The 288,358-nt window shown below is 44.7% G+C and overlaps 1 protein-coding gene across 1 annotated transcript; it reads left to right on the top strand.

The window, feature by feature from the left end:
* Positions 1 to 89,492: 89,492 nt before the first annotated feature.
* On the top strand, positions 89,493 to 225,146 carry KLF13 (KLF transcription factor 13). Its single transcript, XM_069765824.1, has 2 exons — positions 89,493 to 90,496; positions 219,743 to 225,146. The coding sequence occupies exons 1-2, from the start codon at positions 90,049 to 90,051 to the stop codon at positions 220,033 to 220,035; spliced, it is 741 nt and encodes a 246-aa protein (XP_069621925.1). The 5' UTR covers positions 89,493 to 90,048; the 3' UTR covers positions 220,036 to 225,146.
* The last annotated feature ends 63,212 nt before the right edge of the window (positions 225,147 to 288,358 follow it).

Genomic DNA, 288,358 nt, shown 5'->3' on the forward strand with positions numbered 1-288,358 from the left:
GCTGACTAGTGCATCATCTGCACTTGCCATCCGCGTGGAATAATCGAAAGGACGCAAAACCTGCCAGACGTCCTTCATAGTGGCCCACTCTGTGGTTGTGAAGTCTGATCGGCGCTGACTGCGACTTCTTTGCGCCTGATGCAGCTGGTACTCCATTACTGCTTGCTGCTGCTCACACAACCGCTCCAACATATGTAACGTGGAATTCCACTTGGTAGGTAGGTCACATATGATGCGGTGTTCCGGAAGGCGGAATCGGCGCTGCAGAGCAGCAATGCGGGATCTTGCCAAGCTGGAATGCCGCAAGTGAGCACACTCTAGGCGGACCTTGTGCAGCAGTGCATCAAGATCCGGATAGTCCCTCAGAAAACTCTGCACAACCAAATTGAGCACATGTGCCAGACATGGGATGTGAGTGAGGTTGCCAATGGCCAAAGCTGCCACCAGATTTCGGCCATTGTCACACACTACCATGCCTGGCTGGAGATTCGCTGGCACAAACCACACATCGCTCTCCTGCTTGATGGCATTCCAGAGCTCCTGCGCTGTGTGGCTTCGATTCCCCAAAGAAACTAATTTCAAGACGGCCTGTTGACGTTTGGCCACGGCTGTGCTCATGTCGGTCGTAACAGGTAAACGTTCACGGGTCCATGTGGAGGTGGACTGTGACGGCTCCTGCAGCGATGATTCTGAGGAACTTGTGTATGAGGAGGAGTCAATGCGTACAGACTGGATTCCTGCAATCCTTGGAGTGGGCAGGACACGTACTGCGTCACTCGCACGATCTGTACCTGGCTCAACAACATTAACCCAATGGGCAGTGAGGGCTAAGGTATCGCCCCTGTCCATGTTGACTGGTCCACGCATCGGTGGTGAGGTGGACCTTGCTACTGACGGCGTTCAGTAGCGCGTGTTTTATGTGTCCCTCCACATGCTTGTGCAGGGCAGGGACAGCTTGCCTGCTGAAGTAAAAGCGGCTGGGCACCTTGTACTGTGGGACTGCCAATGCCATCAAGTCACGGAAGCTGTCAGTCTCCACCAGCCTGAATGAGAGCATTTCCAGTGACAGAAGTTTGGCAATGCCTGCATTCAGAGCCTGTGCTCGGGGGTGGTTTGCCGAGAATTTCTAATAGCAAAAACGTACAGTAGGGAAAAGGTACAAATCATATAGAAAATGCCCTAACGTTTAAAAAATATACTTTATTATTAAAATCAAGGCAAACTGCCGTGTGCAAAAGAAAACCAACACAAAAAAACCAAACACAAAAGTGCTCAAAACAACAAAAATACTAATGGGGAAAAAACTAGATAGCCCTAGCTACGGCACCTATATATGTCCCTTACGATGTCGGCTTACCATCAGATATGACACACATTATCTCTGCATCAGGCCTCCTGATGAGCCCGTATGGGCGAAACGCGTAGAGGCGCGCTATATATCAAGGGCGTATGGGGAAGCACCGCTGACACATTGGGAGATGAGTATCTATCTATGTATCCCATATATTTTGGCATTTATGAAAGGTGTTCTTTTGGTATTAGGACCAGATTGGTTCTTGCAGGGGATCTAAATTAATGACGTGCTCTATGAGCTATATTTGTCCTGCATTGCATTTAATGACACATGCATCTAATCAAAACTGAACATTGTCTTGGTTTGCATACATTTATGTGCTATATGCAGGCGATTCTGTGACCCTTGCTCCACTTTTTGGGGACACTTATCAAAGTGATACTTAGATCACTGAGGCTGATACATGAGTGATCTCCTATAGGGCGGTGTTATTTGTTTCCCGAATCTATATACGCCTATGTGTTCATACAATGTTTTTATTCTTGGGGTTCTAGTTTTTCCCTAGCATAGGCAGTCCTCTGTTTAGTGTTAGAGGATCCTTTAGCTTGTGGGTAGAGGTGCTCACTAGCGGCGGTAGGACTTATCAGGGCCAATAGGGATAGCCATCGTGGAGCGGGGGCGCCATAACGCTCCCCCCTAGGGTGCCAACCTCCGCAGTTAGGCAGGGACATATATAGGTGCCGTAGCTAGGGCTATCAAGTTTTTTCCCCATTAGTATTTTTGTTGTTTTGAGCACTTTTGTGTTTGGTTTTTTTGTGTTGGTTTTCTTTGCACACGGCAGTTTGCCTTGATTTTAATAATAAAGTATATTTTTTAAACGTTAGGGCATTTTCTATGTGGTTTGCCGAGAATGCCCGCCTTTTCTCCCATGCCTGTACTACCGATGGCTGTAGACAAGGCTGGGAGTGTGAGGATGACTGGGAACGTGGTGCTGTGGGTGGAATTACACTAGGTCTCTGGACAACAGTGCCAGAGGTTCTTCCATAGCGATCCTGGGAGGAAGCCGAACCAGTTGTGTGTGTGCTGGAGGAACAGGCAACACTGTTATGATTAGGTAATTCAGTACCACAATGGACATAGAAGTCAGAGCACATACAGTGACCTGACAATAACCCAAAAACATAGAACGAGCTCTGAGACGTGGAACTCTGCTGACCGCAATCCCTAATCCTCTCCAACCATACTAGAGGCAGCCGTGGATTGCGCCTAACGCTCCCTAAGCAACTCGGCACAGCCTGAGAAACTAGCTAGCCTGAAGATAGAAAATAAGCCTACCTTGCCTCAGAGAAATACCCCAAAGGAAAAGGCAGCCCCCCACATATAATGACTGTAAGTTAAGATGAAAAGACAAACGTAGAGATGAAATAGATTTAGCAAAGTGAGGCCCGACTTTCTGAACAGAGCGAGGATAGGAAAGGTAACTTTGCGGTCAACACAAAACCCTACAAACAACCACGCAAAGGGGGCAAAAAGACACTCCGTAACGACTAACGGCACGGAGGTACACCCTCTGCGTCCCAGAGCTTCCAGCAAGCAAGAAAAACCAAATAAACAAGCTGGACAGAAAAAACAGCAAACAAAAATAACACAAGAGCAACTTAGCTATGCAGAGCAGCAGGCCACAGGAACGATCCAGGAGGAAGCAAGTCCAAAACTAGAACATTGCCTGGAGGCCAGGATCAAAGCACTAGGTGGAGTTAAATAGAGCAGCACCTAACGACTTCACCACATCACCTGAGGAAGGAAACTCAGAAGCCGCAGTACCACTTTCCTCCACCAACGGAAGCTCATAGAGAGAATCAGCCGAAGTACCACTTGTGACCACAGGAGGGAGCTCTGCCACAGAATTCACAACAGTACCCCCCTTGAGGAGGGGTCACCGAACCCTCACCAGAGCCCCCAGGACGACCAGGATGAGCCATATGAAAGGCACGAACAAGATCGGGAGCATGGACATCAGAGGCAAAGACCCAGGAATTATCTTCCTGAGCATAACCCTTCCACTAACCAGATACTGGAGTTTCCGTCTTGAAACACGAGAATCCAAAATCTTCTCCACAATATACTCCAACTCCCCCTCCACCAAAACCGGGGCAGGAGGATCAACAGATGGAACCATAGGTGCCACGTATCTCCGCAACAATGACCTATGGAATACGTTATGGATGGAAAAAGAATCTGGACGGGTCAAACGAAAAGACACAGGATTAAGAACCTCAGAAATCCTATACGGACCAATGAAACGAGGTTTAAACTTAGGAGAGGAAACCTTCATAGGAATATGACGAGAAGACAACCAAACCAAATCCCCAACACGAAGTCGGGGACCCACACAGCGTCTGCGATTAGCAAAACGTTGAGCCTTCTCCTGGGACAAGGTCAAATTGTCCACTACATGAGTCCAAATCTGCTGCAACCTGTCCACCACAGTATCCACACCAGGACAGTCCGAAGACTCAACCTGCCCTGAAGAGAAACGAGGATGGAAACCAGAATTGCAGAAAAACGGCGAAACCAAAGTAGCCGAGCTGGCCCGATTATTAAGGGCGAACTCAGCCAAAGGCAAAAAGGACACCCAGTCATCCTGATCAGCAGAAACAAAGCATCTCAGATATGTTTCCAAGGTCTGATTGGTTCGTTCGGTCTGGCCATTAGTCTGAGGATGGAAAGCCGAGGAAAAAGACAAGTCAATGCCCATCCTAGCACAAAAGGCTCGCCAAAACCTCGAAACAAACTGGGAACCTCTGTCAGAAACGATATTCTCTGGAATGCCATGTAAACGAACCACATGCTGGAAGAACAATGGCACCAAATCAGAGGAGGAAGGTAATTTAGACAAGGGTACCAAATGGACCATCTTAGAGAAGCGATCACAAACTACCCAAATGACTGACATTTTTTGAGAGACGGGAAGATCTGAAATAAAATCCATAGAGATATGTGTCCAAGGCCTCTTCGGGACCGGCAAGGGCAAAAGCAACCCACTGGCACGAGAACAGCAGGGCTTAGCCCGAGCACAAATCCCACAGGACTGCACAAAAGAACGCACATCCCGCGACAGAGATGGCCACCAAAAGGATCTAGCCACTAACTCTCTGGTACCAAAGATTCCAGGATGACCAGCCAACACCGAACAATGAACCTCAGAGATAACTTTATTCGTCCACCTATCAGGGACAAACAGTTTCTCCGCTGGGCAACGATCAGGTTTATTAGCCTGAAATTTTTGCAGCACCCGCCGCAAATCAGGGGAGATGGCAGACACAATTACTCCCTCTTTGAGAATACCCGCCGGCTCAGACAAACCCGGAGAGTCGGGCACAAAACTCCTAGACAGGGCATCCGCCTTCACATTTTTAGAGCCCGGAAGGTACGAAATCACAAAGTCAAAATGGGCAAAAAACAGCGACCAACGAGCCTGTCTAGGATTCAACCGCTTGGCAGACTCGAGATAAGTCAAGTTCTTATGATCAGTCAAGACCACCACGCGATGCTTAGCTCCCTCAAGCCAATGACGCCACTCCTCGAATGCCCACTTCATGGCCAGCAACTCTCGATTGCCAACATCATAATTTCGCTCAGCAGGCGAAAACTTCCTGGAAAAGAAGGCGCATGGTTTCATCACCGAGCAATCAGAACTTCTCTGCGACAAAACAGCCCCCGCTCCAATCTCAGAAGCATCAACCTCGACCTGGAACGGAAGCGAAACATCTGGCTGACACAACACAGGGGCAGAAGAAAAACGACGCTTCAACTCCTGAAAAGCTTCCACAGCAGCAGAAGACCAATTGACCACATCAGCACCCTTCTTGGTCAAATCGGTCAATGGTTTAGCAATACTAGAAAAATTATTGATGAAGTGACGATAAAAATTAGCAAAGCCCAGGAACTTTTGCAGACTTTTCAGAGATGTCGGCTGAGTCCAATCATGGATGGCCTGGACCTTAACAGGGTCCATCTCGATAGTAGAAGGGGAAAAAATGAACCCCAAAAATGAAACCTTCTGAACACCAAAGAGACACTTTGATCCCTTCACAAACAAAGAATTAGCACGCAGGACCTGAAACACCGTTCTGACCTGCTTCACATGAGACTCCCAATCATCCGAGAAGACCAAAATATCATCCAAGTATACAATCAGGAATTTATCCAGGTACTCTCAGAAGATGTCATGCATAAAGGACTGAAACACTGATGGAGCATTGGCAAGTCCGAATGGCATTACTAGGTACTCAAAATGGCCCTCGGGCGTATTAAATGCAGTTTTCCATTCATCGCCTCGCTTAATACGCACAAGATTATATGCACCACGAAGATCTATCTTGGTGAACCAACTAGCCCCCTTAATCTGAGCAAACAAATCAGATAACAGCGGCAAGGGGTACTGAAATTTAACCGTGATCTTATTTAGAAGGCGGTAATCTATACAAGGTCTCAGCGAACCATCCTTCTTGGCCACAAAAAAGAACCCCGCTCCCAATGGCGACGATGACGGGCGAATATGCCCCTTCTCCAAGGACTCCTTCACGTAACTCCGCATAGCGGCGTGCTCAGGCACAGATAAATTAAACAGTCGACCTTTTGGGAATTTACAACCAGGAATCAAATCGATAGCACAATCACAATCCCTATGCTGAGGTAGGGTATCGGACTTGGGCTCATCAAATACATCCCGGTAATCAGACAAGAATTCTGGGACCTCAGAAGGGGTGGATGACGAAATAGACAGAAATGGGACATCACCATGTACCCCCTGACAACCCCAGCTGGACACAGACATGGATTTCCAATCTAATACTGGATTATGGACTTGTAGCCATGGCAACCCCAACACGACCACATCATGCAGATTATGCAACACCAGAAAGCGAATAACCTCCTGATGTGCAGGAGCCATGCACATGGTCAGCTGGGTCCAATACTGAGGCTTATTCTTGGCCAAAGGCGTAGCATCAATTCCTCTCAATGGAATAGGACACTGCAAGGGCTCCAAGACAAACCCACAACGCCTAGCATACTCCAAGTCCATCAAATTCAGGGCAGCGCCTGAATCAGCAAATGCCATGACAGAATAAGATGACAAAGAGCAGATCAAGGTAACGGACAAAAGAAATTTTGACTGTACCGTACCAATAGTGGCAGACCTAGCGAACCGCTTAGTGCGCTTAGGACAATCAGAGATAGCATGAGTGGAATCACCACAGTAGAAACACAGCCCATTCTGACGTCTGTGTTCTTTCCGTTCAACTCTGGTCAAAGTCCTATCACACTGCATAGGCTCAGGTTTATGCTCAGATAATACCGACAAATGGTGCACAGATTTACGCTCACACAAGCGTCGACCGATCTGAATGGCCAAAGACATAGACTCATTCAGACCAGCAGGCATAGGAAATCCCACCATGACATCCTTAAGGGCTTCAGAGAGACCCTTTCTGAAAATAGCTGCGAGCGCACCTTCATTCCATTGAGTGAGCACGGACCACTTTCTAAATTTCTGACAATATACCTCTATCTCATCCTGACCCTGACACAGAGTCAGTAAATTTTTCTCTGCCTGATCCACTGAATTAGGTTCATCGTACAGCAATCCGAGCGCCAGGAAAAACGCATCAATATTACATAATGCAGGATCTCCTGGCGCAAGAGAAAATGCCCAGTCCTGAGGGTCACCACGTAAAAAAGAAATAATGATCCTGACTTGTTGAACTGGGTCACCAGAGGAGCGAGGTTTCAAAGCCAGAAATAGTTTACAATTATTTTTGAAACTCAGAAATTTAGTTCTATCTCCAAAAAAGAAATCAGGAATAGGAATTCTTGGTTCTAACATAGAATTCTGAACCACAAAGTCTTGAATATTTTGTACTCTTGCCGTGAGCTGATCCACACATGAAGACAGACCTTTAATGTCCATCGCTACACCTGTGTCCTGAACCACCCAAATGTCTAGGGGAAAAAAAAGGCAAAACACAGTGCAGAGAAAAAAAAAATGGTCTCAGAACTTCTTTTTTCCCTCTATTGAGAATCATTAGTACTTTTGGCCTCCAGTACTGTTATGATTAGGTAATTCAGTACCACAATGGACATAGAAGTCAGAGCACATACAGTGACCTGACAATAACCCAAAAACATAGAACGAGCTCTGAGACGTGGAACTCTGCTGACCGCAATCCCTAATCCTCTCCAACCACACTAGAGGCAGCCGTGGATTGCGCCTAACGCTCCCTAAGCAACTTGGCACAGCCTGAGAAACTAGCTAGCCTGAAGATAGAAAATAAGCCTACCTTGCCTCAGAGAAATACCCCAAAGGAAAAGGCAGCCCCCCACATATAATGACTGTGAGTTAAGATGAAAAGACAAACGTAGAGATGAAATAGATTTAGCAAAGTGAGGCCCGACTTTCTGAACAGAGCGAGGATAGGAAAGGTAACTTTGCGGTCAACACAAAACCCTACAAACAACCACGCAAAGGGGGCAAAAAGACCCTCCCTACCGACTAACGGCACAGAGGTACACCCTCTGCATCCCAGAGCTTCCAGCAAGCAAGAAAAACCAAATAAACAAGCTGGACAGAAAAAACAGCAAACAAAAATAACACAAGAGCAACTTAGCTATGCAGAGCAGCAGGCCACAGGAACGATCCAGGAGGAAGCAAGTCCAAAACTAGAACATTGCCTGGAGGCCAGGATCAAAGCACTAGGTGGAGTTAAATAGAGCAGCACCTAACGACTTCACCACATCACCTGAGGAAGGAAACTCAGAAGCCGCAGTACCACTTTCCTCCACCAACGGAAGCTCATAGAGAGAATCAGCCAAAGTACCACTTGTGACCACAGGAGGGAGCTCTGCCACAGAATTCACAACACAACACGAGCTGAAGAGGTGGTATCTGCCGCTATTGGTTGGCCTAGGTCTTCAGTGTGTTTTTGTAACTCCACCGCGTGCCTGGTCCGCACATGTTTCCACATATTTGTGGTATTGAGGTTGCTGACATTTTTCCCTCTTTTGACTTTCTGATGACACAGCTTGCATTTGACAAAACAAATGTCATCTGCAACTGTGTCAAAAAAGGACCAGGCGCTGCAAGTCTTGGGAGCGCCCTTTTTGGCTTTTGGAAGAGACAGGCTCCTAACGGGTGCCAAAATGGAGGCTACAGGCTCCGCAGTCTTCCCCCTCCCTCTCCCTCTTTGGCCCGTTCGGGGAATCTCTTCCTCAGAGCTGCTCCCACCACCTTCCTGTTCCTCACGCCTTGATGGGTCAAGGTCCTCATCATCTCCACTACCCTCTGCCACCAACTGCTCCTCCTGGGTAGTCTCGGCAGCACAGTACGCACCAGAAAGCGGCACCTGAGTTTCATCATGAGATGCGTACTGTGCTGTGGTCACCGGAGGCACTGGCCCACCCGCCTCTTCAGAGTCAGAGAGACAAAGCTGTTGGGCATCACTGCACACTGCCTCTTCTTCCATTTCTCCAATGCTGCTTGGCTGGCCCCCTGTTTCCAAGCCAAGAGATTCAGAGAACGGAAGTAGAGACGGCTCCTGTCCTGGGCTCTCTGACTGCCTGGCCAATTTGGCAGGTGGTGAAGAGACAGATGGCTGCTCTACAGTGGTCTGTGCCTGAGAGAATGTGGCACTAATTGAAGTCGATGCCGATGCGTTAGCTGCCATCCATCCGACAAGGGCTTCAATTTGATCTTCACGCAGCAGCGGTGCACGGCGCTCTCCGACAAAGCTGCGCATGAAGGACTGTTCCCTGCTGAAACTGGGTGATGATGAGTCACCGGTGCCCGCAACAGGCACAGAATCACCACGTCCTCTCCCTGCTCCTCTCCCCGCTCCGCGCCCACGCCCACGTGCCTTACTCCCTGCCCTCTTCATCTTGGTTGACAGATAAAGATAAGCAGAAAAGTACTAAGGCCTTAGTGTGCTTATTCCTGAAATGCTCCTCCTAACAGGTGTAAGAAACACTAATTTTGTAAAGTGTGGACTAGACTTTATTATTGATAAAATGTGGCCTTGATAAAATGTGGCCTACACAAGTGTTAAGTGGTGTTTGGTGAACTTTACTTTTTTTTTTTCTGCAGATCGGGCTACAGAGCGAGTTTAACTCACACGGGGACCGTGCAGACAGCCGTAAACGGCGCTGCAAGGCCCAAAAACACTCCTCTAGGTTATCCTATGTAGTGTTTTTCCACAATTTAGCTGGAGACGGGTGGAAAGACACTAATAGGAAATTTTAGAAAAAATGTGCAGCAGGCTGCACTATTTGCAAAAAAAGGACAAGTTATTTAACGGTATGAGGCAGTGACGCACCCTGAGCTAAATACAACCGGCTGTGGCTGCACACAGACTACAGGGCGAGCTGCGCTCACACCGAGACCGTGCAGACAGCCGTAAACGGCGCTGCAAGGCCCAAAAACCCTCCTCTAGGTTATCCTATGTAGTGTTTTTCCACAATTTAGCTGGAGACGGGTGGAAAGACACTAATAGGAAATTTTAGAAAAAATTTGCAGCAGGCTGCACTATTTGCAAAAAAGGACAAGTTATTTAACGGTATGAGGCAGTGACGCACCCTGTTATGACCCCAATGGCGAGGGTCTCAGAGGAACGTGGAAGTCTGCAAGATACAAAAATCCAGCTCATAGGGCAGTGGTAACTGGGTTGACCATATATCTACTCCTAACGCCAACACTAGAAGTAGCCGGGGGTCATACCTACGTTGATCCTAGATGACTCGCGCCAGCCGGAGAATCTAAATACCCCTAGTAGAGGAAAACAAAGACCTCTCTTGCCTCCAGAGAAAGGGACCCCAAAGCAGGATAGAAGCCCCCCACAAATAATAACGGTGAGGTAAGAGGAAATGACAAACACAGAAATGAACCAGGTTTAGCACAGAGAGGCCCGCTAACTAATAGCAGAATATAGAAAGGTAACTTATATGGTCAACAAAAAACCCTATCAAAAATCCACACTGGAAATTCAAGAACCCCCGAACCGTCTAACGGTCCGGGGGGAGAACACCAGCGCCCTAGAGCTTCCAGCAAAAGTCAGGATACAGATTAGGAACAAGCTGGACAAAAATACAAAACCAAAAACAAATAGCAAAAAGCAAAGTAAATGACTTAGCTGAATAACCGGACCAGGATCAGTAAACAAGAGCACAGCAGATTAGCTCTGATAACTACGTTGCCAGGCATAGAACTGAGTGTCCAGGGAGCTTATAAAGCAACGCCCCTAACTAACGACCCAGGTGCGGATAAAAGGAAAGACAGAAAAACCAGAGTCAAAAAACTAGTAACCACTAGAGGGAGCCAAAAAGCAAATTCACAACAGTACCCCCCCCTTAGTGAGGGGTCACCGAACCCTCACCACGACCACCAGGGCGATCAGGATGAGCGGCATGAAAGGCACGAACTAAATCGGCCGCATGAACATCAGAGGCGACCACCCAGGAATTATCCTCCTGACCATAGCCCTTCCACTTGACCAGGTACTGAAGTCTTCGCCTGGAGAGGCGAGAATCCAAGATCTTCTCCACCACGTACTCCAACTCGCCCTCAACCAACACCGGAGCAGGAGGCTCAGCAGAAGGAACTACAGGCACAACGTACCGCCGCAACAAGGACCTATGAAATACATTGTGAATAGCAAACGACACAGGAAGATCCAGACGAAAAGATACAGGATTAAGGATTTCCAATATCTTGTAAGGACCAATAAAACGAGGTTTAAATTTGGGAGAGGAGACCTTCATAGGAACAAAGCGGGAAGAAAGCCATACCAAATCCCCAACGCGTAGTCGGGGACCCACACCGCGGCGGCGGTTGGCAAAGCGCTGAGCCCTCTCCTGTGACAACTTCAAGTTGTCCACCACATGATTCCAGATCCGCTGCAACCTATCCACCACAGAATCCACCCCAGGACAGTCAGAAGACTCCACATGACCTGAAGAAAAGCGAGGATGGAAACCAGTGTTGCAGAAAAAAGGCGAAACCAAGGTGGCGGAACTAGCCCGATTATTAAGGGCAAACTCAGCCAACGGCAAGAATGTCACCCAATCGTCCTGATCAGCAGAGACAAAACACCTCAAATAAGCCTCCAAAGTCTGATTGGTTCGCTCCGTCTGTCCATTAGTCTGAGGATGGAAAGCAGAGGAAAACGACAAATCAATGCCCATCCTACTACAAAAGGATCGCCAGAACCTGGAAACGAACTGGGATCCTCTATCTGACACAATATTCTCAGGGATGCCGTGCAAACGAACCACGTTCTGGAAAAACACAGGAACCAGATCGGAAGAGGAAGGCAGCTTAGGCAAAGGAACCAAATGGACCATCTTGGAGAAGCGATCACATATCACCCAGATAACAGACATGCCCTGAGATAGCGGAAGATCAGAAATGAAATCCATGGAGATATGTGTCCAAGGTCTCTTCGGGACAGGCAAGGGCAAGAGCAACCCGCTGGCACGAGAACAGCAAGGCTTAGCTCTAGCACAAGTCCCACAGGACTGCACAAATGACCGCACATCCCTTGACAAAGAAGGCCACCAAAAGGACCTGGCCACCAGATCTCTGGTGCCAAAAATTCCCGGGTGACCTGCCAACACCGAGGAATGAACCTCGGAAATGACTCTGCTGGTCCACTTATCCGGAACAAACAGTCTGTCAGGTGGACAAGACTCAGGCCTATCAGCTTGAAATCTCTGCAACACACGTCGCAGATCCGGAGAAATAGCTGATAAGATAACTCCATCCTTAAGAATACCAACAGGATCAGCGACTCCAGGAGCATCAGGCACAAAGCTCCTAGAAAGAGCATCGGCCTTCACATTCTTTGAACCTGGTAAATACGAGACAACAAAATCAAAGCGGGAGAAAAACAATGACCAGCGGGCCTGTCTCGGATTAAGGCGTTTAGCAGACTCGAGATACATCAGATTTTTGTGATCAGTCAAGACCACCACACGATGCTTAGCACCCTCGAGCCAATGACGCCACTCCTCAAATGCCCACTTCATGGCCAACAACTCCCGATTGCCCACATCATAATTTCGCTCGGCAGGCGAAAACTTCCTAGAGAAAAAGGCACAAGGTTTCATAACAGAGCAACCAGGGCCTCTCTGCGACAAAACGGCCCCTGCTCCAATCTCCGAAGCATCCACCTCAACCTGAAAGGGAAGTGAGACATCGGGCTGGCACAAAACAGGCGCCGAAGTAAACCGGCGTTTCAACTCCTGGAAAGCCTCCACGGCAGCAGGAGCCCAGTTAGCTACATCGGAGCCCTTCTTGGTCATATCCGTCAAAGGTTTCACAACGCTAGAAAAATTAGCGATAAAACGACGGTAGAAGTTAGCGAAACCCAAGAACTTCTGAAGACTCTTAACTGACGAGGGCTGAGTCCAATCAAGAATAGCTCGGACCTTGACCGGGTCCATCTCCACAGCAGAAGGGGAAAAAATAAACCCCAAAAAGGGAACCTTCTGTACACCAAAGAGACACTTTGAGCCTTTGACAAACAAAGAATTTTCACGCAAAATTTTAAAGACCAACCTGACCTGCTCCACATGCGAGTCCCAATCATCAGAAAAAACCAAAATATCATCCAGATAAACGATCAAAAATCTATCCAGATACTTCCGGAAAATGTCATGCATAAAGGACTGAAAAACTGAAGGCGCATTGGAGAGCCCAAAAGGCATCACCAAGTACTCAAAATGACCTTCGGGCGTATTGAATGCGGTTTTCCATTCATCACCTTGCTTAATGCGCACAAGGTTGTACGCACCACGAAGGTCTATCTTGGTGAACCACTTGGCACCTTTAATTCGGGCAAACAAGTCAGACAACAGCGGCAGAGGATACTGAAATTTGACAGTGATCTTATTTAAAAGCCGATAATCAATACAAGGCCTCAAAGATCCGTCCTTTTTAGCCACAAAAAAGAATCCTGCACCAAGAGGGGAAGAAGACGGACGAATATGTCCTTTCTCCAAAGACTCCTTGATATACGAACGCATAGCGGTATGTTCAGGTACCGACAGATTAAAGAGTCTTCCCTTAGGAAATTTACTGCCTGGAATCAAATCTATAGCACAGTCACAGTCCCTATGAGGAGGCAATGCACTGGACCTGGACTCGCTAAAGACATCCTGATAATCAGACAAATACTCCGGAACTTCCGAAGGCGTAGAAGAAGCAATAGACACAGGCAGGATATCCCCATGAATACCACGACAGCCCCAACTAGAAACTGACATAGCCTTCCAGTCCAGGACGGGATTATGGGTCTGTAACCATGGCAGCCCTAAAACAACCAAATCATGCATTTTATGTAAAACAAGAAAACGTATCACCTCGCGGTGTTCAGGAGTCATGCACATGGTAACCTGTGTCCAATACTGCGGTTTATTTGCTGCCAATGGCGTAGCATCAATACCCCTAAGAGGAATAGGATTTTCTAATGGTTCAAGAGTAAAACCACAGCGCTTAGCAAATGACAGATCCATAAGACTCAGGGCAGCACCTGAATCTACAAACGCCATGACAGGATAAGACGACAGTGAGCAAATCAAAGTTACAGACAGAATAAATTTAGGTTGCAAATTTCCAGCGGTGACCGGACCAACAACCTTAGCTATACGTTTAGAGCATGCTGAGATAACATGTGTAGAATCACCACAGTAGTAGCACAAGCCATTCCGGCGTCTATGAATTTTCCGCTCATTTCTGGTCAGGATTCTATCACATTGCATTAAATCAGGTGTCTGTTCAGACAACACCATGAGGGAATTTGCGGTCTTGCGCTCCCGCAATCGCCGGTCAATTTGAATAGCCAGTGCCATAGCATCATTCAGACCTGTGGGAATGGGAAAACCCACCATAACATCTTTAATGGCATCAGAAAGACCATTTCTAAAATTAGCGGCCAGTGCACAGTCGTTCCAATGTGTCAGCACGGACCATTTCCGAAATTTTTGGCAATACACTTCAGCCTCGTCCTGCCCCTGAGACATAGCCAGCAGGGCCTTTTCTGCCTGAATCTCAAGATTGGGTTCCTCATAAAGTAAACCGAGCGCCAGAAAAAACGCATCAATATCAGCCAATGCCGGATCTCCTGGCGCCAGCGAAAAAGCCCAATCTTGAGGGTCACCCCGTAAGAACGAAATAACAATTTTTACTTGCTGAGCGGAGTCTCCAGATGAACAGGGTCTCAGGGACAAAAACAATTTACAATTATTCTTGAAATTCCTAAACTTAAACCTGTCTCCGGAAAACAGTTCAGGAATCGGTATCTTAGGTTCTGACCCAGGACTTCTGATAACATAATCTTGTAAGCCCTGCACACGAGTAGCCAGCTGGTCCACACTTGTAATCAAGGTCTGGACATTCATGTCTGCAGCAAGCATAAGCCACTCTGAGGTAAAGGGGATGAAGAAAAAAAAAAAAAAAAAAAATGAGAGAGGAGAAAAAAAAAAACTCAGAATCTTCTTTCTTATAATCCCTCTTTTGCAATGCATTAAACATTTAATAATGGCCTGGCAAACTGTTATGACCCCAATGGCGAGGGTCTCAGAGGAACGTGGAAGTCTGCAAGATACAAAAATCCAGCTCATAGGGCAGTGGTAACTGGGTTGACCATATATCTACTCCTAACGCCAACACTAGAAGTAGCCGGGGGTCATACCTACGTTGATCCTAGATGACTCGCGCCAGCCGGAGAATCTAAATACCCCTAGTAGAGGAAAACAAAGACCTCTCTTGCCTCCAGAGAAAGGGACCCCAAAGCAGGATAGAAGCCCCCCACAAATAATAACGGTGAGGTAAGAGGAAATGACAAACACAGAAATGAACCAGGTTTAGCACAGAGAGGCCCGCTAACTAATAGCAGAATATAGAAAGGTAACTTATATGGTCAACAAAAAACCCTATCAAAAATCCACACTGGAAATTCAAGAACCCCCGAACCGTCTAACGGTCCGGGGGGAGAACACCAGCGCCCTAGAGCTTCCAGCAAAAGTCAGGATACAGATTAGGAACAAGCTGGACAAAAATACAAAACCAAAAACAAATAGCAAAAAGCAAAGTAAATGACTTAGCTGAATAACCGGACCAGGATCAGTAAACAAGAGCACAGCAGATTAGCTCTGATAACTACGTTGCCAGGCATAGAACTGAGTGTCCAGGGAGCTTATAAAGCAACGCCCCTAACTAACGACCCAGGTGCGGATAAAAGGAAAGACAGAAAAACCAGAGTCAAAAAACTAGTAACCACTAGAGGGAGCCAAAAAGCAAATTCACAACAGCACCCTGAGCTGAATACAACCGGCTGTGGCTGCACACAGACTACAGGGCGAGCTGCGCTCACACAGAGACCGTGCAGACAGCCGTAAACGGCGCTGCAAGGCCTAAAAACCCTCCTCTAGGTTATGCTATGTAGTGTTTTTCCACAATTTAGCTGGAGACGGGTGGAAAGACACTAATAGGAAATTTTAGAAAAAATGTGCAGCAGGCTGCACTATGAGCAAAAAAGGACAATGGATAGAACTATATGAGGCAGTGTGAACCCCCCCTGAGCTGAATACAACCGGGTATATGGCTGCACACAGACTACAGAGTGAGCTGCACACACACACACACACTGAGAGAGACCTTGCAGAACGCTGTTAAAACAGCGCTGCAAGGCAAGAGCAAGGTGAACACACAGTGTTTGCTAAATTAGCCTTGGAAAAGCGCAATGAAGCAATTCGCTATCTCAACTGGCCCTCAGTTAGAACACAGCGTCCTGTCCCTAACTGAAATCACAGCAGAGTGAGCGCAAAATGGTGGCAGCGTTTTTTATAGTGCATCGTGACATCATTTCAGCAGCCAATCACAGCCTTGCCAGTAGTTACATGCCCACCATGCTAAACAGGATGTGCCCACACTTCCATTCATTCCTCGCTGGCTGCTGCGTGCAGTTTTGAATTCTGGGAACTTCCGATTCCGGTATCCAATATGCAGGAAATATCGGAATTCGGTATCGGAATTCCGATACCGCAAATATCGGCCGATACTCGATACTTGCGGTATCGGAATGCTCAACACTAGTTAAAACCAATGATGTTGTTCAAAAGTACATGTCCTGCAAAAACAAGCCCTCAGATGGCCACATTGACTGAAAAATAAAAAAGCTATGGCTCTGGGAAGAAGGGGAGCAAAAAACAAAACTGCAAAAATGAAAATACCTCTGGTTATTAAGGGGTTAAAATGTCATCATGTATCTTTTAAAAAAAATTGAATGTTTTGATTAAACATGTTTGCTATTTATGTCTTCCAATTATAGGTGATATTATCATGATCATAACAATAGTCTCTAATAAGAAATGTTTATTATATTACATTTGTAAATGTCTTTGGGAATATTTGTGGAATATATATAGCTAAATGTCTCCCAAGTTTAATTGTCTAATGTTGGATATTGGTTCCGGCAGGGCAGACATTTATGGGTTGAATTCTGGTCCAGCCATTTGGCTTGATAAAAAAATATGTTGCCTTTTCTGGAAGCACACGTGATTTCAGATTTCATGGATTTGACTGCTGCATATATGAAATAAAGGAAAATTTGGGCTATTTTATTTATAAGCAAAAAATACTGATTACTAGATTCTGTTGCCAAATCTCAACTTATCAATTAGTTTGTAGTCAAATTAAGGTTTTCATGATTCCTGTTTTTTGTTGGATTTTCTAGTGATGACTTTGCTCATTTATTTATTCTTTTTTTTTTTTTTGTCTAATATTCTTCCCTGTGCTGAAACTGTGTATTCGACTGCCCAAACTCTACCAGTCATTAACCTTTCCTGTATAGAGGATTGACCTCTCCATGCCCTGACCACTATTATGGGCAGCTAGGGCTAGCCTTTTCATTTGTACTCTCTTCTATTGCAGTTGAAAATAGAGGAATACTTTGTGGGACATGAGACTGGGTAAAGTCCATCCCCCAATCATGTCTAAAGGATGACACAAAGTGACCTACCATAGCCTCTACACCCAGGGAAGCCAACTGCACTCCTACAGAGACAATGTCCAAGCTCGTAGTAAGCATAAAGGACCCTCTAAAAAGCTACATTTAAATGTAGATTTCAAGTGCAAGTTCAAGTAAACATCCCTGACAAACTATCAGATTAACCACTGAGTTCATAAGAAACCAAGTTGAAGTTGAACAGCTGTTTTGTGTTATAGGAGGTGTCTAGAGACCCCACTACTGATTATAAGGATAGAGTTTCCAAGGCCTGCTCTGTGAACTCTATCTCAACACTTTGCCGTGTCTGTACTGGAGACCCATAACTCAGCATAATCAGCAATGATCATTTTTAAAAACAAAGATGCAGAAAAGAGCAAGTAAATGTCAAATATTACATTAATAACATTTGCATCTTATTTTTTTTAATTGCATGCAAGACAGAATGGGGGATTTGCATGTTCCCATTCAGCATAACTAAAATGAGAATAACAAAAACATTGTTCAGCTGCCAGAGTGGCACCATCCATAGAAGAGACCTATTTACTCACCCACAGATCGGGTCATGCATATATTGACCTTTAGTTTCACTTGGTATTACAGTAGGGTAACATGAATCACTGCATAATTTCCAGATTCAAATATTCTACAAATATTCTACAAGAAAACAAAGTGATATTGTTATCATATAGGGAAACCCGAATTTGTAAATAACAGACCAAATAATAATAATAATGGAAGACTCTTATAATTAATATTATTATCATCGCCACCATTATTAGTGGTGTATTTGTACCAGCTCCACGGATCCTAAAACTCACCTCCCTACAATTTTGTGCAAATATTCCTGATCTAATAATGTCTACGATAAAACATGTAGCTGCTATGAGAGTGCACCTTGGTATACTATTTTTTGAGACACTGGAAGCCAATACTTGAGTAAATTCATTATTATCTGAGACATTTACTGAGTAACAGTGTTTGTTTACATGGGATAAGGTTAATAATAAAATATATAGTAGCAGAACAGTGTGGTTGGGTGTGCTAAGGGTACTTTCACACTGGCGTTTTTTTTAATACGTTGCAATTCGTCGTTTAGGGGAACACACGTCGCAACCGTAGTGCGACGGTTGCGCCGTGTTGTGGCGGACCCCCGGGAGCAAAAAACGTTAAATGTAACGTTTTTTGCTCCAGACGGACCGCTTTTTCCGACCGCGCATGCGCGGCCGGAAATCCGCCCCCACCTCCCCGCACCTCACAATGGGGCAGCGGATGCGCCGGAGAAATGCTTCCGCTGCACCCGTTGTGCGGCGCTAACAACGCTAGCGTCAGAATCTCGGCCCGACGCAATGCGACGGGCCGAATTCCGACGCTAGTGTGAAAGGAGAACCAGCTTCTTTTTTTGAGATTTTGCATAAGTTATAAAAAATTGTACACAAACACATCCAGAACTACAAGTTACAACAGAAAGGAAGTTTATTAACACACCTTTAACAAAAACATGGAGTTAAACTTAACCACCTCCAACCAAACCCTAGTTCCTAATCGTAGAATGAGACCTAGAGTGGAGCCATTTTTTCTGTCTTCTCAGTACCAGACCAGTAATAGGATAATGTTAGAATGCTGAGCTCAGGTATGATACAGTATGATTGATGAACTTCCCCTGTATTGTGCCTGGTACAGAACTTCACAGGGTGGTGATGCTAAGATCACCATACACCTCTTCTGGATGGCACTTGTAGCACGAGCTTTAGTCATTTGTTTTTAAACAAATTGTCCAATCTTTCACCTATTTTGTGATGGTTGATTCACGCCAACATGTTCTGTTTCCTTCTTTGACACATCGTGGTATCAAAAAGAAACTAGACTTTACTCATAAAAAATATTCTATTTATTTGTACATTATGAAACTTTAAGTCCCCTTCAAAGTATTCTCCATCTTAAGCGAGTGGACTTTCTCCGGTCAGTGGTGAGCAGGCAAAGCATGAATGTTACTGCCGCTTGATTCATGCCTAATTCTTCCATTAAAAATTCGCTGACAGGAACACCATAAACTCCACGAGTGCATCAATGGTCTGAAAGTGACCTTCCAGAATGACCTGATGAATTTTCATCATCCTTTCATCAGTTCAGACATTGTAATAACAATTGTAAAAAATATTTTTAAAAAACAAATCACTGAACATTGGCTAACATACTGAGTCACTACGTTTCCTACAATATACAGGTCCTTCTCAAAAAATTAGCATATAGTGTTAAATTTCATTATTTACCATAATGTAATGATTACAATTAAACTTTCATATATTATAGATTCATTATCCACCAACTGAAATTTGTCAGGTCTTTTATTGTTTTAATACTGATGATTTTGGCATACAACTCCTGATAACCCAAAAAACCTGTCTCAATAAATTAGCATATCAAGAAAAGGTTCTCTAAACGACCTATTACCCTAATCTTCTGAATCAACTAATTAACTCTAAACACATGCAAAAGATACCTGAGGCTTTTATAAACTCCCTGCCTGGTTCATTAGGGTACCGTCACACTATAACATTTCGATCGCTACGACGATACGATTCGTGACGTTCTAGCGATATCGTTACGATATCGCTGTGTCTGACACGCAGCAGCGATCAGGGATCCTGCTGAGAATCGTACGTCGTAGCAGATCGTTTAGAACTTTCTTTCATCGCTGGATCTCCCGCTGTCATCGCTAGATCGGTGTGTGTGACACCGATCTAGTGATCTAGCGATGCGATCCAGCGATGCGTTCGCTTGTAACCAGGGTAAACATCGGGTAACTAAGCGCAGGACCGCGCTTAGTTACCCGATGTTTACCCTGGTTACAAGCGTTAAACTAAAAAAAAACAAACAGCACATACTTACATTCTGGTGTCCGTCAGGTCCCTTGCCGTCTCTGCTTCCCGCACTGTGACTGCCGGCCGTAAAGTGAAAGCAGAGCACAGCGGCTGTGCTTTCACTTTCACTTTACGGCCGGCAGTCAGTGAATGCGGGAAGGGACCTGACGGACACCAGAATGTAAGTATGTGCTGTTTGTTTTTTTTTAGTTTAACGCTTGTAACCAGGGTAAACATCGGGTAACTAAGCGCGGTCCTGCGCTTAGTTACCCGATGTTTACCCTGGTTACCCAGGGACCTCGGCATAGTTGGTCGCTGGAGAGCTGTCTGTGTGACAGCTCCCCAGCGACCACACTACGATTTACCTACGATCACGGCCAGGTCATATCGCTGGTCGTGATCGTAGGTAAATCGTATAGTGTGACGGTACCCTTAATCAAAACCCCCATCATGGGTAAGACTAGCGACCTGACAGATGTCAAGAAGGCCATCATTGACACCCTCAAGCAAGAGGGTAAGACCCAGAAAGAAATTTCTCAACAAATAGGCTGTTCCCAGAGTGCTGTATCAAGGCACCTCAATGGTAAGTCTGTTGGAAGGAAACAATGTGGCAGAAAACGCTGTACAACGAGAAGAGGAGACCGGACCCAGAGGAAGATTGTGGAGAAGGACCGATTCCAGACCTTGGGGAACCTGAGGAAGCAGTGGACTGAGTCTGGTGTGGAAACATCCAGAGCCACCGTGCACAGGCGTGTGCAGGAAATGGGCTACAGGTGCCGCATTCCCCAGGTAAAGCCACTTTTGAACCATAAACAGCGGCAGAGGCGCCTGACCTGGGCTACAGAGAAGCAGCACTGGACTGTTGCTAAGTGGTCCCAAGTACTTTTTTCTGATGAAAGCAAATTTTGCATGTCATTCGGAAATCAAGGTGCCAGAGTCTGGAGGAAGACTGGGGAGAAGGAAATGCCAAAATGCCTGAAGTCCAGTGTCAAGTACCCACAGTCAGTGATGGTGTGGGGTGCCATGTCAGCTGCTGGTGTTGGTCCACTATGTTTCATCAAGGGCAGGGTCAATGCAGCTAGCTATCAGGAGATTTTGGAGCACTTCATGCTTCCATCGGCTGAAATGCTTTATGGAGATGAAGATTTCATTTTTCAGCACGACCTGGCACCTGCTCACAGTGCCAAAACCACTGGTAAATGGTTTACTGACCATGGTATTACTGTGCTCAATTGGCCTGCCAACTCTCCTGACCTGAACCCCATAGAGAATCTGTGGGATATTGTGAAGAGAAAGTTGAGAGACGCAAGACCCAACACTCTGGATGAGCTTAAGGCCGCTATTGAAGCATCCTGGGCCTCCATAACATCTCAGCAGTGTCACAGGCTGATTGCCTCCATGCCACGCCGCATTGAAGCAGTCATTTCTGCCAAAGGATTCCCAACCAAGTATTGAGTGCATAACTGAACATTATTATTTGTTGGTTTTTTTGTTTGTTATTAAAAAACACTTTTATTTGATTGGATGGGTGAAATATGCTAATTTATTGAGACAGGTTTTTTGGGTTATCAGTAGTGTTGAGCGATACCTTCCGATATCGGAAAGTATCGGTATCGGATAGGATCGGCCGATATTCAAAAAATATCGGATATCGCCGATACCGATACCCGATCCCAATGCAAGTCAATGGGACCAAAATATCGGAATTAAAATAAACCCTTTCTTGCCTTGTAGGTTCATTCTACATGAAGGAAAACAACTAAGAATAATGTAGGATGTATTGTGGGAGGTGGCGGAGACATTAAAGGCAATGAGGTTTAGCCCAATCAAATAGAATAGCATGTTTTTTTTTTTTTTTAAGACGTTCGGAGTGAAAAAGATATTGAGTATGTAAATTTTTTTTTATTTTGTCAGATATTGATGTTTCACTATTCCACGCCCTTCCCCTTCTTTTTTTTCTCTTTTTTTTTTTTACTTTTCCCACACTTTCATCTTCATCATCATCAGCATCTTTGACATCAACTTCTTCTTCACCTTATTCATCTTCTTCTTCATCTTCTACCTATTTTTTTTTTTTATTACATTCTTCATATTCATTTTATTCAACTATTATTATTCTTCCTATTCTACATATTCTTTTTATTCCACTCTTATTATTCTTCCTATTCTACTTCTTCATCATATTCTCATTTGTTACAGGCATTCCCGTAGTTGTTATCTATAAAAGTTGGAAGATTACACCTTCCGTTCTGCCAGTCACAAAAGTTACATTTGTCCGCGTTCAGTTTGGCCTGCAGCATCAGGCTTTATCCAGGGGCACCACGAGGAGGAACGGACTCACCCCCATACACTGCTTAGTCTTCTTCTGCATATAATCTAGATAATATCTTTTGCTCTGATATTAAGTCTTATGCTTAATGTTCTTCTGCTCTTTGTTCTGCAGCCTCTTGTTCTTCTGCTTCTCGGTCTTCCATGTCGTCGTCTCCAGGGTCGTCGTCTCCAGTGTCGTCATCTCCGCCGTCGTCGTCTCAGCCGTCGTCGTCTCCGCCGTCGTCGTCGTCGTCATCGGGGTGGTCTTCCGGGTCGTCGTCGTCGTCATCGGGGTGGTCTTCCGGGTCGTCGTCATCGGGGTGGTCTTCCGGGTCGTCGACTTTAGGGTCTTAAACTTGGAAATGTAGCAGAAGGTACAAGAAGGCAGAGAAAATGCCAAGAACCAGCTGATCGAACTGGAACTCGGATGGCTACCCGAAGGTTAAAGAGCCTATGGAACTACCGAGGACCAGCTGACGTTACTGGAACCCGGTTACTAAGCAGGAGGTACCCGTGCTAAAAAGAACTACCAAGGACCGCCTGACGTTGGCGGAACTCGGATACCCAGAAGGAGGCACCTAAGCCAAAGGCTCTGCCCGGAACCAGCTGACGGTACTGGAACCAGGATGGGGAGCAGAAGGTACAAGAGCAAAAGACACTGCCGAGAACCAGCTGACGGTACTGGAACCCGGATGGGTAGCCGAAGGTCCAAGAGCCAATGGAACTACCGAGGGCCAGCTGACGTTACTGGAACCCGGTTACTAAGCAGGAGGTACCCGTGCCCGAAAGCACTACCAAGGACCACCTGACGTTGGTGGAACTTGGATACCCAGAAGGAGGCACCTAAGCCAAAGGCTCTGCCCGGAACCAGCTGACGGTACTGGAACCAGGATGGGGAGCAGAAGGTACAAGAGCAAAAGACACTGCCGAGATCCAGCTGACGGTGCTGGAACCAGGTGGTGGACCTGAAGGTCCACAGGAGAGGAGAGAACAGCTAGGCCGCGAGGCAGCCGCAGTTACCGAACCCCAACAGTCCTACAGGGGGAGCTGGGCCTACTGGCACTACAGAACCAGCCTTAACTACCAGTTCACGCAGCCCACATAGGAAGCTCCTAAACTGGAGGCACCCTGGAGTTGGCTAACCCGACCGCACCACGACGGGGCAAGCATAGGCGTCTCAGTGAGCTTGACACAACCCGGAAACAGCTGGCGGTGCTGAAACCAGGCTTGGCACGAGGGAGTACCTGTGTCAAGAACACTGCCGAGAACCAGCTGGCGGTGCTGGAACCCAGATGCGTTGCCCCAGTGTGCAAGAGCCAATGGCACGACCGAGGACCAGCTGACGGTGCTGGAACCCGGTTACTAAGCTGTAGGTGCCCGCGCTTAAAAGCACTACCAAGGACCGCCTGACGTTGGCGGAACTCGGATACCCAGGAGGAGGCACCTAAGCCAAAGGCTCGGCCCGGAACCAGCTGACGGTGCTGGAACCAGGTGGTGGACCCCAAGGCCCACAGGAGAGGAGAGAACAGCTAGGCCGCGAGGCAGCCGCAGTTACCGAACCCCAACAGTCCTACAGGGGGAGCTGGGCCTACTGGTACTACAGAACCAGCCTTGACTACCAGTTCACGCAGCCCACATAGGAAGCTCCTAAACTGGAGGCACCCTGGAGTTGGCTAACCCGACTACAACACGACGGGGCAAACATAGGCGTCTCAGCGAGTTTGACACACCCCGGAAACAGCTGATGGTGCTGAAACCAGGTTTGGCACGAGGGAGTACCTGTGACAAAAACACTGCCGAGAACCAGCTGGCGGTGCTGGAACCCAGATGCGTTGCCCCAGTGTGCAAGAGCCAATGGCACGACCGAGGACCAGCTGGCGGTGCTGGAACACGGTTACTAAGCTGTAGGTGCCCGCGCTTAAAAGCACTACCAAGGACCGCCTGACGTTGGCGGAACTCGGATACCCAGGAGGAGGCACCTAAGCCAAAGGCTCGGCCCGGAACCAGCTGACGGTGCTGGAACCAGGTGGTGGACCCCAAGGCCCACAGGAGAGGAGAGAACAGCTAGGCCGCGAGGCAGCCGCAGTTACCGAACCCCAACAGTCCTACAGGGGGAGCTGGGCCTACTGGCACTACAGAACCAGCCTTGACTACCAGTTCACGCAGCCCACATAGGAAGCTCCTAAACTGGAGGCACCCTGGAGTTGGCTAACCCGACCGCACCACGACGGGGCAAGAATAGGCGTCTCAGCGAGCTTGACACAACCCGGAAACAGCTGACGGTGCTGAAACCAGGCTTGGCACGAGGGAGTACCTGTGACAAAAACACTGCCGAGAACCAGCTGGCGGTGCTGGAACCCAGATGCGTTGCCTATTAAAGATTGTCTTCCTAGAGCCCCAACTAGCGGTGTTGGAGCTAAGGGTAAGCAAGGGGAGCAGAGTGTAGGCCGAAGCCTGCACTGGAGGCAGCTTTGTGTCTGCGTTGCGTTTGCAGGACACTTTGCCGGCTACACAGTGGGGGAACAGCTGGCGTTGCTGAACCCCACTAACACAATGGCGTGTGTTTTTCTCTGTGCAGCTAGCACTTGCGGTCAAAAACTAGCGATGTTAGAGCCCGTGTTGAAGCAGGAGGAGGAGGAGAGGAGCAGAGTGTAGGCCGAAGCCTATTTGAACCAATTTCAAAGGAAACCTTTAACCCCCCCTCAGGTGTTACAAAGTACAAGAGACACACCTTGTGCAGTATTAATGCTGCACAAGTGAAAGGTTGCTCTATTAATTTGTCTACTTGCACACGCTGAATGAAAGACGTACACAATTTAGCCCATTCTACAGTCAAACTGTAGTGGATGCGTGACTTGGCTTTTTAAGGAGACGCAGCACAGGTGTCCCAAATAACGCCTTGGTGCTTGGCGCAGCTTCCTGAGCGTTGTTATTTGCTGTACAGGAGTCTGCGCTCTTGTGTTATCCCTTGGCAATGCCCTGTTAGAGCTGCCCGTCTTATGACCTCATTTCATGTTGGCCGGTGCGGTTAACGATGGCCATAAATCCCAGACCCACAGTGCCTTTTCATAAAGTCACACTGCGGTGCTGTGATTCGTGGCCTTGAGCAGTAAATATTTTGGTCGCTCACACACGTCCTTACACCTGCTTCAGACTGGGCGGCCTCTGCTGATCCCTTCTCGCATGCCGCGGCCATGAGGCTGCACAGTCTGAAGAAGGCGGAAGGAGATGAGTTAAGACAGGTGAAGATATGCACTGCTCGTGCCCATCAATCACACCCTCGCAGTCAAAATAAGACAACGAGGAGCATTGTTTCAGGCAGGGCGGACGCACAGGCGCAACAAGCCAACCAATGATGTCAGAAGACGGGAAGCGCTACCAAGGGGGGTGCTGCGTATCATTAGAAAGGAAAGTCACACCTCAGGGACAGTGGAATGGTCTCAATGAGACACATTTTGTACGTTTTGAGTTCCACGTGGGCAAGGACAAAAAGTCAGCCACCTTGTACAAATGCAGCAGTACTGCTGTACAAGGTGGCTGTTATACATAGAAACACCTGGGGGTGGGGGGCAGGCTCCCTTCAATTTCAGTTCATGTGCCTGCGTGGCGTTTGCAGGACACGTTGCCAGCTACACAGCAGGGGAACAGCTGGCGGTGCTGAACCCCACTAACACATTGGCTGGTGTTTTTCTCTGTGCAGCTAGCATGTCCGGGCAGAAACTGGCGTTGTTTGAGCCCAGGGTCAGCAGGAGGAGGAGAGGAGCAAAGTGTAGGCCGAAGCCTGCACTGGTGGCAGCTTTTGGTCAGTTGTGCCAGCGTGGCTTGTGCTGGACACGATGCCGACTACACAGCAGGGGAACAGCTGGTGGTGCTGAACCCCACTAACACATTGGCTGGTGTTTTTCTCTGTGCAGCTAGCATGTCCGGGCAGAAACTGGCGTTGTTTGAGCCCAGGGTCAGCAGGAGGAGGAGAGGAGCAAAGTGTAGGCCGAAGCCTGCACTGGTGGCAGCTTTTGTTCTGTTGTGCCAGCGTGGCTTGTGCTGGACACGTTGCCGACTACACAGCAGGGGAACAGCTGGCGTTGCTGAACCCCACTAACACATTGACTGGTGTTTTTCTCTGTGCAGCTAGCAGTTCCGGGCAAAAACTAGCGGTGTTTGAGCCCAGGGTCAGCAGGAGGAGTAGAGGAGCAGAGTGTAGGCCGAAGCCTAGTTGAGCCAATTTCAAAGGTTACCTTTAACCCCCCCCCTCAGGTGTTGCAAGGTACAAGAGCCACACCTTGAACAGCATTAATGATGCACAAGTCAAAGGTTGCTCTATTTAATTTTGCTCCTTGCACACGCTGAATTAAACACGTACACTATTTAGCCCATTATACTGTCAAACAGTAGTGGAGGCGTGACTACTAGTCTTTTTAAGGAGACGCAGCACAGGTGTACAAATTTACACCTAGGTGCTGTGCGCAGATTCCTTACCGTTGTTATTTGCAGTACAGGAAACTGCGCTCTTGTGTTATCCCTTGGCAATACCCTGTTAGTGCAGGCCGTCTCATGACCTCATTTCATGTTGGCCGTTGCGGTTAACGATGGCCATAAATCCCAGACCCACAGTGGCTTTTCCTAAAGTCACACTGCGGTGCTGGGATTCGTGGCCTTGTGCAGTAAATATGTTCGCCGCTCACACATGTCCTTACACCTGCTTCAGACTGGGCGGCCTCAGCTGATCCCTTATCGCATGCCGCGGCCATGAGGCCGCACAGTCAGAAGAAGGCGGAAGGAGGGGAGTGAAGACAGGGGAACATATGCACTGCTCGTGCCCATCAATCACACACTCGCAGTCAAAATATATGAGACAACGGGGGGCGTTGTGTCGGGCAGGGGGGACGCACAGGCACAGCCAGCCAACCAATGATGTCAGGAGACGGGCAGCGCTAACAATGGGGGTGCTGCGTGTCATTAAAAAGGAAAGTCACACCTCAGGGACATTGTAATGGTCTGTAATGAGACACATTTTGTACTTGTTGAGTTCCACGTGTGCAAGGAGAAAAAGTCAGCCACCTTGTACAAATGCAGCAGTACTGCTGTACAAGGTGGCTGTTATACATAGAAACACCTGGGGGGGTGGGGGCAGGCTCCCTTCAATTTCAGTTCATGTGCCTGCGTGGCGTTTGCAGGACACGTTGCCAGCTACACAGCAGGGGAACAGCTGGCGGTGCTGAACCCCACTAACACATTGGCTGGTGTTTTTCTCTGTGCAGCTAGCATGTCCGGGCAGAAACTGGCGTTGTTTGAGCCCAGGGTCAGCAGGAGGAGGAGAGGAGCAAAGTGTAGGCCGAAGCCTGCACTGGTGGCAGCTTTTGGTCAGTTGTGCCAGCGTGGCTTGTGCTGGACACGATGCCGACTACACAGCAGGGGAACAGCTGGCGGTGCTGAACCCCACTAACACATTGACTGGTGTTTTTCTCTGTGCAGCTAGCATGTCCGGGCAGAAACTGGCGGTGTTTGAGCCCGGGGTCAGCAGGAGGAGGAGAGGAGCAGAGTGTAGGCCGAAGCCTGCACTGGTGGCAGCTTTGGGTCGGTTGTGCCAGCGTGGCTTGTGCTGGACACGATGCCAACTACACAGCAGGGGAACAGCTGGCGGTGCTGAACCCCACGAACACATTGACTGGTGTTTTTCTCTGTGCAGCTAGCAGTTCCGGGCAGAAACTAGCGGTGTTTGAGCCCAGGGTCAGCAGGAGGAGTAGAGGAGCAGAGTGTAGGCCGAAGCCTAGTTGAACCAATTTCAAAGGTTACCTTTAACCCCCCCCTCAGGTGTTGCAAGGTACAAGAGCCACACCTTGAACAGCATTAATGATGCACAAGTCAAAGGTTGCTCTATTTAATTTTGCTCCTTGCACACGCTGAATTAAACACGTACACTATTTAGCCCATTATACTGTCAAACAGTAGTGGAGGCGTGACTACTAGTCTTTTTAAGGAGACGCAGCACAGGTGTACAAATTTACACCTAGGTGCTGTGCGCAGATTCCTTACCGTTGTTATTTGCAGTACAGGAAACTGCGCTCTTGTGTTATCCCTTGGCAATACTCTGTTAGTGCAGGCCGTCTCATGACCTCATTTCATGTTGGCCGTTGCGGTTAACGATGGCCATAAATCCCAGACCCACAGTGGCTTTTCCTAAAGTCACACTGCGGTGCTGGGATTCGTGGCCTTGTGCAGTAAATATGTTCGCCGCTCACACATGTCCTTACACCTGCTTCAGACTGGGCGGCCTCAGCTGATCCCTTATCGCATGCCGCGGCCATGAGGCCGCACAGTCAGAAGAAGGCGGAAGGAGGGGAGTGAAGACAGGGGAACATATGCACTGCTCGTGCCCATCAATCACACCCTCGCAGTCAAAATATATGAGACAACGGGGGGCGTTGTGTCGGGCAGGGGGGACGCACAGGCACAGCCAGCCAACCAATGATGTCAGGAGACGGGCAGCGCTAACAATGAGGGTGCTGCGTGTCATTAAAAAGGAAAGTCACACCTCAGGGACATTGTAATGGTCTGTAATGAGACACATTTTGTACTTGTTGAGTTCCACGTGTGCAAGGAGAAAAAGTCAGCCACCTTGTACAAATGCAGCAGTACTGCTGTACAAGGTGGCTGTTATACATAGAAACACCTGGGGGGGTGGGGGGCAGGCTCCCTTCAATTTCAGTTCATGTGCCTGCGTGGCGTTTGCAGGACACGTTGCCAGCTACACAGCAGGGGAACAGCTGGCGGTGCTGAACCCTACTAACACATTGGCTGGTGTTTTTCTCTGTGCAGCTAGCATGTCCGGGCAGAAACTGGCGTTGTTTGAGCCCAGGGTCAGCAGGAGGAGGAGAGGAGCAAAGTGTAGGCCGAAGCCTGCACTGGTGGCAGCTTTTGGTCAGTTGTGCCAGCGTGGCTTGTGCTGGACACGATGCCGACTACACAGCAGGGGAACAGCTGGCGGTGCTGAACCCCACTAACACATTGGCTGGTGTTTTTCTCTGTGCAGCTAGCATGTCCGGGCAGAAACTGGCGTTGTTTGAGCCCAGGGTCAGCAGGAGGAGGAGAGGAGCAAAGTGTAGGCCGAAGCCTGCACTGGTGGCAGCTTTTGGTCAGTTGTGCCAGCGTGGCTTGTGCTGGACACGATGCCGACTACACAGCAGGGAAACAGCTGGCGGTGCTGAACCCCACTAACACATTGGCTGATGTTTTTCTCTGTGCAGCTAGCATGTCCGGGCAGAAACTGGCGTTGTTTGAGCCCAGGGTCAGCAGGAGGAGGAGAGGAGCAGAGTGTAACCCGAAGCCTAGTTGAACCAATTTCAAAGGTTACCTTTAACCCCCCCCCTCAGGTGTTGCAAGGTACAAGAGCCACACCTTGAACAGCATTAATGATGCACAAGTCAAAGGTTGCTCTATTTAATTTTGCTCCTTGCACACGCTGAATAAAACACGTACACTATTTAGCCCATTATACTGTCAAACAGTAGTGGAGGCGTGACTACTAGTCTTTTTAAGGAGATGCAGCACAGATGTCAAAATTTACACCTAGCTGCTGTGCGCAGATTCCTGAGCGTTGTTATTTGCTGTACAGGAGTCTGCGCTATTGTGATCCCTTGGCCATGCGCTGTGAGCGCTTCCTGTCTTCTGACCTCATTTCATTTCGGCCGTTGCGGTTAGCGATGGACATGAATCCCAGACCCACAGTGTGTTTTCAAAAAATCACACTGCGTGGCTGAGATTCGTGGCCTTGTGCAGTAAATAGGTTTGCCGCTTACACATGTCCTTACACCTGCTCCAGACTGGGCGGCCTCAGCTGATCCCTTATCGCCTACCACGGCCAGGAGGCCGCACAGTCTGAAGAAGGCGGAAGGAGATGAGTTAAGACAGGCGAACATATGCACTGCTCGTGCCCATAAACCACACCCTCGCTGACAAAATAAATATGACAACGAGGGGCGTTGTTTCTAGCAGGGCGGATGCACAGGCGCAGCCAGCTAACCATGATGACAAAAGAGGGGAAACGCTACCAAGGGGGGTGCTGCGTATCATTAGAAAGGAAAGTCACACCTCAGGGACAGTGGAATGGTCTCAATGAGACACATTTTGTACGTGTTGAGTTCCACGTGGGCAAGGAGAAAAAGTCAGCCACCTTGTACAAATGCAGCAGTACTGCTGTACTAGGTGGCTGTTATACATAGAAACACCTGGGGGGGGGTGGGGCCAGGTTCCCTTTAATTTCAGTTCATGTGCCTGCGTGGCGTTTGCAGGTCACGTTGCCGGCTACACAGCAGGGGAACAGCTGGCGTTGCTGAACCCCACTAACACATTGGCTGGTGTTTTTCTCTGTGCAGCTAGCACTTCCGGGCAAAAACTAGCGGTGTTTGAGCCCAGGGTCAGCAGGAGGAGGAGAGGAGCAGAGTGTAGGCCGAAGCCTGCACTGGTGGCAGCTTTTGTTCTGTTGTGCCAGCGTGGCTTGTGCTGGACACGTTGCCGACTACACAGCAGGGGAACAGCTGGCGGTGCTGAACCCCACTGACACATCACCTAGTGTTTTTTCTGTGTAGACAACACTTCCAGGTGGCAACTGACAGTGTTGAAACCCAGGGAATCAAAGAGGAGCAGAGTGTAGGCCGAAGCCTGCAGTGGAGCAAGTTGAAAGGGAACCTTTAACCCCCCCCCCCAGGCATTTGTTGCTGAAAGAGCCATCTTGTACAGCAGTAATACTGCACATGGAAAATGGTGGCTCCGAAAATTATGCTCCTTGCAAACGCTGAAGTACACACTCATATAATGTGTCCCCTCACACCGTCAAACCATCCCGGAAGTGGGACTTTCCTTTGTAATGTGACACAGCACAGCCGTCATTCCAACCCCCTTGGTGCCGGGCGCCACCTCCTCAACGTTGTTTGGTTCTGTCACGGAGCCCGCGCTGTAATGTTATCCCTTGGCCATGCACAGTTAGCGGTGCCCGTCTTCTGACATCATGTAGGTGTCAGGCTGGCAGTGCCTGTGCGTCCAAGCTGCCCGAGATCCAACCTTGCAGTGTCATCTAATGTAGTCCCACTGCGGGCCAGGGATCCATGGGCATGCGCAGTGCATATCATCGCCTCTCACTCACCTCCTTCCTGCTTCTTCAGACTGTGCGGCGTCACGGCCGTGGCATGCTATTAGGGATCAGCTGACGCCGCCTAGTCTGAAGAAGCGTGAAGAAGGGGAGTGAGAGGCTAGTATATGCACTGCGCATGGCCATGGATACCAGGCCCACTGTGGGATCACATTAGACGACACTGCGAGGTGTGATTTCGGGCAGCATGGACGCACAGGCGCAGCCAGGACGACAACAAATGATGTCAGAGGACGGGCAGCGCAAACTGTGCATGGCCAAGGGATAACATAACAGCGCAGGGTCCATGACGGAATCAAACAACGCTAAGGAGGCAGCGCACGGTGCCAAGGGGGTAGCAATGACGGCTGTGCTGCGTCACATTACAAAGGAAAGTCCCACCTCCGGGACGGTTGGACGGTGTGAGGGGACACATTACATGAGTGTGTAGTTCAGCGTTTGCAAGGAGCATAATTTCAAGAGCGACCTTTCCCTTGTGCAGTATTAGTGCTGCACATGGTGGCTCTTTCAGTAACAAACGCCTAGGGGGGGGGGGGACAGGTCCCCTTACATTTTAGTTGTGCCAGCGTGGCGGTCGCATGACACGTTGCCGGATACACAGCTGGGGATCAGCTGACGTTACTGAACCCCAATAACAGAGGAGCGACTGTTGACTGTGCACACAGCACTTCCAGGCACCAACTGGCGGTGTTAGAGCCCAGGGACAGCAGGAGGAGCAGATTGGAGGTATTGCCGCACACACAGCTGGGGATCAGCTGACGTTACTGAACCCCAATAACAGAGGAGCGACTGTTGACTGTGCACACAGCACTTCCAGGCACCAACTGGCGGTGTTAGAGCCCAGGGACAGCAGGAGGAGCAGATTGGAGGTATTGCCGCGCACACAGCTGGGGATCAGCTGACGTTACTGAACCCCAATAACAGAGGAGCGACTGTTGACTGTGCACACAGCACTTCCAGGCACCAACTGGCGGTGTTAGAGCCCAGGGACAGGAGGAGGAGCAGATTGGAGGTATTGCCGCACACACAGCTGGGGATCAGCTGACGTTACTGAACCCCAATAACAGAGGAGCGACTGTTGACTGTGCACACAGCACTTCCAGGCACCAACTGGCGGTGTTAGAGCCCAGGGACAGCAGGAGGAGCAGAGGAACAGAGTGTAGGCCGAAGCCTGATCGGAGCAAGTTGAAAGGAAACCTTTAAACCCCCCCCCCCAAGACGTTTGTAGCTGAAAGAGCCATCTTGTGCAGCACTAAGGATGCAAAAGGAAAAGGTTGCTCTTTTAATTATGCTCCTTGCAAACACCGAAGTAAACACTAAAAATGTGTCCCTTTATACCGTTAAACCGTTCCGGAGGTGCGAATTTCCTTCGTAATGGGACACAGCACAGCTGTCATTCCTATCCCCTTGATGCCGTGCGCTGCCTCCTCAGCGTTGTTTTAAGCTGTCACGGAGCCTGCGCTGTTCTGTTAGCCCTTGGCCATGCCCAATTAGCGCTGCCTGTCTTCTGACATAATTTGGTGTCAGGCTGTCAGTGCCTGTGCGTCCACGCTGCTCCAGATCCCACCTCACAGTCTCGTCTAACGTAATCCCACTGCGGGCCTTGGAACCATGGGCATGCACAGTGCATAACCTCGACTCTCACTCCCCTCCTTCCCTCTTCTTCAGACTGTGCGGTGTCACGGCCGTGGCATGCTAGGGATCAGCTGACGGCGCACAGTCTAAAGAAGGCGGAGGGAAATGAGCGAGAGCCCGAGGGGAAGATATGCACTGCGCATGCCCATGGATCCGAGGCCCGCAGTGTGACTCAATCAGAAGACACTGCGAGGCGGGATCTCGGGCAGCGCGGCCGCACAGGCGCAGCCAGCCTGACACCAAATTATGTCAGAAGACAGGCAGCGCAAATAGGGCATGCCCAAGGGATAACAGAACAGCGCAGGCTCCGTGACAGCTTAAAACAACGCTGAGGAGGCAGCGCATGGCACCAAGGGGGTAGGAATGACGGCTGTGCTGCGTCACATTACGAAGGAAAGTCCCAGCTCCGGGACGGTATAATGGTATCAGTGAACACATTTTATAAGTGTTAAGTTCTGCGTGTGCAAAGAGCTAAAAAAAAAGAGCTACCTTTTCCTTGTGCAGCATTACTGCTGCACAAGATGGCTCTTTCAGTAACAAACGACGGGGGGGGGGGGGACAGGTTCCCTTACATTTAGGTTGTTGTGCCAGCGTGGCGGTCGCAGGACACATTGCCGGCTACACAGCTGGGGATCAGCTGACGTTACTGAAACCCAACAACACTGGGTCGTATGTTTTTACTGTGCAGCCTGCACTTCTGAGCCGCAACTGGCGGTGTTGGAGCCCAGGAATAGCAGTTCAGGTGGTAGAAAGATGAACACAGCAGGAGACCTGGATGACACCCAATTACTTAATCAGGCAGAGGAGTGGCAAATTCCTGCGAGATCCATGCCTGGTTCATTTTCAGGAAAGTAAGCCGGTCAACGTTATCGGAGGATAGTCGCATGCGACGGTCTGTTAGTACACCACCTGCGGCACTAAAGACACGTTCCGATAAGACACTAGCCGCAGGGCAAGCCAGCACCTCCAATGCATACTGGCTTAGCTCTGGCCATGTATCCAGCTTAGAGACCCAAAACTTGAACGGGGAAGAGCCGTCTGGGAGTACAGTAAGAGGGCAAGCCATGTAGTCTGTCACCATCTGACGGAACCGTTGCCTCCTGCTGACTGGAGCCGCCGGTGATGGTGTAGACATTTGGGGCGGGCACACAAAAGTGTGCCAGAGTTGTGCCATACTGGGCTTGCCTTGGGCAGAGGCACTGCTTCTGCTCCCTCTTTGGGCAGAGCCTCCCCCACTGCCTCGACGCACTGAGCTGCTTTGTAAAGCACTAGCAGCACTCCTCTCAGTTGGACAGGAGAAGATGATGGAATTCACCAGTGTGTCGTGGTACTCCCGCAATTTACGCTCCCGGGTCAACGCAGGGATGAGGTTTTGGACGTTGTCCCGGTAGCGAGGATCGAGGAGGGTGAACACCCAATAATCAGGCATGTTGAGAATGTGGTCGATGCGGCGGTCGTTTCTCAGGCACTGCAGCATGAAATCCACCATGTGCTGCAGAGTGCCAACTGGCCCAGAAACGCTGTCCCCTGCTTGAGACATGATCTCTGCCCGCTCGTCATCACCCCACCCTCGCTGTACACACTGACCACTGGACAATTGTGTCGCTCCCTCCTCTGGACGGAGCTCTTCCTCATCCATTGACTCCTCCTCATCCTCCTCACAAATTGGCCCCTGCGTACCCCTTTGTGAGGAACCACGTGGCGCTGACTCTCCAGAAGCTGATGGAAAAGGTGACTCCTCATCCTCCACCTCTTCCACCACATCATCCCCTAACCCTTGCAAAGTTTGCTGAAGCAGGCAGATAAGGGGGACAGTCATGCTGACTAGTGCATCATCTGCACTTGCCATCCGCGTGGAATAATCAAAAGGACGCAAAACCTGGCAGACGTCCTTCATAGTGGCCCACTCTGTGGTTGTGAAGTCTGATCGGCGCTGACTGCGACTTCTTTGCGCCTGATGCAGCTGGTACTCCATAACTGCTTGCTGCTGCTCACACAACCGCTCCAACATATGTAACGTGGAATTCCACCGGGTAGGTAGGTCACATATGATGCGGTGTTCCGGAAGGCGGAATCGGCGCTGCAGAGCAGCAATGCGGGATCTGGCCAAGCTGGAACGCCGCAAGTGAGCACACTCTAGGCGGACCTTGTGCAGCAGGGCATCAAGATCCGGATAGTCCCTCAGAAAACTCTGCACAAGCAAATTGAGCACATGTGCCAGACATGGGATGTGAGTGAGGTTGCCAAGGGCCAAAGCTGCCACCAGATTTCGGCCATTGTCACACACTACCATGCCTGGCTGGAGATTCGCTGGCAGTAACCACACATTGCTCTCCTGCTTGATGGCATTCCAGAGCTCCTGCGCTGTGTGGCTTCGATGCCCCAATGAAACTAGTTTCAAGACGGCCTGCTGACGTTTGGCCACGGCTGTGCTCATGTCGGTCATAGGTAAACGTTCACGGGTCCATGTGGAGGTGGACTGTGACGGATCCTGCAGAGAGGAATCAGAGGAACTGGTGTAAGAGGAGGAGTCGACGCGTACAGACTGGATTCCTGCAATCCTTGGAGTGGGCAGGACACGTCCTGCGCCACTCGCACGATCTGTACCTGGCTCAACAACATTAACCCAATGGGCAGTGAGGGAAACATATCGCCCCTGTCCATGCTGACTGGTCCACGCATCGGTGGTGAGGTGGACCTTGCTACTGACGGCGTTCAGTAGCGCATGTTTTATGTTTGCCTCAACATGCCTGTGCAGGGCAGGGACAGCCTGCCTGCTGAAGTAAAAGCGGCTGGGCACCTTGTACTGTGGGACTGCCAATGCCATCAAGTCACGGAAGCTGTCAGTCTCCACCAGCCTGAACGAGAGCATTTCCAGGGACAACAGTTTGGCAATGCCTGCATTCAGAGCCTGTGCTCGGGGGTGGTTGGCCGAGAATGCCCGCCTTTTCTCCCATGCCTGGACTACCGATGGCTATAGAGTAGACTGGGAGTGTGAGGATGACTGGGAAGGTGGTGCTGTGGGTGGAATTACACTAGGTCTCTGGACAACAGTGGAGGAAGAGGCAACACGAGATGAAGAGGTGGTAGCTGCCGCTGTTGGTTGGCCTACGTCTTCACTGTGTTTCTGTAACTCCACCGCGTGCCTGTTCCGCACATGTTTCCACATATTTGTGGTATTGAGGTTGCTGACACTTTTACCTCTTTTTACTTTCTGATGACACAGCTTGCATTTGACAAAACAAATGTCATCTGCAACTGTGTCAAAAAAGGACCAGGCACTGCAAGTCTTGGGAGCGCCCTTTTTGGCTTTGGAAAGAGACAGGCTCCTAACGGGTGCCAAAGTGGAGGCTACAGGCTCCGCAGTCTTCCCCCTCCCTCTCCCTCTTTGGCCCGTAAGGGGAAGCTCTTCCTCATAGCTGCTCCCACCACCTTCCTGTTCCTCACGCCACGATGGGTCAAGGACGTCATCATCTCCACTACCCTCTGCCACCAACTGCTCCTCCTGAGTAGTCTCGGCAGCACAGTACGCATCAGAAAGCGGCACCTGAGTTTCATCATCAGATGCGTACTGCGCTGTGGTTACCGGAGGCACTGGCCCACCTGCCTCTTCAGAGTCAGAGAGATAAAGCTTTTGGGCATCACTGCACACTGCCTCTTCTTCCATTTCTCCAATGCTGCTTGGCTGGCCCCCTGTTTCCAAGCCAAGAGATTCAGAGAACAGAAGTAGAGACGGCTCCTGTCCTGGGCTCTCTGACTGCCTGGCCAATTTGGCAGGTGGTGAAGAGACAGATGGCTGCTCTCCAGTGCTCTGTGCCTGAGAGGATGTGGCACTAACTGAAGTCGATGCCGAGGCGTTAGCTGCCATCCACCCGACAACGGCTTCAATTTGGTCTTCACGTAGCAGCGGTGCACGGCGCTCTCCGACAAAGCTGCGCATGAAGGACTGTTCCCTGCTGAAACTGAGTGACGACGAGTCACCGGCGCCCGCAGCAGGCACAGAATCACCACGTCCTCTCCCTGCTCCTCTCCTTGCTCCGCGCCCACGCCCATGTGCCTTACTCCCTGCCCTCTTCATCTTGGTTGACAGATAAAGATAAGCAGAAAAGTACTAAGGCCTTAGTGTGCTTATTCCTGAAATGCTCCTCCTAACAGGTGTAAGAAACACTAATGTTGTAAATTGTGGACTAAACTTTATTATTTTTCAAATGTGGCCTACACAAGTGTTAAGTTGTGTTTGGTGAACTTAACTTTTTTTTTGGTGCAGATCGGGCTACAGAGCTAGTTTAAATCACACGGAGACCGTGTAGACAGCCGTAAACGGCGCTGCAAGGCCAAAAAACCCTCCTCGCGGTTATCCTATATAGTGTTTTTCCACTATTTAGCTGGATACGAGTGGAAAGACACTAATAGGAATTTTTTTTTTCAAATTTTAAACTGGCTGCACTATTTGAAAAAAAGGAAATTGTTTTTCAAGGTATGAGGCAGTAACGCACCCTGAGCTGAATCCAACCGGCTATGGCTGCACACAGACTACAGGGCGAGCTGCGCTCACACAGAGACCGTGCAGACAGCCGTAAACGGCGCTGCAAGGCCAACAAACCCTCCTCTAGGTTATCCTATATAGTGTTTTTCCACTATTTAGCTGGATACGAGTGGAAAGACACTAATAGGAATTTTTTTTTTCAAATTTTAAACAGGCTGCACTATTTGAAAAAAAGTAAAATTTTTCTCAAGGTATGAGGCAGTAACGAACCCTGAGCTGAATCCAACCGGCTATGGCTGCACACAGACTACAGGGCGAGCTGGGCTCACACGGAGACCGTGCAGACAGCCGTAAACGGCGCTGCAAGGCCAAAAAAACCTCCTCTAGGTTATCCTATATAGTGTTTTTCCACTATTTAGCTGGATACGAGTGGAAAGACACTAATAGGAATTTTTGTTTTTCAAATTTTAAACAGGCTGCACTATTTGAAAAAAAGTAAAATTTTTCTCTAGGTATGAGCCAGTAACGAACCCTGAGCTGAATCCAACCGGCTATGGCTGCACACAGACTACAGGGCGAGCTGGGCTCACACGGAGACCGTGTAGACAGCCGTAAACGGCGCTGCAAGGCCAAAAAACCCTCCTCTCGGTTATCCTATATAGTGTTTTTCCACTATTTAGCTGGATACGAGTGGAAAGACACTAATAGGAATTTTTTTTTTCAAATTTTAAACTGGCTGCACTATTTGAAAAAAAGGAAATTGTTTTTCAAGGTATGAGGCAGTAACGCACCCTGAGCTGAATCCAACCGGCTATGGCTGCACACAGACTACAGGGCGAGCTGCGCTCACACAGAGACCGTGCAGACAGCCGTAAACGGCGCTGCAAGGCCAACAAACCCTCCTCTAGGTTATCCTATATAGTGTTTTTCCACTATTTAGCTGGATACGAGTGGAAAGACACTAATAGGAATTTTTTTTTTCAAATTTTAAACAGGCTGCACTATTTGAAAAAAAGTAAAATTTTTCTCAAGGTATGAGGCAGTAACGAACCCTGAGCTGAATCCAACCGGCTATGGCTGCACACAGACTACAGGGCGAGCTGGGCTCACACGGAGACCGTGCAGACAGCCGTAAACGGCGCTGCAAGGCCAAAAAAACCTCCTCTAGGTTATCCTATATAGTGTTTTTCCACTATTTAGCTGGATACGAGTGGAAAGACACTAATAGGAATTTTTGTTTTTCAAATTTTAAACAGGCTGCACTATTTGAAAAAAAGTAAAATTTTTCTCTAGGTATGAGCCAGTAACGAACCCTGAGCTGAATCCAACCGGCTATGGCTGCACACAGACTACAGGGCGAGCTGGGCTCACACGGAGACCGTGCAGACAGCCGTAAATGGCGCTGCAAGGCCAAAAAACCCTCCTCTAGGTTATCCTATATAGTGTTTTTCCACTATTTAGCTGGATACGAGTGGAAAGACACTAATAGGAATTTTTTTTTTTCAAATTTTAAACAGGCTGCACTATTTGAAAAAAAGTAAAATTTTTCTCAAGGTATGAGCCAGTAACGAACCCTGAGCTGAATCCAACCGGCTATGGCTGCACACAGACTACAGGGCGAGCTGGGCTCACACGGAGACCGTGCAGACAGCCGTAAACGGCGCTGCAAGGCCCAAAAAACCCCCTCTAGGTTATCCTATGTAGTGTTTTTCCACAATAGAGCTGGAGACTGGTGGAAAAACACTAATAGGAAATTTGAGAAAAAATGTGCAGCAGGCTGCACTAAGAGCAAAAAAGGACAACTGTGTGAGGCAGTGTGAACCCCCCCTGAGCTGAATACAACCGGGTATATGGCTGCACACAGACTACAGAGTGAGCTGCACACACACACACACACAGAGACCTTGCAGAACGCTGTTAAAACAGCGCTGCAAGGCAAGAGCAAGGTGAACAGTGAAGAACACACAGCGTTTTGCTAAATTAGCCTTTGGAAAGGAAAATAAAGCAATTAGCTAGCTCGACTGGCCCTCAGTTAGAACACAGCGTCCTGTCCCTAACTGAAATTACAGCAGAGTGAGCGCAAAATGGCGGCAGCGTTTTTTATAGTGCAGAGTGACATCATTTCAGCGGCCAATCCAAGCCTTGCCAGTACTTACATGCCCACCATGCTAAACAGGATGTGCCCACACTTCCAATCATTCCTCATTGGCTGCTGCGTTCAGTTTGAATTCTGGGAACTTCCGATTCCGGTATCCGATACGCGGGAAGTATCGGAATTCGGTATCGGAATTCCGATACCGCAAATATCGGCCGATACCCGATACTTGCGGTATCGGAATGCTCAACACTAGTTATCAGGAGTTGTATGCCAAAATCATCAGTATTAAAACAATAAAAGACCTGACAAATTTCAGTTGCTGGATAATGAATCTATAATATATGAAAGTTTAATTGTAATCATTACATTATGGTAAATAATGAAATTTAACACTATATGCTAATTTTTTGAGAAGGACCTGTACATACAACACATCACATATTGTAATAAATTCTATTTTTTACTGAGCTTCTATGGCAAACAAATGTAAATATATACCCATATAGATTCATATCTATGGGGCTTATAAGGTTTTGAATAGTCCTGCTAAATTTAATATTTGATTGTATTTAAAGGAGTGTTTTAGAATTATCCCCTACTGATCCATGGGGTGTTTGACAGCCAGGATCCCCAGCATAACCCGGAGGTCGCCTATTTCAGCAGCCATCTAGACAATGATAGAGCAGAGGTCTCATATTGACAACTCTGCTCCATTCAAGATAGGATCACTGGGGATCCCAGCCATCATTCATTTATCCCATATTCTATATAATGATTATATCAATGGCAGTTTTGAATATTTCTGCAATGATCTAGTGATGTCACTTGCAGGGGCGGTTCTGGCCTCTGCTCTGCCTGGGTAATCTTACAACAATTATATCATGACTGCAGATCCCAGCAGAGTGCGGGGCGGTTCAGACGCGTGACTCTTAATGTCAATGTTTTCCTAGAAAGTAGAAGAAAGTAGCGATTTTCCTGTGAAAGAAGTTTATGATGGAAAGCTAGAATCTAAGTCATTTCATACTCCCAACATTACTATATAGTAATTATTATTTAAGATCTGTTCTTTCTTTTGGGATATTCGTTACTGTGAAAATTTTGGATTGAGTCGTTTCATAATAAAATAAAGGGCTGCAGCTCTGTTATTTTGTACGTTTTTTGTCCCCGCTTATGAGAATATGTGGATGTCTAGAAGGGGTATCAGCTTGGGAGCCACTGCAAAAAAAAGGCACCTGCTTTGGAAGACTGAGCATGACACTTCCCGCAGCAATCAGCCATAGGTTCCTCACTTAGGCCGGTTTCACACGTCCAGATAATTCCGGTACCGGAAAAAATCGGTACCGGAATTATCCATGTCCGCGTGCCCCTACGTTTCTGTGGCACATCAGTGTGGCACACGTGCGGCACACGTGTGCCGCCCGTGTGCCCACTGGGTACCACATGCACCGTGCTGGGTACCACACGTACCAGCATCTGGTGCTGGAGCGCCGATTCATATCTTCCCTGCAGCAGCGTTTGCTGTAGAGAAGATATGCCAGGTGAGTATTTTCAGAACAGCGGGGGGCGCACAGGGGGTGGGAGGGTGATGGGCACATAGATCTTTATATTAAACACTATTATTCATATCTTCTCTGCAGCAAGCGCTGCTGCAGGGAAGATATGAATCGCGGCTTCAGCACCAGTGGGGGGACAGCGCTTACAGTAGCGCTGTCTCCTGCACGGCACACGGACTGCATACGGACAACGTCCGTGTGCGGTACGTGTTTTACACGGACCCATTGACTTTAATGGGTCCGTGTAATACGTGCGCTCCCACGAACACTGACATGTCTCCGTGTTTGGCACACGGAGACACGATCTGCAAAAAATCAATGACATCTGCACAGATGCATTGATTTTTATGTGTCTATGTGTGTCAGTGTCTCTGGTACGTGAGGAAACTGTCACCTCACGTGCTGGAGACACTGACGTGTGAAACCGGCCTTAGAGAAGGACTTGTATATCAAGGACAACTACTAAGGACAAAATTGTGGCTGCTTGAAGTTTCAAGAACATAATTTCATTGAAATAATTCTGTAGCTCTTATATACAGTTAGGTCCATATATATTTGGTATAAAACAGACTATCACCGGCGCTCAGCACCTAAACCCACTACAAGAAGTGGGGATAACCTATATAGTAACCCCGCTGCTGGTAGCCACAGAACATGTGCCACTTTCTGTACAGACCAAAACAATATGCATACAAACGGCACCGCGCTTGGGTTGCTAAAATGACCTCCCCTGATAGCAGGGGCGCAATAGTCCCGAGTAAACTGATGGACACGTATGTCACACTGAAAACAAAGCGCCGGGAGTCGCGCTATTAGTGTGGCGCTGCACTGGTATGTGCCAGAAATGCTTGCCCCTAAGAAACAATACTACGAACCTAAATAAAGAAAGTGGATCTCTTACCAGGGATTCAAGCTTGAGGAGGCTAATTTGCATATTCCAGGTGCCTTCTGGGAAAGCGAAGAGTCTCCCTAAGCTAGAAGATCGTTGGGTACAGCCGGGACCAGCTGCTTGGAAAGAATCACCAAACCAGGGATTCAAGCTTGAGGAGGCTAATTTGCATATTCCAGGTGCCTTCTGGGAAAGCGAAGAGTCTCCCTAAGCTAGAAGATCGTTGGGTACAGCCGGGACCAGCTGCTTGGAAAGAATCACCAAACCAGGGATTCAAGCTTGAGGAGGCTAATTTGCATATTCCAGGTGCCTTCTGGGAAAGCGAAGAGTCTCCCTAAGCTAGGAGATCGTTGGGAATTTTTGCCTGTAGGACATTATTGCAAGAGAGCTTGGCTGAGTAGATTACACAAGAAGGAAAACACACAGCAAGTCAGCAGGATCTAGGAGCAACATGGCAGATGTGACAACCTACATGGTGAGCTGCAGCATGTGCTACATGTTCACAGATCGACCAGAAGAAGAATTAAATTTCACCTGTCAGAAGTGTAGACTAGTGGCCCTTTTAGAAGAAAAGGTGCGGGGTCTGGAAGAAAGAATAGCAACTTTGAAACTCATCAAAGAGAATGAAGACTTTCTAGACAGAACAGAAGCATCTCTACTGGTCACAAAAGGTGAAAAAAGTGTCAGAGAACCTCCAAAAGCAGATGAGTGGAAGCATGTGACCAAAAGAAGCAAGAAGACCATAGAGAAATCACCAACCACACAACTGAAGAACCGATATCAAATCTTTGTAGAGGATGAAGATGGCACACCTAAGGATGAAGCAATACCAGCAAGCAAAAAAGAAAAGGGCACACAGCAACAAGTGACAGCAAAAAGTACAGCCAAGAAGCAACGAAGAGTGGTGGTGGTGGGAGACTCACTACTGAGAGGCACAGAAGAAGCCATCTGCAGACCGGACATAACTGCAAGAGAAGTATGCTGCCTTCCAGGTGCGATGATCAAGCATGTGACCGATAGGATACCAAAGCTCTTCAGCTCCAAGGACGTCCACCCATTTCTTCTGATACATGTTGGCACCAATGACACGGCAAGGAAGGACCTACCGACAATCTGCAAAGACTTTGAAGAGTTGGGGAAGAAAGTAAAGGAACTGGATGCACAGGTAGTTTTTTCTTCTATCCTTCCAGTAGACGGGCATGGCACCAGGAGATGGAACAGGATCCTTGATGCAAACAACTGGCTAAGACGATGGTGCAGACAACAAGGATTCGGATTCCTGGACCACGGTGTGAATTACTTGTACGATGGACTCCTCGCCAGAGACGGACTACACCTCAACAAACCTGGGAAACACACATTCGCCAGAAGACTCGCTACACTCATCAGGAGGGCGTTAAACTAGAAGAAGAGGGGACGGGAAGAAAAACATTAGACTTGAACAAAGAAGATCCAGGAAAACAAACTCAGAAGGGAGGTAAGAACATTTCTAAAACAATCCACAGCGAGGAGATTGGAACAAAACAAAATCCTCTAAACTGCATGCTTGCAAACGCCAGAAGCCTGACAAACAAGATGGAAGAACTAGAAGCAGAAATATCTACAGGTAACTTTGACATAGTGGGAATAACCGAGACATGGTTAGATGAAAGCTATGACTGGGCAGTTAACTTACAGGGTTACAGTCTGTTTAGAAAGGATCGTAAAAATCGGAGAGGAGGAGGGGTTTGTCTCTATGTAAAGTCTTGTCTAAAGTCCACTTTAAGGGAGGATATTAGCGAAGGAAATGAGGATGTCGAGTCCATATGGGTCGAAATTCATGGAGGGAAAAATGGTAACAAAATTCTCATTGGGGTCTGTTACAAACCCCCAAATATAACAGAAACCATGGAAAGTCTACTTCTAAAGCAGATAGATGAAGCTGCAACCCATAATGAGGTCCTGGTTATGGGGGACTTTAACTACCCGGATATTAACTGGGAAACAGAAACCTGTGAAACCCATAAAGGCAACAGGTTTCTGCTAATAACCAAGAAAAATTATCTTTCACAATTGGTGCAGAATCCAACCAGAGGAGCAGCACTTTTAGACCTAATACTATCTAATAGACCTGACAGAATAACAAATCTGCAGGTGGTCGGGCATCTAGGAAATAGCGACCACAATATTGTACAGTTTCACCTGTCTTTCACTAGGGGGACTTGTCAGGGAGTCACAAAAACACTGAACTTTAGGAAGGCAAAGTTTGACCAGCTTAGAGATGCCCTTAATCTGGTAGACTGGGACAATATCCTCAGAAATAAGAATACAGATAATAAATGGGAAATGTTTAAGAACATCCTAAATAGGCACTGTAAGCGGTTTATACCTTGTGGGAATAAAAGGACTAGAAATAGGAAAAACCCAATGTGGCTAAACAAAGAAGTAAGACAGGCAATTAACAGTAAAAAGAAAGCATTTGCACTACTAAAGCAGGATGGCACCATTGAAGCTCTAAAAAACTATAGGGAGAAAAATACTTTATCTAAAAAACTAATTAAAGCTGCCAAAAAGGAAACAGAGAAGCACATTGCTAAGGAGAGTAAAACTAATCCCAAACTGTTCTTCAACTATATCAATAGTAAAAGAATAAAAACTGAAAATGTAGGCCCCTTAAAAAATAGTGAGGAAAGAATGGTTGTAGATGACGAGGAAAAAGCTAACATATTAAACACCTTCTTCTCCACGGTATTCACGGTGGAAAATGAAATGCTAGGTGAAATCCCAAGAAACAATGAAAACCCTATATTAAGGGTCACCAATCTAACCCAAGAAGAGGTGCGAAACCGGCTAAATAAGATTAAAATAGATAAATCTCCGGGTCCGGATGGCATACACCCACGAGTACTAAGAGAACTAAGTAATGTAATAGATAAACCATTATTTCTTATTTTTAGGGACTCTATAGCGACAGGGTCTGTTCCGCAGGATTGGCGCATAGCAAATGTGGTGCCAATATTCAAAAAGGGCTCTAAAAGTGAACCTGGAAATTATAGGCCAGTAAGTCTAACCTCTATTGTTGGTAAAATATTTGAAGGGTTTCTGAGGGATGTTATTCTGGATTATCTCAATGAGAATAACTGTTTAACTCCATATCAGCATGGGTTTATGAGAAATCGCTCCTGTCAAACCAATCTAATCAGTTTTTATGAAGAGGTAAGCTATAGGCTGGACCACGGTGAGTCATTGGACGTGGTATATCTCGATTTTTCCAAAGCGTTTGATACCGTGTCGCACAAGAGGTTGGTACACAAAATGAGAATGCTTGGTCTGGGGGAAAATGTGTGTAAATGGGTTAGTAACTGGCTTAGTGATAGAAAGCAGAGGGTGGTTATAAATGGTATAGTCTCTAACTGGGTCGCTGTGACCAGTGGGGTACCGCAGGGGTCGGTATTGGGACCTGTTCTCTTCAACATATTCATTAATGATCTGGTAGAAGGTTTACACAGTAAAATATCGATATTTGCAGATGATACAAAACTATGTAAAGCAGTTAATACAAGAGAAGATAGTATTCTGCTACAGATGGATCTGGATAAGTTGGAAACTTGGGCTGAAAGGTGGCAGATGAGGTTTAACAATGATAAATGTAAGGTTATACACATGGGAAGAAGGAATCAATGTCACCATTACACACTGAATGGGAAACCACTGGGTAAATCTGACAGGGAGAAGGACTTGGGGATCCTAGTTAATGATAAACTTACCTGGAGCAGCCAGTGCCAGGCAGCAGCTGCCAAGGCAAACAGGATCATGGGGTGCATTAAAAGAGGTCTGGATACACATGATGAGAGCATTATACTGCCTCTGTACAAATCCCTAGTTAGACCGCACATGGAGTACTGTGTCCAGTTTTGGGCACCGGTGCTCAGGAAGGATATAATGGAACTAGAGAGAGTACAAAGGAGGGCAACAAAATTAATAAAGGGGATGGGAGAACTACAATACCCAGATAGATTAGCGAAATTAGGATTATTTAGTCTAGAAAAAAGACGACTGAGGGGCGATCTAATAACCATGTATAAGTATATAAGGGGACAATACAAATATCTCGCTGAGGATCTGTTTATACCAAGGAAGGTGACGGGCACAAGGGGGCATTCTTTGCGTCTGGAGGAGAGAAGGTTTTTCCACCAACATAGAAGAGGATTCTTTACTGTTAGGGCAGTGAGAATCTGGAATTGCTTGCCTGAGGAGGTGGTGATGGCGAACTCAGTCGGGGGGTTCAAGAGAGGCCTGGATGTCTTCCTGGAGCAGAACAATATTGTATCATACAATTAGGTTCTGTAGAAGGACGTAGATCTGGGGATTTATTATGATGGAATATAGGCTGAACTGGATGGACAAATGTCTTTTTTCGGCCTTACTAACTATGTTACTATGTTACTATGTTACCGTGGGTAATGAAAAAGAGACCCTCCGCTGCTGATGGACGTACGTGCGGCTGTGATCCAAGACGTGCAAATGGCAATGACCGGAGGGTGGGCGTGCAGGAGCACATGCGGACGAGAGCGGTATAGAACGCCGCTACCAAGTGCAGAGCCAGGGAACGTCCCGGCCGGAGGCGTCCCTGGTTACACTGGAAAAACAAAGATGGCCGACGCTGACACGCAGCGTGTGACGTCACGGGCCTACGGAAGCACCCAAGGACCAAAAAGGTAAACCGACGCGTTTCGAAGGGAGAACGCCCTTCTTCATCAGGGTTATGGCCCTACAGGGGAACTTCACTTAACTATATACCTTCTCTCATCCTGTGTCCCCGCCCACTGAGATACATTGCCCGCCCCAGTCCCTGAGATGACCAGTGGCCCTTTGCAACCTATCCACATCCAGTGCTCGTTACACTCGTCCTGAATGGCAAGGTATTATTAGTCATTAGGGTCCATGCCCCACAAATATACGACATGTGCATGCTGCATACTAGGAGAAAATAATCAAAAAAGCATATAAAAAATATCTAATAATAAATAAATAAAAAGTGTAGTAAATTCATCCAATTTATTGACTAAAAATTTTTATTGCTGCTAAAAGTAAAAACTTTATTATTAAAACATCTAATAATAAAACTTAAAAACTGTAGATATTACCCTACAATGAAATGGTCCTAGCCTAATTAAATACACTAAAATCCATAAAATAAAAACAAACGTAAGCCTATTTCTCTATTGCAGATTATACAATACCCTGTCACTACTCCATTCAAAATGCATAAGAAAGGTGAATTCAAACTAATAGGTGAACCCCACCTAATTACATCTAGTGAGGCTAATCATATGCATAATAAATAATCTAAAGTGCATGGTAGTGCTACATGACATGTCTGGTTACCACTCCCGCCATTAAAATGCGTGTAATTCAAAATCATGGTTGAGGCCCCTAGGGGTAAGGCAATCCAGCCTGAATATCCATTCTGACTCGACTTTGGACATTTGTTTCAGGAAATTGCCCCCCCTCCTACTTTGATGGACTTTTTGAATCCCACAAAACCGGACATCCTTCATATTACCATTATGTTGCTCCTTAAAGTGACGGGATAGGGGGTGGCCCAGAAACCCCTTCTGAATATTCTTAAGGTGCTCTTTAATTCGTACCATGAGTCTCCTCTTGGTTCTACCCACATACAGTTTGTTGCACTGGCATAAAATCAAATAAATGATACCTGTAGAGTAACAAGTGATTTTATCCCGAATAGTAAATATCTCTGTTCCAGCAGAGTCTCCGAATGTGGTTTGGCACCTCCTCTCAATACCTGTTTGTGTGCAGCAATAGCAACCTCCACACGGCCTAAAACCCCCCTCAGGTTTAGATTTCTGACTTGCCAACGGGCCCTGAGCACTAAAAGCCAATTTGGCTGTGGGAGCTAGCAAATTAGTCAACGTACGAGCTTTTCTGTACACAAATCTGGGATGCACAGGTAGATGATCCCCTATAATCCTATCCCTCTGGAGGATTGCCCAATGTTTCCGAATGATGCCCTGGAACTGCCTATACCCAGCATGGAACTGCGTTATGATGGGCAGTTGTTTGATTTGATCAGAAATGGGTAAAATACCCTGGGGTACGGATTCGGGTTTGTGAATCAAAGTACTTCTTGGTATAATTCTAACTTCATTAGCCGCTTGTTCCACCAATGGCATTGGATAACCTTTTTCCAGAAATTGTTGAGTTAATAACTTCGGCTTAGAGTTTACACCCACCATAAGTGACAGCACTATTAACTTCCTGGATCTGACTATTTTTATTGAAGATGGCCATCTTCGCACTAAATGTTACCGGAAAGAGGTGGATTCTAATAGTTTCATTCATACCAGCAGCTGCCACCTTCCGGTATGGCTCACCAACATTCCAAAGGGACAATTCACCAGAATTCGACGCAATTGCACTAATCTGGGGGATTTTGATTCAGAAGCAGTACATCTTACTCAACAATTTCTGGAAAAAGGTTATCCAATGCCATTGGTGGAACAAGCGGCTAATGAAGTTAGAATTATACCAAGAAGTACTTTGATTCACAAACCCGAATCCGTACCCCAGGGTATTTTACCCATTTCTGATCAAATCAAACAACTGCCCATCATAACGCAGTTCCATGCTGGGTATAGGCAGTTCCAGGGCATCATTCGGAAACATTGGGCAATCCTCCAGAGGGATAGGATTATAGGGGATCATCTACCTGTGCATCCCAGATTTGTGTACAGAAAAGCTCGTACGTTGACTAATTTGCTAGCTCCCACAGCCAAATTGGCTTTTAGTGCTCAGGGCCCGTTGGCAAGTCAGAAATCTAAACCTGAGGGGGGTTTTAGGCCGTGTGGAGGTTGCTATTGCTGCACACAAATAGGTATTGAGAGGAGGTGCCAAACCACATTCGGAGACTCTGCTGGAACAGAGATATTTACTATTCGGGATAAAATCACTTGTTACTCTACAGGTATCATTTATTTGATTTTATGCCCGTGCAACAAACTGTATGTGGGTAGAACCAAGAGGAGACTCATGGTACGAATTAAAGAGCACCTTAAGAATATTCAGGGGTTTCTGGGCCACCCCCTATCCCGTCACTTTAAGGAGCAACATAATGGTAATATGAAGGATGTCCGGTTTTGTGGGATTCAAAAAGTCCATCAAAGTAGGAGGGGGGGCAATTTCCTGAAACAAATGTCCAAAGTCGAGTCAGAATGGATATTCAGGCTGGATTGCCTTACCCCTAGGGGCCTCAACCATGATTTTGAATTACACGCATTTTAATGGCGGGAGTGGTAACCAGACATGTCATGTAGCACTACCATGCACTTTAGATTATTTATTATGCATATGATTAGCCTCACTAGATGTAATTAGGTGGGGTTCACCTATTAGTTTGAATTCACCTTTCTTATGCATTTTGAATGGAGTAGTGACAGGGTATTGTATAATCTGCAATAGAGAAATAGGCTTACGTTTGTTTTTATTTTATGGATTTTAGTGTATTTAATTAGGCTAGGACCATTTCATTGTAGGGTAATATCTACAGTTTTTAAGTTTTATTATTAGATGTTTTAATAATTAAGTTTTTACTTTTAGCAGCAATAAAATTTTTTAGTCAATAAATTGGATGAATTTACTACACTTTTTATTTATTTATTATTAGATATTTTTTATATGCTTTTTTGATTATTTTCTCCTAGTATGCAGCATGCACATGTCATGTATATTTGTGGTGCATGGACCCTAATGACTAATAATACCTTGCCATTCAGGACGAGTGTAACGAGCACTGGATGTGGATAGGTTGCAAAGGGCCACTGGTCATCTCAGGGACTGGGGCGGGCAATGTATCTCAGTGGGCGGGGACACAGGATGAGAGAAGGTATATAGTTAAGTGAAGTTCCCCTGTAGGGCCATAACCCTGATGAAGAAGGGCGTTCTCCCTTCGAAACGCGTCGGTTTACCTTTTTGGTCCTTTGGTGCTTCCGTAGGCCCGTGACGTCACACGCTGCGTGTCAGCGTCGGCCATCTTTGTTTTTCCAGTGTGACTAGGGACGCCTCCGGCCGGGACGTTCCCTGGCTCTGCACTTGGTAGCGGCGTTCTATACCGCTCTCGTCCGCATGTGCTCCTGCACGCCCACCCTCCGGTCATTGCCATTTGCACGTCTTGGATCACAGCCGCACGTACGTCCATCAGCAGCGGAGGGTCTCTTTTTCATTACCCACGGTAAGAGATCCACTTTCTTTATTTAGGTTCGTAGTATTGTTTCTTAGGGGCAAGCATTTCTGGCACATACCAGTGCAGCGCCTCACTAATAGCGCGACTCCCGGCGCTTTGTTTTCAGTGTGACATACGTGTCCATCAGTTTACTCGGGACTATTGCGCCCCTGCTATCAGGGGAGGTCATTTTAGCAACCCAAGCGCGGTGCCGTTTGTATCCATATATATTTGGACAGAGACAACTTTTTTCTCATTTAGGTTATAGACATTACCACAATGAATTTTAAACAAAACAATTCAGATGTAGTTGAAGTTCAGACTTTCAGCTTTCATTTGAGGGTATCCACATTAAAATTGGATGAAGGGTTTAGGAGTTTCAGCTCCTTAACATATGCCACCCTGTTTTTAAAGGGACCAAAAGTATTTGGACAGATTTAATAATTGTAAATAAAATGTTCAGTTTTAGTACTTGGTTGAAAACCCTTTGTTGGCAATGACTGCCTGAAGTCTTGAACTCATGGACATCACCAGACGCTGTGTTTCCTCCTTTTTGATACTCTGCCAGGCCTTCACTGCGGTGGTTTTCAGTTGCTGTTTGTTTGTGGGCCTTTCTGTCTGAAGTTTAGTCTTTAACAAGTGAAATGCGTGCTCAATTGGGTTGAGATCAGGTGACTGACTTGGCCATTCAAGAATATTCCACTTCTTTGCTTTAATAAACTCCTGGGTTGCTTTGGCTTTATGTTTTGGGTCATTGTCCATCTGTAGTATGAAATGACGACCAATCAGTTTGGCTGCATTTGGCTGGATCTGAGCGCACAGTATGTCTCTGAATACCTCAGAATTCATTCGGCTGCTTCTGTCCTGTGTCACATCATCAATAAACACTAGTGACCCAGTGCCACTGGCAGCCATGCATGCCCAAGCCATCACACTGCCTCCGCTGTATTTTACAGATAATGTGGTATGCTTTGAATCATGAGCTGTACCACGCCTTCGCCATACTTTTCTCTTTCCATCATTCTGGTAGAGGTTGATCTTGGTTTCATCTGTCCAAAGAATGTTCTTCCAGAACTGTACTGGCTTTTTTAGATGTTTTTTAGCAAAGTCCAGTCTAGCCTTTTTATTCTTGATGCTTATGAGTGGCTTGCACCGTGCAGTGAACCCTCTGTATTTACTTTCATGCAGTCTTCTCATTATGGTAGATTTGGATATTGATACACCGACCTCCTCGAGAGTGTTGTTCACTTGGTTGGCTGTTGTGAAGGGGTTTCTCTTCACCCTGGAGATTATTCTGCTATCATCCACCACTGTTGTCTTCCGTGAGCGCCCAGGTCTTTTTGCATTGATGGGTTCACCAGTGCTTTCTTTCTTTCTCAGGATGTACCAAACCGTAGATTTTGCCACTCCTAATATTGTAGCAATTTCTCGGATGGTTTTTTTCTTCTTTCTCAGCTTAAGGATGGCTTGTTTCACCTGCATGGAGAGCTCCTTTGACCACATGTTTACTTCACAGCAAAACCTTCCAAATGCAAGCACCACACCTCAAATCAACTCCAGGCCTTTTATCTGCTTAATTGAGAATGACATAACGAAGGGATCGCCCACACCTGTCCATGAAATAGCCTTGGAATCAATTGTCCAATTACTTTTGGTCCCTTTAAAAACAGGGTGGCACATGTTAAGGAGCTGAAACTCCTAAACCCTTCAACCAATTTTAATGTGGATACCCTCAAATGAAAGCTAAAAGTCTGAACTTCAACTGCATCTGAATCGTTTTGTTTAAAATTCATTGTGGTAATGTCTATAACCAAAATTAGAAAAATGTTGTCTCTGTCCAAATATATATGGACCTAACTGTAAGTAGGAGATATCGCATTGATATATTGCAATGAGTTGAGTAAAATGAGAATGTTTACGCTACTACGTATTTACTTCTACACAACATATTAAACTACGAGTTCACGTTAGAAACTAATGCAAATTAATTCTATACTTTCTGGAAATAGTTTACAGTACGTGATGACAATTTTTATTTGTAACAGAGTTATCTAATGTTCACATTTTTTTCAAATTTTGAATACGGAATATAAAAAAATCAATGTTCAATTCTTCTTCCCTCACAGTTCCAATGCCGATGCTCCAGCGGACACATGCTGACTATTTATAAGCAAAGAGTGGAACAACCACCAGACCTTGAGTGCTGAATTTGTACAGAAAAGAAAAGTTAAATATCAATTTTTTTTTCGTTTCAATTTGTTTTTCAAAAATGTGTAAAAGTTGGGAAACACTTTAAAGCACGACTTCAGCTTTTTTTATTTATTGCACCCCTGCAGAGATGCTTTAAATTAAATTCCCTGCCCCTTGTCTCATACTCGGCGGACCCAGCAGCCTTCATCATTTTCCAGCATTGCTCTTGTCAGTCTCCAGCGAAAAGTGACCTGCCAGCAACTTCAGTGTTTCATGGAATTTTCAATACAAGACTATGAAAAGGTTCAGTTCTAGGGCCCCTGCTCTTCTCCATTTACACCTTTGGCCTGGGACAGCTCATAGAATCTCATGGTTTTTCGTATCATCTCTATGCTGATGACCAGATACATCTATATCTCTGGACCAGATATCACCACCCTACTAACCAGAATCCCTCAATGTCTACCTGCTATTTCATCCTTCTTCTCCGCTAGATTTCTAAAACTTAACATGGACAAAACAGAATTCATTGTCTTTCCCCCATCTCATGTGACCCCCCCAACGAACCTATCCATTACAGTAAACGGCTGCCCACTCTCCCCAGTCCCACAAGCTCGCTGTCTTGGGGTAATCCTTGACACTGATCTCTCCTTCAAACCGCATATTCAAGCCCTTTCCACTTCCTGCCGCCTTCAACTCAAAAATATTTCACGGATCCGTACATTCCTCAACCAAGAATCTGCAAAAACCCTAGTGCATACCCTCATCATCTCCCGCCTTGACTACTGCAACCTCCTGCTCTGTGGCCTCCCCTCTAACACTCTAGCACCCCTCCAATCTATTCTAAACTCAGCTGCCAGACTAATCCACCTGTCCCCCCGCTATTCCCCGGCCTCTCCCCTCTGTCAATCCCTTCACTGGCTTCCCATTACCCAGAGACTACAATACAAAAGCCTAACCATGACATACAAAGCCATCTACAACCTGTCTCCTCCATACATCTGTGACCTCGTCTCCCGGTACTTTTCTGCAAGCAACCTCCGATCCTCACAAGATCTCCTTCTCTACTCCCCTCTTATCTCCTCTTCCCACAATCGTATACAAGATTTCTCTTGTGCATCACCCCTACCCTGGAACTCTCTACCGCAACATATCAGACTCTCGCCCACCATCGAAACCTTCAAAAAGAACCTGAAGACCTACCTCTTCTGGCAAGCCTACAACCTGCAGTAATCACCGATCGACCAAACCACTGCACGACCAGCTCTATCCTTACCTACTGTATCCTCACCCATCCCTTGTAGATTGTGAGCCCTCGCGGGCAGGATCCTCTCTCCTCCTGTACCAGTTGTGACTTGTATTGTTCAAGATTATTGTACCTGTTTTTATTATGTATACCCCTCCTCATATGTAAAGTGCCATGGAATAAATGGCGCTATAATAATAAATAATAATAATAATAATAATAATAGTTTGTTCTGGTCTCATTCTGGCTCCCATAGACTTGTATTGTAAGCTTGTGATGTAGCTTCTAATTTCCGAACAGTCAGAAGCTGTACTCACAAAATAGTACCGCAAGACCATAACGGTGCCAAAAAAAGGGGAAGATGCTGGAGGATGAAAATATGTCTGGGGCAGGGGACTTACAATTAAAGGGCCACTCCAGCACTGAAAAAAAACCCGCTGGAGTGGTGCTTTAATTGATTCACATTGCAGACCTCAATTTTATCTGATTATATTTTCATCAGAACAGCTGCTCGTAAGTATGATTATTTTTTCAGTGTAGTGAGTAATAGTGTTCCCACAAGAGCCGTAACATGGAGATAAGCTCAGGGGAGGGGAGAAACTTCTGAGTGGGTCCTTAACCAGGTAACCATGTTTACAACTATGATAGCGCACCCTAATCGTGAGTATAGGTGTATAGTCAGCAGATGACTATAGTGTTAGTGAAAATAAATCACTATACAAACACCAACAAAGACATTACCGCCATATGGTGACCATACAGTGGTAGATACCAGTCCTGAAGAACATGAAAGAGATCACAGTACAGTTATTGATGGTGACTTACAGCTGATGTTCAAACTAATGGAGTCATTCATTTTTACTGTCTTTTCCATGTGGCTTTAACGGGGGCCAGGGTGGTAGCCGTGGCGAGGGGCTGCTGTTGTTCCATCACACCCCGGCGCACCACTGCATTAATAAACTGTCCTTGTTGTGGTGTGCTGTGTTTGCAATGTATTTCACCCACCTGTGGGTCAGCATTCTCCTCAGACTGCAAAGTCCCGATTTGTCTCAGTAACACGCAATTACTTTCAAAGTCCAGATTCATTTGCAACAGAACTTTACTTAATTCCTTCAGCTTCATTACAGACACCGTCCAACAGTATTCACATGTCACACATGTTCCACCTTCTAACCTGTCCCCGATCTTCCTTAACAACACTTCATCTGGTACCATGATCTCCATTCCAGCAGTTTTCTGGATTGCCGGTTTAGTTGATCCCCATCAACTTTCCCCTCCTTGGGCGAAATTACAGGATTATGCTTCTAATCCTTGTCAGACCGTAGGTCCCGGATGTCACGAGAGTTCCCAAAGGCCTAACCACTGACCACTCCAACTGCCCAGGTCACACCAGTCACAAAGACAGATGGAGGCAGAATAAAATGTAAGGCTTGCTTTTCACCATTGTCTGAGGCGATGTCTTTGGAAATATTGCTATGGAACGTGTTCCGGGATGGACTCCCTGGTTTTGACGTGCGCCTTTTCTTTGTCTTAATAGACTTGGACTTTTATAGGGTGCGGTTTAACTTTTTATATTTTGATAACAAAGACAGACGTGTCACCCTTCTAATCTCTCTTCTTCTAGACCAAATTCCTCCACAGACTTGTTCCTCTCACAACCTGACAGCTCTGCTCAACTCTACTTACTGAAATTACCTCAGGGAGACACTAACCATCACTACACTGGCCCCGCACCCTTTCTCAACTGTCACTACTTTGACTAAAAACCACTAGCCCTTCTATTGGCCAAACTATTTAACTGTTACTGAACCAGTATTTATCTTAATCTAAATCTGAATCTAGCATACAGCTCTATAGTGCCCGCCAGTGTTCTAACTCCTAAATGACACTATCACTGTCTTTCCCTATCTCTATCCCTAACCCATAAAGATATATATAACTTACTCAGTGCATACATATAAGCATGCTGTTTCACATGTTAATACACAATAAAATAATATTACACATGAAACTTACCCGGTTTCATTAGGTAGCCATGCACAGGAATGCAGGGCCCAAACCAGCCGCCTGCACACCCCCTTACATGGCCCAGACAACATGAAGACTTCTTCCAGCCACAACTCATCTGCAGAGTTTATATGAAAGACACATTTTACTTCGTACATTTCTAGCACCGTCCTTTTCTATTCCCAATCTGTACAAACTCCTCATCCTGCTGATACCCCAGTGCTGAGGCACTGCTGATGTATGTGTCCCTATTATTGCACCTGCTCTGTTGTGCAAAAACATGGCTCCTCTTACTGCCCCACATAATGTCAAGCATTGCCCCAATAAAAGTAAAACCTTTTCTTCATGCCTTCCAGATGGTAAAATTGACCCCTGGAATATATTAATGCACTGTGCAAGTGCCCCCCCAAAAATTGCCCACATTTTGCCCCATAGAAAATAATAGTGCCCCCTGTGTGCTCCCTTTGACAGTCACAATACCCTAAATGTGTGTAAAACAATTAGTGCCCACTAAAAACTTAATAATGTCCCCTGACCCACTCCCAATGTACAAAGAGTAGGAATGAGTGGACGGGTGGAAGTTCTGGTTCTGGTACTTTAGTCCAAAGTTTCTATTGACTACCAGAACTGTACCCGAACTTGAACCTGATCCCAAGCCGCTTTTGAAATCAATGGGCAGCGGAACTTTGGAGCTGGAATTTTCTCTCTCCCCTCCGGAATACTGAACTGTAAAATGGACTTACAGTTCAGGTTCGCTCATCTATAACTGAAAGTTGCAGTCAACTCCAGAGGAAAGCTTCAGTCAGCGAGCACCACTCTACTGGTTTATCCAACCCAAAGAGGAGCGGAGAGCAGTAAAAGAGCCAGTTGCAAAAACATCTAACTGCCTCCAAGGCAGAGCAATATAATATGGTGGGTCATGATGGAAAGGTATTTATTGCATCTACAAGTTTGACATGTTTTCTCATTCATGTGCTCTAATAAGACGGCAAAACCCATTGGTTGTCAAACAGATAACTGTTACGGATCTGCAACTCTGGACTAGGGTAGAAGGGGGACCAGCTGACCTTGTACTAGGACTAGGCTGAAACCCTACGTTGGAGTGGGCAACCTATTCCTTGTGAATAGACCCACCGATGTTTCCTAGCCTAAACTCGAAGACCTACAGGTAGGGGGGGAAGGGTGTCCCTGAACGATCTAGGCACTGGGAACAAAAACAGGTAACCTCCTAGTAGGAAAATAGAGGAAGCTGCAGAAACGAATGGAAAACGAAAAACAAAACTGGCAGAACTAGAGATCCCAGAACTGCACAAGATCAAACACAGAAAGCTAACAAGGCACTAAGCCAGAACACTAGCGGATTAACACTGATGTTCAGCAAGGACTGGGAGGCAGGTGCTGGGTAATGAAGGGTGATGCAATCACCTGACCTAAGACAAATCCAGCACCAGAGGAAAAAGACCAGCAGCCTGAAAACCACAACAAGATGGCGGATGGTCAAAACGAACTAGATTCTAACAATAACACCATAGTAGACCTGTTCAGCTAAATGTATGGCAGGATGCCTGCAGAGGAGCACTGGGAAAACGCATGGTAATTGCACATGTTAACATGCAGATTTCAAATCTCAGAAATATGCAAAATTCTAATCTCTTCTGACTCTACAATTTCCCAGTTTCCACATTTTTAAATAATGAAATGCAAGCAAAGAATACAGTTGTACCATTCATGCTATTCCTCCATAAAGTATAGGAATAAATTTATAACTGTAACCAATAGGAGGATGAGCTGGGGGAGGGGTTCTGCATGCTCTCACATTGTCCAATCAGTACTGACAGTGCCTGTTTAGGGACACACCTCTTTGACAAAAAGAATGGTAACAGCTTGTTTGCCTATTTATACATTTCCAGAAGTAGCAGAGGTGCTCTATATGCCTTAGAATTGTTATTTCATGAGGAATACATACAGTTAAAACCAGAAGTTTACATACACTATATAAAAAGATACATATGTATGTTTCTCTTAATATCTGACATGAAATAGGTCAATTAGGATTACCATAATTATTAATATTTCCAAATGCCAGAATATTTGGTACCATTGCCTTTAAACTGAATCACTTGAGTCAAACTTAAAGGGGTTGTCCACTACTTTCAATTAACCCCCCAATGTACTCCCCCGGGGCCCCTAATGAATTGTGCCATTACCTTCTGTTGACGTTTTCGCCTGTGAGCGGCGCTATTCCTGCTGCTGAGTCCGGGTCACATGACCCCCAGACTGCAGCAGCCGCTCACTTCCGCCGACGTCACGTCAATTTCCAGACTCTAGAAATTGACGTGACGTCAGCAGCAGGCGTGACCAGCCCCCACAGTCAGCAGTCACTCAGCAAAAGTGACTGGGCTGTGGGCGGTGCTGGGGGCTGCCTGCAGGGCTGTGCTGGGGGCGGGCGGGGCTCTGTTTGCTCACTGCTCAGTGCTGGGATCTGAGGATGGGGCTGTGCTGCGGTCGCCGGGGGTCTGCCCGCCGGCGCCGGTGTTTTTGCGGACCGGCGCCGGTGTCTGCCCGCCGGCGTGTGCGGGTGCCTGCTCGCCGGCGGCTTGTGCGGGGCTCTGCCCGCCGGCGGCTTGTGCAGGGCTCTGCCCGCCGGCGGCATGTGCGGGGCTCTGCCCGCCGGCGGCTTGTGGGGGGCTCTGCCCGCCGGCGGCTTGTGCGGGGCTCTGCCCGCCGGCGGCTTGTGCGGGGCTCTACCCGCCGGCGGCTTGTGCGGGGCTCTGCCCCCGGCGGCTTGTGCGGGGCTCTGCCCTCCGGCATGTGTGTGTGTCGGCGATGTGTGTGTCGGCGATGTGTGTGTGTGTGTCGGCGATGTGTGTGTGTGTCGGCGATGTGTGTGTCGGCGATGTGTGTGTGTGTGTCGGCGATGTGTGTGTGTGTGCCGGCGATGTGTGTGCGCGCGTGTGCCAGCGCTGTGAGTGTGTGTGCGTGCCGGCACTGTGTGTGTGTGTGTGTGTCGGCAATGTGTGTGTGTGTGTGTGTCGGCGATGTGTGTGTGTGTGTGTGTGTCGGCGATGTGTGTGTGTGTGTGTGTCGGCGATGTGTGTGTGTGTGTCGGCGATGTGTGCGTGCCGGCGATGTGTGTGTGTGTGTGTGTGTGCGCGCGCGCGTGCCAGCGCTGTGTGTGTGTGTGCGTGCCGGCACTGTGTGTGTGTGTGTGCGCCGGCGCTGTGTGTGTGTGTGTGCAGGCATCGTCCGATGGGACTACAAGTCCCATCGGGCTCTGCCTGCTACACTGACAGTAAGTGACACATTAGCCAATGATGGGACAGTAGTAGTCCCATCATCCGGCTAATGTGTTGAATGTAAAAAAAAAACCATACACAGTACATACATATATACAACACACACCATGCGACGACATGCACCTTGAGACGACATGCATGCACCATGCAGCGACATGCACCATGCGACGACATGCACCATGCGACGACATGCGACATGCTGCATGCACCATGCGACGACATCCACAATGCGACGACATGCTGCATGCGACGACGTGCACCATGCGACATCATGCGACATGCTGCATGCACCATGCGACGACATGCGACATGCACCATGCGACAACATGCGACGACATGCACCATGCGATGACATACACCATGTGACATGCACCATGCGACGACATGCACCATGCGGCGACATGCACCATGCGACGACATGCACCATGCGACGACATGTGACATGCTGCATGCACCATGCGACATGCGACGAAATGCACCATGCGACGACATGCACCATGCGACGACATGCACCATGCGACGACATGCTGCATGCACCATGCGACAACATGCGACATGCGACGACATGCACCATGCGACGACATGCTGCATGCGACGACATGCACCATGGGATGACATGCGACATGCTGATTGCACCATGCGATGACATGCTGCATGCACTATGCGACGACATGCACCATGCGACGACATGCACCATGCGACGACATGCGACATGCTGCATGCACCATGCGACAACATGCAACATGCACCATGCGACGACATGCACCATGCGACGACATGCAACATGCACCATGCGACGACATGCTGCATGCGATGACATGCACCATGCGGCGACATGCACCATGTGACATGCACCATGCGACGACATGCGACATGCACCATGCAACGACATGCGACATACAGTACATACATACATACTACAGACATACAGTACATATAACATAGAGTACATACTCACCATCACTTGTCACTTTGTTCTCCGAAGCCATTGTCACCTGTAAAAAATATTAAAATAATAAACAAACAATATACTCCCTGTCCGCAGAAATCCAATTAAAACGAGTGTCCCACGACGATCTCCCGTGGAGAGCAGGAGCATCAGTTGATGCGACCACTCTTCAGGGGCTCCAGGAACACAATGATGGAAGGTATCCATCATTGCCCAGTCTCACCTGAACTACTTATATAGCTGCCGCCAGCCATGCTCACTCGCGGTTCCATCTGACCATTTCCTGTGGCGTGCCCCCCGTTGGACTGCGCATGTCCGAACCGATCTGCGCATAGAGGGCACAAACTGCCGCCTGCTGCGCAGGTGTCCCTGCATGTATCTTAGGCGGGGGAACGAGGCCTACCACTGCGCATGTCCATGCCAAGTCGCGTAGTACCGCTGCTCAACTGCATAGACATAGCGGAAGCCCCGCCTCTCGGATTCGTCAGCCCGCATCAGCCGCACTAAGAACGGTATGTGTCTGAAGCAAGAGGATTTAAAAACAGTACTGCGCATGTCAGAATCATATTACCGCTGACCCTCTGGATGAATACAGCGGACACACCGCCTCCCAGATTTATAAAGCAGCATAAACCGCACAGGGACATATCTTTTTTAATAAGAGCATGCTCCTCTACTCCTATGCAAATATAATTGCACTATTAGAAGTACGCGGTCAAAGATTCCACCTTGATTGCATAATAACCTCCGCTATACTTCAAAATTAATAGAAAACATCACCGGGCACAGCATCCCAAAATGTATAACAGAATAAGTGTAACATCCGCACTATGCCACCACCACATGATGCCCATTGCAGAGCTTAATCCTGATGTACATCTTGGGCATAGGGCATAATACACATCTTGCGGGTTATCTATTTTTTAGGATGAGAGATTACACAAAAATTGTCACTCTTACTCTCATCCCTATTTAGACATACATAGTATGATTTACACCATGTTTGTATAGATACATCGGCTGTCATCATCTCTCAAGATTTATGGATAACAGAGCACAGCATAATTACAGGTGTATTCAAAAAGGGCCGAAATACAGTATGTAATAGGTCAAAGGCCACAGAGAGCCCACCCATTCAATCCTGAGCCTCGTACTCAGAGATATATTGGGCACCCGGCATGGTATACATATTCCAAAATGCCTATTTTCCAGGATAAGAGGTTATACATAATGGGCCAACAAGCTCAGGGCACCTAGAGAGGATATATAAGCATACTGCGGCAATAGCGGATAGTATACGGTGAGACGTAGATACAATAAAGGATAAACCCCTAAGAATGCAAATGCATATTAGATACGTCATGGAAATCCATGTGGATCCTCAAAGATGAGGATCCCATCGAAAACAATGGTTAGGCCATAGATTTCATAAAGCCGAACCTAACAGGCAGTATAGGAATACATACACCGAGAGTATAACATTATAAATGAATAATTACAGAAAGCATGTGTATGATATTTGTTCATTAATTCCCTTTGGTTCAAGGGACTCCATCCTAAAGATCCATTCACATTCACGTCTCAAAATCAATCTGGATTTAATAAGCATGCTCTTATTAAAAAAGATATGTCCCTGTGCGGTTTATGCTGCTTTATAAATCTGGGAGGCGGTGTGTCCGCTGTATTCATCCAGAGGGTCAGCGGTAATATGATTCTGACATGCGCAGTACTGTTTTTAAATCCTCTTGCTTCAGACACATACCGTTCTTAGTGCGGCTGATGCGGGCTGACGAATCCGAGAGGCGGGGCTTCCGCTATGTCTATGCAGTTGAGCAGCGGTACTACGCGACTTGGCATGGACATGCGCAGTGGTAGGCCTCGTTCCCCCGCCTAAGATACATGCAGGGACACCTGCGCAGCAGGCGGCAGTTTGTGCCCTCTATGCGCAGATCGGTTCGGACATGCGCAGTCCAACGGGGGGCACGCCACAGGAAGTGGTCAGATGGCACCGCGAGTGAGCATGGCTGGCGGCAGCTATATAAGTAGTTCAGGTGAGACTGGGCGCTTCAGCTATCCATCATCTTATGTGACACTACCTATCACTGTATCTGGCCTCCTGAAGAGCCGTGGCAGGCGAAACGCGTAGAGGCGTTCATTATAGATGGCGGTGGTGCGGATATGCCGACAGATGAGTACTGACAGCCTATATACATAGTAATGCTCTGAGTATGATATAGAAACTGGTGGCATATCAGGGGTGCTTAGTGAGGTTGCTCCAGTCGATGTGAATCAGATAGTTCAGCTTGGTAGTAATATATCCTATCTCCTTTAGCTACCCGCTATTGTCCACTCAGTACCGGAGTACTATCTGTTGTTCTGATATAGGCACTTTCACCTACCGCCATAGGTGTCTATTATTTTCCTTGTTCGTTTTGGGGGTATAGGCTTTCCCTAGCATAGTAGATCTCTGTATAGTACTAGAGGATCCTTTAGATGCTGGGTAGAGGTGGTCATTAGTCGATATAGGGTACACTAGGGCCCCCAGGGACAGTCATCGTGGAGCGGGGGCGCCAGTACGTTCCCCCTAGGGTGTCTACCTCCGCAGCCAGGTAGGAAAGCATCTAGCTTACCTGACTAGGGTTATATAGCCATCCCCATTAGTTCAATGGTGTTTTTATAGCACATGTTGTTTTTGGTTTGTTTTTGTTTATTGGTCACTATGGGTTGGTTTCGTCGCCTCAAGGTGACATTAACCCCTTATTACCCCATATCCCACCGCTACTCGGGAGTGGGAAGAGAGGGGCTAAGTGCCGGAATTGGCGCATCTGTAAGATGCGCCATTTCTGGGGCGGCTGCGGACTGGTATTTGTAGTCGGGGGGGGGGGGCCAATATCCATGGCCCCTCTCTAGGCTATGAATATCAGCCTGCAGCTGTCTGCGTAGCCTTTCTGGCTATAAAATATAGGGGGACCCCACGTCATTTTTTGGGGGGGTCTCCCTATTTTAATAACCAGTAAAGGCTACGCAGACAGCTGCGGGCTGGTATTCATAGCAGGCTACAGATATTGGCCCTGGCCGTCGGCTTTCCCACTCTGGCGCAGAAAATTGCGCGGGAGCCCACGCCGTTTTTTTCCGCTTTTTTTTTTTTTTTTAAATTCAACGCTCATTAAGGCATCTTTCACTCTTGCGTCGGTACGGGTCCATCGCTGTGCGTCGGGCCGACGTACCGACGCATGTTGTGAAATTTGTGCACGACGTGGGCAGCGGATGCAGTTTTTCAACGCATCCGCTGCCCATTCTGAATTGCAGGGAGGAGGGGGCGGAGTTTCTGCCGCACATGCGCGGTAGAAAATGGCGGGCGAGACAGCCAAAAAAATTTTCTATTGAACGTTTTTTCGTGCCTATGGTCCGCCAAAACACGACGGATCCGTAGCACGACGGAGGCAATGTCTGGCCATCCGTCACGATCCGTCGCTAACACAAATCTATGGGTAAAACGCATCCTGCGAGCACATTTGCAGGATCCGTTTATTTGCACCGGATCGTTTTTTTTCCGCCAGATCCGGTTTTTTTCAACCGAATCCGTTTTTTTCCGCCGGATCCATTTTATTCCACCGGATGTTTTTTTTCCCGCCAGATCTGTTTTTTCTCATAGAGTTGTATTAGCGCCGGATTGCGCCTGGTGGCCACACGTTTAATCCGTTTTTGCAGGATCCGTCAAAAAAGCTGTTTCCACCGGACGGAAAACACATACAGAGGAACGGATTTTCGGTACGTCGAAAAAATGCACAGCGACTGATCTAGCAAAAAACGGATGAAACGTGTGGCCATCAGACGCACTCCGGCGCTAATACAACTCTATGAGAAAAAAACGGATCTGGCGGAATAAAACGATCAGGTGGTAAAAAACGGATACGGCGGAAAAAAAAAGATCCGGCAGAAAAAAAAAGATCCGGCGAAAAAAACGGATCCTGCAAATGTGCTCGCAGGATGCGTTTTGTACCCATAGACTTGTATTAGCAACGGATCCGTCGTGTTTTGGCGGACGCAACGCACAAAAAAAAGTTCAGTGTAACTGCCATTTCCGACCGCGCATGTGTGGCTGGAATTCCGCCCCCTCCTCCACGCTCATCACAATGGGCAGCGGATGCGTTGTAAAACTGCATCCGCTGCCCATGTTGTGCTAAATTTAGCATAACGTCCGTTGGTACGTCTGGCCGAAGGTTTGCGACGGCCCTGTACCGACGCAAGTGTGAAAGTAGCCTTACATCTGAATTTGCTGCAGTATAATGCAGCCACCCCAGAGTATAATGTAACCCCCCAAATAATATAATGCAGCCCCCCATAGAGTATGATGCAATCACCCCTCATAGAATATAAATATAATACAGACCCCCATAGAATATAATGTAGCCCCGAATAGAATAGAATGCAGCCCACCTCCCCAAAGAATATAATGCAGCCCCATCAAAGAGTATGATGCAATCATCCCTCATAAAATCTAATACAGCCCCCCATAGAATATAATGCAGCCCACCTCCCCATAATATATAATGTAGCCCCCATTGAATATAATGTAGCCCCCATAGAATATAACGCAGCCCCCCATAGTATATAAGACAGCCTCCCCCATAGAATATAATATACCCCACATAGTATATAAGACAGCCTCCCCCATAGAATAGAATATACCCCCGCAATAGTATATAACACAGCCACATAGTATATAACACGGCCTCCCCCATAGAATATAATATACCTCCCATAGTATATATCAAAGCCCGCATATAATATAGCACAACTTGCATAGTATATAGCACAGCCTGCATAATATAGCACAGCCCGCGTAGTAGTATACAGCACAGCCCGCGTAGTAGTATACAGCACAGCCCGTGTAGTAGTATACAGCACAGCCCGGGTCGTAGTATATACAGCACAGCCCGCGGAGTAGTATATACAGCACAGCCCGCGGAGTAGTATACACAACACAGCCCACACAGTGATATATACACAGCACAGCCCACACAGTGGTACATACACAGCACAGCGGTACATACACAGCACAGCCCACACAGTGGTATATACACAGCACAGCCCACACAGTGGTATATACAGCACAGCCCACATCTCATCCCCCCGATAATGGCTCCACACTCTCCTCACCTTTCCTCTTGCTCGCGCTGCTCCTGTCTTGGCGGCTGCAGTCTGCCCGGGACACAGCAGGTGTGCGATGATATGACATCATCGCGCACCCGCAGTGTCAGAGGCAGAGCGGGGAATGATGGGAGAGGGAGCGTCAGCGGATGCTCTCTCCTCCATCATTGCATTGAACTATACCGGCTTCATAGACGCCGGTATAGTTGAATGCGGCGGCGGCACTGGCGGGAGTAGGGGGGAAAGAGTGCAGCGGCCCACTACTGGCACCGGCCCTTCTGGCATTTGCCAGAAGTGCCCGATGGCCAGCCCGGCCCTGGTCACCGCCCTCACACTTCCCTCCTCCTGAACTGCAGCGTTTCTCGGACCCACATCCGCAGCAAAACTGCAGATATTTTTTACATCTCAATGAAAGTCTGAGGCCGGAGTCACACTACAGCGAGATACGGCCGAGTCTCGCAGGTTAAAACCAAGCTCTGGCACCAGCACTCCGGAGCGGAGCGTGCGGCTCTATGTATTGCTATGCGGCCGCACGCTCCGCTCCAGAGTGCCGGTGCCAGAGTTTGGTTTTAACCTGCGAGACTCGGCCGTAACTCGCTGTGTGTGATCCCAGTGTAAGGGTGCAGAAACGCTGCAGTTCGGCACAAAAAAAAAGTGACATGCTGCGGAAAAAAAAAAAACTGCGTTTCGGTGCTGCCTTTTCCGCAGCATGTGCACAACAAGTCTGCGGCTCCCATAGACTTACATTAGTTGTGCACTACACTGCGGATTTGATGCAATTCTGTGCGGCAAAAAACGCTGCGGATCTGCAATCAAATCCACAACGTGTGCACACAGTCTTAGCATTTAGTGAACCTAGCAAAAAGCCAAGCAAAAAACAAGTGTGGGATTGCACTTTTTTTGCAATTTCATCGCACTTTGAATTTTTTTCACATTTTCTGTTGCACGACATGGTAAAACCAATGGTGTCGTTCAAAAGTAGAACTTGTTCCGCAAAACATAAGCCCTCACATGGCCATATTGACGGAAACATTATGGCTCTGGAAAGAAGGGGAGCGATAAATGAAAAAAGCTCCAGGAGTGAAGGGGTTTAGAAACATGGATATGGACATATCTATGGAAATAGATATATAGATATATCTGTATCTATCTATCTATCCCACATCTATCTATCTATCCCATATCTATGTATCTATCTATCTATCCCATATCTATCTATCTATCTATCTATCTATCTATCCCATATCTATCTATCTATCTATCTATCTATCTAGTATCTATGTAATATCTATCTATGTAATATCTATCTATGTAATATCTATCTATCTATCTATCTATGTGTAATGGAGTGTGGGTTGGACAAATGTAAAAGAGGAGTTGGACAGAAATGACACCACAAATCTTTTTGAAGAGAGAGGAGGGAGAGGAGGGAGGGGTTTGGGTGTGTTTTTGGAGTGGGTGTGTTAGGTTCGGGCTTAGTGGCAGTGCAAAGCATCATGGAACTTGTAGTATCAGGGCACAATAAGGAAGTTGTCGATTAACCCCATGAGAGCTGAATCCAGCACTGAAGATGTGCTGCTACAGCATGATAACAGCTAATATTGCTAAAATAAACACATTAGATATTTTCAGTGTCACATAATAGCAAGATTTATGAAAAAAAAAAAAAACTTTATAGTAGTGGACAACTTCTTTAAGCCACTTTATTACCATTTTGTCCGCTTGGAAGACCCATTTCCACCCAAGCTTTAACTTCTTGGCTGACGTCTTGAGATGATGCTTCAGTATTGCCACATAATCGTGTTTTCTCATGATGCCATCTATTTTGTTAAGTGCACCAGTTCCTCCTGCAGCAAAACAACCCCACTACATGTTTCATATTTGGGATGGTGTTATTAGGCTTCCAAGCTTCTCCCTTTTCCTACAAACGTAATGATGGTCATTATGCCCAAAAAGTCCAATTTTAGTTTCATCAGACCACAGAACATGTCACCTAAAATTAAGCAATGGCTTCTTCCTGGCAGAGTGGCCTTTCAGCCCATGTTGATACAGAACTTGTTTCACTGTGGATATTGACACAATCTTACCAGCTTCCTCAATCATCTTCACAAGGTCTTTTGCTTTTGTCCTTGGGTTGATATGCACAGGTCGGACCAAAGCACGATCATCTCTGGGACATAGAACCCATATCATTCCTAAGTAGTATGATGGCTGGACATTCCCATCTTGTTTGTACTTGCATATAATTCTTTGTACAGATGAAAAAGGTACGTTCAGGTATCTTGAAATTGTACCAAAGGATGAGCCAGACTTGTACAAGTCACCAATACTCTTCATGATATCTTGGCTGTCACAACTCGGTTGGCAGGTGACCCGGGACCAGGGGCTCCTACCCTGTCCCTAACACTTGGGGGAGCCCTAGCTCTCCCTATTCCCCGGGTTACATCTGAAGGTGAAGATGTCGGGGGCCACCGATCTTGCCTTATTTCCTGTATCCACCCTTTCTCTGTTCCCTTTCCCCTCCTAGGGAATAGGGGAGCAACCGTGCACCACAATACACCAACCAGACGAAGAAGGCAACACGTACAAGAGCAACTGAAAATACAAGGCATACAAATATTCACTCACATATAACAGAGGAATGAACCAGTGAGAGGAGGATGGGGGAAAACCAAAGTTAGAACAGGAAAGGGAATTATCACACTTACAAACTCAAGTCAAACTTACAAACCCAACAGTCACAGATGAATCCACCAAACTCCTTCTCACATAACCACCAAACAACTCTCCTCCAAACCATGCAAGATAAGCTAGCTCTGACGATGTGTTTCAGTCAGGACCCAGATTATATAGGGGATGGGAGAGGCTAAACGTGCTCAGCTGAGAGTTCAGACTCCTAGAGCTCCCAACATGGACGATTAACCCCTATTCTGCCAAAAGAGATTAACACCATTTAAACAGAAGGTGAAGTGCTTCTTTTCAGTGCAGGAGTAAAAGCAATCAGACGCTACAGTCTTCTGGCTCCTCTCTGTTGTGGTAACCCTGTAACATTGGTTGAGTTCTTGAGACTTTCCCATTATGCTACACAAAGAAGCACGGTGTTTCAGGTGCGCATTAAAATACATCCACAGGTATGTCAATAATTACCTTAGATGTTGACAAAATATCAGAAGCTTCCAAACACATGACAACATCATATGGACAGTCCAGAATTGTTTAAAGGCATAGTAATCTTAGAGTATGTAAACTTTTGACTTTGCAGTAAGTAATACAAATGCCTTTAAACATTCTCTTTCATTATTCAGGCATTTGGCAAATATTGATAATTATGGTAATCCTAATTGACCTAAAACAGGAAAGGTTTATTCTGATTTCATGTCAGATATTGAAAAAACATGCATACAGTGGGGGAAATAAGTATTTGCTCCCTTGCTGATCTTGTAAGTTTGCCCAATGACAAAGACATGAACAGTCTATAATTTTAAGGGTAGGTTAATTTTAACATTGAAAGATCAAAAATAAAATCGAGAAAATCACAATATATAAGTTATATAAATTTATTTGCATTTTGCAGTGAGAAATAAGTATTCAATCCCCTACCAACCAGTTAGACGCTCCTAATCAACTCGTTACCTGCATTAAAGACAGCTGTCTTACATAGTCACCTATATAAAAAGACTCCTGCCCACAGACTCAATTAATCAGTCAGACTCTAACCTCCACAACATGGGCAAGACCAAAGAGCTTTATAAGGATGTCAAGGACAAGACATAGACCTGCACAAAGCTGGAATGGGCTACAAAACCATAAGACGCTGGGTGAGAAGGAGACAACTGTTGGTGCAATGCAATAGTAAGAAAATGAAAGAAGTACAAAATGACTGTCAACCGACATCAATCTGGGGCACCATGCAAAATCTCATCTCATGGGTTATCCTTAATCATGAGTAAGGTGAGAGGATTTTGCCACCAAGTCTTGTTTGCCAGAGGGATCAAATACTTAATTCTCACTAAAAAATACAAAAAAAATTATAATTTATACAATGTGATTTTCTGGATTTTATTTTTGATATTCTCTCAATGTTAAAATTAACATACCCTTAAAATGATAGACTGTTCATGTTTTTGTCAGTGGGCAAACTTACAAAATCAGCAAGGGATCAAATACTTATTTCCCAACTTTATGTGTCTTTTTAGATAGTGTTTGTAAACTTCTAGTTTCAACTGTATCTAAGTAGACATATCAGAAGTATGGGCAAATCTACTGCAAGATCGGCTTCAGAAATATAATATACAGGAGTTACGGTTTCTCAGCAAACTTCCACATATAGTAACAAAGTGCTTCTCCATGCATTATATCCTCCGCACAGTAAGCATATATATAAGGAGCCTGACGTTTTCAAAGTATTTGGAAAATGCTTGGTCAGAGTACACGGAACATGTCTAGACGTGATGTTTCTAGCTACTTTACAAGGCACAATGTATAAAGATGGTGAAAGTGTTTCAAAATGTAATCTCATTATTAGGGAACAGAGAATGATCAGATCCCTCCACAAATGGCACAAGTAACAAGTGTGCAGCATGGCACTTTTCTGGTTAAAACACCACTCCAGTATTTCAGCGCAGGAGTGGCGCCACTTATGCAAGTTCCCTGACCCTAGTAATATTCTCAGCAGCCACCATCTTCAGCTGCTACCAGTGCCTCTCCGGCCCCTATCCGCTATCTTCGAAACATAACTTCTGACGGACTGGAAAATGTTTCCAATACTCATTTTAGGTATATTTGTATTTATTTTTCTTTAAGGGAATGAGTCACATAAATTTTTTAAAATTACCAATAATACCACATACGGGAGACAAATACCGTCACCCACATACAAGGAATAAAAATGGCTAAGGCTGACGCGGGCTGCGTTTCCGGGTCCGTCACCCCTAGCGCAGATAGAGCTAGCAGATGCTCTATCTGCGCTAGCTCGCTGCCATGCCGGCACTTGCGTTAACAGCAGCCCGTTAACGTATGTGTTGAATGGGCTGCTGTTAACACAATGTAAACCCGGCATTACATAGAACAAAATTTCAAAAAACATCACAGAAAAAAGATACATAATTATCAACACCAGGTCAGATTACTCATGATTTGTTACTTGATCTTTAGGCATTTGAGAAGGATATTATTAATGGTAAAAGAAATAAATTTCATCGTGATAAGACAGACTTCATGAGAAAACAGGTCTTCAAATGGACACACCGAAATAACAGACGTTTTGTCAATATGGAGTCTAAAGATCAAGTAACAAGTCATGGTCCTATGGGAACAAGACTTGACACCGAAGGCGCCATAGGAGGAGGGGCAGAAGGAAGACTAAGATATACAAAACAGAAGGGCAAGGGACACAGAAGATGGTCACCAATCCATCAGAGGGAAACGAGATTCAATCGGAAACGCTGAACCCAGGCTTTCCTGTCGGTTGTCCCTTGGAATCAGGTAATTTACAAATCTTGAACCTGTCCTCATACAAACTGTCAGACTTAGAAATATCAGTCTTGATTTGTGGTCTATCCTTTGCCCCTATGAACAGTTTAAATAAATTTATTTTGGTAAAAGACTTATACCTATTTTGCCTTCAGATGACTTTCAACCTCCTGTACCATCAACCCTCAATCATTGATACCTTTCCAGACAATGAAAAACAAGTTATCCGAGACCTCCTGGAACTCTTACAGGAAAATGAACCCTCCACACATAGTGGACAATTTACTAGGAGACTTCCTTCACAGGTGACTCCTTCCCTAACACTCTTTCCTGCAATTCAAATCTTCTTTAATAATGTATGTAGAGATATTGATAGTTTGAAATTGGATAAGAACCGACAGGCCAACCTTACTTATGAAGAGAGTCTTGAGGAACCTTAGTGATAATAACGATTTTATCATACGAGAAGCAGACAAGGGTGGCAATATTGTATTGTGGCCACATGAGTTATATGTGAGAGAAGTATCTAGACAACTTAATGATACTAATTGTTACCTGACCTTACCTTCAGATCCAACCACCGTCTTTAAGGACAAAATTGATTCCCTTACACAGAGAGCTTTATATCACAACATTTTGAGTAAGAAGGAAGCAGATTTTTTGACCACCCACCATCCAATAATTCCAACATTTTATATCTTACCGAAGGTGCACAAATCGGTTACGGATCCACCAAGTAGGCCCATTGTGTCGAGAATTGGGGGTTTAATGGAACGTCCATGTATCTATCTTGACCATTTTTTGCAACCCCTAGCATCCTCACTAGACTCATTCATCAGGGACTCTAGTAAATAGAGCGGGGGCACCACAGAAGGAACAGGGATCCAACCTGGTCTATATTAGAATGAACCATAAACAGACAACACAAGAAATAGACCAAAAAAAGGGGATCACCCAAGGCAATGGATTACATGTAAAAAAAAATACAAAAAAAAAATACAAATTTTATTGATAAACACCAATGGACACAGAAAAAACCTCATGGAGCACACAATTAAAAACATTTAAAATTGGTCACACATGTGACCTACACACAATAACAATTGGCCCATAATGGAGCCCTCCCCCTTAACACAAACACTCCCCAGATTCATCAGGGACTCTGGACATTTAATGTCATACTTGGAAGGACTAGCTATACCGGAGGGGACCTTATTAGTCTGTTTGGACGTAGAATCCCTGTATACTTGTATTGAACATGACCATGGGCTACGTGTTGTTTCATAGTTTTTGGATAAACAGCAACCGAATAATGGTGAGCATAATGTCTTCATTCTTCAACTTTTGCATTTTATTTTGGATAAAAATTATTTTACGTTTGACAGAAAATATTACAGACAAATCTCTGGAACAGCTATGGGGGCGAGATGCGCGCCCTCATATGCTAATTTGTTTTTAGGATGGTGGGAGGAAACTATGGTCTATGTACATGACGCCTTTTTGATCAATGTGGCCTCATGGAGACGTTACATAGATGATATTCTGTTCCTTTGGACTGGGACTCCTGAAGATTGCAGGGATTTCATTAAAGATCTGAACAATAACCCTTGCAATATCAGACTTACCTCTACTATTGCAGATACCACAGTGGAATTTCTGGACATTAAACTTTCGGGGGTGGATGAAAGGATCTCCTCCTGTTTTTACCGCAAAGCTACTTCAGCCAATAGCCTTTTACACTATCATAGTTTTCATCCTCAACATTTGAGAAACGGAATTTCTAAAGGCCAGTTCTTAAGACTCCGGAGAAATTGCAGTTCTGATGGTGACTTCCGACTTTTGGCAAATGATTTAACCACACGGTTTACTAACAGGAAATATCCCAGGAAAGTGGTTTCAAAGGCCTATCAACATGCGAGGGGGATCGACCGGACTAATCTACTCAAAAAGCAGGTTCGTGACTCTACTAGATCCCTGTCTCTTATCACGACATATAACAACCAATGGTCAGATGTCCACAAAATTTTGTCTAAAAACTGGAATATTCTATTGAGTAAACCAAAACTATTGTCCTATATTTCACAGACCCCGAAAATAGTGGCTAGACAGGCTCGTAATTTGAAGGATCAATTATGCCACAGCGACTATCAAAGACCGAAAATCAATACGGGAAGTGGCACTAAAATCTTTGGCACGTACCCCTGTGGCAGATGTAATGTGTGCCAGTTTATGATCTCACAGGATGGTTTCAATATCAGTACCCTACTGACCCCCATTAGACCTAGACAATATTTTAATTGCAGATCCAAAAACCTTGTATATTTGCTAATTTGTGGTTGTCCAAAATTATATGTAGGTCAAACTACCCAAGAACTAAGGAGGAGAAGTCAACAACACTTGTCGAATATCCGCACGGCCAAGAATGGAAAAAGGAAAAACTATATCTTCAGTGGCTGCACACTTTCTAGATTGTCATGGAGCCAGCACCAAAGGACTCAAAATTATGGGCCTGGAATTAGTGGATATGAACATTAGAGGGGGAAACATTACCCCCAAACTATTAAGATGTGAATTGAAGTGGATATATGAGACCTACAGAGTTTCTCCCCGCTTGGCTTAAATGAAGAACAACTTTTTTCAGGCTTCTATAAACAACTCTAAGATTTACCCTTATGTTGTATACTCCATCTGGCTGGCCCTTTGCTTTCCTTTCCTTTTTTCAACCTTTCTTTCGTCTCCCCTCCCCCCCCCACCCTTTCAGGATCTTTACGTGGGACTTCTTGTGACATGAATCATTCGGAAAGAATTATTAAACTAGTTAAAAACATTATGTTTATGTACTGTAGGGATTGGCACCATATACCACTTTAGATAAATGGCATGTTGGTTATGAAGTTTCATTTGTGGCTGTATTACATTTTTCAGCACTGATTGGCACCAAATGCAATTTCGGAGCTGTAAACTTTACCTCCTCCTATATCCTATGTATATATTCTATATACATTGGCAATATGGTAACTGGGTGAAACTACTCAGCTCTAAGGGGGTCATATATATGTTCTAAAAAATCTAAAAAAAATCTATTTATGTGGGCGTGACCTTTAGGTAAAGAGGTGTATCCTACCCGTGTGTGGTTTACATGTGGATATTAACACTTCCCTTTATACAAGAAAATCCCACATAATTCTGGACATGGTGAATGTCTTCCTGGCTTTAATGTGTAATAACGCCATTAATAGATCTCGGCATATAAGATTTGATATTAGATATGGACCATTATTTCAGTAATGACATATATGGTTAAGGTTTTGGTGTTGGGGAGTTTATGAATGATAACTGCAGGTCATTCTTGATGAGGAGTCTCTTTCACATTGCTCTTCGTAGACCCTTTTTGAAAATTTGTGGTCTTGTGGCCGTGCGAGCATGGACACAATTGAAATGACCTCTATATTAGGGGGTATTAACGATCACATGACTATGTACTTGGTACAGGGTTCAAGGCCCATCTTACCACCCTACCTAAGGCACTAACGTATAGAGTGCATACATTTTGAGGGGGTAATGCATGATTGTTTTGCGCAGTACAGGGTCCACTATATTTGTTTGCTTGATTGGGTAACATTGGCGCAGGTGCAATACTTTCTATTAAAGTGAACTTAGGGGTCTTGTATGTATGCCTCCCTATATGCATGTGATTTCTGTATATATCAGTTTTAGGATGGATTGTACGCCATTGAGATTAGGTGATTTTTCTTGACTGTGCCTATTTTTCTTTGTAAATATGCAAATATGTAGCTCTGTAGCTGTAAATGCATAGAGGTGACCAGAAGGACCTGCGAAATAGGCGTAACTAGTGATCATGTGATTATACTTCGATATATAGGGTTGAAGGACCTTTTTACGATGTGACCTAAGGCGCCGGCGAGTTGAGCGCTCCCTTCCTATGGGGGTAATGCATGACTGCTTTGCGCAGTAGAGTATTTCACGGCGTGCGGTTACCTTGGTAATCTGGGCGCATGCGCAGTTCTGCCGCGACCTACCACGGCTATACTTCCGGGTTTCTACTACACGCTGCTCTGAATGCACTTGTCCTCTGTGCGGTGGGTTTAGCAGCTGTTGCGCTTTAGCAATTATGACTGAGCATAGATACCGGTAAGCTTCACTACAACTCATTACACTTCTTACTTTTCCTTGATGAACTCACGTTGGCGACTGTTATGAACTGGTGGTGAGGACAATAAAGGACCTGGTGGTTAACAGCACACGGAATGACCTGATAGTTACTAATAATACAAGACAAGCTCTGAGACGTGGGAACTCTGCTGACCGCAATCCCTAATCCTATCACACACACTAGAAATAGCTGTGGATTGCTCCTAACGCTCCCTATGCAACTCGTCACAGCCTAAGGAACTAGCTAGCCCTAGAGATAGAAAAATAAAGCCTACCTTGCCTCAGAGAAATTCCCCAAAGGAACAGGCAGCCCCCCACATATAATGACTGTGAGTTAAGATGAAAATTACAAACACAGAGAAGAAATAGATTTAGCAAAGTGAGGCCCGACTTACTGAACGGACAGAGGATAGGAAAGGTAACTTTGCGGTCAGCACAAAAAACTACAAAAAGACCACGCAGAGAGCACAAAAAGACCCTCCGCACCGACTCACGGAGCGGAGGCGCTCCCTCTGCGTCCCAGAGCTTCCAGCAAGCAAGACAAAAATCAAAATAGCAAGCTGGACAGAAAAAATAGCAAACAGAGAAAAACAAGCAGGAACTTAGCTTCTGCTGGGAAGACAGGTCACAAGAACGATCCAGGAGCGAACTAGACCAATACTGGAACATTGACAGGTGGCATGGAGCAATGATCTAGGTGGAGTTAAATAGAGCAGCCAGCTAACGAATTAACCTCGTCACCTGTGGAAGGAACCTCAGAAGCCGCAGCCCCACTCACAACCACCAGGGGAAGCCCATGGACAGAACCAGCCGAAGTACCATTCATGACCACAGAAGGGAGCTTAACAACAGAATTCACAACAGGCGACGATACGCGTCGGGCAAATAGGTCACTTCAATGGTCCTTCATCTTCATGAGAGTCTATGATGCATGGGGTTTTCTGAATCTTCTTATACTTGCAGTATGAGTGGTAATATATCTTGGATGATGTATGACTGGCCCTAGTGTGGCCTTAGGGAGAATTTTTTCAGGGGTTGTTTAATGGGTATTTAACCTGGTATTGCTATGCTGTAATATCCCCTTTAACTCTTCTATGGTCACAATTTCTTCCCCCTGGTATTTGGTGCCAATCAATAACCATATTACCACACTGCAATTGTTGTTGTTGGAAAATCTTAATATAATTTTCAATTGTATTCCTTTGGTGTCCAACTTATGGAACCCCTTGACTCTTTATATTTGATCATTTGGTGATATTGGGCCATATGATGTCCCTGTTTGGTTGTAACCACACTAAGCGGCGATAATGTTATTTCAAATGTTTTTAAATGTATTTGTTGTGGGTTTTGGTGTGCAATGATAAAAAATATTTGTTAATTTGTTATAAGGTGATCCCTGCTTTTTGTGCAAGTCTTCTTGTTCTTTGTTGATTTTGTTCGTTGCTACAGACTAGCTGCAGGTAGATCCCTTTAAATACTATATATTTTGGATGGTGCCCTCCTTGTGTGCTTCATATAAAGTCTAACTGCGGTTCAGGCACACTGTTGGGCTCAGAAGGCATATATGGATATGGGAACGCAGAATTTGCTGGATTTTTCTTGGGGGGATGAGGAGTCATTTCACTTTTCCGGAGCTTTTTTTTACTTTTTTACCGTGCCCCAGGATGGGACATCATATTTCCCTGCCCTGATCGCTGATCTAGTGCAGCGCCCCAGGGTCCTGGTCATTGCAGTAATATCATTCTCCTCTAGGGGAGAGTGATGTTACGTTTGGAGGCAATAAAGGAGATCTCTTTGTCAGGTAACACCAACACACAACACATTTCACACTGCAGTCCACCAGGGGGAGCTATGCTCCTATTTATTAGGGCACTCTTCACAATTAGGTAAAACTGGTGGTCTGGATAGGAAGTTAGGCAGAAGCTGGCTGAGCTTTACTCAGGCAGTTACTAGCTGGGCTTCGGCTCAGAGAGAGAAGCTGGCTGAGCTCCGCTCAGGCAGTTGCTATCTGAGCTCCGCTCAGGTAGTTGGTCCCTGACAGGGGTGGGATCCTGTCAGAGGCCTAGACAGAAGGACACGGAGCTGCGCCTGCCCCACGTGCAGCAGCTTCCAGAAAGAGACACGAACAGAGAACTGTATTGTAGAGAGTGAGAAGAAGTCATAGCAAAAGGAGTGGATACCAGAAGGAGTTCTGCCCTACACAGGCTGCCTCCTTCTGAGGCGCAGGATCCCGGTAGCCGGAACACCATGGGAGCAACAGTTCTTTATGCCTTGCTCCAGAGACCGGCAGAACAGCTAATTTCACGTTACTTGCCCGCCCTATACCCAGGAGGCAAGGTGGCACCCATGAGAGGCTGGGGCATGATAGAATCCCTGTAAAAAGCCTCACGCCACCGGTCATACGGGTTTGTCCTATCCATCTGATGGACAGAGAGAGACACAACATCTAGAACATCTACAATCGTTGTGGGGACCTTATGAGAGGCTCAGCAATAAGGTACTACAACACCCAGGCGCTAGAGGAAGGCTACTGATTTCTACCTGGATAAGGGGACTTTGGATTTGCCTCCAAACCGTCCGGACTCTGCCTGCCCTGTGATCTGGTGCTCTGGACTGTGGATGCTGAAGCCTTCAGTAAAAGGTAAAGAGACTGCAACCTTGTGTCCTCGTTCTTCACTGCGCCTCACACCATCTACACTGGGAAACCCTGGGGATACACTTCACCTGTGGGAAGGTATACCATCTAGCTGCCATAACATCAACCCAGTGGACCCCTAAGCAGCGTCGGTCACCCTGACTGAATACCACAGGTGGTGTCACGAACATTTCCCCTTTAAAGACCTTTCCCTTTTACACGGACGTCCCAGGGCCACGGACCGGGTCAGCCACCGTGAGATTCCCCCCTTGAGAAGCGCAGGACCTGGTACCGAGTAGCCCTAGCCCTTGGGGGGCGATCCACTAATACTCTGCAATGTTTTTGCATTGTAAGGCATCAGATCAGTGCGTTGCAGACACGGAGGAGACATTTCTGCTACACCTCTAAGCAGGAGCTTACAGGCCACTAAACCTGGGTGATCCCACTGGCATCTTTCAGCCTGGGGTCACGATGGAGACTATCGGCACAACACGATAGCAATCGTGTTATGCCGATCAGAGCAGAGAGGGAGCTCCCTCCCTCTACTATGCCGATCGATGTCATTGTCTCTATTGACAGCAGCATCAGAGGGGTTAAATGCGCGTGATCGGCGGTAGCATCGGCCGTGGGTTTTGCCACAGGATGTCAGCTCTCATATAGTGCTGACACTTGCTTGTGATCGTACCGGGGCTCTGAGTGAGCGCGAGCAATCGTCACGTCATACATGTACGGCGGTTTGCAGGAACATCTGTCTAAAAGGTTTAGGTCACCACTTTTGTTTTCTTTAACTTAAAATTCAGGGCAAAAACTGAAAAAAAAAAAAAAGCTTATCCACAAAAATATAGCTTTCTGCAATTGCTCTTGGCATTAGTATTGACTGGATTAGTGGAGTTATGTCCTAGTTCCATCAGAAAGCTTCTAATTTGTTGGAGCGTCTCCATAATGTACCCATAGGAGCATTTATGACTAGTGTTGAGCATTCTGATACCGCAAGTATCGGGTATTGGACGATATTTGCAGTATCGGAACTCCGATACCGAGTTCCGATATTTTTGCAATATCGGGAATCGGTATCGGGATGAAGATTGATGTGTAAAATAAAGAATAAAAATAAAAAATATTGATATACTCACCCTCGGACGCACCCTGGTTGTAACCGCTGCAACAGCCATGCTTCTGTTCCTAAGAATGAGCGCGTGAAGGACCTTCGATGACGTCGCGGCTTGTGATTGGTCGCGTGAGCGGTCACGCGACCAATCACAAGCCGCGACGTCATCGAAGGTCCTTCACGCGCTCATTCTTAGGAAGGGAATCATGGCGGTTGCAGCGGATATAACCAGGGCGCGTCCGAGGGTGAGTATATCAATATTTTTTATTCTTTATTTTACACATGAATATGGATCCCAGGGCCTAAAGGAGAGTTTCCTCTCCTTCAGACCCTGGGAACCATTACGGATACATTCCGATATTTGTGTCCCATTGACTTGTATTGGTATCGGATATCGGTATCGGCGATACCGATACTTTCAAATATCGGACGGTATCGCTCAACACTATTTATGACATCTTATTCTAAATCCATGGACATTAATCGAAAGCTAGTTCCCCTTTTGCAGCTAAAATGTTTCCTCAAGATCTACAAGACTTTGGAGGGTTTCTGATAGTATTTTTGCCGATTCATACAGAAGAGGATTTGTGAGATTAGATGGACAAGAGGGTCTGGCTCACAAACTAAGCTAGTCCAAAAGGTGTAGACTGGGTTGAGTTCAGGGCTATGAGTGGGCCAGTAAAATTCTTACAAACGTGACCAAGCATGCCTATATGGACCTTACTTTGTGCACTGGGACACAGTCATACCTGAAAAGAAAAGTCTTCCCCAAACTACTCCCATAAAGAAGTACGCATAAAATTGTTCAAAAAATCTTGGTATGCAGAAGCCTTAAAGTGGGACTGTCACCAGGTCAGTTTTTGTTCATTATTCCAATTGCTCCCTTAAATATTTAATTTTGTTAAATTTTGTTCTTTTTCTGCTGCTGATTGAGACGTCTCTCCTCTATGTACATATGAGGGAGAGACCTGTCAGTCACCTGCAGCAGTGCTGGGAAGTGTTGGCCGGGGGTGGAGATAGACTAGTACTGTGTCTAATTATGGACTGGTTTTACTGCGTTTTATTGTGCCATGTTAAGTGTGTACTGAGTCATACGATTTTCAGTAATGTAACTAATGTATACACTCAGCTCAGGGATAGGGAACGTATGAAGGGAACATCTTCCTGGTTTAGTTAGTGAGAGTGTTCGTTGGAGGCAAGGTGAAGTTCAAGGTGTGGTGGGTTGGAAGCACAGTGTGGACAAACCTTCTGGTGGTATGAGGCCATACAAAGCTTCCAGCAGACATTCCTGCAATGTCTGGAGCCTATAGCTCAATAGAGGTGCTATGGAGAGCACCAACAACCATTCCATACAGAGGAAGATGGATGTGAAACCTCATAAGGAAATTATAGCGGATGTCAGGAAAACAGTGGTGCCGGATGGACAATGCCTAGGGCTAACAGGACCTATTAAAGTAGGGATCAACTACTACATCTAGTATTTAGAGTGACCTCCATGGAGGTCATAAAAAATACTAGATGTAGTTGTTTTTGATGTGGGGTGCACTCATTTTTGTATCAACTAATTTGAGTGAAACCAAAGATTTTGTAATGAGTTGTATTTTTAACCTTTCTTTCATGCTATGGGTTAAAAAAATGTTCTATGAAACTCAGTCTTGTCAAAATTTTGGAAATTGTTCTTATGTTTGGTGAAAAATTGAGTAAAATCTTACTTTTCAAAGGGGTGTACTCATTTATGCTGAGCGCTGCAACCCTCCATTATTTCTTTTTGAAATATATGAGTAAATTAACAACTGGGTGTTACCGTTCTTTGTTGGAGGGGATGTGTGCCTGCTTGACCATGTCACCTCCATATGGTGACCCCTAGCCCTCAATTTATAAACTTCTAGGAGGAACAAGAGAACACCCAGGTCCAAGGAGAGATGCTCCGGGATGGCAATTCCAGTATCACGGACATGTCAGCAGAGCTGGCGGACGCCTCGTGTCTGGTCGTTGTGAGAGCGGTGATGACCTTCCCCCCCCCCCCCCGTTATCCTGAGGTCGGCCATTGTAGGAATATCACTACTCTCACTATTCTTCCTACAGGTATGTTCATCCACCCAGCTCTCCTGCTGTCTGTATATGAAGTACACATAGTACATCACCCAGCTTTGCACATAGACTTCCCTCTGCTCCTAGCTTTCACATGGTATGCCTTTCAGCTAACCCCAGCTTACCCTGTGTTATTTATGAGCTTGTTTACTCAATGCTTGATTGTATGCATCTGGTCCACTCTTAATTCTCTGACCAAGATGAGCAGAGACCACTCCTCTCTGCTTCACACCTGAATGCACTTAGTTTTACATATATTGCATAGTACAAGTCTGCAATGACTTTAGTCTGCTGTGTGATTTCTATCAGTGTGTCCTAGAAGTGTGAAGATTAATTTTAGAATTAAAACCAGAATTGAACCAGAAGGGAACTGAAGGTAACTGGACCCAGTCACTGTAAACAATGTTTCTGTTTGTTTTCACTTTCACCCCCATAATTCTTCACTTTCTGCAAACTCCCCTAATCCCTACTCCTAGTAAAGAACTGTTCATCTCTTCTTCAATCCTCCCCATCCATCTCACCTCCTCCTCAGAACTGTTCCTCAACATACAATCCTCTGTCTCCAAACACAGACAGCCCCCTCATGCCCTCTCCTGCTCCCACCTGCTAACACTTTCTTTGCTCCTTCTCACTGCTGGTGATATCTCTCCAAATCCTGATCCTCCTCACCACATTCCCACAGTCAGTTCTACCTCCCATTCACATTCTATCACAACCTTCTGTAACCTCTCTAACCTTATACCCATTCACCCAGCCCCCGCTTCCCCAGTCCCACTAACAGGAGCTCTGTGGAACACTCGCTCTGTCTGCAACAAGCTTTCCTACATCCATGATCTTTTTGTTACTACCAAACTTTCCTTCCTCACCATCACCGAAACCTGACTCACCCCTTCGGACACAGCCTCTCCTGCTGCACTTTCGTATGGTGGCTTCCACCTTTCTCACACCCCCCGCCCCAGCAGCAAAAATGGCGGAGGAGTTGGTTTTCTCCTGTCAGATACCTGCTCCTTCACCCCAATCCCACTGCCAACCTCTGTTACCCTCCTTCCTTTGAGGTGCACTCTGTGCGCATCTACTCCCCCTCCATATGGCTGTCATCTACCACCCCCCAGGGCCAGCCACCACCTTCTTTGACCACTTCACCACCTGGCTACTTCATTTCCTTTCCTCGGACATCCCTACTATCAGCATGGGCGACTTCAACATCCCTATTGACACTTCCCTCTCAGCTGCCACTAAACTTCCATCTCTCACTTCCTCCTTCGGCCTCACTCAATGGTCTTCTACAGCCACTCACAAAGATGATCACACACTGGACCTGATCTTCACCCGCCTCTGCTCCCTATCTAACCTCTCTAACTCACCTCTTCCTCTCTCTGACCACAACCTTCTGACATTCTCTTCCCTCTCCACTCCATGCCTACAATCCCCACCCCACAAACATTCACACCCTTGCAGAAATCTTAAACACCTTGACCTACACTCATTCTCTGAATCCCTCCTCCCTCTCACAGATATAAGTTCCTTACACAATGCGGATGACGCTGCCGCTCTATATAACACCACAATAGCTGCAGCTTTGGAATCTGCTGCCCCACTTACACATACCAAAGCTCGCAAAATCAACAGACAGTCCTGGCACACCAGCCTGACCAAAGAACTGAGGCGAGCTTCCAGGGCTGCTGAGCGCAGGTGGAAAAGATCCCACTCCAACGAGCACTTCATCGCATTCAAACAGTCCCTCACTACTTTCAAGACCACACTCGCCACAGCTAAACAAACCTACTTCTCATCTCTCATATCCTCCCTGTCTCACAGCCCTAAACAGTTATTCAACACCTTCAATTCTCTCATTCGTCCCCCAGCACCTCCTCCCTCCCCACTCATCTCAGCTGAAGACTTTGCCTCATTTTTCAAGCAGAAGATTGATAACATCAGAGACAGTTTTGGTCAACAACCCCCAGAGCCCTTCCTCCCGACTTCCCAGCCCTCCACCTCCAAAATCAACTTCTCCACCATTACAGATCGACTCTCCACTCTACTCTCAAGATCACATCTCACCACCTGTGCACTTGACCCGATCCCATCCCACTTCATCCTAAACCTCACCACAGTAACATAGTAACATAGTTAGTAAGGCCGAAAAAAGACATTTGTCCATCCAGTTCAGCCTATATTCCATCATAATAAATCCCTAGATCTACGTCCTTCTACAGAACCTAATAATTGTATGATACAATATTGTTCTGCTCCAGGAAGACATCCAGGCCTCTCTTGAACCCCTCGACTGAGTTCGCCATCACCACCTCCTCAGGCAAGCAATTCCAGATTCTCACTGCCCTAACAGTAAAGAATCCTCTTCTATGTTGGTGGAAAAACCTTCTCTCCTCCAGACGCAAAGAATGCCCCCTTGTGCCCGTCACCTTCCTTGGTATAAACAGATCCTCAGCGAGATATTTGTATTGTCCCCTTATATACTTATACATGGTTATTAGATCGCCCCTCAGTCGTCTTTTTTCTAGACTAAATAATCCTAATTTTGCTAATCTATCTGGGTATTGTAGTTCTCCCATCCCCTTTATTAATTTTGTTGCCCTCCTTTGTACTCTCTCTAGTTCCATTATATCCTTCCTGAGCACCGGTGCCCAAAACTGGACACAGTACTCCATGTGCGGTCTAACTAGGGATTTGTACAGAGGCAGTATAATGCTCTCATCATGTGTATCCAGACCTCTTTTAATGCACCCCATGATCCTGTTTGCCTTGGCAGCTGCTGCCTGGCACTGGCTGCTCCAGGTAAGTTTATCATTAACTAGGATCCCCAAGTCCTTCTCCCTGTCAGATTTACCCAGTGGTTTCCCGTTCAGTGTGTAATGGTGATATTGATTCCTTCTTCCCATGTGTATAACCTTACATTTATCATTGATAAACCTCATCTGCCACCTTTCAGCCCAAGTTTCCAACTTATCCAGATCCATCTGTAGCAGAATACTATCTTCTCTTGTATTAACTGCTTTACAAAGTTTTGTATCATCTGCAAATATCGATATTTTACTGTGTAAACCTTCTACCAAATCATTAATGAATATGTTGAAGAGAACAGGTCCCAATACCGACCCCTGCGGTACCCCACTGGTCACAGCGACCCAGTTAGAGACTATACCATTTATAACCACCCTCTGCTTTCTATCACTAAGCCAGTTACTAACCCATTTACACACATTTTCCCCCAGACCAAGCATTCTCATTTTGTGTACCAACCTCTTGTGCGGCACTGTATCAAACGCTTTGGAAAAATCGAGATATACCACGTCCAATGACTCACCGTGGTCCAGCCTATAGCTTACCTCTTCATAAAAACTGATTAGATTGGTTTGACAGGAGCGATTTCTCATAAACCCATGCTGATATGGAGTTAAACATTTATTCTCATTGAGATAATCCAGAATAACATCCCTCAGAAACCCTTCAAATATTTTACCAATAGAGGTTAGACTTACTGGCCTATAATTTCCAGGTTCACTTTTAGAGCCCTTTTTGAATATTGGCACCACATTTGCTATGCGCCAATCCTGCGGAACAGACCCTGTCGCTATAGAGTCCCTAAAAATAAGAAATAATGGTTTATCTATTACATTACTTAGTTCTCTTAGTACTCGTGGGTGTATGCCATCCGGACCCGGAGATTTATCTATTTTAATCTTATTTAGCCGGTTTCGCACCTCTTCTTGGGTTAGATTGGTGACCCTTAATATAGGGTTTTCATTGTTTCTTGGGATTTCACCTAGCATTTCATTTTCCACCGTGAATACCGTGGAGAAGAAGGTGTTTAATATGTTAGCTTTTTCCTCGTCATCTACAACCATTCTTTCCTCACTATTTTTTAAGGGGCCTACATTTTCAGTTTTTATTCTTTTACTATTGATATAGTTGAAGAACAGTTTGGGATTAGTTTTACTCTCCTTAGCAATGTGCTTCTCTGTTTCCTTTTTGGCAGCTTTAATTAGTTTTTTAGATAAAGTATTTTTCTCCCTATAGTTTTTTAGAGCTTCAATGGTGCCATCCTGCTTTAGTAGTGCAAATGCTTTCTTTTTACTGTTAATTGCCTGTCTTACTTCTTTGTTTAGCCACATTGGGTTTTTCCTATTTCTAGTCCTTTTATTCCCACAAGGTATAAACCGCTTACACTGCCTATTTAGGATGTTCTTAAACATTTCCCATTTATTATCTGTATTCTTATTTCTGAGGATATTGTCCCAGTCTACCAGATTAAGGGCATCTCTAAGCTGGTCAAACTTTGCCTTCCTAAAGTTCAGTGTTTTTGTGACTCCCTGACAAGTCCCCCTAGTGAAAGACAGGTGAAACTGTACAATATTGTGGTCGCTATTTCCTAAATGCCCGACCACCTGCAGATTTGTTATTCTGTCAGGTCTATTAGATAGTATTAGGTCTAAAAGTGCTGCTCCTCTGGTTGGATTCTGCACCAATTGTGAAAGATAATTTTTCTTGGTTATTAGCAGAAACCTGTTGCCTTTATGGGTTTCACAGGTTTCTGTTTCCCAGTTAATATCCGGGTAGTTAAAGTCCCCCATAACCAGGACCTCATTATGGGTTGCAGCTTCATCTATCTGCTTTAGAAGTAGACTTTCCATGGTTTCTGTTATATTTGGGGGTTTGTAACAGACCCCAATGAGAATTTTGTTACCATTTTTCCCTCCATGAATTTCGACCCATATGGACTCGACATCCTCATTTCCTTCGCTAATATCCTCCCTTAAAGTGGACTTTAGACAAGACTTTACATAGAGACAAACCCCTCCTCCTCTCCGATTTTTACGATCCTTTCTAAACAGACTGTAACCCTGTAAGTTAACTGCCCAGTCATAGCTTTCATCTAACCATGTCTCGGTTATTCCCACTATGTCAAAGTTACCTGTAGATATTTCTGCTTCTAGTTCTTCCATCTTGTTTGTCAGGCTTCTGGCGTTTGCGAGCATGCAGTTTAGAGGATTTTGTTTTGTTCCAATCTCCTCGCTGTGGATTGTTTTAGAAATGTTCCTACCTCCCTTCTGAGTATGTTTTCCTGGATCTTCTTTGTTCAAGTCTAATGTTTTTCTTCCCGTCCCCTCTTCTTCTAGTTTAACGCCCTCCTGATGAGTGTAGCGAGTCTTCTGGCGAATGTGTGTTTCCCAGGTTTGTTGAGGTGTAGTCCGTCTCTGGCGAGGAGTCCATCGTACCAGTAATTCACACCGTGGTCCAGGAATCCGAATCCTTGTTGTCTGCACCATCGTCTTAGCCAGTTGTTTGCATCAAGGATCCTGTTCCATCTCCTGGTGCCATGCCCGTCTACTGGAAGGATAGAAGAAAAAACTACCTGTGCATCCAGTTCCTTTACTTTCTTCCCCAACTCTTCAAAGTCTTTGCAGATTGTCGGTAGGTCCTTCCTTGAAGTGTCATTGGTGCCAACATGTACCAGAAGAAATGGGTGGACGTCCTTGGAGCTGAAGAGCTTTGGTATCCTATCGGTCACATCCTTGATCATCGCACCTGGAAGGCAGCATACTTCTCTTGCAGTTATATCCGGTCTGCAGATGGCTGCTTCTGTGCCTCTCAGTAGTGAGTCTCCCACCACCACCACTCTTCGTTGCCTCTTGGCTGTACTTTTTGCTGTCACTTGTTGCTGTGTGCCCTTTTCTATTTTGCTTGCTGGTATTGCTTCATCCTTAGGTGTGCCATCTTCATCCTCTACAAAGGTTTGATATCGGTTCTTCAGTTGTGTGGTTGGTGATTTCTCTATGGTCTTCTTGCTTCTTTTGGTCACATGCTTCCACTCATCTGCTTTTGGAGGTTCTCTGACACTTTTTTCACCTTCTGTGACCAGTAGAGATGCTTCTGTTCTGTCTAGAAAGTCTTCATTCTCTTTGATGAGTCTCAAAGTTGCTATTCTTTCTTCCAGACCCCGCACCTTTTCTTCTAAAAGGGCCACTAGTCTACACTTCTGACAGGTGAAATTTGATTCTTCTTCTGGTCGATCTGTGAACATGGAGCACATGCTGCAGCTCACCATGTAGGTTGTCACATCTGCCATGTTGCTCCTAGATCCTGCTGACTTGCTGTGAGTTTTCCTTCTTGTGTAATCTACTCAGCCAAGCTCTCTTGCAATAATGTCCTACAGGCAATAATTCGCGCGCCGTACGGCGCGCGGTTTGGTGATGCTTTCCAAGCAGCTGGTCCCGGCTGTGCCCAACGATCTTCTAGCTTAGGGAGACTCTTCGCTTTTCCCAGAAGGCACCTGGAATATGCAAATTAGCCTCCTCAAGCTTGAATCCCTGGTTTGGTGATGCTTTCCAAGCAGCTGGTCCCGGCTGTACACAACGATCTTCTAGCTTAGGGAGACTCTTCGCTTTTCCCAGAAGGCACCTGGAATATGCAAATTAGCCTCCTCAAGCTTGAATCCCTGGTTTGGTGATGCTTTCCAAGCAGCTGGTCCCGGCTGTACCCAACGATCTTCTAGCTTAGGGAGACTCTTCACTTTTCCCAGAAGGCACCTGGAATATGCAAATTTGCCTCCTCAAGCTTGAATCCCTGGTTTGGTGATGCTTTCCAAGCAGCTGGTCCCGGCTGTACCCAACGATCTTCTAGCTTAGGGAGACTCTTCGCTTTTCCCAGAAGGCACCTGGAATATGCAAATTAGCCTCCTCAAGCTTGAATCCCTGGTTTGGTGATGCTTTCCAAGCAGCTGGTCCCGGATGTACACAACGATCTTCTACCTTAGGGAGACTCTTCGCTTTTCCCAGAAGGCACCTGGAATATGCAAATTAGCCTCCTCAAGCTTGAATCCCTGGTTTCTCAAGCTTGAATCTTCATCCCAACCCTAACCCATCTCTTCAACCTATCACTAACAACTGGTGTTTTCCCCTCAAGCTTTAAACATGCCTCCATCACACCAATCCTCAAAAAGCCCTCTCTTGACACGTCCTCTGTATCTAGCTATCGCCCTATATCACTTCTCCCCTGTGCCTCCAAACTACTGGAACAACACGTCTACCTTGAACTGTCCTCCCATCTCTCTTCTTGCTCCCTCTTTGACCGCTTACAATCTGGCTTCCTGTCACACCACTGCACTGACACTGCCCTTACTAAGGTCACCAATGACCTCTTAACCACCAAGAGCAAACGACACTACTCTGTCCTCCTCCTCCTGGACCTGTCGGCTGCCTTTGACACAGTGGACCATTCCCTATTATTACAGACCCTCTCATCCCTTGGCATCACAGACTTGGCCCTATCCTGGATCTCATCATACCTAACAGACCGGACATTCAGCGTCTCCCACTCACACACCACCTCCTCACCTCGCCCCCTATCTGTCAGAGTCCCACAAGGTTCAGTCCTTGGGCCCCTGCTCTTCTCCATTTACACCTTTGGCCTGGGACAGCTCATAGAATCTCATGGCTTTCAGTATCATCTCTATGCTGATGACACACAGATCTACATCTCTGGACCAGATATCGCCTCCCTACTAACCAGAATCCCTCAATGTCTGTCCACTATTTCATCCTTCTTCTCTGCTAGATTTCTGAAACTTAACATGGACAAAACAGAATTCATCATCTTTCCCCCATCTCACGTGACCCCCCCAACGAACCTATCCATTACAGTAAATGGCTGCCCACTCTCCCCAGTCCCACAAGCTTGCTGCCTCGGGGTAATCCTTGATGCTGATATCTCCTTCCAACCACATATCCAAGCCCTTTCCACTTCCTGCCGACTTCAACTCAAAAATATTTCACGAATCCGTTCATTCCTCAACCAAGAATCTGCAAAAACCCTAGTGCATGCCCTCATCATCTCTTGCCTTGACTACTGCAACCTCCTGCTCTGTGGCCTCCCCTCGAACACTCTTGCACCCCTCCAATCTATTGTAAACTCTGCTGCCCGACTAATCCACCTGTCCCCCCCCCCCCGCTATTCCCCAGCTTCTCCCCTCTGTCAATCCCTTCACTGGCTCCCCATTGCCCAGAGACTCCAGTACAAAACCCTAACCATGATGTACAAAGCCATCCACAACCTGTCTCCTCCATACATCTGTGACCTCGTCTCTTACTTACCTACACGCAACCTCTGATCCTCACAAGATCTCCTTCTCTACTCCCCTCTTATCTCCTCTTCCCACAATCGTATACAAGATTTCTCTCGCGTATCACCCCTACTCTGGAACCCTCTACCACAACATATCAGACTCTCGCCCACCATCGAAACCTTCAAAAAGAGCCTGAAGACCCACCTCTTCCGACAAGCCTATAACCTGCAGTAACCACTGATCGACCAAACCGCTGCACGACCAGCTCTATCCTCGCCTACTGTATTCTCACTCATCCCTTGTAGATTGTGAGCCATCGCGGGCAGGGTCCTCTCTCCTCCTGTACCAGTTATGACTTGTATTAAGATTATTGTACTTATAATAATAATACTCGTCATGTCTCCTTTATGGGTTCAGCTCTTCTGACACCGAGTAATTGATGTGAAGCGGAGCTAGAGGATCTACGTTCTGAGGAAAGTTTACAGCACTTGCCTGTGGCTATAAACCTGGCGGAGGGGGTGATATTTGTGGTAAAATAGTATTCTGTAGCTGGGGGAGATAAGAAGGAGCTGGGCACTGGCATCTGCACCATTATCCCCAGTCACCCCTCTGCTGCCGCTTCTAATCACATCATGCAGAAGTGGTCAGCCCACTGGCGGAATGTGGAGCCCCCCAGTAATCTATTGTAAGGGGGAAATCTCCCTGACTACATGAGGGTGATGCCCAGGGCGTGAGTGGCCCCTGCCAGGAGCCAGGGTGTGGTGCAGATGAGGACCCCTCTGCCCAGGATATGGCTTCTCGTGACGTCACCCACAGATGTTGCTCCACGCCACGCCCCCACGTGGGACACATCGCGCGGCGCCTGCTGCAGAGCTGATCCAGGGAGCGGGCACGTCCACAACATGTAGATCCCGGGAGGAGAGGGGAATCGTGGGATCGGTGCGGATCGGCGGCAGCTGTCAGTGTCACATGGATCGCGTTCTCTGTGCCACTTGGGCGTGATCTGTATGGACCAAGTGCAATCTGGTGTCAGCTAACAGCTCGCGCTGCAGATCCCCGGCCCGAGGCGTGAAGGAATCCCGCAGAGGAAGATGTCCTCAGTGGCCTGCGTGGATCACTTCGCGGCAGAGTGCCTGGTGTCCATGTCCAGCCGGGCCATTGTGCACAGCAGCGGGCACAAGAGCGACGTCCCGGTGCCCGCGGCCCCCTCGGAAGACAGGACTGGCCGGGAGAACGCGTCCCTGTTTGTGGTCGCCCGGATCCTGGCCGATTTCAACCAACAAGTCCCCGATCATGCGGAGGAGGGCGAGGGAAGTACGGGGGTGACGGGCGGGGGCGACCCCGTGGCCGGGAAGCGTGGAGACAGGGCGGCCACTGCTCCCCTCCTGCCGGAGCCGAGCGGCAGACAAAGAGGCAGACGTGGGAAAAGCCGAGGTGACCCCGAGTCACCCCTGAAGAAGCACAAGTGCCCCTACCCGGGCTGTGAGAAAGTCTATGGCAAGTCCTCCCATCTGAAGGCTCATCTGAGGACACACACAGGTCAGTGCCCTGCCAGCTGGCAGACAAAGCGAGGATGGCTGTGATCGCACCCACCGCTCCTGGCTGCCAGGCAGGTGTGACCGGGCATGAGTGGAGGTGGCACTATATCTGCCAGGCAGGTGTGACCGGGCACGAGTGGAGGTGGCACTATATCTGCCAGGCAGGTGTGACCGGGCACGAGTGGAGGTGGCACTATATCTGCCAGGCAGGTGTGACCGGGCATGAGTGGAGGTGGCACCATATCTGCCAGGCAGGTGTGACAGGGCACGAGTGGAGGTGGCCCTATATCTGCCAGGCAGGTGTGACCGGGCATGAGTGGAGGTGGCACTATATCTGCCAGGCAAGTGTGACCGGGCACGAGTGGAGGTGGCACTATATCTGCCAGGCAGGTGTGACCGGGCATGAGTGGAGGTGGCACCATATCTGCCAGGCAAGTGTGACCGGGCACGAGTGGAGGTGGCACGATATCTGCCAGGCAGGTGTGACAGGGCACGAGTGGAGGTGGCCCTATATCTGCCAGGCAGGTGTGACCAGGCATGAGTGGAGGTGGCACTATATCTGCCAGGCAAGTGTGACCGGGCACGAGTGGAGGTGGCACTATATATCTGCCAGGCAGGTGTGACCGGGCATGAGTGGAGGTGGCACCATATCTGCCAGGCAGGTGTGACCGGGCACGAGTGGAGGTGGCAAATAGTTGCCAGGCAGGTGTGACCGTGCACGAGTGGAGGTGGCACTATATCTGCCAGGCAGGTGTGACCGGGCATGAGTGGAGGTGGCACCATATCTGCCAGGCAGGTGTGACCGGGCATGAGTGGAGGTGGCACCATATCTGCCAGGCAGGTGTGACCGGGCACGAGTGGAGGTGGCCTATAGTTGCCAGGCAGGTGTGACCGTGCACGAGTGGAGGTGGCACTATATCTGCCAGGCAGGTGTGACCGGGCATGAGTGGAGGTGGCACCATATCTGCCAGGCAGGTGTGACCGGGCACGAGTGGAGGTGGCCTATAGTTGCCAGGCAGGTGTGACCGTGCACGAGTGGAGGTGGCACGATATCTGCCAGGCAGGTGTGACCGGGCATGAGTGGAGGTGGCACTATATCTGCCAGGCAGGTGTGACCGGGCACGAGTAGAGGTGGCACTATATCTGGGAGGCGGGTGTGACCGGGCACGAGTGGAGGTGGCACCATATCTGCCAGGCAGGTGGGACCGTGCACGAGTGGAGGAGGCACTATATCTGCCAGGCAGGTGTGACCAGGCACAAGTAGAGGTGGCCATATATCTGTCAGGCAGGTGTGACCTGGAACGAGTGGAGGTGGCACTAGATCTGCCAGGCAGGTGTTACCGGGCACGAGTGGAGGTGGCACTATCTGCTGGGCAGGTGTGACTGGGCACGAGTAGAGGTGGCACTATATCTGTCAGGCATGTGTGACCGGGCACGAGTGGAGTGTGTGTACTAGGCACATGTGAGTGGGGGTGGCACTGTGTACCAGGCACGTGAGTGGGGGTGGCACTGTGTGTACCAGGCACATGTGAGTGGAGGTGGCACTGTGTGTACCAGGCACATGTGAGTGGAGGTGGCACTGTGTGTACCAGGCACATGTGAGTGGGGTGGCACTGTATGTACCAGGCACATGTGAGTGGGGGTGGCACTGTATGTACCAGGCACATGTGAGTGGGGTGGCACTGTGTGTACCAGGCACATGTGAGTGGGGGTGGCTCTGTGCGTACCTGGCACATGTGAGTGGAGGTGGCACTGTGTACCTGGCACATGTGAGTGGAGTTGGCACTGTGTGTACCAGGCACCTGAGTGGGGTGGCACTGTGTGTACCAGGCACATGTGAGCGGGGTGGCACTGTGTGTACCAGGCACATGTGAGTGGGGTGGCACTGTGTGTACCAGGCACATGTGAGTGGGGGTGGCACTGTGTGTACCAGGCACATGTGAGCGGGGTGGCACTGTGTGTACCAGGCACATGTGAGCGGGGTGGCACTGTGTGTACCAGGCACATGTGAGCGGGGTGGCACTGTACACCAGGCACATGTGAGTGGGGTGGCACTGTGTACCAGGCACATGTGAGTGGGGGTGGCACTGTGTGTACCAGGCACATGTGAGTGGGGGCGGCACTGTGTGTACCAGGCACATGTGAGTGGGGGTGGCACTGTGTGTACCAGGCACATGTGAGTGGAGGTGGCACTGTGTGTACCAGGCACATGTGAGTGGGGGTGGCACTGTGTGTACCAGGCACATGTGAGTGGAGGTGGCACTGTGTGTACCAGGCACATGTGAGTGGGGGTGGCACTGTGTGTACCAGGCACACGTGAGTGGGGTGGCACTGTGTGTACCAGGCACATGTGAGTGGGGTGGCACTGTGTGTACCAGGCACATGTGAGTGGGGGTGGCACTGTGTGTACCAGGCACATGTGAGTGGGGGTGGCACTGTATGTACCAGGCACATGTGAGTGGGGTGGCACTGTATGTACCAGGCACATGTGAGTGGGGGTGGCACTGTGTGTACCAGGCACATGTGAGTGGGGTGGCACTGTGTGTACCAGGCACATGTGAGTGGGGGTGGCACTGTGTGTACCAGGCACATGTGAGTGGGGGTGGCACTGTGTGTACCAGGAACATGTGAGTGGGGGTGGCACTGTGTGTACCAGGCACATGTGAGTGGGGGTGGCACTGTGTGTACCAGGCACATGTGAGTGGAGGTGGCACTGTGTGTACCAGGCACATGTGAGTGGAGGTGGCACTGTGTGTACCAGGCACATGTGAGTGGGGGTGGCACTGTGTGTACCAGGCACATGTGAGTGGGGGTGGCACTGTGTGTACCAGGCACATGTGAGTGGGGGTGGCACTGTGTGTACCAGGCACATGTGAGTGGAGGTGGCACTGTGTGTACCAGGCACATGTGAGTGGAGGTGGCACTGTGTGTACCAGGCACATGTGAGTGGGGGTGGCACTGTGTGTACCAGGCACATGTGAGTGGGGTGGCACTGTGTGTACCAGGCACATGTGAGTGGGGGGTGGCACTGTATGTACCAGGCACATGTGAGTGGGGTGGCACTGTGTGTACCAGGCACATGTGAGTGGGGGTGGCACTGTGTGTACCAGGCACATGTGAGTGGAGGTGGCACTGTGTGTACCAGGCACATGTGAGTGGAGGTGGCACTGTGTGTACCAGGCACATGTGAGTGGGGGTGGCACTGTGTGTACCAGGCACATGTGAGTGGAGGTGGCACTGTGTGTACCAGGCACATGTGAGTGGAGGTGGCACTGTGTGTACCAGGCACATGTGAGTGGGGGTGGCACTGTGTGTACCAGGCACATGTGAGTGGGGTGGCACTGTGTGTACCAGGCACATGTGAGTGGGGGGTGGCACTGTATGTACCAGGCACATGTGAGTGGGGTGGCACTGTGTGTACCAGGCACATGTGAGTGGGGGTGGCACTGTGTGTACCAGGCACATGTGAGTGGGGGTGGCACTGTGTGTACCAGGCACATGTGAGTGGGGTGGCACTGTGTGTACCAGGCACATGTGAGTGGGGGGTGGCACTGTATGTACCAGGCACATGTGAGTGGGGTGGCACTGTGTGTACCAGGCACATGTGAGTGGGGGTGGCACTGTATGTACCAGGCACATGTGAGTGGGGGTGGCACTGTGTGTACCAGGCACATGTGAGTGGGGTGGCACTGTGTGTACCAGGCACATGTGAGTGGGGGGTGGCACTGTATGTACCAGGCACATGTGAGTGGGGGTGGCACTGTGTGTACCAGGCACATGTGAGTGGGGTGGCACTGTGTGTACCAGGCACATGTGAGTGGGGGTGGCACTGTGTGTACCAGGCACATGTGAGTGGGGTGGCACTGTATGTACCAGGCACATGTGAGTGGGGTGGCACTGTGTGACAGCAGGGCGCAGTTACTCGGGTGGGTGCAGCTCTGCGGTGTTTCCAGGGTGGGTGTGAGCCTGCAGTCGCTCTGTGGCTAGGGCAGTCCCCGGTGACACCGTACATGAGGCTGTGTGCTGGGGAGTCCCGGTCACTGTAGTATGGAGGCTGGGAGGAGCGTGTCCCGGGCACAGGAGGCCAGCACCTCACGTGACCCCTGGGCGGCCATTGGAGGCTGTGTGCTGCCATCCCGCTTCCCTTGCCGGCCGCCAGGTGTCACAGTGCGGGGATGGCAGGTGAGGACATGACACACAGAAGCTTGTTAGCGTCTTTGTTATACGGTGGCACGCCCACCTGTGGCACGCCCCGCCGTCGGCCACACCCACCGTGGACAATATCCCTTCCCCCTCAGTCACACGACCTCGCCCTGTGCGGGGCAGCGTCCTGCTCTTTGGCCAGCAACAGACATCACTAACGGATCGCAGACTCGGCAGCGTGTGCCCGGCTGTCAGCAGGTAGCTGGTGCTGAGGACAGGTAGCTGCACACTGATGCCGGGATCCTGCTGCCTGCAGGACTGTGCTGGAGAGGAATGTGCAGGATCAGTGCCAGGGCTTTATCACTGGTAGTGCTGGCTGAGGGGCAGGGCGCCACATCCCAGGATGGCTGTATTCACACACTGCAGATTTGTTTGCAAAAAGGTCACTTATGTTTGATATACACAGAGGAAGCAGGTATTATCTGGTCTAATGCAATATGCCCACTCCGTCATTCCTCTGGACATATATGAATAAATTGTCAACAGGGTGTTTACTGGTTGGGGGTGTGAATGTGCACAGGGTCATGAGCATCAACAAGGAAAATGGATACTCCCAGTTATTCATACATTTCCAGGAAGAATAACAGAGGAACGGTACCATGCAGAGTTAAAAATGTCCTGGAATTATTGCTTGAAAGTTTAATTACCTTGGGTGCGGCTGGTCTTCTATAACCCGAGGTGTGCGGCTGGTCCTCTATAACCCGAGATGTGCGGCGGGTCCTCTATAACCCGAGATGTGCGGCTGGTCTTCTATAACCCGAGGTGTGCGGCTGGTCTTCTATAACCCGAGGTGTGCGGCTGGTCTTCTATAACCCGAGGTGTGCGGCTGGTCTTCTATAACCCGAGGTGTGCGGCTGGTCTTCTATAACCCGAGATGTGCGGCAGGTCCTCTATAAGCGGAGGTGTGCGACAGGTCCTCTATAACCCGAGGTGTGCGGCTGGTCTTCTATAACCCGAGGTGTGCGGCTGGTCTTCTATAACCCGAGGTGTGCGGCTGGTCTTCTATAACCCGAGGTGTGCGGCTGGTCTTCTATAACCCGAGGTGTGCGGCTGGTACTCTATAACCTGAGGTGTGCGGCTGGTCCTCTATAACCCGAGATGTGCGGAGGGTCCTCTATAACCCGAGGTGTGCGGTGGGTCCTCTATAACCCGAGATGTGCGGCAGGTCCTTTATCAGCTGAGGTGTGCAGCAGGTCCTCTATAAGCCAATGTGTGCGGCAGGTCCTCTATAAGCCAAGGTGTGCGGCAGGTCCTCTCTAAGCCAAGGTGTGCGGCAGGTCCTCTATAAGCCAATGTGTGCGGCAGGTCCTCTCTAAGCCAAGGTGTGCGGCAGGTCCTCTCTAAGCCAAGGTGTGCGGCAGGTCCTCTATAAGCCAATTTGTGCGGCAGGTCTTCTATAAACTGAGGTGTGCGGGCGGACTTCTGTAAGCCGAGGTGTGCGACAGGTCCTCTGTAAGCTGCGGCAAGTCCTCTATGAGCCGAGGTGTGCGGCAGGTCCTCTATAAACCGAATTCTACGGCTGGACTTCTATAAGCCAAGGTGTGCGGCCGGACTTCTTTAAGACGAGATGTGCGGCAGGTCCTCTATAAGCGGAGGTGTGCGACAGGTCCTCTGTAAGCGGAAGTGTGTGTCAGGTCCTCTATAAGCCTAAGTGCTTCTAACTCAGACAGTTTGGTTACTAGGTGTATGTGCCGTCTAAGGCCAGTCTCACACGTCCAGATAATTCCGGTACTGGAAAAATCGGTACCGGAATTATCCGTTTCCGTGTGCTTACCTTGAACATCAGTGTGGCACACGTGCGGCAGCCGTGTGCCGACTGGGTACCACACGGAGAGTGCAGGAGACAGCGCTAGAGATATGAAAAATCCTTTTTTTTTTTTTCGTGTTTAAAATAAAGATCCCTGCCCCCTCCCCCCTCCCACCCCCTGTGCGCCCGCCCGCTGTTACTAAAATACTCACCCGCCTCCCTCGAAGCATCCTCTCCGTGCCGCACATTCTCCTGTATGAGCGGTCACGTGGTGCCGCCCATTACAGTCATGAATATGCGGTTCCACCCCTATGGGAGGTGGAGCCGCATATTCATGACTGTAATCGGCGGCACCACGTGACCGCTCATACAGGAGAGGCTGGCGCTGAGAGGAAGCCTCGAGGGAGCCGGGTGAGTATTTTCTTAACAGCGGGCGGGCGCACAGGGGGTGGGAGGGGACAGGGATCTTTATTTTAAACCCGAAAAAAAAAAAAAGGATTTTTCATATCTTCTTTCCAGCAAACGCTGCTGGAGAGAAGATATGAATGGTGGCTTCAGCACCACGCTGGGGGGACAGCGCTTACTGTAGCGCTGTCTCCTGCACGGCACACGGACTGCACACGGACAGCGTCCGTGTGCGGTACGTGTTTTACACGGACCCATTGACTTTAATGGGTCCGTGTAATCCGTGCGCTCCCACGAACACTGACATGTCTCCGTGTTTTGCACACGGACACGGTCCGTGAAAACACGCTGACATGTGTAGAGACACATTGATTTCAATGTGTCTACGTGAGTCAGTGTCTCCGGTACGTGAGGAAACTGACACCTCACGTACCGGAGCCACTGACGTGTGAAACCGGCCTAACACTGTGCCTGGAGAACTTACATCTCCATATAAAGACAGCACCATCAATGAATTTAAACGGTTATTGCCAAAATGTAAAGTTAACACCTATTTAAAGAATAGGCAGTGGCATGCAGATTGGTGGTGGTTCAACCTTTGGGTCCCCTCGCATTTTGAAAAAATCAGGATTTGTAATGCCCCATCAGAATTGAGTGAAGACTGTGTGACCACTGAGCTGAGCATTTTACTAGTGAGATCACAACCGTGATGTCTGGCTGAGGTTATTATGTGGGCTGTATTGGCCAAGGGCTGGTAATATGGGCACAAGATGTAGTGCCATCAGTGAGGCATTACCCGGGTACACTGAACTGATGCGGCCTTCTCCATATTGTCTACTGGGCCATAAGGTTGGTGGCATCTAGAGTTGTCATATTCTCTGTGCATGGGCATTGGATGGCTTAGGCCAGTTTCGCAAACCCATGGACAGTCCGAGTTTGGATGTATGGACCAGCCTGGTCTCCTGTCCTAGACTCCACGGTCTCATATACACCCGTCCATGAGGCTTTTGAGTTCAGGTCTGGAGACTGGTGCCTGGTCCGTATAGTACATTGTATGCCACGTGGTATGGAGCATGGTATGCTGATGTGTGGAACCGCCCTTATAATGCCATCCGTGGAGCAGTAAAAGTATTGTTCCTCAGATTGGCATTCTTCTGTGGGCATTGTGGTGGGTTCCTGTTTGGGCGCAGTGTGTTGCTGGTCTTGTAAGGGTATGTGTCCACGTTCAGGATTACATCAGGATTTGGTCAGGATTTTATGCAGGTAAAATCCTGACCAAATCTGCACCTGAGGTCACTGGCAGGTCACCTGCGCTGTCCTTGCGTTGTTTCTGCAATGTAAGGACATGCTGCGTTCTTAAAAGACGTGCCGCATGTGCGTTTTCGTGTGTATGCCGCATGCGTCTTTTAATGCATAGTGGAGACAGGATTTCATGAAATCCCCTCCACTATGCTGTAACATCTGGACGCAGCGCTTTTGATGCTGCGGTTCAACGCAGAGTAAAAAACGCAGTGTTTCCTGAACGTGGAAACATATCCTTAGAGAGCATTATAGTATGTATGCTACTGCCGGTGAAATGCTGCCTTAGTGCAGACTCCTTCACCCGTGGCCCCTTCTCGCTGAGTGATTCACTCTTTCCTATTCCCAATTAAGGGATAGATGGCCCCCACAGAGGGGCCTCCGAGCACAGCCCTTCAGAGAAATGTATGCTTGGTGCATTATTAGGAGGGTCTTTTCAGAGAAAAGGGAAGGAATGTGGAGGCTACGTCCACATGGGACTGACTGATCTTCCACAGACTTTCTGCAGAGCCTAAATAATTGCACCAAATTGTATGTTTTTTTTGCAGTAGGAAGGGTAAAATGTACAGTGACAATCTGCAGCAGACACGGTGAGACTGGGGGTTCCAGAGCCTCACCCCTGGTCGCTTCACGCTGCAGAATTGTGAAGCAGCACGTGGCTGAGACGTCTTATATCACATCTACTATGCTGGCCTGTCTATGCAGCAGGTTTTCTGCTTCCACATTCGCATCAGAACATTTGCTCTGTATTCGGAACTTGGAAACCCAACCCCAGGGAAAATTCACACGCGACAAATTTGTTTCAGAAATTTTTGTGACTATCACATACTTAAGAAACCCATGCAAATGCTACAGAAGGGACCGCACATAAGACCTCTTTTATGAGAAGAAATGTCTGGGTAGTCAGTCCTGACCACATAATGCTTTAGCCGTCATTCAGGTTGAAATGTAGTGAATTTCTTTGAATGTTTGACCTTTCCTAGGGGCTATACGGCGACTCTGACCGCGTCCTAGATCACATGACCAAGGATTCCTGCATGCCGTTTCTGCATCACCATGGCTGAGATTCACAGGAGCACAAAGATGGCAGCCATAAGGGCCTGAATTGGCGCACAACCCTGATCAAGCCCCTTAAATACTGCAGTCAATGATTGACAGGGGCTATTAGATTTGTTCTCCTGGAATGGACAAAATCACTAAGGACATGTCAGTTTAAATAAATTCCTAAATACATTTAATTAGCAAACAACACTTGTTTTGCCTAGGGAGGTAATCACTACACAATTAAAATGGCCGCTGCCTTGATTCACTCAGAGAAACCTGTCCTAGACTGATAGGACAGCGGCATGGGCAGTGAGAAGCTGCACCCTCCTTCATGTAGGAAGATGTGCTCCTCTGAGGGTATGTGCACACGTTCAGGTTTTTTCGTGATAAAAACGCTATAAAAACTCATTAAAAACACATGCATTATGCATCCTATCATTTAGAATGCATTCTGCAATTTTTGTGCACATGATGCGTTTTTTTTTTCCGCGAAAAAAACGCATCGCGGTAATAAAAGCAGCATGTTCATTAATTTTGCATTTTTTTCGTGTTTTTCCCACTATTCTATGCATTTGGAAAAAACGCAAAAAAAAGCATCAAAAACGCATAAAAACATGCAAAAAAACGCAAAAAAAAACGTATGCGGATTTCTGGCAGAAATTTCCGTTTTTTGTCAGGAAAATTTCTGCCAGAAATCCTGACGTGTGCACATACCCTAATACCACATGAGATACCAGAGGGGCTGAGGTAAGAAGCTGCACCCTCCTTCATATGTAGGAAGATGAGCCCCACTAATAATACCACATGAGATACCAGAGGGGCTGAGGTAAGAAGCTGTGCCCTCCTTCATATGTAGGAAGATGAGCCCCACTAATACCACATGAGATACCAGAGGGGCTGAGGTAAGAAGCTGCGCCCTCCTTCATATGTAGGAAGATGAGCCCCACTAATAATACCACATGAGATACCAGAGGGGCTGAGGTAAGAAGCTGCGCCCTCCTTCATATGTAGGAAGATGAGCCCCACTAATACCACATGAGATACCAGAGGGGCTGAGGTAAGAAGCTGCACCATCCTTCATATATAGGAAGATGAGCCCCACTAATACCACAGGAGATACCAGAGGGGCTGAGGTAAGAAGCTGCGTCCTCCTTCATATGTAGGAAGATGTGCCCCACTAATACCACATGAGATACCAGAGGGGCTGAGGTAAGAAGCTGCGCCCTCCTTCATATGTAGGAAGATGAGCCCCACTAATAATACCACATGAGATACCAGAGGGGCTGAGGTAAGAAGCTGCACCCTCCTTCATATGTAGGAAGATGAGCCCCACTAATACCACATGAGATACCAGAGGGGCTGAGGTAAGAAGCTGCGCCCTCCATATGTAGGAAGATGAGCCCCACTAATAATACCACATGAGATACCAGAGGGGCTGAGGTAAGAAGCTGCACCCTCCATATGTAGGAAGATGAGCCCCACTAATAATACCACATGAGATACCAGAGGCGCTGAGGTAAGAAGCTGCACCCTCCTTCATATGTAGGAAGATGAGCCCCACTAATACCACATGAGATACCAGAGGGGCTGAGGTAAGAAGCTGCACCCTCCTTCATATGTAGGAAGATGAGCCCCACTAATACCACATGAGATACCAGAGGGGCTGAGGTAAGAAGCTGCGCCCTCCTTCATATGTAGGAAGATGAGCCCCACTAATAATACCACATGAGATACCAGAGGGGCTGAGGTAAGAAGCTGCGCCCTCCTTCATATGTAGGAAGATGAGCCCCACTAATAATACCACATGAGATACCAGAGGGGCTGAGGTAAGAAGCTGCGCCCTCCATATGTAGGAAGATGTGCCCCACTAATACCACATGAGATACCAGAGGGGCTGAGGTAGAAGAGGCCGCTCACACTTCTGTCTGCCCTGTCTTTTTGAATAAAAATATCAGTGTCTCCAGGTCACAGCGGAGGAGCTTCTTACTGCCCATGCTCACAGGCCACTGTCCTGATATTTCTGGACAGGTTTGTGTCAGTGAAAAAAAGCGGCCATTTTAATTCTATAGTGATAACCTTCACAGGCAAAACGATTGTGATTTGCTAATTAAATGTATGTAGGAATTTATTTCTAATGATATGTCCTGTTATTTCTTTCTATTTCTGGAAAACCCCTTTAAGAGTATGTTTACTCGATGATCTTTGAGTTGGGTGAAGGCGACAAGGTTTGTAAGTAGAACCCATTTCTAGGAACACTTGCGCTTTTTTTTTATCCTGAATTGTTTTTGTTAAGCGTTATGTTAACATTTTTTGTTGATGCTTTTATTTTACTATTTTGGGGCTTTTGTGGAAGTTTTTTTTATATTCATTAAGCAATGTAAAAAACACTAGTGGTTTTTTTTTGCAGCAAAAACACTGACAAAGTGCCTATGTGTGTCTTCCAAGTGGTTTTTTAGCCTTTCCAATTCACATCTATTGTAAAATATGGAGCATCACCCTAACGGAAAATGACCGTCTTCTCACTTTTTTAATCACTTAAAGTTTGAAGCAATTAAAAGAGACTCAAAAGCCTGAATATATACACAGCAAATTGTTTTTATATAGAAATTAAGTGGAAGAATCCTTCAAGTGTTTTCTAATCTCTTTTCAGATGTTTTCAGCTTATCCTTTAAGAAACTAATGTTAAAAAAGCATAGCTCAAAGTATGCAAGCCCTTTTAGAGGTTTTTGCTATGTAATGTGAGAGCATCATAATGTTGGCGCAGAAACCCTGACAACACCAATGGTCAGATTTTAGCCACTTGGTGTCTTTGGAAGCCTGAATCACTTAGGCTATGTGCACACGTTGTGGATTGTATGCGTTTTTGCCTTGGTTTTCGCCGCGAAAACACATATACAACACAGCCCATTGAATTCAATGGGATTCCGCAATGCTGTGCTAATGCTGCGTATTTTTCCATGGCGGAATTACATCATGGAGAAATACGCAGCATGCTCATTTTTTCTGCGGAATCGCGGCAATTCCGCACATATAGGAATGCATTGATCCGCTTACTTTCCGCATGGGGCTATACCCACCATGCGCAAAGTAAGCGGATCATGTGCGGATGGTACCTGGGTGTGGAGGAGAGGAGACTCTCCTCCAGGCCCTGGGTACCATATCCCTGTTAAAAAAAAAAGGATTAAAATAAAAAATAGGGATATACTCACCTTCTGGCGGCCCCTGGATCCAGCCCAGGCCTTAGCGATGCTCCTGGCAGCTCCCGTTCCCAGCGATGCCTTGCAACAATGACCTGTGATGACGTAGCGTCTCGCTTGATGCTACGTCACCTCGGGTCATTGTCGCGAGGCATCACTGGGAACGGGAGCATCGCGAGGAGCGGGAAGGCTGCAGGTGACGCCAGAAGGTGAGAATAGCATGATTTTTAAAAAATTATTTTTAACATTATATCTTTTTACTATTGATGCTGCATAGGCAGCATCAATAGTAAAAAGTTGGTCACATTTGTCAAACACTATGTTTGACAAGTGTGACCAACCTGTCAATCAGTTTTCCAAGCAATGGTACAGATCGCTTGAAAACGATAGCATTCTGCAAGCTAATTACGCTTGCAAAATGCTAGTGTTTAGCGGGAATACGCATGCCAATTCCATTTTACCTGCGGCAGGGAGTTGCGGAACAACGTGTGCACATTGTCTTAAAAGATGCTCAAAAGACTAAACATATGAACAGCATATGCACAGCTCCATGGAATAGCATAGGTACAAGTGGTATCCGTGAAAGGATAGCCTTCATATGAGAAAATCATGCGTGTGAGCGAGTCATATCAGGCAGTATTTGGAGCGGATTTCGCCAGAAGAGGACGTGGCGCACACATAGCGGAAGATCGTCCATAGCACAACATCAGCTCCGTTCCTCAGATTGCACAGACCTCACACAGTGCCGGCTGCTGCTCATATGTAACCTCAGTTAACAGGAATATTAGTTTGGTTTCATCTGGTGTCCGACCAAATCCAGACTCCCCACGTAATATGAAAATACATTGCAAAAAACCCTAAATGGGTCTTGGCATATGACTGCTGTTGAGGTTGCTGGCCCCATTATGGTTTGCTCACCACCTCCGCCATTCTCATATTACTCCTTTCTGATATAGTGTAAACTAGGCAGAACAGGACTGCACATTGTTACCCGCACGGGCACACTTTCTATTCTGTTTGTCAATTCCCAATTGCCCGGCTATAGGAAAGCAAACACAAGTACAGTACAATAGGGGTCTGTACTTTCAAGACCCCCGTAATGAGCAAAGTAAATTCATTTTACAAAATGGCTCACTATACATATACACATAAAGTCATACTGTTTCCTTCATGAATAGTCATTTTATTCTGTTTTTTTTTTCTTTCTATTTTTGGCCTTGAGAGGCTTTTTTGTAGCCACGAGGTATACATTATAAAATATGAGGATTACAGTATATTATTACTTGGCTACAGAAGAAGTATAGGATCTCCGAGAAGTCAAAAATAAACTTGGAAGTCCAGTAGATGTGCCATGTGGTTTTGGTTCTGTTTTTAGACTGAAGCCATGTGTTTTCTTTTTTTTTTCCAGTTGTAAATCAGCTGTTTTGGGAAAGTGGAAACGTCTTGCGGTGCCAAAAAGCTTATTTCACTCTCCAAATTTAGATACATTTGTTAAATATGGAAGAGCGGAGTGAGTTGTTTTCTGTACTATTTTTTCGTCTTTGTGTTATTGGACTTTTTTTTTATTTTTGCAGTTTGCTGAAATCACAGGACACGCCAGATAGGAGCCGTGCATTGTTAGCAAACAATGGAGGTCATTTGAGTGAAAACTGAGTGCAGACACTCACATCCTGCCCTACACACTCAGCAAGCCCCTCCAAAGGTCCATTAGGAGCACACGCATGGAGAGTTCAGTGGCTTTCCCATACCAGTGATCTCATCTGTTTATTGCTGCAAATCTTGGAGAGCAGATAATTGCAGATAGCAGTAGAGCTATGGAGAGGAAAAGTTGCCAGGTACCTTATATAGCCCGCCGCGTGCTCCCTGGTAGACCCTTCATCAACACATATGCACATGACCATGCTTGGTCAAGCCATGTATTCTCAATAAGTAGAGGCTAAAATGCAGCTGTCAGAAACCAGACTGTCCTCAAAGCCAGATGTTGGAGGTTAGGGTGGGAAATAGACGGTCTGGTAAGTTAGATCTTGGCACGCATGATTTTTTTTTTTTCATGTTTTTGGATTATTTTCCTCTCCCCATTAACCATACAATCACAGTTGTCCAAACTGAACATTAATATGTATGAGAAAAGGGCGGAATAGCAACTAAATGTGACCATGCAGACAGGATCCTAAACAGATTAGGTGAAAGTGAACCAAACCCTTTGATTTTGAAGGAACTTGCCAACTGACCATCTAGTGTATACATGAAGGTGTTCGTCTTGATAGTAAAAGTCGGGGCAAATATCGGTGAGGTGTGACTAATTCTTTGTAAAATAGAGGTGTATCATTTCCCTGTCTACAAGGAAAACATATGCTTTTTTAGGTAGTTGAGCATGGGAGTGTCAGCCGAACCCAACTTTCTCAAAACATACGGGAGGACTTTGGATAACTGTGTGACCTCTCGGACTCCCAGTGGAGCTGGCAAGAATTCTGAACACACACTGAGGCCTCCCTGAAAGTAATGCTTTCTTGAGTGTAATGCCTAGATGCTCCATCATCAGATGATGCGCAGCAAAGGTGTAATTACTGTGTCTCCAGGGTTGTAGTTGCAGATCTGCCCTGGAGCCTAGGAGAACCCAAAAGATCCCTTTTGACCTAATACTATTAAAGAACTATGATATTTGGGAGCCCTGTTGTAGATTTTGTATTGGCGCCAACAAGTTTCAAGATACACCTCTGAGCCCCAGCGTTCACTTGTAAAAGCAGGGGTAGGTTGCACATGGCACTTAGGAGCCTTCCGGAACATCAAACCTAAATGTCGGCAAGTATGAGCTAAATTAAAGTGTATTTCCACCTAAAAGCCAGTCATACACAGGATATAGTTCTACAGATTTCCTCATGATCATGCTTACTCTCATTAGATAAGAGGATATGTTCTCAAGGGAGAAAATAGTGTTCAACCATCTCTGGACCAGACTTTTCACGTGTGCCACCCCTCCATTTCCGATTCTGGGGTGGGTGGAAAATGTGTGTGGAAAACTTCAATTCCCTCTTGGTCCCATTTTTTTTCAGCTGGCTGACCGCTATGGGGTTGGGCTATATTGAGGGGCAGAGACGCTCTTAAAGTGTAACCGTTTCATGCATATTTGCTTGTGAGTCTCGAATCTAGACCCTCCCTCTTCCTCCTGTCTCCTCCCCTCTCCATAGAATTTCATAAATAGCAACTGTCATCTTGTCAATCGGTGAATTTGATAGTAAATGGTCAGTCAAGGAGGAAAAAGGAAGCAGATTTCTCTTAAGAGATCCAATACAAAGTTTTTTTTTTATCTTCTCTGTTACTGTAGATTTATGAGAAAAAAATTAAGATGATTGTTACTCTTAAAAAGAAAAAAAGAAACGTATACACGTACATTCTCTTCTGCTTGAGAGTAAAGTACTTTTGAGCAGTCACTTCGGACATTATTCTGTGTCAAGTGGTGTAATAATCTGACATTTACTACAGTCCTTTCTCAGGCACCTTCGCACTATTGTGTTTAGTGTGCTGCCTTTCATACATTGTGTTGGGTAAGAGGAAATAAAGGTAATGCTTGTATAGCGCTGTGCCTCACACACTACGGTCCTGTGAACCACAGCATTCAGAATATTGGGAAGGTTGCAATGAAAGATTCATACATACACACAGATGTCCTACATGTATGAGACTTGGGACCGACTTACACATTATATTAATACAGTACTGTACCTTCTCTATGGCATGGGGGGCTGCAGGTAATATATTATTATGAGTTACTTGCTACCAATAAATCACACCTCTCCTCTCATACAGAAAAAGTAGGCCCACTGACGATCTCAATTACAGAGCCAGACATAAGGGTTATTACATTGATGTCGTCCCCCGAAGATAATAAAAGATTAGTATCCCCCCTGTTAAGCATTCCCATTGACAATTTGACTACTCTGCCAAAGGCTTGGACTGTTTTGCAAGCTGTGTATACATGGGAGGAATGACAAGTTGTATGTCAGCCTGGACATTGTTGTGTTAGCTAACACACTGCAAAGTGTTCATTGTGTACAAGTTCTGGAAAGTGCTGCAATGCGTCTGTGTTTGACCACATGGTGGAGGCGACTGGGGGCTAGGATTGGAATTTTACTGTACTACCCATCCACAGCGTGTAGAAAGTCTTCTAAATTTCTTTTGTTAGAAAAAAAGGTTCATTACCAGGAGACCAATTCCACTGTGTACATCTTTCGGTAAAATTTGGCTAATTCCGGTGGCTCCATTGAGAATGAATGGAGAGGAGGTGTATACGCTTGACCTTCGCTGAATTCAGACGAGGCTGTTCAGAGCCTCATTCGCGGGTTTGGTGGGTGTCAAAATGGTCAGACCCGCTGCGATCAGGAAGTTATTCCAAAACTTGATGCAACACCTTTAAGGGTAATTTCACACACTATTATTTGGGGAAAAAAATATTCTGTTTAGCACTGTTCTGCCTTACTTTTACAAGAACCCGGATCCTATGTCCCCTATTTGAATGGTCATGCATGCTTGCTACTTTGCCATCCATTGTTTATAGAATTTATGGAAACAGCTGCATACATGGGGGTCCCAAGTGTGAAAATTGTAAAAATCATAGATTTATTGCCTATTCCATGGATGATGATAAATGTGGCTTCCTCCTACAAAAAGGATCTGCTCTCCTGACATGTCTGGTTTAGTAAATACCGTAATTGCATTTCCTATGAAATATCTTTTCTGAAACTTCATTTCTCAGAACTCCTTGTTGTCGTTCCTTTGTTATTATTCATATAAATTTGTGAATAAATTGATAACTGGGCATTTGCCTACAGGATGTCTCGTTGTCAGCATTGATTGAACAGTGTTCAGGGTTCAGCTGTTAATTTATCCATCATAATGTAAGAGAAATAACATAATACAGAATTGTAGGTGACTCCAGAATTGGGTAACACATGTATGTACTCAAAGAGATGTCTCTTGCCATTAATATGTACCATAATTACTTAGCTAGGCCTAGATTTCACAGTCCTTTTGTCTTTGGTATTGTTGTTTTAGGTCCTTTTTTGTTTCTGTTGTTGTCTGTTTCTGAGATATGGTTCTCTCATTGTTGTATGTAAATCTAGCATTCCTTAGCCAAGGGGCAGTGATCCTCATGAAGATGCCCACAGAGAATAGGATCATGCATCTTGGAGTTCATTTTTTTCATTCATTAAACATTTTCAACTGATTGCCTTCTGCAGTTACTATATATCATCATACATAGCTGGCTGCAGAATGCTGTTCACTGTCAAATCCTGTCTTTCAGCATCTTTGCTCTCTTCCCAGCATCTACTTTCATCTGAACGATCAACTGAGGTTCAATTATAATCATATCTTCAACTTTTATTTGATCATAATTAGGCTTGGATGATCATTTAGAAGACAGGCATTGTCAGAGCTCGACTGACAAGTTTGACAGTGAACGGCATTCTGCAGCCTGCCATGTATTGTGACAGTTGAAAGATGCTGAACCCAAATGATTGACTAGTTTTTAACGTTACTCATTTGGAAAAATTATTTTTAGCCAAAATTCTATACATTTCAGTAAAAGAAAGAAAAAGTACCGTATCCAAAAAGCCTAAATTCACCATGGCTGAATTTAGAGAAATGACCTAAATAATTCAGAATCTGACTGCAGTCTCCCAACGTCCTTAGCATAGGTTCTTATGTGGTATGAGCATTGGTGTCTAAACTGTAACTCTCACCATTGTAAATGTCCCGAGGAACAGCACCGCTGTTACGATCAGTTAAAATGTTAATTATCGTCCCGTAGAGGATTCATTCAATTAAAAAAATCCTGAGCCTATATTTAGTGTACTATTAGAAGTTAAGAGCTAGAACGGGTTGCTTTCTTCCGTACACTAATGTTTTGCCAGCCCTTTTTTCTTAATATGGGTCAACTGAAGACATCATTTTTCTGCCAAGTATGTGAGCTGCCAAGTTTGCTTCCTACTTCTCCATTATCTGTTGAGTCTTACTGAAAGCAGACCTCATCTTAGATTAAATGGAGGATTAGGGTTTACTCCACTCTGGCACAGCGTCAAATAGTCTGCCAGATATATAATACTAGAGATGAAGCCATTCTGATGTTGCCTCCTTTTTATATCTGACACCACAATGTGTTCTGCAGGTGAAATTCTCAAGAGTTTCCACCAAACCGCTTTCTTTTTTTTCATGAAGAGTTACAGTACGGTAATCCTTTTAGTGCCAGTATATCAGATGGCTCATAAATCAAGACGTAATAGAAACTCGCCCTCTATTGCAATAGAAAACCACAGCCAACTTTGAAAGTGGCATGCTATTCCAGGGGGAGAGATTCATCAAACTCGGTTACGTGTTAATGTGGCTGTAAATCCTATTGACATGAATGGTAGTTACAGGCAAGATGGCTGAGACCTAATGGAGTTTGGTGAATGCAGTCCTTCTGGATCTTGCACACTAGTGGTGCCATTTGCTGACCTCCTATCATAGAGGATGGCACACTCACTTGTGATACACAAGTGTCAGCTTATTTTCCCCAGATTCACCCAGAGTTTGTGGTCATATTGCTTAAGATAAGATTTCCTAATCTTGAAGACCTTGAGAAAGCCTGCAAGTCACTTAAAATATTTACACATAATTCTAGTGAAATAGCATTTACTGGTTAATAAAGGGGGATGATATAGGGCCAAGGTATTATATTATTATATTGATTGATTTTTTTTTTTTGTATTAATTATATAGCAGCAACATTTTTGACAGCAATGCAAATGAATTGTCATTATTCACATCATTCTCTGTTCCCACCGAGCTTACAATCTAATTTGCCAGACACACTATAGCCGGTTTCTGATAGCCGTATTTCACGGTCCGTATACAAACCACACTGCCCATCCTGACCGCAGGGGTCTCCCAACCAAAACCTGCAGCCTTATGTGTGTCTACAAGGCTGTAATTTTAGGCCAAGTTCATTCATAGTGGTCTGAGTACAGACCGTGAACCAGGGATGGACATATCATTGGTGCAACCTGTGTGGCCCCTCAGTGGCCCAAGAGGTAAGAGGGTCCAGTTATACCTCCAAAGTAGGTGCTACTTTGCACTTTGGCTGAAAAGAGCCCATATATTGTTCTTGCACAGGGTCCCTTTGCTGTCCGTGTCCGCTAGTGCCATGTACGGATGTGTGAAGGCCAATTTTATTGAAGGACAATTACCCGCTCAGTATGTTTTTAACATATTGAAGAAAACTAGAATACACAAGGAGAACGTACAAAGTCCATGCAGGTGTTTTCCATGACCAGACTCGGAACCTCACTGAGCCACTAAAAATTCCAGTTGATGCCTCATGTTGTAGCAACAGACATTAACCTAGTAGGTTGTTATTGAAGACGCGGCAGAGAATTTCTGAAAATGTTAATTATTGTATTTGTTATGTGCCTTTTATTGTTCTATGTATATTTTACCTTTCTTAGGCTAATAATTACATAAAAAGAAGATTTGGGCAAAGGTGGGTTGGACACATTGGATTTCACTTAGCCGTGTACTGTATGTGATAGATTTGAGTGAAACATAAAGGCAAAAGAAAACCTATATATGTGTCCAACCTGTTGTGTGCTTTGTTTTACTTTTACTTTTTTTAAGCTGTGTATTATTTTACTAATCCAACATTTCCAATCTTATTCTGGGCCTGTGCAGTAGTATTGTTGGTTGGAAGGGCTTGGCTCCCGGATTGAAATCCAACCAAGGACGACATCTGCACATCTACATGGAGTTTGAATATTCTCTCCGTGCATTTTTGTTTCCTCGAAGTACTCTGTATCCACCCACATGAGAGAGACATACTAGAAATTTGGAGTATGAGCCATACTGGGGACATTAGATAAGTCTGCCAGTCCCACCATAATCAGCAGGCTTAGCATCTGTTGGCCAGTGTTCTCTTGATGGCAGATAGGCATTTTGAATTTCAACATGGAAGATCCTTTGGTTTTGTGGTAGATAAGTTCTGGCAGCAGTTTATTACAATTTTATCACAATTATCGTATATACTCGAGTATAAGCCGAGATTTTCAGCCCATTTTTTGGGGCTGAAAGTCCCCCTCTCGGCTTAGACTCGAGTCATACCCAGGGGTCGGCAGGGGAGGGGGAGCGGGGCCTGTCTAATTATACTCACCTGCTCCTGGCACGGTCCCTGAAGGTCTCTGCTTCCTGGCGCCCCAACTTCTTTCTGTACTGAGTGGTCACATGGTACCACTCATTACAGTAATGAATATGCGGCTCCACCTCCATAGAGGTGGAGCCGCATATTCATTACTGTAATGAGCGGTAACGGTGACCGATCAGTACAGGAAGAAGCTGCCGGTGCCAGGGAACAGACGTGCAGGGACCGCACCAGGAGCAGGTGAGTATAACGGGGAGGGGAGCGCTGCGCGATATTCACCTGCTCCTCGTTCAGGTGCCGCTCCGTCTTCAGCGTCTTCTGAAGTGACGCTCAGGTCATAGGGTGCGGTGACGTGGTTAGTGCGCGCCCTCTGCCTGAACGTCAGTGCAGGAGACGCTGGAGATGGAGCGGCGCCGGAACGAGGAGCAGGTGAATATTGAAAGTGCCGGGGGCCTGAGCGATGGAGAGGTGAGTATGTGATTTTTTTTTTTTTATTTATTATTATCGCGGCAACAGCAAATGGGGCAAGTGTCTGTATGGAGCATCTATGGGCCATAAAGTTTGTGCAGCATTATATGGGGCCATAACGTTTGTGCAGCACTATATGGGGCCATAAGGTTTGTGCAGCACTATATGGGGCCATAACGTTTGTGCAGCACTATATGGGGCAATAACGTTTGTGCAGCACTGTATGGGGCCATAACGTTTGTGCAGCACTGTATGGGGCCATAACGTTTGTGCAGCACTATATGGGGCCATAACGTTTGTGCAGCACTGTATGGGGCCATAACGTTTGTGCAGCACTGTATGGGGCCATAACGTTTGTGCAGCACTGTATGGGGCCATAACGTTTGTGCAGCACTGTATGGGGCCATAACGTTTGTGCAGCACTGTATGGGGCCATAACGTTTGTGCAGCACTGTATGGGGCCATAACGTTTGTGCAGCACTATATGGGGCCATAACATTTGTGTAGCACTGTATGGGGCCATAATGTTTGTGCAGCACTATATGGGGCCATAACGTTTGTGTAGCACTGTATGGGGCCATAACGTTTGTGCAGCACTATATGGGGCAAGTGCCTTTATGGGGCCATAACGTTTGTGGAGCACTATATGAGGCAAGTGTCTGTATGGGCCCATAACGTTTATGCAGCACTATATGCGGCAAGTGTCCCTATGGGGCTATAACGTTTGTGCAGCACTATATGGGGCCATAACGTTTGTGCAGCACTACATTGGGCAAGTGTCTGTATGGGGCCATGATCAACGTTTGTGCAGCACTATATGAGGCAAATATCTTTATGGAGCATCTTATGGGGCCATAATCAACATTTGTGCAGCATTATATTGGGCAAATGTGTCTATAGAGCATCTTATGGGGCCATTATGAACCTTTATGCAGGATTATATGGGGCATATTTTAATATGGAGTATCTTATGGGGCCCATCATAAATTTTATGGAGCATTTATATGGGGCTCCTGATTCAATATGGATATTCAAAAACACTTAACCTACTGATGTCTCAATTAATTTTACTTTTATTGGTATCTATTTTACTTTTGACATTTACCGGTAGCTGCTGCATTTCCCACCCTAGGCTTATACTCAAGTCAATAAGTTTTCCCATTTTTTTGTGGCAAAATTAGGGGGGTCGGCTTATACTCGGATCGGCTTATACTCGAGTATATACGGTAGGTAGAAATGGCTTCTGGAACATGAAAATAGCGGACTACAGTTCCCAGTGCCCAACACTCTATGTGAGTCCCATGGACTAAAGTCAGCCATACTCATTAGATGGCTGTTGGCTCAATGACTTCAGCAGATCATTTTTCTGTCAGCCATCTTGGCCAGTGCTCCCATACAGAAGAGCATACATATGACCAAGCATTCCTATGTTCTCTATGAGGGAGACACCGCCAGACATGTTTGGTGGTGGCTTATCTCAGAAAGAAAAAAGGATTAACAATCCAAAATTGGACATGCTGCATACTTAAAGGGAATCTGTCACCTCATTTTGCCGCTATAAACTGCGGCCACCGCCATTAGGGGCTTATCTACAGCATTCTGTAATGAGACTCAGCACCTGCGCACTGCAGTACTTTACGCTGCCCTCAACAGGGCAAATCAGTACGCCTGTGCAGGAGCCGCAACAGAAACAAGGAAGAGGACGTCATCGCATGAAGATGGGAGGCGCTGGACCTGAGACGCCTATAGGGCCCGAAGCGGCACCGCCCCTGCGTGAGTATAATCTAACTTGTTTTTCTTATCTTTCAGGTTACATCCGGGGCTTATCTACCTTTTCCCACATATCATGCTTCAAACATAAAGATACCAAATGTACATTTTTGGTGAAGAATCAACAACAAGTGAACAAAATTGTGAAGTTGAATGAAATGTATTGGTTATTTAAAATTTTTGTGGAAATTCAAAAACTGAAAAGTGGGGCATGCAATATTATTCGGCCCCTTTAACTTAATACTTTGTTGTGTCACCTTTTGCTGCGATTACAGCTGCAAGTCGCTTGGGGTATGTCTCATCAGTTTTGTACATTGAGAGACTGAAATTCTTGCCCATTCTTCCTTGCCAAACAGCTCGAGCTCCGTGACGTTTGATGGAGATCGTTTATGAACAGCAGTTTTCAGCTCTTTCCACAGATTCTCGATTGGATTTAGGTCTCGACCTTGACTTGGCCTTTCTAACACCTGGATACGTTTATTTGTGAACCATTCCATTGTAGATTTTGCTTTATGTTTGGGATCATTGTCTTGTTGGAAGACAAATCTCCGTCCCAGTCTCAGGTCTTTTGCAGTCTCCCAACAGGTTTTCTTCAAGAATGGTGCTGTATTTGGCTCCATCCATCTTCCCATCAATTTTAACCATCTTCCCTGTCCCTGCTGAAGAAAAGCAGGCCCAAACGATGATGCTGCCACCACCATGTTTGACGTGGGGATGGTGTGTTCAGGGTGCTGAGCTATGTTGCCTTTACACCAAACATATCGTTTGGCATTGTTGCCAAAAAGTTTGATTTTGTTTTCATCTGACCAGAGCACCTTCTTCCACATGTTTGGTGTGTCTCCCAGGTGGCTTGTTGCAAACTTTAAACGACACTTTTTATTGACATCTTTGAGAAATGGCTTTCTTCTTGCCACTCTTCCATAAAGGCCAGATTTGTGCAGTGTACGACTGATTATTGTCCTATGGACAGACTGTCCCACCTCAGCTGTAGATCTCTGTAGTTCATCCAGAGTGATCATGGGCCTCTTGGCTGCATCTCTGGTCAGTCTTCTACTTGTTTGAGATGAAAGTTTAGAGGGACGGCCGGGTCTTGGTAGATTTGCAGTGGTATGATACTCCTTCCATTTCAATATGATCACTTGCACAGTGCTCCTTGGGATGCTTAAAGTTTTGGAAATCATTTTGTATCCAAATCCGGCTTTAAACTTCTCTACAACAGTATCATGGACCTGCCTGTTGTGTTCCTTGGTCTTCATGGTGCTCTCTGTGCTTCAAACAGAACCCTGAGACTATCACAGAGCAGGTGCATTTCTACGGAGACTTGATTACATACAGGTGCATTATATTTATCATCATAAGGCATTTAGGACAACATTGGATCATTCAGAGATCCACAATGAACTTCTGGAGTGAGTTTGTTGCACTGAAAGTAAAGGGGCCGAATAAGGCTGGTTTCACATTTGCGGTTTTTTTTTGCGTTTTAGCGCAAAAATACGCATGCGTTTTTTTCCTATACTTAACATTAAAAACGCATGCTTTTTTTGCGTGCGTTTTGCCGCGTTTTGACGACGCATGCGTCGTTTCTATGCATGTGTTTTGTTGCAGAAATGCAACATGTAGTAATTTCTAGCGGCGTTTTTTTGCCGCAAAAAAACATGCGTTTTTTTTCGCGGCAAAAAAACGTATTGATGTCTATGTAAACGCATAGTGGATGCTTTCCTGAAACGGAAAGTACTTGCAAGCAGCATAATACAAAGAATAGCAGGTTTACCCAGAATCCTTTGCAGTAGGCGGAGCTATGCAAATCATCGCTACATTTAGCCCAACTTGGGTCTCTCCCTAAGGTGGCTAGCATATATGTATGTAAACGCATGCGTTTTTAAGCACATATGTTTGCATGCGTTTTAATAGAAAAACACAAGAATACACACTGATAAGCCACCCCCCAACCCTAACCCTAAGGGATCCTAACCCTAACCCTAGGGATCCTAACCCTGATCCCTAGGGTTAGGGTTAGGATCCCTATGGTTACTAGGGATCCTAGGGTTAGGATCCTTAGGGTTAGGATCCCTAGGGTTCGGGTTAGGATCCCTAGGGTTCGGGTTAGGATCCCTAGGGTTCGGGTTAGGATCTCTAGGGTTCGGGTTAGGATCCCTAGGGTTAGGGTTAGGATCCCTAGGGTTAGGATCCCTAGGGTTACTAGGGATCCTAGGGTTAGGATCCCTAGGGTTACTAGGGATCCTAACCCTAGCTATTTCTGTTTATAGTGGGTTTTCTAGTTGATTTTGATGATTGGCAGCTGTCACACACTTCTCATCGTTTCAAAAACGCAAATGCAGGAAAAAACGCATGTAAACGGGTCAAAACGCCGCGTTTGTGTTAAAACATGCAAAAACGCATGAGTCAAAAAAACGTAGCATTTAAACGCGTTTTTTTCACCACATGCGTTTAAAACGCTGCATTTTAAAACGCTAATGTGAAACCAGCCTAATATTGCACGCCCCGCTTTTCAGTTTTTGATTTTCCACAAAAATATAAAATAACCAATACATTTCGTTCAACTTCACAATTGTGTTCCACTTGTTGTTGATTCTTCACCAAAAATTTTCATTTGGTATCTTATGTTTGAAGCATGATATGTGGGAAAAGGTTGAAAAGTTCCAGGGAGCTGAATACTTTGCAAGGCACTGTAGACAAGCCCCTAATGACTGTGGCCAAAGTTTATAGTGGCAAAATGAGGTGACAGATTCCCTTGAACTTCCCTATCAATTTTTGAGGGCTCCTGTGCACATCGATATTGGCATGTTTGGCAGACATTAGTTTGTGGTATGGTGTGGCAGCAGAGTATGCACACTCTGTGTATGCAAAGAGGGAATTCAGTATGTCCATTCTGAGGATGGAAGGGGGTTATAGCTCTGGATATATAATAAGTTGCTGTCTTGGTGCATCCACTTTAAGCCAACTAGTATTCAAACCTTTGGAATATGCTCATCAGAAATGTATGTAAACCTTTACATAGTGGTCAGTTGAGATGTTATCTCGTGATATATGGCCAATCAAAATAGCTTTCTGGAAGCACTACAAGGAGAAATGAAGTCTTCTCCCTTCAATTGCTTTCTTTTAGGTCATCAGGACGGTGCAGGGAGCAGTTACTGTATAGTGAGCAATGACTAGCTTAAATCATTCCCTGGTACACTGACATCCTCTACAGTGTGTGTGCAGAATAGGCTCTCAAGCATGCTGGCGAACAATTACAGTGCACTCACTGTATAGTGAGCAGTGACTAGAACAGCCCCCGGCACCCCTCCAATGACAAGTAGCGAGTAGGTGCAGGTGGAATATAACTTCATTTTCTCCCTGTAGCCGCTGCTCCAAGCAGCTGTCAAAGCATTATTTATGCACTGTTTACCTGTAAATTATCCCTATATCTGCAGATAAATGGCATTTTAGAAGGTGACAGGTTCCTTTATAAACATACTTTTTTATATTTAGCAGTGTAATGCTTTCTGCAGAATCATGTGCCTCAGATGAGCCAAGAAGAACACTATATAAATCCTAGATGGCCTCCCTTTGCTTTGTGTACTACCCTGTACATAAAGGGACAATGCTTTGAAATCCAGTAGACTTCCTATTAGATTTCCTGGCACCAATTTTCTCATGAGTGCTGGTTCCTCTTTTTGTGTTTGTTCATTTTTGGCTTTTCCATCAGATCCTACGCAATGCAGGTTTCACAAGTATTGTTCTTTTCTGCTGACCTAGGTATTTGTTTTCCCTTGTGCCGCTATCATGCAACTCTTGGAATAAAAGTATTTTTCTTTGTCTTTTTTCTTGAATTCTCTCTTACGAACCCCTACAAGTAATAGAATGAAACGGATACACAATCATTTCAGGGAAGATTCAGATGTGTCTATTTCTTGGGCATTAATTATTTAGAAAAAAAATATTCATTAAAATTCATTAGCAGTAATTTATCATAAATGTCACAGTGAATAATTGATGGTATGAAGAGCATTTACCGTTTCACACTGTCCGTCCCGAATTGAGAAGCTTCTTTTCAGTTCTGAGTGTGTGAAAATATCTGTTTAGTGCTTTCAGGCAGATGGTCAGACAGTCACAATGGAGGCAACACAACTAAAGCAGTAACATCAGGGTGTAAATAAAAGCCTATTGACTGGTATGGCGGAGCCCTGTTAGTTTCCCTCTTAACTATTAACCCAGCACCAATCATAACCGAGCACCCAGGTATCTGATGTACCTCCTCATCGGCTGCCAACGTCTAATTGATTGGTATTCTTATTATACAATGCACATGGGAATTATTGGGCCATTTGGGTTATTTTTGGATATGTCAAATCTCCAAAGACAGGAGCTACTTTATGCTGTGTGTTCTCATTGTACCCCACCCATATGTCTTAATAGGGGCATGTTGAAAGCAAACAACGTCTTTAAAAAAACTAGAGTCTCGTACTATCTAATAACAAAATTAGCAATCAAGCACAGATTTATGAACCCCAAAAGTGTGTTTTCAATGCATTCTGTGTGTATTACATGTTCTGTTTGTGTAGTTGAAGCTTAGACAAAATCTTAGGGTGCATTTACAGCGACTTATTGGCGTTTTTAAATGACCACCGATCGGGAAACCTTTACCAAAGGGCGGTTGTTTAATAGTCTGCTCACACAGGCAGATAAAGGATGCACCCAGCGATCTGTAATAGATCGCTCAGTGTACCTCTATGGTTCTCGGGAGCAACAGGACTAAGCACCCATGAGAATTATGTTTTTTGTGATTCACTAAAGATAATTTAACTGGATGAATGAACGTTTTGGTCGTTTTATCAGATGATTGGCAGCCTGTTTACTCTTAAAGATTAAGGGTACCGTCACACAGTGGCATTTTGATCGCTACGACGGCTCGATCCGTGACGCTCCAGCATCGTAACAATATCGCTCCAGCGTCGTAGACTGCGGTCACACTTTGCAATGTACGACGCTGGAGCGATAATTTCATGACGTATGTGCGATGTAGAAGCCGTTGGTTACTATGCGCACATCGTATACAATATCGTGCACACCTTTGTTACACCATGCGATCATGCCGCCACAGCGGGACACTAGACGACGAAAGAAAGTTTCAAACGATCTGCTACGACATACGATTCTCAGCGGGGTCCCTGATCGCAGGAGCGTGTCAGACACAGCGAGATCGCTGGAACGTCACGGATATATTGCTGGAACGTCACAAATCGTGCCGTCGTAGCGATCAAAATGCCACTGTGTGACGGTACCCTAACATGGAGTAAGCGCTCTTAAAAATGCTTGTTCGTGATTATCTTTCAGTGTAAATGCAGGCTACCAGCCAGGCCCAAAGGTTAGGTGCTAGCAGTAGTACACAATAGGGTTGGATTTACACTACAACTGGGTAACTGCCCCAATTTTTCAGATGCAATCCCTGCAAATTTGGTGTTGTCCAGACCCAAAATGGGCAGACTAACAAATGCCGGATATAAAGCGGCATGGATCTGCACAGTTTAGGGGCATTTATGGATGAGACTGGTGGCAGAACTTAAATGTCCCTAATATACAAAGAGTAATATTAGTATGGACGTGTCTGCCAACAGCCGATATGTACGTATTTGACCGCTACGGTCTGTCATCGCCTTTATAGAGAGGGGTGACATTGAGAAGTAGTGAGCAAAACATGGTCATCAGGTCCAGTTTTCTACTCTTGATGGTGACCAGATTTTTCCATAGCTTAATATTATGAATGTTCTAAAATACAAATTGTTTGTGTTATCGAGACACTTATGAGTCCATTGTACAAATGTCAGACATGAATATACAGACTTTTACAATAGGATAATTTGTATGAAACTTGTTGAAATAGCAATCCTACTAAATATGCATTTTTCTAATCAGTAAAAAGAGAAAATGTAGCCAAAGTACCAGCTCTGCTTTCCACATTCCTCTAGAATGGATGGTAGAAGTCAGTCTGTATACGGGTCACTTAGAGAACAAATTGTAATTAGCTGAAGAATAAAATGAAAACAGTATGACGGTTGTGTACTCCAAATCTTACTACGTGTAACTGAAAACAGCTGTATCCCACAAGTTTCCTTACATCACTGGGCGCGGTTCATGGGGTAACACTGATATAATGAGATAATGGTGCTATGACATCATATGTACCATGGCATCAAATTAGGGTAGATTTAGGCCCTCATTACATAAGCTAAAACTCTTGTGACTGAACTGATGAAGTACTCAGAAGGTATAAATGTGGACACTGTGCAACAGCAGAGTACATTATAGTGTTTGAGATAATCAGTCATACATCAAAGAATTGCGGATATACAATTTGGGAAATGCTTTTCCTGCCAGCAGGTCTTTGGCAGAAACATGGCAGGGTGGAAATGAAGCGGTATACAGATGTGTCTGCTCCTAAGACTGGGCTTTCAGAGTGGCACCAAATTACTGGGACTCATCGGTGACTTCAAAAAAGGAAGCTGCAAACAACCTGGAAAAAAATAAGATTTGACCTTGATGTGCTCTAATTTCCGGACGTAATCTGCTTGTTTACTTACTAAGCACTGCTTTTGCACTCCATGACGAAGGTTTGCCACATGTCCTTGAGTATCTATGTGTAAATGTATGAAAAATACACGCGATTATTGTAATTATTATTTGGTGATTTACTAAGTGCAAATAAATTTGTCTGCACTCGCAGTATGTTAAAGGGAATCTGTCACCCCAAAATACTGCAGTACTTTGCTCTGACCTCAATAGGACAGACAAAGTATGCCTACGCCGGAGCCTCAGCAGGAAGACAAGATGGGAGGCCGCGGACCGGACCGCGACGCCCATCGGACCCGGACAGCAGCAGGACCGACCCTGGGTGAGTATAATATAACCTGTTTTTCTTACCTTTCAGGATACATTGGGGGCTTATATACAGCTTTACAGAATGCTGTAGATAAGCCCTTGATGCCGGTGGCCGCAGCTCATCTTTGATTTTTGGAGTGACAGATTCCCTTTAATTGTCTGAGGAGCATGCATGGCTTATAAGTCTCCTCGCTTTATCATGCCAGGCTTGGCTTGTCACTCTCCACAAGGAGATACTTTACCCCTTAGACCTTTAGCACTTTCAGTTACTTTTCGGAATAAGCTGTCGTTGTGCACATGAGGAATAACACTATTTTGTCTATTATGTGCCTTTTGTCCTGCATTTTTTTAGCAGGTTGCAGTTGCTTCTCTTTGTCTGGTCAGCCTTTATCCACTTGTAGTTTCTCACCTTGTAAAGGCAGCAGGTTTAATTTGATCTCTCAGTGAAGACAGAACTGTAGACAGATTTGAGCACTTATTAAGTTCCTGATTGGAGTAAGAGGCCTTTTTTTTCTAATGATATACATTACAATGTTTCTTATATTTACTTGTACCGTTGATTTATTAAAAAAATAAAACAAAAGTGTACTTCCTTTTTAAGATAATGTAGCTTCAACCTCGGCAGGGAGCCACTTTTATTATACTGATCAAACTGATTTGTGAATGAGAATCCAACCCTACAAGGCGCTTCTGGCAGGCTAATATTTTAAACCCATTGCACAACCTGCCGTACATTTACGACATGGCGTGGGTGTTTGGAGCAGGAACTGAGCCCGCTCCATAACTCACATATGCCAGCTATCTAATATATAATTGCCTAGAATACTACTTCCTGCAATTTGTGCCAACTTCCGTGGCTTTGTCCGGAGCTAATGTCCGGAGATAATGTCCGGAGATAAGTGACGTCAACAGTGTCCAGTGTCTGATTGATTGGTTGCCGCCTGCTGCGAGCGACCAATCAGAAACGTGCCGTACTGTGACACACTCCGCCCGCCATTTTGGTGTGATTTTTGAAGTTTTACCTCACAGCAAGTTTCTACTGCGTGGAGGCGGGCCCAGTGACGTTGCTCTTCAAGCTCCTGACGAATTTCGTCAAAAAAATGATAATACCATTTACAAAAACTATATATATTTAGTTGTGAAGTGGTTCAGTGACATTTTCACACCAATTTTGAACTTTTGTTTGGTGTTTTCTCCATATACTGCCTATTATTCACTGACTGTTATACTGAGAGACTGCCGTTTATTAACCTCTTCTTTGCCACATTGGGTATATTGCTCTATTATTTGCCACATAAGGACATTGTCCATTATTGCCCAGCAATTTCTCTGCAATATAAACTGCCTATTTATTAATATCTGCATTCCTGCAAAGAACTATTGCCTATTATTAACTGGCTATTTTCCTACTACCTGACACTGCCTCTTATTAACCTGTTGTTTGCCACCACCACGCTTAAAGCTGTTTAGCTTAGCCAACATGAGCTCTAATAGTAAGGATACTAATGACACAGAGCCCAAAGCTGCTGATGGCGCACGTAAGATTAGGTCTGATAGAAAGTATACTAATAATGCAGAGCAAAAAGACGCCGATGCCGCACGTAAGCGCAAACAGCGTGCTAACAAGAGTACAGAGGATAGATGCAAGCGCATGGACACTGTTAAGTATACTAATGACACAGAGTCCAAAGCTTATGATGGCGCACGTAAGATCAGGTCTGATATAAAGTATGGTAATGATGCAGAGCGAAAAGCCGCCGATGCCGGACGTAAGCGCAAACAGCGTGTTAACAAGAGTACAGAGGATAGATGCAAGTGCCTGGATACTGTTAAGTATACTAATGACACAGAGCCCAAAGCTGCTGATGGCGCACGTAACATCAGGTCTGATAATAAGTATACCAATGATGCTGAGCGAAAAGCCGCTGATGCCGCACGTAAGCACAAACAGCGTGCTAACGAGACTACAGAGGACAGACATAAGCGCCTGGACACTGTTAATGCTGCTTGCAATAAACGCATTACTAATGAGTCTTTTGAGGACAAAACTAATCGATTAAGTAATAAAGCTGCTGCTGCACGCTCTCAACGTTGCAAACATAATATTTCCACGTCCTCAGTCATAGATTCTGCCCACAATACAGCTTCTTTGTCTCCATTCATAGAATGTGTGCAGCTTGAAGCTCCTTTAACCGTTGGTAAATCTGCACGTAAGCGCAAACACTGTCCTACTTACACTCCAAATGATAAACGCCGTCGCCTGCACACTGTTAAGTCTGCTTATAAGACATGCTTCACACCTGACTCTTCTAAGGCAACAAACAAACTATTACCAAATGCAGCTGGTGCACGCCGTGAATGGCGCAAAAAAACCGCTTGCACCTCCATATTAATAAACTCTGACCACGATACACCTTCCAACTCCTCAGTGATCGTCTGATGTCTTTCATCCCTCCCCTCATAAGCATGTTCATGGATCCTGTGTAACTGTACCTTAAATAACAAGAATTGTCAAGAGCTGGTGAGTGCAGCCATTTTTTGTTCTTTCTTACTGTTATTTATTAATTGTATTATTCTTACATTTGAATAAAGTATATATGGATTCTAGACTCCCGATTCTTTAGAATCGGGCTGCCATCTAGTATTATATAACTGACATCTACTTGAAAAAGCTGTGATCAGTGCTGGCCGCCATTGTTGCTCCTTAGGTGTGCAAGTGCGGCTGTGAATAACTGACAGTGGAAATTAAATGGCACAATCACCAATTTGCGATTCCTTCAGTTGTCTGCGACACAATGGGTTTCCATGGCAGATGGAGGCCTGCTGAAGGCCCCATCACCGCCATCTTGGTACTCCTCTGAAGCTCAGCCATAGGCTATTTTTACTGCAACATTCTAGTATTACAGTATATGGTATAAGCGATCGCAGATTAAAATCCCCTACGGGGACCTATAAATAAGCTAAATACAAAACGGCAGATTTGCAGTTTTTCAGTCACTGCCGTCCCTTCCAAAAAAAATCCAATAAAAGGGATCAATGGGTCCTTTTAACCCCCAAAATGTTATCAGTGAAATCTATAATTTGGCACACAAAAAATAGGCCCTCATGGAGCTCCATTGACAGTAAAATAACACATTTGTGGGTCTCGAGGAGTGTCGACAAATAACATTTTTTGTAACAAATTTCAGATTTTTTTCATTTTTAAAATATGAAAAATAAAAATACAATTTTGGTAACGTTTGGAATGTGCTAACCTGAAGAATCATTTTACAGATAAATTTTTACTGCACAATGCACTCCTTAAAAACAAAATCCAAAAAGCAATGGCAGAATTGCATTTTTTTCTGAATTTCACCTTAATTGGAATTTTTGACAGGTTTGTCAGTACATAATATGATAATATGTATGGTGTCATTAAAAACTTCAACTCTTCTCCATATAACAAGCTGTCATGTGGCTACATCCTCGGAAAGTAGAAAAACATGGCTCGTGAAAGCGGGGAAGAAAAAATGAAAAATGACCAGGTAGCAAAGGGGTTAAACAATGTTTACCATTTTACCCAAAGGTATATCAAGTAATATTCACATCTGTGTTTTAGCCTTGGTCACAGATTCTATTAAAAATGCTAGAAATAATATCCTTCAGGAATCAGGACCTGCACCTATGATAAAGCAAAATAATGGAAATAACTAATAAATGGCGCCTTAAAGGAAATCTGTCAGTTCATTTTTGCATATCCTACTATTAGTATCCTGAACGTTTGGGTAGCCCTTTCAAGATATGTAACTTTTATTTCTGTACATTACCCCATTGTGTTGCTGTAAGCCCCGGACAAAATAGTCGCGCTCCGGAAAGTCAAATGTATATTAATTCCAAATTAATATTCACCCCTTCAACCACCCATGATCCCACCCACCCCTCTCCGCCGGCGTCACTGATACAGTCAGATTGCTGAGTTAGGCTACTTTCACACATCAGTTTTTTGCCGTCAGGCTCAATCCGGCGAATTTAGAAAAAAATGGATCCGTCGCAAATTGTGAAAAACTGATGCGATGGATCTGTTTTTTTCGCCGGATCCGACTAGCTGATCCGGGGGAGAGAGACCAGAATGGAAAATGCATGCCCAGTTTAAAAACGTAATCCATCGCTGGATTCCATAATTTGACTGATCCGGCGCCATAGGGTTCCATTAAAGCAAACGACGGACGGCGACGGATCCGTCAATGCCCATTTTTTTCAGCGGACACAAAAAACGTTACTATGTCCGTTTTCTCCGGCCGCCGGAAAAACAATTTTCGACGGATCCGGTGAAAAACAGATGAACCGTGAGGCAATCCGTCGCTAATACAAGTCTATGAGAAAAAAACAGATCCGGCGGCAACTTTTGCCAGATCCGTTTTTTTCAAAGTTCGCCGGATTGTGCCTGGCGACAAAAAAACTCTGTGAAAGCAGCCTTACTCGCCCAAGACTCGCATCGCAATCCTTGAACTGGCCGTCTGCTCTCCTGACCTGAGCATGCAGCATGTGTTTCTATGCAGCTGTCATGCTCAGGTTAGGAGAGGAGCCAGCCAGTCCAAGCATTGCGATGCGATCCTTAGGCGCGTAACTCAGCAGTGTGACTGAATCAGTGGCGTTGGCACAGAGAGCTGCGTGGGATTATGGGTGAGGAAGGGGTCCGGCGCTCTACTATTTTGTCAGGGACTTACAGCAACACAACGGGGTAACGTACATCAATAGAAGTTGCATATCCTGATAAGGCTGCCCAAGCAGTATTTCACGATACTTTTAGAATACGCAAACATGACCCAACAGATTCCCTTTAATCAGACATTGTGAACAGGATAAATTGTGCAGTCCTGAGTGCTCCCCATGAATTCTTCTACATGTACTAAAGCATTATAGAAAAAAATCAATGTACTCCGTAAACCACAGACCGCAAATGTGCCTGAGAGACCGTAATATTTGTCACAGAAAATGATTGTTGACCCTTGTAGAAATAGTTTAGCATGATATATGGCAAGTTTAACAACTTTGAGAATTTGGAGTGTATGGCAGCGCGGCCGGCCGGCATGCTGGCAGATTCTAGCACGGCACTCTATTCTGTTATTTACCCATTATCTATATTTGGGGAATAGCAATAAAATAATAAACCACACATAAAAACCACATGTGCACTTACAGCGTCTGCTTAGCTCCAAGGAACATCGCTTAGAGCAGCTTTAATATAAAATATAAAAAGTCCCACAATTGCTTTACCATGCTTTTTGGGGGGTGATTCCTGTTTATTACAGTAGGATCACAGTTTAGCTTTTTTTTTCTATCTATATAATTGTTTAAGGTCTACTTCCGTCTGTTTGTCTTTCTGTCTGTTTGTCTGTCACAGAAATCCCATGTCGCTGATTGGTTGCGGCCGGCTGGCACAGTCCGGCCGTGAATTGGCCCCTCCTTACTCCCCTGCAGTCAGAGCCCCCTCCATACTCCCCCCCCCCCCCAGTCAGCGCCCACATAGCGTTAAAATGAGTGCCTTACACCGCGGCATAACGCGGTGTAAGGCAGTCCGTTAACGCTGCCATTAACCCTCTGTGTGACCAACTTTTTACTATTGATGCTGCCTGTGCTGCATCAATAGTAAAAACATATAATGTTAGAACTAATAAAAAGATCATTATATCCTCACCCTCCGACGGCCCCCGGATCCAGCCCAGGCCTTTCCCGCTCCTCGCGCGCCGCTCCAGTCCCCAGAATGCATTGCAGCAATGACCAGAGATGACGTAGCGGTCTTGCGAGACCGCTACATCATCACGTGTTATTGCCGCTTGGGACCGGAGCATCGCGAGGAGTGGGAAAGGCCTGGGCTGGATCTGGGGGCCGTCAGAGGGTGAGTATATAACTATTTTTTATTTTAATTTTTTTTTTTTAACAGGGATATGGTGCCCATATTGCTATATACTGCGTGGGCTGTTATATACTACATCGGCTGTGCAATATAATACGTGGCTGTGCTATATACTACGTGGGCTGTGTAATATACTGCGTGGGCTGTGTAATATACTGCGTGGGCTGTGTTATATAGTGCGTGGGCTGTGTTATATACTGTGTCGGCTCTGCAATATACTGCGTCGGCTGTGCAATATACTACGTGGCTGTGCAATATACTATGTGGCCATGCAATATACTTAGTGGCTGTGCAATATACTACTTCGCTGTGCTATATACTACGTGGGACTATGTGGGCTGTGCTATATACTGCATGGGCTGTTATATACTACGTCGCTGTGCTATATACGTCGGCTGTGCAATATGCTACGTGGGCTGTGTAATATATTACGTGGCTGTAATATACTGCGTTGGCTGTGCAATATACTACGTGGCTGTGCTGTATATACGTGGCTGTGTAATATACTATGTGGCCTGTGTTACATACTGTGGGGGCTGTGCAATATACTGCGTCAGCTGTGTAATATACTACGTGGGCTGTGCTATATACTACATGGACTGCAATATACTACGTGACTGTGCAATATACTACTTGGCTGTGCTATATACTACATGGGACTATGTGGGCTGTGTTATATATTGCATGGGCTGTGTTATATACTACGTCGGCTGTGCAATATACTACGTGGGCTGTGTAATATATTGCGTGGCTGTAATATACTGCATGGCTGTAATATACTGCGTGGGCTGTGTTATATACTGCGTCGGGCGTCGGCTGTGCAATATACTACGTGGCTGCTATATACTACGTGGGCTGTGTAATATACTACTTGGCTGTGTTATATACTACATGGGCTGTGCTATATACTACGTGGACTGTGCCATATACTACGTGGACTGCAATATACTACGTGGCTGTGCTATATACTACTTGGCTGTGCTATATACTATATGGGACTACGCGGGCTGTGTTATATACTGCATGGGCTGTGTTATATACTACGTTGCTGTGCTATATACTACGTTGCTGTGCTATATACTACGTGGGCTGTGTAATATACTACGTGGCTGTGGATAATACTGCGTGGGCTGTGCAATATACTACGTGGCTGTGCAATATACTACGTGGCTGTGCAATATACTACATGGGCTGTGCAATACACTACGTGGGCTGTGTTATACACTACGTGGGCTGTGTTATATACTACGTGGCTGTGTTATATGCAATGTGGGCTGCACTATATACTACGTGGCTGCACTATATACTACGTGGCTATGCTATATACTACGTGGCCGGCCGTAAACAATCAGCGTCAGACACACTCCGGCCGCGAATTGACGCGGGATTTGAACCACTCTTTGCTAATTGGTCGTGCCCGGCCGGCCGAATCCTGATTATTCATTGTATTACTCTAAAATCTTCATAAATAAACTACATACATATTCTAGAATACCCGATGTGTTCGAATCGGGCCACCATCTAGTAGTGAATAATTGTCAAGAAAAATTATACAAAAAAAATCTGTCAAAGTAACGATTTAGTCTGGTCCAGCCCCACAGTTTGTCTTTGACCAGATTTGCACACTCCATGTACAGCATATATGGAAATCTAAAGCGTTCTCCAGTCTGGGCCCTCTCCGCTCCGGCAGGTTATTTGAGGACACCTCTTTATGAAACCTTGCTGAACACTTCTTTTAAATTTCCCCAGAGTGCTTATTTGGAAACAATGAATCCTTCAGACACACACGGTGCACTGGTTCTTTGCAGACATTATATTATCCTAGTTACTGATGTTACTTTATTTCGGCATTGTGAATTGTAAGAGAACTATGCAAGAACTGCTTGTCCGTGTCTGAAGGCTGTGATGTTATATTAAAGAGGTACACAGGGAAACAAAACATTGCTTTTACCCCTATGCAAATCTTTTGTCTTGTCATTTATAAATGACTGAAAAAAATCTTCAAAAGTGGCTACTTGCCCTGGCGCTTAGAGGGTCCTCAGCTAGACAATCCCTTTAAGTACAAGTTATCACAGACACTGAAAAGCACATTAAAGGGGTTTTCCACTTTTCAAAAAACTGAGGCCCAAATGATTGCATACTTATAAAGCATCAAACACAGATAGTACTCACCTTCCTCATTTACAGCGCGATCTCCTTGCTGCAGCGTTCCATTTGTATTGGCCATATTGGTTGCTTGTCAAGTGTAGCGCACATCATCACTGCAGCCAATCACTGAGCTTAGCAGCTCATGCCATCTACATCAGCAAAGCTGCTGAGCTTAGTGATTAGCTGCAGTGGTGATGTGCTCTTTAGTAATAAGACCAGAGCAGCCCACAGACACTGTCCGCAGACACTGTATCTGGCTAGGATGAGTACAATCTGTGTTGTTTTGCCCACCAGTTTGGGCACCAGTTTCTTGAAAGTAGAAAACCCTATTTAACTCCTTAATGCATAATCACGTGCATGTGGGGTGACCGCACGTGGAAGAGACGCACAACGTGAGCTCTCTCCACATACAGCTGATGCCAGCTATATTTCATATAACTGGCATCTGTGTCTAACAGCATCTGCCGGAGCTGAACTCTGATCGCTGCTGTTTACCATTTAAGTGTTGCTGTCAATCTCTGACAGTCATTTTTAAAAGCTCATGTGTACTGGCTCCATCAGTCTACCATGCGATTGCAGGGCAACAATGGTTTATCATGGCATTAAGGGACCCGCTGAAAGCCACCGTCGATGCCATCTTGGTACTATTGTGAAGCTCAGCCAAGTGCTGAGCTTCATAGGAGACCAAGATTTTCACTATTTACTGCAATTTTGCAGTATATAATAAAAGCGATCATATGATCGCAGTCTCAATGTCCTCTAAGAACTCTAAAAAAATAAGGTAAAAGTTTTTAAAAAGTGAACAAAATAATAAAATCAGTTAAATTTATCAGAATAGGAAATTGATTAACCCATTTATTAAACAATTTAAAAATGAAAAACATTCCTCCCCATAAAAATGCAATAAAAATCTGTTAGGAAGTTGTAGGTACCCCAAATTGATATCAATAATGTAATTACAGGTGCCAATGCTGGGCGTACACAGGATTAACCCAGAGTGGTTCCTATAGAAAGAAGAAGTATAAATGAATCACTTCTTTTCAGACCCAATTCCAGTTTATGTTACAATATGTGCAGTACTGCAGGAAGCCTAAAAACATGGAAACCCCCTATCTAGAAACCACAATATCCAGCGTTCCATGTAAAAGCTGTGTTTTATATTGTAACAAAGCAGCAGCCTGAAAACAAAGCACATCCAGAGAGTAAAACTTTATTATGTCCAATTGACCTTTGTTCAACTTTCATAGTAAGGATTCAGCCAGACGTCTAGTCGGAGTATTAGGAATTCCTGCCCTGTAGAATCATTTCAGACATTATGTTGTGGTTGTGTGCGATGTGTCACAGCCAAGCATGCCACTGATCTGCGAAAAGGCCCCATGCTGTAGATGGCATGTGATAACGGCACCACATAACTGTAGCTATTTCACATCACTGAAAGGATGTTCTAAATGATCTGTACTCATAGTACTTATTTTTGTGTGGATGCGTCAGATAAATCCTCTAAATTTAGCTTTTTAAAAAGTTTGCCCTGCCTTGGGGTACAAGACTGCAGTCACTTTATGGATCAGATAAATTCCCTAAATTTAGCTCTTCAAAGGGGTCACTGTATGTGACTGCAGACTTGTGAATCCTCCAAACAAGCGCACTGTGCTCTATGAGGATTTACCAGGTGCGAGCTGTCATGTGACTGCAAGTATGCAATTTGCATATTTCTGGCCACAATCCGACCAGACGTGTCTGGCCTCATTCAATTTACTTATGTTGAGCAAGTCTGTGCAGGTCTAGTTAGCACATGACTGCTTGTATGAAAATCGCAAACTTTCAGCCATACTCCCGGCGCCTGCATGGGAGAATCCTCACAACGCACATAGAGTGACTGCTGACTTGTACTCCAAGGCCGGACATTGGTAGGATTTCACAAGTATCAGCATGTAGCGGTTTGAAGTCTCTTCCTCTAATCCTTTTCTTAAGACCCAATACACATTAGACTAATGTCAACTGAACCTGGTGGGATAAATGGATTTGGCAACTGTCTATGTGTATACAGGGCCCAAATTATTGTTTGCCGGAGGAGATAAAGACCTCAATTTCGGACTTCTGATCCTTTTGTTCTCTGGATATAAGTCACGACTGGCAACAGCTTGCTCATAGAGAGTATAGGAGCGACTAGCTCAGTGAGCACCTCTGTGCATGAGAAAAATGCAGGCTGACATAGTGAGGGTACTCCTCTAAGCCCAAGGTCCGGGTGGGCACATGGGCCACGGGCATTGGTGTAGCAGCCACAAGGAGCATGCGGAACACGGACATGTAGAATGTGTTGCCAGGGTGAAATGAGTTGAGGCATATTTCAGATGGATAGAGGCATAATAGAAATAATGCAGCTAGCTCAGGGGCACATGATACTCTGATCCTAAAAAAGATTCTCTGTTTATAAGGAGTGTTTACATAGGACTGTCTCATAGGTTTATACTTCTATGGTATCTTCTGTTTGGCTATGTCAATTTACTATTAGGACACTTAACTTTATTGGGGGATTTATTAGATTAGGGATTTGCAGTATATGGTTATTCCCCAGAGTTTGAAAGGGCATAGTTGAATATTCCTACAAAATACCTCAGAGGGCATAGTGCAATATTCCTACAAAAATACCTCAGAGGGCATAGTGCAATATTCCTACAAAAATACCTCATATTCTTACAAAAATACCTCAGAGGGCATAGTGCAATATTCCTACAAAAATACCTCATATTCTTGCAAAAATACCTCAGAGGGCATAGTGCAATATTCCTACAAAAATACCTCAGGGGGCATAGTGCAATATTCCTACAAAAATACCTCATATTCTTACAAAAATACCTCAGAGGGCATAGTGCAATATTCCTACAAAAATACCTCAGAGGGCATAGTGCAATATTCCTACAAAAATACCTCAGAGGGCATGGGTTCGATATTCCTACAAAAATACTTCATATTCTTACAAAAATACCTCAAAGGGCATAGTGAATGTCAGAGGGCATGGGTACGCTATTCCTACAAAAATACATCAGAGGGCATGGGTGCAATATTATCTGGAGAAACCCTCAGTGTAATATAACTGGGATGGTCTTGGTATTTCAAAAATATACATGGGTGTTTTTACCATCTATTAGTATCTAAGATATGACCATGAAATACCGTACTGAGCAGGGTTATAGCGGATAATAGACTGCAAGCAAGGTGGATTTGGGAAATCATTTATTTGACAAAAAACATTATTAACCCCTTAGTGACAGAGCCAATTTGGTACTTAATGACCAGGCCAATTTTTGCAATTCTGACCACTGTCACTTTATGAGGTTATAACTCTGGAACGCTTCAACGGATCCCGCTGATTCTGAGATTGTTTTTTCGTGACATATTGTACTTCATGTTAGTGGTAACATTTCTTCGATATTACTTGCGATTATTTATGAAAAAACCGGAAATATGGCGAAAATTTTTAAAATTTTGCAATTTTCAAAATTTGTATTTTTATGCCCTTAACCCCTTCATGACCCAGCCTATTTTGACCTTAAAGACCTTGCCGTTTTTTGCAATTCTGACCAGTGTCCCTTCATGAGGTAATAACTCAGGAACGCTTCAATGGATCCTAGCGGTTCTGAGATTGTTTTTTCGTGACATATTGGGCTTCATGTTAGTGGTAAATTTAGGTCAATAAATTCTGTGTTTATTTGTGATAAAAACGGAAATTTGGCGAAAATTTTGAAAATTTCGCAATTTTCACATTTTGAATTTTTATTCTGTTAAACCAGAGAGTTATGTGACACAAAATAGTTAATAAATAACATTTCCCACACGTCTACTTTACATCAGCACAATTTTGGAAACAAAATTTTTTTTTGCTAGGAAGTTATAAGGGTTAAAATTTGACCAGCGATTTCTCATTTTTACAACGAAATTTACAAAACCATTTTTTTTAGGGACCACCTCACATTTGAAGTCAGTTTGAGGGGTCTATATGGCTGAAAATACCCAAAAGTGACACCATTCTAAAAACTGCACCCCTCAAGGTGCACAAAACCACATTCAAGAAGTTTATTAACCCTTCAGGTGCTTCACAGCAGCAGAAGCAACATGGAAGGAAAAAATGAACATTTAACTTTTTAGTCACAAAAATGATTTTTCAGCAACAATTTTTTTATTTTCCCAATGGTAAAAGGAGAAACTGAACCACGTAAGTTGTTGTCCAATTTGTCCTGAGTACGCTGATACCTCATATGTGGGGGTAAACCACTGTTTGGGCGCACGGCAGGGCTTGGAAGGGAAGGAGCGCCATTTGACTTTTTGAATGAAAAATTGGCTGCACTCTTTAGCGGACACCATGTCACATTTGGAGAGCCCCCGTGTGCCTAAAAATTGGAGCTCCCCCACAAGTGACCCCATTTTGGAAACTAGATGCCCCAAGGAACTTATCTAGATGCATAGTGAGCCCTTTAAACCCCCAGGTGCTTCACAAATTGATCCGTAAAAATTAAAAAGTACTTTTTTTTCACAAAAAAATTCTTTTAGCCTCAATTTTTTCATTTTCACATGGACAACAGGATAAAATGGATCCTAAAATTTGTTTGGCAATTTCTCCTGAGTACACCGATACTTCACATGTGGGGGTAAACCACTGTTTGGGCACATGGTAAGGCTCGGAAGGGAAGGAGCGCCATTTGACTTTTTGAATGAAAAATTATCTCCATCGTTAGCGGACACCATGTCGCGTTTGGAGAGACCCTGTGTGCTTAAACATTGGAGCTCCCCCACAAGTGACCCCATTTTGGAAACTGGACCCCCCAAGGAACTTATCTAGATGCCTAGTGAGCATTTTAAACCCTCAGGTGCTTCACAAATTGATCCGTAAAAATGAAAAAGTCCTTTTTTTTCACAAAAAATTTATTTTCGCCTCAATTTTTTCATTTTCACATGGGCAATAGGATAAAATGGATCCTAAAATTTGTTGAGCAATTTCTCCCGAGTACGCCGATACCTCATATGTGGGGGTAAACCACTGTTTGGGCACACGGCAGGGCTCGGAAGGGAAGGCGCGCCTTTTAACTTTTTGAATGGAAAATTAGCTCCAATTGTTAGCGGACACCATGTCGCATTTGGAGAGCCCCTGTGTGCCTATGCAATGGAGCTCCCCCACAAGTGACCCCATTTTGGAAACTAGACCCCCCAAGGAACTTATCTAGATGCATACTGAGCACTTTAAACCCCCAGGTGCTTCACAGAAGTTTATAATGCAGAGCCATGAAAATAAAAAATAATTTTTCTTTTCTCAAAAATGATTTTTTAGCCTGGAATTTCCTATTTTGCCAATGGTAATAGGAGAAATTGGACCACAAATGTTGTTGTCCAGTTTGTCCTGAGTATGCAGATACCCCATATGTGGGGGTAAACCACTGTTTGGGCGCACGGCAGGGCTCAGAAGGGAAGGCACGCCATTTGGCTTTTTAAATGGAAAATTATCTCCAATCATTAGCGGACACCATGTCGCGTTTGGAGAGCCCCTGTGTGCCTAAACATTGGAGATCCCCCACAAATTACCCCATTTTGGAAACTAGACCCCCAAAGGAACTAATCTAGATGTGTAGTGAGCACTTTGAACCCTCAAGTGCTTCACAGAAGTTTATAACGCAGAGCCATGAAAATAAAAAAATAAAAATTATTTTCTCAAAAATGAATTTTAGCCCGCAATTTTTTATTTTCCCAAGGGTAACAGGAGAAATTTGACCCCAAAAGTTGTTGTCCAGTTTCTCCTGAGTACGCTGATACCCCATATGTGGGGGTAAACCACTGTTTAGGCACATGCTGGGGCTCGGAAGTGAAGTAGTGACGTTTTGAAATGCAGACTTTGATGGAATGCTCTGTGGGCGTCACGTTGCGTTTGCAGAGCCCCTGATGTGGCTAAACAGTAGAAACCCCCCACAAGTGACCCCATTTTGGAAACTAGACCCCGAAAGGAACTTATCTAGATGTGAGGTGTGCACTTTGAACCCCCAAGTGCTTCACAGAAGTTCATAACACAGAGCAGTGAAAATAATAAATACGTTTTCTTTCCTCAAAAATAATTTTTTAGCCCAGAATTTTTTATTTTCCCAAGGGTTACAGGAGAAATTGGACCACAAAAGTTGTTGTCCAGTTTCTCCTGAGTACGCTGATACCTTATGTGTGGGGGTAAACCACTGTTTGGGCACACGTGGGGGCTCAGAAGGGAAGTAGTGACTTTTGAAATGCAGACTTTGATGGAATGGTCTGCGGGCGTCACGTTGCGTTTGCAGAGCCCCTGGTGTGCCTAAACAGTAGAAACCCCCCACAAGTGACCCCATTTTGGAAACTAGACCCCCAAAGGAACTTATCTAGATGTGTGGTGAGCACTTTCAACCCCCAAGTGCTTTACAGAAGTTTATAACGCAGAGCCGTGAAAATAATAAATACGTTTTCTTTCCTCAAAAATAATTTTTTAGCCCAGAATTTTTTATTTTCCCAAGGGTTACAGGAGAAATTGGACCACAAAAGTTGTTGTCCAGTTTCTCCTGAGTACGCTGATGCCCCATGTGTGGGGGTAAACCACTGTTTGGGCACACGTGGGGGCTCAGAAGGGAAGTAGTGACTTTTGAAATGCAGACTTTGATGGAATGGTCTGCGGGCGTCACGTTGCGTTTGCAGAGCCCCTGGTGTGCCTAAACAGTAGAAACCCCCCACAAGTGACCCCATTTTGGAAACTAGACCCCCCAAGGAACTTATCTAGATATGTGGTGAGCACTTTGAACCCCCAAGTGCTTCACAGACGTTTACAACGCAGAGCCGTGAAAATAAAAAATCATTTTTCTTTCCTCAAAAATGATGTTTTAGCAAGCAATTTTTTATTTTCTCAAGGGTAACAGGAGAAATTGGACCCCAGTAATTGTTGCGCAGTTTGTCCTGAGTATGCTGGTACCCCATATGTGGGGGTAAACCACTGTTTGGGCACACGTCGGGGTTCGGAAGTGAGGGAGCACCATTTGAATTTTTGAATACAAGATTGGCTGGAATCAATGGTGGCGCCATGTTGCGTTTGGAGACCCCCTGAAGTGCCTAAACAGTGGAAACCCCTCAATTCTACCTCCAACACACCCCTAACCCTTATCCCAACTGTAGCCGTAACCCTAATCACAACCCTAACCCCAACACACCCCTAACCACAACCCTAACCCCAACACACCCCTAACCCTAACCACAACCCTAATTCCAACCCAACTCTAAGGCTATGTGCCAACGTTGCGGATTCGTATGAGATTTTTTAGCATCATTTTTGAAAAATCCGCGGGTAAAAGGCACTGCGTTTTACCTGTGGATTTACCGTGGATTTCCAGTGTTTTTTGTGCGGATTTCACCTGTGGATTCCTATTGAGGAACAGGTGTAAAACGCTGCGGAATCCGCACAAAGAATTGGCATGCTGCGGAAAATACAACGCAGCGTTCCCGCGCGGTATTTTCTGCACCATGGGCACAGCGGATTTGGTTTTCCATATGTTTACATGGTACTGTAAACCTGATGGAACACTGCTGCCGATCCGCAGCGGCCAATCCGCACCGTGTGCACATAGCCTAATTCTAAAGGTATGTGCACACGCTGCGGATCCGCAGCAGTTTCCCATGAGTTTACAGTTCAATGTGAACCTATGGGAACCAAAAATCGCTGTACACATGCTGCGGAAAAACTGCACGGAAACGCAGCGGTTTACATTCCGCAGCATGTCACTTCTTTCTGCGGATTCCGCAGCGGTTTTACAACTGCTCCAATAGAAAATCGCAGTTGTAAAACCGCAGTGAAATGCGCAGAAAAACCGCGGTAAATCCACGATAAATCGGCAGCGGTTTAGCACTGTGGATTTTTCAAATCCGCTGCGGAAAAATCCGCATAGGACCAGAATACGTGTGCACATACCGAAACCCTAACCCTAGCCCTACCCCTAACCCTACCCCTACCCCTAACCCTACCCCTAACCCTACCCCTAACCCTACCCCTAACCCTACCCCTAACCCTAACCCTAACCCTACCCCTAACCCTAACCTTAGTTCTTACCCCAACCTTAGTGAAAAAAAAAAAATTCTTTATTTTTTTTATTGTCCCTATCTATGGGGGTGACAAAGGGGGGGGTCATTTACTATTTTTTTTATTTTGATCACTGAGATATAACCTATCTCAGTGATCAAAATTCACTCTGGAACGAATCTGCCGGCCGGCAGATTCGGCGGGCGCACTGCACATGCGCCCGCCATTTTGGAAGATGGCGGCGCCCAGGAAAGAAGACGGACGGACCTCGGGCGGCCAGGTAAGTATAAGGGGGGGAGATCAGGGCACGGGGGGGGGCGTCGGAGCACGGGGGGGTGGATCGGAGCATGGGGGGGGTGGATCGGAACACGGGAGGGAGGATTGGAGCACGGGGAAGGATTGGAGCACGGGGTGAGGGATCGCTGTGCGGGGGGGGTGGATCGGAGCACGGGGGGGGGGGGTCGCTGTGTGCGGGGGGGGGATCGGAGTGCGGGGGGGTTTGATTGGAGCGCGGGGGGTGTGATTGGTGCACGGGGAAGCGGACAGGAGGACGGGGGAGCGGAGCACAGGACGGAGGGGAGCGGACCACAGATCGGGGGGCTGGGGGGGCGATCGGAGGGGTGGGGTGGGTGCACATAAGAGTTTCCAGCCATGGCCGATGATATTGCAGCATCGGCCATGGCTGGATTGTAATATTTCACCAGTTTTTTAGGTGAAATATTACAAATCGCTCTGATTGGCAGTTTCACTTTCAACAGCCAATCAGAGCGATCGTAGCCACGAGGGGGTGAAGCCACCCCCCCTGGGCTAAACTACCACTCCCCCTGTCCCTGCAGATCGGGTGAAATGGGAGTTAACCCTTTCACCCGGCCTGCAGGGACGCGATCTTTCCATGACGCATATGCTGCGTCATGGGTCGGAATGGCACCGACTTTCATGACGCAGCGTATGCGTCAAAGGTCGGGAAGGGGTTAAATCAGAGAGATATGTCACGAAAAATAGTTAATAAATAACATTTCCCACATGTCTACTTTACATCAGCACAATTTTGGAAACAAAATTTTTTTTTTGTTAGGGAGTTATAAGGGTTAAAAGTTGACCAGCAATTTCTCATTTTTACAACACCATTTTTTTTTAGGGACCACATCACATTTGAAGTAGTTTTGAGCGATACCTTCCGATATCGGAAAGTATCGGTATCGGTTGGGATCGGCCGATATTCAAAAAATATCGGATATCGCCGATACCGATACCCGATCCCAATGCAAGTCAATGGGACCAAAATATCGGAATTAAAATAAACCCTTTCTTTCCTTGTAGGTTCATTCTACATCAAGGAAAACAACTAAGAATAATGTAGGATGTATTGTGGGAGGTGGCGGAGACATTAAAGGCAATGAGGTTTAGCCCAATCAAATAGAATAGCATGTTTTTTGTTTTTTTAAGACGTTCGGAGTGAAAAAGATATTGAGTATGTAAATTTTTTTTTATTTTGTCAGTTATTGATGTTTCACTATTCCACGCCCTTCCCCTTCTTTTTTTTTCTTTTTTTTTTTTTTACTTTTCCCACACTTTCATCTTCATCATCATCACCATCTTTGACATCAACTTCTTCTTCACCTTATTCATCTTCTTCTTCATCTTCTACCTATTTTTTTTTTTATTACATTCTTCATATTCATTTTATTCAACTATTATTATTCTTCCTATTCTACATATTCTTTTTATTCCACTGTTATTATTCTTCCTATTCTACTTCTTCATCATATTCTCATTTGTGACAGGCATTCCCGTAGTTGTTATCTATAAAAGTTGGAAGATTACACCTTCCGTTCTGCCAGTCACAAAAGTTACATTTGTCCGCGTTCAGTTTGGCCTGCAGCATCAGGCTTTATCCAGGGGCACCACGAGGAGGAACGGACTCACCCCCATACACTGCTTAGTCTTCTTCTGCATATAATTTAGATAATATCTTTTGCTCTGATATTAAGTCTTATGCTTAATGTTCTTCTGCTCTTTGTTCTGCAGCCTCTTGTTCTTCTGCTTCTCGGTCTTCCATGTCGTCGTCTCCAGGGTCGTCGTCTCCAGTGTCGTCATCTCCGCCGTCGTCGTCTCAGCCGTCGTCGTCTCCGCCGTCGTCATCGGGGTGGTCTTCCGGGTCGTCGTCGTCGTCATCGGGGTGGTCTTCCGGGTCGTCGTCATCGGGGTGGTCTTCCGGGTCGTCGACTTTAGGGTCTTAAACTTGGAAATGTAGCAGAAGGTACAAGAAGGCTGAGAAAATGCCAAGAACCAGCTGATGGAACTGGAACTCGGATGGCTACCCGAAGGTTCAAGAGCCTATGGAACTACCGAGGACCAGCTGACGTTACTGGAACCCGGTTACTAAGCAGGAGGTACCCGTGCTAAAAAGCACTACCAAGGACCGCCTGGCGTTGGCGGAACTCGGATACCCAGAAGGAGGCACCTAAGCCAAAGGCTCTGCCCGGAACCAGCTGACGTTACTGGAACCAGGATGGGGAGCAGAAGGTACAAGAGCAAAAGACACTGCCGAGAACCAGCTGACGGTACTGGAACCCGGATGGGTAGCCGAAGGTCCAAGAGCCAATGGAACTACCGAGGACCAGCTGACGTTACTGGAACCCGGTTACTAAGCAGGAGGTACCCGTGCCTGAAAGCACTACCAAGGACCACCTGACGTTGGTGGAACTTGGATACCCAGAAGGAGGCACCTAAGCCAAAGGCTCTGCCCGGAACCAGCTGACGGTACTGGAACCAGGATGGGGAGCAGAAGGTACAAGAGCAAAAGACACTGCCGAGAACCAGCTGACGGTGCTGGAACCAGGTGGTGGACCCGAAGGCCCACAGGAGAGGAGAGAACAGCTAGGCCACGAGGCAGCCGCAGTTACCGAACCCCAACAGTCCTACAGGGGGAGCTGGGCCTACTGGCACTACAGAACCAGCCTTGACTACCAGTTCACGCAGCCCACATAGGAAGCTCCTAAACTGGAGGCACCCTGGAGTTGGCTAACCCGACTGCAACACGACGGGGCAAACATAGGCGTCTCAGCGAGTTTGACACACCCCGGAAACAGCTGACGGTGCTGAAACCAGGTTTGGCACGAGGGAGTACCTGTGACAAAAACACTGCCGAGAACCAGCTGGCGGTGCTGGAACCCAGATGCGTTGCCCCAGTGTGCAAGAGCCAATGGCACGACCGAGGACCAGCTGACGGTGCTGGAACACGGTTACTAAGCTGTAGGTGCCCGCGCTTAAAAGCACTACCAAGGACCGCCTGACGTTGGCGGAACTCGGATACCCAGGAGGAGGCACCTAAGCCAAAGGCTCAGCCCGGAACCAGCTGACGGTGCTGGAACCAGGTGGTGGACCCCAAGGCCCACAGGAGAGGAGAGAACAGCTAGGCCGCGAGGCAGCCGCAGTTACCGAACCCCAACAGTCCTACAGGGGGAGCTGGGCCTACTGGCACTACAGAACCAGCCTTGACTACCAGTTCACGCAGCCCACATAGGAAGCTCCTAAACTGGAGGCACCCTGGAGTTGGCTAACCCGACTGCAACACGACGGGGCAAACATAGGCGTCTCAGCGAGTTTGACACACCCCGGAAACAGCTGACGGTGCTGAAACCAGGTTTGGCACGAGGGAGTACCTGTGACAAAAACACTGCCGAGAACCAGCTGGCGGTGCTGGAACCCAGATGCGTTGCCCCAGTGTGCAAGAGCCAATGGCACGACCGAGGACCAGCTGACGGTGCTGGAACACGGTTACTAAGCTGTAGGTGCCCGCGCTTAAAAGCACTACCAAGGACCGCCTGACGTTGGCGGAACTCGGATACCCAGGAGGAGGCACCTAAGCCAAAGGCTCGGCCCGGAACCAGCTGACGGTGCTGGAACCAGGTGGTGGACCCCAAGGCCCACAGGAGAGGAGAGAACAGCTAGGCCGCGAGGCAGCCGCAGTTACCGAACCCCAACAGTCCTACAGGGGGAGCTGGGCCTACTGGCACTACAGAACCAGCCTTGACTACCAGTTCACGCAGCCCACATAGGAAGCTCCTAAACTGGAGGCACCCTGGAGTTGGCTAACCCGACCGCACCACGACGGGGCAAGCATAGGCGTCTCAGTGAGCTTGACACAACCCGGAAACAGCTGACGGTGCTGAAACCAGGCTTGGCACGAGGGAGTACCTGTGACAAGAACACTGCCGAGAACCAGCTGGCGGTGCTGGAACCCAGATGCGTTGCCCCAGTGTGCAAGAGCCAATGGCACGACCGAGGACCAGCTGGCGGTGCTGGAACCCGGTTACTAAGCTGTAGGTGCCCGCGCTTAAAAGCACTACCAAGGACCGCCTGACGTTGGCGGAACTCGGATACCCAGGAGGAGGCACCTAAGCCAATGGCTCGGCCTGGAACCAGCTGACGGTGCTGGAACCAGGTGGTGGACCACAAGGCCCACAGGAGAGGAGAGAACAGCTAGGCCGCGAGGCAGCCGCAGTTACCGAACCCCAACAGTCCTACAGGGGGAGCTGGGCCTACTGGCACTACAGAACCAGCCTTGACTACCAGTTCACGCAGCCCACATAGGAAGCTCCTAAACTGGAGGCACCCTGGAGTTGGCTAACCCGACCGCACCACGACGGGGCAAGCATAGGCGTCTCAGTGAGCTTGACACAACCCGGAAACAGCTGACGGTGCTGAAACGAGGCTTGGCACGAGGGAGTACCTGTGACAAGAACACTGCCGAGAACCAGCTGGCGGTGCTGGAACCCAGATGCGTTGCCCCAGTGTGCAAGAGCCAATGGCACGACCGAGGACCAGCTGGCGGTGCTGGAACCCGGTTACTAAGCTGTAGGTGCCCGCGCTTAAAAGCACTACCAAGGACCGCCAGACGTTGGCGGAACTCGGATACCCAGGAGGAGGCACCTAAGCCAAAGGCTCGGCCCGGAACCAGCTGACGGTGCTGGAACCAGGTGGTGGACCCCAAGGCCCACAGGAGAGGAGAGAACAGCTAGGCCGTGAGGCAGCCGCAGTTACCGAACCCCAACAGTCCTACAGGGGGAGCTGGGCCTACTGGCACTACAGAACCAGCCTTGACTACCAGTTCACGCAGCCCACATAGGAAGCTCCTAAACTGGAGGCACCCTGGAGTTGGCTAACCCGACTGCAACACGACGGGGCAAACATAGGCGTCTCAGCGAGTTTGACACACCCCGGAAACAGCTGACGGTGCTGAAACCAGGTTTGGCACGAGGGAGTACCTGTGACAAAAACACTGCCGAGAACCAGCTGGCGGTGCTGGAACCCAGATGCGTTGCCCCAGTGTGCAAGAGCCAATGGCACGACCGAGGACCAGCTGACGGTGCTGGAACACGGTTACTAAGCTGTAGGTGCCCGCGCTTAAAAGCACTACCAAGGACCGCCTGACGTTGGCGGAACTCGGATACCCAGGAGGAGGCACCTAAGCCAAAGGCTCGGCCCGGAACCAGCTGACGGTGCTGGAACCAGGTGGTGGACCCCAAGGCCCACAGGAGAGGAGAGAACAGCTAGGCCGCGAGGCAGCCGCAGTTACCGAACCCCAACAGTCCTACAGGGGGAGCTGGGCCTACTGGCACTACAGAACCAGCCTTGACTACCAGTTCACGCAGCCCACATAGGAAGCTCCTAAACTGGAGGCACCCTGGAGTTGGCTAACCCGACTGCAACACGACGGGGCAAACATAGGCGTCTCAGCGAGTTTGACACACCCCGGAAACAGCTGACGGTGCTGAAACCAGGTTTGGCACGAGGGAGTACCTGTGACAAAAACACTGCCGAGAACCAGCTGGCGGTGCTGGAACCCAGATGCGTTGCCCCAGTGTGCAAGAGCCAATGGCACGACCGAGGACCAGCTGGCGGTGCTGGAACCCGGTTACTAAGCTGTAGGTGCCCGCGCTTAAAAGCACTACCAAGGACCGCCTGACGTTGGCGGAACTAGGATACCCAGGAGGAGGCACCTAAGCCAAAGGCTCGGCCTGGAACCAGCTGACGGTGCTGGAACCAGGTGGTGGACCACAAGGCCCACAGGAGAGGAGAGAACAGCTAGGCCGCGAGGCAGCCGCAGTTACCGAACCCCAACAGTCCTACAGGGGGAGCTGGGCCTACTGGCACTACAGAACCAGCCTTGACTACCAGTTCACGCAGCCCACATAGGAAGCTCCTAAACTGGAGGCACCCTGGAGTTGGCTAACCCGACCGCACCACGACGGGGCAAGCATAGGCGTCTCAGTGAGCTTGACACAACCCGGAAACAGCTGACGGTGCTGAAACCAGGCTTGGCACGAGGGAGTACCTGTGACAAGAACACTGCCGAGAACCAGCTGGCGGTGCTGGAACCCAGATGCGTTGCCTATTAAAGATTGTCTTCCTAGAGCCCCAACTAGCGGTGTTGAAACTAAGGGTAAGCAGGGGGAGCAGAGTGTAGGCCGAAGCCTGCACTGGAGGCAGCTTTGTGTCTGCGTTGCGTTTGCAGGACACTTTGCCGGCTACACAGTGGGGGAACAGCTGGCGTTGCTGAACCCCACTAACACAATGGCGTGTGTTTTTCTCTGTGCAGCTAGCACTTGCGGTCAAAAACTAGCGATGTTAGAGCCCGTGTTGAAGCAGGAGGAGGAGGAGAGGAGCAAAGTGTAGGCCGAAGCCTGCACTGGTGGCAGCTTTTGTTCTGTTGTGCCAGCGTGGCTTGTGCTGGACACGTTGCCGACTACACAGCAGGGGAACAGCTGGCGTTGCTGAACCCCACTAACACATTGACTGGTGTTTTTCTCTGTGCAGCTAGCAGTTCCGGGCAAAAACTAGCGGTGTTTGAGCCCAGGGTCAGCAGGAGGAGTAGAGGAGCAGAGTGTAGGCCGAAGCCTAGTTGAACCAATTACAAAGGTTACCTTTAACCCCCCCCCCTCAGGTGTTGCAAGGTACAAGAGCCACACCTTGAACAGCATTAATGATGCACTAGTCAAAGGTTGCTCTATTTAATTTTGCTCCTTGCACACGCTGAATTAAACACGTACACTATTTAGCCCATTATACTGTAAAACAGTAGTGGAGGCGTGACTACTAGTCTTTTTAAGGAGACGCAGCACAGGTGTACAAATTTACACCTAGGTGCTGTGCGCAGATTCCTTACCGTTGTTATTTGCAGTACAGGAAACTGCGCTCTTGTGTTATCCCTTGGCAATACCCTGTTAGTGCAGGCCGTCTCATGACCTCATTTCATGTTGGCCGCTGCGGTTAACGATGGCCATAAATCCCAGACCCACAGTGGCTTTTCCTAAAGTCACACTGCGGTGCTGGGATTCGTGGCCTTGTGCAGTAAATATGTTCGCCGCTCACACATGTCCTTACACCTGCTTCAGACTGGGCGGCCTCAGCTGATCCCTTATCGCATGCCGCGGCCATGAGGCCGCACAGTCAGAAGAAGGCGGAAGGAGGGGAGTGAAGACAGGGGAACATATGCACTGCTCGTGCCCATCAATCACACCCTCGCAGTCAAAATATATGAGACAACGGGGGGCGTTGTGTCGGGCAGGGGGGACGCACAGGCACAGCCAGCCAACCAATGATGTCAGGAGACGGGCAGCGCTAACAATGGGGGTGCTGCGTGTCATTAAAAAGGAAAGTCACACCTCAGGGACATTGTAATGGTCTGTAATGAGACACATTTTGTACTTGTTGAGTTCCACGTGTGCAAGGAGAAAAAGTCAGCCACCTTGTACAAATGCAGCAGTACTGCTGTACAAGGTGGCTGTTATACATAGAAACACCTGGGGGGGTGGGGGGCAGGCTCCCTTCAATTTCAGTTCATGTGCCTGCGTGGCGTTTGCAGGACACGTTGCCAGCTACACAGCAGGGGAACAGCTGGCGGTGCTGAACCCCACTAACACATTGGCTGGTGTTTTTCTCTGTGCAGCTAGCATGTCCGGGCAGAAACTGGCGTTGTTTGAGCCCGGGGTCAGCAGGAGGAGGAGAGGAGCAGAGTGTAGGCCGAAGCCTAGTTGAACCAATTTCAAAGGTTACCTTTAACCCCCCCCCTCAGGTGTTGCAAGGTACAAGAGCCACACCTTGAACAGCATTAATGATGCACAAGTCAAAGGTTGCTCTATTTAATTTTGCTCCTTGCACACGCTGAATTAAACAAGTACATTATTTAGCCCATTATACTGTCAAACAGTAGTGGAGGCGTGACTACTAGTCTTTTTAAGGAGATGCAGCACAGGTGTCAAAATTTACACCTAGCTGCTGTGCGCAGATTCCTGAGCGTTGTTATTTGCTGTACAGGAGTCTGCGCTATTGGGATCCCTTGGCCATGCGCTGTGAGCGCTTCCTGTCTTCTGACCTCATTTAATGTCGGCCGTTACGGTTAGCGATGGACATGAATCCCAGACCCACAGTGTGTTTTCAAAAAATCACACTGCGTGGTTGGGATTCGTGGCCTTGTTCAGTAAATATGTTTGACGCTCACACATGTCCTTACACCTGCTTCAGACTGGGCGGCCTCATCTGATCCCTTATCGCCTGCCGCGGCCATGAGGACACCCAGTCTGAAGAAGGCGGAAGGAGATGAGTGAACACAGGCAAACATGCAATGCACATGCCCATCAATCACACCCTCGCTGTTCAAAAAAATAAGACACCGAGGGGCGTTGTTTCGAGCAGGGCAGACGCACAGGCGCAGCCAGCTAACCAATGATGTCAAAAGACGGGCAGCGCTAACAAGGGTGGTGCTGCGTATCATTAGAAAGGAAAGTCACACCTCAGGGACAGTGGAATGGTCTCAATGAGACACATTTTGTACGTGTTGAGTTCCACGTGGGCAAGGAGAAAAAGTCAGCCACTTTGTACAAATGCAGCAGTACTGCTGTACTAGGTGGCTGTTATACATAGAAACACCTGGGGGGGTGGGGCCAGGTTCCCTTTAATTTCAGTTCATGTGCCTGCGTGGCGTTTGCAGGTCACGTTGCCGGCTACACAGCAGGGGAACAGCTGGCGTTGCTGAACCCCACTAACACATTGGCTGGTGTTTTTCTCTGTGCAGCTAGCATGTCCGGGCAGAAACTGGCGGTGTTTGAGCCCGGGGTCAGCAGGAGGAGGAGAGGAGCAGAGTGTAGGCCGAAGCCTGCACTGGTGGCAGCTTTTGTTCTGTTGTGCCAGCGTGGCTTGTGCTGGACACGTTGCCGACTACACAGCAGGGGAACAGCTGGCGGTGCTGAACCCCACTGACACATCACCTAGTGTTTTTTCTGTGTAGACAACACTTCCAGGTGGCAACTGACAGTGTTGAAACCCAGGGAATCAAAGAGGAGCAGAGTGTAGGCCGAAGCCTGCAGTGGAGCAAGTTGAAAGGGAACCTTTAACCCCCCCCCCCCAGGCATTTGTTGCTGAAAGAGCCATCTTGTACAGCAGTAATACTGCACATGGAAAATGGTGGCTCCGAAAATTATGCTCCTTGCAAACGCTGAAGTACACACTCATATAATGTGTCCCCTCACACCGTCAAACCATCCCGGAAGTGGGACTTTCCTTTGTAATGTGACACAGCACAGCCGTCATTCCAACCCCCTTGGTGCCGGGCGCCACCTCCTCAACGTTGTTTGGTTCTGTCACGGAGCCCGCGCTGTAATGTTATCCCTTGGCCATGCACAGTTAGCGGTGCCCGTCTTCTGACATCATGTAGGTGTCAGGCTGGCAGTGCCTGTGCGTCCAAGCTGCCCGAGATCCAACCTTGCAGTGTCATCTAATGTAGTCCCACTGCGGGCCAGGGATCCATGGGCATGCGCAGTGCATATCATCGCCTCTCACTCACCTCCTTCCTGCTTCTTCAGACTGTGCGGCGTCACGGCCGTGGCATGCTATTAGGGATCAGCTGACGCCGCCTAGTCTGAAGAAGCGTGAAGAAGGGGAGTGAGAGGCTAGTATATGCACTGCGCATGGCCATGGATACCAGGCCCACTGTGGGATCACATTAGACGACACTGCGAGGTGTGATTTCGGGCAGCGTGGACGCACAGGCGCAGCCAGGACGACAACAAATGATGTCAGAGGACGGGCAGCGCAAACTGTGCATGGCCAAGGGATAACATAACAGCGCAGGGTCCATGACGGAATCAAACAACGCTAAGGAGGCAGCGCACGGTGCCAAGGGGGTAGCAATGACGGCTGTGCTGCGTCACATTACAAAGGAAAGTCCCACCTCCGGGACGGTTGAACGGTGTGAGGGGACACATTACATGAGTGTGTAGTTCAGCGTTTGCAAGGAGCATAATTTCAAGAGCGACCTTTCCCTTGTGCAGTATTAGTGCTGCACATGGTGGCTCTTTCAGTAACAAACGCCTAGGGTGGGGGGACAGGTCCCCTTACATTTTAGTTGTGCCAGCGTGGCGGTCGCATGACACGTTGCCGGATACACAGCTGGGGATCAGCTGACGTTACTGAACCCCAATAACAGAGGAGCGACTGTTGACTGTGCACACAGCACTTCCAGGCACCAACTGGCGGTGTTAGAGCCCAGGGACAGCAGGAGGAGCAGATTGGAGGTATTGCCGCACACACAGCTGGGGATCAGCTGACGTTACTGAACCCCAATAACAAAGGAGCGACTGTTGACTGTGCACACAGCACTTCCAGGCACCAACTGGCGGTGTTAGAGCCCAGGGACAGCAGGAGGAGCAGATTGGAGGTATTGCCGCACACACAGCTGGGGATCAGCTGACGTTACTGAACCCCAATAACAGAGGAGCGACTGTTGACTGTGCACACAGCACTTCCAGGCACCAACTGGCGGTGTTAGAGCCCAGGGACAGCAGGAGGAGCAGAGGAACAGAGTGTAGGCCGAAGCCTGATTGGAGCAAGTTGAAAGGAAACCTTTAACCCCCCCCCCAAGACGTTTGTAGCTGAAAGAGCCATCTTGTGCAGCACTAAGGATGCAAAAGGAAAAGGTTGCTCTTTTAATTATGCTCCTTGCAAACACCGAAGTAAACACTAAAAAATGTGTCCCTTTATACCGTTAAACCGTTCCGGAGGTGCGAATTTCCTTCGTAATGGGACACAGCACAGCTGTCATTCCTATCCCCTTGATGCCGTGCGCTGCCTCCTCAGCGTTGTTTTAAGCTGTCACGGAGCCTGCGCTGTTCTGTTAGCCCTTGGCCATGCCCAATTAGCGCTGCCTGTCTTCTGACATAATTTGGTGTCAGGCTGTCAGTGCCTGTGCGTCCATGCTGCTCCAGATCCCACCTCGCAGTCTCGTCTAACGTAATCCCACTGCGGGCCTTGGAACCATGGGCATGCACAGTGCATAACCTCGACTCTCACTCCCCTCCTTCCCTCTTCTTCAGACTGTGCGGTGTCACGGCCGTGGCATGCTAGGGATCAGCTGACGGCGCACAGTCTAAAGAAGGCGGAGGGAAATGAGCGAGAGCCCGAGGGGAAGATATGCACTGCGCATGCCCATGGATCCCAGGCCCGCAGTGTGACTCAATCAGAAGACACTGCGAGGCGGGATCTCGGGCAGCGCGGCCGCACAGGCGCAGCCAGCCTGACACCAAATTATGTCAGAAGACAGGCAGCGCAAATAGGGCATGCCCAAGGGATAACAGAACAGCGCAGGCTCCGTGACAGCTTAAAACAACGCTGAGGAGGCAGCGCATGGCACCAAGGGGGTAGGAATGACGGCTGTGCTGCGTCACATTACGAAGGAAAGTCCCAGCTCCGGGACGGTATAACGGTATCAGTGAACACATTTTATAAGTGTTAAGTTCTGCGTGTGCAAAGAGCTAAAAAAAAAGAGCTACCTTTTCCTTGTGCAGCATTACTGCTGCACAAGATGGCTCTTTCAGTAACAAACGACGGGGGGGACAGGTTCCCTTACATTTAGGTTGTTGTGCCAGCGTGGCGGTCGCAGGACACATTGCCGGCTACACAGCTGGGGATCAGCTGACGTTACTGAAACCCAATAACACTGGGTCGTATGTTTTTACTGTGCAGCCTGCACTTCTGAGCCGCAACTGGCGGTGTTGGAGCCCAGGAATAGCAGTTCAGGTGGTAGAAAGATGAACACAGCAGGAGACCTGGATGACACCCAATTACTTAATCAGGCAGAGGAGTGGCAAATTCCTGCGAGATCCAGGCCTGGTTCATTTTCAGGAAAGTAAGCCGGTCAACGTTATCGGAGGATAGTCGCATGCGACGGTCTGTTAGTACACCACCTGCGGCACTAAAGACACATTCCGATAAGACACTAGCCGCAGGGCAAGCCAGCACCTCCAATGCATACTGGCTTAGCTCTGGCCATGTATCCAGCTTAGAGACCCAAAACTTGAACGGGGAAGAGCCGTCTGGGAGTACAGTAAGAGGGCAAGCCATGTAGTCTGTCACCATCTGACGGAACCGTTGCCTCCTGCTGACTAGAGCCGCCGGTGATGGTGTAGACATTTGGGGCGGGCACACAAAAGTGTGCCAGAGTTGTGCCATACTGGGCTTGCCTTGGGCAGAGGCACTGCTTCTGCTCCCTCTTTGGGCAGAGCCTCCCCCACTGCCTCGACGCACTGAGCTGCTTTGTAAAGCACTAGCAGCACTCCTCTCAGTTGGACAGGAGAAGATGATGGAATTCACCAGTGTGTCGTGGTACTCCCGCAATTTACGCTCCCGGGTCAACGCAGGGATGAGGTTTTGGACGTTGTCCCGGTAGCGAGGATCGAGGAGGGTGAACACCCAATAATCAGGCATGTTGAGAATGTGGTCGATGCGGCGGTCGTTTCTCAGGCACTGCAGCATTAAATCCACCATGTGCTGCAGAGTGCCAACTGGCCCAGAAACGCTGTCCCCTGCTTGAGACATGATCTCTGCCCGCTCGTCATCACCCCACCCTCGCTGTACACACTGACCACTGGACAATTGTGTCGCTCCCTCCTCTGGACGGAGCTCTTCCTCATCCATTGACTCCTCCTCATCCTCCTCACAAATTGGCCCCTGCGTACCCCTTTGTGAGGAACCACGTGGCGCTGACTCTCCAGAAGCTGATGGAAAAGGTGACTCCTCATCCTCCACCTCTTCCACCACATCATCCCTTAACCCTTGCAAAGTTTGCTGAAGCAGGCAGATAAGGGGGACAGTCATGCTGACTAGTGCATCATCTGCACTTGCCATCCGCGTGGAATAATCAAAAGGACGCAAAACCTGGCAGACGTCCTTCATAGTGGCCCACTCTGTGGTTGTGAAGTGTGATCGGCGCTGACTGCGACTTCTTTGCGCCTGATGCAGCTGGTACTCCATAACTGCTTGCTGCTGCTCACACAACCGCTCCAACATATGTAACGTGGAATTCCACCGGGTAGGTAGGTCACATATGATGCGGTGTTCCGGAAGGCGGAATCGGCGCTGCAGAGCAGCAATGCGGGATCTGGCCAAGCTGGAACGCCGCAAGTGAGCACACTCTAGGCGGACCTTGTGCAGCAGGGCATCAAGATCCGGATAGTCCCTCAGAAAACTCTGCACAACCAAATTGAGCACATGTGTCAGACATGGGATGTGAGTGAGGTTGCCAAGGGCCAAAGCTGCCACCAGATTTCTGCCATTGTCACACACTACCATGCCTGGCTGGAGATTCGCTGGCAGTAACCACACATCGCTCTCCTGCTTGATGGCATTCCAGAGCTCCTGCGCTGTGTGGCTTCGATGCCCCAATGAAACTAGTTTCAAGACGGCCTGCTGACGTTTGGCCACGGCTGTGCTCATGTCGGTCATAGGTAAACGTTCACGGGTCCATGTGGAGGTGGACTGTGACGGATCCTGCAGAGAGGAATCAGAGGAACTGGTGTAAGAGGAGGAGTCGATGCGTACAGACTGGATTCCTGCAATCCTTGGAGTGGGCAGGACACGTCCTGCGCCACTCGCACGATCTGTACCTGGCTCAACAACATTAACCCAATGGGCAGTGAGGGAAACATATCGCCCCTGTCCATGCTGACTGGTCCACGCATCGGTGGTGAGGTGGACCTTGCTACTGACGGCGTTCAGTAGCGCATGTTTTATGTTTGCCTCAACATGCCTGTGCAGGGCAGGGACAGCCTGCCTGCTGAAGTAAAAACGGCTGGGCACCTTGTACTGTGGGACTGCCAATGCCATCAAGTCACGGAAGCTGTCAGTCTCCACCAGCCTGAACGAGAGCATTTCCAGGGACAACAGTTTGGCAATGCCTGCATTCAGAGCCTGTGCTCGGGGGTGGTTGGCCGAGAATGCCCGCCTTTTCTCCCATGCCTGGACTACCGATGGCTGTAGAGTAGACTGGGAGTGTGAGGATGACTGGGAAGGTGGTGCTGTGGGTGGAATTACACTAGGTCTCTGGACAACAGTGGAGGAAGAGGCAACACGAGATGAAGAGGTGGTAGCTGCCGCTGTTGGTTGGCCTACGTCTTCACTGTGTTTCTGTAACTCCACCGCGTGCCTGTTCCGCACATGTTTCCACATATTTGTGGTATTGAGGTTGCTGACACTTTTACCTCTTTTTACTTTCTGATGACACAGCTTGCATTTGACAAAACAAATGTCATCTGCAACTGTGTCAAAAAAGGACCAGGCACTGCAAGTCTTGGGAGCGCCCTTTTTGGCTTTGGAAAGAGACAGGCTCCTAACGGGTGCCAAAGTGGAGGCTACAGGCTCCGCAGTCTTCCCCCTCCCTCTCCCTCTTTGGCCCGTAAGGGGAAGCTCTTCCTCAGAGCTGCTCCCACCACCTTCCTGTTCCTCACGCCACGATGGGTCAAGGACCTCATCATCTCCACTACCCTCTGCCACCAACTGCTCCTCCTGGGTAGTCTCGGCAGCACAGTACGCATCAGAAAGCGGCACCTGAGTTTCATCATCAGATGCGTACTGCGCTGTGGTCACCGGAGGCACTGGCCCACCTGCCTCTTCAGAGTCAGAGAGATAAAGCTTTTGGGCATCACTGCACACTGCCTCTTCTTCCATTTCTCCAATGCTGCTTGGCTGGCCCCCTGTTTCCAAGCCAAGAGATTCAGAGAACAGAAGTAGAGACGGCTCCTGTCCTGGGCTCTCTGACTGCCTGGCCAATTTGGCAGGTGGTGAAGAGACAGATGGCTGCTCTCCAGTGCTCTGTGCCTGAGAGGATGTGGCACTAACTGAAGTCGATGCCGAGGCGTTAGCTGCCATCCACCCGACAACGGCTTCAATTTGGTCTTCACGTAGCAGCGGTGCACGGCGCTCTCCGACAAAGCTGCGCATGAAGGACTGTTCCCTGCTGAAACTGAGTGACGACGAGTCACCGGCGCCCGCAGCAGGCACAGAATCACCACGTCCTCTCCCTGCTCCTCTCCTTGCTCCGCGCCCACGCCCACGTGCCTTACTCCCTGCCCTCTTCATCTTGGTTGACAGATAAAGATAAGCAGAAAAGTACTAAGGCCTTAGTGTGCTTATTCCTGAAATGCTCCTCCTAACAGGTGTAAGAAACACTAATGTTGTAAATTGTGGACTAAACTTTATTATTTTTCAAATGTGGCCTACACAAGTGTTAAGTTGTGTTTGGTGAACTTAACTTTTTTTTTGGTGCAGATCGGGCTACAGAGCTAGTTTAAATCACACGGAGACCGTGTAGACAGCCGTAAACGGCGCTGCAAGGCCAAAAAACCCTCCTCTCGGTTATCCTATATAGTGTTTTTCCACTATTTAGCTGGATACGAGTGGAAAGACACTAATAGGAATTTTTTTTTTCAAATTTTAAACTGGCTGCACTATTTGAAAAAAAGGAAATTGTTTTTCAAGGTATGAGGCAGTAACGCACCCTGAGCTGAATCCAACCGGCTATGGCTGCACACAGACTACAGGGCGAGCTGCGCTCACACAGAGACCGTGCAGACAGCCGTAAACGGCGCTGCAAGGCCAAAAAACCCTCCTCTAGGTTATCCTATATAGTGTTTTTCCACTATTTAGCTGGATACGAGTGGAAAGACACTAATAGGAATTTTTGTTTTTCAAATTTTAAACAGGCTGCACTATTTGAAAAAAGTAAAATTTTTCTCTAGGTATGAGCCAGTAACGAACCCTGAGCTGAATCCAACCGGCTATGGCTGCACACAGACTACAGGGCGAGCTGGGCTCACACGGAGACCGTGCAGACAGCCGTAAACGGCGCTGCAAGGCCAAAAAACCCTCCTCTAGGTTATCCTATATAGTGTTTTTCCACTATTTAGCTGGATACGAGTGGAAAGACACTAATAGGAATTTTTTTTTTTCAAATTTTAAACAGGCTGCACTATTTGAAAAAAGTAAAATTTTTCTCTAGGTATGAGCCAGTAACGAACCCTGAGCTGAATCCAACCGGCTATGGCTGCACACAGACTACAGGGCGAGCTGGGCTCACACGGAGACCGTGCAGACAGCCGTAAACGGCGCTGCAAGGCCCAAAAACCCCCCTCTAGGTTATCCTATGTAGTGTTTTTCCACAATAGAGCTGGAGACTGGTGGAAAAACACTAATAGGAAATTTGAGAAAAAATGTGCAGCAGGCTGCACTAAGAGCAAAAAAGGACAACTGTGTGAGGCAGTGTGAACCCCCCCCTGAGCTGAATACAACCGGGTATATGGCTGCACACAGACTACAGAGTGAGCTGCACACACACACACAGAGACCTTGCAGAACGCTGTTAAAACAGCGCTGCAAGGCAAGAGCAAGGTGAACAGTGAAGAACACACAGCGTTTTGCTAAATTAGCCTTTGGAAAGGAAAATAAAGCAATTAGCTAGCTCGACTGGCCCTCAGTTAGAACACAGCGTCCTGTCCCTAACTGAAATCACAGCAGAGTGAGCGCAAAATGGCGGCAGCGTTTTTTATAGTGCAGAGTGACATCATTTCAGCAGCCAATCCAAGCCTTGCCAGTACTTACATGCCCACCATGCTAAACAGGATGTGCCCACACTTCCAATCATTCCTCATTGGCTGCTGCGTTCAGTTTGAATTCTGGGAACTTCCGATTCCTGTATCCGATACGCGGGAAGTATCGGAATTCGGTATCGGAATTCCGATACCGCAAATATCGGCCGATACCCGATACTTGCGGTATCGGAATGCTCAACACTAATTTGAAGTCATTTTGAGGGGTCTATATGATAGAAAATAACGAAGTGTGACACCATTCTAAAAACTACACCCCTCAAGGTTCTCAAAACCACATTCAAGAAGTTTATTAACCCTTTACGTGCTTCACAGGAACTGAAACAATGTGGAAGGAAAAAATGAACATTTAACTTTTTTTTGCAAACATCTTAATTCAGAACCATTTTTTTTATTTTCACAAGTGTAAAAACAGAAATGTAACCATAAATTTTGTTATGCAATTTCTCCTGAATACGCCAATACCCCATATGTGGGGGTAAACTACTGTTTGGGCGCACCGCAGAGCTTGGAAGTGAAGGAGCGCCGTTTTACTTTTTCAATGTAGAATTGGCTGGAATTGAGATTGGACGCCATGTCGCGTTTGGAGAGCCTCTGATGTGCCTAAACAGTGGAAACCCCCCACAAGTGACACCATTTTGGAAACTAGACCCCTTAAGGAACTTATCTAGATGTGTGGCGAGCACTTTAAACCCCCATGTGCTTCACAGAAGTTTATAACGTAGAGCCGTGAAAAAAAAAATTGCATTTTTTCTACAAAAATTATCTTTTTGCCCACAAATTTTTATTTTCACAAGGGTAACAGGAGAAATTAGACCACTAAAGTTGTTGTGCAATTTCTCCTGAGTACGTCGATACCCAATATGTGGGGGTAAACCACTGTTTGGGCGCACTGCAGAGCTTGGAAGAGAAAGAGTGCCGTTTTACTTTTTCAATGTAGAATTGGCTGGAATTGAGATCGGACGCCATGTCGCGTTTGGAGAGCCCCTGATGTGCCTAAACAGTAGAAATCCCCCACAAGTGACCCCATTTTGGAAACTAGACCCCCATGGAACTGATCTAGATGTGTGGTGAGAACCTTGAATGCCCAAGTGCTTCCCAGAAGTTTATAATGCAGAGCCGTGAAAATAAAAAATATTTTTTTTTTCCACAAAAAAGATTTTTTAGCCCCCAAGTTTTTATTTTCACAAGGGTAACAAGAGAAATTGGATCCCAGAAGTTGTCCAATTTATCCCGAGTACGCTGATGCCCCATATGTGGGGGTAACCCACTGTTTGGGCGCACGGCAGAGCTCAGAAGGGAGGGAGCACCATTTGACTTTTTGAGCGCAAAATTGGCTGTCGTGTTTGGAGACACCCTGATGTACCTAAACAGTGGAAACCCCCCAATTCTAGCTCCAACCCTAACCCCAACACACCCCTAACCCTAATCCCAACCTGATCCATAATCCTATTCACTAACCCTAACCATAATCACAACCCTTACCCCAAAACAACACTAATGTCAACCCTAACCATAACCCTAATCAAAACCCTAAATTCAACACACCCCTAATCCTAATCTCAACCCTAACCTCAAACCTAACCCTAATCCCAATACACCCCTAATCACAACCCTAACCTTAACCCTAATCCCAAACCTAACCCTAATCCCAAGCGTAACCCTAATGCCAACCCTAACCCTAATACCAACCCTAATCCAAACCCTAACCCTAATCCCAGCTCTAACCCTAACTTTAGCCCCAACCCTAGCCCTAACTTTAGCCCCAACCCTAACCCTAGCCCTAAGGCTACTTTCACACTTGCGTTGTTTGGCATTACGTCGCAATCCGTCGTTTTGGACAAGAAACGGATCCTGCAAATGTGCCCGCAGGATGCGTTTTTTTGCCCATAGACTTGTATTGCCGACGGATCGTGACGGATGGCCACACGTCGCGTCCATCGTGCACTGGATCAGTTGTGTTTTGGCGGAGCGTCGGCACAAAAAAACGTTCAATGAAACGTTTTTTTGTACGTCGCATCCGCCATTTCTGACCGCGCATGCGTGGCCGTAACTCCGCCCCCTCCTCCCCAGGACATAGATTGGGCAGCGGATGCTTTGAAAAACTACAGCCGCTGCCCACGTTGTGCACAATTTTCACAACGTGCGTCGGTATAGCGGGCCGACGCATTGCGACGGCCCCGTACCGACGTAAGTGTGAAAGAAGCCTAACCCTAAATTTAGCCCCAACCCTAACCCTAAATTTAGCCCCAACCCTAACCCTACCCCTAACCCTAACCCTACCTCTAACCCTAACCCTAACCCTAATTTTAGCCCCAACTGCTGTTCTCCTGCCAGCCGGCAGATGGAGACAGATGGCGGGCGCACTGGGCATGCGCCCGCCATTTTCTTCTGCCGGCGGCCAGGAGGAGCAGCAAGAGGATCCAGGGACCTAGGTGAGTATGCTAGGGTCCCCGAATCCCCCTATTTCTCTGTCCTCTGATGTGCGATCACATCAGAGGACAGAGAATTACACTTTACTTTTTTTTTTTTTGCGGTCGCCGGTAAACAGTTAATTACAAGGCGATCGCAAAACAGGGGTCGGTAATACCGACCCCGATCATGCTCTTTGGGGTCTCGGCTACCCCCGGCAGCCGAGACCCCAAAGATTCTCCAGGTGCCGGCCGGCGGGCGCACTGCGCATGCGCCCGCCATTTTGAAGATGGCGGCGCCCACTGAGAGACACGAGGAGCATCGGGGGAGCTAGGTGAGTATTGGGGGGCCACCTGGGACCCCTTTTCTCTGTCCTCCGATGTGCGATCACATCGGAGGACAGAGAAATTAAAAAGAGATCGCGTTTTGGTTTTTTTTTTGCGATCGCCGGCAAACGGTTAATTACCGGCGATCGCAAATGCGGGGAGGGTTAAAAACCCCCCGAATCATGTTCTCTGGGGTCTCGGCTACCCCCGGCAGCCGAGACCCCGGAGAAAATCGGCCTCTGGGGGGCGCTATGTACTTTTTCCACAGCGCCGTTAATGGCGCTGTGGTTTAAGTACCCTTAGCGGCCGCCGTTAAAAGGCGTATCGGCGGTCGCGAAGGGGTTAAAATATACATTATATTAATAGTCCATCTCAGTCAGTGGTTTTGCTCTAAGTTAAGTGGTCTCTTTGAGTTTTATAGGTCCTCACTCCGCGAATTCTAACCTAACATGTTGATCCAGAGGAAGGTAAAAATCCCATGAGGCAGGTGCCAGCTCCCCATGTTAGGGGAATATTTTTTCCTGACTCCACATACTGCAATCAGACAAGTTCCCTGGATCATCATCTCATCACAGAATATAGTACCCATAACCTATAATATTATATTTTACATGAAAAGCATCCAGGCATCTTTGTACTTGTAGTGAATCAACCATTACATCATGTGGCAGAGAGTTCCGTTGTCTCACTGGTCTTACAGTAAAGAATCACCATCTGTGATTATGATTAAACATCCTTTTCTCTAGACATAGAGGATGGCCCCTTGTCATCATCACAGGCCTTGATATGAGAAGATCATTATATAGATCTCTGTATTATCCCCTCATATATTTGTACATTGTCATAAGATCGTCCCTCAGCCACCATTTTTCCTAACTGAATAACCCTAAGCTTGATAACCTGTTTTGGTATTGCAGTTCACCCATACCCTCAACCTTGGTTAATGTTTGCGCAGCTCTAGTTCAGCTATTTTCCTTCTGGAGTTTCTTCGGGCAATCTTTGGAGCCTGAAAAAATAATTGTCAGGATGTGAGAATGATATTTTTGCACAAACTAAAGCTAGAAGACATTTTTCTAGAGTAGCTGTAGAATATCTTCTAAGTTGAAACTTAAGCTTAGTATATTTTCATTTGTAGTTAAAGTCCTCCCATTACGTTTTTTATTTGCTAAAGGTGTGTACAGTGGGTACAGAAAGTATTCAGACCCCTTTAAATTTTTCACTCTTTGTTTCATTGCAGCCATTTAGTAAATTCAGAAAAGTTAATATTTTTTCTCATTAATGTACACTCTGCACCCCATCTTGACTGAAGAAAACAGAAATGTAGTTTTTGCAAATTTTATTAAAAAATAAAACTGAAATATCACATGGTCATAAGTATTCAGACCCTTTGCTCAGTATAGAGTAGAAGCACCTTTTGAACTAGTACAGCCATGAGTCTTCTTGGGGATGATGCAACGAGTTTTTCACCCCTGGATTTGGGGATCCTCTGCCATTCTTCCTTGTAGATCCTCTCCAGTTCCGTCAGGTTGGATGGTGAACGTTGGTGGACAGCCATTTTCAGGTCCCTCCAGAGATGCTAAATTGGGTTTAGGTCAGTACTCTGGTTGGGCCATTCAAGAATGGTCACAGAGTTGTTCTGAAAGCACTCCTTTGTTATTTTAACTGTGTGCTTAGGGTCATTGTCTTGTTGGAAGGTGAGCCTTCGGCCAAGTCTGAGGTCCAGAGCAGTCTGGAAAAGGTTTTCATCCAGGATATCTCTGTACTTGGCTGCATTTATGTTTCCTTCAATGACAGCCAGTCGTCTTGTCCCTGCATCTGAAAAACACCCCATAGCATGATGCTCCCACCACCATGTTTCACTGTTGGGATTGTATTGGGCAGATTATGAGCAGTGCCTGGTTTTCTCCACACATACCGCTTAGAATTATCACCAAAAGGTCTATCTTCATCTCATCAGACCAGAGAATCTTATTTCTCATAGTCTGAGAGTCCTTCATGTGTTTCTTTTAGGAAACTCTATTATAATAATAATAATAATCTTTATTTTTATATAGCGCTAACATATTCTGCAGCGCATTACAGTTTGCACACATTATCATCACTGTCCCTGTTGGGGCTCACAGTCTAAATTCCCTATCAGTATGTTTTTGTGGGAGGAAACCGGAGTACCCGGAGAAAACCCACGCAAACACGGAGAGAACATACAAACTCCTTTGCAGATGTTGTCCTTGGTGGGGTTTGAACCCAGGACTCCAGCGCTGCAAGGCTGCTGTGCTAACCACTGCGCCACCGTGCTGCCCTCTATGTGGGCTTTCATATGTCTTGCACTGAGGAGAGGCTTCCTTTGGGCCACTCTGCCATAAAGGCCTGACTGGTGGAGGGCTGCAGTAATAGTTGACTTTGTAGGGAACTTTCTCTCATCTCCCTACTGCATCTCTGGAGTTCAGCCACAGTGATCTTGGGGTTCTTCTTTACCTCTCTCACCAAGGCTCTTCTCCCACAATTGCTCAGTTTGGCTGGTCGGCCAGATCTAGGAAGACTTCTGGTGGTCCCATACTTCATCCATTTAAGGATTATGGAGTCCACTGTGCTCTTAACCTTGAGTACTGCAGACATTGTGTTGTAACCATAGCCAGATCTGTGCCTTGCCACAATTCTGTCTCTGAGCTCCTTGGCCTGTTCCTTTGACCTCATGATTCTCATTTGGTCTGACATGCATTGTGAGCTGTGAGGTCTTATATAGACAGGTGTGTGCCTTTCCAAATCAAGTCCTATCATTTTAATTAAACACAGCTGGACTCCAATGAAGGAGTAGAACTATCTCAAGGAGGATCACAAGGAAATGGACAGCATGTGATGTAAATATGAGTGAGCAAAGGGTCTGAACACTTATGACCATGTGATATTTCAGTTGTTTTTTTATTAAATTTGCAAAAATTTCTACATTTCTATTTTTTTTTCAGTCAAGATGGGGTGCAGAGTGTACATTAATGAGAAAAAATGAACTTTTTTGAATTTACCAAATGGCTGCAATGAAGCAAATAGTAAAAAATGTAAAGGGGTCTGAATACTTTCCGTACATGTAGTAACAAGTGTATTAATATACTAGCCTACCCCTGCTTTCTCCTGTGTCCAGCGCCGTTCTTCTCTTCTGAGTTATTGTACTGCTCTGTTTGACCCGAAAGTGGCTTTTACAGTGTAAGTCTATGGAGCATCAGAACGAGATTCCAAAGGCTTTTACTGTAAGGCCACATTCACACATTCAGTATTTGGTCAGTATTTTGCATCAGTATTTGTAGCCAAATCCAGGAGTGGAACAATCAGATAAACAGTATAATAGAAACATATGCACCACTTCTATATTTTTCACCCACTCCTGGTTTTGGCTACAAATACTGATGTAAAATACTGATCAAATACTGAGCGCGTGAACACGGCCTAAAATAGACTTCTGGCTCACACATAGAGCATATATTAAGCTAGCTACTGTAATTACAGTTACATCACTCAGAAGTGGAGTAGAACTGCTCTGGACACTGGAGAGAGCAGGAATAGGTGAGTATATTAATATGCTCACACTACATTACATGCATATATACACATTTAATGAGTAAATAACTTAATGGAACTGCTTCTTTAATCAGTACACAGTGTAGTTATGGCTTACTTTCATCTGTGCACCACAAAGAGCCTTGCATGTGATGATTAAGATAAGGTATTTTGATTTTGCTGACTGTATCATAGGGTCCTTTTATACCAGAGATCCTCCTTGTCTGCAGCTCCAGATAACCTCTGTAATCTGTATGCTGTAAATCAGTTATTGCTTCTTGGTATCTTCCATCATACAGACACATGCCTTTAAATTTTCATTCCAGCATTTCCTAAGTCTTTTAACAAGGCATAGATATAAAATAGAAAAAAGGTGGGGAAAGAAACCTCCAGCCATGAAATCAAGAAAGACCGTTTTCTTTTTTGTAATTAAAATATGAAAAACGTTTATTCGGTACAGTAGTACATTAAAAAAGACATGGATCTTGGTCAGCACAACCTGGGATGTACAACCAACATGTTTCAGTTGTTCATGCTAGGTTGTGGTGACCAGGGCCATGTCTTTTTTAATGTACTACTGTACCGAATAAACGTTTTTCATATTTTTTTTTCTACAAAAAAGATAACTTTCCTTCTTGATTTCATCGCTGGAGGTTTCTCTCCCACCTTTTTCTATTTCGCTGAAGTTCAAGACTGAGACGGCTCCGGGCGATGTTACTTCATCCAGCAAGGTGCTGCAACAGATGGTGAGCTGACATTTTTCCCCACTATTTCCCCTCTATTGTTTTCTATAGATATAAAATGGTTTGATCCACCTATTTTTTTACCCAAAGATACTCCCTTATATGATGCAATGGAGGAAGAGATTTGGAACTACCAGAAACGTCTAGGATACGTTAAGTGAAAAAACAAAAATCCAACCTGTCCTCTATATGCATTAGTTTCCTGTTGGCAAAACGATGCTTTAGCTGATCGTCCATCTGGCAGCCATCTCTACCATACACTTGTGCACTCGTTTGGCCGAATACCTCTGTTGACAGTCATCTCTGGTGGTAGCTTATCTTTGGGAGACAATACGATCGGCAATCTGAAATCAGACATATCCGATTGTCTGGGGAGGTGTCAATCAGTTGGTCGTTGCTCCCATACACATTAGAGGGTCAGCAAAACTTGTTTATATTGTGGGATGTTAGTCTAATGTGCATAGGTGGCATTTCTGTATCACCTGACGGGGATCAAATTGTCTTTCAGCAAAAATGCCAAATTGTTAGCAAGTCCTGTCTAACTTGACCAGGAGTGATGGTTTTCAGTAATTTGACATGCCACAATTTGTGATTCTGTTGTCTGCCTAGAATTTGTTTTTTTTTTTAATGTTATAAACAAATCAATTTTCACCCAGCCTAAAACTGGATATGTGAACTCTGTACAGTCATTGTCAGTCATGACACCAACCCAATCTCACATTTCACCTTTGTAGCATGTAAACCTTGCCTAAGGCGAGCAGATCTGTAGCTTTTTTGAGACCTTCCCTGCTAGTAGGTTGGCCAAAAACATTAAAGAACTGTCAGTCGTTTGGCCAACAGTTGTTTCTCCTGACCCCCATATTAGCGTGCCAGTGTAGAGCGAGAGGAATAAGCCATTGACTGATCCCTCTGCCAGCTACCTTTTTCCCCAGAGATGTATTATTAGAAGTGGAATCTGGTGGCTCTCATACACATAATAATAATAATAATTTTTATTTATATAGCGCCAACATATTCCGCAGCGCTTTACAAATTATAGAGGGGACTTGTACAGACAATAGACATTACAGCATAACAGAGATCACAGTTAAAAATAGATACCAAGAGGAATGAGGGCCCTGCTCGCAAGCTTACAAACTATGAGGAAAAGGGGAGACACGAGAGGTGGATGGTAACAATTGCTTTAGTTATTCGGACCGGCCATAGTGTAAGGCTCGGGTGTTCATGTAAAGCTGCATGAACCAGTTAAATGCCTAAGTATGTAGCAGTACAGACACAGAGGGCTATTAACTGCATAAAGTGAATGAGAACATGATGCGAGGAACCTGATTGTGTTTTTTTTGTTTTTTTTTAAATAGGCCACACAGGGATCGTTAGGTTAATGCATTGAGGCGGTAGGCCAGTCTGAACAAATGAGTTTTTAGGGTACGCTTAAAACTGTGGGGATTGGGGATTAATTGTATTAACCTAGGTAGTGCATTCCAAAGAATCGGCGCAGCACGTGTAAAGTCTTGGAGACGGGAGTGGGAGGTTCTGATTATTGAGGATGCTAACCTGAGGTCATTAGCGGAGCGGAGGGCACGGGTAGGGTGGTAGACTGAGACCAGAGAGGAGATGTAGGGTGGTGCTGAGCCATGGAGTGCTTTGTGGATGAGGGTAGTAGTTTTGTACTGGATTCTGGAGTGGATGGGTAGCCAGTGTAATGACCGGCACAAGGTAGAGGCATTGGTGTAACGGTTGGTGAGGAATATGATCCTGGCAGCAGCATTCAGGACAGATTGGAGAGGGGAGAGTTTGGTAAGAGGGAGGCCGATTAGTAGAGAGTTACAATAGTCCAGACGAGAATGAATAAGTGAAACAGTAAGAGTTTTTGCAGAGTCGAAAGTAAGAAAAGGGCGAATTCTAGAAATGTTTTTGAGATGCAGGTAAGAAGAGCGAGCCAGTGATCGGATGTGGGGGGTGAATGAAAGGTCAGAATCAAGGATGACCCCAAGGCAGCGGGCATGTTGCTTTGGAGTAATGGTGGAACCGCACACGGAGATGGCAATGTCAGGCAAAGGTAGGTTAGTAGAGGGAGAGAACACGAGGAGTTCAGTTTTTGACAGGTTTAGTTTCAGATAGAGGGAGGACATGCTGTTAGAGACAGCGGTAAGGCAATCACTGGTGTTTTCTAAAAAGGTCGGCGTGATATCATGAGAAGAAGTGTATAATTGGGTGTCGTCAGCATAGAGATGGTACTGGAAACCAAATCTACTGATTGTTTGTCCAATAGGGGCAGTATACAACGAGAAGAGAAGGGGGCCTAGGACTGATCCTTGAGGAACCCCAACAGTAAGGGGAAGGTGAGAGGAGGAGGAACCAGCAAAACATACAGTGAAGGATCGGTCAGAGAGATAGGAGGAGAACCAGGAGAGAACGGTGTCCTTGAGGCCGATGGAGCGGAGCATAGTGAGGAGGAGCTGATGATCCACAGTATCGAATGCTGCAGAGAGATCCAAGAGAATTAGCATGGAGTAGTGACTGTTAGATTTAGCTGTTAGTAGGACATTAGAGACTTTAGTGAGGGCAGTTTCAGTAGAGTGTAAAGAGCGGAAGCCAGATTGAGATAGTCTGCTGATTCTGCTGAAATCAATATGGTTGGCTTCTGTCTGATGTTTACAGACCTCTTCCCACCTCTTTCCATATGTGTGTAGCTTTTAAATTGGTTAATTTTGACCATTTCTATTAACCATTATTGTAAAATTTAACATAAATGATAATTTGCGATGGCCAACAACAGACTGCTGCTGGCCAAAATGTGATCTGTCTGGCTAGATTTTTTTCACAGTTGTCTCAAACGTCACTTATTTGGCATAATCAACTGAATGCGGCCGGTCATTAGGTACTACTGAATGAGCAAGTCAATATTTTTTACCATATCCCTTATTTGCCAGTTTATTCTGTCCTGTTGACAGACAGATTGTTCTTGAGAACGATCCAACATCCAACTGATCGTCCTCATTCCAGCCAATATTCATTTTTATGTGCATGGAAATTGTCTCTTCAGAGAGGAAGAGGACTAGAACTCTAGTGCCACCTATTGGAAGTAGCAATCCTAACAGTCTATGTCGACCCTTTAACGAGCCTTGTCACATGACTTAGGATAAAAGCCAAACCAGAATCTCAATTTGCAGACATGGACAAATCTTCCTTGCTATTTCTCCTAATGAAAATATCTCAATGAAAACTCAATAGGAAGATGACCACTGAGTTTCAGTACAAACTCCTCGTAAGGCCTTCTAACCTGCCTCAGATCCTCACACAGATGCACTCGAGAGTTTCTGTATGACTGAAATGCGCAGCAAACGTAAGCAGCCAAACACTTGTTTCTGGTCTAGGGCAAATCAACAAATTGGGCTAATTGGGAGTTACTTGATCCTGTTAGTTTGGCCAAGAGATAACACCGACCTCTGCAAATATTTGTCAGTTTTGACCACTTTTATTATTTGCTTGAGCAATATATTAATTTTAGGCAACGTATACTATAAGGCTATGTGCACACGTTGCGGATTAGCCTTAGGAATTTCTGGTGCGGATTCTGTCTCTCCTGGCAGAAAACGCACCTGCGGATTTGTCGCATTTTTTGTGCGGTTCCGCAGCGTTTTTTGTGCGTTTTTGCTGCCGTTTTCTTGCAGATTTGCTGCGTTTTTTTACCCCTGCGGTTTTCTATAATGGAATGGGTACAAAAACGCTGCAGATTCACAAAAAAAAGAAGTGACATGCTACTTCTTTTAAACCGCAGCATTTCCGCAGCGGATTTTCCGCAAAGTGTGCACAGCATTTTTTTTTCTCATTGATTTACATTGTACTGCAAAAAAGGCTGCGGATCCGCAGAGAATCCGCAACGTGTGCGCATACCCTAATTCTGTTCCTGCTGATTGGGTTCTTCTACGTCTGCCTAGATAAAGCCAAGCATTATCACCAGAGAATGGACACTAGAGCACTTCTTTATAGCATGGCTAAGATGCTTTTTATTTTTATATCCACCATATCTGAAAAGTAGATTACATGGGAAACCTATGAGCATATATTTGGTGAGATCTCCTGAGAAGGTTCTTTGAAGGGTAAGGCTAGGTTCACATTGCGTTCAGTGACTACGTTAAACGGACTACATTACACCGCGGCATAACATGGTGTAACGTACGTAGTGGGCGTGTGCTAGCGATGTGCCGTCATTTGAGTGACGGACCCGAGACGCAGGCTGCAGCGTTTCCAGGTCCGTCACTGCTAGCGCAGATGGAGCTAGCAGATGCTCCATCTGCGCTAGCGCTATGCAAAGTCGGCACTTGCGTTAGCGCAGTCCGTTTAACATATGCGTTGAACGGACTGCACTAACGCAATGTGAACCTAGCTTAGACATCTGGAAGAGTAATCCTGTCATTCACAGTGAAGTATCTTGCAGCTTAAACAAATGTTAAATCAGCGATCCTAATGCTGACACGGCCATACACATGTTACGCCATATTGCATACCCTAAAGCAGAGGTGTCAAACTGCATTCCTCGAGGGCCGCAAACAGGTCATGTTTTCAGGATTTCCTTGTATTGCACAGGTGATAATTTAATCACCTGCACAGAATGATTCCAGCACCTTGTGCAAAGCTAAGGAAATCTTGAAAACACTCATGGTTTGAGGCCCTCGAGGAATGCAGTTTGACACCTCTGCCCTAAAGTGACACTGGATGATGAATAAATATTTCTGGAAATATTCTTTCAACGAAAGATCTTTCTTTGAACTAAAGATTTTTTATCTTCCTAAAATCAAGCTGACCCTTTCAAATCATGACAGTCCATGGTATGTTGGCTTTAAAAACTAATGATGGTTTAAAGAGGTGTGGGCTTGTCACCAAGTCACAAGAGGGAAGTTTTTGCTCTTAGTTTATTCCCACTGCTCCCGTGAGTTTTTTAATTTTCTTAAACCCACCATAGAGTTCTAGAGATACAAGGCTTTTTATTTAGTGCTAATATTCATGTCTGTCCAAAGCGGAGTAGATCACATGATTCTTCGGTGGCAACCTTTAGGATGTAATGCTGTAATTACTCTGTGGTAATTATGGTACAACCATAAAAATTTAAGCTAAATAAAAAGGACAATATTAGTGATGAACGAGCGTGTTCGGATAAGGTGTTACCTGAGCATGCTCGAGTGCTAATAGAGCATCTTCGGCCTGCTCTAATACTGTGTTCGAGTCGCCATGGCTTCATGTCTCGCAGTTGTTAGCCAGCCACAACAGATGCAGGGATTGCCTGTTTGTTAGGCAATCCCTGCATGTCTTTTGGCTGTCAAACAGCTGCGAGACATGAAGCCATGGCGACTCAAACATAGTATTCGAGCAGGCCGAAGATGCTCTATTAGCACTCGAGCATGCTTAGATAACACCTTATCTGAGCATGCTCGCTTATCATATCTTTGAAAATAACAAGCTTTGTAATATATCTCATCTAAGAAAGCTGCTTCTTTCTCTTTCTGCACTGATCATTCATTCTCAAAATACTCAATTCATAGGTAAAAGCTGTCTTCAGTGAATACTAATAATTTTTATTTCTATAGCACCAAACTGTTCTGCAGCGCTGAAATAGGAGATGACAGTTAGAGCTCATAAAGTTCTATGGAAATTGCAGTAGAATGTGTGATTTTGTCTGTAGCTCCTCCCCTCTTCATAACATATTCTGCCATCTCAGTAATGGGAAAATCTGTCTTCACTGAATACAGATTTTACCCATGAATTGAAAGTAAACGATCAACACTTAAGCAGAAAGAAGATTTATTACAGATTTACTTATGATCATGTGTACTATTGATTTATGAAATAAAAATTATCTGAAAGAAAAACTATTAAAACTTATAACCGCAGGTAATTGTCTTTTATTATTGGCAATATAAGTAAATTCTGCACATAATCTGATACTTACGGAGGTTGTAAAAGCTTACTCAATGTAAGAGATCAAAGAATCGGGGCTGGCGCTCACTAACCAGGCAGTGCTAACCATGACTGGCAAGGACTGTCCACTTCTTGCAGAAAATTATCATGAAACAACAAATAATTGGCTTGCAAGGCTTATTTGCAAAACAGTTAGCACTAGATCTTTGTTACCCTCTGGGGTATTTTAGTGTACATGCGTGTATGGCATTCTTAGGTAATGTGGACGTACCTCTAGCCTGCAGGAGTGCTCACTGAAGCTTTGGATCTTATTGAAAGGAAAGAATTCAGAGTCTTGATTGAGAACTCAAACTTTTTTCCTTTGCTAGCCCTTTTCAATGAATCTGCCCATCAGGCCCATGCATTTATACAATTACTGAAAGCAGCCACCTTTGTTAACAGCTTGTCACATAGATGTTAACTCACAATATCAGTTTACATAACTCCTTAACAAAGAAGCCTCTGTGCCCCAAAAGAACACGTGTATCTCAGAATTTCAGACTTGAAAATATATGTGGTCTTGCTGAAAAAAAAATGCTAAAATGAAATTTTTACTGGAAATTACAAACATTGTCTTAAAAAAAAAAGCTTCACATGTTCTTCCCCCGGGAAGGTCACCCAATAATTGCCATTTATTGAGCTTACAGTTAGTAAAGTAAACTAGAATAAATATTGGCAAAACTTAAAGGGCTTGTTTCCTTTCAGATAATGTGCGGCTCCGACTGCAGTTTGTTACTCACCTTTCTCAGGGGCCACCAGCGAGTCTCCGATGTCTGGCATTGGTTGTGGTGCTGACATCTCGTCAACAGCACCGTAGCCAATGCCAGACACCATAAGCGGGAGCGGAGACTCACCGGGGGACAGTGATACCACCTCGGCTTGTTACCAATCATCAAACTACATCCGAAGCCGCACATTATCTGAAAGGGAACAAGCCCGGAAATTAAATGGCTGTTGGGAGTTGTAGTTTTTCAAAAACTGGACAACCACAGGTTGCAAAAATGGTATACCGTAACTCTCCTCTTACGACAGTCCAAAGGGGAAAGAAATGAAACGTAAAGTTGGCGATTTATTTAATGATTTTGTGGCTTTTTGAATCAGCCTTGACACTTTTTCTAAAAAGTAGCCAAATTCATTAAAGGGAGCCTTTCACCAGAAAAAACGCTATTATCCAGCAGTTATGGGGTTAATCTGTAGGTTAATAGCATTACTAACCTGAGTGGCGCCCGCACTTACCTGAACACTGTGGGGAGAAAATTATCTCGACTCCCCATGGCAGCGTTCGGGTTTCAGTCATGGGGGGCACCAGCGCAGGTTCAGTCATCACTCTGTAAATAGAGTGGCAGCTGTAGCTGCGCCCCCGCAACTGATTGACAGCCGGCCCCAATACAGAGCCAGTGTCAGTCAGTGCCGGGGTCGCAGTTACAGCCGCCGCTCTACACACTCAGAGCAATGACTGAACCCGCGTTACCGAGACATGATTGGCCATGAGTAGGACGCATGGTCCCAACACGTAGGTCCTGCCATTAGCACCTTATTTGCACATTGCCAGTATTTTTGGATTATCGCTTTAATGACTTAAATAAATGCTGTGTTTTACTTAATGAATGAAAGCCTCTACTTCTCTGCGTTACCTTCGCCATTTATTTTGACATTTTGAAAAGTTTCAAATGATAAATTAGCTAGAAACATCAGAACAAGTGATGAGTGTCTCAATATGGAAACTGCTGCTAATGCCAACCTATTGCGCGTACCATCAGCGGAACACCGTCACACCACACACACAATCTATATGCTGTACGCACTCACGCAGCCTCTTGCACGGTACCACCAGCAGAACACCGTCGTGAACACATCGCTGCCGGGATCAGCCGAATGATTCACTGACTGCCGCCATCTTTGTACAGGAGGAGCGTATGCGCAGTTTTAATGTGACCGCTGCTATCTGTCTTCACAAAGATGGCGGCGGTCTGATTTACTGCGCCTGTGCGAATTACGCGCAGGTGCAGTGAATCATTCGGCTGATCCCGGCGGCAGGTGCGCAACGTGTCTACAGGCAGAGGAAGCTAGTCACATTAAAGGGGTTTTCCCACAAACGAAAGTTATTTTTAAAAATTGTCTGTATCTGACCGTGTACGGAGCATATCACATCTCCTGGGAAAAAGCAAAAGATAATACTGACATTACAGCAGGGGATTCATTTTGTCAGGTAAAATATTTCACGGACTGTTTTTAAAAAAATATTTTACCTCACAAAATGTATCCTCTGCAATCTCCTGCTGTAACTTCAGTATTGCCTTTGAGGGGAGAACACAGCACAGGAAGGCGAGAGACGGGGGGTGGGGGTTGTGGGATAGCACATGGGGTAGACCTGTCAAAGAAGAGAGCACAGACAGGAGAAGTCAGCACATGAGGAAAGAGAGAGTGGATAGGTGGGTGATAACATGGAGGGGAGAGATTCTCGACTCTGCAAAGCCTGCCCTAATAGCGACATTACCGCCCTCCTGATGCGATAGCATCGGGCCTCCATCTAGTATAGAGCATAAAAGGCGTAGCTCACATCATGGTGCTTATTGTGCTCGGTAGAATGTGGAAACTCTACTATGAAATGGAAGCATGAAAGTTATTTGATGTCTCATTCATTTATAACAATCTGATAATATGGACATACTATGGGGCATGTATAACATGCACCTTAAAGGGGTTGTCCAGGCTTGTGGCTCTATTTGACTGCAGACTGCCGTATCGTCAGAGTGTGTGGTGCCATCGGACATGTACTGTTTATTCTCAACCAGCTTCTCTCAATTCTCTTCTTTTGATAGAAGCCAAATGCATCTAGTCAGTATGTGACCCTAAATACATAAACCGGATATATGTGGTTATGTGGACACCCCCTCGCATCGGGAATACCAGGCAGTCATGACAAGTGTGCACCTGCACGCTATGACAGTTCAGCATTCTGCAATCACACTGCAAGCTGTTTTCCCAAGCCCGTAAAACCACTTTAAAACAATCTTCTACCCTCATTTCTTGTATACGTATAGTCACCCTATCTGCTGCCCTCCAATTACCTTTTGCTGCCTCCTCAATGCTTAAAATGATGTTCCATATCTCCTGCATCCAAGATGACCACCATAGTATCCTGGAAAAACAATTGGCAAGTTTAAACCATGCGTCCCACCCAGCCTTTGCTGAGCTATGAGATAGGAGAGGTAGGGAAAGTGTACATTAGGCTTGCCACTGTAGGATGCAGGAGGAATGAGCCAACGGATTTTATTTGTGTAGTTTTATTTTTTACTCAAACCATAAAATGTCACACGTACAGTACAGACCAAAAGTTTGGACACACCTTCTCAATTAGTGTGAAACAACTGAAATTATGTCTTATATTCTAGGTTCTTCAAAGTAGCCAGCTTTTGCTTTGATGACTGCTTTGCACACTCTTGGCATTCTCTTGATGAGCTTCAAGAGGTAGTCACCGAGAATGGTTTTCACTTCGCAGGTGTGCCCTGTCAGGTTTAATAAGTGGGATTTCATGCGGATCCGCAGCAAAATCCGCATTGTGTGCACATAGCCTTATGTTAAGTATATAATTCCACATGTGTTAATTCATAGTTTTGATGCCTTCTGTGTATATGTACAATTTTTATAGTCATGAAAATACAGAAAAATCTTTAAATGAGAAGGTGTGTCCAAACTTTTGGTCTGTACTGTATATTGAAAAATGGATAAGTTGTTTAAAAATCTCATTCTGACTGGTCATAAAATGCCCCAGTCTTTTTTTGTTGTTGAAATGGTTGAATATGCTATATAAGTGGTCCCCAACCTGTAGCTCAGGAGCCACATGTGGCTCGCGGACCCATGAATTGTGGCTCAAGGCTGTCTCTCAGCTTGGTGCATTAGCTCCAGTTCTAACAAATAGGTATCAAGAGCACATCTGAATTTTGTGAGCAGCCCTGCACAGAAGAGCAGATCTGGATGCACATATATTGGTCTTAAGGTACCTTAACACTGAACGATATCGCTAGCGATCCGTGACGTTGCAGCGTCCTGGCTAGCGATATCGTTGAGTTTGACAGGCAGCAGCGATCTGGAGTTGGTCGGAGCAGAAAGTCCAGAACTTTATTTCGTCGCTGGACTCCCGCAGACATCGCTGAATCGGCATGTGTGACGCCGATTCAGCGATGTCTTCACTGGTAACCAGGGTAAACATCGGGTTACTAAGCGCAGGGCTGGTTACCAGCGTAAACGTAAAAAAAAAACCAACACTACATACTTACATTCCGGTGACGTCACCGCTGTGCTTTACGGCCAGCCGGCGCTCACAGTCAGTGCAGAGAAGCACAGCGCCGGGGGACAGACACCGGAATGTAAGTATGTAGTGTTTGGTTTTTTTACGTTTACGCTGGTAACCAGGGTAAACATCGGGTTACTAAGCGCGGCCCTACGCTTAGTAACCCGATGTTTTCCCTGGTTATCAGGGGACTTCGCATAGTTGGTCGCTGGAGAGCTGTCTGTGTGACAGCTCTCCAGCGACCACACAGCGACGCTGCAGCGATCGGGATCGTTGTCTAGATCGCTGCAGCGTCGCTAAATGTGACGGTACCTTTAGGCCATGTGCACACGGTCAGGTTTTTTCGCGCTTTTTTTGCGCTAAAAACGCTATAAAAACTCATTAAAAACACATACATTATGCATTCTATCATTTAGAATGCATTCTGCATGTTTTGTTCACATGGATGCGTTTTTTTTTCCGCAAAAAAAACGCATCGCGGTAAAAAAAATGAGCATGTTCATTATTTTTGTGGATTTTCTGCGTTTTTCCCGCAATTCTATGCATTTGGGAAAAAACGCATCAAAAACGCGTCAGAATCGCGGTAAAAACGCATGCGGATTTCTGGTAGAAATGTCCGTTTTTTGCCAAGAAAATTTCTGCAAGAAATCCTGACGTGTGCACATACCCTTAGGGTTTTGAGATGATTTAAGTATGGTATGCTGGAGACAAGATGACGCCACCTGTCAGAGGAGGTGTTTGAAGCTGGATATGACAGTGTCTTGGGAATGCTTTATAGGAGAATACTGAATGGGGATATTGTAGGAACCCTTGGATCTTTGTATACTGCTTTGCGGTGATTGATTTTTGTGGAAAAGCTTTGGTTACCATTGTGCCTGTAATGGGGCTTTGGTTGCCACTATTTTGAGGGGGGCGTGAGCTCAATGTGGCTCACGACCCTCTCTCAAGGCTGGATGTGGCTCGCGACCCTTTCTCAGAGCTGACGGTGGCTCTCAAGGCCAGAAACGTTGGGGACCTCTGTGCTATATAAATGTGAGGAATATTCAAGAAAAAGAAAAGGTAAATCGGTAAAATATTTGCTTTTCAAATTTACAAATCCAGATTTACACAAAAATCTGTCCTGTATTTTATGCATGTACATAATTCTGGTAATCCAGTAGGTGATAGATTATGAGATTTTCCATGGATGGAGCGTGTTTTTGGTATGTGTTTGGCTTTTCAATTTGGTTTGATTTCTTTAGCAGTTGTTTAGGTTTTTATTTTGCCTAGAAATACATACTTCTACACACACATACTCCATTGAGAAAGGCTCGAGTAACATTTGGCAACATTCTCTGCAACAACATTCGCCTTAACGTAAAGACCCCAATATTTCTTCTTCTTTGCCAAAGGAAATAAGCTGTGGAAATCAAAGAAACGACTAGAGGTTTACCTTACATGAACCCATTTTTCCACCCTGTTCCAATATCATAACATTTTATTTAAACAGCTGGGCTGTCTGGAAGTTGGCACTTTACACCTGCTAAGCTCAAAGGGTAGATTTTGGGAAGGAAAACCACAATTTCACCACAGATGTTGGTGTCATATGGCCAAAACGAACAAATCGTAATATATATTTAACATCTGAGATATACGGAGGCGCGTAAGGAGAACAGATAATGAGCTGCATTGTAGCAGGCACGAAAGGACATGCGTTATGAATTAGTTTTATGTGTTTCCCATAGTTGAAGCTCCGTGGATTATCTTACTGGATACTGTTCATGAATGTACATATACAGGAGTGGCTTGTGTTATCCAATTTCTATTCCCAGTCCTGTAGCATTACTGAAAGAAAGACGTATATACAGTACTGTGCAAAAGGCAGGGGTAGAAAAGTGTTGCAAAATAAGAATCCTTTTATTAATAGCAGTGTTAACAGTTTTAAGAAAAATGCAAAGCTAATGAATAACAGTGAAATTTAAATGAAATCAATATTTGGTTTCACCATCCTTTGCCTTAAAAACCGCATCAATTCTTCGAGATACACTTGCACAAAGGCAGAAATTTTGTAGGATGAGGGTCAGATGTATGTGAAACCAATTATACCAAATGGTTACACCTGTGATGAACATTTTAATGTGTAGGTTGAAACACAGTCATTAACTGAAACAGCGACAGCTGAGCTGGAGACTTAAAACTGTGTGAGGAGTAGCCAAACTCTGCTACAAAGGTGAGGTTGTAGAAGACAGTTTCATTTCACAGGTTAAACACCATGGCAGGACGGTGTATAGCAACCTATACAATATAAAGTGACTAGCACACTCCAGGGTGTTGTGATGCAAAAAAGTGGGGATTTATTACATACAGTAAATCACAAACGTTTCGGTCGATACTGGACCTTCATCAGTGTGCTAGGTATAATTGTATACTTGTATGGCCCCAAAAACAATAGACTACTCGGATTTGCATCAATCAGACATGCTGGAAAAAAAGCAACAAGCCGGGAGGAAACAGAACCAGGCTGGTCAACTGACGGTGAGTCAGAATAATGGGTGGCGCTGAGGCTTAAAAGAGCTGTCAGTACGCCGGGACACTAGGGATAAATGCGGTATCCACCGCTAATACCGCATTTATCCCTAGTGTCCCGGCGTACTGACAGCTCTTTTAAGCCTCAGCGCCACCCATTATTCTGACTCACCGTCAGTTGACCAGCCTGGTTCTGTTTCCTCCCGGCTTGTTGCTTTTTTTCCAGCATGTCTGATTGATGCAAATCCGAGTAGTCTATTGTTTTTGGGGCCATACAAGTATACAATTATACCTAGCACACTGATGAAGGTCCAGTATCGACCGAAACGTTTGTGATTTACTGTATGTAATAAATCCCCACTTTTTTGCATCACAACACCCTGGAGTGTGCTAGTCACTTTATATTGTATACGTTCAGGTTTGGGCACCTATGACTGTGCACCTCCCCTATTTAGGCTGTGCTTAGCATCTTCTATATCACCGGTGTATAGCAACCTGACACAAGATGATTACACTGCAGTACCAGGTTCTTTCCCTCAAAATATTTCCAGGCAGACTGGGGTCATTCTGGGCTGTACAATCTCTTTTGAAGAAGCCAAGAAATGGGCCACGTTGAGAACTATAGAAGCAGTGGTCGGCCAGGGACACATCATACTTAGTTCCCTTGCAAGATATCAACATCAACAAACATTTGTAGTGCACTGTTCTCACAATGGACTACGCATTTGGACAGCAAACTAGTCAGGTTTTTTTAAACGCCAAACTGAACAGATGCTTCATGATTTAAATGTGTCCCCTGATAATATTTCTCGGATTGATCAGGTAACTATTTCCAGAGAGTCTGAGACGTCTAATAAAAAGCTCTACTTTCAAATGTTGTAATCTGGATTCTTGGTATGGACAGTCTATTCCTGCCTGCTGACCTGAACGGTCTGCATGGAGTACAAAGTTTTAGGAGATCCTATAAGGCTAGGGTCACATTGCGTTAGTGCAATCCGTTTAGCGCTAGCGGGTTGCGCTAACGCAATGTTTTTAATGGGGCCGCGTCCCGGGGTCGCGGTAACGTCCCCGCTCTCGCAGATCCCCGATCTGCGAGAGCGGGGAACGGACCGCGGGCGCGCCTCGGACGCTGCAAGCAGCGTCCGCGGCGCGCCAGGAAACACCGGCGCGTCGCTAGCGCGTGCCGATCATGGCATGCGCTAGTGCTGCGCGTTCCCATTGCCGTGAATGGGCGCGCTAACGGACGCGTTGCACGGCGTTAATTTCGCCATGCAACGCTGTCCGTTAGCGCTTTCCCATTAACGCAATGGGAACCAAGCCTAAGTAGCTGGGGCCTAAGTTGTTAATAGCTTTAAAGGCGATAGGGCAAATTTTAAAAGTTATTCTTAATTTTTATCGGCAGCTAATGCAATGCATGGAGAAATGATGTTATTGAGGCAAGACGAGGTTCATTGGTTATTAACCTAACTGTGGCATTTTGGACTACCTGAAAGCGATGCCTTTGCATGGAAGGCCTGTATATAGGACATTACAGTCCACCAGCCGGGATGTTATGAAGGCATGTATCAGCATTGATAGGTCTTCTGATGTCCAATAGTGTCGTCAACTGGCAGTAACCAGTAGGGCGCAGTTACACTCATCTACTGTTCTAATATTTAAGTCCACAACATCGTTTTCAAAGAGGATTGTGGACAAAAATCGATAGCTTTGACCTGGGAACAAGGCCAAGTGACTCAACTATGCACGAAAACATAGGAACTGGGCTGCAAAAAAATCACAGCAGGTTTTCTGAACTAATGGGTCAAGATGAAAAATGTTTGGCTGTGACAGAAGGCAGTTTGTTTACCAAAGGGCTAGAAATCAGTACAATAGTGAGTGTCTGCAGGAAACAGTGAAGCATGGTGGGGCTACACTTCAGAAAATCGAGTTCTGGAATTTGATCATGATTTTGTGCTTATCTTATCCATCATGTACTACCTTCAGGAAGATGTCCAATTGGCTCTAAATTTATTCTGCAGCAGGACAACAGCCCCAAACATACAGTCAATGTCATTGTAAAGAAGAACAAGGAGTCCTGGATGTGATGCTATGGACCTCAACGAGCCCTCATGTCAGTATCATCATCATCGAGTCTGTCTGAAATTACATGAAGAGAAAGAAGGATTTGTACAAGCCTACATCCACAGATCTGTGGTCAGTTCTCCAAGATGTTTGGAACAACTTCCCTGCCAAGTTTGTTCAAAAACTGTTTGCAAGTGTATCTAGAAATGATGCTGTTCTGAAGGCAAAGTCTGGTCACACCAAATATTGTTTTAATTTAGATTTCTCTTCATTCACTTAGCAGTCTGTTAATTGATAAAAATAAACTATTAACACTTTGATTTTTTTAAAGCATTCTTATTTTGCAACACTTATTCCACACCTGCCTAAAACAGTAATATGAATTTAACAGTTAAAAGTAAATATTAATGTGAACATTTTTACATAAAGGGAATTCTTTCTTAGGCCACATTCACTGTTTGGTCAGTATTTTCCATTAGTATTTGTAAGCCAAAACCAGAATAACAATCAGAGGAAAAGTATAATAGAAACATATGCACCACTTCTGTATTTATCACCCACTCCTAATTTTGGCTTATAAATACTGATGCAAAATACTGAACAAATACTGAACTTGTGAATGTGGCCTTAAATGGAGTCTGCCCAAACTAACTATAGACCAGGGGTCTCAAACTGGCCACATTCTTTGCAAAACAAAGTGACATTTTTAGTGATATTTTTTATATACATCTTTTGAATGTTTTTGCCATGTTAATTTTATTTTTTTTATAGCTTTATGAATTTGACAACAAACGTGTACTTTTTTGTTTACTTTAGTTAAGTTTATATATAAAACAACATTTTTAGTGGCAAAATATTTTTCATGCTTTATTTTTTTTTTTATTTTTTTTTTTTTAATTTTTACAATTTTGTTTCCCCCAATTGTCCACATACAGTAATATTGTCTTACAATTAGCACCATTTAGTGCTTCTGGCAAACATCTTGTAGTAATGTGCGCCATTCTGGTCCCCATCTTGTAGTAATGTCCCCTATCCTGGTCCCCATCTTCTAGTAATGCCCCATCCTGTTCCCCTCTTGTAGTAATGTTCCCATCCAGGTCCTCATCTTGTAGTAATGTCCCCACCCTGGTCCTCATCTCATAGTAATATCCTCATCTTGTAGTAATGTCCCCATCCTGGTCCTCATCTTGGAGTAATGTCCCCATCCTGGTCCTCATCTCGTAGTAATATCCTCATCTTGTAGTAATGTCTAATATCCCCCATCCTGGTCCTCTTCTTGCAGTAATGTCCCCATCCTGGTCCTCTTCTTGTAGTAATGCCCTCATCCTGTAGCAATATCTTCATCTTATCATAATGTCCTCATCTTGTAGTAATGTCCAATGTCCTTCATCATGGTTCTCATCTTGTAGTAATGCCCCATCCTGGTCCTCATCTTGGAGTAATGTCCCCAACCTCGTCCTCTTCTTGCAGTAATGCCCCATCCCGGTCCTCATCTTATAATAATAATAATCTTTATTTTTATATAGCGCTAACATATTCTGCAGCGCTTTACAGTTTGCACACATTATCATCACTGTCCCCGATGGGGCTCACAATCTAAATTCACTATCAGAGGAAACCCACGCACACACGGGGAGAACATACAAACTCCTTGCAGATGTTGTCCTTGGTGGGATTTCAACCCAGGACTCCAGCACTGCAGTGCTAACCACTAAGCCACCATGCTGCCCTCATCTTGTAGTAATGTCCCTAGCCTGGTCCCCATCTTGTAGTAATACCCCGTACTGGTGGCCTTCCAGTAATGTGACCTTGTCTTCATCTTGTAATGCTGCCCCATTCTTATTCCCATATTATAGTTATGTCCCCATCCAAGTCTCTGAATCTGGCACACCGCTGGCCTCTGATTGGGTCATGCGGTCTACAGTGCCTGCGGGCCACATGAAGCAGGCTCAGGGGCTGCATGCATGTATCCCATAAGCACATAGCTTTGTAGGGGAGATATCCCCTGTAAAAACTGCACCTTTGGTCTTCTAATTGCTGCCTTTGTTCTGCAGAAACAGGTGTTGAATCTAATATGCTAATTAGGGTGCTGGGTGCTCCCAAGGTGTGGCTAAAGATCTCAGTGCAGTGAGTGCACCATTCCAGCATTTAGTATTGCATGCCCCTATGTGCACTTAACACCATAATTAGCATATTTGATTAAATTTCAGCTTCTCCATAAGGGAGGCAGCAATTAGGTGGGATTAGTATAGGGGCTCTGTCCCTTAGGCCTCATTAGACATTCATCAATCACGTATGTTTTCTGTTTGTGATTTTCATGTATAGAACAAGTGCCCATTATAATCTACTGAGCTGTTCACATGTCCGTGATTTTTGTAGACCGTCTGTCTAAAAAATGATCACAGAGATATTTCTGGTTTTGATCAAAGTCAGGGATCAAAATTACCGATATGCCTGCACCTGCATGGAGGAAGTAAAACTTACTTGTAAGGCATGGTGTACGGGTTCCATATTAAAAGTAGCAGACTGACTTTACATATTTTCACAACAAAAAATAAACAAGTGTGGCACAATGAACTTGATGGTTGCAGGTCACACACGGTGATACAATACACTGGAAAGTTATAGAACCTAAATTTATGTTCACTTTTATTGCATCCTCTACTGGGGCTGTGTGATATACCATCACTTGTCAGTTGCACCTACAATGGCTGCTGGCTTTTGCCAGTACTTCAGTGACACAACTGTCTATTCCTTGCCACAGCGTGCCCAGCCTAGGTGTTAGTCTATATCTCCTCTCGGCTCCTTTGTAATTCTTTGTGACTGCTAAAGCCACTACCATTCATGGAATAACTCCCAACCACTGTCAGCTGTTAATGATGCACAGCTCCCTGCCCAAGAGGACACAAAGTGGTCAGCACAGTCATGAACTCAGTCATTGTAGGCAAAGCGTCCTGTGTCTTACAGGATGGCTCCTCACCGTCAGCCTGACTTAGCAATACAGTACTGCAAGTGACTTTGCACAGGTTACTATTCGTTTCACACAAAGCACTTTCATTTGCAAAACACCAGCCTTAATGGCAACAGTTTCTCTCTGCCAACACATCATTTTCACCCCTGTGACAACATTTTGGCATTAGTACACGATATCATTTTGGCATGAGACACTTTTCAGTAGACAAGCCCAGACGTATTGCTCTCACAGGCCTACAGCAGGTTCTTCATGCACCTTGTGCAGTTTCACTACAAGTACACCTCCATGGTGACGGCTGTGGCCCAAAATCCACCAAAACACAAAATTAGGTACACCGTATACTGGAACAACACAAGATATGCATCATTTACAAAGCCTGCCTAAATGATAATAACAGCATAACACCCATAAAAAAAACATCTTCCTACTACGTGAGATGGAATGTGATGATAACCCCTCTTAAGCCCTATTCACATGTCCATGTGGGATCGGTTTGTAATGGATCCAGATAAAAATATGGAAATGTTAAAAAACAAACAAACATGGAAATGAAAACCAAAAATTTCCATTTTTAAACACATCAGTTTGATTTGTTTAAAAACAAAAAAAGATGGAAGCGTCCTTTCCTTGTGCCATTTCAAAAAAGTTTGCGTAGACTGCTTTATGTATACAACGGTTCAATAAAGCTAACAATGGGCCCTGGGACTGAAATTCCAAGAACATAGCCTTATACTCCAAACAGGTATATAAACTTGGAAAGTCTTAAAAATGAGACTGTAAACAAAATTAGCTATGTAAAAAAAATGTTAAACGGTTGCTAACCTGTAGCATGGCACACCGGCGGGTCTGTGGGATGAGTACACTGGTTAGATTTAATACCCAAACAAATCTTATTATGCAGATATCAAAATAAACCAGCAAGCAAAGCACCCCTTCTATATAGTGTAAAAAATATATATTGATATTTTCTATTAAAAGGTTGTTTTAAAGGGGATTCCTCATATTGATTAATGGTTAAAGTTCCAAAGTGCTTGTGAAAACAAGCAACTCTGCAATTTACTACTTATTAAAAATCCTCCCTGTTCTCAAGAACAAAGGGATTTTAAATTCTATTGTTTACATTTTGTTGCTTAGGCTAAATTCACACTAGCGTCGGTACGGGCCCGTCGCAGTGCGTCGGGCCGACGTACTGACGCCTGCTGTGAAGTAAAAGCACAACGGGGGCAGTGGATGCAGTTATACAACGCATCCGCTGCCCCATTGTAAGGTCCGGGGAGGAAGGGGCGAAGTTCCGGCCGTGCATGCGCGGTCTAAAAAAGCAGACCCGACGGACAAAAAAAGTTGCAAGCGACGGGCTGCAAAAACACGTTTCATCCGTCGCACAACGGATGCAACGTGTGGCAATCCATCGCAATGCGTCGCTAATGAAAGTCTATGGAGAAAAACGCATCCTGCAGGCAACTTTGCAGGATGCGTTTTTTCTTCAAAACGACGCATTGTGACGTGCGTCGAACGGCGCTAGTGTGAAAGTAGCCTAAGGCTACCGGCCACACTGCATTGTATCAGAGTGGCAGTAATGGTTTTCTTTAGTAAGGAGTGCACACTTGCAAGATATTCGCAATCTATCGCTGGATCCAGCCAGTTTCATTGTCCTATAGCTAACTCCCATGCTTCAGAGACTTAACCATGCTATTGGACTGAAAATTTCCAGACAAGCAAGGATGCAGAGGAGCGTGCTCTCCTGAAGAATGAAGATGAGTACATCCCTTTAAAGGGAACCTGTCACCCCAAATATCGAAGATGAGCTAAGCCCACCAGCATCAGGGACTTATCTACAGGATTCTGTAATGCTGTAGATAAGCCCCCGATGTATCCTGAAAGATGAGAAAAAGAGGTTAGATTATACTCACCCAGGGGCGGTCCGGTCTGATGGGCGTCGCGGTCCGGGGCCTCCAATCTTCATAGGATGACGTCCTCTGTGACCTTTCCTGGCGTCTGCGCACTGCAGTACTTTGCTCTGCCCTCAACAGGGCAAAGTACGCCTGCGCCAGAGCCGCAGCGTGAATACAAGAAGAGGACGTCATCCTATGAAGATGGGAGGCCCCAGACCGTGACGCCCATCGTAACGGGACCGCCTCTGGGTGAGTATAATCTAACCTCTTTTTCTCATCTTTCAGGATACATCGGGGGCTTATATACAGCATTACAGAATGCTGTAGATAAGCCCCTGATGCTGGTGGGCTTAGCTCATCTTCCATTTTGGGGGTGACAGACTCCCTTTAAGGGCTCATGCAGTCGAATGTGTAAATTGGATGTGTGCTATACAATTTTTAAGCATTTTATGAACACGTGTCCATGAGAGACAAATCGCAGCATGCACTACTTTCACCTGAGACTCAGATGAAACTCACACATTCAAGTCTATGGGTGCGAGAAAAAAGTCAGATTCCACACACAGACAATATCTGAGTGGAAATCTGACTTTTACTGATAAATTTCTATTATAAACCTAGGAAACTGTATGTGATCTTGTATATGTTTTACTGTAGTTGTATGAAAACATATCGCACACGGATGTCACACGGACATAGGAAATGGATGAAAATTTAAAAAGAAACGATTTTTCATATGCTCGTCTGCAGGCACCGTGAGATCCAGTTTATTTGAATAAAATTAACTTTGTACTTCGTCAGATGTTAAAGATTAATGTTTTTTTGTAGCGCCTCATTCAGACTTCTGTTTCATCAGTAATTTTCATCAGAGTTTCATCAGTTTTATTCACCGATAAGAAACAAAAGAGTTTTCTCACCTCGTATCTGTAGGGCAGCACAGTGGCTCAGTGGTTAGCACTGTTGTTTTGTAGCACTGGGGTACTGGGAACAAATACCACCAAGGACAACATCTGCAAGGAGTGTGTATGATCTCCCAGTGTTTGTGTGGGGGTTCTCCGGTTTCCCCCCACATTCCAAAGACATACCGATAGGGAATGTAGATCATGAACCCATTGGGTCAGTGACGATAATGTATGTAAAGTGCTACGGAATATGATAGCAATATATTCAAAGCATAATCTTTAAGTAAGGGAAATTGACCCTCTGATCCATATCAGACATGTCTCCGCAATTTTCCAGTCGGTCTGAGAAAAAAATCTGACATGCGGACAGCCCCATAGACTGCTATAGGTACAAGTGCTATCTGTGAAAAACACGAGTAGTACTCATATGTGAAAAACTGACATGTGAATAATGCCTAGGAACGGTTAAAAGCACGCAGTGGGGCTGCTAATTCTGGATTACACTGCATGTTGTGAATGTGAATACTGTGCTTTAACCCCTTAGTGACAGAGCCAATTTGGTACTTAATGACCAGGCCAATTTTTGCAATTCTGACCACTGTCACTTTATGAGGTTATAACTCTGGAACGCTTCAACGGATCCCGCTGATTCTGAGAATGTTTTTTCATGACATATTGTACTTCATGTTAGTGGTAACATTTCTTCGATATTACTTGCGATTATTTATGAAAAAAACGGAAATATGGCGAAAATTTTTAAAATTTTGCAATTTTCAAACTTTGTATTTTTATGCCCTTAAATCAGAGAGATATGTCATGAAAAATAGTTAATAAATAACATTTCCCACATGTCTACTTTACATCAGCACAATTTTGGAAACAAAATTTTTTTTTGTTAGGGAGTTATAAGGGTTAAAAGTTGACCAGCAATTTCTCATTTTTACAACACCATTTTTTTTTAGGGACCACATCACATTTGAAGTCATTTTGAGGGGTCTATATGATAGAAAATAATGAAGTGTGACACCATTCTAAAAACTACACCCCTCAAGGTTCTCAAAACCACATTCAAGAAGTTTATTAACCCTTTACGTGCTTCACAGGAACTGAAACAATGTGGAAGGAAAAAATGAACATTTAACTTTTTTTTGCAAACATCTTAATTCAGAACCATTTTTTTTATTTTCACAAGTGTAAAAACAGAAATCTAACCATAAATTTTGTTATGCAATTTCTCCTGAATACGCCAATACCCCATATGTGGGGGTAAACCACTGTTAGGGCGCACCGCAGAACTTAGAAGTGAAGGAGCGCCGTTTGACTTTTTCAATGCAGAATTGGCTGGAATTGAAATCGGACGCCATGTCACATTTAGAGAGCCCCTGATGTGCCTAAACAGTGGAAACTCCCCACAAGTGACACCATTTTGGAAACTAGACCCCTTAAGGAACTTATCTAGATGTGTGGTGAGCACTTTGAACCCCCAAGTGCTTCACAGAAGTTTATAACATAGAGCCGTGAAAATAAAAAATCGCTTTTGTTTACACAAAAATGATCTTTTCGCCCACAAATTCTTATTTTCACAAGGGTAACAGGAGAAATTAGACCACAAAAGTTGTTGTGCGATTTCTCCTGAATACGTCGATACCCCATATGTGAGGGTAAACCACTGTTTGGGCGCACCGCAGAGCTTGGAAGTGAAGGAGCGCCGTTTTACTTTTTCAATGTTGAATTGGCTGGAATTGAGATTGGACGCCATGTCGCGTTTGGAGAGCCCCTGATGTGCCTAAACAGTGGAAACCCCCCACAAGTGACACCATTTTGGAAACTAGACCCCTTAAGGAACTTATCTAGATGTGTGGCGCGCACTTTGAACCCCCATGTGCTTCACAGAAGTTTATAACTTAGAGCCGTGAAAAAAAAAATCGCATTTTTTCTACAAAAATGATCTTTTTGCCCACAAATTTTTATTTTCACAAGGGTAACAGGAGAAATTAGACCACTAAAGTTGTTGTGCAATTTCTCCTGAGTACGTCGATACCCAATATGTGGGGGTAAACCACTGTTTGGGCGCACCGCAGAGCTTGGAAGAGAAAGAGTGCCGTTTTACTTTTTCAATGTAGAATTGGCTGGAATTGAGATCGGACGCCATGTCGCGTTTGGAGAGCCCCTGATGTGCCTAAACAGTAGAAATCCCCCACAAGTGACCCCATTTTGGAAACTAGACCCCCCATGGAACTTATCTAGATGTGTGGTGAGAACCTTGAATGCCCAAGTGCTTCACAGAAGTTTGTAATGCAGAGCCGTGAAAATAAAAAATATTTTTTTTTTCCACAAAAAAGATTTTTTAGCCACCAAATTTTTATTTTCACAAGGGTAACAAGAGAAATTGGACCCCAAAAGTTGTTGTCCAATTTGTCCTGAGTATGCTGGTACCCCATATGTGGGGGTAAACCACTGTTTGGGCGCACAGCAGAGCTCGGAAGGAAGGAGCGCCGTTTTGGAATGCAGACTTTGATAGAATGGTCTGCGGGTATTATGTTGCGTTTGCAGAGCCCCTGATGTACCTAACCAGTAGAAACCCTCCACAAGTGACCCCATTTTGGAAACTAGACCCCCCAAGGAACTTATCTAGATGTGTGGTGAGAACTTTGAATGCCCAAGTGCTTCACAGAAGTTTAGAATGCAGAGTCGTGAAAATAAAAAATATTTTTTTTTCCACAAAAAAGATATTGTAGCCCCCAAGTTTTTATTTTCACAAGGGTAACAGGAGAAATTGGACTGCAATAGTTGTTGTCCAATTTATCCCGAGTACGCTGATGCGCCATATGTGGGGGTAAACCACTGTTTGGGCGCACGGCAGAGCTCGGAAGGGAAGGAGCGCCTTTTTGGAATGCAGACTTTGATAGAATGGTCTGTGGGCATTATGTTGCGATTGCAGAGCCCCTGATGTACCTAAACTGTAGTAACCCCCCACAAGTGACCCCATTTTGGAAACTAGAACCCCCAAGGAACTTATCTAGATGTGTGGTGAGAACTTTGAATGCCCAAGTGCTTCACAGAAGTTTAGAATGCAGAGTCGTGAAAATAAAAAATATTTTTTTTTCCACAAAAAAGATATTGTAGCCCCAAGTTTTTATTTTCACAAGGGTAACAGGAGAAATTGGACTGCAATAGTTGTTGTACAATTTATCCCGAGTACGCTGATGCGCCATATGTGGGGGTAAACCACTGTTTGGGCGCACGGCAGAGCTCGGAAGGGAAGGAGCGCCTTTTTGGAATGCAGACTTTGATAGAATGGTCTGTGGGCATTATGTTGCGATTGCAGAGCCCCTGATGTACCTAAACTGTAGTAACCCCCCACAAGTGACCCCATTTTGGAAACTAGACCCCCCAAGGAACTTATCTAGATGTGTGGTGAGAACATTGAATGCCCAAGTGCTTCACAGAAGTTTAGAATGCAGAGTCGTGAAAATAAAAAATATTTTTTTTTTCACAAAAAAGATTTTGTAGCCCCCAAGTTTTTATTTTCACAAGGGTAACAAGAGAAATTGGACCCCAGAAGTTGTTGTCCAATTTATCCCGAGTACGCTGATGCCCCATATGTGGGGGTAACCCACTGTTTGGGCGCACGGCAGAGCTCAGAAGGGAGGGAGCACCATTTGACTTTTTGAGCGCAAAATTGGCTGTCGTGTTTGGAGACCCCCTGATGTACCTAAACAGTGGAAACCCCCCAATTCTAGCTCCAACCCTAACCCCAACACACCCCTAACCCTAATCCCAACCTCATCCATAATCCTAATCACTAACCCTAACCATAATCACAACCCTTACCCCAAAACAACCCTAATGTCAACCCTAACCATAACCCTAATCAAAACCCTAAATCCAACACACCCCTAATCCTAATCTCAACCCTAACCTCAAACCTAACCCTAATCCCAATACACCCCTAATCACAACCCTAACCTTAACCCTAATCCCAAACCTAACCCTAATCCCAAGCGTAACCCTAATGCCAACCCTAACCCTAATACCAACCGTAATCCAAACCCTAACCCTAATCCCAGCTCTAACCCTAACTTTAGCCCCAACCCTAGCCCTAACTTTAGCCCCAACCCTAACCCTAGCCCTAGGGCTACTTTCACAGTTGCGTCGTTTGGCATTCCGTCGCAATCCGTCGTTTTGGACAAGAAACGGATCCTGCAAATGTGCCCGCAGGATGCGTTGTTTGCCCATAGACTTGTATTGCCGACGGATCGTGACGGATGGCCACACGTCGCGTCCGTCGTGCACTGGATCAGTTGTGTTTTGGCGGAGCGTCGGCACAAAAAAACGTTCAATTAAACGTTTTTTTGTACGTCGCATCCGCCATTTCTGACCGCGCATGCGTGGCCGTAACTCCGCCCCCTCCCCCCCAGGACATAGATTGGGCAGCGGATGTGTTGAAAAACTACAGCTGCTGCCCACGTTGTGCACAATTTTCACAACGTGCGTCGGTATGTCGGGCCGACGCATTGCGACAGCCCCGTACCGACGTAAGTGTGAAAGAAGCCTAACCCTAAGTTTAGCCCCAACCCTAACCCTAAATTTAGCCCCAACCCTAACCCTAAATTTAGCCCCAACCCTAGCCCTAACCCTACCCCTAACCCTACCCCTAACCCTACCCCTAACCCTACCCCTAACCCTAACCTAACCCTACCCCTAACCCTACCCCTAACCTAACCCTACCCCTACCCCTAACCCTACCCCTAATTTTAGCCCCAACTGCTGTTCTCCTGCCGGCCGGCAGATGGAGACAGATGGCGGGCGCACTGGGCATGCGTCCGCCATGTTCTGCTGCCGGCGGCCAGGAGGAGCAGCAAGAGGATCCAGGGACCTAGGTGAGTATGCTAGGGTCCCCGAATCCCCCTATTTCTCTGTCCTCTGATGTGCGATCACATCAGAGGACAGAGAATTACACTTTACTTTTTTTTTTTTTTTTTTTTTTTGCGGTCGCCGGTAAACAGTTAATTACCGGCGATCGCAAAACAGGGGTCGGTAATACCGACCCCGATCATGCTCTTTGGGGTCTCGGCTACCCCCGGCAGCCGAGACCCCAAAGATTCTCCCGGTGCCGGCCGGCGGGCGCACTGCGCATGCGCCCGCCATTTTGAAGATGGCGGCGCCCACCGGGAGACACGAGGAGCATCGGGGGAGCTAGGTGAGTATTGGGGGGCCACCTGGGACCCCTTTTCTCTGTCCTCCGATGTGCGATCACATCGGAGGACAGAGAAATTAAAAAGAGATCGCTTTTTTTTTTTTTTTTGCGATCGCCGGTAAACGGTTAATTACCGGCGATCGCAAATGCGGGGTGGGTTAAAAACCCCCCGAATCATGTTCTCTGGGGTCTCGGCTACCCTCGGCAGCCGAGACCCCGGAGAAAATCGGCCTCTGGGGGGCGCTATGGACTTTTTCCACAGCGCCGTTAATTAACGGCGCTGTGGTTTAAGTACCCTTAGCGGCCGCCGTTAAAAGGCGTATCGGCGGTCGCTAAGGGGTTAAAATACTAAAAAGTCTATGTTTTATTAAGAACAAAAGGATACGTTCTGTAATATTTCATAAAATGTGCTGTTATTGCATAACCCGAAACCCAAAGAAAACAAGCCTACCTGGTTAGACAAAGCAAAAGCTGAGCACAAGGAGGGGCAAGCCGTCCAGACACGTCCTGCTCCCCTCACAAATTGCAAGTGTCATGTTTTGCTAGGAATGAGGGAGTGAGACATGCCAAGAGCTTTTTATTGTGGGCTACTACGGTAATTCACAGCACAGTGGAATCTGTGTCCACTTCAGGCAGCAATGGCATCTCTTCATCCCGGATCATTACAGCCTTGGTTTCACTCAAATTATAACTGTTCTCTGGCTCCTGACCTTTCTTAAGAAAACTTGAGAAATCCACATGATAATGTAGTCAGAGTTGTGTCCTCTCTACTGTACAAATGTATGAATTTGGATGTGACATCATTTGTACTATAGAATGGATACATGTATGGATGGACCTAAAATATAGCAAACCTGCGATGTTATATTTAATATTTAGCTCGTTACTTTAAGACGAATCTTATTGATTTATATGGGAAATACCTCCTCAATTTTACTTTGATGGTACTGGTCCTGACTACTGCAACCTGTGTTTTTTTCCAAAATGGGAAAATGGAAAAAATCTGGAGAGGAGTAAACCAAGAAGGAAGAATAAAGACACTAGGAACAATCAGCACTTGGACAGGGAAGAAAAGGGCAATGGCCCAGCAAGCAAAAGAACGGGCCAAGAAAAAACATGTCACCACATTGAATCTCCAAACCTAGCCATGATAGTTATAACAAAACAAAATTAATAGTCAGCGTTCTAATCCCCAGTCATTAAAGCTTTTATGCTTTCCAGTCTCCTGGAGGTTTTTTATCTTTCTAGCAACTGATCACATCACATCTAGTCACTTGACCGCTTCACCCAATCTCTGGGTGGAGAGTAACTATATTTTTTCTATTTTTTTTTCCAAGCTTTGCAAAGTTAATATTTTTGTATGTAATAAACATCATTACCTAATGAAGACTATGCTGCAGTGCTACTGCAATGCCCAGCTCAAACTCTTTAAGAAGATGCTTTCAACTGCTGCTCATCAAGATCCTTAAGGTACCGTCACATTTAGCGACGCTGCAGCGATACCGACAACGATCCGGATCGCTGCAGCGTCGCTGTTTGGTCGCTGGAGAGCTGTCACACAGACAGCTCTCCAGCGACCAACGATCCCGAGGTCCCCGGTAACCAGGGTAAACATCGGGTAACTAAGCGCAGGGCCGCGCTTAGTAACCCGATGTTTACCCTGGTTACCATCCTAAAAGTAAAAAAACAAACGCTACATACTTACCTACCGCTGTCTGTCCTCGGCGCTCTGCTTCTCTGGTCTGGCTGTGAGCGCCGGGCAGCCGGAAAGCAGAGCGGTGACGTCACCGCTCTGCTTTCCGGCCGCTGTGCTCACAGCCAGACCAGAGAAGCAGAGCGCCGAGGACAGACAGCGGTAGGTAAGTATGTAGCGGTTGTTTTTTTTACTTTAACGATGGTAACCAGGGTAAACATCGGGTTACTAAGCGCGGCCCTGCGCTTAGTTACCCGATGTTTACCCTGGTTACCAGCGAAGACATCGCTGATTCGGTGTCACACACGCCGATTCAGCGATGTCTACGGGTAGTCCAGCGACCAAATAAAGTTCTGGACTTTCTTCCCCGACCAGCGACAGCACAGCAGGGGCCTGATCGCTGCTGCCTGTCACACTGGACGATATCGCTAGCGAGGACGCTGCAACGTCACGGATCGCTAGCGATATCGTCTAGTGTGACGGTACCTTTAGACTATATTCAAACAATGGATTACAGTACTTTCCTTGTCTGAGCCTCTCTGTTCCTCAACCCAATAATCAAACAATTGAATTGCCATATTATGATTGTTTGAATGTAGTGTTTGGATGTTTGCTGAGCAGCAGTTTAACAAAGCCTCTAAAAGAGCCTGAACTGGACATTGCATTTGGGAGAGAAGGTAGCAAAATAAGGAAATATATTACAGAAATCCATAACTTTGTAATGTCTGGAGGATAATTACCGTAAATAAAACAGTAGAGAGAAGTTCATTTTTAGGGATCTTAGGGAACATATTTTTCGAGCACACCGAATACATTCAGCACCCGAGTGTGCTCAGATAACACTTTATCCAAGCACAGTCGCTCATCACTAGTTATTAACAAGGCCAAGGAGCCTTGAAAGTTGAGGTGATTTTGCTTGGCAATATAATTACTTATAGGTGAGTTTAAAATAAGATCCCTAAAAATGAAGTAGCAACTTCTGGTGATTTTATAAACATTGACATTAATAGCCATCTATACACACGGATCTGAGTAGATAGATTAGGTAAGGCTGAGTCAATGATCTAGTGATTTCTTTTCATGTGAATGTGAATTGTTTGTTATGATAGCTATAAAATGAACCCACATTATAGTTATCATTATAGTTATGATCACCGGCCTTCCTTAGTAGCCTTTTGATACTTGTACATGTGGCATTCATTATGAATGTAAAAACAAGCCCTTTCACTCAGTTCATCTACAGATTGCTTGCATAAGCTGGTGAAATGTAATTTTGGCAAGCGGAGAAACTAATTGTTAACAACCTTGTTCCTGAGATGTCACACAGGCAAAATACTGTATAAAATAACACCCCACCTCCCCGACCCTGCTCCCCCATCACATACCTATCCCTCCTTACATTCCCAGGCATTTCTCCTTGTCTCCCTTTCTGCAAAGTTCTTTAACTGCCCCATCTGGCAATGATTATTCCTACAAATGTGCACTATTTACTGTGCGGCAGTAGTCAAATATATAACCCAACAGCTGTTCCAGGAAAACAAGAGTATTTTCATGAACTTGAAGGACATTATGTAATAGGTAATGGCCATACGTTATGCATTTAGTTCACTATCGGCAAGACAGTCTGTAGCAATCGAAAAAAATGCATAGACAGCAAGGAATTCTTCTTGGCTAATAGACAACTATGTTTAAGTTATATTTACCATAAAATTGATTTTTTACTTAACTCTCATTTAGCCTTTTTTTTCTTCGAAGGCCAATTCTTGGAAAGTACAATAAGTATCTGTATGACTATGGGAAAGGTCAGATTGTTGAAAATGTATTACATCATTGATGTTTACTTCTGAATAGCCGGGCATAGTTTTAACCCCTTAGTGACAGAGCCAATTTGGTACTTAATGACCAAGGCAAATTTTACAATTCTGACCACTATCACTTTATGAGTTATAACTCTGGAACACTTCAACGGATCTCAGTGATTCTGAGATTGATTATTCGTGACATATTGTACTTCATGGTAGTGGTAAAATTTCTTCGATATACCGTGCGTTTATTTATGAAAAAAATGGGAATTTGGCAAAAATTTAGAAAATTTTGCAATTTTCAAAGTTGTAATTTTTGTCCCCTTAAATCAGAGTGGTGTCACACAAAATAGTTAATAAATAACATTTCCCACAATTCAACTTTACATCAGCACAATTTTGGAAACATATTTTTTTGTTAGGACGTTATAAGGGTTAAAAGTTGACCAGCGATTTTTCCAACAAAATTTACAAAACCATTTTTTAGGGACCATCTCCCATTTGAACTTAGTTTGGGGGCTCAATATGACACAAAATACCCAAAAGTGACACCATTCTAAAAACTGCACCCCTCAAGTTGAGCAAAACCACATTCAAAAAGTTTATTAACCCTTTAGGTGCTTCGCGAGAACTAAAGCAATGTGGAAGGAAAAAATGAACATTTTACTTTTTTCACAAAAAATTTGCTTTGGAACCAAATTTTTTTTTATTTTCCCAAGGGTATCAGGAGAAAATGAACCACAACATTTGTTGTGCAAATTCTCCTGATTACGCGGATACCCCATATGTGGGGGCAAGCCACTGTTTGGGCGCATGGCAGGGCTCAGAAGGGACGGAGCACCGTTTTGAATTTTTGAGCGCAAAATGGGCTGGAATCAATGGTGGGTACCATGTTGCGTTTGCAGACCCCCTGATGTACCTAAACAGTGAAAAAACCCCAATTCTAACTCGAACCCTAATCCCAACACACACTTTACCCTAATCCCAACCCTAACCATATTCCTAACAACAACCCTAACCCCATGACACCCCTAACACTAATCTCAACCCTAACCGTAATCCCAATCACAACTCTAACCCCAACCCTAGCCCCGACCCTAACCCTAGACCCAACACTAACCCTAGCTCAACTTTAATCATAGCCCAACCCTAACCCTAGCTCTAGCCCTAACCCTAACCCTAATGAAGAAATGGAAATAAATACATGTTTTTCTTTTTTTTTCTTTTACCTAAGGGGGTGATAAAAGGGGGTTTGATTTACTATTTTTTTTATTTTGATCACTGTGATAGGGTCTCACAAAGTGATCAAAATGAACCAAGAGGAAAAATGTCCTATTGTTGCCAAGTGCTGGCTGGCAGATCTCGACGGTCACACTGCCCATGCGTCCTCCATTTTCTTCCTGGAAGAAGACGCCGGCAGTGCGATCACATCAGAAGTAAGAGAAATTAAATGGGAAATCGGACTTTTTTTTTTGCGGTCGCCGTTATTCCATGAATAACAGTGATTGCAACACTGGGGTCAGCAAAAACCAACCCAAATCATGTTTTTTTCTCAGCTACCCTTGGTAGCCTGTGTAAATTGTCTATTAGTGAACACCGATCAGCAAACAAATAGCAGTAGCTGATCAGCAGCTGTTTAGAGCTACTGATTAGCTAGTGCAAAAACAGAGGTCTAATTACACTTCTCGATTATCACGAACAAGTGTTCCTAGAAACGATCAATTCATGATAAATGTGCAGTCTAAATAGGCTACCAATCATCCATCGAACAAACAAAACTCTCATTCGTCGTGTGAAATGATTTTTACTTGGCAGAGTGATCATGATTCGTGGAAGCACATCATCGTGTGTAAACAGGACCTGCACTATCAAGAACAATGGCAGCCGCTGCACAGTGAAGGACTGAATACACCAAACAATCTATTACATTAAAACTAATTAGCTATTAGGCTATGTTCACAAGTTGCTTTTTCCCTGTTTTTTTCTGTAAGCAAAACCTGTTATCTTGGCAAAAAAAAGTGTCGCTTAAAAAAACCAGATTTTGCTGCATTTTTGCTGCGTTTTTTTACTGCATTTTTTTCAGGATACCGTAACTGTGAAATAAGGTTACATGGGTTCATGAAAACAGACACAATTGCAAATATAAAAACAGAAAGTTGAATTGGGCAGCCATTGTTTACCTATCACAATTGTAGGGCGTTCCGTTGGTCAGGCATTGTTCACTTTCACGCATTGGTAGGGCGTTGTTTACATTATCACATTGGAAGGGCATTGTCTACGCTCTCATTGGTAGGGCTTTGTTTACCTTTTCATTGGGAGGGCTTTCTTTACATTCTCACATTGGTAGGGCATTGTTTATGTTCTTATATTGGTAAGGCATTGTTTACATTCTCACATTGGTAAGGCATTGTTTACATTCTCACATTGGTAAGGCATTGTTTACATTCTCATTGGTAAGGCATTGTTTGCATTCTCATTGGTAAGGCATTGTTTACATTCTCACATTGGAAAGGCATTGTTTACATTCTCACATTAGTAGGGCATTGTTTACCTTCTCACATTGGTAAGGCATTGTTTACATTTTCACATTGGTAGGGCACTGTTTACACATTGGTAGGGCATTATTTATGGTCACAGATATCACTAATTTAACCCTGCTGTTCTGTTCGGTCTGGGGAGACCTATTTTGAACTTTGGTATTTTTTGGGGTGTTCAAGATGCGGTTCTGAAACTTGTGGTTGATTGACTGAAATGAGGATGGGTCGGTCGGCCACGGGTTTCAGAGCCGCATCTTGAATATTTTAAAGAATATTGAAGTTCAAAGTCGGTCATTTTTGACCAACAGAACAGCAGGGTTAACCCCTTAGTGACAGAGCCAATTTGGTACTTAATGACCGAGCCAATTTTTACAATTCTGACCACTGTCACTTTGAGGTTATAACTCTGGAAAGCTTTAATGGATCCCGCTGATTCTGAGATTGTTTTTTTTCGTGACATATTGTACTTCATGTTAGTGGTAACATTTCTTCGATATTACTTGCGATTATTTATGAAAAAAAATGGAAATATTGCGAAAAGTTTTAAAATTTTGCAATTTTCAAACTTTGAATTTTTATGCCCTTAAATCAGAGAGATATGTCACAAAAATAGTTAATAAATAACATTTCCCACATGTCTACTTTACATCAGCACAATTATGGAAACAACATTTTTTTTGTTAGGAAGTTATAAGGGTTAAAGTTGACCAGCGATTTCTCATTTTTACAACAAAATTTACAAAACCATTTGTTTTAGGGACCATCTCACACTTTGAGGGGTGTACATGACAGAGAATACACAAACTTGACACCATTCTAAAATCTACACCCCTCAAGGTGCTCAAAACCACATTCAAGAAGTTTATTAACCCTTGACGTCCTTCACAGCAACTGAAACAATGTGGAAGAAAAAAATGAACATTTACCGTATATTCTCGAGTATAAGCCGACCCGAGTATAAGCCGACCCCCCCTAATTTTGCCACAAAAAACTGGGAAAACTTATTGACTCAAGTATAAGCCTAGGGTGGAAAATGCAGCAGCTACCGGTGAATTTCAAAAATAAAAATAGATGCTCCATACCGTTCGTTATAGCTCTGCCATATAGTGCTCTGCACCGTTCATTATTGCCCCATAGCTCTGCCATATAGTGCTCGGCACCGTTCATTTTTGTCCCATAGCTGTGCCATATAGTGCTCTGCACCGTTCATTATTGCCCCATAGCTCTGCCATATAGTGCTGTGCACCGTTCATTATTGCCCCATAGATGCTCCGTATAAAGCTGTGCCATTGCTGCTGCAATTAAAAAAAAAACACACATACTCACCTCTCTTGCTTGCAGCTCCCGGCGTCTCGTCCCGGCGTCTCTCCGCACTGACCGATCAGGCAGAGGGCAGCACGCACACTATATGCGTCATCGCGCCCTCTGACCTGAACAGTCAGAGCAAGAGGACGCGAAGACAGCGGCGCCCAGCGGGTGGAACCCGGACAGGTGAATATTACATACTTACCTGCTCCCGGCGTCCCGCTCCCTTTGCCTGTCACACGGTCTTCGGTGCCGCAGCCTCTTCCTCTATCACCGGTCACCGGCACCGCTGATTAGAGAAATGAATATGTGGCTCCACCCCTATGGGAGGTGGAGCCGCATATTCATTTCTCTAATCAGCGGTCCCACGTGACCGCTGAACAGGGGAAGAGCTGCAGCACCGAAGACCGTGGGACAGGCAGAGGGAGCGTCAGGAGCGCCAGGACTAGGTGAGTATGCCTCAGCGCCCTCTCCCCCTCACCCGCCAGCCGTGCCACCCACCGTGACTTGAGTATAAGCCGAGAGGGGCACTTTCAGCCCAAAATTTTGGGCTGAAAATCTCGGCTTATACTAGAGTATATACGGTAACTATTTTTTGCAAACATTTTACTTCAGAACCAATTTTTTTTATTTTCACAAGTGTAAAAAGAGAAAATTAACCACAAAATTTGTTGTGCAATTTCTCCTGAATACGCTGATACCCCATATGGGGGGGTAAACCACTGTTTGGGCGCGCGGCAGGGCTTGGAAGAGAAGAAGCGCTGTTTGACTTTTTCAATGCAGAATTTTCTTGAATTGAGATCGGATGCCATGTCGCGTTTGGAGAGCCCCTGATATGCCTAAACAGTAAAAAAAACAACACAAGTGACACCATTTTGGAAACTAGACCCTTTAAGGAACTTGTCTAGATGTGTGGTGAGCACTTTAAACCCCCAGGTGCTTCACAGAAGTTTATAACGTAGAGCCGTGAAAATAAAAAATCGCATTTTTTCTACAAAAATGATCTTGTCGCCCACACATTTTTATTTTCACAAGCGTAACAGGAAAAATTAGACCACAAAAGTTGTTGTGCAATTTGTCCTGAGTACGCCAATACCCCATATGCGGGGGTAAACCACAGTTTGGGTGCATGGCAGAGCTTGGAAGTGAAGGAGTTCCGTTTGACTTTTTCAATGCAGAATTGTCTGGAATTGAGATCGGATGCCATGTCGCGTTTGGACAGCCCCTGATGTGCCTAAACAGTGGAAACCCCCCACAAGTGACCCCATTTTGGAAACTAAACCCATTAAGGAACTTATCTAGATATGTGGTGAGCACTTTGAACCCCCAAGTGCTTCACAGATATTTATAACGTAGAACCGTGAAAATAAAAAATCCTTTTTTTTTCCTCAAAAATGATTTTTAGCATGCAATTTTTTTAGTTTCTCAATTGTAACAGGAGAAATTGGACCCCAAAATTTGTTGTTCAGTTTGTTCTGAGTAGGCTGATACCCCATATGTGGTGGGGACCACTGTTTGGGCACACATCGGGGCTCGGAAGGGAAGTAGTGACGTTTTAAAATGCAGACTTTGATGGAATGGTCTGCGGGCGTCATGTTGCATTTGCAGAGCTCCTGTTGGAATTGTATGCAGTGGCACAATTTCCCGAAGGTGTCATCTTTCAACAGGACGGCACTCCTCCACACTATGCCACCATTGTTCATGAGTTTCTGGATAGAACATTCCCCCAATGGTGGATAGGCAGAGGTTCTGTCAAGCCATGGCCACCACGATAGCCAGATCTGATGCCCTTAGACTTTTACTTTTGGGGTTATGTGAAGCAACATGTGGACATTGAACATATCAATGGCATTAATCACTTAAAACAGAGAATCACAGACGTTATTCACTCTGTTATACCATACGTCCTTACCCGTGTGTGGCAAGAACTTCACTATCGTTTGGATTTGTGCAGGGCAACAAGTGGAGCCCACATTGAACTGCACTGAATAGGTATGAATCTGGGAGAGTTTTTCTTTTATTTGGGGCAGATTTCACATTTCTATCGTTTTTTGTTTCTTTCCAGTGACTGGTCAAAAGTGCACCATGACTTTACGGACACACTGTACATTTAATTCTTTACATTTTTCCTCGTAACTAAGATTCTCCATGCCTCTTATCAGTTTTGTGGCTTTTTTTGTTATTTTCTCTACCTCCAAAGCATCCTTTTTATGAATGGATGCTCAGATCTAAACTGCATATTCCAGATGGAGTCGCCCTAACTCTTTGTAAAGTGGTAGTATTATGTCTTAAGGTACCGTCACACTGAGCGACGCTGCAGCGATACCGACAACGATCCGGATCGCTGCAGCGTCGCTGTTTGGTCGCTGGAGAGCTGTCACACAGACAGCTCTCCGGCGACCAACGATGCCGGTAACCAGGGTAAACATCGGGTAACTAAGCGCAGGGCCGCGCTTAGTAACCCGATGTTTACCCTGGTTACCAGCGTAAAAGTAAAAAAAAACAAACACTACATACTTACCTACCGCTGTCTGTCCCCGGCGTTCTGCTTCTCTGTCCTGTGTAAGCCCAGCGGCCGGAAAGCAGAGCGGTGACGTCACCGCTCTGCTTTCCGGCCGCTGTGCTCACAACCAGTGCAGGAGGAGTGCAGAGAAGCACAGCGCCGGCGACAGACAGCGGTAGGTAAGTATGTAGTGTTTTTTTTTTTTACTTTTACGCTGGTAACCAGGGTAAACATCGGGTTACTAAGCGCGGCCCTGCGCTTAGTTACCCGATGTTTACCCTGGTTACCAGTGAAGACATCGCTGGATCGGTGTCACACACGCCGATCCAGCGATGTCAGCGGGAGATCCAGCGACGAAACAAAGTTCTGGACTTTCTTCAGCGACCAACGATCTCCCAGCAGGGGCCTGATCGTTGGTTGCTGTCACACATAACGATTTCCTTAACGATATCGTTGCTACGTCACAAAAAGCAACGATATCGTTATGTGTGAAGGTACCTTTACAGTGCCAGGTCTTAGTATTCTATCCTGCAAGGCCTTAAAAAAGCTGATTAATATTGTATATTGTTATTTAGTTTGTGAGCTAGAAGTTCACCTAGATCCTTATCTACTGGTGACTCTCCTAGTTTTACTTCCTCTAGAAGAAATGGTGCAGCATATTATTAGTGGCCAGGTGCATAACTTTACATTTATCCACATGAAACCTCATCTGTCAAGTGGATGCTTCAGCGTTCAGTATGTCAATGTCAGCTTGTGATTTATGAACAATGTATATAGCCTGTACTACAGGGTGGGCCATTTATATGGATATATCTGGGTTGGCCATTTATAAAGTGGTATTAAAAAATAGCCGACTTCAAAGTGGCCGATATGGTCACCACTAGTGATGAGCGAGTGTACTCGCTGCTCAGGTTTTCCCGAGCACGCTTGGGTGACCTCCGAGTATTTTTGACTGCTCGGAGATTTAGTTTTCATTGAGGCAGCTGAATGATTTACAGCTATTAGCCAGGCTGAGTACATGTAAATCAAGCACATGTAATCAAGCAGGCTAGAAGTAGGCTAGACAAAGCATGCTGCCGGTGACATGTATTGTATTCAGGCTAGAGATGTATTATCAAGATGCTGACCTGTGGACCTTGTATTTTCTCAGGTTCTCATATTTATTCCTTAGAACACAAAAATGAAATGAAACTGGTGAAGTTTTTTTTTTTTTTTTTTTACCCTCAAAAGTGTCCTGAAGTGGTCTTCTAGGACTTGGTATATCCTCCAAATAGACAAGGTAGTCTCCAAAAGCTTGCTGTTTATCACCATCGTCCTTGTAGATTGTGAACCCTCCCGGGCAGGGTCCTCCCTCCTCCTGTACCAGTCGTGACTTGTATAGTTTAAGACTATTGTACATGTTTTTTATTATGTATACCCCTCTTCACATGTAAAGCGCCATGGAATAAATGGTGCTATAATAATAATAATCTTTTCAGTTAGCCATTAAAATATATCATTTGAAGACTCTCAAATTGTAGTATTTTCCTCCAGGTAGGACATCAATATCAGATAAGGGGAACAACTCCCAGCCCTCCTTTTTATCAAAGTGCTTAGCTCCATCAATCAAGTAATTGGGGTGCTCCGTGTGGAATCCACATCTTTTTTATAATGGTGAACTATCCTTAGGATAGGCTATCAATTTCAAAGTCCTGCTGACATTCTACAGCATATGGGCTGTACTCTTGTTTCACTATGTAGGTGTCAGGAGCTCCAGGATCTCCATTCTGAATACTGTAGTATTGTTGGACTGCTACTCTCATCTCCATATGACACACGGCAGCACCCACAGAGAAGTTCTGTTCAATACAATCGGTTGGTTGAAGGGAAAACTTGCGTCTTTATTGCCAGCAGGCATAACTTTGGAGTTCAAAAGCATAGAAAAAAAAAGAAAAATTGTTTCAGAATTAGTGGAATAGTATCAATTGAAGGAGGCACTCAGTTCAAATGGAAAAATCCAGTAAAAGATCTTTTGATTTGTTGTCAGGGAATTTGCAATGATGATGGCGGTTCAGCAGTACCAAGTGTGGAGGTTAGATGGTGCAAGAGATTTGAAGTGATGATGATGCTGGTTCCGCAGTAACAGGTGTGAGGGATAGATGGTGCGAGGGACTTGCAATGATGATGCTTGTTCAGCAGTATCAGGTGTGGGGACTAGATGGTGTGAGGGACTTGCGGTGATGATGACGGTTCAGCAGTACCAGGTGTGAGGGCTAGATGGTGCGAGGGACTTGCAGCAAAGATGATGGTTCAGCAGTACCAGGTGTGGGGACTAGATGGTGCGAGGGACTTGCAGTGATGATGAAGGTTCAGCAGTACCAGGTGTGGGGACTAGATGGTGCAAGGGACTTGCAGTGATGATGATGGTTCGGCAGTACCAGGTGTGGGGACTAGATGGTGTGAGGGACTTGCAGTGATGATGACGGTTCAGCAGTACCAGGTGTGGGGACTAGATGGTGCGAGGGACTTGCAGTGATGGTGAAGGTTCACCAGTATCAGGTTTGGGGACTACTTGGTGCGAGGGACTTGCAGTGATGATGACGGTTCAGCAGTATCAGGTGTGGGGACTAGATGGTGCGAGGGACTTGCAGTGAAGATGATGGTTCAGCAGTACCAGGTGTGGGGACTAGATGGTGCGAGGGACTTGCAGCAATGATGCTGGTTCAGCAGTACCAGGTGTGGGGACTAGATGGTGCGAGGGACTTGCAGTGATAATGACAGTTCAGCAGTACCAGGTGTGGGGACTAGATGGTGCGAGGGACTTGCAGTGATGATGATGCTGGTTCAGCAGTACCAGGTGTGGGGACTAGATGGTGCGAGGAACTTGCAGCGTTGATGATGGTTCAGCAGTACCAGATGTGGGGACCAGATGGTGCGAGGGACTTGCAGCAATGATGCTGGTTCAGCAGTACCAGGTGTGGGGAGTAGATGATGCGAGGGACTTGAAGTGATGATGATGCTTGTTCAGCAGTACCAGGTGTGGGGAGTAGATGGTGCTAGGGACTTGCAGTGATTATGATAATAATAATCTTTATTTTTATATAGCGCTAAGATATTCCGCAGCGCATTACCGTTTGCACACATTATCATCTCTGTCCCCAATGGGGCTCTCAATCTAAATTCCCTATCAGTATGTCTTTGGAATGTGGGAGGAAACCAGAGAACCTGGAGGAAACCCAAGCAAAAACGGGGAGAATATACAAACTCCTTACAGATGTTGTCTTGGTGGGATTTGAAACCAGGACTCCAGTGCTGCAAGGCTGCAGTCCTAACCACTGAGCCACCGTGCCACCCATGATGCTGGTTCAGAAGTATCTGGTGTAGAGTTTAGATGACACGAGGGACTGGTTGCAGTGATAAGGGTGCAGTAGTATGAAAAATTTAATTTGATGTGAAAGAAACAAATTTCATGTCCTTTCAAAGTTACTGAATGTAAATGCAAAGCATTAGGTAAAGAATTATTGGGTGTGTGTCTAATTGAGGGAGCGGTATATATAGTTTAACTTTTTACTTAGGAAAAATTATCTTGTAGCCAGATACATTTAATTATAGGGTGTAATATCAAAGAATTCAGATAGCAGTTACCTTATATGTGTGGGAGGCATCAGTACTATAGTATAAAGCGGGCTTACAGACAAAGTGATTTTATACAGCGAAAAAGTCAAGACAAACTTGAGTTTCTGCCTGGTTAACCACAACTGAATTTAATAAGTTTCCAAAAACATTCTGGTTCATGAGAAATGAGAAACCAATGTGTCTTCAAAAACATTTTTTTTACCATTTTGGCAAGGTAACCCATGTTTTTGGAACAGAACATCACAATCTAAGTACCTTACGAAGACTTTTTTTCTGAAAATCATTTAAGAGTAAACAGCGTTTTAATTCTGATTTCATAAATTAATAGTGTACACAAGAAAATTAGCAACTTTGTAATATACTGCGGGTGAAATAAGTATTGAACATGGCACAAATTTTCTAAGAATGTTTCTAAAGGTGCTATTGGCATGAAATTCTCACCAGATCTCGGTAATAAGCCATCCAATCCACACAGGCAAAGACATCAAACCATAGATGGCTATAAATTAAGTTATGTGTAATAATGAGTAACAGTGTATGTATGGATGTTTTAGCGGCTGATAGGGATGCTATGATAGTGGTTGTGTTATGGGTGAGCAGTTTTCAACAAGCTCCTAACCTTAATACCCAGATGAGACAATACTTTGTATCTTTTCACACTGATAAGATTGTATGTATATAGGATGGGAGGAGGAGGAGCTTTGCCTGTAGCGTAGAATTGTATCCGTAGCCACCGCCATCTTAGTAATGGGAAAGTTGGTCAGATTTTACCTATGAATTGAGAAAATTGATAATGACTGATCAATTCTGGTGGAGAAAGTAGCAGACCTCGCTTATAATACAGTATATTACAAGGCTTCTTATTTTCATGGTGACTATGCACAATCCTGCGGACAGGTTCCATTTAATGAAACTGTATAACTGCAACTCCTGAAAAGAGAAGTGATCTTCCAGACTCTTAGGCTTTTTTCACACTAGCGTTGGAGTCTCCCCGTCGCAATGAGTCGGGGAGAGATTCCGACGCTAGCGTTTGCTGCATTGCACAATGGGTGCAGCGGATGCATTTTTCCGGCGCATCCGCTGCCCCATTGTAAGGTGCGGGGAGGTGGGGGCGGAGTTTGCGCGGCCGGAAAAAGCGGTCCGTCGGGAGAAAAAAACGTTACATGTAGGGTTTTTTTCTCCCGACGGTCCGCCAAAGCACGACGCATCCGTCGCAAGACGGATGCGAAGTGTGCCAATCCGTCGCAAATGCGTCGTCAATAGAAGTCTATGGGGGAAAAACGCATCCTGCAAGCACTTTTGCAGGATGCGTTTTTTCTGCAAAACGACGCATTGTGACGGATTTAAAAAAACGCTAGTGTGAAAGTACCCTTAGAAGGATAGGTCGGTGTATTGCAAAACCACCAATCACCAAGGAAAACAAATGTTTGTTTCTTTGCTTTTTATATTTTTTTTAATTTTCACATTGGTTGAGGCACTGTTTATAGTGTGCATAGAAGCATACCCTTGGTTGTTCATTGAGTATGGAGGCACAGTGTTTAGGGGTACTCTCTGATTCATTGTGTATGGAATCTCTGTGTTAGGGGGCACTGCGTACCCTCTGACTGGGGCTCTCTCTAGGTGATTCATTGTGTGTGGAATCCCTGTGTGTTTCTGATAGTAATACTCTATGGGGGGTACTGTGTACCCAGGAGCCCTCTGACTGGTGTACTCTCCAGGTGACTTGTGTGTACGGTCTTTGTGTTTAGGGTTAGTGATGAGCGAGTATACTGTTGCTCGGGGAGTCTCTGAGTATTTATGACTGCTCGGAGATTTAGTTTTCCTTGCCACAGCTAGATGATTTGCGACTACTAGACAGCTTGATTACATGTGGGGATTCCCTAGCAACAAGGCAACCCCCACATGTACTCAGGCTGGTTAGTAGCTGTAAATCAAGCCGCTGAATCAACAAAAACTAAATCTCTGAACACTAACAAATACTCGGAGACTACCCGAGCAACGAGTATACTCGCTCATCACTATTTAGGATTACTTTCTTTGGGTGATTCAGTGTGTATGGAATCTCTGATTGCCGCTATTTTCTGACTGTTGCACTCTATATAGGAGCACTCACCCCTGCTAACTTTGTTAGACCACCTTCACGCATCCGTATAATACAGCTCACGGTGTCATCCGTGTTTTGGATCTGTTTGTCATTGGTTTTTTGGATCAGTGAGCTGTTTGTGTGCCATCTTTTTTTTTCCGTTACAGCTTAAGACAAATCAACCTAAAGACTTATACTGGGCCTTGTCATGTGTGCTGCCAGTAAAAATGGACGTCTCCGTGTGGGTCACATGGTCTGTGTGAAAACATGGACGTGTGAAGATCACCATAGATTTGAATAGGTACGTATGGATACGTGTTTCCGGTACATGTGAAAATGTATGCCACACGTACCGGAAACACGTACATGTGAGGGGGGCCTTAGGTAGCACTGCCTATCGGGGTATTCTCTGATGGGGCTCTGTTTATGGGACCACTTCCTGACTGTTCATGCATATCTAGCAGATAGCTAGGTGGTATATAGTAACTACTAGTTAGTAATGAATTTTTTGTTCAGAAGCATCCATCCTAGGAACCAGCTGCTGTATGCTACTTTTGTACGTGTATATTGTTAGTCATGTTCTTTGGAGTACATATAGGTTTTGCACAATAAGTGCCCTATTGACAGACTATTGACTCACTTATGCAAACCACAGTCCTGGGGCTCTGAAATCAGACAGCAGCTTGTTCTCTCATTTTTTTTATTCTTGGTTGAAGCATTTCGCTTTTAGAGGAAAGGCGCCCCACCCTTGTCTGTGTCACCCTCCCCCACCTTCTGCAGTCATTCTCACTGTCCCATCTGTCTGTCTAGCCCTTTCCCCCACAGAAAGAAAAAAAAACCTTGAATTGAATGGGAGGGAGATCTACACCAGAAACATTGTGTTGATATAATGTGTCCATCATTGTAGTACTGCTAGTTCAGCAGGTTATGTTGTTTTTTTTTCTTTTTTTCCTTGTTCCACTCAAATAGTCTTACCCCCTTCCTAAAAAAAAAAAAAAAATAAGTTGGGCGAATAGTGTAAAATTTAACTCTCTGCTGCCCTTGGTGCCATTGCAGAGACCATATTACCAAGATAAAATCTCTCACATTTCCGCAGCACTGACAGCCAGGCAAGAGCTACACAAAGCTCATGTGTAATGCCACCCTTGGTAAAAACTGCAGCAAACTCACAGCAAAACGTTACTGGTTTGTCTTGGAATAGTTAGGGTATGTTCACACAATATTTCCAGGTGGATTTGTTGCAGGTCGTCCCCAAAATTCTCCTGAAAATGCTCAAAAGAATGAACCTATTCATATCTATTTAAACAAAATTCCAGCTTCTGAGGGTCTTTTACCCCCTTCAGGTTTCCAAAAATGCCTTACGATTCTTCTGGAATTTTCTGCTTGAAAAACGCTCCATATTTACAATACAAGTTAACAGGAAGGTTCAAAAGATGCCTGGGTGCCTTTTTTAGTTTCTTATTTGTTTTTTTTTTTTAAATTCGTTTATTAATTTCAGAATAGACAAACATTGCACATATTACATTTATCATTATTAAACATACCATCAGATACAAATGATTACAAACATCATCGCATCCAAAGTTCAGAGGCAATAGACTGTGCATGTTGAATCACTAGTACCTACAAAATACCTACTATACAACTTAAACAACTTTAACCTTTAGTAATAAGTCGCCAAAAGAAAACAGATTCAAGTTTGCTCTGCAACGATGTCCCCAAACCCCATGCCCCCCTCCCCGTGCATATATCTAATCCACGCAGATTACAGAGTATGATGAGATGAGTTCCATCTACCCCAAATTTTTTCGAATTTACCTGGGCATCCTCTATTATGGTACAGTGTTCTTTCATATGGGATAACCGAGTTCACCAGGTCAATCCAAGCTCTGAGAGACGGGGAGGAGCTACCCATCCACCTTAATGCCAGTACCTTTCGTGCTAAGAAGAGCGTTTCTCGAAGGAAGATCCCAGTATGGTGATCCCAGGTCTCTGTATCCCACACCCCAAATAGGCAAGTCAATGGTTCAAGTGGGACAGGGATTAACAATAAAGACGTTAACAATGTCGTGACTTCTTTCCAATAATGAAGGATTACCGGGCACCGCCATATCATGTGGGTAAAATCCGCATCATGTGCGTGACACCGTAAGCAGTCTGACGTCTGAAGGCGGCCCATTTTAAAAAGTCGTGTCGGAGTCAGATAAGTCTGATATGTAATATATAGCTGGGTCATCCTATTGTTAACTGAGGGAGAAACTTTAGTTGGAGATTCCAAAATATCTTCCCACTCCTCTCCCAGTGTATCGGGAAGGAGTCCCTCCCATTTCTTTTTTAAAGAGTTAATAGTGAGCCCATCTCCCACGGATAATAGGTATGTGTATAAAGAGGAAATGAGCCCCTGAGGACCCTGTGATTTGAGAATGCCTATAAGGGGTAAAGATGAAATTGCTCGACTTGCACCTGCATTTCGCATATGTGACTGGAAAGCTGACCTCAGCTGTAAATAACGGAAGAATTGAGATCTTGGGATATTGCAGGTATCCCGCAATTGCTCAAAGGACACAAAAACACCCTGGTTATACAAATTACCTACCGAGAGAACACCACATGAGATCCAGAACTCAGTAGATGGGTGATTTAGTAATTCTGGAAAATAACTATTATACCACAGTGGCATTTCGGCTATTATATCTGTATATTTAATAACTTTTTTAATTTGTCTCCATATTAATCTCGCTTGTCGAAGCAATGGCAGCAAACGGGGAGCACTGACTTTCTCCATTTCCAAAAAACCCAGTGGACAGTCAATACGGGCAGAATGGATTATATGGCTTTCTGAATTAGGTAGGGAGTTGCTAGGCATCCATTTGCTTATCGCCCTAGCCTGCCCGGCAAGATAATATAAATAAAGGTCTGGTAAGGCTGCCCCTCCCCCCCTTGTCGGTCTCTGTAGAGTAGATAGCTTGAGTTTGGGTCTAGTCTTCCCCCATATAAAGGACGTGGTCAGGGAGTTTAAGTTTGCAAAGAAAGATTTGGGTATTGGCACAGCACTATGTTGGAGACAATAATTAAATTTGGGGAGCAATATCATCTTAACTAAATTAATGCGACCTGCAACGGAGAGAGGGAGTTTGCTCCAAGCTATGAATTTAGATTTGGCCAGGTCCAATAGTGGATAAATATTAAGTCGTAGGTCCAGCTGACTATATTGAGACATATGTATTCCTAGATATTTGAAATTGGAGACTACAGGTAGTGACGAGAGATTTTCGAGACGGGGCATCGGCGCATGAGACAGAGGCATCAGAGCAGACTTATCCCAATTGATATAGAGACCAGAGAATTTGCTAAAATTATCTATAGTCGTTATTACTCGCGGTAGTGTTTCTTCTGTTTTATCCATAAATATGATCATATCATCAGCATATAGACCGATGGTATCCACACGATCCGCAATACTTATTCCTTTGATATCCGTGGAAAACCTTATGCGTATTGCCAATGCTTCTATCGCGAGGGCAAAGAGGGCCGGGGACAGAGGACATCCCTGACGGGTTCCCCTATGTAAAGTAAAGGAATCAGAGATAGAATTATTCACAATTACCCGTGCCCTAGGATTCCTATATAGTGTATCTATCCCTCTAATAAATTTATCTCCAAAACCGTATTTCTGCAGACATGCGGAAAGAAAAGGCCATTCAAGGGAGTCAAACGCTTTAGCTGTGTCTAGGGATGCCAGAGCCCAGTTATTATCCAATTCTAGGGAGCTATATTGAATCACTGATTGGACCCGCCGAATATTAATAGAGGTACTTTTCCCAGGCATAAAGCCTGTTTGATCTGGGTGTATAAGATCTAATATGATTGTATTTAGTCTAGTGGCCAATATTTTAGTGAAGATTTTATAATCTACGTTCACCAATGATATGGGGCGATATGATCCACATTCCAAGGGGTCCTTTCCCTCCTTCTTAAGTACAATGATATTTGCATCATAAAATGTTTCAGGCATAATTTCTCCCTCCCATATATTCTGAAGCACCTTCAATAAGAGTGGTGCCAGGTGGTCCCGATATTTTTTATAGAACTCAACGGGAAACCCGTCAGGTCCAGGGGCCTTCCCGGTGGCCATATCCATTATAGCCTGTTCCACCTCCTCCAGAGTAAACTCGGCTTCCATAAAAGCTTGCTGGGTTGGGCTCAGTAAGGGGAATGCCATGTCTGATAGATAGTCTATACATTCAGGGACCCCAAGACCACTACCCGATTTGTACAGTGACTTATAGTAATTACAAAAACTTTGAAGAATTTCCTCGGTGGAGGATACCAACGAACCATCGAGTGTCCGAATCTGTAGTACCGTGTTGGAGGTGTTATGCTGACGTACCAAAAAAGCTAGGAGTTTACTGGCCTGATTCCCCATTTCAAAATAAGACTGACGGGTAAAAAATAATTTACGTTTTGATTTAGTGTCTATATTTTGGGTGTATAATCTTTGGGAAGTGAGCCACTCCACCCTGTTGCCGTTAGTTTGATTGGCCACATAGGCGGCTTCCGAGTCCTTCAGCCGTCGCTCAATCTCGTTATCTTCCCCCGCCGTCACCCTCTTTATATAGGAGATTGTAGAGGACAGACATCCCCTCAAATATGCCTTTAGAGTGTCCCAGAACAGGTTGAGATTCGAGGGGTCTGGGTGAGTAGAGACAAAGCAGTTTAACTGATCAACCGTTCTATCACTAGCATCTATTAGTTTCAGCCAGAAGGGATTCAATTTCCAAGGTATATTATTATTTGACTGACCGTATTTAAGTTTGAGAACAATTGGGCTGTGATCTGATATCCCCCTGTTACCATGTTCGACACTATTCACCCACAGCGCTAGGTCGCTAGATCCAAATATGTAATCTATACGGGATAGAGACTGTCTAGTTGAAGAATGACAAGTATATTCCTTTATCTCAGGGTGACGTGTTCTCCATAGGTCTAACCATCCGCTACCGTTCATAAATGATGCCAATTGAGAGGGAGATTGAGAAAGGGGCCCCCTTGACATCTCGCCGTCTAGTCTCAGTCTGTCTTTAAGATTATCCATGACTAAATTAAAGTCTCCCATACAGATAACACTAGCATTAGGATAATTTAGGGAGAAACCCAGTGCCATGCGGAGAACCGATATGCCGGCCGGGGGTGGGTTATAAACACATAATATCACATATTCCTTCATATTAATAAAGGCATGAACAAAAACAAAGCGACCTTCGGGATCGCGTCGTGACTCTCTAGCCTCCCACCTGACATTCCTATGTACCAACAGGGAGACCCCTCTGGAGTAACTAGTGTGAAATGCGTGAAGGGACCACTGCACCCACGGCTTTTGCGTACACTTAGCTGTGTCTCTGGTCAAATGCGTCTCCACAAGTGCTACAATATGTGGATGATACCTTTTAATTTGTGAAAATACCCTAATTTTCTTTCGAGGAGTCTTAATACCCCGTATGTTCCACGTCATACATACAATCTCAGATCCCATATCTACGTTCGGGAAAAGGCATAATATACACCACAGCCTGGGCGGGAATCAGGAACATCATACAGAGCATAAGGTTATCACTGGCGACGAATAAACATAACAAACAATTGAAACTGGTGTAAAATACCAAACCAAACAACATTTGAACAGTGGAGGAGTGTAATCCTACACTCCTATAGTTGAGTAGAATAGGGGATACCCTCACTGGAATCAGCGTCCGGTATAGTTGACAAACTCAGCACCCACATAGAGAGCTCTAGATTGTGTTGCCATCAGATAGAAAGAGCTACTCAAGAGTCTGGGGTACTAGGCCCTTTGTATGACCGTAACCATTCGACCGCCTCCGCCGGGTCAGTGAAGAACAGGGAGGAGCCTTCATGAACAATACGGAGTCGAGCTGGATAAAGCATGGAGTAAATGATGTTTTTATCCCTGAGCTGCTTTTTGACTTCCATAAATCGAACTCGCTGCTTTTGAAGTTCCATAGAGAAGTCCGGGAAGATTGATATAGTGGCGTTATTGAATTTAATAGGGGCCTTCTGCCTTGCCAAGCGAAGAATTGCATCCCTGTCTCTGCAGTTAAGGAGACGTGCCAGAAAGGGTCGGGGCGGAGTTCCAGGAGGAAGAGGTCTCGTTGGGACCCTATGGGCCCTTTCCACAGAAAATGTTGAGGAGAATCCGTCTCCCAGGGAGGTTTTAAGCCAGTCCTCTAGAAATTGCTCAGGTTGCTGACCCTCCGAGCGTTCTGGTAGGCCAATAATTCGGATATTATTACGGCGCAGCCTGTTTTCCAGGTCATCTGCCTTTTGCTTCCAGGCATTCACAGAGCCAGTGGCCTTTGATAACTTAGCCTCCATTGGGGCAATGGTGTCCTCTATCTGAGACACCCTTGTTTCAACCTCTGAAATACGCCCTCTCATAGTTTGTATATCTTGTCGCAGACGGCCCACTTCAGTATGCACGTCTTCTATTTTCTCAGTGAGAGAGGACCTGGTGAGAGATATAGCCTGCATCAACTGCTCAGATGCTTGTTTAAGAGTCAGTTCGTCTTGTTCTCCCTCCTCATTGCTGTCAGAAAGACGATTTTTGCGTTGACTCTGCGTGGGATTATTTCTGAGAGAGCGTGTATTATCTGGGGCATCTTCTCTGGCATATTTCCTCAACTTGTCAGCAGCCCCCGCTCCTTTAGGATGATGCATGGTGATTGGCAGAAGATCCCCACCAAAGGACCAGATTTATTATTATGGCAGTCTATTCTCCACTAGCAGACCGGACAGGGCCAAACACCGGGATGCACCCCCGAGAGGCAGCAAACCAAGCAAAGAGTCTCAGATATCTGCAAATGTATCAACTTAGGAGTTTGCCCAGGTACTGTGTCCCAGAGCAGCCACAGTTCCCCAGGAAGAACAGCAGGGAGGGGGAACGATCCCTCCAAAGTAATGGTGCAAGCAGGGGTTTTGATAAGGGGAGTGCAGGGCCCAATTTTCCAGGGCTCACACCGCTCTGCCCCTTTTAGTGTTTCAGGCCGGTAGCTCACCTCCTGAATGCACCGCAGTCTTGCTATATAGCGCCTCTCTCCTTGCTGCTGGAGAGTGCGCTGTGGTAATGGCCGCCGTCTCCCAGGGCCCGCCCGCCGCTCCAGACCCGGCACCTGTCTCCTGCTCCTCGATGTTCCACAGCGTCCCCGCTGTATGTAAGTGCCTGCCGTGCTCCCCGGGGGATCCACCCGGCTTCAGCCGCCGCCGGCACTGCGTCCCGCCCGTCGGAGCCGCGCTCAAAGATGGCCGCCGCAGCCCAGGGACCTCGCCGCTCCTCCAGGCCGCCACAGATATCGGCTCTCCAGCGTTCCACCGCCGCCACCCGGGGGGTCGCCGGTCTCCCGAGCTTTCAGAGCACCGCCTCAGCCGGTGCAGCTGCAGTTCAGGGGGATAAATGGCCGGATTCAGGTCAGGATAATGGGAGCCTCCAAAAGGTGCGTCTTCTCTCTTGGCTTACATAGCCACGCCCCCCCAGTTTCTTATTTGTTGAATGAAGTAAAAAAAAAAAAAGTCTCAAACGCCAGTAAAAAATACCCACCAAAAACACAGAAAAACTCATATTAAAAAACTGCTGGCGTTCAAAAATGTTAAACGTGGAGGAAAGAACCAAACAATGCTATAAAAAGATGCTTCAGAATAAAACTGCACTCCCTGAAGCGGTTTTTGCTTTAGAACTTCGTCGGGTTCGCCCACCAGAAAAAGACCCTTAGGCCGGCGTCACACTGGTGACTTAAACGGTCGAGTGCAATGCGATAAAAAAATCACATTGCACTCGGACCAATGTTACACTATGGGGCAGCTCCCAGCAGCCGATTTTTGTCAGCCGTTTTCCTCGGTCTGAGACAATCGCAGCATGCTGTGATTGTCACGGACACTCGGCCGAGTCTCGGCTCACTGGCACCCATATAAGCCTATGAGTGCGAGTGAGACAGTGCACATCACTCGGATATCATCCGAGTGCTGTGCGCTAAACGCGGACCGGGCAATGGAGGAGATGGAGAAATTAGTTTCTCCGCCGCCTCCGCAGCTGTGCTCCGATCCGCTCTCTGCAAGAGGCTTGGTGCACAGACGCATGACACTTGGCTCCCGCTCGCAGCACAGCAGGAGCCGAGGGTCATTAGCATATTGCATCCGATGCAATACGCTAGTGTGACACCGGCCTTAGAGATCATTCCCACTGTGGATTTGCATGCGATAATCCACTACACAACACACTAGCAGTGTTACCAATAAGGTTTCAAGAAATCTTATTTACACATTTCTCAAAAAATGTGAAGCTTGAGGCGGTGTGCCCACAATGGGCTTTTGGCGAGTTTTTGACTCTGTTTATTTTCGCATTTTACAGTTCCAGCATAGTGGATGGGATTTCTAGGATCTCATGCCCACTGTGCTTTTTACTCGGCGTAATGTGACCTGTGGTGTGGGTTTCAAATCAGCAAAATAAAAAAGTTTTATGTGCGGATCTTTCCCATTGACTTGCATTAGATTCAGAAAATCTGCAGGTAAAAGACGCACGTGCATTTTTAGTGCATTTGTGCAACGAAAGCGCATCAGAAAGGCATGTAACCCTTACATGACTGTATCAATAAAGTTTTGTTAAAGCCAAATTCCAGGAAGTATCGAAAACAAAGCAGCTTTATTTAAAACATGACACACCAACAAGAGACAAAAAAATGCATGTGAAAAAATGCAACTAGCCTAATTTACTTAGTATGTGCAGAAAATCTAAAGCACAATGTGCGAACATAGCCTTAATCAGCACTTTGGATTTGTCACCGTGGATATCACCCTTTGTAATTCATAGGTTGTGGAAATGCCCCTTAGGCGATGTGCACTCGTTGCAGGTTTTTTGCGGTTTTTCGGCGGTTTTCCGCTGTAAAAACGCTTAAAAATGCTTACATTAAGCATCCCATCAATTTAATGCATTCCGCAATTTTTGTGCCCATACTGCGTTTTTTTTGCACAAAAAAAAAACACATCGCGGAGAAAAACGCAGCATGTTCATTAATTTTGCGGATTTCTTGCGGATTTGCCGCTATATTATTGCATTGAGAACCTCCGGAAAAATCTGCAAAAAATCCGCAAAAATCCCCCGAAAAAAAAAACCGCGAGTGGATTTCCTGTGAAAGTAGTCCGGATTTGCTCAGGAAAATTCTGCAAACTTTCCCGAATGTGTGCACATAGCCTTAAAGGAAACCTGTCACCGTGGGTGGTATGATTGGCGTCTGGGGCACAACTGCTAAGTAAAATTACAAAAACCCACTACATTACAACCTTGGGTAGAAGTGAGAGACACCTCATCACTTAATGCAGATAAAGGATAATGTGAACAGGGTAATCTGTCCAGTAGAAAATCCGTAATGAAACATCAGGTATCCCTGTAAATGTCAAGATTCAGATGAAGTAACGTGGATAAATCCAGGTGACAAGATACCTAAACCGGAAAAAAACAGAATATAGAGTAAATAAACTACCGTAGATTACATAAGCAGTGAAATAATGTGCAGCGAGCCTAAACGGCATGTGCACACGCTGCGGATTCGCAGCAGTTTTCCATGAGTTTACAGTACCATGTAAACCTAAAATCTGCAGTGCACATGCTGCGGAAAAAAGCTGGCGGAAACGCAGCGTTGTTTATTCCGCAGCATGTCAATTCTTTGTGCGGATTCCACAGCGGTTTACAACCGCTCCTCAATAGGAATCCGCAGGTGTAAAACCGCAGGTGGAATCCGCACAAAAACCGCCGTAATTCCGGAGAAAATCCGCAGTGCGGATTTACCATAACCAGTGCGGAAAAATCCGTACACCATTCCGCATAGTCTGCACATACTCTAATCGGGTTGCCTCATGTTTGTTCTTCAGAAGCATACCGCTCCTTTGCTACCTAGCTTCCTGCTTCCCGGGGAGAATGGCGTGCTCATGAAGACTGATCATTTAGGCCAACAGCATGGCTGAGCTGCTAGCCTGAAATGCACTCACTCCTTGCTGCTAGCCAAGACAGATTTGCCGCTGTGCACATGTTCAGTATTGGGTGAGTTTTTTACCTCAGTATTTGTAAGCCAAAACCAGGAGAGGGTGATAAATACAGATGTGGGGATGTCTTTTTATTGTACTGTTTCTCTGAATGTTCCTCTCCTTGTTTTGACTCATACTGAGGTAAAAAAAAAACCTCATAAAATATGTGTACGTGGCCTCAAAAAACACTGCGAGTCTGAAGCTGGCTGGATCCAGTGATCACGACAGCTTTGAGCAGCGCTTACAAGTTATATAGCACACAACTTTCAAGTGTGGACTCCTTCCCTAGGAAACCAGCAACTGCTGAGGCAAAGGGTTATACAGTTAAAAATCCCTCCATTTTTGAGAAGAGGGAGAATTTTTAGTTAGAAATAAAGTGCAAAATTGCCTGTTTTTACAATCACTTTGCGTTGTTAACCCATTACAAACATGAGAATAACCCCCTTTAAGACTTTGTGTAATAAATTCTTAAAAGTAAGATCTAGAAGTACCGTACTTTTCATGTACATGTCTCTAACATCTGAACGAGGGGAAGTATAAAGACACATGCTGAGGTCGTTACCAATGTGCTTACTGTGACGTACTCGCGCGGTTGGTAACGTAGTCCCCTGTGTTGTGTAATGTCTTCCCTGTGGCTCAGGCTCTTGTCTGCACAAGTTCTTTCGTGTGCAGACTGCTAACCAATAAAGAAAACTTACTTTTCACCCGGAGATTTGGGTCCCTGTGACGATGACTTTTTACATTTTTTTTATATACTTATTAATAGAGTTCCCCGTAAGCCTGAGATTATTTGCAGTGCACAAGGCACATGATGTCTGCTTAGCTCCACAATAAAGCATTCCATAAATGAAGCAAGTGTGTGAAGAACATCAATCACTGCTCCACAAGCATAAAAAGTGCAATAAAAATACCACATGCTTCATGTGAGCAGCATGGCACTTAACAGCCTAAAACGCGCCAGCTCCATGTCTTCACTGCTCTTGTTGGCCCACAGCTTTCAGCATAAGATTTAGGAGACCGTATCAGTGCTTGTTGTTTCCTTAGACAAAATTTTGGATCAATCGTTCGGTGAATTTTTAATTAGTTACCCAATTATGTGATAACTCGCAGGTTTCAACATTAGTCGTCACTGATGCATTATGTTTTGTGTGTTATTTTAACATTTTTTCAACACTTTTTTTAATTTTTCAGATATTTAGATATAAAAGATCATACATGAAGGCTGTGTGACATACATACGATTTTTTTTCAGATGCAAATACATAAAAAAATGTATTTGCATCTGCCTACAACCTGCAGTAACCACCGATTGACCAAACCGCTGCACGGCCAGCTCTACCCTCACCTACTGTATCCTCACCCATCCCTTGTAGATTGTGAGCCCTCGCGGGCAGGGTCCTCTCTCCTCCTGTACCAGTTGTGACTTGTATTTTTCAAGATTATTGTACTTGTTTTATTATGTATACCCCTCCTCACATGTAAAGCGCCATGGAATAAATGGCGCTATAATAATAAATAATAATAATAAAATAATAATAATATACCGTTTACTTTTAACACTAAACCAGTTTAATTGATTTCTCAGGTTTTAACTTAAGTCTGTAGGGTTTTTGTTTTCTTGTAATATATTATTTATTTTTTATCATGAAAATTATCTTGTTTTATTTCATAGATAGGCTGTAATAAATGTAAAATTTGTATTACAGTTTTTTTTTCACTTAGCTTTATTAGATATTAACTCCTACTAGATTACAGGCATCGGGGGGGTGGCAACAAAACTTTTTAGTGCAAGGAGTTGTTTGTTCTCCCCATGTTTGCGTGGGTTTCCTCCGGGTACTCTGGTTTCCTCCCACACTGCAAAGACATACTGATAGGGATTTTAGATTGTGAGCCCCAACGGGGACAGCGACGATAATGTGTGCAAACTGTAAAGCGCTGCAGAATATGTTAGCGCTGTATAAAAATAAAGATTATTATTATTATTAGTTTCTTATAAATGGCTTTGGGTATAAGGAAAAAGTTTGGATATCGCTGCACTACAGTATGCTCTTAAATAAACAGGATACTTTTAAACAATCCCTGATGTTATTTCTTCTATACATGTAGCTGCATTAAGGGAGTCAAAAGATTTCACAGCTTCCAAACAGAAATTTTGGACTCCGTCCTTAAAGTGAACCTGACAGCTTATACATGCGTCCTATCCAAGGGCAGCATGTGTGTCAGGAACTCACTGTACGATCTCAGCCAGGCATGTTTGACCCATAGAAAAAAAACAGACTTTAAAAGCGCTGCGGACCGAGCTGCACTGGAGACTAGTCAGACAGATGTGTTACTTGGCGGCTTTTCTCCCTGCCTGTGCGTATAGGGAGGGACCTGTCTCTTCAGGGCAGTGGGCGTGGAGAAGCCGCTGGGGACCCGCCTACCTGACTAGTCTCCAGAGCAGCTTTGTACCCAGTGGGCTTTAAAACAATGTTTTTCTCTGAAATGCTGAAACCGAGATCGTACAGCCAGTGCCTGGTACATGCTGCCCCTGGATAGGGCACTGTCGTATCTTCTGTCTGATTCCATTTAAAGGGGTTGTCCATTACTGGACAAATCATTGTCAATACCACCATCCTGCAGAACAAAATAAAAATATACATACTTACTGGACTAGCGTCACTCCGGCAGTCTCCCTCCTGTGTCTCCATGTTATGTCACTTGACCACTGCAGCCAATCAGTTACCGCTGACTGACTGCAGCAGCCACGTGAAATATCAGTGTCGCTTTACCACTGGTCCTGGAGGTAAGGCAGGTGCTATTGAGAAGGGCCTGTACAGTACTGAACAACCACGGTAATATCTAAATTTTAACAACCCCTTTAGAAAACTTGGTGCGTTTATGTAAACATTGCACCCAAATTTTTAGTATTCTTTAAATAGACATTAGCTAAAAATCTGTCAGGGCTACAACTGCTGTTCTATAAAGTAGAAATTCCAGTATAATCCGCTCCCTGATAAATTGCTGAGTTCTCCTCGCAGTTATAATAGGAGATTGATTTCATATTATCTCACATCTGAATGTCTGCCAAGACTCACCCGGTGCCTGATACACTAGAAGTATCCTTTCTAGCCACTTGAAATGGTGAGGGGTATACCGACATTTTACACAGTCTGAAGTTACACGTGGACTGAATTATTTAAAAAATGTGCTGACTTGGTGTCAAATAGGGGCAGCGTTTATTCTTCCACTTTTATGTAATACAGTGGAGCTGGATTCAATGATCTGCTGATAATCATTGTAGCCATAAGGTGACAAATTGTGGTAGCTCATTACAATGTCCACATTCATATGGATGGAAAGCACTAATTTAAGGGGAATCTGTCAGCAGGTTTTTGCTACCTCACATGACAGCAGCGTAATGTAGGAAAATAGACCCTGATTCCAGCGATGTATCACTTAGTTTACTGGGTGCAGCAGTTGTAGCACAATCAGAGTTTTTAGATGTAGCATGTAACAGCAGAAAAGCTAACCCTGCCCACACCAGGCTCCTTATGTGCATTGTCTATAGACAGTGAGGTGCTTATCAGAGGAGGGGGTGGGGTTGGACAACTGCTCACATGAGCACTAGTCCTGGCAGTGATAATGTCCTGGTGATAAAACCTTGATTGTATGGAGACAGCAGCACAAAGCCTAATAAATGACACTGCTGAAATCTGTGTTTCAACTGCTACATTATGCTGTCCTCTAATTACTAGCAAAAACCCGCTGGCAAGTTCCTTTTAAAGGAACATTCCGAATTTGGATATTTTAACCAGCTACCTTTCATTCAGCATGACGTCGGCAGTCAGGCCCTGTCAACAGAGCAGAGTGGAGGAGAAGCAGCTGCTCTGTCAACGTGGCATCAATGGAAACTGCAGAATTACCGGCAAGTGGTCCATAACCGCTCTGAGCCGGCAGAGAACGGCACGGGGCACAACAGGCAGGTAATTAGCAACTACACGCCTGTAAGAACTTTGGACCATTAGAGAAACATACAATAGTCCTGGATAACAAAATTTGCAGCTTTAAATTAGGCCAGTTTCACACATCGGTGTATCGTTCTCTCATTAGTAGAACCAGCCAAACCTAAGTGCACTGCTTCATAGGCATATGTAAAGCCATGAGCTTAACGGGAACCAGGTTTTCCCCACATAAAGTACAGCCAGCAGCTGTACACAAACATTGACAGCATTTTCAAATTCTGTATATATGTCCCCAATCCACTTTTCATAACACACAAAATATTCTCTATTCCACTCACCTACAGCATGGTCCTGTCTAATGGGCTTTGCTGGTCCTGATTCGGCGCCTCCTCTCTTCTTGTAATCGCGCTCTTGCTTTATGTATATGATATGTCCTATGTCATCCACAGTGTCCTCCATCATGCTCCTGCACAGGTGCCAAGTACACAGCAAAGTACTGTAATGAGTGTACACGAGGAAAGGACAAAGAGCGGTGCATGCGCACTACAGTACTGTTCCCTCGGCAGGAGCATGATGGAAGACTGTGGATGATGTAGGACGCGTATTCCACACAAAGCAAGAAGGAAGATGCCAATCATAAGAAGAGAGGAGGCGGCGGATCAAGACCAGCGATGCCCATCGGACCCGACCGCGGCAGCATAGGTGAGTATAATAAAAGCTGTGGGTCAAAAATACAGAAGTGCTGACGTGCTTCTGTTATACTCTTCCTCCGGTTGTTCCACTCCTGGTTTTGGCTTACAAGTACTGATGTAAAATACTGACCGAATACTGACCGTGTTAACACCGCATTGGGGACTTTCATGCAGCATTCTAGAATGCTGTAACAGAGGGCTTCTAGGCGCTGGCTGCACTCTATATGGGAAAACCTGGTGATAGGTTCCCTTTAAGTCGGGAAACGCATCGGTCTGGCTGGTTTTCCGATGTGAAAATGGTCTGCTTTTCACGGATATGTAAAACTGGCCTTAAGCTTTGTTTTGAATCCTCAATATTTTGGGATCTGTGATTGTTGCCTTTGAATGAAAATATTCTACTTTACATCACGAGTCTTATTTGCTGTCACAATGATCGTTAGCTGTAGATCCACTAAACTAACACATTTTATAGACATTTGTCAATTTCTATGTAGTTTTCTCCAGTACAACCTAGAAGCCCGCCGGTTGCATGAAAAACCTTGCTAAGATTTTCATGAAATTGTTGTAATATTGCTTTACCAGCTGTGCATTTACAGAGTATGCCCCAGCCCTATAGACATAACAAGTGATCATGTTGATACATAATTGCAGCAGCAAATCTCCCAAATAAGGAGCGATTGTCTCCTACGTTGCCTAAAGCCGGAGCAGAACTAATTAAGTTGCCAAGCCTTTACTGCTGCCAAGGAGTTTCGGGTAGAAATGATATCACTGTATCGTAGCCACCGTGAGCTTGTCCAGCAACTAAATCTTCTTGACACAGTTATGGCATCATTATATCACATGGATAATGGAATATGCATGAATACCATTTAATGTATATTTCATGGCCTCTGAACGGCTACTGGAATTGATGGTAGAAACAGCTGCGTTCTCGCTAATTGACATGGTCTCCGACTTCCGCCAACTCCGCTTTAGTAGCAAAATCTGGCAGTTTAGTTGGCGGGTGCAACAGCTGTGTCTTGGAGCATGTCCTGCACGTTGCCTACCTCGCGCCCTATTATATGCGGTGTGCAGGAATTAGGACTTTGGTCTGAATTTAACATTCTCCTCCGTAATCAGGGACCGCAGCAGTACTGCATGACAGCCTTCCGCCAACTTATCTATATGAGAGAGACAATTTTGTATAAACTTTTATTTATTTTTTTCATTTTTCTCTTTTTTTGCCCCAAGGCTGTGGGTGCTATCCGGATGGACTTCTATTTCAGGTCTATTTGGACACTTTTCTGCACTCAGGATTCAGTCTGATCAGCATTTGAGGCCCCATTCACAAGTCAGTATTTTTGGATCAGAATTTCATCAGGATTTGTAGGTTTCCAAAACACAGAACAGGCGTCCATCTTTCAATTATAGTTTTTCTCTGTTCCACTCCTGGCTTTGACATACAAACACTGATGTAAAATATACTAGCAGTATTTCAAGCTTATTGCTTGTAAGTGGCATTTCTACATTTTGGATTCTTTTCAATAGTAGCAATTACAGTTAATGATATGGGGAAACTTAGAGAAAACTTTGATAGTAAACTGAAACCACATCCTTTTTTAGAAGCAGTATCTGTACCATTATAGGAAGTCACACGGGTACATTGAATGCAGAGAATCTGACTGACCGTATTTCTTAAATGCCACCTAATAATCTGCTTTCTTGGCATCTCACCTATGTTTACAAATGTAACTGAACAGAACCGGATAGGAGTTACCCAAGACTGCATAATGTGTTTGCTTAGGTGTTATATCAAGAGATTTATTCATGGTCATTAGAAAGGGCAAAATGTGCTGTCAGCAGACGAGGTTGTTTGCTTAAGGTGTGTTCGTGTTCATTTGTGGCATGGCATGAGCGCCAAAGTTAAAAATACGGCAAATCATCAGTTATTTAGACTATGACTATAATAAATGATGACATAGTAAAGTGCTACGATATGTTCACAGTAGGTCACTTGTGGCACAGCTTTTCTTCATGTTCAAAAAATTATTATAGAAAATATAATCTGTAGGAAAGCAGGAGGTAAAGTCCTGGATGGCAGATATGTGTCAGTAATGTGAGCTGTACAGTAACACTAGGTTACTGAGAGGGTGTAATGTAACTGGATTTTGGAGTATTTTTTGAGTAAGCAAAAGAACCCGACTGGGGAAAGTCGACCCTATGATCCCGTCTGAGGTTTACAGGCCTAATAACAGCAGCTGGGATAGCTCAGCAGTGTGGAGTGTGTTGGAACTGGAGAAAGGCAGAGCTGCTGGTTAGAGATTTGTGCTGGAGCCAGAGAGGTGTTTGTTTGGTGAACACATTGAATACTAGTGTGAGCTGCTGCTGGGAATAATGAGGTTGGTGAGGCTGCTACATATATGTTATCTATTCATGCTGCAGAAAGAATGTTTTTATGACGGACAATAAACTACATGGTGTTTTGATATAAAACTGTGCCGTGTGAATCCAATCGGCATCGGAATCCGTTACAAATCATTCACAGTTTTATTACTGTGAGTAAAATTAATCTATTCCACTTAAATGGGTATTCTCTCAAGTTTGGAAGTTATTCCTGTGTCCATGGGAGAAGGGATAACTTCTCCATCACTGAGGGTCTGACCATTGGGACCCTCACCAATCACCAATCCCAATATCTGGGGCACTTCCCTGTGTAAATGGTGTGGTGGTCAATCATGCACACTGCTGCTTCTTCTTATGGGAGTATCAAAAATCAGCAGTCCTATTGCCAACTGTCCCATTAAGAATGCATGAAGCGGCAGTGCGAATGATCGACTCACTCCATTTACATGGCGTTACCAGGATTGTGGGGGTCACAGTGATCAGGACGTTATCTACTCTCTCCTGGATATGGGATAACTTCCAAACCCTCTTTAAGGGTAAATTTGTACATGGAAGATTTATTGTAGAAATGTATGAGATTGAGAAATCTATTCCATGGGTTTGTTTCTGCATTGTGTAAATGGATTTCAACAATCATTATTCCACTGTATGGAACAATTGTCAAAATTACTTTTACAACCCCCAGATATAACCTGTACAGGGGTTGTCTGTGGAGAGATATTTTTGTAAAATTCATAGACTGTGTAAAGAATAAAAAGAAGCAATACTCACTTTACTAATCACCTGCCCCCAGTTCCAGTACAGACCAGTCCCCTGCCGGTCTTCATTTCATATTGTAGCCATAAAGTCCCATCACAGGGACATGTGATTACTGCAGCCAAGCATTGCCTGTGGTGGGTCACCGCTGTAAGCAGTGATTGGCTGCAGCAGTCACATGTCCCTGTAATGGAATGTCCTCTGCAGCAGAAATTAGAGAACAGCAGAGGATCGGGAAGTGACAGGGATCACTAGGGTAAATATTGCTACTCTTTGTGCTCTCTAGTGATGAGCGAGTGTGCTCGCTGCTCGAGTTTTACGAGCATGCTCGTAAATTATGTTTGAGTCCTCGCAGCTGCATGATTTGTGGCTGCTTGACAGCCTGAACACATGCAGGGGTTGCCTGTTTGTTAGGGAATCCCCACATGTGTTCAGGCTGTCTAGCAGCCACAAATCATGCAGCTGCGAGGACTCAAACATAATTTACGAGCACGCCCAAAATACTCGGAGACCACCAGAGTATGCTCACAAATCTCGAATAACGAGCACACTTGCTCATCACTAGTACTCTCTGTATGCCACGCTCTGAGCAGTATGAACCCTTTATTAAAGGGTAGTTAGCAGTCTGTACACTGATCATATCTGATACATTAGTTGGTTGCATTGTCTTCACTGGTGATGACTGATCAGAATTTTGGGAATTCAGTTGAATGTGTAATGTGCGATTTTGCTTCTCAGTATGTAGCATGAGCCTGATCGTGTTTCCTTATAGTAATGACGTCCTTACTCCTTGTTTCCTCAGGTGAAAGGCCTTTTGAGTGCAGCTGGGATGAGTGCAACAAGAAATTTGCCAGGTCAGATGAACTCGCCAGACACTACCGCACTCACACCGGAGAGAAGAAGTTCGGCTGTCCGATCTGTGAAAAGCGCTTTATGCGCAGTGACCACCTGACTAAGCATGCCCGGCGCCATGCCAACTTCCAACCCAGCATGCTTAAAGGGCGAGGTGGCGTCAGCTCCAGAAATGGCTCAGTCAGCGACTACAGCCGCTCTGATGCATCCAGCCCTGCTATAAGCCCAGCAAGCTCCCCTTAAAACTACTTGCACTGGACATTAGCACTTTCCTTCTGCTAATGTAAAACACTTTGGGAAATGAACTTTTTCTTACCAACATTTAAGTTTTTTTTTTGTATTATTATTTTGTGTTTGTCCATTTATAAGTGGTTTGAAGATGGCTTATTTGAGATGACTAGAACAAACCCCAGCTACCAATCTAAGGATAAACTTCCAAATTTCCTTACTCTTACCTTTCCAAACATTCTTGGCTGCCTTTCTATTGGATTTCCAAAATTCTCTTAACAAATCTGTTTTGGATCTCCAGAATTATACAGGTTACTCTGTCCTGGATCTTCAGAATTCAGTACTTCCTCAGTTGTCTACCTCCAGATTTCCAGAAATTTTCTATACTATATTCGTATCTCTATGAACCTATAATCTCTTACCTTCTCTGTGTCCGCCGCTATGAGTCTCTGTACTAGTCCTATACTCTTTTTTTTTTTTTCTTTTTTTTCTACGTGGAATATCTCCAAAGCCCATTTCTTACAACCCACGTTCTTATCTGCTATCTCTCATGTTTGTCTGAAATTCATCAAAAGCTGAATATATTCTTCCAAAAGGACAAAGAATGGAATATGAAATGATTCTCTTCACCTCAGGACTCCGAATACTTGCACAAGAGCGTTGGTTCACAGCTTGCCGTTCTACAATGTTGACTCTCACCTCTTCTTCAATATTGCCCCCTCTCAGGGATTGTCCATTGGTTTTAAGAGTACAATGAAGTCACACCCTTACTGCAGCCTTATACTGTGTGAGGTCCTACTTTCTTTCTTTTTTTTTGCACTCAGATTTTAATTTCTTATGTGCACAAATGGGAAGTGCCAGTCGTCGGATACCGTGCCCATTTTGTGCTGTGGTAATTCTGCTTTTGTCCGACCTCGCCGTTCTGTGTATGTCACTCCTAGTCCTGTCCGCACCTTACACACATATGTGTCCTGTGTGGAGGATTTCGTTCAGTGTGTAGTTATCGGTCTTGTTTGAATATTTTCTACAAAAAAATGAATTTTAATGCTCAAGGGCTGTACTGTAATCTCGACAGGAGCATTATGTTTTACAGTTTCTTACATAGATTCCGTGCACTTTTTTTTTTCTCATCAGGTCATAAAGAAATAGAGCCTCTTACCAAGTCACTAGTGATAAGTGCCTGAGAAAGCAGCACTGCCAGTGGGCACGCCACAGTGGCCGGCCGTCAGCTGAGTTATTGGCAGTACCGCACTTGTGGATTTGTGTATGATCCTCCCGATCATACACCGCTATTTTTTTTTTATATATAGAAAACCAGCTCACCCGCAATATGTCCAGTAGGCAAGGAATAGCGCTCTGACAGGCGTAGTGGAGGAAAAGAACGGGTATTTCCAGCTTTCTGTTTGATTAAAATATTTTATTAAAAAAAAAGATTAAAAAATCCATGTGGCTACCAGCAGGGGACAGGAAAACAACATGGCAACGCGTTTCGAATGCAAACATTGTCCTTCCTCAAGGCATTCGAAACACGTCCCCTGCATGTATCCGCATGGATTTTTTATCTTTTTTTTTTTTTTAATAAACTTGGAAAAATATTTTATCAAATGAGAAGCTGGAAATAGCCTTTCTTTTTCCCCATATTTTTTTAACCCTTTTTCACATTGTTATAAATACAGTGAAATCTTTTTGCGACAACCATCCATAAAACAGTTCTAAAAAAAAAAAAAATTGGGTGCCAAGGTTTTTGGAATGGATTTAGGGTATTTTGAGGGTGGTGGATTAAAAAAATACCATTACTTTTTTGCTGAATTGGTTCTAGTTTTTGAGACAATTCATCCATGAAAATAATGTATTCCCCCATTGCGACTTGTGTGTGATAACAAATGCAATAGATTTTGGCCTTTTGACACTTTGCCAGTGTTTTAGGTTTATGATGATTTCACTACCTAATATAAAACCATTCAGACAGCATTGGCACCAAAGTCACTGTATACTGGTGAATTGCATCTAAATATGGTCTTCTAGAGCCCCAGTTTCGTGAAAGTAGATGGTCTGTATGCAAAATATATAAGGAAACTGAAAATTTGGTCTCTCGGGGAGGTTCCACTGTATTTCAGATATAAAAAATAAAGATGTTGCCCAAAGTTATTTGAATAAAACAGTCAAGTTTTCAACTCGCTAGTTCACTTTGTGCTTCAGTGTATCACCATTTTAAGATTTCTGCTTGCAGTCAGTAAATGGAAACCTTATCACTTACACGCAGAGAAGTACCATCCAGCCAGACTTAGTTTCACACAGTTGCGGCTTGTTACAGGGTAATGGCTATAAGCCTAGATCCCTATACTGGAAACACACTTGTGCCTCCGTTGTGCTTAGCGTAAGGCTATGTGCACACGTTGCGGATTTGGCTGCGGATCCGCAGTGGATTGGCCGCTGTGGATTCGCAGCTGTTTTCCATGCGGTTTACAGTACCACGTAAACCTATGGAAAACCAAATCCGCAGTGCACATGGTGCGGAAAATACCGTGTCGGATGCGGATTCCGCAGCGTTTTACACCTGCTCCTCAATAGGAATCCGCAGGTGTAATCCGCACAAAAAACACAACAAATCCGCGGTAAATCCGCAGATAAAACGAAGTGCATTTTACCTGCGGATTTTGCAAAAACAGTGCGGAAAAATCCGCAACGTGGGCACATAGCCTAAAGCCGCCATACATGTAAATGGCTGTTTGTCAAATGATGCTCGGCTGCCTCTCCCTTACACAGGAGCGCTCATTTGGCTGAGCTCCTGTGTTCTCTATGAGAAACCCACTGCCAGAAATCTCTGTCGACAGCTTATCCCCAGGGAAGCAATATAACTGGCATTTCAGATTCAGACCTGACAAGCAGTCTGCCGGCCCCCCCATGCACGTTACAGTGCTGCCCGATCCTGTTGATATCAGTGGGTTGGGCCAACATAGGTCTGATGTGTATGGGGGTCTTCATACACGATTGTCTGGACGGCAGAGAACAAAAAAGGACTGGACAAGTTTTCAGCCTCTTCATGTAAACAGTGATTCCATTCACCCCATGCAAACAAAAATCTTGAAAATGGTGACAACTAGAAAAACAAAGGATATTAGACAGTGAATAAGTTTTCATTGTACAATGCTTAATGAGTAGTTGTTACATAAAATACCTCTGGAAACTTTAAAATCAGAAAGAAAAGTCAATGTACTAGTCAGCTGCAAAATCACAATGTGACAGAATTTTGTTTTTAAGCGGACCCCTTAATTCTAGCAGCATAAAAAAGCGACTATCTGATTTCAGTGATCTGTCACTTATGTATTAGTGTTAAAATGAGTCTGTCAGCATAAAATGACTGTTCAGACCAAGCAGATGCTCGTTGCACCCGTGGCATAGCCAAATAGTTTAAAGAAACTTCTACCTATTTGTTTTTCATCTACCTCCGCCCACTTTTACCTTGATTGACAGTTCTGACTTTACAGGAGCCATAGATCAGGGGTCCCCAACTCCAGTCCTCAAGGCCCACCAACATGTCATGTTTTCAGGATTTCCTTAGTCTTGCCCAGGTAATAATTGCATCACCTGTGCAATGCAGAGGAAATCCTGAAAACATGACCTGTTGGTGGGCCTTGAGGACTGGAGTTGGGGACCCCTGCCATAGATGAGTGGCTATAGATAGAAAACAAGCAGGTGGGAAGGATGCACTGAACTGCTCGGCCATGTCAGGGGAGCACTGATCACCTATGCTTGGTTTGAACAGTCATTTTATGCCCACAGATTCCAGAGACCCTGATTCCACTTCATTTACTGAGTGCAGCAGTTGTAATAGAAGTCTTCTCTGTTGCAGATTGAGAATGCTGGGCCATATGTAACTTGGCCTACACAACTGATTGGCAGCTTTTGGTGTACATTGTATTGACAGTAAGCTGCTAATCAGTGGTGAGGCCATGGTTGGACTAGGAGGCACGAGACACCTAGTCCTCTAGATGTAATCTCTCGCTGATTTTATTGAAACAGCAAAACACTGCCTAGTAAGTGACACATTGCTGCCATCAGGGTCTCTGCTCCTACGTTATACTGCTCTCAGATTAGTTAGCAAGTATCTGCCAACAGATTCCCTTTAAGTAGTTTAAGAGCAGCTACTCTTTAACACGTGAAGTGCCAGAGCAGAGTCATGCTTATTCATGAGAGTATCTGGCCACACATGGCAAGGATTACGGAGTAATCTGCTCCACTTAAAACTACTAAAATTAGCACATGAGTGACACAGGGCTAAAATCTGAGTGACTGTTACTACTTAACACTGCGCTCAGTGAGTTCCCTTAAGGGTTTGTGCACATAGTGCTTTTTTGCAGTGTTTTTTTTTTTCATGAAAAACTGCGCGCATTACAAGCGTTCCTGATGCTTTTTTCATGCAGTGATGAGATTTTGATGCATTTTTTATGCATTCAATTAAATGGGTAAAAAAAAGCACAGCAAAAACTCTTGGCACGCTCCGGTTAAACGAAAAAAAGCAAAAGACAAGGAAAAAAACGCACCTTGGGAATGAGATTTTTATCATTCATTCAAACGCACCTTGGGAATGAGATTTTTATCATTCATTCATTTTTAAGCTACGGTAACCCGCTGTGTTTTTTCTGCACTAAAAAAATAGCAAAAATACTAAGTGTGATCAAGTCCTTAGTAACCAGTCCTATCAGTCCAACAAATGTGGCGACAAGGTAGAAGTCTGATTTTTTTTTTTTGAGCTGTCCGATGCTGTTATGATTAAGATTGATTTCTGTATATTCCATTCGTTTAGAAATGACACAGAACCTGATATATATGAGATTGTCTCACAAAGCAGTGCTGCTTACTCACAAGTGTAATCAAATGTCTGGGAAGGCAGCACTTATATGATGCCTCTGCGTCCTGATGCAGGCAGTGCTTTCTTAGACCAGGCCAGCATCATTATTTGGATTAAGCCCAGGCTACATGTTTTCATGGCATCAGGTGGCATCTGGTAATGCTCCGGCACAGAGGGGCATCCCATCTGTAGGTCTGAATTGTGATGGCTGAACTATCACATGCAAGTGGTTGGAGGTAAACTAGTGATGAGCGAACGTGCTAGGATAAGGTGTTATCTGAGCAAGCTCTGGTGCTAACAGAGTGTCTACGGCGTGCTTGAAAAATGTGTTCGAGTTCTGGTGCCTGCATGACTTGTGCCTGTTGAACAGCCATGAGACATGCAGCCTCGGGGACTCCAACATATTTTTCGAGCATGCTGAAGACACTCTGTTAGCACCAGAGCATCCTCCGATAACACTTTATCCCAGCACGTTCGCTCATCACTAATATAAACGTCTAGACCCCCAACCTCCCGCAACCACGTTGTGTAGCTCGGGCCCTACAGATTAGCCTCGGGCTGATTACTCTTGTATCGAATGGTTTATATGCATTTAACTGCTTCAGCTTCACTACTAATCGGTATTGCACTTTGGGCTTTTGAGTGTGTTTGTGTGTTTCTATATAAATATATATATAAATCTATATAAATCTATACATATCTGTACAACAGTAAACTGCAATATGGTTTTGTAGCAGGATCTATGAAGCCACACTTTTACTTCTCTGGTTTCCATTTTCCCGTTGCATTTTACCACTCTGTAGTCTAACAAATCATGATCTCACTTTATGTTTGTTTTATAATGTGGTAGAAAAGTATAAAGAAAAAATCTATAGATCACGTGAAATGCGTAGAGCCTTAATGTCTTATTGTTGGATGATCTGTTTGTGATTTGTGTATTGGGTGCAGGGAACACATTATCAATCTCAGCATTGTATTGTATACAAAATGTTCATTTCACCATTCCTGTACATATTACTACCAGGGCTGTGGAGTCGGTAAGCCAAACCTCCAACTCCTCAATTTCCATGACTCCGACTCCACCAAAATGGGCTCCGACTCCACAGCTCTGCCAGTGCTGTGGAGTCAGTAAGCCAAACCTCCAACTCCTCAATTTCCATGACTCCGACTCCACCAAAATGGGCTCCGACTCCACAGCTCTGCCAGTGCTGTGGAGTCAGTAAGCCAAACCTCCAACTCCTCAATTTCCATGACTCCGACTCCACCAAAATGGGCTCCGACTCCACAGCTCTGCCAGTGCTGTGGAGTCAGTAAGCCAAACCTCCAACTCCTCAATTTCCATGACTCCGACTCCACCAAAATGGGCTCCGACTCCACAGCTCTGCCAGTGCTGTGGAGTCAGTAAGCCAAACCTCCAACTCCTCAATTTCCATGACTCCTACTACACCAAAATGGGCTCCGACTCCGCAGCTCTGCCAGGGCTGTGGAGTCGGTAAGCCAAACCTCCGACTCCTCAATTTCCATGACTCCGACTACACCAAAATGGGCTCCGACTCCACAGCTCTGACTACGCCATCACTAAGACTATACAGATAGTCGCGCAGAAGTGAAATGGACGTCTACTATAGCAAATGTAAGGGGCATTCTCACAGTCTAAAGTTATCCCCTATCCATGAGGGTCCAACCACTTGGACCCTCAGTGATCCCAAGACTGCCAGCCTGAACTGGGTTTTCACAGTTGGGGGTCCTAGGGTCGGACCTCCCTCCCCAGCAGCTAGTAATTTATCTTCTGTTCTTGTATATGGATATGGGATAATCTTTGACTTTGGGAAAATGTCTTTTAATGTGGATTACCAATAAAAACAAGAAGACAAATAGTTACAGATTTTCCGATAAATCTTAGCTGATTTTATTAAGAGACATGTTACACAATTACCCGACTTCTACTTGAATGAGTGTTTTTCTATACAGGTATGGGGGTTTATTATGTGAAATGCTTGAGACAAAAAATAACAGTTTGGAATACCAGACCTACCTTAACCTACATTTGCCTTAGATTTTCCCCCGTTCTCTCATAGTGATAGTACCAGAGCCATAGTGATAGTAACAATACTAGAACAAGTTCATTTAATAAAATCACAAAAATGGAGCAATAATCAGAATCGATAAGAAACCCCATGCTTGTACATACCTGACCTCATCTTGATTTGTTGGTTGATTTATTCCATACCCGGTGTTTTATTCACACCCAAATTTCACAGGAGACCATGTACTTTTAGGTTTCCAAAAATCTAACTGCTCACAAATGTGATCCAGAAGATTTTGTTTTCTGTGAACCACAGGCTTTTTTGAGGGGAACAAAAAATCTGTAGTTTTTCAAGTGGAAACAGCTGTAGGGAACACTCCCATTTTGGGGGGAGTTTTAGGAGGAGTCTTCTTTTCCTGAAGCAGTTTTGTAGACATTTTGGAGCAGATTGTTTTTTTTTCACAGCATTTTGACTACATATTGCCTAGTTTGGAGCAGATTCCATCAGGAATCCGCTTCAAAGAAGTGACATGAACTTTTTTTTTCCGCCAGGCATTTTTCAAAACCTCTTCTGGAAAAAATGCTCAAAATACTCCACATATGACCAGCAAAGTAAACTAGCCATAGAAATGAATGCGAAGGATTTGCAAGAATTAGGGAAACCGTTTTTTAGGAGGATTTTGAAACTGATCAGATTCAAAGAACTCCTCTAAAAACTCAGTGTGAACATTCCCTTATAAATCTTAATGGTCACCAATATTTTACAGCTAAAGACCCTTTCACACATCAGTTTTTTACTATCAGTCGCAATCCGTTGAAATTTGACTGATGCCGCCGGATCCGTTTTTTTCTGATAGACTTGTATTAGCAGCGGATGACCTCACGTTTCATCCGTCGTTCGCTGGATCCATCGAAAATTGTTTGTCCGGAGGCGACAGACATAGTATCATTTTTTGTCTACGTCGAAACAACAGCTGCTCGAATGGAAGCCTATGGGCGCCGGATCCGTCAAATGACAGAATCTGGTGGCGGATTCCGTTTTTTTTTTAACTGAACATGCTCTGATTTATTTAGCCAGATCTGCTAGTCGGATCCATCGAAAAAACAAATCCGTCGCATCAGTTTTTCACAATCTGCGACGGATCCTTCGAGCCAATGGATTGTGACTGACGGCAAAAAACTGATGTGTGAAAGGGGCCTAATAGTAGCACTGGTCTCCTAGAACATCTACATTACTACAATCTGTTTATCAGTGTACTGTGATAGCAAGGTGATGAATTAAAGGTCTTTGTGTCTGAAGGGGATGGCCGGTCTTGGGGTGCAAGTCTGCAGTCACTCTTGGCACCAGATGCGGACAGTCATGTGACCGCATGTATGCGATTTGCATACTTCCGGCCACATTCCAACTAGACGTGTCCGATCTTATTTGATGCACTTGCTTTAAGTAAGGCTGCTCACGTCTAGTTGGCATGCAACCGTATGTATGGAAATCTCATACTTGTGATTATGCTCCCAATGCACACTGTGAGGACAAGGCCAGCCAACCCCTTTAAGCCCTACATTTGTTCTACACACAGGGAAAGGTCCCACCATATCCATGAAATGTATCAATAGGGCTCCGAGATGAAAGGATGTAACGGTAGAAATAAAATTGCCACAGACGGATCTGCTAGTTTAGCTTCATCTAATTTGGGCATAAATTAACAGCATTTTGTTATACTACAGGTGAATCATTTATATTGGAGCCCTGACTGAACATCGTACAATGCTTTTTACGTTTTCTTAATTGAGGTTAATCAGATAAACTACACTATTTTTTTTCAGCAAAAAATGGCCTAGTCCACGAAATATAAAACAAAAATCAGTCCATCAGGAAATTAAGGCAAAAGGCTAGACTTATGTATAGGTGTGTTTTTGTGTGCACACAACATAGTCCGTGTTAGTAAAACCATGTGAGTTTTGTCCAATAAAATGTTGCCATATTTGTTCTATGCATGTAGACGATAGAAAATAGGCACCACGTAAACTTACCATCCCTCACGTCACATGGGAAATTTTACACAATATAAATACAAAATGAAATATTTGTACTGAACTAGTGAAAAACACCCTTGTGACCCCATTGTTGGGACCGTTTTGGAACAGCATTTTTTCCAGAAGTTGCTCAATTGAGCACTAGACATAGATGTAGGCGCTGGCGGTAATAATCCCATTATACATTTACCTTGAGTTTCTTTTATTTCATCAGGTATTGCCACTCCATCTGAATGAATGCGTTTCTTAAAGGGCCCTCCGAGGGTAAAAATGTATATTTTACAAGTAAGACAACATAACTTGCATGCCGTGTCTACCAATATATGTTGTAAAGTATGTATAATCTTTATTTTTTTTTTTTTTTCCTTTCAAATTGAAATGTTCTGCAGAGTGGCCATTTTACGTATATAAAGCAATTCTAAAGAGAGATATTTTACAAAGATACAATAAATAACCAATATTAGGGCATTGATACCTAGCATTCCATAGACTTTATATTTGGGCATTCAGGTTCCATTTGTATTTATCAAAGCAGGCAATTTGTGCAATTCCAGTTTTATTATCCCTTCCTTATAATGCAGATTGTTTTATTATAAGATAAGTTGCTGTGGTTTTTTTTACGTTTATTTGTGATTTATTCTAAGTTACTGTTTTATTATTTTTCCAGCAGTATTTCTCCTGTTAACGGTTTGCGTTTGTTTCGACTCTTTAAAAGGGAGCTGTTCGGTCTGTCTAAAGCAGTGAACAATGGTGGTGGTAAAAATGTATGTGGCTATACGACATTCCAACAGACAGGGAATATTGCATGCAGGGAAAATATATGTATACTTGTGTATTATTATGATTTTTTAATAACTACTTATTTTAAGGCATCAACAATATTCTGGTTTAGTTTTGCATTGAAGCCGCATGTGTAGCATTTTAGGTTTCTTTTTTCGTTGATGTTCTAGTTTGGGTTGTTACATATATATAGTAAAAGGAATTCCTCTTTACTTATTTAGGTCGTCAGTGGCTGTCTTGAAAGGCTTGTAGTTTTGCATTATATAAATCTGTAAGAAAAAAACAAAACGTTGTTTGCAGTAGGCAGAGTAATGTTAAATGTCATCAGAAATGTTTGTGAAATTTATAGGTAATTTTTAGTAGAATTCTACCTGTTTTTCTATCGGATAATGACAAATAAATCCATATACAAGATGTATACATAGTTTGATGATAAGCATACCACAGTGATAGATTGATTGGTCGATACAGTCATCCTATCGAGGAGAAACAGTCTAATGTGATATTTTCTAAGAAATCCATAAGTGCAATATTACTCCAGAAGAAGAAAAGATGTTTCATAGATGAAATCATTTCTTAAAGGGGTAATCAACAAAATAAACCTCTTCTAGATATGTGCCCCATCGGGGCGTGTATAGGCGATATTGATCTGTTAACTGAAGCAGACAGTCGCTATATTGGCAGGAACACAGCGGACACTGTTGGCACCAGCTGACTTCAACAGTTGCCTTGTCATGATCCTAAAAAAAAAACATTGATTGTGGGGCTGTTTGGAATACAACATTGATGTCCCATGTAAAAAAACAAAAAATTACATCATACGGTGGATTATGGACCATCCATACCACCTTCTAGAACTAGTCATTCAACTACTCAATCTTTATTTTTTATCCCATTATCCATTGCCATAAAGAAATTAATAGCTTGATTGACTACTGACTAGACTTCGGAGGTTTGAAGAAAACACTCCCTTTTAGAAGCATCTAAAATTAGTCCATTTATCCCTTTATTACAATGTCTAAACACAACAGACATACACAGTTTTTTTTATTCTTTTCTTGATTCATGAAATCTAATTCAAGTACATAAATAGAATAATCTCAGATCTTTCATGATGACTATACCTTGTATATATTGATAACTTGTAGATGTTGCGAACCCTCCAGCACATCTTCTTCCTTCTGGACTCCATAGCACTTGAGAAATAGGGTTTTTCAGCACAATGTTGCAAACATTCCTAGAATTTGTTTGATCACTTTTACAACTTGGTAATAAATCCATTTTTTTCAGGGACTGCACCACACTTAAAGTACTACTGTTCTGTTATGTAGCAAAGGGCCTTGTAGGCTTGTCAGGCCTAGGAGCCTGGGTATGAGTGAAATCTCTACCCCATATTGTTATGCCACTGGAAGAGATTGGCAGAGCCAGTGGACACTCATACTTTTGACACTTGTCAATCATACAATTAGCACTACTCTGGTCCACGTGGACAAAAATAATATTTTGGAATATATTTACTGAGGGGATAACCTATCTGGCTTCCTACAATTATAGCATCTAATAGATGTCCTCTTTTCATAATGAATCTTTCATGAGATAGTAAAAACTACAAATACAGTAAAAAACTAGACTCATGGCTCCATCATTCTTGAGATTATCAATGGTCTTAAAATGTAGACCCAAGTCAGTTTTACTCACGACATAAAAGGAGATACATCTCCTGTAGAAGAAGTCATAATGACTTTGAAATGCGTTGAGTGAATAAACCATCAATTCTTTCTTACAACCATGTGGATCGTGATTTGTACAACAGCGCAGGTGATAGCCACGAATTTCTCCAGTTTGAAACGACATAATTTTGGGAACCCCCACCATCAGTCATAGTCTCCTACTTTGTGGAAAACCATATAAATAACACTCTAAAAGCACAATAATATCAAACAGTCCTCATCTCCGTAATATATAGTTGAGGGTATCACTATACTATAACAGCCCTTTGTTGTGCCATTTATAAGATCTGCAGCTCCGTTCACTGTGTAGTGGCCATTGCTCAGCTCCTACTAAATGGAATAAGATCTGAGCTGCAGGTCTTAGAAATGGCCACTACACAGTGAATGGGGCCATAGGATAGATCATCAGAATGACAAGGGCAGACAACCCCTTTAAGAACGATTTATGGGCTATTTGATGGAATATTTGTTAGCTCAAAGGTTCGTCACTTGAATTAAGCTAGTTTTTCACGCATATAACGAGTGCACAGACTGTACTTCTAGTAACCAGACTGTATTATGGGATTACTGAGTAAGTCATTAGCTACGAAAGCGATCCAATTCTACTCCAGGCCCGCCTGGGGAGCAATGGCAAGTCAAACTTTCCCCAGCTGCCCTATAAAGTAAGCCCATAGCATTAGTAATGTTGTATTAAAAGTGGGCAGCATGTTATAGAGCTGATAAATGCACAAACTCGTAACTGGGCATTTCTGGGCCAATTGCTTAAGATTTCTGTTTTCCCAGCTACAGTGTGTCATATGTAATAATGGGGCCTTCCTATGTGGATGGCAGCCTGTTGGACTCCCTACATTGCCATACTGGTCAGAGTCTTTGCTTCTGCACCCCCTACAACTATGCCCCTGACCAGACTAGAGATTGTAAAATTTGCAAGTTTGGGAATGGGGTCAGACTAAGAAGGAGGGCAACATGACAGGTTCACTTTAAAGCTGGCCATACACATTAGGTAACTGCTGGCTGAATGATGCTTTGGTCATTTGTCCAACTGATGGCCATCTCGGCAGTCTTTCCAGGAACAGGACATATCTGCCAGCAGTTTAGCTCTGGGAAATCAATATGATCAGCAGTCTGAAATCGGACATGCCTGATCAGCATCTCCCCCAATGATCAGTTGGCCAGTGCCCCCTGCACATCATTAGCCGAACCTGTCAACATCAACAGGTGCTGTCAACATTAGTCTAATGTGAATGGGGGCTTTAAGTCTTATAAATTAAATGTGTATTTACAATGAAAAAAATGTGTTTAATAAGCAATTTATTAATATATTTAGTAAAAGCAGCTGTCCTTATAGCATTGTAAAGATTCATGTTAGCATGTCTTTAGGGCATCATTAAAGGGTTTGTGACATCTTCAGTCTTGCAGCCTCCCAAGGTAGCCAACTGTCCAGAAAGGGTGTGATCTTCATGGTTGACAGTTTGGACTAAAGGTTAAGCCTCTGACCTGAGCTGTGGACTCTCTGATGCTCTATGTAGAGGCATCTTTGCATCAGAGGAGTGCCGGGACACTGAAGCTGGCTGGATTCAACAATCTGGCCATCTCCAGAACAGCACTTGCAAGTTCTCCTTTCCTAGGAGACCACCCACAACTGATAAATTGCAAAAGAGGCAAGTAATCTAGTCAACAAGCAGTAAAGTATACAATTAATAGGAGAGGGTTTTAAAAGGGTTTCTTAAGCTACAAGTCTGCAGTCATTATGTAGCTGCGGATTTGTGAATCCTCGCACACTGCGTGCTGTGAGGATTCTCTGGCGCTGGCAGTGGGTGGTCATGTGACTAAGTATATGCGTTGCATACTTATGGCCACATTCTGACTAGATTGTTTCTGGCCTTACTCAATACATTTACATTGAGCAAAGCCGCGACCATCTAGTCAGCACACGACCGCATGTATGGAAGTCACATACTTGCGGTCACGCGCCCACCGCTGCCGACACCGGAGAATACTCACAGAACGTAGTGTGCACAATGTGAAGATTCACAATGATAACACCAAGTGGTAAAGTACCAATAAGCTTTTTCCAACAAGCACTTAAGTCGATGAGACAACCCCTTTAATTATCATATTTAATTATTTTGCAAGTAAAATAAAAATTCTTGTATTAAGGTTTAATCATAATCTTGGAAAACCTGGTTAATTAGCCTATGGGGATATTTACTGCGAGTGGTAAAAAGTTAAAAAAATGCACAAATTTGTGGACAATCAAGAAGATTTTAAACGTACTAAAAAATAAAAGATACATTTCAAGTAAAAGCTTTAAAGTCAAGTGTAAGGTTAAGGGCTCATTCTCACATGCGAGAAACTCGGATGAGTCTCGCACGTCAATACCCGTCACTCAGGAGTGGAGCGTGCGGCTGCATGTATTTCTACGCGGCCACACGCTCCGATCCGAGTGCCGGCAGCACCGCTGGTATTGACGTGCGAGACTCATCCGAGTTTCTCGCATGTGAGAATGAGCCCTAATGGTTTTAGTGTTAAGATACCATGGTCATTTTTTATGAATATTTTCATGATTATTCTTCCACCAGATGACATCTATAAAGTCTAACTGATGGGACGAAATAGCCATTAGATTCAGATATATATAATGACTTTGTTATGTAGACGGTCTGATCCTTTAACAGCAGTAACGTGCCTCTATCCATCACAAAAACAGTTGACTATAAACTGGTGGCAACAGCAAGATAAAATCATAGTGAACAACAATAACACTGCACCGAACTAAAACACATAAAATGGGATCCATGCAGTTCTGGACATAAAAAACAAAACAAAAAAGTTTAATCCCTTACAATATGAATGACAACATATACATTGGTTTTCTACTATGGGCATTATACTTAGAAATTAATAAAGCCAAATTAATTATTTGTACGCTTGGGAATGATTTACTAACAGTATACGTTATACCCATTGTTACTGAGGAATCGGCACAGAAGAAACTCACAATGGTTTTGCTAATCTAACTACTAGTTCTAATAAACCATGTCAACATTTTGTGAAATCCCCTCCTTTTCACGCAAATATATTAACCTCTTAAATATATACAAATTCAATAAAGCCAAATCCCTCTTCTATACATACTCATCAGCACAGTATATCTGTATACTTTTGATATAAACTTGAATTTTTGCATATATCCTTGAATTTCTGCCATTTTGGGTGATAAAAGTTATAATTTTGCCGTTTAAGATGTTTTTGTAAAAAATAATAAGGTGATCCTAAGTTAGGAGTCATTTGTATAGTTATAATTTGTAATTTTTTTTTGCATGTATTACTTACATTTTCATCTTTTTGTGTTATAACAAGTCCTTTCATATTAAGATTTATGCAATGTATACTATTTCATTTTTTATATAATTTTAGGTTTTCATTTTTAGTTTTATGGTTTCTTCATTTAATAAAAGTACTTTTTATGCACAGTCTTACAAAAAATGGCTCGTTTTTGTTCATTCTGTAATTTACCTTTTTATTTGGAATTAACTTTTATTTTATGTCATAATTGTCATATGATATTGTTTATATTATATGTGTCTGTATACATGTATGTTGGGAACTAACTAGTTTCATTCCCATGGGCATTCAAAACACCACGTATTTTTTGTGAAGGGGGAACGTTTATAGGAGACGTCTGCTTCAATATCATCTTACTGATTTTTTAGAAGTGGGTCCTCTTGACGAGACATTAGTTAATGACGAATTTATGTCCTGTATTGTTGTTTTGGGTTTTTAATAAAAACTCGAACCTACAGGATAGACATGTTTGAGCTAGGTCTGTCCGAAGAGGACAACCCTTTAATAGACTGCTCTAATAGACATTTACTACCTCCGTCCAAAAAATAATATAAGCTACCGATCAGACATTGCTAAGTTTAAACATGAGATAATGAATATTATTAAGCTGTCATATGTATTAGAAGTAAATCAATTGAACCCTTCTAATATGCATAGGGTCATCATAAGTCTCCCAAGACCACAGGTATTGGGGGAGATTGGGCACTTAGATTTCAACTGCCGGATATTTTTGTTCTTCCTGTTGAGCGCACAAGGGATAACGATTCTCCTTGTGGAGACTGACATGTCGAGCCTGACATGCCAAGGTGAGGAGACTTTTAAGCCTTTGCCATGCTCCTCTGGGAATAATAAGCACACATGCATTTATTTGTATGGCGTATTCGAGAGAGATGACCATAGTCAGAAGGAGCATTTTACCAACAGCTAGCCAATATGTATAGCCAGGCTTATTTCTTCAACTCTTATCTTGCTTGAGGACTTCATTGGCTGTTCATTTTATTCATCACTAGTCATTTGTATACAGTATTGAATGATACATTATAACAATATAGGGTTTTAATTTTGTATAATCATAGCTTGCAGGGTAAAAAATAAAAAATACAAATCAGAATAAAAATAGAACTATCCTAGCCATTCTATGATTGTATAGCAGTGCAGCCAACCAAACCAACAGTAAGAAAATGTGCATAAATTTAGAGATCATATGGGGTTCTAGATACATTACTGTCCACCACTCATTCCGAAGCAGAAATATATCCATGTTTTTCAGTTCGTTTGCATAAAACATATTCGCATTCCTAGCCTATTCCTTAAAGGGAATCTGTCACCAGGTTCTTGCTACACCATCTGAGAGCAGCATGATGTGAAGACCGAGGCCCTGATTCCAGCAATGTATCACTTATTGGGCTGCTTACTGTAGTTTTGATAAAAATCATAATTTCCTCTGCTGCAGATCCACCCGTCCTCTCTATGCTGAGCTCTGTATTACTCCACCCACACCACTGATGGTTGATTTCTCCTCATGTATAGAAAACACAGAAAGCTGCCAATCACTGGTGGAGGCGGAGTTTTCGAGCTCATGAATATGGAGGAAGCAGGTTTACTAGTCCTCTAGTGATAATCTCTTGCTGCTAAAACTGATTTTATAAAAACTGCAGCAAGCAGCCCAGTAAGTGACACATTGCTGAAATCTGTATCTATCACTACCTTATACTGCTCTCAGATTTGGTGGTAAACCACTTGTGACAGATTGCCTTTAAAATGAGCATATTGTTAGGGCATGTCACTGCTATGAATGGTGGGGACTGGATCTCTGGGGTGGTCTAAAAAATTCTGGGGGAAAAAAGTGAACCCAGCCATATACCAGTGTTGCATCTCCTTCATTCCCATTGATCATATTGTGATGGTGTATGTCATCACTTTGTACCATGGAATAAAGAGCATTGGCTCTATCTTTTTATTCTAAAAGTCTTGAAAAAAAAAAGATAAAATTAGCCGTGTCAGTAAGATACAGTGATTTAGAGGGATGCACTAGGTTAGGCACAATAAATGAATGATCATTACACTCTTGGGCAAGCACCACTATCCATTTCTTTAGCAGTAGTCTGTATATGTTGACGATTTTAAAATTTAAAAAGGTCTAATTTTTACAGCTGGGACATTAATTTTGACATACATGGGACCATTCCCTTTCAGTAATAAATGGTCCACTATTTTAAAGTAAAAGACGATAATTGATCTAGTAATAGGCGAAGTCCCATACAATTGTCTTAGAATGCTAAAATAAACATAAAAAGTAAATGAATTTTCAAATGAAAATGTTATAGGTATGGAGCAAACACATGAATGCCAATAAAAGGCTCAGCGTCCATCTGCACGGAGATTTTAGGTCATATTAAATGCATGGACCAAGACATAGAAGGACTCATTACCAAGGATAAGTGCAGTAGTTCTGGCATAATACAAATATTTATTACCAGAATTTTCTGGTAAAAGCCCTGTAAAATCACTTTGAGACTACTATTGCCAAAAAGCACAGGGTTGAGCTCCGTCGTATTAGTTGTTAGTGTAATTGGATAAGTTTAGTAAAAAAAAAGAACTTCCTCCATAAAAATCTTCTGCTATAATGCTTCATTATGTAAACGACCTTTAAAACTTAGGAAGTTAAGAAAAGTTTTATGTAGAAGTTTTGTTTAATTCTGCAAAAGGACGCATGGTCCGGCAGAATAATTGATCAGAGATCGCTGCTAATTACTGGGCGTCCCAGCAGTGGACTCCAGTGGGTATCATCCATTTTATCATCTCCTCCAAGGTGGGTTGTCCCGATGTTCTATACTGACCGTAGGGCTGTATGTGCCATTACCATAAAACACAAGACATTACCAGATCTGACACTTCCTACTCGGTCATTTCCATAGTTTGTAGGTGAATGTTGTATATTCCAAAGTAACTGGGTATTTTTCTATCAGAAGTCTGAAAATTTAAAGGAGGGTTCCCACCTAGGATACTTATGGCGTATCACCAGGATAGGACATAAATGTCTGATGGATGCAGGTTCCACCAATGGAAACCCATCTATCCATGGAATGGAGCTTCATAGGTGGGATCGCGCATGCATAGCTTTTTCATTGGGAGCTCCTAAAGTTGAGGAGCTTGCACATGGAGAAGTCTTGGAGACCCATCCATTGCTTTAGTGAGCACTTATGGTATATAGTTTTAGGAAATTTACAATTACTTTAGCGTGATTGTTTTTCTCTCCCGAATGCATCATGTAGCCCAGTTCTCTCCTATAGATATCACCATGAACAATACAAAGTCACAATAAATCACACTATTCGCTTTCCCATAAAGATAATATTGCAGGGATATAATGAAAATACTTACTTATTGAGCAATGCTCTTCTTTGCCAAGATTTGCATAACAGGGTACACTTTTCTGAAATACGCATTTTCAAGCAATAATCATTTACAACTGTTTAAAGAAAGACATTATACCACAGTTATCAATAGGAGAATAAAGTGAAATATATATTTGGATAACCTAATTTAATGAACACTGTACAGGTTCTAAATATCAAATCTTTGGGATCAATGGCCATGACAATCATTTGTTCTTTCTACCTCCCATTTATGTGTTTCATACCCCAAGGGGTTGTATTACTTACATGTTTCCCACAAAAATGAAGAAAACTCAATTTTTCAAGTTTCGTCTACCTCACCATTACAAGCTGTTCGTTTTGTATAATTGTATATATACATTTTAATTGAGGACACACAGATTTTGGCATGCACGACGCAGAATGGCATTTTGGATTGCAAAACACAAAAATAAAATGAAAATGGACATGGATCATGATATGGACATATAGGACGATGTTTTATGAAGACAGTAATGACCGTTAATGGTATATGCTTCGGTGTTGTACTCTGTAATTGTGGCAGTATAGTAAAAAAAAATAATTATGAAAAAATATCACTATTGTCTGGTTTATGTGAAGGAAAACCAAATGATGTCTTAGATGGTGACTAACGGTGAATGTTGGGCGGTAATGTGCAACTAGAAAGTATATACATATATATATAACGCTGATAACTATTTACTGGTATCGGTTTATTAGTGGGATTTACTAGTATGCTTTGTCTCTAGTTCATAAAGGTTTGTGGAAAGAGCTGTTAATAATACTGAATATTAAGATTTTTCTATCGGTTTCTGGTAAAGTGTGATTTGTCCACTTAATGATATAGCATGTCTGTCTGTATTTAGTGTATGGCTACGTACTTTTTTTTTTTTTAGAGGTTACAACGTTTTTAAATGCTCATCCCCAAGATTGAAGACCAAAGTTTTGAGCTTTGCGTTCCACCACTACCCTCTCCAAACTCCCCAAGTGTATAACATGAAGCATGAACCCTACTCTTTGCTATATGTACTAACCTGGAAGACTGAGGTACATTTTTATTGTGGTCCAGTTCTCTGGCCAAGCCTGTTAACAATCGGACCTCACTTTTTTTCCCCCTGTATTTAATTCCTTTATTCATGTTATTCTGACATATTTCTGTCATTTCACATTTTATAATCATAAATATGCAGATTTCTGGCAAAATGGTGTCTTTGTAAATTATTCCAAATGTGCGCCGACTTCATCTCTGGCAGAATTTTCTTTTTTTTTCTTGGCAGCAGTTGGTAGAGTAGATTGTGTTTCCTTTGCAGAATCCAGTTCTGTATTAACACCTCCTAAAATGTGACCTTACGCAAGTCTCACTTTTTTGCACTGGATATTATTTTGTTCCACAAATTATATTAAATGTAATATATTCCATTTTTTACTGCTATATCATTTCTTGTATTTTTCTGATTTCATTATTACAATATCGTATAGAGAAAAACCTAAGTGCGGTACATTGTTCTTGATAGCAAAGTCAAAAGCCACCGGCAACCCTGAGCATATACAGTGGGGCAAAAAAGTATTTAGTCAGTCAGCAATAGTGCAAGTTCCACCACTTAAAAAGATGAGAGGCGTCTGTAATTTACATCATAGGTAGACCTCAACTATGGGAGACAAACTGAGAAAAAAAAATCCAGAAAATCACATTGTCTGTTTTTTTAACATTTTATTTGCATATTATGGTGGAAAATAAGTATTTGGTCAGAAACAAACAATCAAGATTTCTGGCTCTCACAGACCTGTAACTTCTTCTTTAAGAGTCTCCTCTTTCCTCCACTCATTACCTGTAGTAATGGCACCTGTTTAAACTTGTTATCAGTATAAAAAGACACCTGTGCACACCCTCAAACAGTCTGACTCCAAACTCCACTATGGTGGAGACCAAAGAGCTGTCAAAGGACACCAGAAACAAAATTAGCCCTGCACCAGGCTGGGAAGACTGAATCTGCAATAGCCAACCAGCTTGGAGTGAAGAAATCAACAGCGGGAGCAATAATTAGAAAATGGAAGACATACAAGACCACTGATAATCTCCCTCGATCTGGGGCTCCACGCAAAATCCCACCCCGTGGGGTCAGAATGATCACAAGAACGGTGAGCAAAAATCCCAGAACCACGCGGGGGGACCTAGTGAATGAACTGCAGAGAGATGGGACCAATGTAACAAGGCCTACCATAAGTAACACACTACGCCACCATGGACTCAGATCCTGCAGTGGACGTGTCCCACTGCTTAAGCCAGTACATGTCCGGGCCCGTCTGAAGTTTGCTAGAGAGCATTTGGATGATCCAGAGGAGTTTTGGGAGAATGTCCTATGGTCTGATGAAACCAAACTGGAACTGTTTGGGAGAAAAACAACTTGTCGTGTTTGGAGGAAAAAGAATACTGAGTTGCATCCATCAAACACCATACCTACTGTAAAGCATGGTGGTGGAAACATCATGCTTTGGGGCTGTTTCTCTGCAAAGGGGCCAGGACGACTGATCCGGGTACATGAAAGAATGAATGGGGCCATGTATCGTGAGATTTTGAGTGCAAACCTCCTTCCATCAGCAAGGGCATTGAAGATGAAACGTGGCTGGGTCTTTCAACATGACAATGATCCAAAGCACACCGCCAGGGCAACGAAGGAGTGGCTTCGTAAGAAGCATTTCAAGGTCCTGGAGTGGCCTAGCCAGTCTCCAGATCTCAACCCTATAGAAAACCTTTGGAGGGAGTTGAAAGTCCGTGTTGCCAAGCGAATAGCCAAAAACATCACTGCTCTAGAGGAGATCTGCATGGAGGAATGGGCCAACATACCAACAACAGTGTGTGGCAACCTTGTGAAGACTTACAGAAAACGTTTGACCTCTGTCATTGCCAACAAAGGATATATTACAAAGTATTGAGATGAAATTTTGTTTCTGACCAAATACTTATTTTCCACCATAATATGCAAATAAAATGTTAAAAAAACAGACAATGTGATTTTCTGGATTTTTTTTTCTCAGTTTGTCTCCCATAGTTGAGGTCTACCGATGATGTAAATTACAGACGCCTCTCATCTTTTTAAGTGGTGGAACTTGCACTATTGCTGACTGACTAAATATTTTTTTGCCCCACTGTATAAGGTGGGCTCAGCCTTTGAAGTGAATTGTTTTGTGTTTTCAAGTACTAGTAATATGATTTATAGAATATAGAAAAGTGTGAAAGAAAGACAATAGGGAACTCAGGAACAAAATGTGGTATGAACGTAAGTGTTTTGTGCCACTAAAAAGCTAGTTTCAGATGTAATAAACCTACACGGGTCAACTGTTCTGTCTGGTTTAGCAGATTCCTAATGCCTAGAACATGTCGGAGGGCATTTACTACCTCAGATTCCTCACATTAAAGTAAACTGAGAAAAAAGAAAGAAATATAGAAAAGGAAGGAAAAAAAAGGGAAGAAAGAGAAACATAAAAGAAGAGAAAGAAAAGGAAGGACAAGAAATGGTAGGAAGAAAGAGAAAGGCAAGGAAAGAAGGAAGAAAGAGGGGAGAAAGATAGGAAGAAAGAGAAATGGAAGGGAGAAAGTGAACAAAGGAAGGAAGGAGGAGAAATGAAAGAAAAGAAGAAAAAGGTAAGGAAGATAAAGTGAATAAAGGAAGTAAGAAAGAAAAAGCGAAAGGAAGAAAGAGAAATGGTAGGAAGAAAGAAAGGCAAGGAAAGAAGGAAGAAAGAGGGGAGAAAGATAGGAAGAAAGAGAAATGGAAGGAAGAAAGCGAAAGTGAACAAAGTAAGGAGGAGAAATGAAAGGAAAGAAGAGAAAGGTAAGGAAGATAAAGTGAATAAAGGAAGTAAGAAAGAAAAAGCGAAAGGAAGAAAAAGAAAGGGAAAAAAGAAAGAAAGAAAATCTTATAAATAAATTACTAAATACATTTAATTAAGAAATCACACTTGTTTTGTTCAAGGGGATAATCAAACCCTAAAATGTGAAGAGGACAAGTGCCTTTATGCAGGTGCAGTAGGAAGCTCGCCTGTTGGGACCCGGAGATAGCTTGACAGTATGTGGTATGAGTTATCTCCAGGTCACAGCAGTCGCTCAGTATTCAGACACTGCAGTGTGAGCAGCCTCTTCTTACCTCAGCAGCCCTGCTGTCTCCAGTAGTAGGTAATATCTACTGGGAGCACATTATCCTACACGTGATGGGTGGGGGATGAGGTTCCTTCTGCACATTCTCAATGGGACATGTCTTCATTTGTTAGTCAACAATGATTATGTCAGTTAAAAAACAAGTGTGATTTGTTAAGTATTTCTACATTTATTCATTATGATATTTTCATTATATTCCCTATAGTAAGAGTGGAATACTCAGAGATATGAAATGATTAAATCCATTAAATCTTCAAATTATTGGATTAATTTGTAACAATCTGTGTGATCATGGTGAATGTATATTTGGAGAAGCGGAACAATCTGTCTTAATACACTATTAGAGCAAAATGCATGGATTCCAAATATTTAGAACAAAGCTGTGATCAAACATATTCACATCCTAAGACACTGAGAAATAAGAATTATAAAGGGTCTTTGGATTTCTTAAGTAAACTTGGTAGTTCTTTGATTTTAACCTTGACATTCAGGTTTTGGCAGGCAGGCATGTAGTTTTTAGACAACTTTTAGGTTTCAGTCTATTGAAAACCAGACACAGAAAACTGATGCCACACTGATAGCAGATCACAGACCGCCTCTCCGCTTCTGCTGTAACTTTCTGCCTTAAGACTTTTTTAAAGTCTTGCAAGAGGCAATTACTCATAAACATTACAATGCTCCCATAGTTATACAGCAGGTGATCTATAGACCGTTCATGAAAGGTGTCTGTTATAGATCTACATGATATGAAAGACCTGTCCTCCTTTTACTACACGTGACTGGAGCCAGTATGCAATGCATTATACTACTACTATTATCTGCAGGGAACACGCTTGGCCCATGATATTTGTGTCTCATGGTCATTGAGCTAAACATATTTAGGGCCTGCAGGGTGCAATACATTCTGTACACTTGCAGTCAGCTATATTCATATGTAAAACAGTTGTTTGTAAAAAAAAAAAAAAAAAAAAACAATAAAAAAAATATTTTTTTACCTCCTCCAACTGGCAAAGAAGTGAGAACTAACATACCATAGAGCCAGCTGGTGTGGACCCTTGGAGAGAGTGGTCAAGTTCTGGTTAGTTTGAGGTCCTTTTGCCATTAAATGGTCATACACATTAGATACCTGTCGGCCAAGTGATTGTTGACCGACTGCTGACTTCCTCATACACAGGCGTGCTTGGCCACCCATTCCTGTGTACTCTTTGAGAGAGCCACTGCCAGAATCATCTGGCAGCAGTTTATCTCCCTGTTGAACAAAAAGATTTAATTCCAACTGCCTGATCCATAATCTATCGGGCGACAGTTTGGATATTCCCAATACACATTAGACGGCTGGACAATAATGCCGAAATCTGTAGGTTCAGCCGACTTTAAAGGGAGCCTGTTACGTCAAATAACACTATTAACCTGCAGATATAATATTAGATGCACTGCAAGCTGAGTTAGTCAAAGTGGCGGGGCAAGCGCATAAAGCTGTGACTGGTGATTGTAGCCATGCCGGCACACCTATATAAATGATGAGGAATAAAGTTAACTTTCTCCTGGGTGCCCACTTTCAGTACTGCGGCCCGTTGCCTTCCTAATATTATTGTTCCACTGATCGAACCCATATCTTCAAATCAACAGCATTATCCAAAGTGACAGACGCCCTTTAATGGATATGGGGGCCCTAGGTCTCCACTTTCCAGAAAAATGTTAATTGTTAGAAAGGAAAGGTTAGTGAACTTACTTAAAGTTTATTTAACGAAGCACTCCCATCAAAGTTTTTATCCTCTTATTATAAAACCAATGTCAAAGTGAACATAAGGCAATGATCACAATAAAGTATAAAAATATAATTTTATTACAGAAAATATAACAAAAAATAACGTACAAAAAAGAAAACAACCAGTAATACTACAGCATACAAAAGATATACCGAATGAGGAGACCAGATCCATATAATAAAAAATATATATACTAGAAAAATAATATATAACCCTCCAAGGTGCAAAAGATGGATGACAAAAGAAATGGACAATCCATCTCAATAAAGTGCATATGCTTTCATAATAAATAGTCTAATCAAGACAAAAAGTGCATAGAACCTCTGGAGCAATACTAGTACCAGTGTGAAGATGATCTGTGACCCTCAATATTAAATATTATTAAATGTCATAGTGCACTTTTAATTGCTCATTTTGCCTTTCTACCCAGTTAGTTCTTCTATTTTCCATTAGGTCTATGACATCACATGATTAAAAACAGACTAGTTGAATCCTTCTAAGCGCTATATAGAATCAGAAAGTCATATTTCCCTGCATGAGTTAACATTAGAACTACAATTCTACTTTGATGGGAGTGCTTCTTTAAAGGAGGTAGAGGGGGAACACACACTAGGCTCCTCCCTCCTTGGTGGCAAAATCCCAGCACCATAATAAGGCACCCTCACTTAAATGTACATCAATCACAGACACCTTAATACGTTATCTCCCATTGTAATACTTGGCACAAATATAGAAACATAATATATTAAACGATATATTTTGTGGTATAGAAATGCATAATAAAATAATATCCTGCCCTTATGACATTATCAGTATGTAAAATATCATGGACCATAAAATTACTGTTTTATTTAGCAGGCCGGGACAATCGGAATAAAAAGTCTACGGGTATATAAAATGTGAAGTAAAAAAAAACGACTTTATCATGCCTAATTCAGGAAAGATTTAGAGACATGAGTGTGTGAATGAGAAGAATATATGTCCACAATTCTAATATAGGTGATTATACATGGTTGTCATAACACAATGAACTTTATATCAGGAAACAGCTAATCAATGGTTATTATTGATTGGATGAGGGTATATATTATTGCACATGAGGTCATACAATGCATTCCGATGAGTGAAAGTGATATAGAGTACCCGGAGCTATGTGTAGCCTTTATTTATGATCACTGCAGCACTTATTGATCGAGCACTTGAGTAGCCAATGTCTCCTGAGGCATGCATCACTTACCATAAGATGGCTACATAAATTTAGATACACATAATGGAAAGAACTCTTGGTTATTCGAGTTATCCTATGTGCATCTTAGTGAGAACACCCAAAATAAAGACCTATAAATTGTCTACAATTACATTGGACATTTCTTTCATGATTCACTCCAGTGCAAGTCCCTCATCTAAAATGTACAAAGAGACCACTCATATACAGGTCCTTCTCAAAAAATTAGCATATAGTGTTAAATTTCATTATTTACCATAATGTAATGATTACAATTAAACTTTCATATATTATAGATTCATTATCCACCAACTGAAATTTGTCAGGTCTTTTATTGTTTTAATACTGTTGATTTTGGCATACAACTCCTGATAACCCAAAAAACCTGTCTCAATAAATTAGCATATTTCACCCATCCAATCAAATAAAAGTGTTTTTTAATAACAAACAAAAAAACCAACAAATAATAATGTTCAGTTATGCACTCAATACTTGGTCGGGAATCCTTTGGCAGAAATGACTGCTTCAATGCAGCGTGGCATGGAGGCAATCAGCCTGTGACACTGCTGAGATGTTATGGAGGCCCAGGATGCTTCAATAGCGGCCTTAAGCTCATCCAGAGTGTTGGGTCTTGCGTCTCTCAACTTTCTCTTCACAATATCCCACAGATTCTCTATGGGGTTCAGGTCAGGAGAGTTGGCAGGCCAATTGAGCACAGTAATACCATGGTCAGTAAACCATTTACCAGTGGTTTTGGCACTGTGAGCAGGTGCCAGGTCGTGCTGAAAAATGAAATCTTCATCTCCATAAAGCATTTCAGCCGATGGAAGCATGAAGTGCTCCAAAATCTCCTGATAGCTAGCTGCATTGACCCTGCCCTTGATGAAACACAGTGGACCAACACCAGCAGCTGACATGGCACCCCACACCATCACTGACTGTGGGTACTTGACACTGGACTTCAGGCATTTTGGCATTTCCTTCTCCCCAGTCTTCCTCCAGACTCTGGCACCTTGATTTCCGAATGACATGCAAAATTTGCTTTCATCAGAAAAAAGTACTTGGGACCACTTAGCAACAGTCCAGTGCTGCTTCTCTGTAGCCCAGGTCAGGCGCCTCTGCCGCTATTTATGGTTCAAAAGTGGCTTTACCTGGGGAATGCGGCACCTGTAGCCCATTTCCTGCACACGCCTGTGCACGGTGGCTCTGGATGTTTCCACACCAGACTCAGTCCACTGCTTCCTCAGGTTCCCCAGGGTCTGGAATCGGTCCTTCTCCACAATCTTCCTCAGGGTCCGGTGTCCTCTTCTCGTACAGCGTTTTCTGCCACATTGTTTCCTTCCAACAGACTTACCATTGAGGTGCCTTGATACAGCACTCTGGGAACAGCCTATTTGTTGAGAAATTTCTTTCTGGGTCTTACCCTCTTGCTTGAGGGTGTCAATGATGGCCTTCTTGACATCTGTCAGGTCGCTAGTCTTACCCATGATGGGGGTTTTGAGTAATGAACCAGGCAGGGAGTTTATAAAAGCCTCAGGTATCTTTTGCATGTGTTTAGAGTTAATTAGTTGATTCAGAAGATTAGGGTAATAGGTCGTTTAGAGAACCTTTTCTTGATATGCTAATTTATTGAGACAGGTTTTTTGGGTTATCAGGAGTTGTATGCCAAAATCATCAGTATTAAAACAATAAAAGACCTGACAAATTTCAGTTGGTGGATAATGAATCTATAATATATGAAAGTTTAATTGTAATCATTACATTATGGTAAATAATGAAATTTAACACTATATGCTAATTTTTTGAGAAGGACCTGTATTATAGAAAGGGATAATGCATAAAGCTTTGTACATATAACAATAGTGAGATTGCCAAAACATGACGACAATTGGGGAAAATGTATAAGATTGTCTAACAGAAAAACTCTTTGTTGACTATAGCAACCAATTATAACACATCTATCATTGTTTAGGGGTCCTAAAAGAAGTGAAAACTGCACTGTAATTAATTGCTATGGGGAGAAAAACAGTTTTCTTTAGGACTATTTTATAAATATCCCCTATACAGTATGTAGATTTTTGGTGCACCAGTTTTTACTCCATGAGGCCAATCCATCAAACATTTTATGCCAGAAATACAACATCAAACTGTTTGGAATGTTACAACATATTTGCACAGCTCATAGTTATGCAACATTTGTCGCCATTTGGTATTCTTTCATCAGCTTTTTGAAAATGTTGCAGTTTTATTGTGATGAAGCTTGGGTGTGCATGCCCGTCAATTTCACCATAATTTATGCTGCAAAACTGGCATAAATGAAGTAAAAAATCTAAACATTTCTGATGCTGGCACACAGCAGCCTATCAGCAGGTTTAACCTCTCTTAACTTTTTGTATGTCCATGTACGTCACTGAAAGATAAGTTCATAGATCCTTTGTTCCACCCAGAGCCCTAACCAAAGTCTGCTGACCCAGGTCATCTACATCCTTAGCACCCTCCATTCAGAGCCCTAATGTCTGCTGACCCAGGTCATCTACATCCTTAGCACCCTCCATTCAGAGCCCTAATGAAAGACTGCTGAACCAGGTCATCTACATTCTTAGCACCTTCCATCTAGAACCCTTACAAAAGTCTGCTGACCCAGGTCATCTACATCCTTAGCGCCCTCCATTCAGAGCCCTAATGAAAGACTGCTGAACCAGGTCATCTACATTCTTAGCACCTTCCATCTAGAACCCTTACAAAAGTCTGCTGACCCAGGTCATCTACATCCTTAGCGCCCTCCATTCAGAACCCTTATGAAAGTCTGCTGACCCAAGTCATCTACATCTTTAGCACCTTCCATCCAGAACCCTTACGAAAGTCTGCTGACCCAAGTCATCTACATCTTTAGCGCCTTCCATCCAGAACCCTTACAAAAGTCTGCTGACCCAAGTCATCTACATCCCTAGCGCCTTCCATCCAGAACCCTTATGAAAGTCTGCTGACCCAAGTCATCTACTTCTTTAGCGCCTTCCATCCAGAACCCTTACGAAAGTCTGCTGACCCAAGTCATCTACATCCCTAGCGCCTTCCATCCAGAACCCTTACGAAAGTCTGCTGACCCAGGTCATCTATATCCCTAGCGCCTTCCATCCAGAACCCTTACGAAAGTCTGCTGACCCAAGTCATCTACATCTTTAGCGCCTTCCATTCAGGACCCTTACGAAAGTCTGCTGACCCAGGTCATCTACATCCTTAGCGCCTTCCATGCAGAACCCTTACGAAAGTCTGCTGACCCAAGTCATCTACATCCTTAGCGCCTGTCTCCCTATATTGATTGATAGCTGACATCAGGCGTTGGTCCTGCTCACAGCTCCACAGTCCCCACGCATGTGCTTTTATGTGGCCTTCTGAGTGCACTGACTTCAGTGTGATGCTGGGCATAAATCGTGCATCAATGCAGCACACTCACAGGCACAAGGCTATGTGAGCAGGTGTGAGATATCCTGCCTGACACCTTCAGTGTAGGAAGGTAAGCTCTAAACATGTAAATGACCTGGTGAGGTAGACTTTCGTTTGGTGTTTCATCCTGCTCAGAGCACTTAACGCGTCATTTGCATATTGATAAAATTATGTCACACACGCCGATTCAGCGATGTCTACGGGGAGTCCAGCGACGAAATAAAGTTCTGGACTTTCTTCCCCGACCAGCGATCTCCCAGCAGGGGCCTGATCGCTGCTGCCTGTCACACTGGACGATATCGCTAGCGAGGACGCTGCAACGTCACGGATCGCTAGCGATATCGTCTAGTGTGACAGTACCTTAACTCAATAGACAGCAAAGAGAAAAGTATCAATGCATTCATGAACTACGTGTGCACTTAAATAGTTAAGATGGGAGTAAACTTGCTGATAGATTCTTTTTATGAGTTGGGTGCCTCTATGAATTTAGTGCATTTTATTCAAACGCACCCTGGATCAACGCTGCAGTACAAAATGCCCCTTTATAATTTTTATTCCACCAGTGTCAAAAATTCCTCGTGGATGGTTTAGTTTAACATCGGTATAATGGAAAAGCATTATGTTAGATTTTCAAAGAAATTTCTTCTTGTACAAAACAAAGTTTTACAAATTTGGGTATGTGCACACGCTGCGGATTTTGCTGTGGATCCGCAGCGGATTGGCCCCTGCAGATTCGCAGCAGTTTTCCATGCCTTTACAGTACAATGTAAACCTATGAAAAACAAAATACGCAGTGCACATGCGGAAAAAAACACGCAGAAACGTAGCGTTGTTTATTCCGTAGCATGTCAATTCTTTGTGCGGATTCCGCAGCTGTTTACCCCTGCTCCATAATAGGAAACATGGGGAATCCGCACAAAAAAAATGCATAAAATCCGTGGTAAATCCACAGTAAAATGCCTGCGGATTTCTAAAAACAGGTACGGAAAAATCCGCAGAGGTTTCATTTACGTGTGCACATACCCTTAGTTTTCACTCTTTTTTTTATTATTGTTTTTCTTTACATTTTGTTTTATAGCATTGTCTTATTCTTTATGTTTCTCCATAAAAAATACCACACCAGAACTGTACAGAAGAAAATGCCTTTGTACAATGGAGGCAGGACTTAGCAAGAGGGATCTGTACAACCGCCGAGACGGATCTACTATAATTTACGCTGGAAGCTGGTAGAATTTATAGCGAAGATCTATACCAGCTCACAAAAAGTGTAGATTTCAGCTTGTGTAGTGTGGACACCCCAGTCAAAAGAATGAAGAATGGACGGTAATACACAAGTGAGCTGCCGGCTGGATTACCCTTGTAACATAGTGGATCCACAAAATGAGCTGTCATTTGGCTTTGGGTTACAGGGAGGATCCCCTCATATACAGTACATAGCACTTATTAAGTATATAAAGATGACCTAAGGCGGTCTCCACCCTGAAGATGCCATAATGCAGTTATTTCTTCCAGATTTATAATACACACTGAATTAACATTACATTAATGATCATAGTACATGGAAAAATGTAATAAATTCTGCAGGCATTTCCCGTTACGGGACATATGTTACAGACATATGTATGGCTATAAGCTGGGAATTCGCTCTTTAATCCTGTTAATTCTGTGTAACCCAACAGGTCATTGTGTTGCTGGGCAGAAACACGGAATTAGAATGTTGCATAGAATCCCTTTTATTCACAAAGATAAAGCTCTGAAGCTTGTCGCTAAGCCAAAATACCCCTTAAACCAATGCTAAGTAACCAAATGAAAACAATCTTACCAGATTTTTAATATTACATTAGTGTATGTTCTAACACATAGATAACAATGCCAGACATTTGTATACTGTGTATATGTGCATCTCATTGGTATAAAAACTGTTTCTACCTAATACAGAAGACTGGACAGCTGGACTCCTCTCCAGCGAATGGCCAGTGATGGTCAAATGCAGATTATCATAGTAAATTCAGGAAAACAAGTCTATTAGGAGGATAACAGTGTAAAAAACGGGAACAATTTGTGCGTATCTTATTACTGTCTGAACAGTGTGCAACATTAGATTTGTTCCATCTTTTTAATTCCAAGGTATTGAGTATTATGGCTATACCAGTGTAACACTTCATTCACTATACTTATTTTTCATGTATTTTGTACTTTGTATACTATATATTGTGGAAATGAAATGGTTATGGACAGCAAAGAAAGTGTAGAATTGTTCTAGATCATGTCCTGTATGCATGGTTTCTGTTTTGAAATAACATTTCTAATAAAGAATCTAAAACACTAATGCAATAGTTTGTTTATGAGTATTAACATTCATCAGCTTACAAACTATATATTTGTGACTACATAAATTAAATTGGAACTATTGTTTTTTTCTTTTATTACTTTTATTTACTTGTTTACATGGGCATCATTACTTTTGTTTGCACAAGATTGATGACTGATCTGTTGTCCATTTCCGCTCCTCCATTGAATTATAAAAGGTCCATCGGGTTTAATTTGTTACTGAAAATAGAGATCAAAAAATGAATGCTCCATACCAATAGTGAACCACAAGAATGTGGGGAGGTGGCTACTTCATGCGGTTAGAGTTGACCAAATGATTTGAAATTTTAATTAATCGGCTTTGCCAAATTTTGCCAATTAGTTTGATTTGCGGTGAATAAATTTGTGCATATTTCAATATTGGAAAGCTTATAATTGCTGAAAAATACATGTGGGCAAGAGGAGTGACAGCGAGGACACCGCTGACCATAAGAGCTTAGACTCCACAGAAAAGTGAGCGTGAGGACCCCACTGACCATAAGGGGCTTACACTCTACAGAAAAGTGAGAGTGAGGACCCCACTGACCATAAGAGCTTACACTCTACAGCAAAGGGGGAGTGAGGATCCCACTGACCATAAGAGCTTATACTCTACAGATGAGAAGAACTTACCCAGTGAATTTGGAGATGGAAAATGAGTCTGTTATACAAATTGTGCTCCATTTGGAACTGCTGATCTGTGATGGCCCTGGTACTGACCCACACTGTACAAGGTATGATAACCCATAAAATGTAATACCCGGGTATTATGGGGAAGCCCACATGGCCACACAAAGAAGACATTAGAATGCTGTCTGATGCTTCAGCAGTGTGGGAAATGGTTACAGACAAGGTTTTCTTTTCTTTTTTTGCAACAGCATATCAAACCTCAAAGTGTTTGAACTTATGTGAAACAAAAAGTTTCAGGAAATTCAACTCAAACTCTATCCTCCATGGATCAATCCACTCATCTCTACATACAATCTAAAATAATTATGATATGTTCAATTGGAAGAGACTGTTAAAGGACTTAATCCCACTTTCTTATTATGCATTGTCCTGTTTTATCACTAGAATCTTGAAACTGTTTTCCCTATAGTCATTAGAAACTGCATTGTACAGATGGAAGCAGTAAGGCCAGTTTCACACTTGCTTTGCTGGTCTGCATAGTTCCTCCCTTAATCTCTGCCTATGCTCTGCCTACTCCCACATGTGTCCTGCGTCATCCTGCGTACCTATCTTTAACATTGGGTATGCAGGGACATACGTTGTATGCGGATGTGTCTGCATGTGGCATTTTGACGTGCCCGCCGACTGCTCGTATCGGGGCTAGGGTTGTTGTTGGCTGGGTTAGAGCTAGGGTTAGGGTTGGGCTAGGGTTAGAGCTAGGGTTAGGCTAGGGTTAGGGTTGGGGCTATGGTTAGAGCTATAGTTAGGGATGGGCTTGGGTTAGGGTTGGTCTAGGGTTAGGGTTGGGGCTAGGGTTGTGGTGTTGGGGTTAGGGCTGTGGTGTTGGGGTTAACTCCACATAGTAATTAGAAATTTCATATATAATGGTGCTGATAAAGTGCCAGATAATAGTAATTAAGAGACGCGTGTAAATAAGACTGCCCATATAGCTCTCACAAGAATATAATGAAAGGATTTGTCAAATAAAGAATAAAAAATGGAAAAATAAAATTATGCCAGTGCATACATAAAACTCACAAGATCTTACCAAGACCTAGAACCTCATTAAGTTGGTACTCTTCCATATAACTATACATACTATCCGCATACAAGTAATAAAAACTACAATATAGGTATGCACAACTACCTCAAAGGAAGAATAAATGGTGTAAAATCAAGAAAAACAACATCACCCAACCCATAGGAATCTCAATAGACCCATATACTAATCCCAGGCCATAATTAATCCCTAAACTGCTATTCCGGTCATCCATGTAAAGATGAACAAAGTCCATAGGTGCAAAATTGCACCAGCCATAAGCCAATCCTGCATAAAGAAGTCCTTCTATGATGATGCAATAAAGCCCCAGTTGGTAAAATATGCCACAAAAGAGTAGTCATCCATCTTTAAATGTTCTTCTTACAAGACCACCAAGCATGGTCCCATTCAAGTGTAGGTGATATCTCCATACAAAGGCAGGCAAATGAGGTTTCACTATCCTCAAAGGAAGGAATGATCAGTCAGTACATCAAGGTTGCACTAAGGAGCATAAGAAGATAGCACAAATTAGTACATAGTAAAACCAATAAAAAAGATAAAAACAAAAATTAAAGAAAAATAAAATGAAAAACAAACACAAACACCAAGATGCCAAAACAAAAATAAACATACCAATGCAAAAGGTCAGAGTTCAGATGTAAGGAGCAAAACTCAAAGATTCATTAAGTCCCTCTGGTTGTAAGGTACACAGGGTCCAGATCCACCTAGCTTCTCTCTGTGCCAGCAAACGGCTGAGGTTACCTTCACGAAGGGTAGAGTGAATGTGATCGATTCCCTTGATCCGGAGACCTGATGGATCACAAGAATGGTGCTGCTTAAAATGTTTTGGGATCGTCTTCAACTGTTCCAGATAATCCTCTTTTGTGGCTGCCAAAATATCTTGAACGTGTTCCTTTGCCTTAACCTTTAATGCACGTGTAGTAAGTCCTACATAGATTAGGGAACAGGGGCAGGTTGCATGGTATACAAATGTCTGTGTAGAACAGTTGTTAGAATGTGTAATAACAAATTTCCTTCCATTACACGATAGGAATTCTTTAGTTCTTTCTATATTTGGATAGGCAATGCATCTGCCACATGGTGTACATCCCCAATTATTAACGGATTTGTTGTTTATGCTTGAAAATACATGTGGTTGGTTGGTTGGTGTATAATAACTCCTAACCAGATGATCTCGCAAATTATCACATGGTCAGGCTGTCACTGCAGGTTTGTGTTAGGGGTTGAGTTCCCACGTCTGCACAGCGGAATCTCGAACCATCTCCGCTGCGGTCTCTCATTCTTCTTCAGCCGCAGTGGAGCCTGCTCACCGGAGACGTCGGTCCCAGCGTCTGGCTCAGCCTGATACTGTGCAGATGGTTACTGCTGCCTTTCCAGGCTCAGCCATTGTAGCCAGTACAGGTCAGCGGCGAACAGACGTTTCTGGGGCTAAGTCCTGCTTTTCCCCTTCTGAGCATGCCCAGGGTAAGACCTCATTGGAGGTCGGGGGTCAAATGCTCAGGTACTGTGGCAACGCCCATTGGTCCTGTAGGAAGGTCCTGAAGTTGATCAGGTACTGTAGCAGCTCTCATTGGTCCTCTAGGAAGGTCCTGAAGTTGCTGCAGCTATAAAAGGTTTGCATGGCCGCACGGCCATGCGCTAGTATCAGCTTATGTTATGAGCTTTAGCTACTCAGTGGTCTTGTCTGCTTGTGGTCAGGGTCCGGCTGAAATAAGCCACTAGAATACCAGCACCTCCGGTGAGGAGTTTGTATGGTGAATTCAGGGCTGGCATAATGCCATTAGAATTCTGGCTCCACCAGAGAGGAGGTGTTTGTGTGCTTGTTACTCCCTGACCACTGATTGCTTTTGCTCTATTAGGCAGCTGTGTTCCCCTGTGATGCTAACAGGGCACAGCATTTTCCCTTCTGTGCAACTCTGTGAAGTAACAGAGTTCTCTTCTACTGCCATATTGTGCCACCATTTGCTATCAGCAGGTTGGTCTCCTGCACGGTGGACCCCAGGCTGCGAACGCACCAATAATAATATCTAAATGTACTCAGTGTGTTCCGCCAGCCCTAACAGTCTGGGAGGTAAATATTGTTTTAATGTTTTATCCACTAAAAGGATTGGCCAATGTCTCTGCAATATTTCATACATTTTCTGCCATTGAGAATGGTACTGTGTCACCATCCTTGAAGAGTTCATTGTTACTGGTTTTGTTGTTTTCGAATACATTAAATCATGGCGATTAGCATTCCTTGCTCTGTTGTAGGCATACTTAACAGATCTCTTACTATAACTGCATTCATAGAACCTCTTCTTCATCTCAGTTGCACGTACCTCAAAGTCTGAATCAGTTGAACATATTTGTCTGATTCTCAAGAACTAACAGGAACAGATCTTACAACATGTGTTGGGTAAATAGCTAAGAAGGCAACATACGGCAGCATCATTAAATTTAGGATAATTATAGTAACATAAAGATAGAATAGTAATTATTATCCGAAAAATACTTTCGCCATGGATGTAAAAAAATTAGTACTAGACTAGCTATCAAAAAACATATCAAGAAAGGGGGGGGGGGAGAATAAACTCCAAAGATAGCCAATATCTATAAAAATGCTTTATTGTGCACGGCATGAGGATGGTGATGGCTACAAGAAATCATCAGACGAAATAAAACGCAAGGGTACTGGGAGAACCACAAAATCCCATTAAAGAATGTACAATGTATACAACATACTCATAACAGATATATATACCCGGGCAAAAAAACCATAACAACAATTATATGGTACAGCATGAGAAGATATAGTAGAACATAGACATATGCATATGCAACATCCCAGCTCAGGTTAACACGAGCTGGATGTATAGTGAAGTACAATTAGTATAACATGCGGTACATAAGTAAAGATAAATACATTACCCAGGTAATGTCAGCAAGTGCAGGCAGATAGTGGGTCCCAGCGCCCGCCCCAACGCGCGTTTCGGGAACCTTCGTCAGGGGGCACGCTAACAATGGTGGGACAGGGGATTATAAAGGCCGCATACCGGAAGCGCCAGAGTCGCGGGGCCGGAACAACGCCCACGCTCCCTAGCAACCCAGACGCCGAGAGATCAAGCTATGCGTGCAGAGACTGATGCACCGGAAGTGCTCTGAGTCAGAGCACGGGAAGCACATGATCGTATCCTGGAGACCGGGCAAAGCGTCCTCCAGGCCACGTGTGCGGGAGTCACGTAGGGCTCCACATGATCCACACACAACACAGCTCCAGAAGGCACCGATACCCAGGTCGGCAGGTACGGATGTGCTCACAAATGTGGGCACAGTGACAGATCGCCATATAATCAAAGGCATCAAAGAAATATGATGCCAAAATAAAAGTGCCCACATAAATATATAAAAGATTGCAGAAGGGAATAGATATCTGGAACCACGGGACGTATAGCAATATATAGAAATACCAAAAGGGGGTCAAAATCCATATGTATCCGCAATATATAGGTAAAGATATATGAGCAAATGGATCCGAAGAAGGATGTATCTATGATGGAAAACATTTGATATAATGCATAATACGATACAAATATATCACTACATACTAAGAGGCATAGTCATACATAATTAGAATTTAAATAATTACTCAAAAGTATATAAATGTAAGAAAGGAAGTGTAACAATAAATACTATTACAAAACAGATATACAGGTCCCACTGCCAAAGTATATATACATATGCCATATAATCAATATCCCTCATATTACAGAGACATAGTATGGTAATAATACATAATGGATAAATCCCATTCCAACGTATAAAGTCCTGACAAACGGAAAAGTTCCAGAGTTCATATTCCAAGGTCCACAGGCAAAGCAGCACTCCATATTCACGGCCAAGAAGTATAAATCTAAAAATATAATAAAATAATGTTAAAAAATATAAAAACACGTCCGGTGAAAAACCGGTAGCTACGGGAGCCTCGACCTTTTACCTCCTCCCTAAGATACATAAGGACGCTAGGGTGCCACCTGGTAGACCTATTATTTCTGGGAATGGGAACTTTCCCGAAAACGTGAATCAGTGGATAGACTTCCATCTACAACCTCTTGTCGAAGAGTTGCCTTCTTTCCTGAGGGACACTGGAGAGCTCCTCAAGAAGGTTGACTCTGTCCATTTGGACGGAGATGCCATCCTGACTACAGCTGATGTTGAATCACTGTATACGAACATTAGGCATCAGGATGGCTTAAATGCAGTACGGTTCTTCCTCGGCATGTCCAGCTCTTCCCCTGAATTTTGCAACCTTATACTCACCTTGTTGGAGTTTGCGTTAACTCATAATTTCTTTGTTTTTAAGGGGTCCTTCTTCCTGCAGCTCCAGGGAACAGCCATGGGGGCGGCCTTTGCGCCCTCCTATGCTAATCTGTTCCTGGTGCTGTGGGAGAGGGACCTCTTCCTGTCAGATCGGTGGGCGTCGATGGACCGGGTCCCTCTTTGGACCCGGTACATCGACGACATATTCCTGATCTGGCAGGGCTCTTCAGATGAGTTATCTATGTTTATTGATTTTGTGAATGATAACAGTTTGAATATCCACCTAACTTTTAAGTGGGACCCTGTTAGCGTCGAATTTCTGGACGTTTTGGTGAGAAAGGATCCCTCTGGTCTCATACAAACTGACTTATTTCGTAAACCCACCTCTACTAATACTGTGTTACATGCATCTTCTTGTCATCCCTCCCATATTATTAGAGCAGTACCAACAGGTCAATTTCTCCGTTTACGAAGGATATGTTCGTCTGAGTCGGATTTTGAACGACAAGCGAAGGAGTTACAGACACGCTTCCTTAACCATAGCTATAGTAGACGGTCCATTAAAAAGGCCTATAATCGGGCTAGGTTCACTACACGTACATCTCTACTTTACAATCATGTAGATAATAGAAATTCTAGCCAACAACTACGGTTTGTGACTAATTTTAACTCCCAATCTGACAAAATTCGTGAGGCACTACGGAAATCCTGGCCTATTTTGATGGTTGATGAGACCATTTCCAAAATCCTGCCAGAGCGTCCTCTCATATCCTTTAGAAGGGCGCGCAACTTAAAGGACCATCTAACGAGGAGCCACTATGAGGGTATACCGAGAACTACATTTCTCGATAATTTCCCTTCCCGATGTGGCTCTTTTCCATGTGGCCATTGTGTGGCGTGCCCTAACGTAGATCGGATAGATACATTCTCTGATTCCACTGGTAGTAAGATCTTTAAGATCAAAAAAGAGATTACCTGTAACACACGTTTTATAATCTACAAAAGGTTGATACATAAAATGAGAATAATGGGGATAGGGGAAAATATGTGCAAGTGGGTTGAGAGCTGGCTCAGGGATAGGAAACAAAGGGTGGTTATTAATGGAGCACACTCGGACTGGGTAGCGGTTAGCAGTGGGGTACCACAGGGGTCAGTATTGGGCCCTCTTCTTTTTAACATATTTATTAATGACCTTGTAGGGGGCATTCAGAGTAGAATTTCAATATTTGCAGATGACACTAAACTCTGCAGGGTAATCAATACAGAGGAGGACAATTTTATATTACAGGATGATTTATGTAAACTAGAAGCTTGGGCTGATAAATGGCAAATGAGCTTTAATGGGGATAAATGTAAGGTCATGCACTTGGGTCGAAGTAATAAGATGTATAATTATGTGCTTAATTCTAAAACTCTGGGCAAAACCGTCAATGAAAAAGACCTGGGTGTATGGGTGGATGACAAACTTAAATTCAGTGGCCAGTGTCAGGCAGCTGCTACAAAGGCAAATTAAATAATGGGATGCATTAAAAGAGGCATAGATGCTCATGAGGAGAACATAATTTTACCTCTATACAAGTCACTAGTTCGACCACACTTAGAATACTGTGCACAGTTCTGGTCTCCGGTGTTTAAGAAAGACATAGCTGAACTGGAGCGGGTGCAGAGAAGAGCGACCAAGGTTATTAGAGGACTGGGGGGTCTGCAATACCAAGATAGGTTATTACACTTGGGGCTATTTAGTTTGGAAAAACGAAGACTAAGGGGTGATCTTATTTTAATGTATAAATATATGAGGGGACAGTACAAAGACCTTTCTGATGATCTTTTTAATCATAGACCTGAAACAGGGACAAGGGGGCATCCTCTGCGGTTGGAGGAAAAAAGGTTTAAGCATAATAACAGACGCGGATTCTTTACTGTAAGAGCAGTGAGACTATGGAACTCTCTGCCGTATGATGTTGTAATGAGTGATTCATTACTTAAATTTAAGAGGGGACTGGATACCTTTCTGGAAAAGTATAATGTTACAGGGTATATACACTAGATTCCTCGATAGGGCGTTGATCCAGGGAACTAGTCTGATTGCCGTATGTGGAGTCGGGAAGGAATTTTTTTCCCCAATGTGGAGCTTACTCTTTGCACATGGGTTTTTTTTGCCTTCCTCTGGATCAACATGTTAGGTTAGGCTATGGGTTGAACTAGATGGACATATAGTCTTCCTTCAACCTTAATAACTATGTAACTATGTAACTATGCCACTTGCCCCTGCGGCCTTATTTATGTGGGCCTTACCACGCGCCAATTTAACCCTTGTCAGGCTGCATAATTTTACAACCTTAACAGGCTGCATAGGTACAATTGTACCTTCACATATACCTCCACTGTGGGAAGACTTTACTTGGTTTCAGAAACTAAAGTTCATTCAGCTACAAATGTTATGCTGATATCTATTGTTCAGTGTTGTTACTGGTCACTTATGTTGCTGTCAATTAAGTTAATTCAAACTGGGAGTGGCTTCTACTTGTCTTCCTGCCTCCCTCCTCTCATTAGCCATTTTGCTGTTCATCTCATTGCTGTGAGCACACATTTCTAGGCTTGTGAAGTCTTCAATTTCTTGGAAACGAAGGTAGGAAAGTCTCACAGCATCTAACAGCCAGTTATACCTTTATTCTCATTATGTGGGGACAGAACAGTCAAATTGTCTTTCAGCCTGGACTTGGCTTACATATATTTTGTATGAAACTTATCACTATAGGTATAATTTTTATACGAAAAATGGATAATAATTAGTATCTACATATTGTTTTACGATGTTTTATTTATATTCAGCACAAAATACGAAGCCAACATTCATCTAGCAAGTCATCATGAGTGATAGTAATGCTGGATCTAGTTTCCGCCATAATCCAAGAAAACGTGTTTGCAGGTTAGTATAATTTTGTGAAAAGCCAATAATGTAGTATTTCGGAAAATTATTTATTTTACATTTTTTCATATTTACAGATTTACGTCTGACGAAATAATGCGAATGCTAGAAGAATCTGATTCTGAGCATGAGGATGAACCATATGTTCCATCTGATGATGAAAACTATGTACCACAAGTGGATGTTACTGAAGAAGATTCAGACATTGAACAAGAAATGGTCATAGAGCATGAAAATGAATACGAATCAGACGAAAGTGTCGAGGATGATTCTGTGCCTCAAAGTGCAGGCGACATTTGGACTGCTAAGGATGAAACTCAATGGTGCAGTAATCCACTGCCAAATGCACAAACAAAATCTCGTAATGTCCTACGACAAAGAGGTGGCCCTGCAGCAATCAGCAACCTATATACAGCAAAAGAGCTATTCAAGTCCATCATGACTCCCGAGATGTGTGACATCATATTACGGGAAACGAATCGAAAGGCCAAGAGAGTTTGTGATGCTTACAACAACGAACTGGTACAACGTTTTCCTGATTCTTCCAAACGGCCACCACAAAAAACATTCAAGCAATTTACTGAAACTGAACTTCATGCATTTTTGGGCATACTGATTGCTGCTGGTGTGCACAGAGCCAACAAAGAGAATCTGGAGGAAATGTGGAATGTTGCTGCTCTGCCTCTTATACGTGCAGCCATGTCTCGTGACCGCTTCAAGATGATACTCAGATTTATCAGGTTTGACAACGAAAATACACGTGCAGAACGTGTGCAAACAGATAAAGCTGCACCAATACGGGACATCTGGACAATGCTGAACAGTAATCTGGAGAGAGCCTACAAGCCATATCATTGTATCACCGTCGACGAGCAATTATTTCCATTTAGAGGTCATACTAAATTTACCCAGTATATACCTTCAAAACCAGCTAAATATGGCATAAAGATTTTCTGGGCTTGTGACTCATCAAATGCCTACCCTTTACAAGGTCAGCTCTACACTGGGAAACCAACTGATGGTCCTCGACAAGTAAACATTGGAGAACGAACAGTATTGGACCTAGTGAGCTCGTATAAAGGCTCTGGAAGAAATGTCACCACCGATAACTTCTTTACAACCATGGAACTAGCTAAGGTATTGAACTCCTGGAACATGACACTAGTTGGTACAGTGAGAAAAAACAAAAGGTTCCTACCTAACAACATGCAGCCTGCCAAAGAAAGGCCTGTATACTCGACAAATTTTGCCTACAATCATGATGCAACAGTCTGTTCATATGTACCAAAGAAGAACAAATCAGTCGTGCTTCTATCATCTATGCACATGACGGGAGAAGTTGAAGAGACACTAGCAGCCAAGCCAGAGATAATAAAATACTACAACATAACAAAAGGTGGCGTTGATGTTATGGATAAAATGTTGGGAGAGTACACTGTGAAACGACGAACATCACGTTGGACTTTGGCATTTTTCTACAATATGATTGATGTCAGTGGGTTAGCATCCTACATCATCTACAGAGAACACAATCCAAGCTTCAGGGCAAAGGATCAACGAAGAAAGTTCCTGAAAGATCTCGCAAATCAGCTGTGTATGATTGCAATTGAAGATCGTAGTACAAACAAAATGATAATGAGAAACCATTTTCTTCGAGGTGCAGTAGAAATGGTGCTTGGACGATGCATTGTGGTAGCATCGCAGCCAGCAGCTGGCCCCAAAATACCTCATGGTAGTCGTGGACCCTCCCCTGTTGTTGGTAGTTGCTATGTCTGCAGAGACCTGAGGCGAAAACAACGCAAGACTAGAAAGTCTTGTGTGGTTTGTGTGAAACCCATTTGCGATGAACACTCTGTAGCAAAGCCAACATGCATTACTTGCAAAGAAAATCAATAAAAAAAAGTTTCTTACATTTTCTTTTATAATGTAAATGAACAGTTTTTTACTTGTTTATAATAGTTAAATAGCATTATCATTAAAAAAAAATTTATGCTTTTTCCCTTGCATTATCTTCATTCAAAATATATGAGGTACATTTGTACCTATGCAGCTTGTTATGGATGCAAAAAGATCTCGACCCCTTATCTCGGAAGCGGGTGGAGATATTTTATTGAAATTTGGCCAATATATTCTGGACCAAAAATGTAGAGATGTCACGAAATTTCAGCCCTCTACGTCTTTTCAAAAAAAAGTTATTGCAATTTTAAAACGGAATAGTTACAATTGTACCTATTCAGCCGGATAAGGGTTAAAGTACGTATACGTGAACACGTACTGGGAATTGAATCAGCGGCAGGATGTACGGACCCCTCTACTTTAAAAACGCTCCCCCGACATTTTAAGTCCTTTCATGGAAGCAATGGGAGACTCATCCGTTTTCGTGGAATTGATGCCTTAAATGTAGGTATACGGGGTGGTAAGCTGTCCTCCAAACTGGCGCGTCTTGAATCCAGGTGGATATGGACCTTGCGGACTGTATACCCACTTGGATTAAATGAGAATCTTAGTTTTGCCCCCTTTTTGTGATCATTTGGGTGTGGGGACCTCCCGTAGCTACCGGTTTTTCACCGGACGTGTTTTTATATTTTTTTACATTATTTTATTATATTTTTAGATTTATACTTCTTGGCCGTGAATATGGAGTGCTGCTTTGCCTGTGGACCTTGGAATATGAACTCTGGAACTTTTCCGTTTGTCAGGACTTTATACGTTGGAATGGGATTTATCCATTATGTATTATTACCATACTATGTCTCTGTAATATGAGGGATATTGAGTATATGGCATATGTATATATACTTTGGCAGTGGGACCTGTATATCTGTTTTGTAATAGTATTTATTGTTACACTTCTTTTCTTACATTTATATACTTTTGAGTAATTATTTAAATTCTAATTATGTATGACTATGCCTCTTAGTATGTAGTGATATATTTGTATCGTATTATGCATTATATCAAATGTTTTCCATCATAGATACATCCTTCTTCGGATCCATTTGCTCATATATCTTTACCTATATATTGCTGATACATATGGATTTTGACCCCCTTTTGGTATTTCTATATATTGCTATACGTCCCGTGGTTCCAGATATCTATTCCCTTCTGCAATCTTTTATATATTTATGTGGGCACTTTTATTTTGGCATCATATTTCTTTGATGCCTTTGATTATATGGCGATCTGTCACTGTGCCCACATTTGTGAGCACATCCGTACCTGCCGACCTGGGTATCGGTGCCTTCTGGAGCTGTGTTGTGTGTGGATCATGTGGGGCCCTACGTGACTCCCGCACACGTGGCCTGGAGGACGCTTTGCCCGGTCTCCAGGATACGATCATGTGCTTCCCGTGCTCTGACTCAGAGCACTTCCGGTGCATCAGTCTCTGCACGCATAGCTTGATCTCTCGGCGTCTGGGTTGCTAGGGAGCGTGGGCGTTGTTCCGGCCCCGCGACTCTGGCGCTTCCGGTATGCGGCCTTTATAATCCCCTGTCCCACCATTGTTAGCGTGCCCCCTGACGAAGGTTCCCGAAACGCGCGTTGGGGCGGGCGCTGGGACCCACTATCTGCCTGCACTTGCTGACATTACCTGGGTAATGTATTTATCTTTACTTATGTACCGCATGTTATACTAATTGTACTTCACTATACATCCAGCTCGTGTTAACCTGAGCTGGGATGTTGCATATGCATATGTCTATGTTCTACTATATCTTCTCATGCTGTACCATATAATTGTTGTTATGGTTTTTTTGCCCGGGTATATATATCTGTTATGAGTATGTTGTATACATTGTACATTCTTTAATGGGATTTTGTGGTTCTCCCAGTACCCTTGCGTTTTATTTCGTCTGATGATTTCTTGTAGCCATCACCATCCTCATGCCGTGCACAATAAAGCATTTTTATAGATATTGGCTATCTTTGGAGTTTATTCTCCCCCCCCCCCTTTCTTAACATGTGTTGGGTGACATGAAGTTGCATGCAAGATTGCATTCATAGTCGTTTCCTTCCGTAAAATGTCTGTAATAGACCAGAGGCATCTTTTTTAATAACGATATCCAAAAATTCAACTTGGTTAGCATGATATTTATATGTTAGTCGTATATTAAGATCATTGCTGTTTAATTCATGAAAGAACTTCTCTAGGTCTTCTGATGACCCCCGCAAGATCAGGAAAATATCGTCGATGTACAGGGTCCAGAAAATGGCCCGGTCCATCGACCAACACCAATCTGTTGAGAGGAGGTCCCTCTCCCACAGCTCCAAGAACAGATTAGCATAGGAGGGTGCACAGGCCGCTCCCATGGCTGTTCCCTGGAGCTGCAGGTAAAAGGAATCATTGAAGACAAAAAAATTATGAGTCAAAAGGAAGTCCAATAGTTAGAATTTCTTTTACGTCTCCTCCTGGAAGAATTTTATCATGGAAAGAAAGTGCCCAGCTACCCTTAAGCCATCATGATGCCGAATACTCATGTAGAGTAACTCCATATCACAAGTGACGAGGAGCATGTCCTAGTCAATGTGTATGGAGTCCACTCTATGTAAAAAATCTGAGGTGTCCCGTAAGAATGATGGAATCATCTCAACCAATGGTTTCAGAAATGAATCGATGTACTTGCCAACATTTTCGATTAGTCTCTCAATCCCAGAAATAATGGGCCTACCTGGAGGGTTTCGGGAATCCTTATGTACTTAAGGTAATAAGCACAATGTTGAGACAAACGGATCTTTCATCCAGAGGAGGTTACGTATTTCTTGGGAGATGATTTACTTATCCAGTGCCGTTTGAAGATTCTTCCCTAAATATTCTCTGTATGAAGACATAAGTAAGTTTCTTATAACGTGATGGTTCTTGCAATTGACGATATGCTTTGGCTTCATACATCCTGCACGGCCACACCACTACATTTCCCCCTTTGTCAGCTGGCTTGAATATTACATCATCAAGTTTTTACAGACGTTTAAGGCCCCTACGTTCGAGTACAGTCATATTGTCCTTAAAATATTAGGGAGATAGGGAGTTCATCAATTTCTTTTTCTTGTAGTGATAGAATTTTTATTAAGTTCAATCAATAATTCCATAAATTGGTATGACCTTTTGCTACAGATATCTTCCCACCTGGATACAAAACCTTCATCATCAACTGGGAATGAAGGGAAAATCTGGATCCAAAGACCACGTGGAATATATTTCTTTTTCTCAGTTTTCAAGGAATGCCCTATTCCAGCATATTTTGGTTCTTTTGTGCACTAACTGCTGAATCTTGAGTTGTAAAGTGCTCAAATCATTCTGTTCCCCTGACCCCATGCAATTGAACTCACCAAACACCTGGGCTACTTGTGTCAACCAGACACTCTCTCTGGCCTTGAAATCTATATATGTGAGGAGTACTCACTTCTGTGAAAATAAACAGCAAACAATATAATAACCAAATTAGTAATCCCTAGCAGTAGGACACTCAAACAATGCAAAATGTATACTGAAGGAAAATTCAAAAAAAATTATAGCATCCAGATAGGACTAATGTAGAAGACTGTTCTACGCTGAGATAACAAAAGCATATAGACAAAAGTGTATATTGAACAATAGAAATAAGAAAACTTTACTAGATATATTAAAAATATGTGAATCATATAAAGTACCCAATGATGCTTATTGATGAGCCAAGAAATTAAAGTGGCACCACCGAAGTGGCAAGCAAGACTCAATTGTATGAATAATGAGGAAATATGCAGTTCAGAGCATAAACAGGTAAGCATAACAAAAACTATTTCATATCCAAATATTCTATACAGGAACATTGATTTAATATCATGTTATATCAAGTCATTTGAAACATCTAGAATGCCTATATTCCTGAACTACATACCCATGAAGCATAAATGTTACACCTGTAATGCCCTCATAAGCTAGTTATTAGAAGCGATGGTGCCTCTGCCTCTACGCGCGTTTCGGCAGCGTGCCTTCGTCAGGGGTCATGTGGTATCAGACTCAACTTGCTCCTTATAAACCCAGGATAACCAATCGTATTGTTTCTGGCACATATTCACAAGCCTGGGACAAGCAGGAAGTGGGAAGACGGAATGCCGGTACTTGTAGTTTAGTGCAAGGTACTGCCCGTATATATACTAGTGAACTACCTGTTAGATGGCCAAAGATCGGCGCATGTAACACCGACACAGCTGGGTCAAATGAAGTCACGATGGGTGGCGAGATGCCTAGATAGGGCTGCGACCCACGTGGAAATATGTAGGCGGAGACACTGATCGGCCCCCACATTCTGCTGGAGAATCCATGGGTGATTGCTGAATTAAGAAGAGGCTGCTCACATTGCTGACAACAATATCTTTCTGATCTCATACAGGAGATACCATGGAGGCGGAGGTAAAAAGACGCTGCTCACCCTGCTGTCCTCCATGTCTCTCTAGTTTCATACTGGAAATTGCAGAAGTGCTGAGGTAAGAAGAGGTTGCTCTGTGAGCTGTCCTCCATATCTCTATAATCTAATTTTCAAGATAGCAGGGGTGTTGAGGTAACAAGAGGCTGCTGACCCTGTTGTTCTCTGATGTAATACTGGAAATAGGGGTATTAAGGTAGGACGAGGTTGCTCACATTGCTGTCCATGATGTCGTTCTGATCTAAAACTTGAGATACTAGGGGTCCTGAGGTACAAAGAGGACTGCCATACTTGAGATACCAGCTATGTTGAGATAACAAGAGGTCGCTGATACTGCTGTCCACCCTGTCTATTTGATCTAATACAGAATATACCAAGGATGCTCAGATAAGAGTAGGTTTTTCTTATCACATCTAACCCTGTCTTTTTTTATATAAAACTGGAGATACTAGGAGTGTTGAGATAAAAACATGCTGATCATATTGCTGTCAACTCTGTATATATGATTTAATACTGAATATAGCATGGATGCTGAGGTAACAAAAGGCTGTTCACACTGCTTTCCACAATTTATTTTACATATGAAACTGGAGATACCAGGAGTGCTTAGGTAAGAAAAAGCTGCCAACACTGCAGTCCATCCTGTCTTTCTGATTTAATACTGTAAATACCAGGAGTGTCGAGGTTCACATTACTGTCCACACTGTCTTTCTGATGTAATATTTGAGGTCCCAGAAGTGTTGAGGTAAGATGAGGCCACTGATACAGTTGTCCAACTTGTCTTTTTTATATAAAACTGGACTAGTGCTGAACTAAGGAGAGGCTGTTCAAATAATAATAATAATAATAATTTTTATTTATATAGCGCCAACATATTCCGCAGCGCTTTACAAATTATAGAGGGGACTTGTACAGACAATAGACATTACAGCATAACAGAAATACAGTTCAAAACAGATACCAGGAGGAGTGAGGGCCCTGCTCGCAAGCTTACAAAATGCAGTCTACCTTCTTTATCTAATGCACTGAGCAGCTATTGTAGGTTTATTAAAACACAACGTTTACTATGTATTCACTGAAATGAACAACCACAACAAAAATTCAAAAATTACAAATAAGCAGAGAAAAAAAAACACATACCGGTATATATAATACTGTATATATGTCATTTTCAGAATCACCAGTGTTGATAGAATGATGTATCGAATTAATTAGTGGTGCTTCAACACAGTAGTGAAAATAAACCTCTTTCCTCTCAAGGCACGGTACTAAATAAACCTATTACGTCTCAAAGTGATTTGAAGTATGCTGCTAAATAAACATATCTCCTCACGATAATATGAAGTAAGGCTAATTTATTACCAATCTCCTCTCCAGATGATCTAATATATGGTGTAAAAATAAACCTACAATATGGGGACCTGGATATGGAGACATGACTACAATATGGGGACCTGGATGGGGACATATCAATCTATTCTAAACTCTGCTGCCCACCTGTCCCCCGGCTATTTCCCGGCCTCTCCCCTCTGTCAATCCCTGCACTGGTTCTGCATTACCCAGAGACTCCAGTTCAAAACTGTAACCATGACATACAAAGCCATCCACAACCTGTCTTCTCCATACATCTATGACCTAGTCTCCCGGTACTTACCTACACGCAACCTCCGATCTTCAAAAGAGCTCCTTCTCTATTCCCCTCTTATCTCCTCTTCAAAAAAAACACATAAGCTGCATTCCCCCCTACTCTTGAACTCTTTGCCACAACATATCAGACTCTCTCCAACTATGGAAATCTTCAAAAGGAACCTGAAGACCCACCTCTTCCGACAAGCCTAAAACCTGCAGTAACTACCGATCCACCAAACCACTGCATGAGCAGCTCTACCCTCACCTACTGTATCCTCAACCAACCCTTGTAGATTGTGAGCCCTTGCGGGCATGGTCCTCTCTCCTTTTGCACCAGTCGTGACTTGTATTATTTAAGATTACTGTACTTGTTTTATTATTATTTATACCCCTCCTCACATATAAAGCACCAAGAAAAAAAGGTGCTATAATAAATAATAATAATAATTATAATATGGGGACCTGGATGGGGACATAAGTACAATATGAGGACCTGGATATGGGCACATGACTGCAATATGAGAACCTGGATGAGGACATCTACAATATGGGGACCTGGATCCAGATATATTTACAATATAGGGACCTGGATGTGGACATGTCTACAATATGGGGACCTGGATATGGGTACATGACTACAATATGGGGACCTGGATATGAGTACATGACTACAATATGGGGGCCTGGATAGGGACAGATCTACAATATGGGGACTTGGATGGGGACGTATCTACAATATCGGGACCTGGATGGGGCCATAACTACAGTATGGGGATATAACTACAATATGAGTGCACATTTGTTATTACCACATCCATAACGATCAAAGCTCTAAAAAAAAAATAAACACGGCAAAAATGTTCAAAAGGTGTATAGAAAAAAATGCTATCACTAAAAATGTCACTTTATCCTTCAAAGAATGCGGCCCCACAAATTCAATTTTTTTTTCTATATGCGGCCCATATACCCGGCTGAGTTTGAGACCCCTGATATAAGTTATCTGCATGTCACAGCAGTGGAGCTTCCAACTGCACACGTATAGAAGCACCTGTCCTGTTCTAACATTTTAGGACAGGTTTCAGTCAGTTTAACATGACAGTGGCTATTTTAAAGAACTATGGTAATTACCTACGTAGACCAAACAAATGTCACTTGCTACGGAAAGAACTTTAGGAATTCATTCATCATGACATTTTCTTTATTTTATTTCAGGAAAACCCCTTCAATTAATAAATATATGCATAGATCTATATAGTCACTAGTGTTGAGCGATGCCTTCCGATTTCCATAAGTATCGGTATCGGATTGTATCGGCCGATATTCAAAAAATATCGGATATCGCCTATACCAATACCCGATACCAATGCAAGTCAATGGGACCAAAATATCGGAGTTAAAATAAACCCTATCTTTCCTTGTAGGTTAATTCTATATGAAGGAAATCAACTAAGAATAATGTAGGATGTATTGGGGAGGTGGAGGAGACATTAAAGGCATAGAGGTTTAGCCCAATCAAATGGAATAGCAGGAATTAATTTTTTTTTAAGACGTTCGGAGTTAAAATGCTATTGACTATATTACGATTTTTTATATTTAGTCAGATATTTATGTTTCACTACTTCCATGCTGTTGCACCTTCTTTTTAACTTCTCCCACACTTTCTTCTTCATCATCCTCAGCAGCATCATCTTTTCCATCAACTTCTCCTTCACCTTATTCATCTTCTTCTTCTTCACCTTCTTCGTATTATTTTTTTTTTACATTCTTCATATTCTTTTAATTCAAATATTCTTTTTCTTCATAATCAACTTCTTCATCTTCTTCATATTCTTCTTCATCATATTCTTATTTGTAAAAGCCAGGCCTTCCTGAAGTTGTTATCTATAAAAATTTGAAGATTACACCTTCTGTTCTGCCTGTCACAAAAGATTTACAACAGGATTTGTCCTCGTTCAGTTTAGCCTGCAGCAGCAGGTTTTTTCCAGGGGCACCACGAGGAGGAATGGACTCACCCCCATACACTGCTTAGTCTTCTTCTGCTTATAATTTAGATAATATCTTTTGCTCTGATTTTTAGTCTTATGCTTAATGTTCTTCTGCTTTTTGTTCTGCAGCTTCTTGTTCTTCTGCTTCTCGGTCTTCAGGGTCGTCATCTTTAGGGTCTTGAACTTGGAAATGTAGCAGAAGGTACAAGAGCAAAAGACCCTGCCGAGAACCAGCTGACAGTACTGGAACCCAGATGGCTAGCCGAAGGTACAAGAACCAATGGAACAACCGAGGACCAGCTGACATTACTGGAACCCGGTTAATAAGCAGGAGGTACCCGTGCCAGAAAGCACTACCAAGGACCACCTGACGTTGGTGGAACTCGGATACCCAGAAGGAGGCACCTAAGCCAAAGGCTCTGCCCGGAACCAGCTGACGGTACTGGAACCAGGATGGGGAGCAGAAAGTACAAAAGCAAAAGACCCTGCCAAGAACCAGCTGACTGTACTGGAACCCGGATGGCTAGCCGAAGGTACAAGAGCCAATGGAACTACCGAGGACCAGCTGACGTTACTGGAACCCAGTTACTAAGCAGGAGGTACCCGTGCCAGAAAGCACTACCAAGGACCACCTGACGTTGGTGGAACTCAGATACCCAGAATGAGGCACCTAAGCCAAAGGCTCTGCCCGGAACCAGCTGACAATACTGGAACCAGGGGGACCTATTCAAGCTTGTGTTCCTAAGAACCAGCTAATGGTGCTGGAACTCACATAGGCAGGAGACGGTCCACAGGAAAAAAAAATTGCTAAGCCGCCAGCCGCCATAGTTACCGAAAACCCACAGTCCAACAGGGGGAGCTTGTCCTAGTGGCACAATGCAACCAGCCTTCATTGCCAGTTCCCGCAGCCCACATAGGAAGCACCTAAACTGCAGGCACCATAGAGTCGGCTAACTAGACCGCAACATGACAGGACAACATATTGGAGGCAAAGTGACCTTGACACTACCCGGAAACAGCTGGCGTGCTGGAACCGGGCTGGGCAGGAGGGAGTACCCGTGCCAAAGACACTTCTGAGCAGCAACTGGCAGTGTTGGAGCCCAGGGAATGCAGGAGAAGCCGAGTATAGGCCGAAGCCTGCACTGGCGGCAGTTTATTATCTGTTGTTGTGTCAGCGTGGTGGTTGCAGGACACATTGCCGGATACACAGCTGGGGATCAGCTGACGTTACTCAAACCCAAGAACACGGCAGCAAGTGTTGACTGTGTAGACGGCATTTCTGGGCAGCAACTGGCGGTGTTGGAGCCCAGGGACAGCAGGAGGAGCAAAGTGTAGGCCGAAGCCTGCACTGGAGGCATTTTATTATCTGTTGTTGTGTCAGCGTGGCGGTCGCAGGACACATTGCCGGATACACAGCAGGGGAGCAGCTGGCGTTACTGAACCCCACTGACACGTGAGCAAGTGTGTTTCTCTGTGCAGCCAGCACTTCTGGGCACCAACTGGCGGTGTAAGTGCCCAGGGAATCCAGGAGAAACAGTGTAGGCCGAGGCCTGCATGGGAGGCAGTTTAAATGTCTGTTGTTGTGCCAGCGTGGCGGTCGAAAGACACATTGCCGGATACACAGCAGGGGAGCAGCTGGCATTACTGAACCCCACTGACATGTGAGCGAGTGTTTTTCTCTGTGCAGCCAGCACTTCCGGGCATCAACTGGCGGTGTTTGTGCCCAGGGAATCCAGGAGAAACAGAGTGTAGGCCGAGGCTTGCACTGGAGGCAGTTTAATGTCTGTTGTTGTGCCAGCGTGGCAGATGCAGGACACTTTGCCAGATACACAGCAGTGGAGCAGCTGGCGTTAATGAACCACACTGACACATGACGGAGTGTTTTTCTCTGTGCAGCCAGCACTTCCGGGCACCAACTGGCGGCGTTTGTGCCCAGGGAATCTAAGAGAAACAGAGTGTAGGCCAAGGCTTGCACTGGAGGCAGTTTAATGTCTGTTGTGCCAGCGTGGCGGTCGCAGGACACTTTGCCGGATACACAACAGGGGAACAGCTGGTGTTACTGAACCCCACTGACACATGAGCGAGTGTTTTTCTCTGTGCAGCTAGCACTTCCGGGCACCAACTGGCGGTGTTTGTGGCAGGGAATCCAGGAGAAACAGAGTGTAGGCCGAGGCTTGCACTGGAGGCAGTTTAATGTCTGTTGTTGTGCCAGCGTGGCAGACGCAGGACACTTTGCCAGATACACAGCAGGGGAGCAGCTGGCGTTACTGAACCCCACTGACACATGACGGAGTGTTTTTCTCTGTGCAGCCAGCACTTCCGGGCACCAACTGGCGGTGTTTGTGCCCAGGGAATCTAAGAGAAACAGAGTGTAGGCCGAGGCTTGCACTGGAGGCAGTTTAATGTCTGTTGTGCCAGCGTGGCGGTCGCAGGACACTTTGCCGGATACACAACAGGGGAACAGCTGGTGTTACTGAACCCCACTGACATGTGAACGAGTGTTTTTCTCTGTGCAGCCAGCACTTCCAGGCATCAACTGGCGGTGTTTGTGGCCAGGGAATCCAGGAGAAACAGAGTGTAGGCCGAGGCCTGCACTGGAGGCAGTTTAATGTCTGTTGTTGTGCCAGCGTGGCAGACGCAGGACACTTTGCCAGATACACAGCAGGGGAGCAGCTGGCGTTACTGAACCCCACTGACACATGACGGAGTGTTTTTCTCTGTGCAGCCAGCACTTCCGGGCACCAACTGGTGGTGTTTGTGCCCAGGGAATCCAGGAGAAACAGAGTGTAGGCCGAGGCCTGCATGGGAGGCAGTTTAATGTCTGTTGTTGTGCCAGCGTGGCGGTCGCAGGACACTTTGCCGGATACACAACAGGGGAACAGCTGGTGTTACTGAACCCCACTGACACATGAGCGAGTGTTTTTCTCTGTGCAGCTAGCACTTCCGGGCACCAACTGGCGGTGTTTGTGGCAGGGAATCCAGGAGAAACAGAGTGTAGGCCGAGGCCTGCACTGGAGGCAGTTTAATGTCTGTTGTTGTGCCAGCGCGGCGGTCGCAGGACACTTTGCCAGATACACAGCAGGGGAGCAGCTGGCGTTACTGAACCCCACTGACATGTGAGCGAGTGTTTTTCTCTGTGCAGCCAGCACTTCCAGGCATCAACTGGCGGTGTTTGTGGCCAGGGAATCCAGGAGAAACAGAGTGTAGGCCGAGGCCTGCACGGGAGGCAGGTTAATGTCTGTTGTTGTGCCAGCGTGGCGGTCACAGGACACTTTGCCGGATACACAGCAGGGGAGCAGCTGACGTTACTGAACCCCAATAACAGAGGAGCAACTGTTGGCTGTGCAGACAGCACTTCCATGCAACAAATGGCGGTGTTGAAGCCCAGGGAAAGCAGGAGGAGCAGACCTTAGTTATTGCCGCACACACAGCAGGGGAACAGCTGACGTTACTGAACCCAATAACACTGGGTCATGTGTTGACTGTGCAGACGGCACTTCTGAGCAGCAACTGGCGGTGTTGGAGCCCAGGGATTACAGTTCAGGTGGTGGAAACATGAACACAACAGGAGACCTGGATACTGTTGCCAACCAATTATTTAATCTGGAAGAGGAGTGGCAAATTCCTGCGAGATCCAGGCCTTGTTCATTTTTAGAAAAGTAAGCCGGTCAACTTTATTGGAGGATAGTCGCATGCGACGGTCTGTTAGTACACCACCTGCGGCACTAAAGATGCGTTCCAATAATACACTAGCAGCACGGAAAACCAGCACCTCCAATGCATACTGGCTAAGCTCTGGCCATGTATCCAGCTTAGAGACCCATAACGTGAAGGGGGAAGAGCCATCTGTTAGTACACTGAGGGGGCAAGCCATGTAGTCTGTCACCATCTGACGGAAACGTTGCCTCCTGCTGACTGGAGCCGTCTGTGATGGTGTAGACATTTTTGGCGGGCACACAAAACTTTGGCACTGTTGGGCCATACTGGTCTTGCCTTGTGCTGAGGCACTGCTTCTGCTCCCTCTTTGTGCAGAGCTTCTTCCACTGCCTCGATGCACAGAGCTGCTTTGTAAAACACTAGCAGCACTGCTCTCGCTTGGACTGGAGAAGATGATGGATTGCACCAGTGTGTCTTGGTACTCCCGCATTTTTTGCTCCCGCTTCAACGGTGTTATGAGGCTTTGAAAGTTGTCCTGGTAGCAAGGATCTAGGAGGGTGTACACCCAATAATCAGCCGTGTTGAGAATGTGGGCGATGCGGCGGTCGTTTCTCAGACACTGCAGCATGAAATCAACCATGTGCTGCAGACTGCCAACTGGCCAAGAAACGCTGTCCCCTGCTTGAGGCGTGACCTCTGCCTGCTCAGCATCACCCCACCCTCTCTCTACACACTGACTATGGGAGAATTGTCTAACTCCCTTCTCTGAAGAGATGTCTTCCTCCTCAAAAGACTCCTCCTCATCCTCCTCACAAAGTGTCGCCTGCCTAGGCCTTTGTGAGGAACGACGTCGTGCAGACTGTCCAGAAGCAGATGGCATTTGTGACTCCTCATCCTCCACCTCTTCCACAACAACATCCCTTAGCGCTTGCAGTGTTCTTTCAAGCAGGCAGATAAGGGGGACAGTCATGCTGACTAGTGCATCATCTGCACTCGCCATTCACGTGGAATGATTAAAGGCACGCAAAACCTGGCAGATGTCCTTCATAGTGGCCCACTCAGTGGTTGTGAAGTCTGAACGGCGCGCAGTGCGACTTCTTTGCGCCTGATGCAGCTGGTACTCCATTACTGCTGGCTGCTGCTCACACAGCCGCTCCAACATATGTAATGTTGAATTCCACCTGGTGGGTAGGTCACATATGATGCGATGTTCCAGAAGGCGGAATCGGCGCTGCAGAGCTGCAATGCGTGATTTTGCCATGCTGGAATGCCGCAAATGAGCACACTCTAGGCGGACCTTGTGCAGCAGTGCATCAAGATCCGGATAGTCCCTCAAAAAACTCTGCACAACCAAGTTGAGCACATGTGCCAGACATGGGATGTGAGTGAGGTTGCCTAGGGCCAGAGCTGCCACCAGATTTCGGCCATTGTCACACACTACCATGCCTGGCTGGAGATTCACTGGCACAAACCACACGTCGCTCTCCTGCTTGATGGCATTCCAGAGCTCCTGCGCTGTGTGGCTTCGATTCCCCAAAGAAATTAATTTCAGTACGTACGGCCTGTTGACGTTTGGCCACGGCTGTGCTCATATCGGTCATAACAGGTAAGCGTTCACGGGTCAAGGTGGAGGAAGACCGTGACGGCTCCTGCAGCAATGATTCTGAGGAACTGGAGTATGAGGAGGAGGCAATGTGTACAGACTGGATTCCTGCAATCCTTGGAGTTGGCAGAACACGTACAGCGCCACTCGCAAGATCTGTACCCGGCTCCACAACATTGACCCAATGGGCAGTGAGGGAAAGGTATCGTCCCTGTCCATGGTGACTGGTCCACGCATCGGTGGTGAGGTGGACCTTGCTACTGACGGCATTTAGTAGTGCATGTTTAATGTTTCCCTCCACATGCTTTTGCAGGGCAGGGACAGCTTGCCGGCTGAAATAAAAGCGTCTGGGCACGTTGTATTGTGGGACTGCCAATGCCATCAAGTTACGGAAGGTGTCAGTCTCCACCAGCCTGAATTACAGCATTTCAATGGACAGTAGTTTTGCAATGCCAGTAAAGGGGTGGTTTGCCGAGAATGGCAGCCTTTTCTCCCATGCCTGTGCTACCGATGGCTGTAGAGTGGGCTGGGAGTGTGAGGATGACTGGGAACGTGGTGCTTTGGGTGGAATTGCACTGGGTCTCTGGGCAACAGTGCAAGAGGTTCTTCCATGGCGATCCTGTGAGGAAGCCGAACCAGCTGTGTGTGAGCTGGAGTAAGAGGCTACAACATGAGCTGAAGAGGTGGTAGGTGCCGCTGTAGGTTGGCCTAGGTCTTCAGTGTGTTTTTGTAACTCCACCACGTGCTTGGTCCGCACATGTTTCCACATATTTGTGGTATTGAGGTTGCTGACACTTTTCCCTCGTTTGACTTTCTGAGTCACATTATCAGATGCGTACTGAGGTGTGCTGACCGGAGGCGCTGGCCCACCCGCCTCTTCAGAATCAGAGAGACAAAACTGTTGGGCATCACTGCATACTGCTTCTTCTTCCATTTCTCCAATGCTGCTTGGCTGGCCCCCTCTTTCCAAGCCAAGAGATTCAGAGAACAGAAGTACAGATGGCTCCTATCCTGGGCTCTCTGACTGCCTGGGCAATTTGGCAGGTAGTGAAGAGACAGATGGGTGCTCTCCAGTGCTCTGTGCATGAGAGGATGTGGCAGTAATTAAAGTCGATGCATTACCTGCCATCCATCCGACAACGGCTTCAATTTGTTCTTCCCGCAGCAGCGGGGTACGGCGATCTCCTACAAAGCTGCACATGAAGGACTGTTCCCTGCTGAAACTGGGTATTGATGAGTCACTGGTGCCCGCAGCAGGCACAAAATCCCCACGTCCTCTCCCTGCTCCACACCCAAGCTCACGTGCCTTACTCCCTGCCTTCTTCATCTTGGTAGACTGATAAAGATAGGCAGAAAAGTACTAAGGGCTTAGTGTGCATATTCCTGAACAGCTCCTAACAGTTATAAGAAACAACTTTTTTCAAAAGTGTGGAATAGACTTTTATATGAGCTAATGTGGCCTACACAGCTGTAAAGTAGTGTGTTTGGTGAACTGTATTTTTTATTTTTTTTGCAGAACAGAATACAGAGTGAGGTACACTCACACAGACACCGTGCAGACCGCCGTGAATGGCGCTGCAAGGCCAAAAAAAGCTCCTCTATGCAATCCTATAGTGTTTTCCCACAATCTAGCTGTATACGGATGGGAAGCCACTAATAGGATAAATTTGAACAAATGTGCAGCTGGCTGCAATAATTGAAAAACGGACAATGGAACGGTATGAGGCAGTGATGCACCCTGAGCTGACTACAACCAGAGGTGGCTGCAGACCAGACTACAGAGTGAGCTGCTCTCACACAGACACCTTGCAGACACCTGTGAACAGGGCTGCAAGGCAAAAACAAGGTTCTCCCACAGCGGTTGCTAAATTAGCCTGGGTAAAGCACAATGAAGCAAATCGCTATCTCTAAACTGGCCCTCAGTCAGGATACAGCATCCTGCCCCTAACTGAATTCACAGCAGAGTGAACCCAAAATGGCGGCAGCGACTTTTATAGTGCATCATGACATCATTTCAGCAGCCAATCACAGCCATGCCCGTAGTTACATGCCTACCATGCAGAACAGGATGTGCCCACACTTCTAATCATTCCTCATTGGCTGAAATCTGGCTCTTTGAATTATGGGAACTTCCGATTCCGGTATCCAATATACTGAAAGTATCGGAACGCGGTATTGGAATTCCGATACCGCAAATATCGGCCGATACCCGATTAAATTAATGGTGTTTTTATTATATATTTTTTTTATTTTTTTATTTTTATTTTTTCATGACACTTCTTTGCAACACCATTAATTTATTTATTGTTTACTTTGGTTATTCTTTTTATTATATTATTTTCTCTTATCTTTTATTTTCATACTTTATCATATTATTTTATCATTTATACATACAGTGGGGCAAAAAAGTATTTAGTCAGTCAGCAATAGTGCAAGTTCCACCACTTAAAAAGATGAGAGGCGTCTGTAATTTACACCATAGGTAGACCTCAACTATGGGAGACAAACTGAGAAAAAAAAAATCCAGAAAATCACATTGTCTGTTTTTTTATCATTTTATTTGCATATTATGGTGGAAAATAAGTATTTGGTCAGAAATAAAATTTCATCTCAATACTTTGTAATATATCCTTTGTTGGCAATGACAGAGGTCAAACGTTTTCTGTAAGTCTTCACAAGGTTGCCACACACTGTTGTTGGTATGTTGGCCAATTCCTCCATGCAGATCTCCTCTAGAGCAGTGATGTTTTTGGCTTTTCGCTTGGCAACACGGACTTTCAACTCCCTCCAAAGGTTTTCTATAGGGTTGAGATCTGGAGACTGGCTAGGCCACTCCAGGACCTTGAAATGCTTCTTACGAAGCCACTCCTTCGTTGCCCTGGCGGTGTGCTTTGGATCATTGTCATGTTGAAAGACCCAGCCACGTTTCATCTTCAATGCCCTTGCTGATGGAAGGAGGTTTGCACTCAAAATCTCACGATACATGGCCCTATTCATTCTTTCATGTACCCGGATCAGTCGTCCTGGCCCCTTTGCAGAGAAACAGCCCCAAAGCATGATGTTTCCACCACCATGCTTTACAGTAGGTATGGTGTTTGATGGATGCAACTCAGTATTCTTTTTCCTCCAAACACGACAAGTTGTGTTTCTACCAAACAGTTCCAGTTTGGTTTCATCAGACCATAGGACATTCTCCCAAAACTCCTCTGGATCATCCAAATGCTCTCTAGCAAACTTCAGACGGGCCCGGACATGTACTGGCTTAAGCAGTGGGACACGTCTGGCACTGCAGGATCTGAGTCCATGGTGGCGTAGTGTGTTACTTATGGTAGGCCTTGTTACATTGGTCCCAGCTCTCTGCAGTTCATTCACTAAGTCCCCCCGCGTGGTTCTGGGATTTTTGCTCACCGTTCTTGTGATCATTCTGACCCCACGGGGTGGGATTTTGCGTGGAGCCCCAGATCGAGGGAGATTATCAGTGGTCTTGTATGTCTTCCATTTTCTAATTATTGCTCCCACTGTTGATTTCTTCACTCCAAGCTGGTTGGCTATTGCAGATTCAGTCTTCCCAGCCTGGTGCAGGGCTACAATTTTGTTTCTGGTGTCCTTTGACAGCTCTTTGGTCTTCACCATAGTGGAGTTTGGAGTCAGACTGTTTGAGGGTGTGCACAGGTGTCTTTTTATACTGATAACAAGTTTAAACAGGTGCCATTACTACAGGTAATGAGTGGAGCAAAGAGGAGACTCTTAAAGAAGAAGTTACAGGTCTGTGAGAGCCAGAAATCCTGATTGTTTGTTTCTGACCAAATACTTATTTTCCACCATAATATGCAAATAAAATGTTAAAAAAAACAGACAATGTGATTTTCTGGATTTTTTTTTCTCAGTTTGTCTCCCATAGTTGAGGTCTACCTATGATGTAAATTACAGACGCCTCTCATCTTTTTAAGTGGTGGAACTTGCACTATTGCTGACTGACTAAATACTTTTTTGCCCCACTGTATATATATATATATATATATATATATATATATATATCATTATTCTTTTACTTTTACTGCATTATTCATTTTATTTTCACTTTTAATTATTTTTTTGTTCTCTTTTTTTATTTTTTATTATTTTTTTATTTTTTATTTTTCATTACTTTTTGTCTTTCACTGTTTAATTGAAATATTTCTTCCCATACAGCTTATTCTTTATGAATAATAAAAAAATAAATATTTTTTTTTGTGTTCCTCCTATGGTTGTAGGGTGATTCCCTCTGTCCGCATTTATAATATATAAATAAAATTTTTTCTCAGTAGGTGTAATTGCATCTGGATTACTTTAGTTTCATCAGCTTTTTATATGTTTATTCTATATTTTTATTTTAATTTATATATTTTTTATTTTTTTATTCTTTATTATTCATCATTATTTTTTGTATTTAATAAATATTTTTTATATCTAGTTTCTTTGGGCTGGATCTTTTTTACATGTTATTTTCATTCATTTATTTTTATTTTTTATGTATAATAAAAACAATTTCTTTAGTTTCAATTAAATTAATTTATTTTTTAATTTATTTTTATTATTATATTTTTTCTCCCTTGTTTAATGTATATTTTTTTATGTGATTTTTTAACAATAAAATATTTTCTTGGATAATTCAAATCAATATTCATATATTTCAGATGACTTTTATGTTATATATGCGGTAATTATTATTCCAAGTTTTGTATACAAGTGGGGTATTAATATTATGGTAGCTGGTATACCATTTGTTATGATCAGTTATGATTCATCATGTTTCCATGCCCTTAGTTGCTCCCTTAACTAATATGGCTGTGGGTACGCTGAGCGCCGATCTGCGCGTGCGTGCGCTCCGTCCTGTTGCTGGGGACCCAGTGCGCCGCTGACTGTGACCTTTGGCCGCACTCGGCGACGCACTTCCGGTTTTCGGCTCTGGGGATTGAGACGGACGCATGCCCTGCTTCGGCGCCACATAATTATAGCGTCACGGTTTGTTTGATAGTTTACAGCTGTTTGTTTGCTATATTATGCGGTCGCGCCCTACACACGCCACTCCCTGACGAAGCGGTTGCGAAACGTGCATTGGAGTGGTGTGTGAGGGGGCTGTGGCACGCATATGCTGGTTGGTATACACGGCTTATACTTTGTTGTTTAATTTGTGTTCATTTATTATTCATACCACGTATATATCTACCTCGTGCAGGACTTTTATGAGATCATATTTCATCAGATGTCATTTCCATACTTTTGATTTATTACTGGATACTGATTAAATTATATATTATTTTTATATTATTTTCCTTTATTTACTTATTATTGTTACATCCTTGGATTGGCAGTATACTATTTTTTATCTTATTTCAACCATACAGCACTACCGTTATAATCATATATATTATATTATTTAACACGTATATATTCACATACCATTTATTATATATATTTTTCTTATCACTTTTTATCATTTTATTATTCACATATATATTTATACACGATTTATTTATAGATTTATTATCACACACTTTTTTATTAATTTCTATTTTTGTATGATTTATAGTATTTTTTTTTATATATAGCTGTTTTCACTTATTTTACTTTTACACGGTTTTTTTCGTTTAACACTATTCATACACATATATTGCCATATCGCCAATGATGTATCAATTATAGGCTTATCAATATGGATGTGCATTTGATTATTATTGGATCTCATTGAAATACTTTTATACTTGGTTTATGTGCACATATTGAATTGCAATTTTTTATATATGTTTTTTAACATGAAATATTATTTATTGAATGTCATTTTTATTTACATTTTGTATATTTCCGTGTAAAAAGATTTTTTTATATACATGTCAGCTGTGATATTATTTAATTCAATATATTTGTATATGATCATATTTTGTATCCACCTGGCATATATTACTGGTTTTTGTATCAATCGGTTTTTGTGTGCCATAGCCCCCCCACATACTGGTTTATATTTTATATATTACTTTCTGTCTATGTGTATTTTAGTCTAGATTATATATATATATATATATATATATATATATATATATATATATATATATACATATATATATACACACACATTTTAATAAAAATGTTATTGTGTTATGTCTTTTTTCAAAATAATAAAATTTATTAATGAAATTTCTGAATCTGTTGTCAGTAAATATTTTCTTTGGGGTATACACTTTGGAAAGTAACCTGGTAGTCCAACTGATTGATCATTAAGAAAGTCAAAAAGCTTAGAAAGTTGTTGTTAATTTATTTTTATAATATTATTTTGCGGCCATGTCCTTAAATTTCCCTGAATCCTTATTTTAGACTTGAAACATTATCCCTACAGTCTGAATGTAAAACTGATTAGATCTATAACCAACCAATCTATGGCTAGTTTCACACTAGGGTTCGGCAGGGCTGCAAACTTCCTCCATGAAGCCCCGCCCACTGCCTCGCCTCTTCCTTCAGCTCCGCCTACGGCTGCATGCATCCTGTGTACCCCATCTTTAACATTGGGTACGGAGGCCATGCAGATGTGTGCAGATGCCTCCGCATGCGTCGTTCTGAAGCTGCGCCGATCGCAACAAAATCCTAATATGTTACCTTTGATGCAGGTGAACACGACGCATGTGGAGGCATCTGCATACATCCGCATGGCCTGCATACCCAATGTTAAAGATAGGGTACACAGGATGCATGCAGCTGCAGCCGGAGCTGAAGAAAGAGGTGCGGCAGTGGGCGGGGCTTCATGGAGGAAGTACGCAGCTCTGCCGAACGCTAGTGTGAAACTAGCCTATAGCCGATTACCAGTAAGAGAGGCAATATCCCACCACAGAAGACATGTTTAAAGGGAACCGGTCATCGTGAAAATGCAGCCTAATCTTCAATCACCAAGTTATAGAACAGAGAGCACTGTGTAGATTGATATATAATTTTGTGAGAAAACATTCAGTATAAACTTCTGCTCTTTCTGGAATTTTGGGTCCAGTGGGCGGTCCTACCAGTTACTGACAGCTTTCCTTGTATAACAGTGCAAACAGACATAGCTGTCAATCACTGATAGGCCCGCCCACTCAACACAAAATCCTAGAAAGTGCAGAAATTTAAGAGATTAAAGCACAGATTATACTCAAACTTTTCTCACAAAACAATATTTGGCTCTATACTGCACTCATCCTGCTCGATCACATTGTGCTGACAGATTAAACTTGATTTACAAAGCGACAGGTTTCCTTTAGCATATGACTAGTAGCTAATTGCTATATAGCATAGGACTAGATCCAGGCTCATTTCATATGGCATTACCCTAATGTTACTCCATTTGTTCCACACCATACCTTTGGTTTGATTTCTGGCATCAGTTCTTTCATTGCTTCCTTTAACCCTGCTGTTCTGTTGGTCAAAAATGACCGACTTTGAACTTCAATATTCTTTAAAATATTCAAGATGCGCCTCTGAAACCCGTGGCCGACCGACCCATCCTCATTTAAGTCAATCAACCACAAGTTTCAGAACCGCATCTTGAACACCCCAAAAAATACCAAAGTTCAAAATAGGTCTCCCCAGACCGAACAGAACAGCAGGGTTAAATGACTTTGCAAAACAGTTACTCATTGAAATCCAGCACATGCAGCTTCTAATGATCCACAATGAATTTTCATTGAGGAAATGTTGACTAATCAGCTTAATTGCATCTAGGATTGAATATGGATGAATTCCATTAGGGCAGTTGTTTCTATTACGGTTTCTTTCTGCTGCTAATGTCATTTGAGATGTACAGTACACTTTGGCCTTTATATACGGAACGCCTTAATGGATGTGTGAGCTAAACATTGGAACGGTTTTAACCTCCTGGGGCTTGTTTTGTTCTAATGTTGTATTTCACCGAATAAAGCCTCATTTTCTCCATGGTTGGTTTTGTTCACTTCAATCAATTCCAACGAAAACAGAATCATATTGATACTTACAGTTTCTAAATGAACGTACATAAGAACATCTGATAGGTGAGGAAACACCCCATCTCTGACTTCTATTTTTGATAGCTCCTATGTTAAAAAGGGGTTGTCCGAGACTTGAACATTGAAGGTCTATTTAAAGGATAGGTCATCAATGTCTGATTGGTGGGGGTGCGACATGTCATTCCTGCCAATCTGGGAGCGGCCAGAACTACCCAGTTACAGAGCTGCTGTATAGTGGTCACGGTCAGGTACTGCACTTCGGCCCCCTACTGACTTGAATTTGGATGTGAAGTACCTGGCCGCTGGCACAATTCCATGAACAGTTTCTACCATCACCAGCACCAGGAAAAGCTGACTGGCGCGAGTGCTGGGTATCGCACTCCCAATGAGCAGACATCGATTACCTATCCTATAGATAGGCCATCAAGGTTCAAGTCTCAGACAACACCTTTAAGAGTATTTGATTGTCGATACAGATCACTGAATTCATTCACCATAGATACGTCTCATAACGTAAGAAAGATGGGAAATGGAGATACATTTTCATAAACTTTACAATATAGTTAAAACAAAAATTAATTACACATTTAGAATTTTCTGAATTATCCAATTTCCTAACTCAAAAGTCATCCAAATTTCTGTCTAAAAACAGTATGAGTCTGAGGTTTTGATTACCAAGACCTGCAGTAAAATGTGCTGTCGTCATTTTCTTTAGTGAGCTTAAGGCAGAACTAGTGTAAGGTAACATTGCGATTGTGCTCTTACCTATTATTGACTTATCTTTATCTTAAAGGTACCTCCTGTAGCTGTGTGAGGACACCTTTTTCCATGCAATGAATGCGTCATGTATATCGCCGAGACCACTGCATCCAGTCACTGATCTCAAAGATTTTGTGCTGTACACACAAGCTTTACTTCCAGAGTTGCAATATTTTTTTTTCTGAAGGACTTATTAATAAATCACTGTGGAGAAACGTGGGGTTGGTGGGCACCACGGTCCACTTGCTTCAATCGCATGGATCAGGGATCATCCCGCCGAATGCCTGCTCTACTTTTAACGGGGGCATCAGAGGTGTATCTAGGGTTTCTGGCACCCGGGGCAAGAATTCATTTTGGCGCCCCCCCAAGGACATATGCCCCCCATCAGCCCCATCATTGCCCTCTCCTCCACCATCCCCATCATTGCTCTCTCCCCGTCAGCCCCATCATTGCCCCCTCCTCCTCCACCATCCGCATCATTGCTCTCTCCCCGTCGGCCCCATCATTGCCCTCTCCTCCTCCACCATCCCCATCATTGCTCTCTCCCCGTCAGCCACATCATTGCCCTCTCCTCCTCCACCATCCCCATCATTGCTCTCTCCCCGTCAGCCCCATCATTGCCCTCTTCTCCCCCCCCACACACACACACCATTCACTTCTCTGCACATTCCCCTGCAGCACGATACACACACACCCAATACTGAGCCACACACACACACATATTCACATACACACACACACATTCACATACACACACATATTCACACACACACATTCACACACACATTCACACACACACACACATTCACACATACACACATTCACACACACACATTCACACACCCCTCTCACCTCTCCTCGCACTCTGCTGCAGCATCTCATCGCCTTCCTCTGACACAGCCGGCCATTGAATGATGACGTCATCCAGCGGCGCGTCTGTGTGAGAGGAAGCAAGAGGAAGCAGGAAGACAGATCGCTGGGCAGCGGAGCTGCAGGGATTTCTCCCTGCCCGCCGCAGCCACTCTGCAGGGGCTCCCTTCCAGGTACCTCTGCACACGTTGGGAGCCGGTGCTCTGTAGCTTCTCTGTGCCAGCTGTCAGCTTGACAGTCGGCACAGAGAACAGTTGACTCCCAGACCGGGGGCGGCAGAATGCAGCCGCCGGGGGAGACACTGCGGACCGCCGAATCAGGCGGCCCGACTGCGCCCCCCCTGCCGGCAGCGCCCGGGGCACATGCCCCGGCTGCCCCCCCCTAGATATGCCACTGGGGGGCATAACGCTAATCAGACAGTACAGGGTGAGGGTAAAACAGTTTGACAATTCTTTATTGAACCACAAAACAGGCAGATAACACTTTGAACAGTCTCAGCAAAATAGCCCAAGATGGTGCGCATTACAGAGTCTCACCCTTTCGCTGACTTGCCGGGATAATGGCAGTTGTTACTCCAGAGCCTCCAGGGTCGACCACCCCACCAGTGGCATGCACAGAGAGGAGGTAACGACAAGCGTGGGAAGATTACAGTCCATTCAGATACAAAGGCCAGTTGACTGGAGGGTCACAACTTGGCTCTATTATTCAGGGTTGATTACCCCACCTGTGGCATGCACACAGAGAGAAGGTAATGACAAGCTTAGGAAGGTGACAGTCCATTGAGGTGAAAGGCTAGTTGACCCGAGGGACACAACCTGTCTTCTCCAAACATCTCCATGGAGCCAGGCGATCAGCGGGTCCCAAGCCTGGCTTTCTCCAAATGTATCCATGGTTCAGCGACGGTCAATGGAGCAGATCTGCCTTCTTCCAACCGGGGCTGAAGTCTCCTAAGCTGGCATCCCGTACTCCTGTAGATTAATAAATCTGTGTCTCTTGTGATAGAGCCATGATGTCTTGGCAGCAGTCCAGTTGAATGAATCTCTGGCTGTCTCTCTGTCTCTCTATACAGAGGCATGTAACCTATTTTTAGACTTAAGGTACCGTCACACTAAGCGACGCTGCAGCGTCGCTGTTTGGTCGCTGGAGAGCTGTCACACAGACAGCTCTCCAGCGACCATCGATCCCGAGGTCCCCGGTAACCAGGGTAAACATCGGGTTACTAAGCGCATGGCCGCGCTTAGTAACCCGATGTTTACCCTGGTTACCATCCTAAAAGTAAAAAAACAAACGCTACATACTTACCTACCGCTGTCTGTCCTCGGCGCTCTGCTTCTCTGGTCTGGCTGTGAGCGCCGGGCAGCCGGAAAGCAGAGCGGTGACGTCACCGCTCTGCTTTCCGGCCGCTGAGCTCACAGCCAGTACAGAGAAGCAGAGCGCCGAGGACAGACAGCGGTAGGTAAGTATGTAGCGTTTGTTTTTTTACTTTTAGGATGGTAACCAGGGTAAACATCGGGTTACTAAGCGCGGCCCTGCGCTTAGTAACCCGATGTTTACCCTGGTTACCAGCGAAGACATCGCTGAATCGGTGTCACACACGCCGATTCAGCGATGTCTGCGGGGAGTCCAGCGACGAAACAAAGTTCTGGACTTTCTTCCCCGACCAGCGACAGCACAGCAGGGGCCTGATCGCTGCTGCCTGTCACACTGGACGATATCGCTAGCGAGGACGCTGCAACGTCACGGATCGCTAGCGATATCGTCTAGTGTAACGGTACCTTTAATATGTGTCCTTCATCCAGTATTTACATATATGGTAAGAATGGAGATAAGATCAAGTAGCATTACTTGATTATGTTACCTATTTGCATAGTTTTTCCTCCTCTGTTTTCGAAGTTAAACTATCTGGCGTACAGAATGCATAATTAGCATATCAGCAAACATCACTAGTCATCAAGGATAAGAGCACAATATGTTATATCAACTTACAAGACAATATTACAGGCTTACCCAAGCAAGTCTGTTTTGTTGACCAACCAGAAATAAATGCTTAAAATCAAAAGTCAACATATAGATAACAGTCTATTCTTTTCTTTATGGCTTGCTAAAAATAGTCATCTGGTTAATTAAGATACAATGCTGTGTCTTCACAATCACATAATCAATCATGAGTGATTTATATCTACTGCCCAGTACACTAACATATTAGCAGTGTAACGATAATAGTTAGGCTGCTTTCACACATTCATATTTGATCAGTATTTTACCTCAGTATTTGTAAGCCAAACCCAGGAGTGGGAGAAAAAAAAAAAGTGGAGACATGTTATATTATACGTTTCTTATGATCATCCCACTCCTGGTTTTGGCTTACAAATACTGAGGTAAAAAAAACTCACCAAATGTTCTATGTGTGAACTTGGCTTTACGATAATCTGTGCAAGCTTTTTCAGCTTTATGACCACGGATGAGCAAGAGAATTTAAAAAGAAAAGTTGGTGGATTATTATGTTAATAATGTAACTTTTGATTATAAAGAGTAGCTCTCACTTATTTTTTTATTCCATCAAATTGCCCCAGCAATTTTATACATTTTTTAACCCCTTCATCTCAAAGCCTGTTTTCACCTTCCTGACCAGGCCAATTATGACAATTCTGACCACTGTCACCCTATGAGGTCATAACTCTGGAACACTTCAATCTATACCACTGATTCTGAGAATGTTTTCTCGTTACATATTTTACTTCATGATAGTGGTAACATTTCTTTGATATGACTTGTGCTTATTTGTGAAAAAAATGAAATTTTGGCAAAAATTTCATGATGTACAATAACAAATTGTATTGTGGTACCGTGTTAGCCAGAAAAATCGATGTGAATACTTTTCTGCCCAATGATGACAGAAGTAGTATTCTGGGAGTGATACCTTTATTGGCTAACCAGAAAATAAAGGTATCACTCCCAGAATACTTCTGTCATCATTGGGCAGAAAAGTATTCACATGGCAAAAATTTTGCAATTTTCAAACTTTTAATTTTTATGCTCTTAAATCAGAGTGCCAAATAGTTAATAAATAACATTTTCCACAGTTCTACTTTACGTCAGCGCAATTTTTGAAGCATAATTTACTTGTTTGGAAGTTAAAAGGGTTAAAATTTGACCAGCGATTTCTCATTTTTACAACAAAATTTGCAAAACCATTTTTAGGGACCACATCACATTTGAAGTGACTTTGAGGGGTCTATATGACAGAAAATACATAAAAGTGACACCATTCTAAAAACTGCACCCCTGAAAGTACTCAAAACCACATTTGCGAAATTTATTAACCCTTCAGGTGCTTCACAGCAATTTTTTGGAATGTGGAAGAAAAAATAAACATTT

The sequence above is a fragment of the Ranitomeya imitator genome, chromosome 4 (assembly GCF_032444005.1).
Source record: "Ranitomeya imitator isolate aRanImi1 chromosome 4, aRanImi1.pri, whole genome shotgun sequence".
NCBI classification, from domain to species: Eukaryota; Metazoa; Chordata; class Amphibia; order Anura; family Dendrobatidae; genus Ranitomeya; species Ranitomeya imitator.

Coding starts and splice junctions, on each gene's coding strand:
- KLF13 (XM_069765824.1), top strand. CDS start 90,049: ATGTCCTCAGTGGCCTGCGTGGATCACTTCGCGGCAGAGTGCCTGGTG. Junction 90,497..219,742: donor TCATCTGAGGACACACACAG/GTCAGTGCCCTG, acceptor TTGTTTCCTCAG/GTGAAAGGCCTTTTGAGTGC.